This window comes from Saccoglossus kowalevskii, chromosome 1 (assembly GCF_978046115.1).
Source record: "Saccoglossus kowalevskii chromosome 1, keSacKowa6.1, whole genome shotgun sequence".
Taxonomy (NCBI): Eukaryota; Metazoa; Hemichordata; class Enteropneusta; family Harrimaniidae; genus Saccoglossus; species Saccoglossus kowalevskii.
In genome coordinates, this window is record NC_140641.1 from 18396244 (window position 1) to 18684601 (window position 288358).

General features: G+C 36.5%; 14 protein-coding genes, 1 long non-coding RNA gene and 1 pseudogene across 16 annotated transcripts; 9 read left to right on the top strand and 7 right to left on the bottom strand.

The window, feature by feature from the left end:
- The first annotated feature begins 875 nt into the window (after window positions 1–875).
- LOC100376603 (amine oxidase [flavin-containing]) lies at window positions 876–34099 on the top strand. The gene is made up of 14 exons (XM_006825160.3): window positions 876–1032; window positions 9228–9322; window positions 10042–10179; window positions 14088–14198; window positions 22112–22203; window positions 22424–22565; window positions 22783–22935; window positions 23231–23390; window positions 24942–25038; window positions 25380–25433; window positions 27314–27469; window positions 28009–28120; window positions 28654–28716; window positions 29141–34099. The coding sequence occupies exons 1-14, from the start codon at window positions 984–986 to the stop codon at window positions 29303–29305; spliced, it is 1587 nt and encodes a 528-aa protein (XP_006825223.1). The 5' UTR covers window positions 876–983; the 3' UTR covers window positions 29306–34099.
- Window positions 34100–35324: 1225 nt separating this feature from the next.
- Window positions 35325–66052, bottom strand: LOC100376905 (integrator complex subunit 6). The gene is made up of 17 exons (XM_006825150.3): window positions 65840–66052; window positions 65619–65696; window positions 52098–52247; window positions 50711–50800; window positions 49423–49615; window positions 49087–49218; window positions 47968–48099; window positions 47196–47398; window positions 46383–46535; window positions 44976–45108; window positions 44184–44278; window positions 42600–42796; window positions 40603–40871; window positions 40040–40185; window positions 38990–39314; window positions 37772–38107; window positions 35325–37607 (listed from the first exon to the last, which is right to left on the bottom strand). Exons 1-17 carry the CDS (start codon window positions 65948–65950, stop codon window positions 37399–37401), a joined length of 2952 nt encoding a protein of 983 aa, XP_006825213.1. The 5' UTR covers window positions 65951–66052; the 3' UTR covers window positions 35325–37398.
- Window positions 66053–68441: 2389 nt separating this feature from the next.
- On the top strand, window positions 68442–125830 carry LOC102809708 (peroxisomal ATPase PEX1-like). The gene is made up of 20 exons (XM_085499751.1): window positions 68442–68608; window positions 69229–69398; window positions 71066–71212; window positions 72740–72823; window positions 75246–75360; window positions 76075–77225; window positions 77867–77996; window positions 78103–78310; window positions 78920–79152; window positions 79961–80131; window positions 80370–80524; window positions 83136–83343; window positions 83475–83656; window positions 84589–84723; window positions 85818–85942; window positions 118404–118486; window positions 118791–118894; window positions 119869–120477; window positions 122772–122893; window positions 124356–125830. Exons 2-20 carry the CDS (start codon window positions 69297–69299, stop codon window positions 124435–124437), a joined length of 4146 nt encoding a protein of 1381 aa, XP_085355877.1. The 5' UTR covers window positions 68442–68608; window positions 69229–69296; the 3' UTR covers window positions 124438–125830.
- Window positions 88274–89150, top strand: LOC146750407 (uncharacterized). Its single transcript, XM_085503570.1, has 2 exons — window positions 88274–88643; window positions 88927–89150. Exons 1-2 carry the CDS (start codon window positions 88274–88276, stop codon window positions 89148–89150), a joined length of 594 nt encoding a protein of 197 aa, XP_085359696.1.
- On the bottom strand, window positions 92619–107242 carry LOC144347822 (uncharacterized). Its single transcript, XM_085502783.1, has 8 exons — window positions 106574–107242; window positions 101707–101825; window positions 101098–101190; window positions 99014–99118; window positions 97890–98406; window positions 97115–97355; window positions 94201–94362; window positions 92619–92899 (listed from the first exon to the last, which is right to left on the bottom strand). Exons 1-8 carry the CDS (start codon window positions 107240–107242, stop codon window positions 92619–92621), a joined length of 2187 nt encoding a protein of 728 aa, XP_085358909.1.
- Window positions 125831–127967: 2137 nt separating the features above from the next.
- LOC102809637 (ribonuclease P protein subunit p38-like) lies at window positions 127968–133124 on the bottom strand. Its single transcript, XM_006816460.2, has 5 exons — window positions 132971–133124; window positions 132784–132834; window positions 131313–131441; window positions 130197–130416; window positions 127968–128577 (listed from the first exon to the last, which is right to left on the bottom strand). Exons 1-5 carry the CDS (start codon window positions 133036–133038, stop codon window positions 128095–128097), a joined length of 951 nt encoding a protein of 316 aa, XP_006816523.1. The 5' UTR covers window positions 133039–133124; the 3' UTR covers window positions 127968–128094.
- Window positions 133125–133138: 14 nt separating this feature from the next.
- On the top strand, window positions 133139–143755 carry LOC100373317 (ribonuclease H2 subunit B-like). Its single transcript, XM_002734736.4, has 10 exons — window positions 133139–133339; window positions 135113–135184; window positions 135572–135679; window positions 136251–136324; window positions 137780–137894; window positions 138227–138394; window positions 141208–141289; window positions 141498–141549; window positions 142173–142250; window positions 142840–143755. The coding sequence occupies exons 1-10, from the start codon at window positions 133264–133266 to the stop codon at window positions 142954–142956; spliced, it is 942 nt and encodes a 313-aa protein (XP_002734782.1). The 5' UTR covers window positions 133139–133263; the 3' UTR covers window positions 142957–143755.
- A 5175-nt stretch (window positions 143756–148930) lies between these two features.
- LOC102810386 (VWFA and cache domain-containing protein 1-like) lies at window positions 148931–167542 on the bottom strand. Its single transcript, XM_006816463.3, has 25 exons — window positions 167239–167542; window positions 165404–165466; window positions 163832–163996; window positions 163288–163502; window positions 162729–162891; window positions 162256–162400; window positions 160455–160532; window positions 159415–159570; window positions 158898–158980; window positions 158491–158626; window positions 157980–158141; window positions 157695–157824; window positions 156638–156752; window positions 156443–156527; window positions 156229–156309; window positions 155623–155765; window positions 155152–155330; window positions 154942–155049; window positions 154424–154531; window positions 153657–153849; window positions 153152–153304; window positions 152509–152603; window positions 151749–151871; window positions 151156–151247; window positions 148931–150917 (listed from the first exon to the last, which is right to left on the bottom strand). Exons 1-25 carry the CDS (start codon window positions 167389–167391, stop codon window positions 150481–150483), a joined length of 3561 nt encoding a protein of 1186 aa, XP_006816526.2. The 5' UTR covers window positions 167392–167542; the 3' UTR covers window positions 148931–150480.
- A 42047-nt stretch (window positions 167543–209589) lies between these two features.
- Window positions 209590–215873, bottom strand: LOC100373470 (uncharacterized). Its single transcript, XM_002734737.4, has 9 exons — window positions 215789–215873; window positions 213680–213799; window positions 212932–213042; window positions 212717–212821; window positions 212115–212225; window positions 211721–212020; window positions 210837–211136; window positions 210592–210723; window positions 209590–210503 (listed from the first exon to the last, which is right to left on the bottom strand). The coding sequence occupies exons 1-9, from the start codon at window positions 215871–215873 to the stop codon at window positions 210112–210114; spliced, it is 1656 nt and encodes a 551-aa protein (XP_002734783.1). The 3' UTR covers window positions 209590–210111.
- Window positions 215874–217197: 1324 nt separating this feature from the next.
- Window positions 217198–225696, bottom strand: LOC100373021 (uncharacterized). Of its 2 annotated transcripts, none has more exons than XM_085499753.1 (8): window positions 225485–225696; window positions 220553–220765; window positions 220004–220163; window positions 219116–219319; window positions 218458–218590; window positions 218227–218273; window positions 217728–217872; window positions 217198–217562 (listed from the first exon to the last, which is right to left on the bottom strand). In XM_085499753.1, the coding sequence occupies exons 2-8, from the start codon at window positions 220732–220734 to the stop codon at window positions 217384–217386; spliced, it is 1050 nt and encodes a 349-aa protein (XP_085355879.1). In that variant the 5' UTR covers window positions 220735–220765; window positions 225485–225696; the 3' UTR covers window positions 217198–217383. The 2 variants fall into 2 exon arrangements, with proteins under 2 accessions (XP_085355879.1, XP_085355880.1); XM_085499754.1 differs by lacking the exon at window positions 225485–225696 and adding an exon at window positions 223045–223215.
- LOC102804564 (putative methyltransferase DDB_G0268948) lies at window positions 225519–247335 on the top strand. The gene is made up of 4 exons (XM_085496594.1): window positions 225519–225726; window positions 243788–243945; window positions 245097–245307; window positions 247234–247335. Exons 1-4 carry the CDS (start codon window positions 225610–225612, stop codon window positions 247333–247335), a joined length of 588 nt encoding a protein of 195 aa, XP_085352720.1. The 5' UTR covers window positions 225519–225609.
- Window positions 234369–237263, top strand: LOC144351977 (uncharacterized). Its single transcript, XM_078009258.2, has 3 exons — window positions 234369–234669; window positions 235143–235340; window positions 236041–237263. The coding sequence occupies exons 1-3, from the start codon at window positions 234369–234371 to the stop codon at window positions 237261–237263; spliced, it is 1722 nt and encodes a 573-aa protein (XP_077865384.2).
- A 99-nt stretch (window positions 247336–247434) lies between the features above and the next one.
- On the top strand, window positions 247435–248309 carry LOC146750408 (uncharacterized). Its single transcript, XR_014930512.1, has 2 exons — window positions 247435–247571; window positions 247816–248309. It is a non-coding gene; the product is annotated as an uncharacterized LOC146750408 (long non-coding RNA).
- A 3269-nt stretch (window positions 248310–251578) lies between these two features.
- LOC144360305 (uncharacterized) lies at window positions 251579–260278 on the bottom strand (annotated as a pseudogene).
- LOC100368597 (nicotinamide N-methyltransferase-like) lies at window positions 260194–264257 on the top strand. The gene is made up of 3 exons (XM_002739213.3): window positions 260194–260430; window positions 261906–262113; window positions 263605–264257. The coding sequence occupies exons 1-3, from the start codon at window positions 260277–260279 to the stop codon at window positions 264032–264034; spliced, it is 792 nt and encodes a 263-aa protein (XP_002739259.1). The 5' UTR covers window positions 260194–260276; the 3' UTR covers window positions 264035–264257.
- A 1112-nt stretch (window positions 264258–265369) lies between these two features.
- On the top strand, window positions 265370–271200 carry LOC102804677 (uncharacterized). The gene is made up of 8 exons (XM_078013065.1): window positions 265370–265388; window positions 265496–265525; window positions 265602–265858; window positions 268752–268815; window positions 268910–269059; window positions 270013–270155; window positions 270243–270321; window positions 270582–271200. The coding sequence occupies exons 1-8, from the start codon at window positions 265370–265372 to the stop codon at window positions 270818–270820; spliced, it is 981 nt and encodes a 326-aa protein (XP_077869191.1). The 3' UTR covers window positions 270821–271200.
- Window positions 271201–288358: the final 17158 nt, after the last annotated feature.

Consider the following 288358-nt stretch of genomic DNA (forward strand, 5'->3'; position numbering starts at 1 on the left):
ATATCACAATGAATATATCATATTATATATCACAATGAATATCACAATAGTTATAACAGTGGTCTACAATATCCAGTGTTATGTAAGTATATCGGGACCGAGTCGGCACGTGCCGAAAAAACTCAATCTTAGTCCCGATAGATGCTTGGGCCGTGCCGAGATTTGCTGCCTGAACTTGAAGCTCGGCACGAAATGAAATTGCGCTTTCGATGGTGAATTTAAGAGAACATATACTGATTCATGCTATTAAGACATGACGATGGAGGGAAGTGATGCTATATATTGTCGGATGCTGTAGTAATGAATTAAATATTAAAATAATTGTTTTTCGAATCTTCTTTGCCGTTCATGTGCACGATGATACCATTACAACAAATGGATATAACTTCAATATAGCAATTATTATTATCGTCATACGCGTATCGTTTTCCATGTTTGGGTCAAATAAAAAATCGACGAATGAGGGCGTGATTTCGGTTCGAGACGAGTGGGTCCCGATTTTGACTAATGTGAACGCAACTGCTCACGTGGCAACTGCTGTAATCTCTCTTCAAACATGAAGGATTAAAAAATTCGGCACGTGCCGAGATCCCGTATATTATAAAACGTGAACGTAGCAAACAACTAACGAAAGGTAATCTTTCATTTTCAGCTGTTTTGTTCAGTATATTGGATCTAGTCATGATTTAATTTACCTTCAAATGTATCTTGAAATTGGTTACATCAAATTGAAATTCTCAGAGTAAGCTGATTTAAGCATTTGTAATCACCTTGGTTACATGGCCATTGCTGCAGTTTGGCCACTGAAATGAAAGGCTTTAGTAAGACTCCCTAACTTCCCTGAAAAGAGCGTATTCCTCAAGTAACCCATCAGCTGTCATTTTCTCTTTCCCGTGCTGTTCCTGGGGCAGATTCAAAGCGAAGCAACAGCAGAGCAAACCGGCGCAATTTTGTCTGTATCTCAGCTGCATCGAGATTACATTATGGCCAACAACAAGCACGATGTTATCGTTATTGGAGCTGGGTTGAGTGGTATGTTTTTTTCGTATCTTCTATTTGTAAGATATTATTGATGCGAAGCGATGCGTTGCATTGCAATTTGTTGACTATAAAGTTAAACGTTAACTTACAAATTTTGATCATTTTTTGTGAAAACATAAATTGTTGTCTGAGGATGTGCAGCATCATCTGAATCCCTGATTGTTCTCTGTATTATCAAGACGTGCCCAGACGTTTGCACGATTACGTGCAAATTTAAATTATTATCTGGTCAATTCTAAACGTTTGACCTCCTGTCCACACCCATGCATTGTGTTTGACCTTGACATCAAGACAAAACATTGGTATTTTTTATAGCTTATGGGGTCTTTACGACTTGTGTTACCTTACTAGCTTTACCGATAAATCATGTTAGCCAGTGATTATGTTTATTCGGAGTGTACCATATACCCGGCACACATGTCGAGGGACGAAATATCGACACCACCGTGGAACTAAAATACGTTCCATGAATCCGTGTAACCGTGCGATTCCGACGGTGGTTAAAAATAACATGGATTATTTCGTGGAATGTAAACTGACATTTGGGTGTGACTGGGAATTCAAATCGAATAGTCGTTATTTACAGTCTTGAAGTGTAAACATACAACATGTACATATTTGCTCTCAGGGGAAATATATAAATGATATATACAACCGAGAAATTGTTTTAGTTTTTGATAGAAGACATAATAATTAAGGTAGGAGGATAATCTTGTTAAGGCAGTAGCCTTCTTATAAATGAATGAATCACTAAATAGCTAATTGAAAAAATCTGAATTTTATTGGAATACTTCTCAAAGGAGTTTTTGACACATTTAAACAATGCTATGTTTTTGCATAATATGCAATGTCTTTGGAAAGGCTAAGATGTAATGTATATTTGATTTTTTATTGTGTCATTGGTCAAATTAAAAAAAAAAAATATGTTGTGGTTCCTAAATATATATTTGAAGAGTATATATATATATATATATATATTTTTATAACTGTGTTTTATTTTTTCTCCTTCATATAAGAACTGTTTTTACACATATGAGTGCATAATCATGTTTAAATTTATTTACAGTACCCAGTTTTGTAAAGTTTTGAATTTCTATAGGGTAGGTAGGATTATAGGAACCACAATTTGTTTTGTACTCAGCCTTATCAGATGCACTTGCACTATAGCCTATTTTGAAAGCAGTCGGTGAATTCTGTGGAACAGTTATGTTTTACAATTTTGGGTATTTTAGTATGGAATTTATTTTCACTGAATTTTGACAAGTTGAATTTGATATATGAAAAAAGGTATATTCGCTGGATTTTATTTTCACTGAATCATTCAGTGAAAATAGCGAAAATTAATTCCAAGCGAAAATAAAATATTTTACAGTATTCCTTGATTGGTATATTCACAATGGATGCTAACATGTCACCAGCAACATGCACAAGGTTTCTCATGATTTGCACTATTTTGTATGAGATTGTAGCACTGCTTAATAAATTATAGTATAATTTGTGTTTAGTAGTCGCTATATTTTTTTCTGTATTTTCTACTATTTGAATAGTGAATCACACTTGGACCCTATCAAATCTACTACATTTACTTTTTTTAGTGCCACATGTTTCAAATGTACACTGATGTTCTTTAATGTCGATTAGTCTCGTCGCATGATGCTTTTATTTACAAATAACTACCTAGCATGTTCAAATTCATATACTGGTACCGGTATCAATCTTTTCAAATGATGTACATGAATGGTAAATCAGAATAACTCTATCACTGGTCTGAAAAAGCTCTGCATTCTGTTTTTAGGAATGCTTGTAATAGAGAATCAAATTATTCATTCCTTATTTAATTAAAATACCCTGTTAATTACAGAGGGATTGTGGGTAAATAAAGGTACCGTATTGCGTGAGAATTTTTTTTTTCTATGAAACTCTGCTACAATATTTATTGCATGTAAGGCCACCAGTCACTAGACTAATGAGTCCCTTAAATATAATATTCAGGTCAGAAAACCAGGCACCTTCTGTAGAAGCCTTATTCTGGATTATCCAATGGTATTACAGATGCTGACTGTTCAAGTAGTATCGGTAGAGCTTGATGCTTGATTTCTTATTTTACTCACACAATACAATGACATTTTTGTGAGAATAGATTTCATTATACTCTGTACTTTGAGCTTACACTGATTTTAAGACATAATACATTACCATTCCCGAGAATGTAGACTTGTACTGTTTCAACAGTGATTGATAGTTGATATATTGAATTACAGTTATTATGGTTGACCATTAACGTTTCGTTTCATATAGACATATATGTTTATACTTGAACTTGAAGCTATCTTTGTGTTTGAATGAGAAGAATTTATTACATTTTTGTTTATTAATTCCTCTTAACGGTTGGCAGCAAGGTTTTATTGCTGGTTGGAAGAATTACAATGAATTAATGATGATTTATTTTTGATAGGCAATGAAGGTTACATTTTGTTAATGCCCAATGAGTCCCATAGTGTTAGTAATTGGTCATTTTAGTATGCTTTTGGTGTGGTTTCAGAGAGACTACATCAGTAATATGTTTTCCAGAGAATGCAATCTGCAGCCTGTAAATACTTCATGGTTGCAGGGTGGGGGCTTGTAAGTATGTACTTTACTAACCTTGCAATGCAGCTATTGAATGAACCTTTTTATAGGACTCCTTACAATAATGAAGATTGAGGTTTAAAAAGATTAACTTTGTGCACAATCCCTCTATCATATAAAGGAATACAGACTGTGCACGAAATAATTAAATATCTATAAACCTTCACACTATGTAGTGTGCGACTGACTACAAGCTATGGATGATATAAACGTTTATAAATATGGCTGTGAGATTACTCATTGACCAATCAGTGGCTAGATCCTGGTGGGAAGACAATTCAACCTTCATGATCCCTTTTGTAAAAACACGTACTATACATTTGTCTTGGTTCTGTAAGCGCAGCCAAGACAGTGAGAATTTATTTGAAACGGTAATTGCAAAGCTTTGACATCGCCCACACTTAACTCTTAGCATTTAAGTGTTCAACATTTTCTGTTTTGTCATTTGCAATACAAATTTTACATGGTAATTCACTCCTCTACACATATAAACATATTTAAACACAATGTACCGGTATTGCTACCGTAAAATCTGTATTAGAAGCCGCATCCCTAATAGAATCCGCATCCATTTGTTATGAACAATTGAGACCTAAAATTCACCATTTCTCATATGTGTAGATGCTCTAATAGAAGCTGCATCCCTTCCATTGCATTTTACCAATTTATTAGAAGCCGCGGCTTTTAATACAGATTTTACGGTACTTTGTTTTTAGAGGCAAAATTTGAAGTGGATTTCTAAATTTTGGACAATAGTTGCACATTCTGTGAAATACTTTACTTTATATGGAATCAAATTTCGTTGTAAAGACATTCTGGCAGTTTTGTATGAATTTGAATTTGTGATGAAAAGAAGGAAATGGTTGTGAAAAGGTTAAACTCTGGAATGTAAAAGCATTGTCAGTCTCCCTGTTGCACTAAGTACAAAAATCCAACTGTCTTGTCGAAACATAAACTGTCAGCCAATTAATGAGTATGTTTGCCAACTTCCTGCTCCAATACTTCTGAGACTTCTCTGTTGTATTAAAATTGTATTTGAGTTGCAATCCTGTATATATGATTTTATTTTAATTGAAATGCTTATTGAAATAGAATTGTAATTAAATTCCTATCTTTGATTTCAAATTAACCGTTATCCTGCCACCCTATATACTCTTAGAAGTAAGAGGTAATTGTACTTTATATCTTATTTGAGTTGCAATTTGATTTCTATTCATAATTGCAATGTAATTAAACCTAATTAAATTTAATTGGAATTAAATTTAATGGAATTCATCTAAAAACACATCAATGTTTATTTTATTTAATGTAGCACTTTGAGCTGGTATTTACGTGTGAGTGTGTATTTGTGTTTTATTTATTTGGCATTGTGTATGAAACATTCACATTAAACTGTTTTGGGGGTTGTCCAAATTTTAGTTTTGGTTTTACAATTTTTGTTAGACCTTCATTTGTATAGTAATTTTAAGTGCGTTTTATTCGCTATTCCATAGAAATTGATAATCGTGTACTTGCATGGGAAAGATTAATTTAACATGCAATTCATCTATTTACTTACTCAATAAAAATCTCTAGAAATTTGTTGAAAAAATTGAATTTTATTTATCATTAAATAACTATATATAATTATTTATTTTCCATAGAAATATTAAAAAAATCCAAACATTTCCATGAGAAATTTTCTTTAAAATTATATTCTGGTCAAATTCTATAAAAATCCATATATTATTTCTATTGAATTTGTTAAAATTTACTGCCAATTCTACAGACTATTTTCGTAAAGGATTATCCTTTTCCTGATCCAGTTCTCAATTTAAAGTATTATATTACTCTATTTTGGGGGTGTTTTATAATCTAGACATGCAGGTGGCAGACATCTGATCTTTCATAATTAAACATATACCATGACCCCTGTCTGCAAATTGTCTACTCAGCAGATAGGTCAAAATATTAAAGATTCATCCAATTTAAACCTTTCAAGGCTATGTTTAGTGATAAGATTTATGAGTCTTCTCCAAAAACCACATACTTATTCCATTCCAATGTTTGTCCTGTATTTTTAATTGAAATTGATATAAAATGTTGCATATTTATTTTCACATTAGCATAATTCACTTGGATATCATAATGTCTTGCAAAGAAATGTGGGAGCAGCTTTTTGCACATTTGTATGTATTATTCATATTTGTTTTTTTTATTTAATTTTGAATAATATGCACAAAATTAATCATAGGCTTGATGAATATTTTTGTAATAATTTATCATAAATTAAATTTTGTAAAATATTCTCTTTCATCTAATGTAAAAGTGAGTTATTTGTATCCCTGGTAAATCAGTAGTGCATGCCTTGAATAAATCAGCCAACCAGAATAATGCAGTTATCCACTTCATAGGTTATCCTTGTTTTATCACTGATTCTGTTCTATAAATATGTATATATCAATACTTGTATTCGTCTGTCAGCTGATCTACTAACAAATTGAATTATTCCAATGTTCGACAATATAAAATATGCTCCACTAAACAGCTACAGTGATATGGCAGATCAAATTTGTCAGTGGCTGGCTACTCAGTTTCCTCTCATCGCCATGTTTCCATGATATGACAAATTGGCAGTCTATGGTAGGGTAAATAATTATTGCACACAAATTTGGAAAGAAACCTTGTACACATATTTGGGAGAAATTGTCGTAAGGCCTCCAGAAATAATATTCATGTCTTTCTGGTCTTGAGCTTTTTCTTACTGCTTTTATGAATTTTAGAAAAAATTTCAGTTACCGTATCATAATGAAATGAAGCATAAATTTTAAAATAAATAATTTTGAAATAAAAAGCTGTCCACATGTGCCGATTTTGGAAAACAATTTGGCCAAAATTGTGTTTTTTTTTCAAAAGAAATCAACAAAATTTAGATATAGAGCACGAAGTAATTCATATGCACTGGTTAACTAAGAAGCTCCTGATTTTAAAACTAGGGGTGGCCTCTATATTTAACATCTGAAAAAAATTGTTGCGGGTAAAGAGAACAAAAAAACCCATGGTGACCGCATAATTAAAACAAAAATTGGGAAAAATGTGAATATAAAAATTGTCATCGGGTTGACATGGATAAAATATTTGCAAATTACCAAATTCCTGCAACCCTGGGAATCATTCAGATTTCAATTGCGTAACCACTTAGTATATACAAAATAATCGTATGAATATTCATCATTATGAATTATTATAATTGCATCATGGTATTGTATTTCTCTGCAATGATTCATACACTGACTGTACATTTAATGTTGATTCAAAATACTGCACATACATTGTGACATTGGTCTACAATGGAAATTCTGTTTTTTCATGTATTGAATGAAATTGTAATGTTTGAAGTATCACTGTCGCTGCTTTATAAAACTGATAGAATTGTCTATGTATAAATATATAATGACCATAATAATAATTTTATTAAAGTATCAGTTAGTTTAAATAAATATTTGTTCAATCCCCTAGGCTTGGAGAAAAAAAAAAATCAAACTCAAAGCTTAAAAAATGGTAACCATATTGATAATTTCCAACAGTAAAACAGGTTTGATGGATTTTATAAATGTCACTATTAAAATGACAAACTATGGGGTAAAACTGTACCTGCCTGTTACTGGCATGTATGGTTGAAAATTAACAATATCAATTTCTACGTGCTGCACATCAGTAAGTATAATCCAACTGCGTTGTAGCTCAGTCAATGTAATTTACTATCCTGCTTATGAATTCTGGGTAATGCATACTGAACCTGCAGATACAGTACAGTGTTCTCCCTGGAGGTGGTTTAGTCAAAAATGACCAATAAATGAGGGCCTATTTTTCGGTCTTCTGCCCATATTCAGAGTCTTCTACAAAATACACATACTTATTCCAGTCAAATGTTAATCCTGTATTTTTAATTGAAATTGATATAAAATGTTGCATATTTATTATCTCATTAGCATAATTCACTTGGATATCATAATGTCTTCCAACGAAATGTGGTCGCAGCTTTTTGCACATTTGTATGTACCGATATTATTCATATTTTTTTTATTTAATTTTGAATAATATGTGCAAAAATTAATCATCAGCTACAGGTTTGATGGATTTTGTACATGTCACTATAATAAATAACAAAACTATGGGGTAAATCTGTACCTGCATGTTACTGGGTGTAAATAGATCATAAACAAGATCTATTTTTAGCTAGATCTATGTTCATGGTAACTGCAATGCTGTTTCAACCTGATCTACATCGACTACTTTCACCGTTTTTTCAAAACTTTGTTTGAATGAGTTTATCTTTTCAATATTAAAGAAATATCTTGCTATTTTTTGAGCGAGAAATCAATATCGAAAGTCTGTATTCACAACTTTACTAGCATGTTGCATTTTTTCATGCTTGTGAATGACGATAACAGCCTAGCCTAGAGTTCGGCCATTCTGGGTACCCTCGAGAATGGCCTGGTGAATCTCTATGCAAATACGTACTTGACACAGAATTCAATGTCACTGCTGATTGGCTAATCCATGATCCATGATTGGCCATATCCATCCATCAATAAGGGGAGTGGGGAACACAATTTGAGTCACCAAGCAGTTTACATTTGTTTTTCATGTATGACTCCTGATTAACCATTTCATTTTACCTTGATCATCATTAGATGACAGGAGAGGTACGTCTGCCATTGATGTTGTTGTTGTCGTCACCATTGTAAACTTTTTTCATGTGTTTACAATAAGCAGTTTGTATCTGAACTTGTGTTTGCAATACAATGCATACATTTTGTATTACAATTTATTCCTTTCATATTGCCCCCTTAATGCTAACAAAATCTACGTTAGAACGCTATATTATATTCACTTGCCAACATATTTCTGTCTTTTGGTAATTTCTCGTCCATTCATTCAAAACTGTCCATAGTAATAGTTATAACATTTCCTGAATAGCTACAAATAATAGTGTTGTTGTATTTAAGAACCTTGAATTTACTGGCCATCAGTAGCATAGTGGTTGTTGTATCAGTATCATGATCGGTACAACAACAGAGAGAAATCGTGACATTCAACACCTGGAACTGTCGCCTGGTACAAAAATAATTAAAAGGGCAGTACACCAAAATGGCTTGAAATGTCAGGTTCGAAAAAAAGGATACATTTTCAATACACAAATGTATACGTACCGGTAGTGGGGTAGATCTGAATGAATGTCTTTAGCCCACACACATGTTCCAGATATTTTGAACTACCGGGTAGGTCCCGATAATGTATCAATCACTCAAAACTCATTATCTATTCTTTAGAAACAGTTTAAGACTAGAATGTGAAATTATCCTTATCAATATCGGTAGTGTTGTGTATTTGTCATGTAACATATTCTGTCCCATGATGCAACACTATTGGTTTGAAATATTTTTTTTCAAGGTTACTTTTTAACATATTTTAGTAAATTTGTACATAGTCTTGAAGGTTTACACATTTAATTATTTCATTTAGCATATTAGATAAAGTGCGGTAATAGTATAATGTATCATTTACAATCACAGGTTTGAGTGCGGCATGGTTACTTCATAAAGAAAACGTCGATGTGGTAGTATTGGAGGCACGTGATAGAGTGGGTGGTAGAACTTACACGATTCATGTACGTATATGTCATAATATCACATGACAATTCCACCTTGGTGCATTTCATTCACATTAATAACGTTCAGTGTTATTATATCACTAACTGATATTTCACACTAAACAATATATGATATACTGTAAAATACTTTATTTGGAATTCATTTTCGCTATTTCTGCTGAAGGAATGTTTCAGTGAAAATAAAATCCAGCGAGTATACTTTTTTCCTATATTTTACATTCAACTTGTCAAAAATTCAGTGAAAATAAATTCCATATAAAACACTCAAAAAGTCTTTTCAGCGAAAATTTATTCCAGCTTAAATAAAGTAATTTAAAGTACACACTGAACAACTTCAATTTGTGAATAATACGTAAATCGTACAACTGTACTGTACTTATTGCTGCAATATGAGATATTCAGACTGGATATCAACAATAACTTTCATTGTGCAATAACAATAACTGTAATGACGACTGAAAGTTTATTCGAAAAAATATCGCTGAGAAGGGTAATCAGCATATGATTTGTATGCAAACTTTTGTAAAATCACGATTTCTCAACGTTGACGAATAGATCACCTGATTCAGTCGCGTTGCATGGTAATCATTTTAGTTATGCTAATGGCTGCATTTCCAGTCAATCTTCAATTAGGAGCTTGTAGTACTACAAAGTTTTTCTCTAAAATCAACTGAAGGTTGTGAAATGACCAACTGTTTCTTTTATTCATTATATAGAATAGCGACGTTGGATACTGTGATCTTGGTGGATCTTATGCTGGACCTACTCAGAACAGACTTTTCAGGATTGCCAAGGAAGTTGATGTAGATAATTACATATTACCTGATAAAGACCAAAGTGTTTGGTTAGAGAATGTAAGTTAATGTATATTTCTATTTATTTATTTATTTCATTAAGTTTGTTCACTGGCATTCAAACTATTAAATACGATTTAAAAATGTATCACGTTTTTGTGTCACATAATTGTTTATTTTGAATTTTTAGATTATTTGAGGAATATTTTTGGAGAAAAAAACTGTTTAAAAACATGTAAAAATGGGCTTCTTTGGAAATATTTCCCAAGGATTTCATGTTAACGTCTTTAGTGCCATGCAACATTTGTCTCGATACATAATTTAAAATAAATCCGCATAGTTTTACTCATATTTTTTCTTCTCCAAAAATTTTGACTAATAGCCATTAATTAAGTCTATTTGGTCCAACATTAGCAAAGGAATTATAGAATAATACATAAATGTCTGTAAAATCTTATTGCATTCATTCGCTAGTGTGTAATGTGTAAATAGCTGATTTTAACATAGAGCTCTATGGAACAGATGCGAGTTTCCTCCCACCCCAAACGCCCTCTACAGTTCAATTTCCTATCACATAACTCAATTAATATTTAATTTAATGTATTTTGATGTGTACAATGAGTGCAGAATAATTTGTGAAGAATTGCTTTTCAAAATTCAATTATTTATTACCGGTAAAATTAATGTCTTTTTCTGTTTTAAGAATTCCTGCCGAAAGGGAGTCATCTAATGTGTTGTAAATCACATGATGTACTGGTTTTAGTAGTTCTGGTTATCGCTTTCAAAAAACCATCATTTTTCTTGTCAAAAATATTTAACATTTTTCTGTATTTCCTTTGTCACTTTTTTGACTAAATGGCGATTTCCAAAGACACTGTAAAATGCCTAATTTTCACTGGGTTTAAATTTTGCGTATATTTAGTGGGTTTTAAATTCACGCTTTTATCAGTTAGATAATGTGTTCCGTGCTAATTTTTACATATTCACTGGGTTTTAATTTAGTGCATTTTTCAGTCAGCGAAATAAGCAAAATTAAAACCCAGTGAATATTTAACCCCTTTACAGTATGTAATTTGGAGAAAAGTGACTATAAAGTTGAATCTTGCAAATTTATTTGCTTTGATGACTGTGTTTTCCTTTTGGGCAAAAATAGTTAACAATGAGAAGAAAACTACACAACAATTAAGAAAAATTAATATTCTCTGTATATATTTTGAGTCAGGATCATAATTGATGTAATATGACTTATTGATATTATTCATTTTTACCTTGCCCGTAACATCAAAGATGGAAGGGAAAGGTATATTAAGGGAAAAATTTCTGTCCGGCATTGTCGTCGTCGTCGTTGTCGTCATCGTTAATAATGTTATTGTGTGCACAATAACTTTACTAATTCTATTCCAAACTTTATCAAACTTGGTCACCTTATTCATGAGTATAAAGTCTGCCCTGGGTATGAAGAACAGATGTCCTGTATGAAAATATCACGCAAAAATTGAGAAAATCTGATAAAATATTTTCTACTTGACTGATCACTCGTGATACACATTCAAAGGTCACTGATCCCAGTGTGAAGTGCATTGCTGTATGTGTTCAATGAAGCAAATCATTTATCTTGTAATAATATCCTTGGTAATGTATATATATGCTAGACTGGATTTCAATGCAAACTCATGGAGAGAGTTGTTGCAGTCTGATACAGATTTGCAAACCTACCAATAAAATCTTAACAGAAAACAAGATGTCAGATAATCAATATAAGCACTCCTATGAAGTGGGTGCCAAACTTTTGGTCAAGATCTGAAGCCGATAGAAAATTATGTCTGTTTAGTCTCATCCACATTTTGAGAGGAAAATTATACTCAAAAATATGTATTCTGTATTTGACATACAGTTCATTTGAAAAAAAAACAAAAAAAACGTTTCTTTGTTGAAGTATATAAATTTTGAGAATCAAAATTCGCAGCAATTTGCCTCAGCTATTAGGATGTAATTTTACATTTGTATAATACTAATTTGAAAACACACTTCAAAGAAATAAAATGTTAAGGGATATCCCCACTTTGTACTTAATTAGAATACAAAAGACAGAAAATAAAATAAAAGTATTTATAGTAGTGATTTCCATCTCAATACATCAAATCAGTAATAATTAAACATCAATTGTACTTCTGTATTAATATTATTTCAGATAATTAATTCAGATATTTTAGAATAAAAACAAATGCCTCAACTCAGAAAAAAAGTGCTGCATTTAGACATGTATTGAATTGTACAACATGCAAGATAACAGAAAATTTTAGTTGGATTTGTACAGGTATCTCTGTTAAAAACTAATCATTTACTGAGACAAATATGAACTGTCTCATTATATTCATTGTACCATGACAATATTATTTGAAAAGTAAAAAGCGCCCTCTCAGGGTAACTATCATGTTGCAAGCTCTGCTTTGTATGCAAATCAACTTCAGCCTTGAAGTATGTTTTTAAAAATCGTTTGTTAAAGCTAGAATGCCATTCTGGATTGGATCTTACTTTGTTCATGGTCAGTATGTCCTGCCAGTGTCGGGCAGATTTGTTGGCCAGTAAAATTTTACAATCTCGAGTTGTTTTGTTACCTTGCCCGTACCATCAAAGATGGAAGGGAAAGATATTAAGGGAAAAATTTTGTCCTGCGTTGTTGTTGTTGTCGTTGTCGTTAATAATTGTTATTGTGTGCATAATAACTTTACTAATTCTATTCCAAACTTCATCAAACTTGGTCACCTTATTCATCAGTATAAAGTCTTCCCTGAGTTTGAACAACAGATGTCCTGTATGAAAATATCATGCAAAAATTGAAAAAATCTGATAAAATATTTTGACTGTTTCTACTTGACTGATCACTGGTGATACACATCAAAGGTCACTGATCTCAGTGGAAATATGCATTGTTGTATGTGTTCAATGAAGCAAATGATTTATCTTGTAATAATATCCTTGGTAATGTATCTCAGAATCCCATACTGGGTTTCAAAACCAACTCATGGAGAGATTGCACAGTCTGATACACATTTGCAAACCTACCAATAAAATCTTTATAGAAAACAAGATGTCAGAAAATCAATATAAGCACTCCTATGAACTGGGTGCCAAACTTTGATCAAGATCTGAAGCTAATAGAAAATCTGTTTAGTTCAAAGTTATCAAATCAAAAACAATACAGAAAAAATACAGAAAAAGCAAAACATTTCATCCACATTTTAAAAAGAAAATTGTTCTAAAATATATGTATTCTGTATTTGACAAACAGTTCATTCGACAAATGAAAACTCACAGGAATATGTTTCAGCTATTAGAACAGAATGATAGAGTTTTTATAATACTGGTTTACTTTTCATATAATACAGTAGTCACACAATGAAGGCAGTTCATATTTGTCTCAGTGAATCATTAATTTTTGACAGACACCTGTACAAAATACTTGGATAAAAGCCAGCTAAGATTTTCTGTTATCTTGCATGTTTTATGAATCTATTCACGTCTAAATGCAGCACTTTTTTTGTGTTGCGATGAGGCATTTGTTTTTATACTAAAATATCTGAATTACTTTGAATAAAGCTGGAAATTATGTCCCTTAAAATAATTAAACAAATAAGGCACCAATGTTTTTGTAACATATTTACATCTTTTAAGGACATTTGGTAGACTGATTCCCCACTGTTGGTTCAACCCCAAAACTTGTTTGTATTCAAAATTAATTATGACAATGCATATTTATATTGAAACAAAATATGTTAAAGGGAATTATATTATATAACAAAGGGCAAGGTCACCAGAGTTCAATTATGTTATTATTTATTCAGTCTAGCTATTTTTAAATAATTAAATATAATTAAAACTGCCTAACCTGGTATAATTACAATGTTAATAATACTGTTTATACCAATTTGTGTGAATATAATCTTTGGAATACGTTTTTGTTTCAGGGCAAAGCAATCCCTTTTAAGGTTACAGGATATTTTCCATTTTTTTGGAACCCATTTATATATACGGATTTCAACTATTTGATGAGAGAATGGGACAGGATGGGTGAAATGGTAGGTCGCATGACTTCATATAAAATTCATAAATCATATTCGTGCCATCATTCCTGTAGTTTTTTGTCTATATGCAGATCTTTAATGACCACACCTGTATTCATATGTAGATTGTAAATGGCCACACCTGTATTCATATGCAGATTGTGAATGGCCACACCTGTATTCATATGCAGATTGTAAATGGCCGCACCTGTATTCATATGCAGATTGTAAATGGCCGCACCTGTATTCATATGCAGATTGTAAATGGCCACACCTGTATTCATATGCAGATTGTAAATGGCCACACCTATATTCATATGCAGATTGTAAATGGCCACACTTGTATTCATAGTCAGATTGTAAATGGCCACACCTGTATTCATATGCTGATTGTAAATGGCCACACCTATATTCACTACGTTCAATTACCCACCATAGACTCCGGTCAGTCAAAATGACTATTTTGAACTGTAGGCATTAATCAGCGATTCTGCCGGTGACGGAGAGATAGAATCCAGGTCAGGGGAAGTCCCATGACCTCAAGATTCTTTCACCCCTTACGTCACGAACCCACGTGACCGAGGCCACCTGGCAGCGCCACAGGTCGCCGTCCATCACTCTTAATTTCTCTCCGCCTCGAGTGGAGATGAAATCTAGCGAGCTCTGCTGGATCGCCTGCTTTTTTTTCCTGTCCGGATTTATAGCTTGAGTTGTTGCCGCTGCACGGCATTCGACATTGTAGCTGGTAGGATAAGTTTTCCTTGTCATTTTTACCCTTGTGTCGTTTTCCCCTTTATGTGTAGTATTTTTCACAACAAAGAAATTAAAATCCGGCGCCACTACGTAAGCAGTTGGTTTTCATGGCGGCACCTTTTACAACTGTAATTCGTTCCCCTCGTGCATGTCGTCTTTTATTTTCAATGTATTTAGCAATATATAGATGTAATGACAGCACCAGGGCTCGCTGCCGTTTTCTTTCCGGTCTCCTCGTGTTTCGAGTCGACCGTGCAGTGGTTATATTCAGAATTTACCAGCATAGAACCCGCATCCGAGATACTTTGTCATAGCTACGTGTGGGTTTCGGGGTTTTTGCATGTTTTTTTCACTGGAGTTCTGAGGCCTGAGATTTTCTTTCAGAGCCATCAAAATCGCAGCAAGGTCGCGCGTCCAGTAAACAAATCGGTTAAAGTGAGTTGCGTGTTTTGCATGAGTGGAAAGTCCTCACGCTCGGCTACCGGTACTTCATGTACCAGGACGTCGAGTAAGAGGCCCGACGGCGGAGGTACCGATATTTTTCTCGGTCTCCCCCGCTGATTGGAGGGCATCCTCACAGTCTGTTTTTTCAGGCGGTGTTTTACCCGATTTTACCGGCTGCAGCTAGGCTGTGCCCCTGGAGGCTTTCCTCCTATGGGGCCCGTTGCGGGTCTCTTTATGGACCCTTCCTCGCACGGCGCCGGGTTTGCCTCCGAGTGGAGGGCTTTGGTCGAAGGACTGTCGGGGCAATTGCGTCCCTGGCAGGCCGGGTAGATCAGATGCAGTCGGAGCGAGCTGTCTCCACTGTGTCCCCTCGGTGGGCAAGCAGGAGGAGACATGAAAGCATGTTTGCATTCAAGCACGTCTCTTCCTGGGAACCCCCGTTCCCAGGCACGGCTCTCCCACTATTTTGGGGGGTGGCTGAGGCTTAGGCTGATTGCACCGGTCCTTCTCTGGATCCTTGGGCACTGAATGCCAACGGGGTGCTGGCAGCCAAGTCTCCGATCTCGGGGCAGGGCTTTCAGGGCAGGGCACATGTTGACCCCCCCTACTTTCAGCCAGCTAGGGTTCGTCACGCGGTAACGGTACAACGGTAACGAATTTTTCCTTGTGTCCGGTCCCCACTGTGGGTTTTGACTCCTTTCTTACCGACCCACGGGCGTCCCCAGAGGGAACCGACCCTGTCATGAGACGCACAGTCGAACACGCTCCCTCTCACATATTTAAAGTGAAAGGAGATGCAGTTCGCTCGCGTCGGATACAGCCGGTACTCCGGGCGGCCCCTCAGAGTCTTGCATCTGTATGACTCGGTGAGCCACGCTTTTGGGGTGAGGCGGAGTATCATCGATCCCAGTGAAGGTTGCTTCAACGCTTATGGGATCACAGGCGTCGGGATCCAAAGCAACCCCGTCGGCAAGTCTCTCCCTGTCCGCCTGAGTGCGGAGTGGGGCGCAGAGCACGCAAACGGTGTTGATGGGCGGCGTTGGTCAGCCGCGGAGGATGTAATGCTTAAGGCCCCCGGGTGGGGATAACATTAGGCAACACTTCCCACTGGACCAAACGCTACCCGGTCGGTGTGGTTTCGGGATCAGACCCCATAGCGTGGGATGAGACCAAAACGCCCCCAACCGGATTCCAAGGCTCCTTCCCCAGACCCCGGTACCACAAATTTGGCAAACGGGGATAGCCGCGTTCCATGGGTGTCTTTGCCAATTGAAGACGACCCATCCAGCCCTGAGGGCAGAGTTGCTTGAGCACATTATTATGCGTGACCAGCACTCTGGAGACTTTGGAGGCAGAACGCACCAGCCTCCTAGACCAGGCGACATTTTTTACTGGTGGGCCACCGCACATCTACATGCGACACCCCCTAGTGCCGCCTGGCTCTCTTGGCCAGGGCCTCTACCATGCTACGAGACACGGCCTTAGACGCACGTGTTTTTCGCCGACAAGCTGAGTCGGGGTATGTCCCTCTCAGTGACGCAGACTGGACATCCTCCACCCTCTTTGTTCAGGGAATGGTGGGTACAATCTTGGAGCTTCGGAGTGCAATGAACCAGAGGGTTCAGATCGAATCCGCTAGCCAGTTGGTCCTGCCATGGGCAAACGGAGGGCACCCCAAGCACAGAAAACACAACGCCCTAGGGCGTTGTCCGCTAGCCAGAGTCAGCCAGGAGGCAAGCGCTTATACCCTTCCATGGGAGGGGAGGGTAGTGGCACGCCCCCAGGGAGGTAAGAGCCAGGTGGTGGCTCCTCACCCTCCCTGGGCGGACGTCTACCCGGCAGCAGGGGAGGCATGTTTGACGTTCACCTCTGCAACGGGGGGGGGGGGGGGGGGGGGGCACGTGTTCGGTGAATGGCCAGGTCACAACTTAGTGACTACTTCAGGCCTTGGGGAACTCACCTCGTGGGGGAAGGGAGCACCCCCCCTCGCAACTGCCGAATACATGGCCACATATCCCTGTCGTACACAGATTGCGCCGGTGTAGTCCGGTTTGGAGACGGCGGGTGACCGACCCCTGGACCTTCCCAGGTGGTGACATCCGTTTACGGGATACCGCTGAAATCTCCATTTCCCCCCGTCAGTGTCCCCCCTGTTGGGCACTGCCAGGGGACTCCCGCAAGGCGGAAGCAATCAGACAGGAAGTAGCAGTTTGCTGGGGAAAGACGCCATACACAGGGTACATCAGCCGGAACTAAGGCCAGGCTTCTACTCAAATGTGTTCGTAGTACCAAATCTACAAGTGGCAGGCGTCAAGTTTTGGACCTAGGCAGACTGAATCAGTACGTGCTCCTCGATCGGTTCCACATGGAGACACCATTCAGGGTTCTTCTCTCCATCCACCGTTTTGACTGGCTAGCCCCGCTAGACTTAAGCGGGGCCTACCTGCACGTACCCATGCACCCAGCGAGTTGCCATCTCCTTTGAATCGCCCAGCTGGGCCAAGTATTCAAATTTCGGGTGCCTCCCGTTCGGGTTAGGCACAGCGCCCTACGTGTTCACCAGAGTGATGAAACAGGTAGTGCTGGTGCTTCACCAGATGTCGGTACACCTCAATCCGTACCCAGACTTCCGGTTACCAACAACCCGGGCAAGGGGTAATAGCCAAACGCGTCTGGCTAACATGGGATTTACTTCACCAGTTGGGCTCGTTAGTAAATCGACAAGTCCCACCTCGACCCAACACGCAGTTGGTGTCCCTGGGCATGGAGTTTTGACAGAGGTAAGCTTGGCTTAGCTATTTCAAGCGTATTGCTTAGCGATAAGCAGCCTAGCCGAATGCCTAGTCAGCGTTCCCTCGGTGTCCCTCCGTGAACTAATACGGATCATCGAAATGATGACCTCGGTTCGAAGGGTCGTTCCCCAGGCCGCACTACGCAGCCGCCCGGTATAACGCTTGTTATAACGCCAAGCTCTCCTATGGGAACTAGATAGGCAGGTTTCGATCTCGAACCAAGTGAAGGAAGCCCTGTCCTGGTGGTCGTCACTGGCCAACCTTGGACAGGGGAGCCCCTTGGGCCCGCTCGCCGCAGGTATGACTCTGGTAACAGATACCTCCCCCAGGGTTGGGGAGCACATCTATTGGGCCAACAAGCCCAAGGATATGGCCCCCGCATTAGTTTCGGGACTACCATATCAACCGGCTCGAACTGAGAGCAGTGTACTTAGTACTACCACGCTTTCTACTCGTAGTTCGAGACCACAGAGTCCTGCTCCGCACAGGCAACGCAGCTGTGGTCTCCTTCAAGAAGGAGGGGGGGACGCATTCCCCATCGTTGTCAGTCCTAGCGGAGCAAAATCCTCCTCTGGTGCCTGGAATACAATGTGGAGCTAACCACACACCACCTTCCAGGGGTGAGGAACAGTCTGGCGACGCCCTTTCAGGGCGGCTTCGTCTCCAGAGAACGGAGTGGCTGATACTTCAGTGGGTAGCCTCCAGGCTGTTTCGGCTGTGGGACGATCCAAGGTTGGACCGTTTTGCCGCACCCCGGAACGCCAAGCTCCCGACGTACGTAACGCTCCTGCTGACTCCAGGAGCCTGGGCCAGGGTCGCTTTGCTAGCCCCGTGGACCCACTTAGTTGTGTACGCCTTTCCTCCCTTCCCGCGAGTTCACCAGGCACCGGAGAAAACTTCGACAGGTGCACACCCGCATATTATCATGGGTTGCACCCAATTGGCCAAGCAAGGCCTAGTTTCCACTTCTGTTGGAAATGCTAGTCGAAGCGCCAGCAGTGCTTCCGGACTTACTGGACTTGCCGTCCCAACCAGACGGCGCACTACCAACGAGCCCAGCAGGTATCACTTACATGCATAGAGGCTCTTAGTAGACCCGCACATACGAACGCCTTATCTGAGCGGGCTGCCAACGTCCTGGCCAGGGCGAACAGGGATTCCATCTACGCGGCCTACATTTCTAGGCTGCAAGCATACACTGATTGCTAGCGGAAGGGAGATTGATCCATACCATCCTTCTATTGGCCAGGTAGCAGGCTCCTTCGTCCACCTGTTTGACGAAGTGGGTTTGTCCTACGCAGCGAGCGTTGGCTACAGGTTGGTCTTGTCCCCCACCACTCAGAATGTACAGGAACAAGACTAGCCGATTGTCCTATTATTAGGAGACTATTTACTGCTTTCCAGACGCCAAGACTCCATACAAGGGAGCCGCCCAACTGGGACTCGTCGGCTGTGTGGTCTGCTCTAAGCAGACCGCCCCTTTGAGCCTCTCCAATCAGCACCACTAAAATTTTTGACGTGGAAAATAGTCTTCCTACTGGCCCTCGCCTCAGGTAGGCGCCGGTTAGAGCTAGGCGCGCACTGTCCTTTTCGGACGGTTGTGCCGCTTTTATGGACGATCAAGTTGTACTAAAGACACGAATCGGGTGTCTCGCCAAGAACCAAATCCCAGGACACGATCCTCAATCGTTCGTCATCCCCCGTCTGGCAAATATTGTCGGTCCGGAGGATCAGGAGGAATTGCTTCTCTGCCCGGTCTGAGCGCTGAGTTGCTACGAGAACCGTACCAGGTTTTCAAGACGGGGAACCAAACACATGTTTTTGTGTTACGGCCCTCGCAAACAGGATAAGCCGGATTCCCCGACTTCCGTCTCCAGGTGGATTACTGCGACTGTACTGGAGGTCTATAATACACTATCCTCCTCAACACAGACCTTGCAGAGACACCAAGTACAAGAACATGAGGTCCGTGCGATTGCTAACTCACTAGCGCTAGCGTCAGGTGCCCCCTCAAACACATTCTGAGGGCAGGCTGCTGGAGAACGCAGAATGTCTTCATCAACTACTACCTAAGAGACACCCAATCTATTGAGCCGGGTCTCTTCAGGTTAGGCCCCGTCGTAGCGGGTCAGGATTTGTTTGCTGACCCAGCCCGAACGACCGCAGGGGCCTCTGCGCATAGGCGATAAGTCAGTCTCGGCATTTTTGAGGGCAGATTGTCTGTTCCACTAGCACTTCCTGGAAGCTCCCAGGTTTCGCTTCTGTCGACCTACGCCCTCATGCGAACTGTTTTGGTCCTACTTCAAGCTTATCACCCCCGAATTCGGCTTGGGTCTAGCTTTCTCGGGCACACCAAACCCTGTCACCACAGCAGCATTGGCTTCTTGCTTCGGGGACAGCACAGGCAAGGTAAGACACCACCCTTCTTGGGTCTTAACTTAGGTTTTGGGGTTTGTTTTCATCCCGGACTGGGGAAAAGTCTTTCATCGTTCTCCTTTTTTTCTTTCTGTTTGCTCGGAAAAATCCGCCACCTATCGGTGTCTGACTCTGCCTACAGTTCAAAATAGTCATTTTGACTGACCGGAGTCTATGGTGGGTAATTGAACGTAGTGAATTTAGGCGAGGGTTCTCCGAACCCGCCTATTCACATAGTTCATACCCACCATAGACTCTGGGTCCCCCCCCAACCTCCCCACTCTTTCCGTCGCGTTGGTCTAAGTCCTCGAGGCGGAGAGAAAGGAACCAGAGTGATGGATCTGTGGCGCTACCAGGTGGCCTCGGTCACGTGGGTTCGTGACGTAAGGGGTAAAAGAATCTTGAGGTCATGGGGCTTCCCCTGACCTGGATTCTATCTCTCCATCACCGGCAGAATCGCTGATTAATGCCTACAGTTCAAAATAGTCATTTTGACTGACCGGAGTCTATGGTGGCTATGAACTATGTGAATAGGCGGGTTCGGAGAACCCTCGCCTAAATTCATATGCAGAATGTAAATGACCACACCTGTATTCATATGCAGATTGTAAATGGCCACACATGTATTCATATGCAGATTGTAAATGGCCACACATGTATTCATATGCAGATTGTAAATGGCCACACATGTATTCATATGCAGAATGTAAATGACCACACCTGTATTCATATGCAGATTGTAAATGGCCACACCTGTATTCATATGCAGATTGTAAATGACCATATCTGTATTCATATGCAGATTGTAAATGGCCATATCTGTATTCATTTGCAGATTGTAAATGGCCACACTTATATTCATATGCAGACTGTAAATGGCCATATCTGTATTCATTTGCAGATTGTAAATGGCCATATCTGTATTCATTTGCAGATTGTAAATGGCCACACCTGTATTCATATGCAGATTGTAAATGGCCACACCTGTATTCATATGCAGATTGTAAATGGCCACACCTGTATTCATATGCAGATTGTAAATGGCCACACCTGTATTCATATGCAGATTGTAAATGGACACACCTGTATTCATATGCAGATTGTAAATGGCCACACCTGTATTCATATGCAGATTGTAAATGGCCACACCTGTATTCATATGCAGATTGTAAATGGCCACACCTGTATTCATAATTATGCAGATTGTAAATGGCCACACCTGTATTCATATGCAGATTGTAAATGGACACACCTGTATTCATATGCAGATTGTAAATGGCCACACCTGTATTCATATGCAGATTGTAAATGGCCACACCTGTATTCATATGCAGATTGTAAATGGCCACACCTGTATTCATATGTAGATTGTAAATGGCCACACCTGTATTCATATGCAGATTGTACATGGCAGTTTAAATAATAAAATTTACATACAAATGCTGATTCTAAATACACAGTGCTTTAAGCTGATATGACAATGGTGCTCCAATCTTATTCTTTCATGTGACTTCATTTTTTCAGATTCCTAAAGATGCCCCATGGGATTGTAAGTATGCCAAGGAATGGGACAATAAAACGATGCAACAATGGATTGACGAGAATATCTGGACAAAGTAAGATGACTTATTTTAATTTGTTTAGTATTAGTCGTATTATAATTTATTTTCACGTGGAGTGAATCAGTGTGAATAATATGACACGTCAAATTTGTTCAGGATTGTACTTTAAGACAAATTCACTCGGGTATCTATTGAAAAATTTATGGAACACTGATTTAGTTATGTACAACCAGATTTCACAACTCTCTATAATTGACTTCTTTATCAATGCAAGAACTGTTCGTGAACTGGCTCGACAGCAAGTCAACATTAATGTGTGTGCTGAACCTGAGGAAGTGTCAATGCTGTGGTTTCTATGGTACGTAGTTCAGTGTGGTGGATTTCTGAGGATATCATCCAATACCAATGGTGGACAGGTAGGTTCATTCATGAATTCCTTATGCTAATTTTGTCAGCCTCTTTATCAAAACTAATTCTGACATTTCAGTTGAAGATTTAAAAAAAAAAGGTTTTTTGTTAGTACATGTATAAACTTCTAATTTTCTTTGTAATTGTGCAATATTGAGAGTATATTTCTTTTTTTTTGTACTGTAACACTGTGAACAGTTGAACTTTGTTGAACTTTTTTTCTAGGAACGTAAATTTCATGGAGGTACACAACAGATTAGTATCAAAATAAGTGAAAGAATTGGAAGTGAACGTGTCAAGTTGAATTCAGCAGTTGCTAGGATACAGCAGAATGAGATTGGTGTCATGGTAACAACTCTGGATGGAGATACGTATAAGGTGATTATACATGTCACTTCATAGTAGAGTTTCTTTTTCATTGTTGATATCTGAATTTGCATATCAATGGCTGACTGACAAACTATTGCAGCTTTTCTTAGACTTCAACAAATCTAATAGAGCTAGATTAATTATCAACATTTTGAATAAAAGGTGTTGTTAATTGATATGTCCTTGTCTAAGACAAATATACTGGCATATTTGATTGCTTTTTTGTAGATCGTAAATGCCCATATTTGGTCATTCAACAGTCTCCATGTTTCTTATCCTTTAAGTTTTTTTCGTTGTTTTTCAGGCAGATCATGTCATCATTTCTATACCTCCACCTTTGACAGCACATATAACTTACGATCCACCTCTACCGCCATTACGTCTGCAACATGCACAGCGTATACCGATGGGTTCTGCCATGAAATGCATTGCCTATTACAAGACACCATTCTGGACAAAAAAAAGTAATGCATGTTTAGTTTTTTCATTTGTATTTGTGGAGTGCAGGAGATTAGTGTACTGTGTGCGTTTCTACTCACTGAAAACACTATTATGATTGATCAGAATTGAAGATGTTATGATGCTAATTAAGAAACAATTATTTTAAAAATCAGTAGAAATGAACATTTCATTTTGTATAAACAAGAGTAATAATAGATTCTCACAAAATTTGTAGATTGGTGATCGCCATCAGATTATCAATCGGGCGATATGTTCTATAAAAACCAAATATGAGACAATGCCAGATCACATGACAAGACAGTACTAGGTCACATTTCCTGGTGACCCTGCTGGTAGTTTATTGACATGTGTTAAGATTCCTGAACGCACTGACATTTATCTCCTTTGTGTGTGAAATGAAATAAAAACTTTGTGTTTTGACCTTTCGATTCTCGTTGTTTCTGTTCAAATTGGCCAATTTTGGGTGAGTTACAGCATTTTTAATATCTCCTACTTTATCTACGATATTTATGAATATATGATTAGCAACTTTATAGTAGTATTTTTCATTATTTTAATATTTCCATGGCAGTAATGGCAGTGTTGACGTCAACAGTGATCCTTTCGCTTTGTAGTTTCTGTGGAAAATGCGTTTAAAAACTTGATATGCAACTAAGCGATTGAAATCAATGAATATTCAATAGGAAGCTGATATTTCGCTGAAGTATAAATTTTAGCTATCTCTATTCTTGTTTGGTTCATAATTACAGAAATATGGAGAATAAACACAGAAATAACTTGCATATGTTTTGTCGCATTTGTGGAGAGTACGAAGAAAAAAAGAAAATTTGGCACTAACATCAATTACAACGCCATCAGTCAAGTTCACATTGTCAGCAGTTCCTTTCAAGTCTAAGAAACTCTCATTATTAATCTTTTTTGGATTTCTCATAGAAATTATCACCCCGAATAGCTTTCCAGTCATAAGCGTCATCGTCCCAATCAACAAATTCACTCGAAAAAAATAATTTCCCTTGAATGAACTACGACCCATCTACTTTTTGTGTGCATCTCGTACTATCTCGAGTTATTTGATGAAATAAAAATGGATATCGCGTTATTACGTTATTACGTTATAGCCACGTTAGTTTGATCAGTTGTTATTGGATTAAACCCCAAAACAAATGTGGCACACGTCTGACCAAAAGAAAAGCTGCATTTCTACTGTGTTCTATAGGAGTCTGAGTTGATACTGCGACAATAGATGGCTTATTGCTATACATCATCATAGGTGAAGAAATTATGATAAATATGATAAATTGATATTATGAATGCAGAAGTATAATATTCATATGACTTTACAGGGAATAGTGAATCAAAACCTATTTAATTATTCCTCTTTTTTTTGAAACAATGAACCTTGCATGTATTTAAAAAAAAAAGAGGGTATGAACCTATTTGTAAAAGTATGTCAGTTTCATTAGTTTGACCTATGCTAGTACAATCTCACAATTAGCATATTAAACTACTTGCATGCCCTTATCTTACAAATTCTTGTGTATTGTTATTTATAGATTTGACTGGTTCAATTATTGCTGTGGATCAGAAGTGTCCATTTGTGCATGTTATAAACGATACAAAACCGGATGGCAGTTTTCCAGCCGTCGTGACGCAAGTATTATCTACTTTCTTACTTGTTGTGTATAAACATGCATGAATCTCATGTTGGAATTTGTCACTGATCTCAGTGGAAATATGCGTTGTTGTATGTGTTCAATGAAGCAAATCATTTATCTTGTAATAATATCGTAGACAAAGATGAATTTCTTAGAATGGAGCCGACTATTTCACCAGTTTTTAATAATATTCTTAACAAATATGCATATATTCATGTAATTTGCTTTTCGATCACAATTATTTCCATATTTCTCACTTCCTGACTATTGGTTCATCTCTCTGGTACCATATGTATGCGCCTAGTTTTCATAAATATTTGTTGTTTCTGTTCATAGGTTTGTGGTTGGAAATAAAGCAAGAGAGTTCATTGTGAAAACAACAGAAGAAAGGTATATATATATATTACTTTCTCACTTACTTATTGTTTTTGCTGATTCAGGCAGTGAGCCACATTTGTTGAAGTGACATGTAGACGAGGCCCTCTAGTGGTAGAAATTGAAAATTATATATTGCATGCAAGTCGAATAAAAATGTGTACCATAATTTGAAATGAGAGTTCCCTATTAACACAGTTAATATTCCTCAAAGTGGAAGAAATTAGAATTCCTGAAATTGGAATCTTGGTTTACAATGGATGTAGTTTTAATGTTTACACCTCAATATACCTAAACAACACATCAGTCAAGGTACCACTAAAACCTAGATATATGATAGAATTATTACTGAATCATAACGCATTCAAATACTACTCTAAATTTTCATATCCATGTGGTTGCAGATGGGCTCCCAGAGCTGGCCAGAAGTAGAAGACATTATCTTTCGCCTATTTAAATTGCAAATTATTGAAATACAAGATATATGGCTTTATTTTAGAAACGATATTTCCCTAATATTCACGGGAACAGAAACAGATCTTATACATCTTATAAATACAACAAACAAACTACCGGGTACATCATACCTAACAAACACATACTCCTTAGCTAACATACCTGGATCTCATAATATTTAAAAGAAACCATTTTAAAAAACTAAGATCTCGATATGAGATGACACAACACACTGAAACAAATGATACTTTTCAATTTGTATACTGAGGCTTTTTTTTCAAAGGGGGTTATCAAAGGTGAAACAATCAGATTTGCAAGAACATGTAATAACTAAAACTAATTTTGTTGAAAAGTGGAATTATGTCATAAATAAACTCATGGAACAAGGCTACAACTAAAATAAAACTTGTCAAACTCAGCTGAGCACACCAATTGAGCTGTGCCTTTAACTGAACTAAAATAAAACTTGTCAAACACAGCTGAGCACACCAATTGAGCTGTGCCTTTAACTGAACTAAAATAAAACTTGTCAAACTCAGCTGAGTACACCAATTGAGCTGTGCCTTTAACTGAACTAAAATAAAACTTGTCAAACTCAGCTGAGCACACCAATTAAGCTGTGCCTTTAACTGAACTAAAATAAAACTTGTCAAACTCAGCTGAGCACACCAATTAAGCTGTGCCTTTAACTGAACTAAAATAAAACTTGTCAAACTCAGCTGAGCACACCAATTGAGCTGTGCCTTTAACTGAACTAAAATAAAACTTGTCAAACACAGCTGAGCACACCAATTGAGCTGTGCCTTTAACTGAACTAAAATAAAACTTGTCAAACTCAGCTGAGCACACCAATTAAGCTGTGCCTTTAACTGAACTAAAATAAAACTTGTCAAACTCAGCTGAGCACACCAATTGAGCTGTGCCTTTAACTGAACTAAAATAAAACTTGTCAAACACAGCTGAGCACACCAATTAAGCTGTGCCTTTAACTGAACTAAAATAAAACTTGTCAAACTCAGCTGAGCACACCAATTGAGCTGTGCCTTTAACTGAACTAAAATAAAACTTGTCAAACACAGCTGAGCACACCAATTAAGCTGTGCCTTTAACTGAACTAAAATAAAACTTGTCAAACTCAGCTGAGCACACCAATTGAGCTGTGCCTTTAACTGAACTAAAATAAAACTTGTCAAACACAGCTGAGCACACCAATTGAGCTGTGCCTTTAACTGAACTAAAATAAAGCTGTTCTTACAACAATACTCAAACCTCGCGTCAGGGAAAGTAACATAAATCAAGCAAATACAAAAAACATTGGCAAATTATTAACATCGATAACATGCTTAAAAAATGTATTTTCGACTCCAGCAATTGTAGAGTACAAACGGAATGTGAAAATGAAAGCAAACTTGCAATGAATAATATCTTTGTTTTGTCAGAAAACGTTTGGTGTGTGAATATCTTGCCATCGCTTATGACAACGAGGAAGCACTTCACCCTGTCCACTATCTTGAAAAAAGTTGGATGACAGAGCCGTACTCTGGAGGATGTTATACTGCGATTATTCCACCGGGTCAGCTGACCAAATATGGAAAGTAAGTTTAACGTCATGGTAACCAGCATGTATTCGAATTTTAGCGTCATAGTAAACAACTTGTATTTATGTTTTTGGGGCTGATTATTTATAACTGTAGACAATGTGGTCAATACGACTGCTGTACTGCTATCTTGCATAGTGTTCTGGTAAAATATTAGACAATTTCCCGTTCACTGTGGGATCCTACGTTATGTGTGAAATTGAATGTAAAAACAGAACAAAGATCATAGCATCTTAGTTGCATTAAAACTGGGATTCAACGTTTTTGGTAGTATTTTCATGTTTAATCATGTAGTACCGAGGGTATACACATTTAATGAGCAATTTGAGGGGGGTAAGGGCATCACAATATCATGCCTCCCTCTAAAAGACAAATCATTGAATTTTTGTAGCATATGTTCAATTTTCACCTCTCATGCATAATGCAAGATCTCGTAGAATTACGGAAAATCACTTATTTGGTAGTAATTGCACAGTTGTCTTAGATCATTGTGTGGAATATATGACAATGAAATTCCATATTTTTCTCTTGTTCAGGATAATTCGTGAACCAGTTGGGCGTCTTTATTTTGCCGGTACAGAGACAGCAACTGAATGGTCTGGATACATGGATGGTGCGATCCAGGCTGGAGAAAGAGCCTCCAGACAGGTGAGACATTTCATTTGAAAACATGCAGAATATAAATGGTTACTTAGTGTTAAAACTCTACAATGGTGGCCATTTTTTTTTTTAGTTTACAGCAAGCACGTGCACAAGATATTTACATACGCCTAATTCTTGCACCTGGTAGGCAATTACTGTTCTGTGAATTAAATGCATTTATAACCAATGGGATGAAAGAACTCGGGGGGGGGGGGTGCTTAGAAAGGTTTGGTGAAATGAGCAAGATCATTAACATATTCAAAAATGCAAAACACACATAACACACGCTTTGCAAATATATTTGTAAAGAGTAGCAAATCAGGTCAAAACAAAGAATAACCACATGGTTCTTTCACATACTCGCTCATTTAAATTAGTTTTTTTAGAAGTATACATTTTTCATGTGATCATTTGGCAATCCACTTGCATATCCTCATCTTATAAATCCTTGGTTACAGCTTTAGTGAGCTCATCTATACTTCATGTGTTTATTGGTTTGTTACTTCAATCCTCACCATTTTGTTTCCTACCTTGCATAGGTACTACATACAATAGGCAAACTATCCGCCGATGAAATCTGGCAGAATGAACCACAGTCTCTGGTATATATATTTATATTTGTTTCATTATTAATTTAAAAATATGAATCTAACAAAATATATAATAAATGCACTATTCACATAATGCCATGTGTTTTGTACATTGTGAGTGTGCACATTTTTTGGATGACTCTTTTAATCATTAACGACAGTGTACAAGCGAAATGTTGATCATTACGAACTTGTTAGGTTAGTAGGGTATTTTAATAATATTCCATTAATTGTATATAAAAAGAAATTTTGCTTCTAGGACATGAGTTGTTTTGTCTGTTTCACATTTTTACCTATTTTTATAAGTATTTTAAAGGATGGGGTTACCACAGACGTTGAGTTCCATATACAATGTGTACAATATGTTTTAAATACTCAAAATTGAAATGTATGCTGTACGACTCTCTGTAATTTATACATGTCTACTTTTTCACAGGATGTTCCAGCGTATCCGTTCAAGAATACCTTCATTGAGAGAAACCTCCCTTCTGTTGGTGGATTTGTATCTTTCTTTGTATCATCCCTACTGGTTGGTGGCGCTGTTGCTGGCTATGTTATCTACAAGAATAAGTTAATTGATGTTTCCATCAACTGGAAATAAAACCCCAGAAAAACAGGATTTAATAAAAAAAAAAACGGATTGAAAAGTTTTGTTATGTGATGTGGTGTCAAGGGTTTTCGTTTTGATGGAATGTACTAGTACTGTGCATTTTAATAGGATTAGAAATAGCATATGTGTACATTTCATGCAGATGTGGCCAATCATAACATGTCTTTCAATTTTCATTCTGAAAAATGTTGCCAAACAGAATTTGAGATACTGTAAAATACTTTATTTTAGCTGGAAATAAATTTCCGCTGGAAAGGCTTTTTAGGTGTTTTGAATGGAATTCATTTTCACTGATTTTTGATGAGTTGAATGTGAAATATACGAAAAAATGTATATTCACTGGAACCTATTTATACTGAAACATCCCTTCAGCGAAAATAAAGTATTCTACAGTAATTATAATGTTTTTGAGTGCATCAAGGAATTGTTTGGTGTGAATTAAAAGACAATACAGATTTCACGTGACAACACTGTTACCAAAGAAACAAGTCACATTGATGTGATGTGAATACACAGTAACCATGGAAACTATAGTATAGAATAATTGACAATAACGTAATTGGTGCATTTAATCACTGCCATGGAAAACATTTTTCCAAAGATATACAATGTATGTTAACATTTTTTTAATCTTTTTTTGATTATGTAATTTTTGTTGTTCATATTAATGCATATTTAAAGGTTCAATGATTTGTGTTACGAGTTATTGAGATATAATAACGCTACAATTACTATGAAATATACTAGGGGTGATCAATAAGTTCTTGGCCTCACCATGAAACAAGGGGTGGAACTCCTATTCTGGGGTATAACTTTATACTATAACGTCTTAAGGTAGCGAGACTATTATTTGTGTTGAAAATAACGATTTTCACATTTATTTATTAATTGATGAAATGCACTATAAACTTTCATATGATAAAGTCAACATAACATAGAATGTCATGTAAGTTGGTTAAAATGTATATTTTCTGAAGGGAAGCAAGGCAGCCTCGGTAGTGTTTTCCAAAATCAACAATACAGGTTTAATCTGTGTGCCTATAAGTTTTAAAGATAAACTCAAGATAAAGCAATGTTAGGATGTGTTATCAGTAGCTATCTGACACACAATGAGTGTTTCCAAACATTCAAGTGGTTTGTCTCCGCCCCTGTTTGTTTCACAGATTAGTCATTTGCATATGAATGTGTCAGACACAAGGTCACACAGCCACTGAAAAAAATCATTGATTTTGGTGTTTTCATATGCCGAATTTATCCAATTATAGCTATCCCATTCCTTTATTTTTTTGGTTTCTAATAGCCTTACACATTTGGATGCCCCTACACATGGTAAAACAGACCTTGATGGGAAAACAAATTGATTGTGCCGATAAACAAGCTTGAAAATCTTTGCTGTTACTTCATGGACGTTTTCTAGGAGTTTATGTTTTTCAAAATACAAGGTCTTTAACAAAAAATAACGTATACTTATTGTCGTCGGATTAACACCAAATTTTCACAGCTTTAAGGTGACAATGAGAGGAACTTGAATGTGTCCAGACAAACTATTTCATCGATTAATTACCAACGAGTTGTGGTTTGAGTTGGGGGCAATGTGACTAAAACAGTAATTGAAATTCAGCACACTATTTTTTAAAATGCGTTGCTTGAATAAAACTGACCAGACACATTCAATTTACCAGACTATTGAACAACTAGGAAAAGTGAAAAAAATACTTCTTATCGCCAGTGTAAATGCGTAATTATTTTTTTTACAGAAAAAGTAATTTTTCACCTTTGATTGAGTAACGCGTCGTAGAATGCAGATACGGGCATGCAAAATACACTTGTGAAAAGCTTGAAGTCTGGCGATTCTAAAAATATATACTTTCCCGGGTCTATTTGTAGTCATTTAGTCACAATTAGAAGATGAAAACAAGTATGCAAATAATAGTCTCGCTACCTTAAGTCACTACCTATAGAAATGCAAATTTAGGTATTCATTAATTAGCATGTGGTGCCCATTTAAAATTAGCAGGTGAGACGAAAAACACAAAATTGACCAGACAGAAACTTGTGCTGTGGTCAATATCTCTATAAAAATGAATCCACAAAGACATGGTCATGACACTGTAAAGAACAAAAGATGACCAAATGCCATCCCGGACAATCAGGTTGAGGCCATCCATCATGGTAATGAATGAGAGATGTGTCACTATCTGACATATCGGGTATTCACTAGGCATCATTTATGGTGCAGTTCAAAATGTTTTGTCAAACATCTCGGGGGGGATGAGCAAGCTGTCTGCAAGGTGGGTGCCCCGAATGTTGGCTCCACATCAGAAGTTGAACAGGTTAGAAGTTTCAAGGACGCTTTTGGTTTCCAGTCAAATCCTGGCAACTTCCTCAAGAGATCTGTGACCTAAGATGAGACATGGGTTCACTAATTTGATCCAGAATCAAAAGAGCAGAGCAAACAATGGACACACAAGGGTTCACAGCCGCCAAAAAAGTTCAAGCGAGTAGCATCAGTCGGCAAGGTGATGGCCTCTGTGTTCGGGGACAGCTAATGAGTCATCATGATTGACTACTTACAAAAGGGTCAAACAACCAATGCAGAGTACTACGCTTCAGAACTGTGACAGTTTAGCAATCAAAGAGCAAAAGAGAGGAAAGCTTCGAACTGGTGTGTTGTTGCTCCAGGACAATGCACCTGTTCACACAGCACAAGTGGCAGTGGCAGCAGCAACCAAATGTGACTTTGAACTCTTACCTCACCCTTCCTACTCACCTGACCTGGCACCGTCAGACTTCTACCTGTTTTCTAAACTGAAGTCCATTTTGCGTGGTCACCGTTTTGAGACTGATGATGATGTCATTCAAACTGTTGATGCCTATCTAAAGGATGAGGATGAAACCTTCTTCCAGCAGGGAATAGGAAAACTGGAACATTGATGGACAAAGTGCATTGAACTTAGAGGGGACTTTGTTGAAAAATAACTTGTAAGAGAAATCTTCCTTCTGTAACATTTTATGAGGAAGGCCGAGAACTTATTGATCACCTCTCATATGCAGCCAAGAAAAAAAAAATAGCCCAGCCAACCCTATTTTTACTGATGACCCAAAACTTTGCCCTATTTGAGAAAACCTCATAAAACTTTAAATAAAATTCAAAATCATCTTTTTCAGATTTAAAATAAGCCTATGACTCACTGTATTGATGATTTTAACTTCCAGCTAAATAAAACTTTCTGTTCAACGATTTATTGTTCGCATTTATGGGCTGTATTTTCCAAAGCTAATCTGAATGCTGTGCGGGTTATAACAACGCTTTCTGCATTATATTTTATGTCAAACGTAACTTGAGTATTTCTGAAACTCGGATTTTAAATGGTGTTCCCACTTTTTCAAGTATTTTGCGCAAGTCCAGGGCTGGCTTTTACACAAGATTGACTTCTAGTGAGAATTGTTTAATTGTGGCAGCCATGTCTATCGACATGTTGAGGGACAGCAACTACTGAAAAAGTGTCTTTTCTGATATTTATAAGGCACCTTATTTCTAATTTCTGTTTTGCTGTTGTGTTTTTAGTAACTTTCAACTTTTTGTTATGAGCTGGTTCTCGAAATATAAACTATTATTATTATATTATTATTATTACACTGTATCTGAGATAATAGTTTTGTGCTAAGCAGAATTGTTCATGACCTTGTCTGCTTACCAGTAATTCAGTTTTGCATATTCATGTCACATATATTATGAATTATTTGATATTCAGTCTTGGCATTTTATAAAGATAATATAATTTTATGAAAATTGAAATAGTGTATTATTATATTTAGTGTGGATAGATTGTTTTAAAGTAGCACTTACCAAGCTGATTTACATGACTGTAAATTTAGAATTAGAAAATTTATCTTAATATCAGAGTAGAGGAGTATTTACATTACATACCGTATTTGCTCTATTAGAAACACATTTGCATATGTAAACGATCCAATGAAATAGTATAAATGGGTCAGAGTGAATTTATTGTACTTAAAATCCCATCAAGTATGAAGCTACTAAAGTAGTACTTGATTGGCTGCCCAATTCATAATACCTACGAATCAGAAAGCAGCTTATTTGTTAACATGTTTTTTTAACAAATCCAATTCTGCCTTGTATACATGTATATACTTCGACACAACTGACAAATTGGTGTTTTGGTTCATTTTCTATTGGAGATGGGCTTCTGATAGAGCAACTACAGTAATAGAAAATAAACACCAGCCCATGGACCACTGCGATTAAAATAAAATCTGGAACAGCTATACAATGCAACTGCCAAACAAGAATGGGCAATTAGAATTCTAAGTTACGAGTGTATACCCCTGGTAGTTTTGAGAAATATGTATATGTTTTGTTTTTCATACTTATTAAAATACCATCTTTGCTCTATTTAGTAGCACAACTTAATATTATTGTGCTTTTGTAAATGACAGTGGTGCATGTATGGTCAAAATTAACTTATTGAAAGTATTGTAGATGCATTTCTAATACATTAAATATGGTATATTTGTAGAATATATTGTGGTCACACTGGAGTGAATGTTCGCTATTTGTTATCGTACTACCTCAATAGGTCAGTTTGTATGGTTTGTTATTACGCCACGCCACATTAAACTGATTTGAGAAGAGAAGCTTACAAATATTGTCAAAAAGCATAGATGCCTGTTTTCCTTCAGTAAAGTGTCTGATGAACTGTGCATGCTAAATATGCGATGTGAGCAGCAGAAATATTAAAGAGGAACAGAACTTTAAAACTACCATGGTGTATTGTGTTTTTGTATCAGATAAAACCCAAGATATAAAATGATATTGACATATCATTGGAACCATTTTATGTTCAGATCAGTTCTTGAATGGCTATTATTTGATTTGAAACCTCCCCGCCCAAAACCATCTATAGATTTATGTTTGGGGGAAATTCTCATACTTTTGAAGACATTTAGCGAGTCATGTCAACAATTCTGCATAAAGTTTGTATTGGGAAAAGGGGAAACTTGACTTGTTTTCAAATGAATATGCTCTAATTCTAGAATGTTATTACAATGCGTGAGCTGACCTAAAAATGTTTACCGGTAGTCATTGTCATAAAATTGCATTGCACGATTTATCTATAAAAGATCAACATAATATTCATGACCTAATGATCAACTCGTGAATATTTATGACCCAATGATCAACTTGTGAATATTCATGACCCAATGATCAACTCATGAATATTCATGATCTAATGCAAAACTTTTAGCCAAAAAAGCCAATTGGCGACATCCTTTTCGAGATAGACTGACTCCCCATTGAGCTGTCGCATCGTCCATTGTACGAGCTCTGAATTCAAGGTACATTTATTTTGAGTTTTGGTTGGATTGTCATGATCGTGATAACAGATTCAGACCCCTATCGAACCCTCTATAGTGCCACTGCACATATTGGATGTCCATATTTGTAGGAAAGCTGGGGGAAAATCCTAGATTTTTTTAAAAGTTTGCTACTTTAGACTAACAATTTAGTTTCAGTGCTGGGAAACAAGAAAAATATCAGCCCACTTTTGCATGGTTACTCCAATGAAACAAATTTCAGTTCAATGTCTTGTTTCGATCTGTGCTCACTTTATAACGAGCTTCTAAACATAAACTTGTTGCTGAGAAAGACCAGTCATCCATCTGGATGATTTCTATGTAGCAGAAATGAGACTTATAAAACTAAACAGAGCGCCTTAACAGGCTGTTGTATGTATCACTTATATAAACTATCATAGGCATTGACAATACTGTAGAATACTTTATTTTTACTTTGAATTAATTTTTGCTATTTTCGCCGAGTCAGTGAAAATAAAATGCTAAAGTTCCTATATTTTACATTCAACTCACCAAAAATCAGTGAAAATAACCTCCATACAAAACAAAATACAAAATTCTATTCAGTGAAAATTAATTCCAGCTAAAATAAAGTTATTTACAGTATTGTAAACAATTACATGAAGACAAATTCTCACACTTAGTTCTCTTTATTACAAAAAGCGTGATAAATAAATACATTGCACTGTGGCATCTGTTCTTTATTTTTATTTCTTTACAAAATCAAAAAAAAATCGTATTTACACATGGACGTACCCTTTTGAAATGGGCACACTGTGGAGATTTTTAGAAAAAACCAACATCACATTCAAAAACTGACGATGTCACATGTATTTATTGTACAAGTTTCAAAAAAAAAAAAAAATCAAAGTAGACAAACAAAAAATTCACATTTTAGCAATATATATAAATATATACATTAGACACAAAGCCAGTGTTGGCAGTGTTTGACATCACACACAAGTGAAATAACTCCCCCTATTGATCCACGGTAATGCAACTGGACAAATGGCCTGAAAACAAACAGTTTATTTTTTCCACCTAGAGAGGGCAGTATTAGCAGTACCAGAGTCCCCATGTCATCAGAGATACACATTTAGAGCTTAATAGTTGGATTCATTCATGATAGTGGGACTAAAATTGTTTACGTCTTCAAGAAAATGTAATTAGAAATTCCATGTCATTAATCATTAAATTACTTCACATTTGCTGTAACCAACACGTTTCTGAATTTAATTTGTCCACTCGGGTTAAAGTGCACAGGTTGAAATCGTACACATAATACTGTCAAAGGGTTAATTATTCACTGGGTTTTAATTTTGCTTATTTCACTGACTGAAAAATGCGCTAAATTAAAACCCAGCGAATATGTAAAATTCAGCATAGGACACATTATCTAAATGATAAAACCGTGAATTTAAAACCCACTGAATATGCCTGAAATGCTAAATCAGCAAAATTTAAACCCAGTGAAAATTAGTCATTTTATAGTAGTAATTTAATTTAGCCCCAAACACTAATTAAAATCTATATAGCCTCATTTTGAATATTTTATGAAAATTAGCACAGCCTCAATGTGACATACAGCACCACCACCACCACCAATAACAAGAGGGTCACTTATAAAACTAAGCACCCATAATGTAAGGATTGATTTGGGATTTCGGAGTCATTCTCAAATTTCACGTACAGTGGCATGGAAAACGAAACTAGACAATGAGAGCAAAGTTGAGTGCAAATATGATATCTGGATACCCATCTATAACTGATAATGGCATAAATTACCATACACAGCAGGAATCATGGGTATGTATTATACTAAGTATTGAGGAGTTCAACTGATAAACTGCCACCATCCATCTAACCACATTCAGTTTGTCATAAGAACCCCTATCTTGAAGCATTGAAGGGGATGACCTTTCATCTTTCTTGTATTTTTAAACACTTGCAATTTTGTATTAACCATTATTTTGATAAATCCATGAATCATTATTAGTCTTTTTTTCACAATAATAATTGATCCAACTAGCTTGAAAAATTTGAAGGATGACAACTTTCAAATTTCAAACAAGTTCGATAATCTGCTGCATTTTATAAATTCATACATACATAAAATATATATCAGGGTGACTGTGAACTTGGTAATGAACATTGTAGCCTTTACTAACCAAGGTCAAAATTATTTATGAAAAGACGTTTTTTTTCTTTTCTTGGAATTGTGGGAAACAGCAGCCCCTCCCCCTACCTAAGTATTGCTTCTCTGGATTATTCAATCCCAAAATATGTATATTAGATCAAAACACAGGACTAGATTGTTCATGGAAGTAATTAACACAAGTCAGATTTCATCTGGAGTGATATTGCATATTCCACATAAAAATTTGACAAATCTGATGTGACCACTGGAGGGCGACGTTTTACCAATAAAATAGTTGCCAGCTGAAGATTAAAAAAAATGGCTAATTCCAAAAATTGGAATAATAATTTAGTCACTAGATAATAAAAATTAAGAATTATTAGGTTAACAAGATAATAAATTTTGTTATCATGATCATCCATTTGTCCTGAAAATGTGTATTCTCCCATCATGCATCACCATGGATTGGACCATTCCAATCATAGGGGTGTTTTCAACATCAAATCTACCACCTACAGATAAGTTGACTATATTTATCATCTACAGATCAGGTGAAGCGTCGCAAACACTACCTTTTACCATGGTGCGAAGAGACACTGTTTTGACGAGAGAATGTTCTGTTGGGTTTCAGTATGGACTGCTGAAACATTTTCAAATGTTGAATAAGTTCTTTCCGCTTAAACCTCCCGGCTTCCCGAATAATTTCGTTCACAAACAAAGTCCTGATATTGGAATCACCGTGTACTCCATTCAAGTGTTCGAAAATCCTTGAGTAATCTATGAAATAAAAAACAAGAAACAAATGAAAAGACGCATGATCATATGCAGTTGTAAGATAAAAACAGAAATTGAGATATTCCCAGCATGCATCAGCAAAGATGGAAGCCATTTTTCACAATCAGAATCAGTAATCGATGCATTGAAAACAAACATGTACTCACTTTTCCCGGGCCTTCTAATAATTTTAAATATTTCTTCTCGTAGCACCAAATTCCTTCGCATCATTGTTGTCGCATTCAATTCAGTTCGTATCGCAACATTTTTATTCGCTTCCATTTCAGGTTTAAGTTTCTTTGTAACATTCCCTGCGATTGGCTCAAAGTCATTGTCCATCCTGGGCCTTTTTGTAACATTCCTCACAATTGTGTCGTTTGTATTGTTGCCAATATGATTGACACTTTCTAGTTTTGGCTGATGTTGATTTGTCGTCAAGCTTAGAATTTCACGCACATTATCCACCTCATCCTGTACATGCCTGTTAAGTTCCTTCAGAGTATCTGTAGATGAGAAAGATGCATTTTAAAACTAAGGTCATGGGTATTAGAACAGCAGACTATTCTGATTTCCATCATTTATACATTATGGTTTTATTTTAAAACTCACAAATAAACACATGGTTACAGAACTACTTTTCGCATATGAAAAATGGCTTAATCTTTACGACCAGTTTCCTCTTTTCATTACAAATTCACAAAATAGATTAGTTTATAGTACACACTTTCCTTCAGAAGATTGGGACAAAAATAGCTAAATTTTATGAGTAAAAACTGAAAATTTACTCAAATTGTGTATGTTGGCTCCAAAATTAGGGTTCATTTCCAGAAATATTGAAGAATGTAAGAAAAACTGCAGAAAATTTGGGCGTGAAAGTCTGGTGGTGAAAAGCTTAAGAACCAAGAAAATGGCAATGTTAAGCCATTTACCATATGGGGAAAAGATCTCATCATATCTGAAAATATAGTGAAATATGGTGAAAAAACAGTATGATGCTACAAGATGGGTGATTCTGATTGTCACAAATTATTAGGAGATTCTGGGGAATAATATATATTTATACAAAATAAACGTGCATATTTTTTTCCATACTTTTTTCTTTTTTAAAACATTTGATTAAGATAGATTGATATGGCAATTAGCGCCCTCACAGTTAAAACAGAAACAACCCTGAAACTCCCAAATAAGCAAGATTTGAACATCATCAGAGTAGTTTAATTATGGCACTGATATGTTGAATAAAATCATTTTTACAGACATACTATTTGGATATCTCATGAGAAATATGGGTAATAATATTGAAACATGTATTTATTTAGCCCTCTGAACTCTGTTTTTCATCCTAAGAGCAAAAATGCCACCAAAAACATTAAAAGTAAATTTACCTTTCAACTGGTGTTGGTGTTGCATAGCTTGTTGTTGTTGCTGTTGTTGTTGTTGTTGCTGCTGCTGTTGTTGTTGTTGTTGTTGTTGTTGTTGTTGGGGGTGCAGATACTGAGGTTTCCCGTGTGGCATTGGTGAAGGACTCCGCCTCAAATAATTGTTGGGAGAATTTGGTGGCATATTAGGCAAAGGTCTTCGACTTGGTGGTGACGCCGTTAAACTACGTGGACGTCTGGGTGAGCCTGGAGGTGTGTCATTCTGTCGTTTATTTCGCACTTGTGGGCCCGTCATTGCTTCATTTACATCAGCTTCATCAACCATCATTTTCTGAAGAAAACAGGATTTTTAAATTTCAAAATACTGTGGAACTTTAATTTGATTCGGTAAATTATGAAAGAAAGGATAAATGCAAGAAAAGTTTGTGACATGGAAAGAGTATATTTTATGCGATTGTCCAAAGATTATAATTTACAAAATGTACATATAGTTGCATAGTACTGCAAAATCTATATTAGAAGCTGGGGTTTCTATTAAAACGGTATATCGCAACAGAGGAGATTCTACTAGAGCCTCTGCACATATGAGAAATGATGAATTTGTTTTCAGTTATTCAAAAAGAATGGGTGCGACTTCTATGAATGGTAGGCTTTACAAATGACCTATTTGGTATTATTTCATTCCTGATTTACTAGATTGCTGTCTCAGCTTCCCTTAATAGTTTTAGCTATAAATAACTGATACTATACAGTTTTTTCTTCATCAGTATTATACTTGTTAAGCCACTAATCATGCTACTTATTATAAAATAATATTTTTTCCACAAACAATAATTTCCCCTTTGTCCATTGGTGGCCAAAGGACCATAATTAGTTGTAGCCAAATCTAAATATGATTCGTCATGGACGAAGGGTGAGTAGAAGCTGAGGCTTTATGCGGTACATAAAAATGAGTTATACTCACTACCTGTTGCTTCTTAATATTCTTGTTACAGATTTCAAGTTATACCAAAGTCGTCGTGGTCACAAGGACGACAACCATATCTTAATACATACCTTGTTTTTGTCGTCCAACTTAAACGGGTTTCCAAATGTGTGTAGTCTAGCCGGAGCCGGATCAGCATCCCGCAATGCTGGAGGCATACGCTTCAAATATTCCTGGTAGTTTCCCATCTCAGCAACGGGAATACTATGACTCTGATCTGAGGGGGTTGAAAACGATAATATTCTTATAATGTAGTATATATCAATAAAGAAAACAAAATTCCCATAAATACTGAAGAACTCAATAATGAGTGTATTATTCATTCATTCATTCATCCATCCATCCATTATATAATTAGTTAGTAAGAGTAGTTTGTTTTAGAGTTTCAGAAACTGTTTCATATGAAACTCGGAGGCGTTCTCGGTCCACAAACACAAAATGTGGCACAAGAAATTTGCCACACAACATAAGTTAAGGATCTATTACACTTGTATCAAGCATTTCACTTGTATCTGTGGTAAGTGTCCAACAGCATTAACAGAAGCAAATAAACACTAGTACAAGAACAAGTGCATGTGTACGTGTGTATACGAAACAACAAAAATGTACGAAAAAACTGAAACAATACGCGTACCTTCATCTTGAAATCTGGGATCTGTAGTCGCCGTCGTTCGAACAAAGTTAGTTCGCATTCTAGCAATCTGATCAAGTAGATTTTTCCGTGGAATATCAAATGGATTGCGATAACTTTGTGGCCTGATATCTTTCTCACTCGTGACGAGTGTGAAATTTGGAAACTCGTTAACGTTGTTTAGATCTTGTTTAATTGTAATCGTCTCTCCTGTGATGTTCTGCAGTAATTGTTGAAAGTCTCTTTGCTTAGCCAGAGATGGTAAAGGCGACCTGAAGGACAAAATTTGAAGAAATATGTTGCATAATCATCCACAAATTTTGAGAAATAGCCAAATTTTTGCCCCCCATTTGAATATGAGCTACCGGTACTACACATTTTCCAAAAAAAAACATACATTTTTTTTTTTTCAAATTTCAACCACATTCACACATATAGAAAACACTAATTAAATTAGAAAAACACATACTACTACATGAATGCCAAAACAACAGACGACAATATTAGGTTTGGGTACTTTTGAAACAATGGAAATTTGAAAGCAGTAAAATTAACGTGAAAACGTGTGGAAAGTCAAAGAAGAAATGTAATTCAGAATTACTGGCTAGAGACAAAAAACAATGACCGTGTAAAACTGTGACATGATTTGACTTGTAATGCATCATAAATAATTAAGACATTATGTACGTGTTTGGAAGCAACATGCACTGGAACAAAAGAGACAATTGACAAGATTCATATCAATTACAGGTTATAAAACCATAAAATATGGGTCAGGTCAAAGGTTATTAGGGGCTGAGTGCAATACAAGTCATGCATGCATTGATTATTTATGTTAATTTTCAAATGAAATCTTTAATAACTGAGGGTGGTTTTTTGTTGTTTATTTTACTGAATAAATACAATAAAAAATAGAATTCAGCTAATATGCAAAGTTAATCATAGTATGTAATGTTTGTTTCTTTAATAGCTCAAATTATGCACAAGATATTGTTGGTGAGTTCTGTACAAAGTTCAAACACCACATATCATGTAATAATAACACAATTACAAACAGCATTCTTTTGTTGTTAAATCTTTTTTTTTTTCATTGCTGAGCCCCCAATACAAAACAACACCTTTAACCAAATTATGTTGATTTGATACCCCATAATGAAATCTGGTAAAATGAACAAGCTTTTATTCCTGCATCGTTCCTATCATTCTCGGAAAAGAGTGGGATGCTTATGACTTGTGTTATTCAACCTAACATTAGATTGGTTACTACCTATGGGAAATCAAGCAGTAGTCTAGTACCAATATAGCAGATATTTTTATCTAACATATTTCTTTAAAACAAAACATGCATGTTTGATGACAGTTTGACATTTCATACAAATAATATTATTTGGCTTGGTGTAAAACAAGCTGACATTAGATGACAAAGTCTTGTGAAACTAGATTTCAAATAATAAACATTACAGACAAAATTCCTCCAGAATAATTAATCTGCGTTATGTTAAAACATTACAAGAAGACAACTGCTGTTGCAAAAATAAATAATATCAGTACAAAACATTTTTGAAACAACCCTCTCTGACACTAAGCAATGCTTTCTAGTAAAAATGCAGAAAATTTAAAAGTACTAGGTACTACAAACTCTTGCTGATTGAATAAATTACAAAAGTTTCCATGGAAACAATGACTTTAGATTTCTCCCTGGTGTTAAGCCCTACTTTGTTGGTTATTTTGAATTGAGAATTGATCAAAACACATAATTTGGGTACCCAAATTTTTCCCTCAGACTTAAAGTAGAAGTAAACGGCCACAAGGGAAAAGTCAAAAGTATGTAATTCTCAACATAATAACTTTAGAATTCACAACAAATTAGTAACCCAAATCATTACAGGTCAAAGAAGAATCCTTTCAACAAAGCACAATATATACATGGCCGATGAGAAATGTACATTTTTAGAAAGAGGGGAGGTCAATAGAGGAGTATATTGCATGTTAACTTTTACCTTGGTACGACTTTCACTGTTCCATCTGGTCGTTTTTGTTTCAGACTATTGATCTGTGCGGCTAACCGATCAGCTTCTATTTTAGACTGCTGTTTTAACTTCTTAAGGTGTGACACGACACTGTATCCCAAACAGTTTTCCACATTATCAGGTATTAAATTTGGGGTCCCCATACGCCGTAGTGCGGTACGAAGTGACTGCAAAAAATTGGCGCATATTAAAACAATGATTGTTGTGATCGATGCCAAGTATACAGCATTTGTAAAACACATGAATTTTAAACACGCACTGTGCAGAGAACATCAACATCGGCACAAATAAAATAGTCCGAGAGGTGGCAGATAAAAAACAAGTCATTAAAAATGACAAAGTCCCTGTTAAATTTTTGAAAGTTCTCTTTGTGCTTATCATATTAAAGCGGAGAGGTTGTCGCGAGCGTGTCCTTGAAACTTGGGTTCCAAGTATCGTATACAAAAAGATTGTTTATTTACATCAAAAAACAAGATGCCTGCCAGTCGACCATCTTTGATCCAATTGCAAAATAAATCGTCATGGACATGTATCCTAACATGTATAATCTATGTACCAAGCATGTCCAAAATACAACATTTTCAAAAATCAAGATGACTGCCAGTCGGCCATTTTGAATCAAATCGCTAAACCACTGCATGTGCATATGTCCAACATAAGGTACTAGACACATGCAAAGAATGAACGGAATCGGTCCACAGGATTCTGAAATATGACTCTGGACAGACTGACGGATGGACGGATGGACACGCGGACGGACAGCCTCAGGAACTCACAGATGGTCGGGACATGTATCCTAACATGTATGATCTATGTACTAAATTTGAATGAAAACTGACAAAGCATGTCCAAAATACAACATTTTCAAAAAACAAGATGGCTGCCAGTCGGCCATTTTGAATCGAATCGCTAAAGCACTGCATGTGCATATGTCCCACATAAAGTACTAGGCACATGCAAAGAATGAATGAAATCGGTCCAAGGGATTCTGAGATATGACTCCGGACGGACGCACGGATGGACGAATGGACACGCGGACGGACAGCCTCAGGAACTCACAGATGGTCGGGACATGTATCCTAACATGTATGATCTATGTACTAAATTTGAATGAAAACTGACAAAGCATGTCCAAAATACAACATTTTCAAAAAACAAGATGGCTGCCAGTCGGCCATTTTGAATCGAATCGCTAAAGCACTGCATGTGCATATGTCCCACATAAAGTACTCGGCACATGCAAAGAATGAATGAAATCGGTCCAAGGGATTCTGAGATATGACTCCGGACGGACACACGAAGACCAAATTATAAGTTTTCGGACTTCGTCCGAACAGGGACTAAATATTAAAGTGACAATCCTGTCACCAACTTTCTAAATTAGATTTTCAAATCAAAAGCTTATAACACTGATATTGATAAAAAATCAATATTCCATGATATGATATGAAAATGATATTCTAGAGCCCTGAGCTGGCTCCAAACATTTGATTTTTATTCAGTCTAGCCAAAACAGAATTGAGGTATGGTTACATGCATTGTCAAATCACTCACCCCTGCATAGTAGCTTGGTACGGTTTTGAGGTAGTTATCAAACGTCTGTCTCCACTTGGCACTTGGCTTCAACTTATGCACCTTAAAAAGTTCATCTGCAAAAAAACACAAGAATCAAAATTCACTGAAAAACTGCGAAACATTTGTTTTTATATCTGGCTTTTAATTTTGATATGAATGTAAGCAGCAATACCATATTTGCTTTATTAGAAGTGCACATATGCTGACAAAAATATTTATTGAAAGCTGGATCATTAAAACATTCAAATTATTTTGACCATGGACACACTTCTAAATTTACATAAGTGCATGTGCTACCAATAGAGCGAATACAGCATGTGAATTATGTTAATGATAAGTAAAATGAACCACAGACCTTAGAAAGAGATCACTTTCTAAGGTACATGAATAAAATGACTGCTGTTCTTTTTTCACATACATAAAGGAACTCAACTTTTAATTGCTTTCTCACAAAAACAAATTGAAAAGTATTTTTTATAAATAGTTTGTTGATAGTATTGAATATCATAGTCGTCTCTTCTGAGCGACTTGTTTTCATGTGCAATTTAAAAGTACAAACCATACAGTGTACTGTGCCCATATTTGGAATTAGTTGACAGGATTTTTCGCCAGCCACCTGTCTACCTGTAAGTTAGACACTTTCTGGCTATTAACCTGCGAGGTGACAGGGCTGTGCGATCATATTCCTACCATAGAGGCACTACTATGGTTATTTTTACCATCGCAATCATCTTTTTCATGGGTTGCATGTTATAATCAGCGTTTACTCACCTAGTAATGGAATCAACATAGGGTAATTATACGGCAATACAAATAGATTCACACAGGTTAAGCTGACGCTGGCTTTGAGATAACCAAAGGGATAGCCTAGGTCTGAGTACTTACAACTATTGCTTACAAAAACCTGCAATCAAGAAAAAAATACATTAAACCTGGTGAAGCATGAGTGTGGAAGATGAAACATTTATCTCATCAATGGTAAAGTCACAATGAGTCACATTTAGTCTTGCAAATGTTTTGGTTCAATTTGCAGTAAATTCAATATTAAAATTAAACATTACATTTTTAAGTAATTATTAAAAAGTAATACTCAATAACATATAAAGGACTACTTTGCGGAAGGTTACAAAGGTGGTGAAAAGGTCAATGATATTTACATTTTGTAGTATACTGTAAAATACTTTATTTTCGTTTGGAATTAATTTTTGCTATTTTCGCTGAAGGAATGAATTAGTGAAAATAAAATCCAGCGAATATACCTTTTTTCCTATATTTTACATTCAACTCGTGAAAAATCAGTGTAAATAAATTCCATAAAAAACACCCCAAAAGTGTGTTCAGCGGAAATTAAGTCCAGCTAAAATAAAGTATTTTACAGTATCTGCACTGGGAACTGTAGTAAATAGGCGATTCTAAAATCACAATTAGTGTTAATTATGTAGGACATCACAGAGAATTACATTGTGTTATATATTATACATGAAGTTGTTTGATTCTGACAAACAGAAATTGACAGATTTGTCTCACAGGATAGTGTTGTAGAGAAAAAAAACATAGCTGTGCAGTGAGATAATGCAGATGATTTTCAAAAACATGAGCTGTTATTTTTTATTTTATTGAAAGGAGCCAATCATCCTGAAGTTAACAGATATTCTTTGTGATAACGATGACCACAATTTTTAATGTACATGAGAAAAAAGAGACAACACATGACACAGACAGTGTTTATTGTCCTCATCTGATAGAACAACATTCTCCTTAAAAACTAATACTGCTTGTTTGGTTGTATGGGTACATTTTACTCTACTGTAAAACACTTTATTTTACCTGGAATAAATTTGGGCTGAAAAAACTTTTTGGGTGTTTTGTATGGAATTTATTTTTACTGATTTTTTTTTTACTGGAGTTGATTGTAAAATATGGGAAAAATGTATATTCACTAGATTTTATTTTCACTGAATCATTCCTTCAGCGAAAATGAATTCCAAGCGAAAATAAAGTATTTTACAGTAATTTATACAGTCTATTTCGCATTCAGTGAAAGGGAGTCAAATCCCAAACTCCCTGATGCAAGGCGTACACGCTAAGCACTGAACTACACCTTCCCCACCTAATTTTAATTCATGTTCAGATGTATAAATTCCTAACCAACGGTTAAATCACAATGACCTTAATTACCTGCCAACATAATTGCGGTGATTTTCTTTCTAAAATAAACTGTGTCAGCGGCGACGGTTCTAGTTCATATTTGTCGAATGGTAAATTATCGAATATCATCGGCTCGCAGTCTGAACACACAAATCTAACAACTGGATGAGCATCTCTTGGAGGCTGCAGAAAAAAAATACATGTATGTAAATTAGAATACAAACTATTTTGAATAAATTCTTCTTTATACAAAAGTGCATGTGATCAATATTAATTTTACAATGAAACACAAGTAGTCACTAATCAAAAACTTATGGGTTTGTTTTGGGTAACAATCACTCAATATTAATAAATAAATGTTAGAAGATTAAAAAAAAATTATATGCAAATAAGAAGTACACCTCACACGCTATCAAATCATGATGGCCACTAAACATATCCAGACACGGTAAATATCAGAATTAAGGTTATTTTTAAATTTGAGACTATGGTAAAGAACAGCAATTTGGGCTTAAAAACATAGTTACTATAATATAAAAGACTTGATTATTAGCTGTATTATGATGATACCTACGTGTGCTAAATCGAAACACAGTGAATAACATTGTAAGCAAATTCAATCAGAGAATATGCAGTCTCCTTCACAAAACCAAGAGTTTAAAATATGAATACATGTGTATCCATGCAACATCAAATCCTAGGGAACATTTGTCGTTTAACATTACTGATCAATCAAAAAAATGTTTTTTGATTTTAAAGCAATAACTGAAAACAGGCATTTTCTGAATATTAGTGTAGGAACAAGCCTATGGGATCACACTACAGCTGCCAGGTACTACTTACCAGCGTTGGTGCGGTAGAATCTGGCCAAAATGACTCTGGTATCGGCCAATGACCCATGGGAACACCAGTTTTGGGGTTTGGCCTAACGTAAATAATCTTGTGGCAGCAATGCCACGCTGTACTGGACATGCATGTCGGTGATATGGATCGTAAATTATTGCCAGGCACTCCAGGCCCAAGGTGATTCAGCAGTGAGTTTTTATCTGTAGTTAAACAAAATTAAATACAACACTATAATTTTCTTGTCAAAATGTTGAAGCAACTTTTGTATATCTTTCCATTTATTCATTCATTTTGAATCAAATTTACCATTGTCTATTTTTGAAAAAAAATTGAATGAAACTGTGTATACACAGGTTGATTTTGAAAACTGTGACAACAAAATGGTTTTGGTGCTAATTTGCTAACACTTGTCAATTCAGTTAAATATTAAAAAGTAGTCAGTACACATCAAATTCATATACCACGGTAAGTAAATAACAATACACAATTGTTAGCCCATTATTGTTAGTATGACAATAGAAAGCTTAAAAAGAACAATTCATTTTATTTTTTTCATTATCAGACATTTTGAAATTCCTATGATTTTAATTTTAGTCCAAATGTATGAAATCAAATCAAAATGTTTTAAAATTGTTTCTGATGACACAGGGAATAGAGATGGTCACAAGAACATAAAGAGTGTAGTGTCTGATTTTTAGCTCTTTCAAGCACAGTTCAACGCTATTTCAACATTATATCGTTCACCAATTGTAACAATTATATGCCTCACCTTTTTCTTCTTTACCTCTGCTATTATCAACATTGTTATTCTCAATTAATGGACCATTAGTCTGTCTTTCTGTATCTATGACAACTGGAGACTTCCGGTCAATGTTATTGCTAAGTAAAAGTGGTTTATTTGCTGAAAACATAAAAACCACTGAATCGTTAGACTGGTAACCAAAGGGGACGGGTATCAGCAAGCATTGGAAGAGGAATAAATCTGAACTGAAACAAGATAAATTGTACATCCATGTTTCTCATAAAAATGCAGGGAGGAGAGGGGAGGCCGAGGGGGAGGATGGGGGCCGAGAGAGGAAGGAGTAAGGAGAGGAGAGGGGGAAGAAATAGAGGGGGAGAGGAGAGGGGAAGATAGGGGCAGAGAGGGAGAGGAGTAAGAGGAGGAGAGGGGGAGGAGTAAGGAGAGGAGGGGGAAGGAGTAAGAAGAGGAGGGGAAGGAGTAAAAATAGGAGAGGGGAGGAGTAAGAAGAGGAGAGGGGAGGAGTAAGGAGAGGAGAGGAGTAAGGAGAGGAGTGGGAAGGAGTAAGGAGAGGAGAGGGGAGGAGTAAGGAGAGGAGGGGGAAGGAGTAAGGAGAGGAGAGGGGAGGAGTAAGGAGAGGGGAGGAGTAAGGAGAGGAGTGGGAAGGAGTAAGGAGAGGAGAGGGGAGGGGAGGAGTAAGGAGAGGAGGGGGAATGAGTAAGGAGAGGAGAGGGGAAGAGTAAGGAGAGGAGGGGGAAGGAGTAAGGAGAGGAGAGGGGAGGAAAATGGGAGGATAGGAGGAAGAAAGGGGGACAGGCAAGGGGAAGAGAAGCAGGGACTTATATTTTGCTGAAAGCTTTAAAAACTATTCTTCATTGATTGAATAAAATATGTATACCCACCCACACAAAACCACCCTACCCAACCACCCACATCAAAACCAGAATAGTTTCTTTTCCATAACTAAACAATGACAGAATACATGTATCAAACGCAACATCAATAATTTTTAACAACATTTGCTAATTCTAGTACACCATGGCAATTCAAATTGCTGTCATAGGAAAATAAACAATGTTGACATATGCTGCTCAATATGTCAAACTGACAACAAGATGACATCAAAGGCTTGCATAAAAACATACATACCTTCAACGCTCACCGGCATCGGTTCTGGACCGTAAAGTTCAAAATTAAGTACAACACCACTCAGAACTTTTTGAGTTAACGACTCTAAACACTGGTGAAGCTGCTTGATAGAATTCACGATGTAAGAACGACCTACGGTATAGATATAATTTAGGTTAGAATGCTGTGATGTAGATAGTAAAGGTATACAACATCTATGTGTGGATATAATATGGGAAAGAAACTGATCAATATTAGCAATATTAACGCCGATATCACTAACAAAATGAACAAAATGTTGTAGATCAAAATTTGAACCTTTGAAGTGAAAAGGTTGTTAGGAGTTGTGTAACTTACCGCCTGTAACATCACACATGGCGTTAATTGGACAATCCTCCGCTGGCGGCAAAGGATGGGCTGGATTCCGGTCAATGTACGGATTGGGAGTGGATGGCATCCGCAAGACAATGGAAAACAATCTCTGATCCCACCGGAATGGTTCCTTTGTCAGTTCACTTCCGGGATGGGAGGAATGCATAGGAAGATGAAGCTGAGAGAAGAAAGTAAACAATATTTGTTGGCATATCGTTATATGGGTTGAATGAGATCTTGAGGATTGGCTCTGGCTTAGACACTTTTGATACAGGAATTAATTAATCTGAAGTTTTGCAAAATTAATAGTTGTGGCTGGATATTTGAAAGCCTGCAGAAAAAGCGACACAAGTCTCATTTATGAATCAACCCACACATTGCATGTATTTTAACCAATTTTCAACTAAAAATTAATGCTAGAGAAAAGCCGAATGTTCAGGGGAAATTTCTAAAGTCATGCAGTTACCCATTGTTATTTATTTGATGGACCTTTTTGTTCATCAAAATATAAAGAATTTGCAATTTATTTTACTCATCAGCTGTGTCCATCCATAATGTACATTACACTATATGCGCTACCCCGGTATTCTAATTGAAATACTTTTCATATATATAATTACAACTTTTGAGATGTGATACATCAGTGATGTAATGGTAATTTAATTTCATAATATCTATTTTTATCCCAGAGAATGGGCAACCACTTTTGCTGGAGATCTGAGCATGTATACCATATCGACTATGGCTTTATTTGATTGCTAGGACATAGTACAGTTTCACATGCAATGTACAAGTACGAAAACGTCACTTAGTATAGTACTCCATTCATTTTGACAATCCAAATTATTTTATTATGACTTCTTTTACTTTATTAGTAGATTCAACATGCAGCCTGTTGATTGATATACATTTTAGAGCTATGGTCATTATTTATATCTCAAATCTTCAGATAATTTTAGCAAATCAAGGTTGGGCTACTACTCTTCTGTCGGGACCCAAGGAACACAAAAACCATTTTGTAAACAAAGAAGAACACTTCAGCAGACGGATGAGTAGGTGGGAGCTGACAGTCACTACTAGACAGACAAAACTTTATGGGCTGAAACTAATTTGCAGAACAAAATAATTAAGAGGATCAAATTTGATTGTATTTCGCAAGTAAGGAACTTTGATAAAATTTGACCAAACAAGTTAAAATAAATCAAATGTGACAGATTATTAAAAAAAAAAAAATACCCAATAATGTAATGTGTAATGATTATTTGCTTCTTACCTCTTCTTGTGTCCCTGTTGAACTGCTCAGTTTATTACCATCTGTTAACGTGATTATCATGGCAGGTTCCAGGAAAAATGGATTACGTCCCTGGAAAAACAAAATTCAGTATGTTTAATTTATCTATAATAATATCAGGTCTGACGAGTTATTGCTAAATTAACTATATGCCGCAGAAAAAAATTATTACACCATAAAAGTATGAACTTTGGTTCAAACTATGCTTGGGTTGATTGTGTCATCCATATTTTAATGTAGAAAACTATTTTATCATGTAATTTTTGAAAATGCTATGAATCCCAAATTATGGTTTATAGCCCATTTCAGAGCAATATTGGGAATTAAACTGCTATAAATATTCAATATAATCCATATTTTTATTCATATAACCTTTTATTGTCAATTTATTTGAGGAAGCATAAACAGTTGCAAATATCATAAAATAATTTATACAAAAGTTCTCGACAGCACCTTTTTTCAACAATTTTATCGCTCATTTTTTGAGACAAATACATCAGAAAATTAGCAAAACAATGAGTCACTGAAGTTGTTTCCATGGAAAGTATATTTTATATTCATCACCATTTTGACAAGCATTATAAATACAAAATGATGAAATTTGTAGAGCTTGGAAAAAAGAAAATGGAAAAACAATTAGTTGGGAGCTATATAAAAATATATTGCTGTGAAGAACATACATGACAAATTCAATGCAATTTTGATAACTTGCAAAATAAAGGTTCATTCACATGTTCTTACGAATTCATACTTTTATGATTCCAAACAGAAACAGGGTGGTCGATTGAGTACGTACGTACATACATACATGCATACCTACTGTATTGAATATTAACAAGAGGAACTACTTTCAGGCAGAGGGTGGATGTGTAATTGGTATACCGTTAACTGTTCCAATATGCAAGTCACAGAAAAAGGTTATAACAGTGAAGGATTCATGGTGATTTTGATGAGATTTCATCATTATGATTATTTCTATCTAGGAATAGTAAAACAGTTTTTTTTATCTCTTTCTATCGCTGCCACCTATCACCATCTTACTGATTATGGAATGGATTTTTTTTTGGAGAATACAGCCATTCAAGAACTAAAAATAAATTGTAGTGCACAATTCCATAATCATTATCGATACTTCCCTTAACCCTAAGGGTATCCACAATTGTTTCCACGGAAACAGTGATTTGGGTTTGTTACCATGCTTCAAAACATGGGGAGTGAATTGGTTGAATTTTCTTTTTTTGAGTAAAATTTGTACGAGAAAATATGTATTTTTCTAAGGGCATCTAGGCTTCAAGGTGATTATTTTCAATGCCTCTGTTTGAGCAATGATAGTATTTTCTTTATTATGGAGCAATCCCACTAGACCTACCTGTCCATAGTTGTCAATACCAGAGTGTAATCTATTGACATTCAACAAGTCTAGTGTCTGTTTCAGAGCTGGTCCAAGACCGGACAAACTGATCGCTTGTAAATTTTTCAATTCATTCATAAAAGTTGCATGGTTTTCTTTCCACCCAGCCTATAATAAAAATAATAATGAACACTAAGTCACAAAGCACAAAGAATTACTAAATATGGTAACATTTTCTAAAAATAAAAACAATTGATAGAATTTTTATATTATCATTAGAAGTAAATACAAAACTTGGAAAATAATAAAAAGGTCATATTATGCTACCCAGGCATTGCATAAAAACAAATAATTTGCAATTGATTACATGTGTGTAGTCAAAAAAAGTTCATAAACTTCAAAGTGACATTTAAATGAGGTCACCATGTGTCAAAGCATATACTGACATGGTCTATGTATACAATGTAGAGGTTTGTACAAAAATTAACCAACTGACCAGATGTGATGCATTTCTCTTGAATATAAATGCAATAATTAACATACACACTTCCTAAAGAATACATTTTTTCGAAATACGGACACAAGCAACTGAACTTCGAAGTACGAGTCACACAAAAATTCTTTATTTTCTGTTTCCAGAAAAATAAAAAAGAATTCACAAAATAATTTTATATTTGCAGGCCGGGTTTCTAACGGAAGTAAATGTTTGAATTAGCTAATTACTAGTACTCCCTTTTTTTAGCCAATTAATTAGCAAACAGCAAGAAAATGAAAAATTATGCTAACTTTAAAGATTCAGCTAAAACACAAACACCTATTATTTTATCAGAAAAACACATCAAAATTTAACACATGTTCAAAACATTTTCAAAGCACATTTACGAAAACAAGTTGCGTTTTCTGCACCTGTTGTTTTCTAATGATGACCATGTGACACAAACTCATGGTTTGACATTTGTTTTAGGGCCCTTTGTGAAAAAGATCACATCTTTGTAAAAGTGATTTACCACTGACAACTGACAAAGAATTAGTGCAAGCACAGACTGGTTTACTGTGAGTTTCATTTCACAATGAGTTTTATGAAAGGGTAATGAGGGCGCTATACATAAATACTAATTTTAATCATATAGTGAACAAGACTTCATTATTTCTATACAATTACTACATTATTTTGGCATTTATCACTGAAAAAAATTAAACAGCAAAAATGAAATCCAGTGAAAAAATAGCTTTTTAATTCACTTGCCACTTGAGGGCAGTCTCTCCTCGCATTTGAATTTCAATTATAGCATAATCTGTGGATTTCATTTCCATTTTCAGAAAATTAACATAATTCTAGTGAGAAGTCTACCTACAAAAATGCAGATGTATCTGGTTGTGGGGAGTGTCAAGCCAGTACCCCTTTAAATATTATTAAATTGGTCACTTATTTAAAGGTCAATATACTATTAAATTAGGGCAAGAAATTTGTTATTCAAAACTGTCTAACAAAATGCAAAAATTAGCACTTTTGGAACTATTTTTATTTCATAAAAATAAATAGTATTTATCAGAATTTACTAATAATTTGTGACAATCATAAATATATCTATCTTATATTAATATTAACAACATAATTGTTCGATTTTTTTTTTACCATATGTTACTTAACAAAATTATGATGCGACCTTTTTACCAATGGAGCCAAAAATCAAACTAAAAAATCACAATACTCTGCGTTTGACCTTATTTTTGTATCTGGGTTATGAGAACAGAAGTATAAAAGATAACCATACAGCAAAAGTCAAGAGAATCCAAATATCTATTTAAATGCTTGCCAACTAACTTAATTTCTCAATGTTTGACATAAAATTATGTCACTATTTTCAATTCATGATGATTACATCCTACCAGTTCTTAATATTTATATGCAAGTTTCCACATGTTTATTACGTCACCAAATAATGCGGAAAGAGATAATTTATCATGTTAATTAGGGTTTCGAGCCCATTTGGTCGAAACCCTTTTGTAATTGTTCCGTTTATTATTATTATTAGGGTTTCGAGCCCATTTGGTCGAAACCCTATTGTAATTGTTCCGTTTATTATTATTATTAGGTTTTCAAGACACATGTCTTGGAAACCTATTGTAATCGTTATGTTTTTTATTATTATTCCGCCAGATTTTTTCGCTAAGCGCCATTCGAACACCGTTGCACATATCTGGAAAATTGTTTCACATGTTTGTTAAGTATGATGAGATCTAGTGCATATCCTAAGATGATGCATATTGGTCACGTGGTACGGCGGCCATTTTGAATTTAAGGCGAAAAATGGCATGCTCATTTAAACACCTTTCTGAGGGTCTAGGAGTCTCAAACTTTCGCTTAAAAGAAGCATTGTCCCTAGGGCTACGTATTTCATGAAAAAAAAGTTGAACGGTCATGTGACTTTTTTTTCTAGAATTTTCTAAAATATTGTTTTGCATCTCATTTGCATAATTTTGATCGTATCAAAATTCCACGCCATCATTTTGAAGAACATCATACATACTACAGATTAATCAAAGAATCATGAAAGTGCGACCAGTAGTTTTGGAGCAGTTGATTTATGAATATTTTTCACATTTTATATAAAATAGTCAGCAATGTTGCATTATGGGAAAGGGGGGAGGGCCCATATATGATACACATTGAATTGACATATATTGAGAACTATTGCACATACAAGAATGGAACTAACGCTATATTGAAGACATTGGACAAGAGAATTTACCAAAATATTGGATGACCATATATGGTCATGCAACTCATTAAATATGCATGTCTCTAATATCTCAGGCACTATTGCAAGTACAAACATGGAGCTAACGTTGTATTGAAGACATTGGACAAGAAAATGTACCAAAACATTGGATGACCATATATGGTCATATAACTCATTAAATATACATGTCTTTCATATCTCAGGCACTATTGCAAGTACAAACATGGAACCAATGCTATATTGAAGACATTGAACAAAAGAATTGATCAACATAGTTGATGACCATATATGATCATAGAACTCATTAAATATGCATGTCTCTAATATCTCAGGCACTATTGCAAGTACAAACATGGAACCAATGCTATATTGAAGACATTGGAGAAAAGAATTGACCAACATATTGGATGACCATATATGGTCATAGAACTCATTAAATATGCATATCCATAATATATCGATCACTTTGAAAGATATAAACATGTACCCAAACCAATATTGAAGACATTGGACAAGAGAATTGACCAACATTTTAAATGACCATATATGGTCATATAACTCATTAAATATGCATGTTTTTAATATCTCAGGCACTATTGCAAGTACAAACATGCAACCAATGCTATATTGAAGACATTGGACGAGAGAATTGACCAACATATTCGATGACCATATAAGGTCATAGAACTCATTAAATATGCATATCCATAATATCTCGATCACTTTTAAAGATATAAATATGTACCCAAACCTATATTGAAGGCATTGGACAAAAAAATTGACCAACATATAAAATGACCATATATGGTCATAGAACTCATTAAATATGCAAGTCCCTAATATCTCATGCACTATTGCAAGTACAAACATAGTACCAACACTATATTGTAGATATTGAACAAGAGAATTGACCAACACAATCAATAACCATATATGATCATAGAAATCATTAAATATGCTTGTCCCTAAAATCTCGGACACTATTGCAAGTATAGATATGCAACCAACACTATATTGAAGACATTGGACAAGAGAATTGAGCAACATAGTAGATGACCATATATGGTATTAAATATGCATGTCTCTGATATATTAGGCACTGTTGCAAGTAGGAACATGGAACCAGTGCTACATTGAAGACATTGAACAAGAGAATTGACAAACATACCTGATGACTATATATGGTCATGGAACTCATTAAATATGCATGGCTATAATATCTCGGACACTATCACATATACAAACATGGGACCAACGTTAATTTTGAGGGCTATTGCAAACAGTTATACATGGCCATGCATTGCATGTGACTTGGCCATGTGCCATGGTCTTGAAAACCGGTCATTGCTGCTATGCAGCTATATTTATTATTATTATTATTATTATTCTTCCGCCTAAATTTTTGGTCACGCTTTATGTCAACACCGTTGGACCGATCAGTTCCATACTTGCCACAATGGTAAAGCTGTATGAGATCTGGTGCATATCCTAAGTTCAGACACATAGGTCACATGACCAGGCCGCCATCTTGGATTAAAGGCGAAATTTTCAATGCCGAATTGCGCACCTTTCTGAGGGTCTGAGTGCTCCAATTTTTTTATGATAGTAGCAGTGCGACAAGGGCTACAAATTTCATCAAAAAAAACTTTAGCGGTCACGTGACTTTTTTTTTTAGAATTTTTTTAAATTTTGTTTTGCATCTCATTTGCATAATTTTCGACAAATCAACTAACCCTGAATAACTTTGAAAGATCATATGACATAGTATTTAATTCCAAAATATGGAAGTCCAGGCGATTAGCCGTTTTTTATAAGAAGATTTTAGAATGTTTTTTCATATTTTTTTGTTCTTTTATATGGTCACGTGACCTCATTTTATAGACATAATTGCAATATCTTAAGCACTGTTACAGTTAGGAACATGCAACTAGTGCAATATTGAAGTGATGGTACATGAAATTCTACTAACAAACAAGATGACCATATATGGTCATGTGATCTCATTAAATATGCATAAATGTAATATATCAAGCACTGTTACAGATAGGGACATGCAACCTGTGCAATATCGAAGCTATAAGACACGAGATGTTACTAACTAATGTGATGACCATATATGGTCATGTGACTTCATCAAATATGCATAAATGTAATAACTCAAGCACAGTTACAGACGGGAACATGCAACCAGTGCAATATTGAAGTGATGGTACATGAAATTTTACTAACAAACACGATGACCATATATGGTCATGTGACCTCATTGAATATGCATAAATGTAATTTATCAAGCACTGCAAGAGTTAGGGACATGCAACCTGTGCAATATCGAAGGTATGGGTCAAGAGATGTGACTAACTAATGTGATGACCATATATGGTCATGTGACTTCATTAAATATGCATAATTGAATTATCTCAAGCACTGTTACAGACATGAACATGCAACCTGTGCAAAATCGAAGCTGTGGGACATGAGATGTGAGTAACTAATGTGATGACCGTATATGGTCATGTGACGTCATTAAATATGCATAATTGTAATATCTCAAGCAGAATCACAGATAGAGACATGCAACCTATGCAATATCGAAGCTATGAGACAAGAGATGTGGCTAACTAATGTGATGACCATATATGGTCATGTAATTTCATCAAATATGCATAAATGTAATAACTCAAGCACTGTTACAGATAGGAACATGCAACCCGTGCAATATTGAAGCTATTGCACAACAGAAGTCACTAACATATCCGATGACCATATATGGTCATGTGACCTCATCAAATAAGCATAAATGTAATAACTCAAGCACTATTACAGACGGGAACATGCAACCTGTGCAATATCGAATCTATGGAACAAGAGATGTGACTAACTAATGTGATGACCATATATGGTCATGTGACCTCATCAAATATGCATAAATGTTATATTTGAAACACGGTAACAGATAGAAACACACAACCTGTGCAATATCGAAGCTATGAGACAAGATATGTGACTAACACATCTGATGCCCATACACGGTCATGTGACATCGTTAAATATGCATAAATGTAATAACTCAAGCACTGTTACAGACGGGAACATGCAACCTGTGCAATATCGAATCTATGGAACAAGAGATGTGACTAACTAATGTGATGACCACATATGGTCATGTGACCTCATCAAATATGCATAAATGTTATATCTCAAGCACTGTTACAGATAGGAAAATGCAACCAATGCAATATTGAAGTTATTGCACAACACAGCTGACAAAAACATCCGATGACCATATATGGTCATGGGACATCATTAAATATGCAAGATTGTAATACATTAAGCACTGTTACAGACAGGAACATGCAACATGTTTAGTATGAAGGCCATGCAATTTCCTTTAATATATTATTGTCAATGATGCTGATTTTGGAACGCTGCTAATAAGTCAGTGGGCTCGAAACCCGACATTGCTGCAACGCAGCTATATTTATTATTATTATTATTATTATTATTCTTCCGCCTAAATTTTTGGTCACGCTTTATGTCAACGCCGTTGGACCGATCAATTCAGTACTTGCCACAATGGGAAAGCTATATGAGATCTGGTGCATATCCTAAGTTCAGACACGTAGGTCACATGACCAGGCCGCCATCTTGGATTAAAGGCGAAATTTTCAATGCCGAATTGCGCACCTTTCTGAGGGTCTGAGTGCTCCAATTTTTTTATGATAGTAGCAGTGCGACAAGGGCTACAAATCTCATCAAAAAAAACTTTAGCGGTCACGTGACTTTTTTTTTTAGAATTTTTTTAAATTTTGTTTTGCATCTCATTTGCATAATTTTCGACAAATCAACTAACCCTGAATAACTTTGAAAGATCATATGACATAGTATTTAATTCGAAAATATCGAGTCCAGGCGATAAGCCGTTTTTTATAAGAAGATTTTAGAATGTTTTTCCATATTTTTTTGTTCTTTTACATGGTCACGTGACCTCATTTTTTAGACATAATTGCAATATCTCAAGCACTGTTACAGATAGGAACATGCAACCAGTGCAATATTGAAGTGATGGTACATGAAATTCTACTAACAAACAAGATGACCATATATGGTCATGTGATCTCATTAAATATGCATAAATGTAATATATCAAGCACTGTTACAGATAGGGACATGCAACCTGTGCAATATCGAAGCTATAAGACACGAGATGTGACTAACTAATGTGATGACCATATATGGTCATGTGACTTCATCAAATATGCATAAATGTACTAACTCAAGCACAGTTACAGACGGGAACATGCAACCAGTGCAATATTGAAGTGATGGTACATGAAATTTTACTAACAAACAAGATGACTATATATGGTCATGTGACCTCATTGAATATGCATAAATGTAATATATCAAGCACTGCAAGAGTTAGTTACATGCAACCTGTGCAATATCGGAGGTATGGGTCAAGAGATGTGACTAACTAATGTGATGACCATATATGGTCATGTGACTTCATTAAAAATGCATAATTGAATTATCTCAAGCACTGTTACAGATAGAAACATGCAACCTGTGCAAAATCGAAGCTATGGGACATGAGATGTGAGTAACTAATGTGATGACCGTATATGGTCATGTGCCGTCATTAAATATGCATAATTGTAATATCTCACGCAGAATCACAGATAGAGACATGCAACCTATGCAATATCGGAGCCATGTGACAAGAGATATGACTAACTAATGTGATGACCATATATGGTCATGTAACTTCATCAAATATGCATAAATGTAATAACTCAAGCACTGTTACAGATAGGAACAAGCAACCAGTGCAATATTGAAGATATTGCACAACAGAAGTGACTAACACATCCGATGACCATATATGGTCATGTGACCTCATCAAATATGCATAAATGTTATATCTCAAGCACTGTTACAGATAGGAACATGCAACCAGTGCAATATTGAAGCTATTGCACAACAGAAGTGACTAACATATCCGTTGACCATATATGGTCATGTGACTCATCAAATAAGCATAAATGTAATAACTCAAGCACTATTACAGACGGGAATATGCAACCTGTGCAATATCGAATCTATGGAACAAGAGATGTGACTAACTAATGTGATGACCATATATGGTCAGGTGACCTCATCAAATATGCACAAATGTTATATCTCAAGCACTATTACAGATAGGAACATGCAACCAATGCAATATTGAAGTTATTGCACAACAGAGCTGAAAAAAACATCCGATGACCGTATATGGTCATGGGACATTATTAAATATGCAAGATTGTAATACCTTAAGCACTGTTACAGACAGGAACATGTAACATGTTTAGTATGAAGGCCATGCAATTTCCTTTAATATATTATTGTCAATGATGCTGATTTTGGAACGCTGCTAATATGTCAGTGGGCTCGAAACCCGACATTGCTGCAACGCAGCTATATTTATTATTATTATTATTATTATTCTTCCGCCTAAATTTTTGGTCACGCTTTATGTCAACGCCGTTGGACCGATCAATTCAATACTTGCCACAATGGTAAAGCTATATGAGATCTGGTGCATATCCTAAGTTCAGACACGTAGGTCACATGACCAGGCCGCCATCTTGGATTAAAGGCGAAATTTTCAATGACGAATTGCGCACCTTTCTGAGGGTCTGAGTGCTCCAATTTTTTTATGATAGTAGCAGTGCGACAAGGGCTACAAATCTCATCAAAAAAAACTTTAGCGGTCACGTGACTTTTTTTTTTAGAATTTTTTTAAATTTTGTTTTGCATCTCATTTGCATAATTTTCGACAAATCAACTAACCCTGAATAACTTTGAAAGATCATATGACATAGTATTTAATTCCAAAATATCGAGTCCAGGCGATAAGCCGTTTTTTATAAGAAGATTTTAGAATGTTTTTTCATATTTTTTTGTTCTTTTATATGGTCATGTGACCTCATTTTATAGACATAATTGCAATATCTCAAGCACTGTTACAGATAGGAACATGCAACCAGTGCAATATTGAAGTGATGGTACATGAAATTCTACTAACAAACAAGATGACCATATATGGTCATGTGATCTCATTAAATATGCATAAATGTAATATATCAAGCACTGTTACAGATAGGGACATGCAACCTGTGCAATATCGAAGCTATAAGACACGAGATGTGACTAACTAATGTGATGACCATATATGGTCATGTGACTTCATCAAATATGCATAAATGTAATAACTCAAGCACAGTTACAGACGGGAACATGCAACCAGTGCAATATTGAAGTGATGGTACATGAAATTTTACTAACAAACAAGATGACCATATATGGTCATGCGACCTCATTGAATATGCATAAATATAATATATCAAGCACTGCAAGAGTTAGGGACATGCAACCTGTGCAATATCGAAGGTATGGGTCAACAGATGTGGCTAACTAATGTGATGACCATATATGGTCATGTGACTTCATTAAATATGCATAATTGAATTCTCTCAAGAACTGTTACAGACATAAACATGCAACCTGTGCAAAATCGAAGCTGTGGGACATGAGATGTGAGTAACTAATGTGATGACCGTATATGGTCATGTGACGTCATTAAATATGCATAATTGTAATATCTCAAGCAGAATCACAGATAGAGTCATGCAACCTATGCAATATCGAAGCTATGAGACAAGAGATGTGGCTAACTAATGTGATGACCATATATGGTCATGTAATTTCATCAAATATGCATAAATGTAATAACTCAAGTACTGTTACAGATAGGAACATGCAACCAGTGCAATATTGAAGCTATTGCACAACAGATGTGACTAACACATCCGATGACCATATATGGTCATGTGACCTCATCAAATATGCATAAATGTTATATCTGAAGCACTGTTACAGATAGGAACATGCAACCAGTGCAATATTGAAGCTATTGCACAACAGAAGTCACTAACATATCCGATGACCATATATGGTCATGTGACCTCGTCAAATAAGCATAAATGTAATAACTCAAGCACTATTACAGACGGGAACATGCAACCTGTACAATATCGAATCTATGGAACAAGAGATGTGACTAACTAATGTGATGACCATATATGGTCATGTGACCTCATCAAATATGCATAAATGTTATATTTGAAACACAGTAACAGATAGAAACACACAACCTGTGCAATATCGAAGCTATGAGACAAGATATGTAACTAACACATCTGATGCCCAAACACGGTCATGTGACATCATTAAATATGCATAAATGTAATAACTCAAGCACTGTTACAGACGGGAACATGCAACCTGTGCAATATCGAATCTATGGAACAAGAGATGTGACTAACTAATGTGATGACCACATATGGTCATGTGACCTCATCAAATATGCATAAATGTTATATCTCAAGCACTGTTACAGATAGGAAAATGCAACCAATGCAATATTGAAGTTATTGCACAACAGAGCTGACAAAAACATCCGATGACCATATATGGTCATGGGACATCATTAAATATGCAAGATTGTAATACCTTAAGCACTGTAACAGACAGGAACATGCAACATGTTTAGTATGAAGGCCATGCAATTTCCTTTAATATATTATTGTCAATGATGCTGATTTTGGAACGCTGCTAATAAGTCAGTGGGCTCGAAACCCGACATTGCTGCAACGCAGCTATATTTATTATTATTACCGGACTTATATATACTGTAAAATACTTTATTTTCGCTGGAATTAATTTTCACTGAAATAACTTTTTTGGCGTTTTGCATGGAATTTATTTTTACTGAGTTTTGAAGAGTTGAATGTAAAATATAGGAAAAAAGGTATATTCGCTGGATTTTATTTGCACTGAATTATTCCTTCAGCGAATTCTTTTGCTGGATTTTATTTTCACTGAATTATTCCCCCGTATTTTATAAGTATTTTACAGTATATATATTAAACCATCTGTATGGCATTTTAGTTTCGTGGGGAATATATGTAGATAAACAAAAAATGTATCTATTGTATACTGGTTAATCAAAATACAACTTATTTTGCCTATTACAGTCAGATGTTTGTCATGTAGCAAGTCTTACTAATAGAACAAATACAATACATTTGAATGACCCCCCCCCCCCCCCACAAAAAAAAAAAAAACTACAAGAAACTTTATGCTGGGATTGTTAATCTATTTTAGGACATTATTAAGCTGATTGTGTAAAATTTACTACTATATCAGTAGTTTGTGTGAACAATATGAAATGGAGGTACACTGTACTTTCATTGGAAAGCTGCAAGACATTACCACCAGAAGGGTTCTTTTGGGGGGAAAAAGTATCTAAAATTTTACCATTCATAACTGAAATTATAAATATAATGCTCAAAAACTTTGTTCAATTCTGGCAGAAAAATGGCCTATGTAATTCATTACTAGTGTCAAAAACAAAAACAACTCAAAGTCTGAAACAAGCAGCCTCTCGGCTGAGATAGCTCCGCTGTTTGCAATGCACATTTCAATTATAGAACAGAAGATATGATTAGAAAATGAACAATATGCATAGTATCAATGCAATGGGACTTGCTGTTTTCAACAAAAATTTAAAAATATCATTTTTCACCATAAATGATTGTGGTTTTTAACAAGAAGAAAATATCACTTTTTACCAAAAATGACAAAAATATTCACCAAAATTACTGTAGATAATTAAAGATATCATTACAAAATGAACAAATCAGAGAGAGGTCCACATGTAGTACCTATATATGTAATATCAAAGCAATTGGACTTGCGGTTTTTAACAAGAAGTCGAAAATATCACTTTTTACCAAAAATGACAAAAATATTCACCAAAATTAGAGAATTGAAGATATGATTACAAAATGAACAAATTTGAGAGTGGTCCACATGTAGTACCTATATATGTAATATCAAAGCAATTGGACTTGAGGTTTTTAACAAGAAGTCGAAAATATCACTTTTTACCAAAAATGACAAAAAAATTCACCAAAATTAGAGAATTAAAGATATCATTACAAAATGAACAAATCTGAGAGAGGTCCACATGTAGTACCTATATATGTAATATCAAAGCAATTGGACTTGCGGTTTTTAACAAGAAGTCAAAAATATCACTTTTTACCAAAAATGACAAAAATATTCACCAAAATTAGAGAACTAAAGATATCATTACGAAATGAACAAATCTGAGAGAGATCCACATGTAGTACCTATATATGTAGTATCAAAGCAATTGGACTTGCGGTTTTTAACAAGAAGTCGAAAATATCACTTTTTACCAAAAATGACAAAAATATTCACCAAAATTAGAGAATTGAAGATATGATCATTAAATGAACAAATCTGAGAGAGGTCTACCCAAGGTACATATACACCAAGTATCAAAGCATTCAGGCTTGTAGTTTTCAAGAAGAAGTTGAAAAAGTAAAACATTAACACGGACGACAACGACGGACAATCACTCATATGATAAGCTCCGCTCGACAAAGTCGACAGCGGAGCTAAAAAGGTATCCTTTTTTTGCATTTTGGCTATCTACTGGAACAGGGTTCTAGCTACATACCTCTACTACTTTTCCAGGTAAGTACACCCCCCCCCCCCCCACAATACCAAACAAACTAGTATTTAACCCTTATCCTACTAGCCCCATGATGATGAAAAAGGCTGTACGAGTCAGTGATATAAAAAATACAGCCAGGTATTCCAGCCCCCCTCAATACATGTATTAGCATATCGCAATAAAGTGGTAAATTATTGATTAATATCAGAAAGTAACCTATAATACAGTGTTCGGCTATAAGACTGAAAGTATGGAGTTGACCTTTTACCACCCAAAAAACATGCAGCAAATGAAATTTGATCTCATCAACATTGTATACTAAGCTCCCAGAGCTACAACTTGCTTACAATTTGAATTAATAGCGTCAAATGACAACATGATATTTGCTGTTCTCAAAACCACCACAATCATATCTTAAATTACCCATGATGCACTTGAAAAAGAAGATAAACTACGTAACAACAAATGTTTTTTTTTCATCATTTTGATGTGATCATATTTCTGATGTCAAATTCTCTGCTATTGAAATTTACATCTTAAATGATGGGAACATATGTGACAACAAACCAATTGTATGCTAATGTGATATGCTAATTTACTTTATACTTTAATTTATACATTGCAAATTTGTAAAATCTAACAAGGACATGTTTTGGCAACAATATATTTATTTATCTCTTTTTATCACTCGCAATCCTTAAATGTTGAAAAAAAACAATGCCATAATGTTTGTGTTTATTGAGTTAAATATAGAATGTCACATACTGCACAAGGGGTGGTGGATGTCCTGATCAAACAATAATATAGTCAATATTTTATGCAAATTATATTCCTATTTATATATAGCAATGAAGTGACAAAAATAATTCAAATACTAGTTTTTGTATGAGGAAGGTATCTTTCTATTGAAAATGTAAATACGGTATTTACAAATCAGTCATTGTTACACTGCATATTTTATGCTAATTACGATTACGTTTTCTTTACCCATAATACACTGAGCGTTTGGAGTTTTCAAGATGTCCGGCGTGCAGGTAGCTAGTGATCCCACAGTCTCGCGATTCGATGTGGAATTTTGCGGAGACGATGCATAGTCATTATGGTTAAGGCTGTCAGTGTTGGGATTGAGACTCCTGTTATGGCAAAAGGTGAAAAAAATCAACTAAATATAGACCAATAAAGAAAAATAGCAACGGGAAGTTCTACCTTTATTGTGGCGGGTGGGTCATCGTAAGAGGCGAGCATGTAGCGGTCCCCTCTGCTCGCCGGATCGCGAGATCTTATCTGTCGGGGTGAAAATATGGTGTTAGAAAACGTTGTTAAAATAATGGAAAATCTGTATAATTAAACGAAAATGCGATAAGACAATCAAATAGTATAAGTCAACAAAAGACAAGTACGGTTTATTATGCATGTGTGTGACGTACCTTCATGAAGGTCTCTACGGCCCCCTTCGCTACGTCAAGTAATGTAGTCCCAACATAAGTCCGTTGATTCATCGACGCACTGGTATCGACGAGAAAAACTAAAATCGGCATTGCAAAGATGGTATGTTTAGCTGCCGATCTGAGTAATTTAGTGGTGTCTTGGGCGGCTTAAGACCTACAAAGAGACATGAATATCTTCCCTTTCAACTCTCGGCAACTGAGCGCAAAGCTGCCGTTCACAGCAGCGATGAAATCCACACGCCACTGTAACTGGTCATGGTCACGTGACGCAATGCAGCCATTTGCACGCGTTGGCGATAGCGCCCTTAACGGCGGGATTAGACAACTGGTGACGTTTCTCATTCACCAGTGAAAATACGCTAACAGCTAAACACATTCGAACTTGTTTGTTGAGATGTCAGAACGAACTATCGAAATAGACAGGACCGGTTTCAATATTGTGGAAACTCTCCGAATTATCAAATTATGTCGCCACCGTGATCATTGCCATCATTGTCTTCAAAGCACTAACTGATGTATTGTGAGATACGTGCATCCGGGACATTTAACAATGAAAAACAGCATTCATTATGGCACGTATGAACGAAGGCATAGGATAACCCGATTTTACCACAACTAATTGTGTTTACTCCGGCTTTGCAACAATAAACAATTTAAAATATGCATACATTTAAAATTAATAACATTGCCGTTATGCACAACAAATGACATACACTGTCATTATTTGAAACATTCTGTAGTTTGAGTCAACAACTTCAAGCTCGACGGTTGGGAATATATACCATATTGCATGTCTGTTTGTTACGGTCGGATTAGAACAGAATTAAATTAAATTAAATTAAATTAAATTATATAAAATTAAATAAAAAAATTTGTTTTTTGGTCTGTTCACAGAGAGCCCAGGAATTTTATAATGATAAAAGTATAAATGAACGGTTACCAGTAATGAACTATAGTAAGCCACAGTCCACAGGCCCGGCAGGGGCTGTGTGAATGAACGAAACGATAAAGCATTGGCTAAAACATGAATCATGTGTCAGGGGTGCTCGGTCCATGTCTTCTTTTGCACTTATTGAGGTTCAAGAACTGCATGGGCCATCCCTGGAACCAGCGACGCATCGTTTCGTGTATTATTATAATAATGTATACTCGTATTTTAATACAGTTTATTGTTATTGCCAGTATTAATAGTACATGCATTCTCTGTATAGTGGTCTTGTGTAGATTAAAGCATTGACACTATTTACTTTGGCCCTAAAAATCAGTCACCGTTCGATTATGCTGTACTTAAATTACGACTTTTCCAAACACGAAATTCGATTGCAACGGCTTTCATTGTCCCAGGTTTGAAATAATCATCAAAATATGAATTTTTAATTGAAAATTGTATCACATCTAAATATAGATACATACATTCCTGGAACGTTGGAAAAACACCAAGAATTTGCTATTACATTCCTATGAGCTAACATATATACTATAATTTATATTCATAGAACACTTCGTCTACCCTCTATCTAATCCCTATTTAATCCAGGATAAGAGAAATACATATGAAAATGGCAAATAAAACATGTGTTGTTTGGGTTCACATACGTGTCATTCTTATAATAAATAAACAGCGAACTTTCATTTAAATTTTCATAAAAGCAATTTAATTGGGTAAGCATTGATTCATGGCAAAACAATTGTTTAAGAGCAGTTTTCGAAGGAATTTTACTTTATGTTGGAATGGGAGAATGAATGAGACAGTGTCTCTTTGGTTTTCACTTTCGTCTAGATCTGAGAAGTCTTATGTTGCGGAAGTGAATACTTGTTGAGCATTATGAATATAAATTATACTGAATCACAGTGCCGGCGAGAGAGTAAATCATAGACGTAAGAAAAATCTCCCACGCTCTGAAAATGTGTTTTGTGAACCTTATATGATGGAGTATATGTACAACAGTATAAAACAGTGTAAAAGCTACTGTTTATGTTTGCGGGACATACTAGTATTGCATAATGCACCATTTGTTCTCGTTTTTACGTGCAATAGAACGGCCCCTATTCATTTCCACAGAGAGCGCTGTATTGGTCCCCCCCTTTTTTTTAGTCAACCGTGACATTAGACAACACAAGGCGCTTGATTTTTAAATTCTCAGAACATAAGTTTGATAACTTTCTGATAATTATCAGATAATGAAAAACATGTAGTATCCCACATTCATGGATTATTAAGCTATTCTTCCAGGCGATTTACACCTGACACGGCTCAACAAAAACACGCTTTGGGAACTAACTCGGATAGGACCTTACTGAACTGTGGGTAACCCATATTACTAGTTTTGTTTGTTGATTCCGTGAGGTGAACTTTGTTGCACTCTACCGCTCAATGAATTCGTCCTTGGGAATATCATTATCGCAATATGGCTGCTACATGACAGAGAACGCTTGACCCACTTTTCACCAAACAAGTTGCTTAATTTATTTTGTAGTCACACAACTGTTTTTGAATATATTCATACATTTAATTGAAGACAAACAGTATAATCTCAACCTATTTGAAAGTTGTTAAACAGTGCAAGTGGGTGAAAACTACGAACTAATTAAATTACATTTTTTTAATTCTTTTCCTGTCACATGACTCAATTTACAGGCGTTTTATTCTGAGAAGGGGAAACACCCGACAAACAATCAAACGAGACAAAATGGCGACCTCCTGGTAAATTGGTAGGCGAACACATGATGAACGCGAACCAAAACAAGGTATAGAACATATGCAATTGTTCTAAAGGAATTATAATATCACGACTATCGTATTTTTGTCTGTATGGTACATAGTTAGATGACTTTAAATCCCGCGTGCAAGCCGAAAAGCAGCCTGGAGTCAGCTGAGCTGATGACGATTCGTCCGACACTGGACGGGGTCATTAAACTTTATCAACACGATCAGCATGGTCAAGTTGCCTCGACGCCGTAATAAGTGATCTGCAACATTTGATGAAATGTATGTAGGTGCACGGTGACCCTGGACTCATTTCCCTGCTGGAGTGGATTATGTTGCAGTCATCGGTCGCTAGGTCGTTAGATTGATTGCAACTCCTACACCTACGTTGAGCGATCGGGATTCGTGGCACAATTATTAGCATGTAAAAACAAGGCGGATGTGTAGATGCATACTATTTCCCGTGTCATCGTTCTTCTGCAATATAAATTATGTACGGTTATAGGCGCCGCCAACCAGGGTGCCTTTACAAATTACATTACTAAATTTTAGAACCATGCAGATGCTGGAGTGCATTTATGGATTTAGTGAATAATGAATTCTCTTGTTGAATTTCAATGGATATATATTTCTGGTAGCATGTTTGAAATTTTCATTTCAGGGTTCCTAAATAACTAAATATGGCTTTACCAGTATGATGTATAATTCCTGACAAGACACTCAAGTGATATGACGTCCCCCAAAGTTGCTTCCATTGAGTACAACTCACATTGCAAGACATGTTTCATTACATTACCTGCAAGCCTTGCTGCACAGTATCATCGAGTTGAAGTAAGTGTTGAACTGGATTTTAATTTCGCTGATAAGTAAAATCTGCTAAATTAAATCTACATGAACATATAAAATAACAATAACAAAAAAAATGGTTTTACAGTAGTTAGTCTTCATTTCTGGAAAATTTGTTTTTCACTAAATTATATTTTTGCAGATCTACTGTAAATTATTTCATTTTCACTATTTTGATATTTTATCAAAGTCCCTCAATTCAAATTTACATTTTCCTGTCAAAACATGAGTTATTTTGTAATTAATACTTGCTCAGCGATTAGAGAAGAAAAAAAAAACTGAATATTTAATGCAACTTCATTTCAATTACTGTGTCAAAAATGGTACTGTTTTGTTTTCATGTGAAAAGATGCGAATGAATACATATGGCTTTCAGTGTGTTGGCAAATCATTATGCTAAATATATCTATTTTGGTTGACGTGTTGCAGAGCACAAATGGAGGCTAATGTATACCAGTTTCTGTCTCTATAAATGGATGAATGTGTCATATCATGTTCCACCAATATCTCAAGAACAATATATCGATGGATATCAATGAAATTTGATACACATATACTTTGTTATGAACTATTTAGATTTTGGTACAAATTCATTTGTTAATCAACTAATTTGCAACTAATTAATAACTTTCAGCCTGTTTTTGTGATAACCTAACAGGTTTGCTCAAATAAGTTATGAATTGAAATATATATTCTGTTATTGTTGTTGAATGTCTAACTCTACTCAGAATTAATCTGCATATGTTAATTAGCTAATTTGCATACCAATTAAGATGGCTCAAATGGGTTAAAAATTTGTACATGCTTACTGTTTTTGTTGATGAATGTCTATTACTTCTTTATAATTAATCTGCATATGTTAATTAGCTAATTTGCATACTAATTAACCGTATTCAGGATATTTTGTTAACAGCATATCTTAACAAGAGCTAAAATGGTTTAAAATTATTTATTTTATTATGGTTTAATATTAAAATTGTACTGTTCGTATCTTTGAATTTTTAACACTGGAACAACGCTGCATATGTTAGTCAGCTAATTTGCATATTAATTATCTAAATCAGTTGTGTTAGTTGTTTAGTAAACATCAAAGATTATGAAATTTACTTCACACAAGGAACACTTTCTATCATCTCCAGTTCATGACTCATAATGGCTACATGCATTATATTGAGATATTTCTCTTGATAAAATTGTTATGCAAGTTTGAATGAAATCTAGTTTCCCCATACTTGCAAACTTTTGATTGTGGTAAGAGGGATGGAGGGGAGTCAAAGTTTCAAAAAATAAATTACATATACATGTTTTAATTACATATACATGCATGGTCCTTTACTATAACATGAATTGATGACAAATAGTATTTCCGAGAATGAGAAGAAAATTGAATGTACATGTTTAATCAAAATTGTGATAGCTTACTGTGTAATACTTTATTTTCGCCGGAATTAATTTTCGCTGAAAAGGCTTTTTGTGCGTTTTGCTTGGAATTTATTTTCACTGATTTTTCATGAGTTTAATGTGAAATATAGGGAAAAAAGTATATTCGCTGGATTTTAATTTCACGGAATCATCCCTTCAGCGAAAATAGTGAAAATAAATTCCAAGCAAAAATAAAGTATTCTACAGTAAGTGTTTTCCATTTATTGCAGTGTGCTGCTTTTGAATTACAATGGGCAAATGACTGTCAGGCATATATGAGTTGGGGCGGTGAGATAACAAGGGATGGAAAAGATGAGGCAATTATAGAAATTAATGGTCTTTATGCAAATAAATTAGGTTTGCCTAATGGTCAAGAGGTAAGTGAAATTTAACCATAATAATTTTCATTTTATGTTAAACTCGTTCCTTACCAATAATAGTAATTTAGTGCATATTGTGTCTAAATCAGTGAATTTTTTTAGCAACAGTTTTACTTGCATGAACATTTATATTATTTTGTCGTCTGGAGAAGGTATTCCTGATAACTTGGATACTCCTATAACGTGATTTACTCATTGTCGTCTACTCCAGATGCATGCATATACAGTTTTTTGAGAGAAATTTACAAATAAATGTCTTTAAATACCATAAAGTCCATAGCAAATAGTAACAGACGACCATTTCCAGGCGCTTTAGCTGTTCCACCTTTTGAGGGAAGTTCTAATACAGTGATGTTATTTAGCAAATTAATTTTGTTCTCTTTCTGCCGCAAGAAAATGGTTGTCACCACTATTACATATGGTTTAGTGAGCTTTATCCTGGGATAAGAAAAAATTAATGACACCAGATATATCAGAAATGACTAAAATACCATAACAAAGACTAAGGACCAAGAAGAGCTATGCACCCACAGTTAGCTGCCACATTGGTTTACACACCCTCTGATATGCAATAGAGATTGAAAAGATATCACTAATCATGTAATTAAAGTATTGTTGAATATGTAAATGAGTGAACAAAACCTAAAATAGTGACATATGATAAATATTGTGGTGTTAAAATAAAATATCTTTTGATTCACAACATATGTCATCCATAAGGTCAAAATAACACAGTTGCACACGTTGTCCTCGTTTGATCTGCAAAATATTCATAATTTCATATTTTGACATGGTTGGCGAGAACAAAGCTTTGCAGAATTTTTTTTTATGACTCACAAAATTCACTAAAAAATGAGGTTACTGTAGTTGTCAAACCAGCATATTGTCATCTGACCTTGTGAAGTAAACCTGTGAAGCCTAGACAAAAATGTTCTGTATACTGTGACCCTGACATCATTTGATCCACGACTGCTTATTTAGCATCCAGTCTTCCATGCTGGTCATATAGGCTATAGTTTCTTCTCGTCCAATGACTGGATATGTCATTATTTGGTTTCCATAATGTGCTGAGTATCTCATAATATCCAACTTTTTTTTAACATTTAATATTAAAAAAAATATTCATGTTTCTGGCCAATCGCATCACAGCTTAAAAAGTTGAATATTTAACTGACATAAAATAATAGATCTACTGTTAAAAAACATCTGGGCATTAATATTACATTTTCTATAATCTGCATTGCCGGCATGTAAATTGGCCAATCCTATGCATATTCATAGGACCAACAATGAGTTATGAATACTATTTGTATGAAAAGTACATTGTTATTTAATATCTCTTTATATAAAATAGAGCATATGCATGTGTGCAATAAACACATTGATATTACTACCAATTTAATACATGTATAACATATCGTATATGGGAATGTGTTCCTTGTTTAAATCATTATGCTTAATATTAGGAGATCATTGTCAAATTTTCAAATTGAATTGATTTTTTTTTTTTCGATAATTTTTCAGGTATTGTTAAAACCTTTATGCAGTGTGCCTTCTTGTAGTACGGCCAATATTGAACCATTGTCTGTAGATGACTGGGAAATATTGGTGAGTACAACTATCAGTTAGTTACACATGGTTGTTGATAACCGGATTACAGGTTATTAGCCAATCATTGACAAGAATTAGGATTACAGTTTGTTAGCCAATCATTGACAAGAATTAGGATTACAGTTTATCAGCCAATCATTGACAAGAATTAGGATTACAGTTTATTAGGCAATCGTTGACAAGAATTAGAATTACAGTTTATTAGCCAATCATTGACAAGAATTAGCATTACAGTTTATTAGCCAATCATTTACAAGAATTAACATTACAGTTTATTAGCCAATCATTGACAAGAATTAGTATTACAGTTTATTGGCCAATCATTGACAAGAATTAGTATTACAGTTTATTGGCCAATCATTGACAAGAATTAGGATTAGAGTTTATTGGCCAATCATTGACAAGAATTAGGATTCCAGTTTATTAGCCAATCATTGACAAGAATTAGGATTCCAGTTTATTGGCCAATCATTGACAAGAATTAGGATTCCAGTTTATTAGCCAATCATTGACAAGAATTAACATTACAGTTTATTAGCCAATCATTGACAAGTTTGAGAATTACAGTTTATTAGCCAATCATTGACAAGAATTAGGATTACAGCTTATTAGCCAATCATTGACAAGTTTGAGAATTACAGTTTATTAGCCAATCATTGACAAGTTTGAGAATTACAGTTTATTAGCAATTCATTTACAAGAATTAGGTTTCCAGTTTATTAGCCAATCATTGACAAGAATTAGGATTACAGTTTATTGGCCAATCATTGACGAGAATTAGGATTCCAGTTTATTAGCCAATCATTTACAAGAATTAAGATTACAGTTCATTAGCCAATCATTGACAAGAAATAGGATTACAGTTTATTAGCCAATCATTTACAAGAATTAGAATTCCAGTTTATTAGCCAATCATTGACAAGAATTAGAACTCCAGTATATTAGCAATTCATTTACAAGAATTAGGTTTCCAGTTTATTAGCCAATCATTGACAAGAATTAGGATTCCAGTTTATTGGCCAATCATTGACAAGAATTAGGATTCCAGTTTATTAGCCAATCATTTACAAGAATTAAGATTACAGTTCATTAGCCAATCATTGACAAGAAATAGGATTACAGTTTATTAGCCAATCATTTACAAGAATTAGAATTCCAGTTTATTAGCCAATCATTGACAAGAATTATAATTCCAGTATATTAGCAAATCATTTACAAGAATTAGGATTACAGTTTATTAGCCAATCATTGACAAGAATTAGGATTACAGTTTATTAGCCAATCATTGTCAAGAATTAGGATTACAGTTTATTAGCCACTCATTGACAAGAATTAGGATTATAGTTTATTAGCCAATCATTGACAAGAATTAGCATTACAGTTTATTAGCCAATCATTGACGATAATTAGAATTAGAGTTTATTGGCCAAACATTTACAAGAATTAGCATTACAGTTTATTAGCCAATCATTGACAAGAATTAGGATTTCAGTTTATTAGCCAATCATTGAAAAGAATTAGGATTCCAGTTTATTAGCCAATCATTGACAAGAATTAGGATGATAGTTTATTAGCCAATCATTGACAAGAATTAGGATTATAGTTTATTAGCCAATCATTGACAAAAATTAGGATTGCAGTTTATTAGCCAATCATTGACTAGAATTAGCATTACAGTTTATTAGCCAATCATTTACAAGAATTATCATTACAGTTTATTAGCCAATCATTGACAAGATTGAGGATTACAGTTTATTAGCAAATCATTGACAAGAAATGGGATTCCAGTTTATTAGCCAATCATTGAAAAGAATTAGGATTCCAGTTTATTAGCCAATCATTGACAAGAATTAGAATGATAGTTTATTAGCCAATCATTGACAAGAATTAGGATTATAGTTTATTAGCCAATCATTGACAAGAATTAGGATTGCAGTTTATTAGCCAATCATTGACAAGAATTAGCATTACAGTTTATTAGCCAATCATTTACAAGAATTATCATTACAGTTTATTAGCCAATCATTGACAAGATTGATTACAGTTTATTAGCAAATCATTGACAAGAATTGGGATTCCAGTTTATTTGCCATTCATTGACAAGAATTGGATTCCAGTTTGTTAGGCAATCATTGACAAGAATTAGGATTACAGTTTATTAGCCAATCATTGACAAGAATTAGCATTACAGTTTAATAGCCAATCATTGAAGGATTACAGTTTATTAGCCAATGAGTGAGTGACAGGATTACAGTTGTTAGCCAATGAGTGACAGGATTACTGTTGTTAGCCAATCATTGAAAGATTACAGTTATTAGTCAATCAATGACAAGATTACTGTTGTTGGCCAATGAGTGACAGGATTACAGATTGTTAGCCAATTAGTGACAATCTCCTAACTCAGTAATTGTATTTGCAGGAACTGCATGCTGGTTATATAGAGTCCCAGCTACTCAGTCAGTTAAGAATTGTATGGCCTGGTCAAGTCTTCCCAGTGTGGATCAATAAAAATATTTGTATTTTCATGAAAATAGGTAAATGTCATTATGTTTGTTACTTGTTGACCTTCATATAATTGTATTCAAGGGTAGAAAAGATTGCAAATTTTATAAGATACAGTCCTGTTCTAATTACACAATGTGACTTGTATCATGCACATTGATCAAACTTTTTTGGGGTCATAATAAAATAAATTTATTTCCACATGAAAAAATAATATTACAATGAAGTTTTAAAGGCCAAAGCCTACTTTTGTTTCCTTACACTCAAAGAAAACGGAAATACTGTAAAATAGTTTATTTTATTTAGCTGGAATTAATTTTCACTGAAAAGACTTTTTTGGTGTTTTGTATGGGATTTATTTTCACTGAGTTTTGACAGGTTGAATGTAAAATATAGGGAAAATGGTATATTCGCTTGATTTTATTTTCATTGAATCATTCCTTCAGCGAAAATACCAAAAATAAATCCAAGCGACAATAAAGTATTTTACATTAATTTCTGGGGCATACAATGTTGGTGAAATCATGGTGCTAATAAACAATGTTTGAAGTCCTGTCAGAATCTGGTTTATTTTTCAAAAGCAAAAACTTACTATACATTGGACTACATAAAAGTGTGATTTCTGTATTTATACGTTTATGTCACCCCTGTAGAATACCATGGAAAGTCATGGGAAATAAAAAAAAAAAATTCTTTTGAATCAATTATTGTATAATAAACACAATAATTCTTTTCATAATTTACAGATCAAATTATGCCAACTGCCACATGCTATGCGAAACTAGAGCAACACACAGAGGTTATAGTGGCACCCAAATCTAGGCTATCTGAAAGTTTCAATAAACCCACTAGACACCAACACCAATTGGAACCAAAACCAAAGTCAAAATCGCTTCTTGAAGCATCCACTCATGGTTCTGTTGCCAATGGTTCAATGGATGGTGTCAACTCGTGTTCAACATTGCGCAATTCAGAACTACCTGGGAATGGTTCACATGGAAAAGAGAGATTAGAAAGTGTGGACCATGTTAGAAAATATGGTTTGATTCTTGAGAATGGACGTTTGGAGTGGTCTCTCTACCCGGCATGGTATGCTTCAAAAATATTTAACTATGTCAGAAAAATTGTGTCATCTCCAGAGGTTGAACGAAATGAAACAAAAGGGAAAAAAGAGGATGTCGATGATGACGAAGATGTTGATGAAGAAATTGATCTTAGCGATGTTGACCTGGTAGTGAGAGTGCATCCAATGTGTGACAGTACAATTGTCACTGAATCGCTAAGCCGACCACCATCTTATGCTCAACAGCTGACACAGCAAGCGTTGTCCAAGGTAGATCTTGGTCCACTGGAGGCAGACCCTAGTGATAATTACTCGCATTTGATGCAGCCTACCACAGTGTTTGTAAAGCGGAATACTCTTCTCAACGCCATGGCCAGTGAGGAAAAGAAAAGTCAAGTGAGGATGCTGTTGGATACGGATCACTGTAGCTTCTTAGCCCTGTTGACGAGATTGTCATCCCCAAAAGAGAGAATGGAAGAGATGAGAAAAAAGATCCTTGACAACGAAGAGAAGAGTAAGAAAAAAGAAACAGTCGCAGATGAAAAGAAAGTCGCTGAGAAAAAGAGTAAAGACCCTGAGAAAATAGCTGAGCAGCAGTCATCTTTTGTCGTGCGAATCATCGTGTACAACGACGAGTTCAGTATTCACTCTGGTGATGAATTCAAATCTGTTTCCATGGTACCGTCTGATTACCTACAGGGTGATTTTGTACAAGTTCAAGATCTTCTGCGCCGACAATTGAACTTGGAAGTGACAAGTAAAGTATGGTTACATGGGTTGAAGCATGAGGCATCAAATATATCGAGTATTCAGCTGCAACCATTCACAAAACTGGTAATAAACACTAATACCACATTTTCTCTGTTAGAAGTTCATATTTAATAAGGTGCTTAAGGCCACACAATGTTTGTTATTTCGTGAGATTTTAAGTACCCCCAAACTCAAATTACCCCCCCCCCCCTTCCCCCCCCGGTATGATTTGTCAGTGTTAACGTGTATTTACATACACATGTATGCAAATAAGAGAACCAATGCAATACACTGGTGACATTAGTGATAGAAATGCTACATGACTACGGCAAATCGACAAACAAACATTAGGTGAAAATAATCGCCGAGATCTTATTAAGAGTGAGAGAGCCGCAAATCTTGATTTTGCCCTTCAAATAAAGTTCCACCCCCAATCTTCATTGTGTTCACTGTTCCAAATACCTTAGTTAATACATAGATCTGTGGAACGGTTCACTAAGTGACGGGGGAGAATCATACACTATTTGAGGGGCAGAAACAAATCACCGAACTCTCATGCTTTCAACAAGATTTTAGCGGCCATATGCGTCCAAGATTTATTGTTACTATTCTGAAATTTTTTTGTTACGTACAATATCGATACATGTTGTTGTCAATATCAGTAGTTGTGCTAGATAAAATCACTCAAGATATCTACATTATATTCACTTGGTATTATTTTCCAGCCGGAAGACATAAAGAAAGAGGAGATACTATATTCATTTCAACATTGGTTGACATGTGTGTCCTGCATGATATATCCACTTCCTGTCAGTCAAGAAACATTGGTCCGGTTTCCTGTATCCAGGGCTGCAGGTGAGCATGTCACTTATGTCTGCGGCCATTTTGAAAATAAACAAAATTTCCATGTTAAATCATGATAACTAACATATTGTGACTATTTATCTCAATTTTATTTCAGATATTTATGCCGAATTCATGTTATTTGTGAAATCAAACACAAAAGAAGACAATGAATACTTCCTTTTGCATCCATTTATCGCAAGAAAAGTAACACCATCTGTCAATCTAATACCATACACCCAACCTGTGACACTTCCCAGAATGCCATGCAATAGTGTGAGTGATATTGATTCCACCATAATAACACCACGACTAAGGAATCTTGGGTAAGTGTTTATTTTAATCAGCTGCTGAAAATGTTTGCATATAGATATATAGATATTCTGGTTTGTATTTATGCCCTGAGAAACTCGCAGGAATGAATAAGATTGAAAACATCAGAACTTACATGCGATTACACAGTTCGTGTAAGGTACATTGTTTGCTTGCTGCCTGATATCTGTACCGCTTTAAGCAGGGATTGAAGTTACCAGACCCAAATAACTAATTTTGTCATGGGACAATCAAATATGAAAACTGCTTGTTTATTGGACAAGCAAAAAAATAATTACAAAATCTGTCACATTATAATTGTGTGGGGTTGACTTAGGAACACACGAAACATTAAAAAATCTTTCAAGTTTAGCTTCTTGTTTATTCCGCCATTTTCAGTTTCACCAACGACACTACTTTTTACATAACGGGTGATCAGGTGACATATAACACCATTACACCTAATTCTGACGCATACAAGTTGTCCTAAAAAATGTGAATGCATTGTTTGTTTACATATAATTTAAACATGTGCAATGTGATGTCCACCACTGCTCTTTAAAGTCAGATTTAAGTTTTATATAAACTGTATATGTGGAGACATTACACTTCTTTCTTCACAGCAGTGTTAATGACATTGGTCAGCAAGCATTAGATCATTTAAGAGCAAGTCTGAACATACGACCACTGGCTAATTACATATGCAAATCAACCAGTGGACTACTGAATGGTGGACTACTGATCTATGGCCCTAAAGGTAGTGGTAAATCGTCGCTTGGACGAGCGTTGTGTCGAGAGCTTCACGAGTGGCCTTATTTATGTCACTGTGTCATCATAGAGTGTAAACAACTCAAAGGTAAGCGCAGCAAACACTGTACTCCTGCATGCCACTAGAGGGCATAGCTTTTGGGGTAGATTGAATAATAATGTAGCATTCTAGAACGCAGTGTTTGTTTGTCCATGTATATATAGTTGCTATTTGTCATTATTATGGTTACATGATTCTAGTCCAATAATGTCAAGCCATATAATTTATAGTATATGTTTTTGATTTACTGGTATGAGTTATGTACAAGGAAGTTAATATAATTACCGTACTGGACCACGTTAGCGCCCATGTCCAGTCAAATGCTCATCCCCCACTTTTTCGCAATTTTTATATTTGAGGTCACATTTGGCAAAGCGCCAACCCCTTCAAAATGCCTTAGCGTGGATATCGACCGCCTTGAATATGTTGTGAATGTGTAGACCACGGTAACCGTGCGTAAACTACGCTTCAACAATGACCTGTTAAAAAATTAAAATATGGTAAATATTTCATGCCATGTTCAGTTTACCTATCAAAAATTCCTAGTTACCAGTTTTTTTGAAAAAAAACCATGCTGCTAGGGTAAGCACCCACCCCTAAAAAATCATAATTTTCTGAGTAGAGGACAATGGTCGCTAATGCGGTCCAGTACGTTATACATGTATATACACTGTAAAAAGACAATGAATGATGACATTAAAGGAGGACAGCACAAAAATTAAAAAACGCAACTGTATCTACAAAAAAAAAAATCCTGCTCAAAGGGTATCTATGACAAAACTGAGGATACTACATATACATGTGGGACAGGACGACCACAGTGTAATTTTTTTTGACTAATGAAAAATCCATCTAGGAAAGAGAGTGGAATCAATACGTAAGATCTGGGAGGAAGCCTTTCGTGAAGCATTCTGGAGAGAGCCTGCTATCATCTTATTGGACGATTTAGATCATGTGACTAGTGCACCTCTGGGGCCTGAAGAGGAAGTGGGCCCTGAAGCTGTTTATAATACAAGAATAGCACAGTGTAAGTACACACTATTATAAAATTATGGTAATTTTCACTCAAATATTTAAAATCTGTATTTATAAATCTGATGACTGTTTAATAATTCATAACTTTTGTTGCCATTCACAAAATAAACTCATAAAACAATTTTGTTCAAGAAATGAAAATTTGCTTTAAAAAAAAAATCTTAAAATGTGCAAATTTTAAGAATTTTTTTTTAGTTATGACACTATTTTATCTCTCATTGACTTTTCAGTGTTGAAGGATATTACACAATCATCATTGTCATCAAAACACCGAGTAGCCCTAATAGCAACTAGCAAGACACAGAAATCTGTGCATTCATCGTTAACAGCAACAAGAGGAACACACATTTTCCAAAACATGCTGGAAATCACGCCTCCTGATCGGGTCAGTTCTAATTAATTAAAGTGCCTGTGAAATGGCTGCTATTTTCACGCCTAAAATTATCCATTGATACATAAATATTATTAATTTTTATGTTTCTAAGCATGAATTATTTTTTTGAGTGAAAAAATGTGTTTTCAACTCAATCTACGGCAACTTTATTTTTGTGTATTTTAAAACGAGGCTCCTCATTAGCTTCTTATTTGCATACAGAAATTCCCCTTGTGACGTCAGAAGGGGAAGTCGCATGGCAGCTTGCATTGCCGATACGTGTAAATAAGGCAAATTTCTTGTGCAGTTTTCTCGTCTTTGACTAAATTTTCACTTATGTACTTGTTCGTCGAGCAGGAATGAACCATAATGAACACATAGTATTAATTTTTGTTGCATGGGGTTAAGTTAGATGCGAAATATTTCCCTTTCTGGTGTAGCTGGTCACCGTGATCGTCACCGGCACACGTTTGTACACTGTCGCTGGACAAAAAAGGTTACTACACTGTTTTATTTCATCGATCGTCTGAGTAAAACTTTCAAAATTAAAATAAAAGAGAACATATTTTGACATTCTAAACATTAGACTATAGTGATCACTATAAAATAATTAAAAAATGACAAATCACAGTTACTAAATAAATGACAGTCGCTTGGAAATAAATTGAAATTTTGTTGAAATAGGTGAACGCGTCGGGTCACGACGAGGGCAAGTGCATTAAAAGCGGCGTTTAATTGGATAACAAAAATAATCAAGATTGACACATATACAGATAAATTCAGAATTGATTCGAGTTAGCGTGATCCATGGAGTCATTGTCATAATTATAACATCATATTAAAACTTTATTTGGTGGAAACACATTGACCAAGCCCGGGTTCTTATTTTATAAATTATTACGCAGATCAAGCTGCAAGCATGGAGGTAAAAAAGAACAGAGGTGTGAATTCAACATTCAACACCAATCACCAAACAATTAAGAAACTTTTAGCCTTCGAAAATGAAAACAATTAGCAGTGTGTAAGGGCTGTGTAATTTCCTGTTTGTCTGACGCTTCGTTTTCGTGTCACTGTCAAAATTATTGCTACTCTTTACTTAACAGGGACTTAAATGGTCTCTATAAAACGATAATCAGGATCGCAAAAAAAGTCAACTCATTTGAAACACTTGCCGTCTCTCTCTCTCTTCTGAAATCCGCCTCGGTGGTCATGGTCCGGTTCTTTCAAAAGTGTTGCGCCAGGTTTATGTTGTCGGCGTTTCTCTTTAAACCTAGTTGTTTTTTTCATGAACGAGGACAGTTTTTCAAAAAAAAAAAGAAGCTGAGGTTAAGTGGCTTTCATCCACTGATGTCGCATTTTCGAATCGATTAGAAACGTGTGAATACTTACACTATGACTATACGTTTCACTGCAACTGCCCGTAACACAACATCTAAAAACTCTCTCTCTCTCTCAAAAAAAAAGAAAAATAGACAAAAAAAGGGAAAAAAACGCCGACCGAAAAATGTATATCGTTTAAATGACCAGTGTTACTACGGCTCAGGGGTATGACTTCCTCTCACATTTAGGCATCTGGTGGCGCACTTTCGGCGAGAGTCGGAAATCCGGAAACAATCGACCGTTTCAGGATAGGTGGGCGTGGCTACAACACGAGAAATATCCCAAATTTACTTGGATACGAGTAATCATTTTCAGCCAAAAAATCAATAACTGCCCATTTCAGTGGGACACAGGTCTAAAATGGGAAACGTGAGGTCGGGCATTGCACACGCACTTTAAGTTGTATAACCTCTACTGACATTATCAAATAACTGTCCAGTGCATTCTGATTTTTTATACTGCTGGTATTTGTATACCCTGTCAGAAACAAAGCACTGAAATGGCATTCAACTAACTGTCGTAAACAGTGTTGCAAATAATTGTTGCGAGTTTTCTGGTAGCTAGGCTTCGGAGCATGTGCCGGAAGTTGGGTTATTTATTGATAGATTCATAAAATCATTTACCACTCGTTTTTACATGTTTAATGGCTGTTTCCCACATATTCATACCACCACAGTTACATCCCAAAACACAAATAAACTGCATCTTGGTGTGTAAAAAACAAGGCAGACTTTACTGATGTTACTTGCAGTGTATTATACGAACACTAGGTTGGGTTATGTTTTTGTGCATAGATTATTTAATATTATAAGGTTATTACGGTGATACCTCAAAGTATGCACGAAGACAGTACAGCGACAGTATCGACCGACGCGCAGTCCCCGTAAAATATCGTAATTATGTGGTATAAGGAAATGTGAAATCCAAATATAAAATGATTTGACATGTATGCGTCCTCTAATAATAAAAACAAACATGGCTGCCACCAGGGTTTGACCGGACTCCACACAAAGAAGTTTGCTGATTGTGTTCTAAACGTTTTGGAATTCGGCATTCCCATGGAAGAAAAAGATTTATAATAATTATGGTTATTGCGAGGATACCTCAAAAGTATGCACTCAGACAGATGCCGTCGCATTGACCTCTTCTACGTGTTAGTCAATACTTTCGCTGTACTGTCTTTGTGCATACTTTGTGAGGTATCCTCATAATAACATCATAGTATCACATCACTCCATTGCAGGTTGGCAGGCGCGAGATATTGATGTCTGTGATTGAAGGGAAAACGGAAGTTGATTTACAAAGCATCAATATTATAAATATCGATGATGTTGCGTCTAAGACAGAGGGGTATGTTCCAAAAGACATGGTGACATTAGTAGAGAGAGCTATACATGCAGCAAGTACAAGAGAGATGGACGTCAAACCATCTGATATCATGCTGACTGAAGGTGAGGTAACCTCAGAAACTTAAAATGTACATATTTTTGATTTCAATGACCATCATGGGCATTTCAAACCCATGAAGCTCTCTGACAATGCCATGTGATAGTGATACATTGTATGTACAATTATCTCTCAGATGGAGAGATGGGAGAGTTGCTCCTGACTGACTTGGATATGGAATGTGCTCTGAAAGACTTCACACCAATGTCATTACTGAACGTGCCGTTACATGATGCTGGTTCGCTTGGATGGGAGAGTGTTGGTGGTCTACATGAGATAAAAGAGGCTCTAATAGAAACTTTACAATTACCATCTAAGGTGAGAAAAATTTAGCCAGCCTGGAACTATGTGTGTATGCAAAGTCTGTCGGAATACAACTCCAAGTATATGTACACCTGATCCACATACCAATTTGTATAACATCATTCGTATCTCCTCAACGTTACCGATACCCAAATTTCAGGAATTCCAGGAGTCTAATTAGTGTAGTAGTGTCCTTGTACTGGTATATCATTAGTTGTGTTCATGTTACACGAAGTACGGGCTAAGATTTAAGCTGATTTTGGCTTATCTAGTATATTTGCATTTTGGCTAGACCCAATTGTGTCCACGCACAGGGAGGGCAAGTCGTTAGCACGGGCTAAGGGGCACCATCAATCGGTGACCTTTGGCAAGCCGCTATTTACCAACAAAAAATGGATGACATGCGCAAGGTTCTATTTCTGCTGCTGACATGTTTCGTTCTAATTTTGAAGCGACGTGCACAGGAACGCGAGAGAAGACGGACTCAACTTATTTGGATGCACATAAACAGTATACAACGGCGTAACAGAATACAGAGTTTTATTAATGCATGTCGTAGACAGCGAACCAAATTTATTTTGTCTACACCCAAAGGTCGCCACAGAGAGCGCTTAGCCCTGAGCTAAGTGTTTGCGCATACTTCATATCATTCTACTTTGAGACAGGAATTCGCAGTAACTTTTGCAAAATTTATATTTAATTTTAATAGTTCCTGTGACTGTTAATGACTTTATAGCATCTAATTGCAAAAACCTTCATAGCACTAACAATTTAACATCACCGAAAAATAAAATATAATAAACCTAAACGTCTGTATAATAAAAAAAACATACTACCCGCACTAAAGACGATTTCAGAATAATTATCTACTTTTCATTGATTTATATTTCATGATTATCATAACTTTATAAATTTTAATAAGAAAATTATTTTAAAATTATTTCCAGTTTCCAGCTTTATTTTCAAATAGCCCATTACGACTAAGATCAGGAATATTATTGTATGGTGCTCCAGGTACAGGCAAGACTCTATTGGCAGGTGTGGTTGCCAAGGAATGTGGATTACACTTTATCAGTATTAAGGTAATTTATATTGTACAATCCTAAAATTGTTATCAACATGAATCAGCCAGTGTTTGGATGCTTTGTTTATTTCATTGTAAAAAGTTTTTCAAACCAAATTCAAGTTTTAACTGTTATTGAGCATTTTATTGAGCATATCACAGTGCATTGTGGGAGAAAAATTAACATTGGATATAATGAGAAAATATTATTGAAAACTGAATAAGATTTTTTACCAAGTATTTCTATGTTCTATATACTATCATATCTTGGTCGCTTACTATATCGGCGACTAAAATACATAAAAAATGTGACGTAATCCAAGAACGAGTGGAGTTTGTTGTTTTTTATGCCATTGGATTCACCAAAACAACAAAATCTTGTATTATTCTAAGGTACATGTATTTTAAACCGATGCTGCTCTGATACCGATCCCAACTTCACACAGCTAAATACATACACAATTATTGTCATGACCCCCTAGTTCAATATAAATTCTACAATTCTCAGGATGAAAATATTTCATACTAACTTACTAAATTATTGATAGTGGAAAAAATATCAACCATAAAAAATAGATTAATTGAATCAAGTATTCTAAATAATTCACACTGTATTGTGTTGAATATTGTATTTTTCTGAATGATTGTGATGTGTCATAACAGAGGTACATGTACATTACTTGGGGTTTGCAACTCGCATAGTACTGTATGGTGACATCATCTCAAGATCCCATTCAAGTCTCTTCTCGTAGATAGCGAGACTGAGGCTACGACCTTCTGTCATGACGCATATCAATGTTCAAGGTTTGTAATGAAAAAAATAAACTTTTCTTGTCACTATCATAGTGAAAAATGTAATACATCGAAAATGTACAGAAAATATAGTTCTCGTAATCTGTCATATCGTGGGCAGCTATTTTGATCCACCTGGACATCCCAGTATCCTAGTTACCTCAGGCATGCGCATTCGCATTTTTTCTGAGTTGGAACGTTTATGCGAGAGCGAGATTGTGACGGGATCTTGGTATCTTGTCACCGTAGTTACAAACCCCAAGTAATGTACCTCTGGTCATAAATTGACTAGCGTATTCTGTCTTGATTGCTATATTACAGGGCCCTGAGCTTCTAAGTAAATACATTGGTGCTAGTGAGCAAGCTGTACGGGATATGTTCATCAGAGCACAGAGTGCCAAACCTTGTATTCTCTTCTTTGATGAGTTTGATTCATTGGCTCCACGGTATGTATGACATACACAGTGTTGAAAAAAGTTATTACCGGATACGGCTGATACCCCACCCTGGGCGATCTTATGGAGGATTCGATTTTTTTTTTAGAAAAATGTGGACCAAAAGATCGCCCGGGCAATCTTTTGGCAGGTATTACGAGGCCCATCTTGTCTAAAAAAAATAACCCTGCGTTGATAGAAATGGTCTAGAAAAAATAATGTTTCGCGTTGACCAAATATAATCATGCAAAGTATAAATTCAAAGTGTTTTAATACATTGGTGAGAGGTCGAATTTTACGTGAACAAGAACATGCACTAAGAAGGAAAAGCAAGTCAAAGTCGAAACGGGGTGCATCATGGACATGACACAACACACGCTGCGACAACAGAGTGATTAGCGACATAATTTTGGGACGCAATTGAACTTGAAGTACTTCTTTGTGAAACTTGCTGCGCGGTGATGCTGGCATCAAGTGTGTGTTGACCGAAGTTTGACCCCAAGTCACGCGCTGAACTGGCGCGTTACCTTAGCAACCTTTTTCTTTTGCGGTCCGCGTGTCGATCTAGTAAAATTTTTATTATATCCGTATGGGGTGAGAACACCGCCAAAATTATCTTGGTGTCTTTATATGAACATTATGTCATCAATGTGGTCATTATGTCATCATTATTATGTCATTATTACGTTGTTTGGTTGTTATTTGGGCATTATGTTATTATTATTATGTCATTATTTCATTGTTATTGTTTCATTATACAAATATTTGGTTATTATAATGCTATTGTATGGTTATTTAGTCGTTATTGTCCAAATATGCATTTAATTGGTTGTCTCGACATTTAATTGTTTTGATATTCCCCCGATATGTGATTGTCTTGACATTCTCTCAACATTGTCTTGACATTCTCTCAACATTGTCTTGACATTCTCTCAACATTGTCTTGACATTCTCTCAACATTGTCTTGACATTCTCTCAACTTTGTCTTGACATTCTCTCAACATTGTCTTGACATTCTCTCAACATTCTCACACTATTTCCTTGATATTTGCTCCATAAATCTTCTCAACATTTATCCTCACAATTTATTGTCGTTATATTCTCCTGACATTTCATTGTCTTGAAATTCTCTCGACATCTTGATAATTATATATATATATGTACTAGCACCCAGAAATCTTTGCCCAACATGGCGACGATTTCAGAACAGTTGTTTGATATTGCTGAATCACTTGATGCAGTTACTAGACCGAGTGAATTAGAAGCTATATTTGACGATGTAGTTTTTCTAGAAGAGGAACTTGTTGAATTCAGCATCAATGCCGATGTCCCGGACTATGCTTTTTCCCAACTGAATCTTGCTATAAGAATTTTGAAAGATTTTATTGACAATCAGAATAACATTTCTGATCCTAGTACAAATTGGCCGTATTGTTCAGACAAATTATTTTCCGGAGAACCAGGTAGGCCGCAGTTCGACATTACGAAAGAGCAGTTGCAGTACTTTACAGTAGAAGGATTTAGTGTGCCAGCAATGGCAAAAATGCTCTGGGTTTCAATCCGAACCATACAAAGACGTATGTCTGTGTACGGCATTTCAATTGCTGAATCATATGCAGAGTTGTCTGATCGAGAACTTGATGGAATTGTAACTGACATAATTACTCGTCTTCCAAATACGGGCATGAACAGGTTACATGGGTTGTTACCTGTCTAAGGCAAACGTGTGACAATTTTTCGTGTCCGAGAAAGTCTCAGACGTGTTGACCCGAATGGAGTTGTTAGTAGAAGAACTGCAATACGTAGACGACAATACAACGTCCCATGCCCGAACGCATTGTGGCACATTGATGGAAATCACAAACTTATAAGGTTTGTACAGTATTGCTGGTATTTGTAAAAAAACGTGGCATTGTATATATCCATACAAATATGTGACAAGTAGTAATGGAATGTTCAAATTATTCGTAAAAATGTTATGCACTATTGAAGCCAAGCATATTTAATAACACTTTGTTATTTGACCGCATTTAATTTTCGAATTTCGTTTAATCATTGCCCGTTAAACACATCGTTATAACACGCATACCTCCGCCCTTTAGGGTCTCTGTTCTCAGATACACCAACGTTTATTAACAAGTTGTTTCTTCTATATTGTCCATAGATGGAAGTTTGTAATACATGGCGGAGTTGATGGTTTTTCACGATTGGTGGTCTATTTGTTATGTAGTGACAGATCGACTACAGTCCTTGAAAGCTTTGAAGATGCAACTGAACGGCTTGGACTTCCCTCTCGAGTTAGAGGTGACAAGGGTGGTGAAAACGTAGATGTTTCTTTATTTATGCTTAGTCATCCGGACAGAGGAACAGGAAGGGGTAGTTTTATATCTGGCAGGAGTGTACACAATCAGAGGATTGAACGTTTATGGCGGGATGTTTTTTGTGGTGTTTTATTTAAATATTACCATCTATTTTACTACCTGGAAGAGAAATTACTACTCGATATAGACCATGATGTTGATATCTGTTGTCTACATTTTACATACTTGCAAAGAATAAATCAAGATCTTAATCACTGGCAAGAAGGGTGGAACCACCACAAACTTAGCTCAGCTAATAGCAGATCACCAAGACAGCTATGGATTCAAGGTTCTATGCAGATGGCCGACTCAAGTTATATCCCAATAAGAGAACTATTTGAACCACGAACTGAGCTTTGTATTACATCATCTTTGTCAATTATATTTTCACAAAAAAATTATACATTAATAGTCTGCCATGCATATTCCTTTAATTTGCTTACAGTGGATGCACCCTGTAAATATTGAGAATAGTATTTGGGCAGTATGCGATAATGATCTAAATGTCAAATATATGACCCAACCTTGTATTAGTAACGAAATAAATATACCTAATCTACTGTGCAATATAGAAGAACATATTAAATACGTATGTGTCTTCTGAGTATCTTACACTAATTGTTCTTCCGCTTAAAAGGTTGAACTCGATGAGTATGGAATTGACTGGGATGGACCTCTTCCTGAAGATACAATAGATGCAACGGTTGAAATTCCACAAATTCATTGTCCCCTACAAGACAATGAATTGGAAGATCTTTATAGTTCCATTGACCCATTAAGAGACGATAATGCATATGGTATATCAGTGTATCAAAACGTCATTGCCTTTGTAAATACAGTGCTCGACAGGAGAGAATGAATATTATTAGTAAGTCATTTGTAACCAGTACAGAGCACATCACAAGATAATCAAATCTGACCACACCGGATTTCTCATAACACTGAATCTGTTTATCAGAACTGTTACTGTGATAGCAATTTTGGATGGTACACAAAATCGCCTAATTGAGTGATGATAAGCAGCGCATTAGAAGCCTGTATATGTATTATTTTAATAGCACCTGAAAAAAAACGTGCGGTTGGCGTCACCCAACACTTTTCTAGTAAATGTTTTTGAATCGGTGAATCAGCCATTTTTGCAATCACAGTAATATCAGAACAGAGATTTCTGCCCACGAATAATTTCAAATTTTTACATAACTAAATTGTGGATTTGATAAATGAATATTCTTCAGATTTGTTTGTTTACCTTCTACAACAGACTAATGGTGTTTGGCGCTATCGTCTGACTTATATAACTAGTTAATGTGCATTGAAGTATTGGCTTGTTAATCGTCGGCAATGAATCATGATTACATCAAAACTCCTGAATCCTATTGATGACCGATTTCATATCGTCTTTTATGTACACCTTCTATTGTGTAAATGCAGATTTATTTATTTTGTAAATAGTAAACTGATTTATGTAGATTCTGAGTATTGCGATTCTGAGCTTACTGGAACAAAACAAAAATATGAGTGTGTTCTACGGTGTATGGTTTTTTTATGATTTTAATTACATTTTATTATAAACTATACATAATTCTTGGACTGGCAAGTGCGGAGAGATTTTAGCTCTGCTGTCATTGAAGATTCATATGATTGTGCTGATGATGACGATAGGTGATTGTCCGGCCATTCGTCAACTATTGGAACTTTCAACTTCTTCTTGAATACCAATTTCTTTGATAACTTTGGTGGATCTGTCAGATGTATTCATTTTGTGATGAATCATATCTTAAATTGTCTATTTTTAATCAATATTTTTATCATTCTTAGTCAAAAATGCAATCTTGTTCTTGAAAACTGGTATTTCGAATGTTTGGATACTTGGTATGCATGTACCTTGGGATGATCAGAATTGTTTCATTCTTTATTTTTAGTGAATAGTTTTATCCTTTTCGGTCAAAATAGATATTTTCGACTTCTTCTTGAAAACCACTCACACTGGTGCATCATGATTTGTCATTCAGATACCTTGAGTGGTGTACTATAAGGTTTGTTTATTTAGTGATATCTTCAATTCTCTATTTTTGGTGAATATAATTTTTATGTATTTATGTCAATTTTGGTCAAAACATATTTTTGAAAATCACTAGTCCGATCGCTTTGATACATGTACTTAATATGTATGTATATATCATGTAACCATGTATGAACTATGGTTGATTTATTTCAAGGTCAATGAATAAAATTCTTTATGAAGTCACATTTTGCAAATGTGTTATCTATTGTTTAATTTCATTCTACCATGTTTAACACAAGTTCATGACTTGCGCAATGCAACTTTGGTGTCCAATGCAGTATTTGCAATGCACAGCCTCATGAACTGTCAAAATCTCTAGCTAATCTGTATTTGAACAATTGTTACAATTTACAATTTACAAGATCAATATCTGATTGTGAAGAAATCAAGAACAATTAAATAAAAAATCCCATGTGGAGATACATTAAAAATAATTTGAAATTACTTATTTATTATTTGCTAAAAAAACCTAATTATGCAAATCAGAAAATTAATATGAACAGATTTGAGTGTAAAACTAATGAGGTATGTGCAATATAACAGACCATCTATGTACCAAGTTTTATTGAAATGTGAATAGAACCAAAAAATTATGAATTATTGTGCTAATTAGGGAATTAATATGAACAGATTTTAACCCCAAATTAATCAGGTTTGTACATTATCCTAGAGCATCTTTGTACTATGTTTCATTGAAATGTGATTAGTACTTGAGATATCAGTGTGAAAGTTGAAAATCGATTAATTATGCAAATTAGGTGATTCATATGCATTTAAATATTCACCGAAAACTAATTGGGTCCCTGCATAGTTATAGATTCATTGAAATGTGATGATTAGTACTTGAGATATCAGTGGAAAAGCTGAAAATTATTAATTATGCAAATTAGGTAATTATTATGCACAATTATTAACCCTAAAACTAATAAGGTCTCTGCATAGTCCTTGAGTATCTATGTACCAAATGTCATTGAAATGTAATGCTTACTACTGGAAATATCAAAAGCTGAAAATTAATTATGCAAATTAGGTAATTAATATGTACTTATATTACCCTAAAAACTATCAGGTCCGTGCAGTGTCCTATGATACCTATGTTAGAAGTTTCATTGAAATGTTATAATTAGTACTTGAGGTATCAGTGAAAAAACGAAAATTGACTGATAATTATGCAATTTAGGTAATTAATATGCACATAAGTTCAGAGCATCTATGTACCAAGTTTCATCAAAATCCAATGAGTGGTTCTTTAGATAGCAGTGGAACAGACGGACACACACACATACACACACACACACATACAGACAAACTAACTGCAAAGACTCACATTGTGTGCTTGGCACATGGGGGTCAATCACTAAAATTAAATTATATTGTTACCAACAACAAAGACACCAGAAATCCATTTTTGGTTCAAAATGCTGTTTTAATCACAATTGACAAAACTGCTACAAGCAGCTAGTGAGCACCAACATTACATGAGCACTTTAATGCAACAAACAAGTGACATGCGTTCAATGAATCAAGCAACGCATACAACGCACACTAACCAATTTTGCTCTGTGCAAATTCTGTTACAGAATAAATAGACGAATGTAAACAGTCAAAACAAGTAAACTAATAAAAGCATAAACATGTACAAATGATACTTGATAATTATAACACAGGAAATGTTTGAGACTGCAACTAATCTATATTTGACTCAATCCTACTATAAAACATATTTTAACTACTGCAGAAAAAAAAACATATATCATATCAATGATGCTAACATGGATAACCCAAAACTCTTTCAAAAATACACATGTATAATATACAAGTTTCAATTAATATATTTAGTTATGTTGACAGAACCTTACCTACTATAACAGCCACAAATTAAGAGAAAGTGCATGATATATCAGCATTGTTTCATCACCTCAGGTGGACTACATTTTACATGCTGCAGATTACTACATGCATGTAAAGTTGGCCATACATGTGCAAAAAAAAGAACTATATTTATGCAGTACAAGTTATACTATGCAGTTCCTTTTTGCAGTTAGTGTACGAGTATCAACAATATTAATATTATATTTTATTTTAAGTTTGTGTGTGACTTTCCAGGTTGTCCATGTAGTGGTATAGAATATCTATTTGGAAATGTTGTCAAGACTTTTTGAGATATTAGAAGATTAAAGTGACAAGTTACAAATCAAGCTCTCATAGATCACTTTATACTTATAGTAAGTTCAATGCTATTACTACCTGTGTATGTTGTCTCTAGACATTGCCAAAATCACGACAATTTGATAAAGCAAACGTAAATCTCTCCGAAAAATCTTCTATGCAGCTGAAATTTCTAGGTAATCGCAGAATATTGGCACATGTATTTGAGCTTGGAACAGTAGAGTTTGTGATAAATTCTATGGATGGACTTTCTGTGAAACCTAAAGGGGGAATTGAATGAGTGCCAGTGAAGAATGCGAAAATGTCACCAAGTGTTATGACTACTTCTATGGGTTGATTATCACTCCCAGCAAACAAACATGCCTTCTGATTACCTGTTAAGACAAAATGTAAATGAATGTGAGATTGAGGTTCCACTTGTCAAATTGTGATATCATTTAGCATTATAATAAATAATACTATATTCTCAGTGGGAATTGATAACGAAAATCTGATATACAACTTTTCTCGAGAAATTACATGGACAAATTTCAATGAAGTCAGTTGAAAATTGGCAAATGTACCGGTATTTAGATTTTTTTTGAATTCATAGGCAAACTAGGTATAAACTAAAGTGTCAAGTATTACATCCCGGGGGGATTGACACGAGAGGGTGCCATTCGTCCTGAATGAAAAGTTCAAAGTCAGTCATTCGTAGCTCATCGTCAAAGCTACAATGTCCCTTTTACGAACATATGAAACAATTTCAGCGATTTCTTTGCAGCATAAGGCTAACCAAAAAAAACTTATGTTGCCCTTAATTTGAAAAATTGAAAAATTGGGTCAGTCAGTCAGATTTTTTTTTTTAAACTCGTGAAAACTAAGGGTATCGTAAATAGCCGAGGTATATGGGAATCAATGCAAGAGACGTGTTTGCTTTTCAGACTTCATAGTATTCGGAACATGTAAGAGAAATACAGATCAACCCAAGGTTCAAAGTCGCCCTTATCCCCCCCCCCCCCCCCCCCGGGACCCTGGGATTCAAACAACAGTCTGGACACTTTTTACTGCTCAAAATGTTGAGTTTTAATATGTATAAAAAAAAATGCGACCTGATATTTCAGCCCAAGTTCTACACATGATTTTATTGCATTCAAAATTGTTTCATTTCAAACTGCACATGCACACACACACGGTTTTTTCTCGAAATGCATACTAATTAGGTTACTTGTCAGAGACACAAGTCACTGAAAATATTTTGAGCAAATTCGAACAATAGTACTTGAGTGAAATATAAACATTCCTCTGCATTCTCCATGAATTTCATAGGTTGATCAGGGTATAGAAAAAACCTGTGGTTACTTTCAACAGTTTGCTGGAGTCTGGTCAAAATTGTGTCTCAAAAAACACCTTTACATCAGTTTTTTGATCATTTTTTCAGCTTGTAAACATAGAATCAGTCAATTTAGAACTATCATGTATGCCTTCGGAAAGCATTTTGGCACAAATTTACTGGAAAGACGAGTTTTCCATTGCCCATTAATTATGAATTATGCAAATGAGACATTTATTTTGACCAATTGTGTCATGGAACTCCCCCCCCTGTAATTCACCTTATCCACAGAAACAGTGACATAGAAAAAAAGCTTAAACATTTACAGTACATGTAGATTACAACATTTTGTAGTTGTTTAACCTTTAGCACATTCATCAATAAATTCAAACCAATAGTAGATGGTAGTTTCTTCTTCTATCCTTTTATTTGAGCCACTTGGACTATATTCCACATGGATTGATTTGAAGTAGTCAGCTGATGGGAGTAGCTTTTTACTCAAGCACATGAAGTGCTCCATAGATCCTAATTTAAAATAATAAAACATAGTAAAAACCATGAGGGCCTTGCCCTTGTTCAAGCTTCTCAGAGTTTCATGTTATAACTTCTTTGGAATTAACACTTTCTTTTGATACACTATGTGTAAGCTTCCCTCACATTTATAAAATCATTAAAACTGGGGAGGTGATTACCAATTTGGATTGGTGGCACATAATTTGTGATTAAAAAAACAAAATACAGTAAATAGGCTTAAATGTGAATGTACTGTTTAACAAGAGCAGCGCTGGTAGATGCCTTGGTTAAAGCAGAGTGTAAGATCAGCTATGGTTTACAAGGTATTACAAGGGGCCTCATAGCAGTGCAATTCAGAATTGCATATGGATAAATGCTAGGTCAAAGGATGCATCATTTCAGTCTCTTGTGAAATGTTTACAATAAAGCACCGGTTGAATGTCTCTATCTGCAATAGTGCTCCAGATATGATAGTTATGCATTTTTAATTAGATTACATAACAATATAAATGTATGGTCAATAATTTAATTGGTCATATCTATCTGCAATAGTGCTCATCTGCCAGTAAGAACTGTTGCCATACCCATGTTAACGTATAGGAATTTTATAAGACGTATTTTCATCAATATCTTGAAAACTCCTATCCAAGATTTCATGGATGTAAATAATATCGGAAAGCTTAAAAGTAATCAAATCAAATCAAAACTAATCAAGTTATTGCGACCAGAAAAAAGGTTTATGACGATGACAGTATTGTCTCTAATACTTTGTCCCTCAATATTTATTTTGGACAAGGCAAAACCAAACTTAAAATGTATATGTGTAGACTAGAGAGAGATATGCAAGGTAAATCTTAAAGTTTGACCTAAACATTAAACCAATAAAACAATCTTTGCACAGCTGGGTTTCTTAATACATTAAGCAGTTACCTATGATTTGTATGCATATTACACATTTAAATTAACTTGAGCAATCTGCATTTGAACTTTGCAAGTTGAAATTAGTTATAGAATTAACTTTTATTACAGAGCTACAGAAGCCATAAATCAAAGAAAGCTTAGAAAGAACTCCCGTGTGCTGAGAGTATTGAAGACACATTAAAAATTAATTCAAAATTACTTGTACATGAGATATTGATAGAAAAGCTGAAAACTAATTATGTACATCAGGTAACTATTATGAACAGAACAGAACAAAAAAATTATGAATTATTATGCTAATTAGAGAATTAATATGAACAAATTTTAACCCAAAATTAATCAGGCCTGTCTATTGTCCTAGAGCATTTATGTACCAAATTTTATTCAAATGTGATGATCAGTAATTGAGATATCAGTGTTAATTAATTATGTTAATTAGGAGATTAATAAGCATAAATATTTACCAAAAACTAATTGGGTTTCTGCATAGTTCTCTTTAAAAGTTTCATTAAAATCCAATTTGTGGTTCTTTATATATCAGTGGAACATTATGCAAATTAGGTAATTAATATCCAATTAAAACTAATTAGGTCTCTGCATAATCCTAGAAGATCTATGTAGCAAGTCTCATTGAAATGTGATGATTACTACTTGAAATATCAGAAGCTGAAAATTAATTAATTATGCAAATTAGGTAATTAATATGTACTCGTATTACCTTAAAAACTATCAGGTCTGTGCAGTGTCCTATGACATCTATGTACCAAGTGTCATTGAAATGTGATGATTACTACTTGAAATATCAAAAGCTGAAAATTAATTAATTATGCAAATTAGCTAATTAATATATACTGATATTAGCCTAAAACTATCAGGTCTGTGCAGTGTCCTATGATGTCTATGTACCAAATTTCATTGAAATGTGATGATTACTACTTGAAATATCAGAAGCTGAAAATTAATTAATTATGCAAATTAGGTAATTAATATGTACTCGTATTACCTTAAAAACTATCAGGTCTGTGCAGTGTCCTATGACATCTATGTACCAAGTGTCATTGAAATGTGATGATTACTACTTGAAATATCAAAAGCTGAAAATTAATTAATTATGCAAATTAGGTAATTAATATGTACTCATATTACCTTAAAAACTATCAGGTCTGTGCAGTGTCCTATGACATCTATGTACCAAGTTTCATTGAAATGTGATGATTACTACTTGAGATATCAGTGGAAAAGCCGAAAATTGATTAATCATTATGCAAATTAGGTAATTAATATTGCACAGATTTTACCCAAAACTAATCAAATCTGCGCATTAGTTTGGAGCATCTGTGTGCCAAGTTTCATCAAAATCCAATGAGTGGTTCTTTAGATATCAGTGGAACAGTCATGAAACAGCCAAAAATCAGCTAATTATCATGCAAATTAGGTAATTAATATGCATGGATTTTTACCAAAACCTAATCAAATCTGCGCATTGGCCCAGAGCATCTATGCACCAAGTTTCATCAAAAACTGATGTATGGTTCTTGAGATATCAGTGGAACAGACGGACACACATACACACACACATACACATACACACATACACACATACAGACACACTAACTGCAAAGACTCCCTTTTTGTGCTTCGCACACGGGAGTCAAAAAGTAGGATGTTAAATATTTATGCATATCACCTCATTAATATACAAGTTTGAGGTACATTATTCGCAACTTTTCATTTTCATCCCCATCCATACAGTATATCCAGTGATAGACACCATCGATTACCAAACAAGTTTGAGCACCCTCATCACCGATGTTGAAAATTTTAAGAGCAACTGTAAACTTACCTGGTTCGGCCTTTACCAAGTCTGCTATGTGCAGAACATTCATTCCATCTAAAAATTGGTTTATCTCAGGTATGGATTTATAAACACAGTGATGTGTAGTGAGATTTACAAGAATGGGAGCCTTCATATCCAATGTAATTGTACTCATCGGATCTGTAAATCCTGTGATATTAGCAACACTTTCTTCTCCAATACGCGATACAGCTATTCTGAGTTCCTCATTAGTCTCACTAGACTGGATCTGCATAGGATAAAATACTAGGTTATATAATAAGTCACGAAGGACATTCCCCGAGAATTATCAAATTATCATGACCATTGTAGTTGCACTGCAATTCTCAGACATGCACAAGTGAAGCAAGGCCCTCCCTCCCCCATCATCTATAGTAAAAGACTATTCACACTAACTAGAAGCTCGCTAGTCTCTTAGGGAAAGATACTATTAATTTATATTAGTTTAGTTCCATGCATATATTTCCATTGCGAGATGTACAAATGTATAGAGTACTTGTTGGCATGAAATAGGTCAATACACACAGTGGGTATGAAAAGTGAAAATAGCTAGTTTTGTTTGACACATTTTTAGCATTAAAATGGCTGTCTTACCTCTATCTTGAATTGGATCATGAAAAGTATATACATGCATATGTATCCCAAATGTGGTTCTTTTACAGACTGAGGTGGACTGGAGGACAGACCAACAGACAGGCATACAGGAAGGGTAACTTGCAAAAACTGCACATGTGTGTTTCGCGAATAAGACTAAAAATCTCACCTGTTTGGCTATCAGCTGTATGTCATAATCTGGAATTTCATCAATGGCTATCGGTTGTTCTACACACCCTCTTGCCATATATTGGAATGTTGCTTGGCTCAAACAGTGTAATCCGGGACCACCATGGCAAAGAGATATAGCAACCATCTTTCCTGCAGTGAAATATCTTCTTTCAGCAAGAAAGCGCAAATCATGAGAAAAGCTCAGATTGTTTTCCTTGCCTTCAAGCACGCCACAGGTTTTTACAGAATTTATTAATAAACTACAAAATTCCCTTCTGGGCCCCCCATCATCCACTGCACTTTCTCCAATGAATGACACTTTAATTAATTTGTTTGGGAGGAAATCTGGTCGATTTATGGCTCTAACAGCAGTTTTCCAGAACGTTGACCTTAAAATATTCACACGTTGATAGTTCTGATAATCATAATCATCACCATTGTCTTTATTGTAGTCCATATGTATTCGATCCACCACATGGTGACTTAGTAATGTGACAGCATATTCCAGAGTACATCTATAAGAATATAAACATAACTAAAGATGGATGATGTCAAAGCAATATATAGTGATTCAGTCTGATCTGTTTTTGCTAATTTTGTTTTTAATAAAATGGATCATAAAATGATGTTACCGGTATGATTTGTGAATGAGTAATGAACTTAGAGTTTTGTCATTTTTAGTCATTTGCATATTCTAATAGACACATTGTATGAATCATCGTTGATCAGTATAGTGGTTTTCAAAAATAAGTTGAAAACATCAGTGTTGACTAAATATGACATAAATAATTGCCAAAAATTGAACATACCATCCAAACTGTCTACATACAAAATCTTGAAGCATTCGTGTGAGCACTTTCCACGATAAAGTTGAAAATAACATTTTTGGCCATGAAATAAACAAATCCGACAGTGATTTACACAAGGTATCTACATATCTAGAAATTGGACTACCAGAAAATTTTCGTCAAAAGCCTCAAATTGTTGATGGAAAACAACAGATAATGATTTATATGACTTACACCTGCGCACTGTCATCTTCGATGACAATGGAGCTAATAAACCTCAAAACTATCTGAATTAATATTAGTGGATAAATGGCTCAACCAAATCTCTGCCTACCTTGGGTACAAGGTAGTGTTGTTAGCCACTGTGTTTTCTTCTTCTGTAACATTATCTTCTTGAGATTCAATACACCCTGCACTATCAAATATCTGTGAGTAACTCCTATATATAATAAAATCAAATCTACACTGTACAATATGACAATATTATTATTGTGCTATTAGCAACATTTGCTTGAATAATGAAGTTGGTCTCAGGTCAGAAAATTAATTAACTACTTTAATGAATATAAATAAACTTTGACTCTCCTGGAAACAAGCTATAATTTTTATATCTTTCATAATTGTAATGAAGTCCCAGGAAATAACATTTTCTTTGTTGTTGTTATAGTGATGTGAAAAGTTGATAGGAAGACACAAAGAAAAGGGGCATATAAGTACAGGTACTCACAATAGAGTGTTGGTAATGTTAATGGACTGATACTGCACATGACCTTTCCCTTTCTTACTTATGTGAAAAATAAATGGTGCGGCCATGCAATGCTCTATTTTGTACAGGTCCATGTGCAAGTTTTACACAGAGAATTAAATCTAAATGTTCATGTGGCAAGCTGTAACAAAGTCTTGGACAGGATCATAACACAAATCAAACTGAGAATGAGTAGTCTGATTTTGTACCCAGTTTGAAAAATGATACGCACATATCATCAAAAATAATCATTTCTAACATACTAGTACTACCGGTAGTTGTGTTCACATTAGTATGGGCTAATATAGTACATGTATATATAGTATAGGCTAGCATCTGTACAACAATCACCAGGGCTAATAGGTGTCATGCAAGATGTATATGAAAGAGCTATACAGGAGTGCAATAACTGTGAGCCGGCCAATTTTGGACTCGTAATGTCCAGTAATTAAAAACTTTACCTGTCCACAAGAGAGTATTTTCAATATTTATCTGAAGCAGTCAAAATCAACCTGTTTGAGACAGGCAGATAGGACTAAATATTGACCAATAGAAAATATGATAGATGAACCACCACGTATGTAACCTAATCCAAAAATCCTCGGACTGGGCTCAGAAAAATTTAAGGTACCACCACAACAAATCAGAGAAAGGTACTTCTCCTGAAGTTCTGATGATTTAGTTTACAAAAATAGGCCAATGGCCTGTTGCTCAATGGCTATTGTACAAAAGATTAGTGCTGTATATGCCACAACTTTTTGTTTAAATTTGTACTTTTAAATGAAATATCGCCAAACAACTACAAAAAGTTGTCAATGGAATAATAAACACATGTATGCCTAACACCAAAGCATTGGAAATAGTGGTTAGTTGAAATTCCATTTTTAACCAAAAATGACAAAAATATTCGCCAAAATTAGAGAATTAAAGATATGGCCATGGGATGAACAAATCTAGTAGATGTCAACACTAGGTACATACACGCCAAGTATCAAAGCATTCAGGCTACCGGTTTTGAAGAAGAAGTCAAAAATAGAATTTTTGACCAAAAATGACCATTTTAAAATAGTCTGAACTGAAATCAGGTCGGATCGTAACAGCCGTTTTTTTTCATTATTTTCACCTTAAGTTTCTACTTTTCTACTGTCGATGGGTCCCGAAACTATTTCATCAATTATTTTGAGGGCGATAGTCCGAAATTGGTTGATTTCACGACGTAAATCGCGTGAAATGGGAAAACTATGACGCCTCGTGGCGTCACGATGACTTATTCAAGATGGCGGCAAACACAGGGATTTCGCTATAGTTTTCCCCGGTTTTCGTCTTGAAAAGTTATTCCAACACCATACTATATATGGCGCTCTCACTATAGACCGCCACAGTTGAGTTTTGGGGGGCTAATTTGCATACTTTGTGGCAGATCGACTTCTCATGAACAAATTACCATCTACACTCATCAAGGCATCCACACACCAAAAATCGAGTCAAATGGTTTGGCGGTTTTTGAGAAGAAGTCGTGCACAGACAGACAGATAGACGGAGGACAGACGCAGGACAGAAATTAACAATGTCCATTCCACTGTATATTTGCCCCCCCCCTCCCAAATATTAGCTCAGAAATCTGAAATGACGATAAATGCATTCCAGTGGTCCAATACAGTTTTAATACTGACCTGTTAAAAGCCATTGATAATGAAGTGGAGGAACTAGTGGTAGTGTTGCAATTTCTTGCAGAAATGGTTTGGCTCTGATCATTCAAATGATTACTAGAAGAAGAAAAAAAATTCTAAATGAATAGGTACAGAATTGTTAAATGAACTTCCAGGGATTTGCAGCTGACTACATTATACAAATGTAATTCAAAAAGTATGTAAAATAAAAAAAGCAGTAAACTAACCATCTGTGTGTATTTGATATCTGCCTCATTGTAGATGTACTTCTTGCAAGACTCTCAATTACACCCCTGAAATCCAAGTATTTTAATTAATCCAACTATTAATTTTCTATAAACATTCAAGATTTCAAATCCTATGTTATTAAACACCACAAGAGGATTACCCCTACCCCATGTGTCAGACTCACCATGGAAGCATAATATACATTGTAAGCAGCAATTCCAGACAGTAGTGAAGACAGCACAGCAACAGAGTACCCAGGCTATTATAATGCACATAAGCTTATTTGGGTCTGAACAAAGTCATTATTTCACAAAGACATTATTTATTTGACACCTCAAGATTTACATGTACACCATCATTTTCATGTACCAAATAAACACCTACCCGTCACTTTCCTCATCTATATCAAGGCCTTTACATGTTTCGATATGTTCTTTCAGCAGGGAAAACGGAATTTCAACATGGCACTGACCACAGATTTCTTTGGGAGCATTATTTATAGCCTATAAAATATAAGCAATAACATGTACCAAACATATATACTCATATAACTGGTAAAACACATTGTCAGGGTTGACGTCAGCCCCACCAACACATAATATATAATGAAAGAATTATCAGAGCATGAAAAGAAAATAATAATAAATGATCACTTAGATAAGGTTATTAGTGAAAAAGAAGTTAGTGTAGCACTGAAAATGCTAAAATCCAAAAAAAGCACCAGGCTTGGATGGTTTCTGTTTAGAACTATTAAAATACAGCTTAAACTATCTAATTAATTCACTTACAAAATTGTTTAACTTAGTTTTGAGTAGCTCAGTTTTCCCAGATATTTGGAATTTAAGTTGCAAATTAGACCCTTAAAATTATAGGGGAATATCAGTTTCAAGTCGCATTGGTAAAGTCTTTTGTTCCATCAAAAATAAACTCATAAACTGTTTCATTGAAGAAAATAAAATACTCAAAAACAACCAGACTGGCTTCAGAAAAAAACACAGAACAACTGATCAATATTTTGTATTAAAAACTCTAATTCAGAAACACATTAAAAATAAACAAAAAGTCTATGTTTATTTTGTAGATTTTGCCAAAGCATTTAACACGGTATGGAGAGTAGGGCTATTCTATAAACTATTAAAAAATAACATTAATGGCAAGATTTACAAAATAATAAAAAAACATGTATTCAAAAACAAAAGCTTGCATTAATATAAATAATTATATAACAAAAGAATTTACTATTAATAGAAGATTAAAACAATGATGTATAATTAGCCCAACTCTTTTCAACATTTTTATTAATGATTTAAAGGATAGTTTGGATAATGCCAATACTGAATCACCACTCCTGAATAATAACACTGTTAACTCTATTTTATATGCAGATGATTTAGCCCTTATTTCTACTACCCAGGCTGGTCTACAGACATTAAATACACTAAATGAATATTGCAATAAGTGGAAATTGAGTGAGAACTTTTCAAAACCTCAAGTTGTTATCTTCGGTTCATCAACATTGAGAAAAAAATTCAGTTTTGGAAATGATAACATTCAAACAGTTATACATATCTAGGAATCACAATAAAATCAAATGGGAGTTTTGCTGATGCCTTGTGAAATTTAGCAGGTAAAGCTGGAAAATTAATTTACATCACGAACAAAGTACTTTTAGGAAATCTAGACCTAAAACTAAAAATGAAACTATTTAACATTTACATAAAACCAATTTTGCTTTATGGCTAAGAATTATGGGCCCTAGACTTGCAGGACATTCAGGACAATGCTAAATGGGACAAAACATCAATTGAAAAAATCAATATTAAATTCTGCAAACAAATCTTACAAGTAAATAAAAAATCCTGTAACTGAGCATCAACAGCAGAGGTGGGTTACTGCATTACTGCTCAGTGCAAGCTATTAATTACTGGTTGCATATAAAGGATCTCCCAGATGATAATTAAACAAAATAGGCATACCTAGAATACAATACTATACAATACAAATGGCTAAATGTAATACATACAATCACAGTCCCTCTATCCCCGGTCTAGAAACGGTCTTTGTATTAGGTGTGAATTGGTCTCCTTCCCTGGCAAAGGCGCATTGCGGGTGTGGGCAAAGCATTGTCACGTGATCAGTACGTGATTTGACGTCGTCCGTGTTGTGTATTTTTTTTTACAACTTAGTTGTTTATTACAGAATTCATACTTTTTCACATAATTTTTTAATCAGGATATCTGTATAAGGTCATATTTTAGCCGGCGAGTAGTTCTTTAATTCATCTATTTTACCAGCAACGACACATTTTCGCAACAAATTTTCATACCTTTACCCAGATATTTGTCGTTTTTGATTTTGGAGTGATTGAAATTAACTCAATTTTATTTACCATACTTCTCGGCGCGAAAACAATATTTGTCTTCGATTTTGACATTTTATAATCGAAACATATCATTGGTGGGCTGATTTTTTATTTGTCACACCGCATTTTATTAATGTTAAATTGAGCGACTTTTATGGATGCTTTTTAGATCGTAAATGCAAATGGCGACGTTTTGAAATGACAACGTACTCAATTCTGTGCTAAAAAAATCATTTATATACAATCATTGAAGCATTGTTATATACTTTTGCATAGAATAAAGTCATTAGTTGTTGTATAGTTGACTTGAACTGTTATGAACCCCCCAAGAATCAGAAATATCACAGGTTTTTCGATCGACTACGTTAACATGAACGACGCCATTTTGACAAGATTTTTTTAGCGATGTCAGCATGTTGGCACGCAAAGTTTTTTCCCTATTAAAACGAGAACATTAACATAATTCCCGATATTAATCTTTGAATTGCAGGAACTGGATGTTTATGAGTTGGTAGGCTGGTGGTGATGCATATCAGGGTTCAAAAAACCCAAATTTCATAGTGATAATTTTGTTTACATGTTTGTTTACGTTGTGGTTGCCCGAATTTTAAGTCAAAGTGAAGTCATACAATGAGGTATCGCTTTGCATGACGGTAACTTTTGAAGGTATTGTAATCTGTCTGACTTCCTGACTCGGCCTGCGTGTGAACGATTTGTTTACCCGATTTGTTTACAAAAGAACGCTAGTCGTTTCCAGACCGGGGATAGAGGGACTGTGATACAATATTGAAAGACAATTCACTAAACTTCATAGAAGAAAAAACACTCCCTATGAAACAAAAAATCAAATTTTAAAAACTTCCCTTGAAAATAAATATGCCAGTTTCTGGAAAGAAATGATTTCCAAAGAAAGTAGCAAACTGAGAACATATGCTAAATTTAAAACAGAATACATACAATAGAGGAAGGCAGATATTCATTTCCCAAGAAACCTATAAACAAAAGAATATGCAATAACTGTGACACAAATTCAATTCCTAATTTTCGAGTTGTTAGTTTTCCTCGGAATCCCGCTAGAGGGCGCATCCAAGATACCCGGATGACGAGCCTGAGTGGGGTTGTTTGACGTTATTGATGTTCTGTATTCTTACATGTACATGCGTAAATCAATAGATTAGAAAATCGAAATTTGCGGAGTTTCCAGAACTCCGCAAATTTCTTCAGGATCTTGGTATAACTTGCAGCAATGTTCGTAAAGCTAAACTTTTTGAACTTGTTGAGTTTGCAAACGAGTTAAATGTTCACCTTTTGGAGACCGACGACCATGAAGAGTCAAACAGTTGTCGTCGTACAGTACAACACGGTGAGTTGACCATAACTTTGGTAGCTCTGTATAACGTAAAAAACTTGGCAAGAAAACCTTCATACTTTGCCTTCGTTTGAAATAGCTGATATATTCTCATATTTGTTGCATCGAAGTGACCGGACAACAGCCAGACTGAAAGAATATCGACTTGATAATGGTTATTTATTTCATCATTTCCGTAAAGCTTCATCATGTGCAGCATACAGAATTTATTTTCATTATGGCAGAGTGTATTCGGCTATGATCCATGAAGGGAAATCCTTACAAGCCATGGTTTATTATTAAATCAAACTCTAAAATAGTGTCTGGTGTTTGTAACTGTGTAGTGTAAATTTAATTTAATATTTTATTCACCAGGCGATCAGCAGATGCAGTTATATAAATGGACGCACGTTTTTTCCTTCCGTAGTAATTTTAACTTCAACTTCGCAACAAATGCCATCATAAGGATTATGAACAAGAAGATCAATGTGGGAATAGGCAACGAGCGAATTTTCCATCAAATCCGGCTCAATGTTTTCGTTTGCGCTCGTCTCAGGAAGCTGACAGTCTTCGTTTTCAATCTATGTATAACTGCGGTTGAAAGACGGCTGTCTCCAGTTATTGAACTCAAAAAATACTGGTACAGGATGGAAAATGCCATGAACAAACCCGAGAATATAGTTTGACGTCTACTCAGGTTCCCACGAAGCATTCGAATCCACTGGCGTTGAAGTGTTGATTTCTTGGACTAAAGAAATGTATGAAAAGTTACGCCATATCTCAGGATATTTCGCTGTTTTTTTTTCTTTTTAATCAAACTCGAGGAATAGCCTGGGGCATTACAATACCAGTTAATCATTTTGACCAATTCTTGCAAAACGTTTGTCTTCGGCAACAGTAACTACTAGTATATTGCTTGCACAGACGCTGCTCAAATTTCAACCCCACCACGTACGTTAAACGGGCTGTCATACGGGTACTTTGGGAACGCCCTCTATCGAATTTCGTGAGAAAAATAGTAACTCGGAAATTAGAAATTGAAGATGAAGAACATTTTCTATTGAATTGCCCAAAATATAACACACACAGGGAAAACTTCATCCAAAAAATGATGACACTACTTTCATCCAAAAATAAAAATATACATATATACTCTCAAGCAAAGATCCTGGCATAATTAGAGAACTTTCCAACTATATTTACACAACGAACGTAGTTACCTTCTTTTGTTTGTTTATAATATTTTTACATTTATTATTATTATTTTGTTTGCTGTACTTATCCTTCGTAAATCTTTTTACACGGTGGCAATAAAGTTATTATTATTATTATTTTTATTATTATGAATAAATAAATACGATTAAAATTTAAAGAGCGGTGGTCGTCACTATAAACAATGTATTTTACACGCGTTGTATACGTCACGCGGGCGCAAATCGAAGGGACGCGGCGCAACGGCCACCGCTCTTTAAATTACATTCCTGCAAATATTTAGGACAGCACAGAGACGAGAAACGTACAATATACATTTGTGTACTCACTGAAATTGTGCTTGCCATTTCGGATGGAGTGGTAATAGTGATGGCTGGTGTTGTTTCAAGATTATTTTGTAGCGGTCTGATGTACAATTTGGCCTGTCCAGCCTCCGCTTTTAAGAATGGTTGAGAATACCCCTCGGATGGGCAACTTATAGGTACCATTCGTCTGCTTCCATGAAATGCGCGGCAAATCTCATAACCACCACCTTCACTCAGTTTTGGGAATTCGTCTAGAAGTTGCTCATGCACTTGAGCAGACGTACTGCCAATTGGTATTCGAATTCTGCGTTCTCCGAGACCTATTTTAGACAAGTCGGAACGCTGCTTCGGACTGGGACACCAGTCGTAATCAGTGCTGCCCACACACACAAAGTCATGTGTCCAAGTCGGCGCCGCAGACGTTGAACAGTCACTGACTACCCGTCGATCCCGATAACCGAATCTCAGGCGGTTTCGTTGTCGTCTTACATGGCGTGAGCCGGCAGATCGTGTAAAAGTTTCTCGAAGTTCATGAGCAATATCATCACTGGCAACAAAAGTATCCCTTGATTGTGACGGTCGGCGAGTTACATTCTCTATTACTGTAGCAGCGGCTGTTATAGCATCTCGGCAGGCTTTTACTGCATCTGCTAGTTCATCGGAGTTATGAGGCCGATGTACAGAATACGCCATTTTAAACGCGACTACACGCGCGCCTTTTTCAGCTTTCACAATGTTGTACAATGATTTCTGGGTAGAGGTCAAAGGTCAGAGAATGTTAAGATAATGTCGAGAGAATATCAAGACAGTGTTGAGAGAATGTCAAGACAAAGTTGAGAGAATGCGGAGACAATGTTAAGAGAATGTCAAGACAAAGTTGAGAGAATGTCAAGACAAAGTTGAGAGAATGCCAAGACAATCGCATATCGGGGGAATATCAAAACAATTAAATGTCGAGACAACCAATTAAATGCATATTTGGACGATAACGACCAAATAACAGACAATAGCATTATAATAACCAAATATTTGAATAACGAAACAATAACAATGAAATAATGACATAATAATAATAATAACATAATGCCCAAATAACAACCTAACAACCCAATAATGACATAATAATGATGACATAATGACCACAATGATGACATAATGTCCACATAAAGACATTAAGCTAATTTTGGCGGTGTTCTCACCCCATATATCCGACGGTACTGTAATTACGCAACTTGTATGCAACTCTGTACTGGCTTTGAATATATCAACGTCGTTTACTTAGTGCACTGCTTTTCTAATTACGCAAATTTGTTTACAATATTGTACCAGCTCTGAATATTTCAACTTTGTATTAAATGTATTGCTTTCAGGATAATTACGCAAACTCAAGTTAATTTTTACTATTGTTAGGGCACTGGCCCGGGGTATTGGATCTGTGAATATTTCAATATTACCGACTTGATAATGCGTTGCATTCGTAATAATTACGCAAACATAAACATCATTAAAAATTATAGTAGTCGGGTATTTACGGAAAGTCGAGAAAATAGTTTAAATACTTGTGATTCACCAATGTTCCAATGGTGATTTTTTTATTCGAAGTGAACATGTAATATAAACTATACCATGCGTCAAGTTAAATTTTACTATAATATAATAAACTCTGGACAGCGCACTTCGATCGCAATATTCACGTACATTTCGACTGAACTTTAATAACCACGCGTTTGAGTTCACGCACTGATATTTAAATTCGAGCCACACAGCTTGACGCAAATCAATATAGTTACTTGTCATGTGTTCAAAAAATCTGTCAACTCTCACAAATACCATGAACGCGAAGAGCTAACTGGGGGTTAACTGAAAGAGAACGTCTTTTTTGGAGAAAAAACACGTCAGTACAAGATTATGTGTACAAGGTTAGCTTTATAGAACGTACATGACGTAACGTACGTAAATCAATATAGTTACTTGTCATGTGTTCAAAAAATCTTTCAACTCTCACAAATACCATGAACGCGAAGAGCTAACTGGGGGTTAACTAAAAGAGAACGTCATTTTTGGAGAAAAAACACGTCAGTACAAGATTATGTGTACAAGGTTAGCTTTATAGAACGTACATGATCGCTTAACTCTGTGTTTTTTAATAATCATGTCGCATGTGAAACGCAGGAGACATTTTAGTTCGCCCATTTCTTGTTTACCGACATTTTGTCTGGAATGCGATACAGACAAAGATTAAACATTACTGATAACAACCAAGAGGCTCGAACCAGGAAGGCTTGGATATTTTAAACTTCGTAAATAACGTTCTTTTCAAGCGTAGACTTTATTCGAGTGTAATAATACGCAACAACAATTCGTTTACAGCATTGGTTTTATTACAGTTTTTAATGCTTTTCGGCTTCACAGTGAATTATTTTAGCGTCATATTTGAAATAGCGCGCTCGATACAAGATGTCGGACGGGAAAATTGGGGTCTGTAAAAATGTTTGTTGGTTCAGTCAGGCAATGTGTGGACCAAAACATCGCCCACTATTTGAAACATCGCCCATGGGCGGGGTTTAGGATGATCGGGGTTTAGGATGGGCGGGGTATCAGCCGAATCCGGTAGCTGCATTTTGTTAGTGTTCGAAAACGAGAAATAATAGATTCACCTCGGTGAGTACTGTGCATTGAACATCATAGGTTCTTGATGTACGTCATTTTGTTTTACCGATCACGTTCAAAATGGCTGACTGGTTGCCATTTTGTTTTTTAAAAAATAATGTTCTGGAGCCATATCTCTGACATGCTTGCACTGATTGCATTCATTGCACATTCCAGTAAAAATGCATCAAAATCAAGCTAAATTTCAGACAAAATAATGAATTGATTCAAATTTTACATATACCAGATTCTGTCATAAATTCGCCCTAGGCTGCTAAATGGCAGTTTGGGTTTTAAAAAAAAACAAGCCATGCATGGCACAGTCCCCGTTAGTTATCAAATTTAAGATATATAGTTTTGTTTATAGTAATATAGCTGGAATATAACCATGTCAGGAATATTATTTTTTAACATTAAAATGATTGAGATTTGTATCTGATCGTAAACAAGTACTTGTCCATATTGAGAGATATTGCTCTGGAACTGCATTCAAAATCAGCCAATTCACTACGTTCAATTACCCACCATAGACTCCGGTCAGTCAAAATGACTATTTTGAACTGTAGGCATTAATCAGCGATTCTGCCGGTGACGGAGAGATAGAATCCAGGTCAGGGGAAGCCCTATGACCTCAAGATTCTTTTACCCCTTACGTCACGAACCTACGTGACCGAGGTAACCTGGCAGCGCCACAGGTAGCCGTCCATCACTCTAAATTTCTCTCCGCCTCGAGTAGAGATGAAATCTAGCGAGCTCTGCTGGATCGCCTGCTTTTTTTTCCTGTCCGGATTTATAGCTTGGGTTGTTGCCGCTACACGGCATCCGACATTGTAGCTGGTAGGATAAGTTTTCCTTGTCATTTTTACCCTCGTGTCGTTTTCCCCTTTGTGTGTAGTATTTTTCACAACAAAGAAATTAAAATCCGGCGCCACTACGCAACCAGTTGGTTTTCGTGGCGGCACCTTTGACAACTGTAATTCGTTTCCCTCATGCATGTCGTCTTTTATTTTCAATGTACATTTAGCAATATATAGATGTAATGACAGCACCAGGGCTCGCTGTCGTTTTCTTTCCGGTCTCCTCGTGTTTCGAGTCAACCGTGCAGTGGTTATATTCAGAATTTACCAGCATAGAACCCGCATCTGAGATACTTGGTCGTAGCTACGTGCAGGTTTCGGGTTTTTTGCGTGGAAGCGTGTTTTTTTCACTGGAGTTCTGAGGCCTGAGATTTTCTTTCAGAGCCATCAAAATCACTGAGACTGAACGTGTCACAGCAAGGTCGCGCGTCCAGTAAACAAATCGGTTAAAGTGAGTTGCGTGTTTTGCATGAGTGGAAAGTCCTCATGCTCGGTTACTGGTACTTCATGTACTGGGATGTCGAGTAAGAGGCCCGACGGCGGAGGTACTGATATTTTTCTCGGCCTCACCCGCTGATCGGAGGGCATCCTCACAGTCTGTTTTTTCAGGTGGTGTTTTACCCGATTTTACCGGCTGCAGCAAGGCTGTGCCCCTGGAGGCTTCCTTCCTATGGGGCCCGTTGCGGGTCTCCTTGTGGACCCTTCCTCGCACGGCGCCTGGTTTGCCTCCGAGTTGAGGGCTTTGGTCGAAGGACTGTCGGAGCAATTGCATCCCTGGCAGGCCGGGTAGATCAGACGCAGTCGGAGCGAGCTGTCTCCACTCTGTCCCCTCGGTGGGCAAGCAGAAAGAGACACGAAAGCATGCTTGCATTCAAGCACGTCTCTTCCGGGGAACCCCTGTTCCCAGGCACGGCTCTCCCACTATTTTGGGGGTGGCCGAGGCTCAATTGCACCGGTCCTTCTCTGGATCCTCGGGCACTGAATGCCAACGGGGTGCTGGCAGCTAAGTCTCTGATCTCGGGGCAGGGCTTTCAGGGCAGTGCACACGTTGACCCCCCCTACTTTCAGCCAGCTAGGGTTTGTCACCCGGTAACGGTACAACGGTAACGAATTTTTCCTTGTGTCCGGTCCCCGCTGTGGGTTTTGACTCCTTTCTTACCGACCCACGGTCGTCCCCAGAGGGAACCAACCCTGTCATGAAACGCACAGTCGAACACGCTCTCTCTCACATATTTAAAGTGAAAGGAGATGCAGTTCACTCGTGCCGGATACAGCCGGTACTCCGGGCGGCCCCTCAGAGTCTTCCATCTGTATGACTCGGTGAGCCACGCTTTTGGGGTGAGACGGAGTATCATCGATCCCAGTGATACGATGTATATACCCCCTTGATCCTAAAGCGACCACCTAAGGTTGCTTCAACGCTTATGGGATTACAGGCGTCGGGATCCAAAGCAACCCTGTCGGCAAGTCTCTCCCTGTCCGCGGAGTGGGGCGCAGAGCACGCAAACAGTGTTGATGGGCGGCGTTGGTCAGCCGCGGAGGATGTAATGCTTAAGGCCCCCGGGTGGGGATAACATTAGGTAACACTTCCCACTGGACCAAACGCTACCCGGTCGGTGTGGTTTTGGGATCAGACCCCATAGCGTGGGATGAGACTAAAACGCCCCCAACCGGATTCCAAGGCTCCTTCCCCAGACCCCGGTACCACAAATTTGGCAAACCGGGCAAAGGGGGATAGCCGCGTTCCATGGGTGTCTTTGCCAATTGAAGACGACCCATCCAGCCTTGAGGGCAGAGTTGCTTGAGCACATTATTATGCGTGACCAGCACTCTGGAGACCTTGGAGGCAGAACGCACCAGCCTCCTAGACCAGACGACATTTTTACTGGTGGGCCACCGCACATCTACATGCGACACCCCCTAGTGTCGCCTGGCTCTCTTGGCCAGGGCCACTACCGTGCTATGAGACACGGCCTTAGACGCACATGTTTTTCGCCGACAAGCTGAGCCGGGGTACGTCCCCCTCAGTGACGCAGACTGGACATCCTCCACCCTCTTTGTTCAGGGAATGGTGGGTACAGTCTTGGAGCTTCGGAGTGCAATGAACCAGAGGGTTCAGATCGAATCCGCTAGCCAGTTGGTCCTGCCATGGGAAAACGGAGGGCACCCCAAGCACAGAAAACACAACGCCCTAGGGCATCGTCCGCTAGCCAGAGTCAGCCAGGAGGCAAGCGCTTATACCCTTCCATGGGAGGGGAGGGTAGTGGCGCGCCCCCAGGGAGGTAAGAGCCAGGTGGTGGCTCCTCACCCTCCCTGGGCGGACGTCTACCCGGCAGCAGGGGAGGCATGTTTGACAGGCACGTGTTCGGTGAATGGCCAGGTCACAACTTAGTGACTACTTCAGGCCTTGGGGAACTCACCTCGTTGGGGAAGGGAGCACCCCCCCTCGCAACTGCCGAACACATGGCCACATATCCCTGTCGTACACAGATTGCGCCGGTGTAGTCCGGTTTGGAGACGGCGGGTGACCGACCCCTGGACCTTCCCAGGTGGTGACATCCGTTTATGGGATACCGCTGAAATCTCCATTTCCCCCCGTTAGTGTCCGCAAGGCGGAAGCAATCAGACAGGAAGTAGCAGTTTGCTGGGGAAAGACGCCATACACAGGGTACATCAACCGGAACTAAGGCCAGGCTTCTACCCAAATGTGTTCGTAGTACCAAATCTACAAGTGGCAGGCATCAAGTTTTGGACCTAGGCAGACTGAATCAGTACGTGCTCCTCGATCGGTTCCACATGGAGACACCATTCAGGGTTCTTCTCTCCATCCACCGTTTTGACTGGCTAGCCCCGCTAGACTTAAGCAGGGCCTATCTGCACGTACCGATGCACCCAGCGAGTTGCCATCTCCTTCGAATCGCCCAGCTGGGCCAAGTATTCAAATTTCGGGTGCCCCCCGTTCGGGTTAGGCACAGCGCCCTACGTGTTCACCAGAGTGATGAAACAGGTAGTGCTGCTGCTTCACCAGATGTCGGTACACCTCAATCCGTACCCAGACTTCCGGTTACCAACAACCCGGGCAAGGGGTAATAGCCAAACGCGTCAGGCTAACATGGAATTTACTTCACCAGTTGGGCTTGTTAGTAAATCGACAAGTCCCACCTCGACCCAACACACAGTTGGTGTCCCTGGGCATGGAGTTTTGACAGAGGTAAGCTTGGCTTAGCTATTTCAAGCGTATTGCTTAGCGCTAAGCAGCCTAGCCGAATGCCTAGTCAGCGTTCCCTCGGTGTCCCTCCGTGAACTAATACGGATCATCGAAATGATGACCTCGGTTCGAAGGGTCGTTCCCCAGGCCGCACTACGCAGTCGCCCGGTATAACGCTTGTTATAACGCCAAGCTCTCCTATGGGAACTAGATAGGCGGGTTTCGATCTCGAACCAAGTGAAGGAAGCCCTGTCCTGGTGGTCATCACTGGCCAACCTTGGACAGGGGAGCCCCTTGGGCCCACTCGCCGCAGGTATGACTCTGGTAACAGATACCTCCCCCTAGGTTGGGGAGCGCATCTATTGGGCCAACAAGCCCAAGGATATGGCCCCCGCATTAGTTTCGGGACTACCATATCAACCGGTTCAAACTGAGAGCAGTGTACTTAGCACTACCACGCTTTCTACCCATAGTTCAAAACCACAGAGTCCTGCTCTGCACAGGCAACGCAGCGGTGGTCTCCTTCAAGAAGGAGGGGGGACGCATTCCCCATCGTTGTCAGTCCTAGTGGAGCAAAATCCTCCTTTGGTGCCTGGAATACAATGTGGAGCTAACCGCACACCACCTTCCAGGGGTGAGGAACAGTCTGACGACGCTCTTTCAGGGTGGCTTCGTCTCCAGAACACGGAGTGGCTGATACCCCAGTGGGTAGCCTCCAGGCTGTTTCGGCTGTGGGACGGTCCAAGGTTGGACCGTTTTGCCGCACCCCGGAACACCAAGCTCCCGACGTACGTAACACTCCTGCTGACTCCAGGAGCCTGGGCCAGGGTCGCTTTGCTAGCCCCGTGGACCCACTTAGTTGTGTACGCCTTTCCTCCCTTCCCGCGAGTTCACCAGGCACCGGAGAAAACTTCGACAGGTGCACACCCGCATATTATCATGGGTTGCACCCAATTGGCCAAGCAATGCCTAGTTTCCACTTCTGTTGGAAATGCTAGTCAAAGCGCCAGCAGTGCTTCCGGACTTACTGGACCTGCCGTCCCAACCAGACGGCGCACTACCAACGAGCCCAGCAGGTATCACTTACATGCATAGAGGCTCTTAGTAGACCCGCACATACAAACGCCTTATCTGAGCGGGCTGTCAACGTCCTGGCCAGGGCGAACAGGGATTCCATCTACGCGGCCTACATTTCTAGGCTGCAAGCATACACTGATTGCTAGCGGAAGGGAGATTGATCCATACCATCCCTCTATTGGCCAGGTAGCAGGCTCCTTCGTCCACCTGTTTAACGAAGTGGGTTTGTCCTACGCAGCGAGTGTTGGCTACAGGTTGGTCTTGACCCCACCACTCAGAATGTACAGGAACAAGACTAGCCGATTGTCCTATTATTAGGAGACTATTTACTGCTTTCCAGACGCCAAGACCCCATACAAGGGTGTGTGGTCTGCTCTAAGCAGACCGCCCCTTTGAGCCTCTTCAATCAGCACCACTCAAATTTTTGACGTGGAAAATAGTCTTCCTACTGGCTCTCACCTCAGGTAGGCGCCGGTTAGAGCTAGGCGCGCACTGTCCTTTTCAGACGGTTGTGCCGCTTTTATGGACGATCAAGTTGTACTAAAGACACGAATCGGGTGTCTCGCCAAGAACCAAATCCCAGGACACGATCCTCAACCGATCGTCATCCCCTGGCTGGCAAATATTGTCAGTCCGGAGGATCAGGATTAATTGCTTCTCTGCCCGGTCTGAGCGCTGAGTTGCTACGAGAACCGTACCAGGTTTTCAAGACAGGGAACCAAACACATGTTTTTGTGTTACGGCCCTCGCAAACAGGATAAGCCGGCTTCCCCGACTTCCGTCTCCAGGTGGATTACTGCGACTGTACTGGAGGTCTATAATACACTATCCTCCTCAACACAGACCTTGCAGAGACACCAAGTACGAGAACATGAGGTCCGTGCGATTGCTAACTCACTAGCGCTAGCGTCAGGTGCCCCCCTCAAACACATTCTGAGGGCAGGCTGCTGGAGAACGCAGAACGTCTTCATCAACTACTACCTAAGAGACAGCCAATCTATTGAGCAGAGTCTCTTCAGGTTAGGCCCCGTCGTAGCGGGTCAGGCCTTGTTTGCTGACCCAGCCCGAACGACCGCAGGGGCCTCTGCGCATAGGCGATAAGTCAGTCTCGGCATTTTTGCGGGCAGATTGTCTGTTCCACTAGCACTTCCTGGAAGCTCCCAGGTTTCGCTTCTGTCGACCTACGCCCTCATGCGAACTGTTTCGGTCCTACTTCAAAGCTTATCACCCCCAAATTCGGCTTGGGTCTAGCTTTCTCGGGCACACTGAACCCTGTCACCACAGCAGCATTGGTTTCTTGCTTCGGGGACAGCACAGGCAAGGTAAGACACCACCCTTCTTGGGTCTTAACTTAGGTTTTTGGGTTTGTTTTCATCCCGGACTGGGGAAAAGTCTTTCATCGTTCTCCTTTTTTTTTTTCTGTTTGCTCGGAAAAACCCGCCACCTATCGGTGTCTGACTCTGCCTACAGTTCAAAATAGTCATTTTGACTGACCGGAGTCTATGGTGGGTAATTGAACGTAATGAATTTAGGTGAGGGTTCTTCGAACCCGCCTATTCACATAGTTCATACCCACCATAGACTCCGGGTCCCCCCCAACCTCCCCACTCTTTCCATCGCGTTGGTCTAAGTCCTCGAGGTGGAGAGAAAGGAACCAGAGTGATGGACGGCTACCTGTGGCGCTGCCAGGTGGCCTCGGTCACGTGGGTTCGTGACGTAAGGGGTAAAAGAATCTTGAGGTCATGGGGCTTCCCCTGACCTGGATTCTATCTCTCCGTCACCGACAGAATCGCTGATTAATGCCTACAGTTCAAAATAGTCATTTTGACTGACCAGAGTCTATGGTGGGTATGAACTATGTGAATTGGCGGGTTCGGAGAACCCTCGCCTAATTTTGAATACATGTGTATATATATATATATATATATATAATATGTGTATAACGAATATATAAAATTTGAATATAATCAGTCAAAGCATTTAAGAGATATGGCTCCAGAAGCCCAATCATTAAAACAAAATGGCCGCCAGTCAGCCATTTTGAATCCAATCTGATAAATAAAATGACGTGCATCAGGAACCTGTAATGTCTAACGTATGTTATAAGTTTGAACAAAATCCATCCATAAATGTAAGAAATGCTTAATATTTGAGGATTTTTTTAGCACAAAAATAGCCACCATTTGGCCACTTTGAAAAGGATCGTCAAACCAATATATCCGTATATCTATGACATGATGTATAATAAATATTAAAAATTTGAACATAATCAGTGAAAGCAAGTCAGACATATAGCATGAGAACCACCTTTAATTAAAACAAAATGGCCGTCAGTTGGCCATTTTGAATCTAATCTGAAAAACAAAATTATTTGCATCAAGGTCCCATAATGTCTAATGTATATACCAAGTTTGAACAAAATCCATTTGTAAACAGCCGAAAAATGCTTGATTTTGTTGATTTTTTACACAAAAATGGCCGCCATTCTGCCATCTTGAATCAGATCGTGAAACAACTTGACGTGCATATGTATAATATCATGTATGATGTACATTGTATGTGTGAAGTTTTATTGTGATTGGTCCAGGCATTTCTAAGACACAAGTCCGGACGCACACACAGACGCACGCACGCGCACGCACGGACACACAGACTAATAAAACGGGACCAAGAAATTGCCCAGGGCATTTTTTCTGAAGTTTTTTAAGGATTTTTTTTTTATATTTTGGCATCATTTTTTCGGTCATTTCAATCATTTCTGATGCCTAAAATAGAGTCTAGGTTTTAGCGTAGTCATTGACTCCTATTCAAGAGTATGATATTTATTGTGACTAGTGTGAATCACAGTTTCGATAATGAGCTGTTATCACTATAAACAATGTTAAATTCTTCGTCAAATGCTCAGTTTATCTTTTGAAAACAAGTAGTTTTTTGATTTAAAAAAAATCATGTAGTTTTCCCATCAAAATCCAAGCTAAAATATCGTACTACAACATCAGCAAATCTCTTCCGCGTAGCATTCAATAACATTAACATATTTAAATGAGCTATGATAATTTGAACAGATTGGCATCATTCATCATTTTGATTGGTTAATTAGCGATTTGATCTATCAGGTCAAAAACACCGTCCCAGGTCAAAACATAGCAGATATCCTACACCATCGAGCGTTTATATGAAACAGAAATCATTCAATTACGATGAAACTAAGTTGAAATTTATTTGCATTTCATAACAATTCAACAAATTTATTTTTTGTATCTTATTATAATCACTACTAAGTAATAATCAACTGTTGTGAAATGCAGCATGACCAGATTGCGTTACCGCGATCATTTGCACTAAGCATTGCAGTTATGTTGGTTTTTATATGAAACTTCTTTTAGAATTTATGTTACTAATAAAATTTAAAAAAAATAATTGTATTGTTAAAATGATTTTTTGGAAAAAGATACCACTGGGCGACATTGTAATGACATTTTAGGTGGTCTACTTTTTTTCAGCAAGAAAAAGAATTATCAAATTTTAGATTAGCTTCTGCAATAGTTTCTTTCGTCTTGGGTGGTCCAACTGCTGGCATTGAAATTTGGCATAGGTGTATTTTTCAATGAAAATAGAAGTCCCAAAAAAATATTTGATGATAATTTTTTGAAATTAAGAGCCCACCAGCTGTGAAATCGCCCAGGGCCATTTTTTGGATGGGCCAATTTACAACAGAATCTAGTATAAGATTTAATAAACTGCACATTTATTTTTAGTATCATGACGCTAAAATTAATATATTTGGTAATAATTAAAGGAGAGTGAGATGAACCAGCTGACAGTATATGTACATGTATCACTCTGCTGATTTTTATTTACAGTTACAGACCATCATAGACTATACATAAAAATATATTCACATCTTATGTACCGGTAATCAACATGGAAAATGAGCCATTTAGATCAATATTTGAAACAAAGAATTACACTTCACTTCATCACTGTCTAAATTAGCTACAGATTTGAAAAGTATTAAGTAATGTGTTGAGGGAAAGTTCACCACAGTTTCACTATGTTACAGGCGAGGTCATGACAGTACAGGTGTAACTGACAGAGTGGTCAATCAGTTACTAACACAACTGGATGGAGTGGAGTCTCTAGATGGTAAGTCTACTCCATGATCTTTGGGTTGTAAATTAATTTCATCATCATTAGACCATGCACATTAAAGAAACAAAGTAGCTTGGCAAAATAATTGAGATTTTCTTCTGCTACAGTGAGTTTGTGTGAAAATGTGATTTGGTTGTTGTTTGATTTGGATTCGCCATGAATGTGACCAATAATCTTGCTGTTCTGATATGTACAAATAATAATCTCTTTTACATACCTAAATTCAGTTTTAGTTTACTAGGTCATTCAGCACTACATGTGTAACTATTGCTTAGACTCAAAATGAAATGTGTTTCAGGGGTATATGTGTTGGCTGCTACCAGCAGACCTGATTTAATTGACCCAGCTCTACTGAGACCTGGTCGATTGGATAAATGTCTCTACTGCCCTCTACCATCGCAGGTGAGTGCAACTGGTTCTACTCGTAATTCTATGTTACTATGGTTTATCTGGTATGTGGTTCATGTGACCACAGTTTAATGTGTTCGTGTGACCAGTTTAATGTGTTTATGTGACCACAGTTTAATTTGTTCATGTGACCACAGTTTAATGTGTTCGTGTGACCACAGTTTAATGTGTTCGTGTGACCAGTTTAATGTGTTCATGTGACCACAGTTTAATGTGTTTATGTGACCACAGTTTAATGTGTTTATGTGACCACAGTTTAATGTGTTTATTTGACCACAGTTTAATGTGTTTATGTGACCACAGTTTAATGTGTTCATGTGACCACAGTTTAATGTGTTTATGTGACCACAGTTTAATGTGTTTATGTGACCACAGTTTAATGTGTTCATGTGACCACAGTTTAATGTGTTCAAGTGAGCACCGTTTAATGTGTTCATGTGAGCACAGTTTAATGTGTTCGTGTGACCAGTTATAATGTGTTCGTGTGACCACAGTTTAATGTGTTCATGTGACTACAGTTTAATGTGTTCATATGACCACAGTTAATCTTGTATGTGTTCATGTGACCACAGTTTAATGTGTTCATGTGACCACGGTTAATCTTGTATGTGTTCATGTGACCACAGTTTAATGTGTTCAAGTGAGCACAGTTTAATGTGTTCATGTGAGCACAGTTTAATGTGTTCGTGTGACCAGTTATAATGTGTTCGTGTGACCACAGTTTAATGTGTTCATGTGACTACAGTTTAATGTGTTCATATGACCACAGTTAATCTTGTATGTGTTCATGTGACCACAGTTTAATGTGTTCATATGACCACAGTTAATCTTGTATGTGTTCATGTGACCACAGTTTAATGTGTTCATGTGACCACAGTGTATCTGGTATGTGTTCATGTTTGTACTTTGTTTATTTCATATGCATACTCGGTACATGTATGCATGACTGTATTGTGTGTTTTCTACAGGACGAGAGATTAGAGATCATCCAGGCACTGTCAACAAATTTAGAATTAGATGAAGATGTGGATTTATCAGTGTTAGCAGATCAGTGTGATGGATTTACTGGTGCGGATTACAAGGCTCTACTCTACAATGCACAGCTGGAAGCAATCCATGGATTAATTGTCAATAAAAGATCACAAGACTATGAGATGGAACCATTCAATGATCGAATTCCGGAGAAAATGAGTCCTAAAGACTGGCAGCTAACATTCTTTGAGAGCATGGAGCAATATAGCGAAACCGGGAAAGCAAAAAGTGGGAATGATGATGATGTTGCTGCTGCTGCTGCTGCTGCTACTATGGCAACCGATCAAGATCTCGGTAGATCCATAACTGAGCCCTGGCAGTTTGCCAATGTGCAGCTAGATAACCATGGCAACGTGACTGTCAATGGGAAGAACAATGCTCTGCCTAAAGAAGACACTGAATTCGGAGGGAAGCAGAAAGTTGTGTACATGCCAACTGTGAGAGATGGTGTAGTGGATTCTGCTAGCATTGTACCGGACTCCATCATGACAGAGCTGAACATCATTAGAAGAAACTACAACCAACAAGAATCAAGATCAAATAAGGTAATGATTTGAAATATAATGTTTTTACTAAATATGATTGCTGTCATAACTAATTTCTAATTAACTTTATTTCTGTAAAATATGTCCTTGCTTTGCTATTTTCAAGTACTGTTAAATCTGTTCTGGATCAAAGCATGCGCACTGTGTTTTGTCAAGTCAGCCATGTACATTTTCACTCCAGTGATTCTGTCACGCTTCACTGCTACTAATCATTGCAACAGCTGTGGGTATTCGAAAAGTATGTATAACCGAAATGTGTGACATAACACCTTTTTTGTAGATTTGTTTGTCTGGAGTCACATTTTAAATGATGCAGATTATCGTTGTCATTTCAAAATGACTACAGGGGTGGGTGGGGTGTTATGAAATAAGCAGCATCAGGAATTATATGAAGGGGTTTTGAACATGACATTGTTTAAATACAAATCTCGAAATGCGCACACACAGAAATTGAGTCCCAAGCGACGATAACAACACGCGCTAAAACACAAAGGCTCATGACGCTTGTTTGTAAACAATGACACGCTATGGCCATCTGACACATGCGTAGGTGAGGACTCCCCTCGCTATAAAATTTTTATTGGATTGTTTAAGTTGATTACCTTATCAATAGTTAATTAGGACATTATGTTGTACAATATCTCAGTAGCAGAAACTGTTTTTTTGACATGTCATTAGGCCACACTGATTTAATTTTATGGATGACATCCTCTGAAGACCCCAAAACTAATGTGAGAGGGCGAAAAAAAAAAAGAATCCGGCCAAAAAAAAAAATGCTGCTAAAACAACAGGACTACGGAGCTATTATTACGAATTTAACCAGTGTATCAAAAAAACAACAAGTCTTAATTTGTAGGAGGCACATGCTGATGTACACATTTCGTACTGTATTACTGTCACAGGTATCATCACTTTTGATTTTGAAAAGGCAAGAGGATAAGGCAGATGTTAGCTTTGCCAAAAGCATACACATCAACTCAATAATAAAGAAAAACTTACTGTGTTGTATTGAAAAAAAAAAAATAATTAAAAATGAACAATAAGTTTGTCAACAGCAACCTGGAAATTAACTTCTTTGACATTCAAACTACAGCTTTTAAAGTGACACTTCAGATAGACTAAGTGTAGACACAAATGCTCTAGAACTACTTCAACTATGTAACAAATTATAAGAGGCTCGATATTGAAAAAAAAACACCAACAGAGAGTCAACAAAAATTTGGATGCAGAAAATTATGTACATGTATCTTGATGAAAATGGGTCATATGATCAAAATATTACTGAATGTGTGTGCAAGCAAATTATCTGAATCAGAAAATGAAAAAAAAATAATAAGGGGACTTCGGCCAAGGAGCTTCTGCTGCTTTCGTTGCAGTTTTGTCGACTTCAATCGGACAAAGCAACCGAACTGATTTGTCGCCTGACCGACTTTTAGGCCACCATACACCTCCACTCCTCTCCCATTTCTCTCATCATTGCAGAAGAAACGCGGGACAGCCACTCTGGACACTATGTTCTCAAAGTTGTCTGGGCAAAACTCGCTTGCCGCTACCGACCTCTCGTATAGCTGTGTAAACGTCTCCCTGGCCAACGTCAATTGCGTACAAGTCTACAACAATCCCTCCGTTTCACCTCTGAACTTTTATGCTCACGTATTTTGGTGGTGTGGTCGCCATGTTGGATCATTTATGGCAAAATTTGCATGTTTTGAGGCAATCTCTTTCCCATAGGTCTTTGCGCTTTACGTAACGCGCATCTAACTGTGCGGAGTTTGGTTTTGAGGTAGTCCAAAACGAGTTTTACAACAAGTCGGCGCTTTGCGACAATATGAGTCGGCAAGTTCCGAACAGAAAACTGATCTGTGGAGACTCGTCATCAGAGATTTTTTTTTTTTTTTTTGAGAACAGGCGAAAACTAATGCGCACGCGGATGTCATCCATAAAATTAAATCGGTGTAGCCTTAACACAATTAAAAAAACATGTAGTTTCTTCAAAAAATGGTTTGGTAATATGTCATAATTGTGAGAATAAAGAATGAATTTATTGATGTAATTGTACAGAAATGACAACAGCTGGCACCTGAGTCCTCTGAAAATTGCTAACCGACAAAAAAGAATACATCAAACGAGGAATGTTGTTACGCAATGTGTATCTCTGCTACAAATGGTTGAAGTCCAAATTGACTCCAATTCCTTTTGTTTTTTAACTCACGAAAATGACAAACCACTACTGTTCAGTAGTCTATGAAAAATGCAAGAGTTATGTTATGCACACAGTGTTTTATTTTCACCAGACGAACGATGCTGATTCGAGACAAATGAAGTCTATAAACATAAGCCAAGACCATTTACTGAAAGCGGCAAGCTCCATGAGACAGTCAGTGTCTCCTAGTGAAAGAAGGAGATATCAACTTATGTGAGTAACCTTTGACCTACCAGTAGGTCAAAGACCTATTTTATCAAGTTTAACAAAAAAATATCAGTATAGAACAAAATAAATGGGAATATATTTATGTATATTGAGTTGTCGTTACAGACAGGCAAGCTGAAACTTGTTGTCATGACAATCAATGAGTGAGACAAATTGGTAGATATCTCTACTATCTAGTCAGGTTATGTAACCTTTGAACTCTTACTATTATAAATAATCAATAGACTAAGGAAGCTCAGAAAGGTTTCCTGTGAAGACATTTAAATACAGTCGTCATTTTGTGATTAAGTAAAAAAAAAATACCAAGATCAGAACATACATATCAATTGTGGAGTTTGATAAGAAATTGCGCATCTAAAGAATTGCTGCTATCTATTCCACAAACACATATAACTTGAAGCCATAAATTTATGTGAAAGACAAATAAAGTCTGTGGACGAGAGTACATTGAACTGTTGTAATAGACTGTTTGCATGCGATATCACAATTTCTGATTCTCGAATTGATAGTGTTTGCACAATAATTGTTTGTGTGCAGAAGGTAGGACAGATTTAGAACGTTCCAAACGCACAGATTCGCAGTACAACTAACATCAATGTTCCAACTCGCAACAAAAATTCCCCTCAAATAAAACTGCCATCATCTTTCAACTAACTCATACCAGCCTCTGAAAATTTGTACACTATTCTGCCTAAAGCGAGAATAACGAGCATGCAAATTGTTTTTGGCTATGGCTTAATATTATCATATTTTTTGCAGGTATTTTGAAAATCTATGTCACGGTCATATTTACTCAGCGAAACAAACATGTACCAGCTCTATTTCTTTTCATTTTCCCTGATAAATCATCTTTTTCAACTGAAATCCATGTTTCTCAGCTGTCTTAAATAGTTCTTCTAGCTGCCCTTGTTTGTACCCACCCGTACTCACTCCGTTGTCTTTAAAAAAACTGTTTGAAATATGCCGCTGACTTCTTTCGGGGTTACATGTCTGTCGGTGCTCTATTGACTTTTTATATTTTTTTTCCTACCCTCGCCCGTTGCTAGGTAGATTATGTATGCGCAAATGAAATTACATTGCATCTGATGGTAATTAAGGAATCAGGAATTGGATTATCACAATATTTTTTGTGTATGAAACTTTCGACATAGCTCCAATATGATGGCCAATATCTGAACAATGTCATTTGAAGACCCAAATGTGCACTTAAATGACCTTATATTACAAACATGTTTGTTTGTTTGTTTGTTTCAATGGAGGTTACAGTCAATGATTAGTATCTCAAGATTTTTCATGAGGATGCAAAAACCAAAATTGTATTTGGTTTTTGTGCGTCTCAAAACAAATTCAGATGTCTATTTTATTTTGTCATCTTTTAGAATATAAAGATATATAATTTTCTTTGTAGTGTTGGGAATTATCATTTGTTTGTTTGTGTTCTTTCTAGTTATGAAAGCTTTGTGAAGTCAAGAGAAGGAAATTTTCCTCGTCAACAGTCAACAGAAGGCAAAAGAGCTACTCTGGCATAGTTACAAGAATTCAAAATGGATGCCAGTTAGAGAAGCAGTATGGGAGGAAATTTATTTGGCTGGAATGTTTTTTTCCAAAACTATTACAATCACTTTAACAAGAACACAATCCCTGCTATTAAAAAAATGCCTTGTTAGTAACATGTGCTGCTTAACAAGAGTACATTGTATGAATCAAGTAATGGATGAAATGGCCACCTGTAGGCCATTCTACATCAAAATTACAATTAAAAAGAGTTCTCTGGTTGCTAAGTCGGCATGCACATATACTGTGTGGATGGGTGGGGATGGAACGGTATCGCACATATGTAGTTTTTATGCATATCTTTTATATTGTTGTAATACTTTTTTATATCTTTGTTAAATGCCTTGGTTGTCTTTAAAAGGATGAATTATTTTCAAAATGTCTGTAAAATGCGAGAAACATATTTTTGTATTCATGCAAACTTAATGAATCAGGCCAATAACAATAGTGAGTATGTATGCTCTCCTAAATCTTTAAGAAATTACCATGCAATCTTATTACACTTGTGAAACACGGTACCATGGCCACGGTGATCATCAAATGAAAGTGGTATTTAATGTGCAACTTAAATGTATTCCTATAAAATGACTAATTTTCGCTGAGTTTAAATTTCACTGATTTAACATTTCAGGCATATTCTAATATTTTTTCTTGGAATTAATTTTCGCTATTCTCGCAACTTAAATGTGCAACTTAAATGTATTCCTATAAAATGACTAATTTTCGCTGGGTTTAAATTTCACTGATTTAACATTTCAGGCATATTCTAATATTTTTTCTTGAAATTAATTTTCGCTATTCTCGCTAAAGGAATGATTCAGTAAAAATAAAATCCAGCGAATATACCTTTTTTTCTATATTTTACATTAATCTTAAAAAAATACAAAATACCCAGAAAATCTTTTCAGCGAAAATTAATTACAGCTAAAATAAAGTATTTCACAGTACATGTACTTGATGTCTTCCGCTTTGACCTCCGATCTTTTATAAACTCTGACTGAAGGTGCTATAAATTTTTTTTGTTAAGGTATTATAGTCAAATGTTTTTGAGAGATGTATGGTATAAGTAAGTGCAATAATAGTTATTATTCTAATCCATTTAATCTATTTTTAATTCAAAAGGAAGTATTGAGCTTTAAGCAATGAATTTTGTTCTTTATTCCAGTAAAGTGTTTACAGATATCCCATTACAGGTAATTCCTTTTATGGTTTTTTTAGGTCTTGAAAAACAATTTAACAAGTCATTTTCTGGTCATTTTGCATACCAGTCAAAAATATGCCCGTCTCAGAATTTAAGGAAAAAATTAAATTTTCAAGAAAGAGCATGTTTTATGACAAATTTAAAATAAAGAAGCATTGACAATGGCATAGTCCCCTTGTTGTTTTTACCGATGGTTGATTCTCAATGTACAGTACAAATCACATACCTACCAAAGTGCTGCATGCATTATTTGTTTGTCAGTTTCAATCTACTTTGACTGGAAATGCTTAGACTGACAAGACAAAAATATGGCAAGTATAATCAGTTCTAAACAAAAACAAGTACTTGCATTACATATAGTCCCCATGAGTTCTTAAGTTTTAAAAAAAATATAAAGCTTGAACATGAATGTTCAGAGCAAAGGCTCAGAACGGCGTTCACTTAAACCACCAGTCGCCCATTTTAAATGTGAATCAAGGTTGTATAATGTACATACCAAGTCTGGACAAAATCTGTTCAAGCATGACGAAAATCTAGATCTGGAATTGCAAACAAGCAGCCTATCGGCTGAGATAGCTCCGCTGTTAGCATTGCACATTTCAATTAAAGAACTGTAGTACCTATATATGTAATATCAAAGCAATCACTTACAATTTTTAACAAGAAGTCGAAAATATCACTTTCAACCAAAAATGACAAAAATATTCACCAAAATTAGAGAATTGAAGACATCATCACAAAATGAACAAATCTGAGAGAGGTACACATGTAGTACCTATATATGCAATATCAAAGCAATTGGACTTGCGGTTTTTAACAAGAAGTCAAAAATATCATTTTTTACCAAAAATGACAAGAATATTCACCAAAATTAGAGAATTAAAGATATCACGAAATGAACAAACCTGAGAGAGGTCCACATGCAGTACCAATATATATAATATCAAAGCAATTGGACTTGCGGTTTTTAACAAGAAGTCGAAAATATCACTTTTTACCAAAAATGACAAAAATATTCACCAAAATTAGAGAATTAAAGATATCATCACGAAATGAACAAACCTGAGAGGTCCACATGTAGTACCAATATATATATATAATATCAAAGCAATTGGACTTGCGGTTTTTAACAAGAAGTTGAAAATATAACCTTTTACCAAAAATGACAAAAATATTCACCAAAATTAGAGAATTAAAGATATCATCACAAAATGAACAAACCTGAGAGAGGTCCACATGTAGTACCAATATATATAATATCAAAGCAATTGGACTACCCAAGGAACATATACACCAAGTATCAAAGCATTCGGGCTTGTAGTTTTCAAGAAGTCGAAAAAGTAAAACATTGACACGGACGACGACAATGCCGGACAATCACTCATATGATAAGCTCCGTTCGACAAAGTCGACAGCGGAGCTATAAAGCTTGGTGCAAGGTCTGATTTACAAATTATGTTGTTATCTGTAGAAATTAACTTAGCATATGAATGCAACTGTAGAAATTACATTCCGCGTATGAATACAAGTGTGGTTGGGTTACAATTAGCATAAAGACAAAGACCTGTGCATATAAACCACCAGAACAATGGTGACCAAAATAAATGAACATGATTGGTCAGAGTATTCGTTAAAAATGTTCACCAGTCTGATATGAGTTCCCTATGTCCAATGTATGTAACCAAGTTTGAACAAAATCCGTCCACAGATTTCCAAAAAAATGCTTGATTCTGATGAATTTTAGCCATCTTGATTTGAATCGCGGAACCAACTGATGTGCATATGTATCCAAAGAAACATTATGTATGTATACGTTTCAATGTAATCAGTCCAGGTATGATGGAGACAAAGGTCAAAACACAAATCCCAAAGCTGTTCATCTGCGTAAATGATTCCAGACACATTTACATTTACTGATTTTAGACAAAATGACCATCAATTTGACAAAGTTGCACAAGAGACTTGTCTGAAACATTCTTAACACAAGTAAAAACAAAATGACCACATAAGCCTGCAACCCAATATGCATAATCTTCATACAAAGTTTGAATGAAATGAATGTTTTCATCTCCAATAACAGCATCAGAAGTTAGCAAATTTTATGACCAAAACAGCCGCCAGTCAGTCATAAATGTATTGGATCAAAAGGTAACCAAAATTGACATAGATATGTAAGCCATCATACATAGTCTTTGTTTTGAAGCATTCCCCAAAAATGATAATTGGAAGTTAATAATCCTTGATATTTAAAAAATAATAATTACATTATTAATTATTTTGGGAAAGACAAAAAAATATCACTGATAACGAATTTCACAAATTGAGATTTATTTACGAGAGCTGAGGATGTAAAAAATACAAAATGGACCAAGAGAACAATATTCATAATTGTAGACTTTATGAAACTCACAAATTTTACAATAAATTAAATTTATTTACTCTTTCTTTGTTTTTTCTTCCTTTTTTTGTTCTGCCTTTTCTCATTTGGAATGTTTTTCATTTGTTTCACTGTCAGTTCATGATATTTTGTTTGTTTCTGTTTTTTCTTATCCTTGCCACCTATTTGTTGTACTTTTCTTTTTTTTGTTGGTGGCTCCAGTACCCTTTCAGCAGTGTTTACAGATTCACTCGCATCAAACGAGATTGAACCAGTTAAAACTGGTTCCTCTATACTCAAACTGGTTTGTTCCAGTTCAGTTTGATGAGCTCCAATGTTAACATTTCCAGTTTGACGTACATCATCGTTTTCCTCTTTGATTCCTGTAGATATCTCCTGCACATTTGTCTTCAGATTTGCAACTTTTTTTGCAATTTCTTCTTGATGTTTCAACCATGGTACTTCTAAAATGGGTGCTCGAGATGAAACAAACTCAACCAGTTCATCAAATATGGAACTCTCATCTTTGCTCAGTTTCTGCAAATTTCAAACAAAAGTAATTCAGATTCAGGTTCAATGTCTTCAGTATAACTGTAGGTGGGATTCTGTAAGCATTCTGCCACTTCACGACAGTTTGATGCATCAAAGAAAATAGCAAGCGTGTGTCAAATTCCTGGCACTGCACAAGGGAAACTATTATTGAAGGAATCCATTTCTCCCGAATTACATTGGAATATAAATTTCAGTTTACAGATTGAATGGCATGTCACTGATGGATTCAGACTTGCTACTGAGTTTTATCCTATATTTTGGGATATCCTTGATATATGAAGTCATTTGTGTCATAATATAGTACTTTCTTGCGAATTTAATTCACCATAGGCAACTAGCAGCGTTTATCATAATGAAAACTAAGCTGAGAAGATTCCAATAAATAAATTTTATCAATTTTTGAGTATTTCTACAAAAAAAGAACCGATTTCAACACCAAAATAATATGTTTAAAGCCACATGTATGTAACCAAGTTCTTGCCAGAAATGTGCTTTATTGAGCTCAAACAATGAATGTAAACAAAAATGGATGTAAACAAAAACACCAGCCTTTCTACCTTTAAGAAAAACAACAAACTCAGTCGTGTCTAAGCAGCAGTTCCCCACATTCATCCACAGGTGCTTGACAATAAACAAACCATCACACGCAAGTCTAACAGCTGACGTAATCAAAGTATGCCCCAGCACATTACATTTCAGAGAGAGAAAAAAAACATCTGCTTATAAGGATAATATGATTTTAAGGTAATTGATGATACCCTAATTATAACTCCATAGATGACAATGTTAGCGTTTGGGTGAATTCTGGCCACTAAAACACATGTTGGTCAGCTCAAGCTCTTACAAAATGAATGTAAACAAAACACACAGATTTGTCAGGCTCTCAATATTCTCAGAAACGCAGGCACACAGTTTTGAAGTGTCTTATCAAGAGTTGCCCAGATCCACAGGTCATGCACCGGTACTTGTCAATAAACAAAGCAACAAACACAAGACTAACAGCTGATGTCATTGAAGTACGCCCTCGTACATCGCATTTCAGATACGCGATGAAAGAAATTCCATTGGATAACAATCGTAAAATTTGAATGCTAGGAATGCTGATATGCTAATTAGTGGCATGAGACCTTAAAGACCTGAATGGATTTTAATATGGTGCAAGTATCATGCCCTCAGTGGCCAGTAATCAGTTGTCTGCAAGTACGCCCTCATTGGCCAGCAATCAGTTATTGGTAAGTACGCCCTCATTAGCAAATAATGCGAAAAGGAGTATTAACAATTTCTGTCTTTAAATTCAGTTTTATGCTAAATTAGCAGCTTCTGAAATTAAAACCCAAAAAACTATTAATCCTTTGGCATAATTACATATTTATACTACAAAGGGATGTCAAAAAAATGCATATCGTCCCAAGAATTCGGCAAAACTGCATGACAGACTGCCTTTTATAAACTAGGAATACAAGTGAAATTTTAACATACAAGTTTTCAAATTAAAATCGTAAGCTATGAATATAAAGGTGGATTCACCATGTCCTATATTAGGCTTGCTCTATGAAATCATATAATAATCTTACAATAAATTTTTATTTTATTAATTACACTACCTTGAATCCAATGGCCAATAACGATGTAAAACCAAATATTGGCGAAAGTATCTCACTTAGTCTGGTTAAACACACAGCTGATGTATTACGAGACACACATAAAGGTATCAGATGCGCTGTCAACATTACAGGTTTGGCGGATTTACATACAATAGCCAGTCTTATCAGATCACGTTCCAAGCCTTTGGTGACTTCATTGATACCAAGTGCTAACTGGGATCTGAAATTATACAATTAACATAAAATGAAATATCAATTGAAATCGAAAATTATCGTATGACTGTGACATTTTTGGGACTACTATTGCATGCGTCAGAATACATACTTTTGTAGTGGTGTTATATGTCACCTGGTCACCCGAGTGTATTGATATGTAAAAAGTAGTGCCGTGGGTGTAACTGAAAATGGCGGAATAAACAAGAAGTTAAATTTGAAAGCTCTCTGGTGTCTTTTAATGTTTCGTGTGTTCCTGAGTCAACACATCACAATGATACATGGTTCAGAATTGTGGAATAGTCAAAACACAAACTGATTTAATATTTGTAGTGTATAATAATGATATTTGAGACATAAGAATTAGAAATAGGGAATATTTAAAATGGGAAATAAAAGAAAAGCCTTTCAAACAAGAAGACTGTCAGCAACAGCTCTGCACAATTTTGAAAACAATGTGATCCACATTATTTAAAATGATAATACTCTAGACATGTTAAAAAAAAAAGGAATAAATTTACTTGTGATTTATCACAAAGCATCTATGTACCAAGTTTAGTTTAAATCTGAAGTGGTCCTCGAGATGTCAAAAAGTTGACTAATTTATGCAAATACCTTTTGAGCAGCTAAAAATTGACTAAATTATGTAAATGAGGTAATCAATATGCACATATTTCAATCCTAAACTATTATCATGGATGTGGAGCATTCCAGACCACCAATATACCAAGTTTCATTTAAACATAATCAGACATTCTTGAAATGCCTGTGGGTAAGCTATCATATGCAAGTCATGTGCAAGCAATCCTAGTTATATGCAAATTATATGTAGATAATATGTAAATTCATTGTTACTTATTACTCGCAACCTATCACAGACGCGCATACCATTTCAACTCGCACCTCAAATTTGATGAGTTTACTGTAGTTTCTTCTGGTTTTTCAGACACTTCCAGTGCTTTCATCTTTGCAGTCTTTTTTCTGTTTTTAGACTTTCCCTTCTTCAACTGATCTTTTAAAGGCTGAAAAATACTGCAACAAAAGTTTGTGTTGATATTTGTTTCCCTCTCTTAAAGAATACAGTGACGACACAGGCAGATATATATATAGTGCCCTAAAGCGGTGATGTAGTAAAAGCCTTGTCTTTTTCCAAACCGAATATCTCTCCATTAGAGTAGAACGTATCTAGAATCCTATTACTCGGAACTGAAGAGAGAATTAGTTCAACAAGTCTGAGAACACCATACAGTCCTTGTTATCTACTAATAATATAAATCGATAATATGCTAATATGTAATTTTGTTTGTTCATTTATTGCATTTTTGAATGACTGTGTTTTGCCAATCAGCACAAAATATATCTCAAGAGTTGAATTATATTATTTTGGAAACAACAAATGACAAACAATTATTAATAAAACAGTCACAAATGCTAGATTTGTTCGGTCCTGATATCCTGATATCAAAATTGGAAATGAAGAACATTTCATCATGGAATGTCTTAGGTGCCAAACGAAAGAACAAAAGTTATTTAAAGTGGGAGGGTCGTCACCTGCATACGCGCAGGAATTGAGACCCAAGAGACGATAACACACACTAAAAACGCAAAGGCTCATGGGTATACATTTCCACTCCAGTGATTTTATCACGCTTCACTGCTACTAATCATTGCAACAGCTGTGGGTATTCAAAAAGTATGTATAACCAAAATGTGTGACATAACACCTTTTTTGAAGATTTGTTTGTTTGGAGTGGCATTTTAATGATGCAGATTATCGTTGTCATTTCAAAATGGCGACAGGCATGGGTGGGGTGCTATAATAATAAGCAGCATCAGAAATTATATGAATGAGTTTTGAACATGACATTTTTTAAAAACAAATCTCGAAATGTTAAAGCGGGAGGGTCGTCACCTGCACATGCGCAGAAATTGAGTCCCAAGCGACGACAACAACACGTGCTAAAAACGCAAAGGCTCATGGGTAGACGCTTGTTTGTAAACAATGACACGCTATGGCCATCTGACGCATGCACAGGTGACGACTTAATTATATCAATATTTCAGAAGAATTAGAAAGTGATGTCCAGATATTTAAATATATTATGAGTTCAAGAGAAGACGTACTAATAAGACAAGTTGGTGAATACTTATACAAAATATTTGAAATCAGAAAATAACAATAACTGACATTTTACTTTATAGTTTTATGTGTATTGTACTATATTACTAACATTTTATTTATCATTATTATTATTATTATTATTATTATTATTATTATTACTACATAAATAAACCTCACCCCGGACCTCATTCCACGCTTTTTCCGGTTATGTGCTTAAGACCTGATTCCAGGCCGGTGCAATTCAATACCCACCTTTTTATTTCGTCTAATATACGTACTTGCTCTCCTTGGTGTAGTCTTGGCCTGGTGAAATAAAAACAAACAAACAAATTTGAACTTCGTTATATGCTACGCAAAACTCAACTTCACCTTCAATCTAAATTTGAGCCCGGTGACATTACATAATTTCGTAGTTACATGGTGCAACATTCACTCTTACCATTGTAGTATTCCATAGGGAGAGTCCATGGAATTTTTCACAGTGAAATTGTCTTTTTTGGTCGCCATCACACCATAAATTCAGTAAAATGAACATATAAACACAAATCTGGGAAACAACGTGCATGTTTGACCTCTAACCTTAGTCACCTGACTTGAATGTCATTTCCCATCAGGCTTTTAATTCTTGCCGCGCTTTTTATTTTTCTTTGGGTCAAGGTTCGACGGCTGGAAGAAAACAATATTGGTTGTTTTGTTTTGATGCTTCACTTCAAATATTGAATATATGTAACGATGCCCAAGATACCGAAGGCAAAAATCAAACCACCAGTCGAAAAGGACAAAAGCCAATGGGTGCTCATTACACCAGGTATATTACAATTTGAAACTTTATTTTATGATGTCATCGTCATTTTTAATTTCGATCATGGACTTGGAATGGATGATCGATGTGTGATTTTATTGAGAATTCTGTAGACGTGTTGTCCTTAAATTAGATGAACAAATTACGAGCCAACTGTTTATGTCGAAAGAGGGTCAGAAGTCAGATATCTTAAAGTTAAAGTTCCTGGTGTATTTCAGTGATACATGTAACAGTTGAATGTTCATAATATAGCACTGTACGTGATATAAATTTTCTTCGTATTTTACAAAACATTTTTCAGTTTTACTACAGCTTGTAGTAACAAATTTCCATGATTACATCAGGATACCTATAATACGGGGTGGACCATTAGCAACTCTGAGGGGGGAGGGTCAGAAAAACTGTACAAAATGACTTTTCCTTTTTTTTGTTTCCATGATAAAATTGCTGTAATTTTTTTTTTCAGTGTATGGAATATTTTTTCTCTAGATTTAGATTTTTAATATCTGTTATTGATCCCTGCAGAATTTTTTCCAGGGTTTTTGTCTTGTACAAATAATTTATTCACAACTCTACCCCCCCCCCCCCCTCCACCACCACCACGATAGTTTCTAATGGTCATGTTTAACTTTAATACTGCTCAAATGGACTAAGTGTTCAAAACGTCATAAAAATTTTCAAAATGCCACCGATGGTGCGCGTCGCACAATCTTTTTTGCTAGCTGTCAAACAACTTGTCAATTCAAAACATCAATGCGCTAAAGTGAAAAGGTTGACGCACGAAAAAAATAAAAGTTAACCCACCAACCGTATTTTCTCTAAACTACGCCCACTGACAAGAAGTCAAACAAAAAGAAAACTGCTGGAGGTTATTCGTTCTGAACGTCTCTAGAAAAAATCAACTTCAATGGTGGCTAGAAAATATTGACCACGAGCTAGTGAAGTATGTTGCTGCTCTGCGAAGTTCTGGATATACCAGTTTACTTGCAATAACACAAATAACGACAGAAGATATTCCGGAATTTGAGCAGTATTACCTTTTTAATGATTCACATGTGATGCAATACTGTAGAATACTTTATTTTCGCTTGGAATTTATTTTCGCTATTTGCGCTGAAGGGATGTTTCCGTGAAAATAAAATCCAGCGAATATACTTTTTTTCCTATACTTCACATTAAACTCCTCAAAAATCAGTGAAAATAAATTCCACACAAAACGCCCAAAAAGCCTTTTCAGTGAAAATTAATTCCAGCTAAAATAAAGTATTCCACAGTATCATAAAAAAAAATTGTTTTCTTATTTTTTTGTAGTATACTACCGGACTGCTATTCTAACAATTGGGGGGGGGGATTGAAACCAATTTTATTTAATTGATTTTCTCTCTGATTGACCACATCTCAGCTTAAAGAGACAATGCATATGACTTCAAATCATTCTATTTAATAATTTATCTTGTTAGGAACTTTTTAGTGTGATTTGTCATAAAAATGTTGTTATGGCACTAAATATAGCAGAAGTGCCCCTGTTAATTTTACTTTAGGCTTAGCTAATACTTAGCGATCTATTGAAAGTAAGTCTCCAAGACTCGTTGGATTCGTTTACTAAAAGTATATCTGCAGTTGAGTGACCATTGTGCGGTTCATCCAGGCCAAATAGAACTCTAATACTGCAGCACAAATTATATGATGTTATAAACAGTTTATGGTCAGAGTGAGTGAGTGTTTTCACTAGTAGGAATCATGTTGGAATTGAACTTGAATCACGCTTTTCTTTTCAAGAATCCAGTGTCAGTGAAGTCAAACCAAATGATGAAGAACCATGTTTTGTAAAATTACGTCATCCCAAAACAGGTTTGTTTATATTTCATTTCTGTATGAAGACCTTATGTAAACTTGTTGATTTCACAAACAAATGTTGTTATTGACAAATACATGCGTACTGTTGACCATGGAACTCAAATGCAGTATAGAATCCTAATTCACTTACAAACCCATTGCAAATGGTCAAAGAGTGATGGCGTTTAAGCTTGCTGATATCCCTTTTCATGGCATTTAAACTCCACCACCGGTGTAACATATTCACACCTGCGTAGGCTACACTGGCAAAAAAAAAAACAACTGTATTGTAGAGCTGTATGCTGCCTGTAACATAAGGAGTGAAATATGTGCCTTCTGTAACAACCCTGCGGGTTTATGAAATGTAACATCTAATAACGTATCACCATTTGCTATTTACAGAACAAGGTGCAATGTTTATGTTGACAAACAACAACACAGAAATCCTTGAGGTTTTGCGATTTGATGATCAGTACAGATCATGGTTTATAGGAGAAACAGTTCAGCAAGGTGAGACCCAGCAATCCCTTCATGTTAAATTGGTCCTGAATTTTTGAGGTTGTGCTATGATGACATAATCTACTGTAAAATACTTTATTTTAGCTGGAATCAATTTTTGCTGAAAAGACCTTTTGGGTGTTTTGTATGGAATTTATTTTCACTGATTTTTGACAAGTTGAATGTAAAATATAGAGAAAAAAGTATATTTGCTGGATTTTGTTTTCACTGAATCATTCTTTCAGCGAAAATAGCGAAAATTAATTCCAAGCCAAAATAAGTATTTTACAGTAACTGGTACTGCCAGTATTTACATGAGTGTTATGTCATACATTAGTATTACTTCATTGAGGAAAGCCGTTATACAAGTGTAAATAGATTATAGTGTACCGAAACATGAACTTGTCAAGTTAATTTAATTTAAAACCATGCATTTATTCTAAATACTGAGTGAATATGATTTAATATGCAAATTTGAATGTTATTTTGCAGATTTGTAACCTAAATCTGCTGACTAATATGTTAGAATGTGAATCCTTATTTAATGTGTCAAGCGTTTCATAAGATAATTGTTTTATCATAGATGGAAGTATGTTCATGTCTACTGCTATTGATCCACTGTTTTTATTGCTACCGTACATCGTTAAAGCTGATAAGGTGAGTATTGATATTATAGCAAAATTCATTACGTTCTGGTTGGCTTGTTCTGAGCTAAGGGCCCTGTCCTTCTCGGACGGTTGTGTTGCCTTTATGGAAAATCAAGCTGTGCTAAAGACATGAATCAGTTTTCTCGCCAAGAACAAAATCCTAGGGCATGATCCACAGCCGATCATCATCCCCCGTTTGGCCAATATTGTTGGCCCGGAGGATTAGGAGGAGTTGCTTTTATGCCCGGTTCGAGCTTTGAGTTGCTATGAGAGACATACTAGGAATTTGAAGCAGGGCAGCAAGCACATGTTATGCATGTGTTATGGCCATGGTAAGCAGGCAGACTGGCTTCCCCGACTCCCCATTTCTAGGTGGATCACTTCGACAGTGTTTGAAATTTATGACCTATTGGCGTCCTCAGCACGTGATCTACAGAGACACCAAGTACGAGCGCATGAGGTCCGTGCGATCGCTAACTCATCAGCTCTTGCGTCAGGTGCCGCCCTTGAACACATACTTATGGCAGCTTCTGGAGAACGCAAAACGTCTTTATCAATTATTACTTATAAGACACGTAATCCATTGAGGAAGTTCTTTTTAGGGTGGGTCCCGCCGTAGCGGGTTAGACTTGGTTTGTTGACCCATCCTGGATGACCACAGGCATCCCTGCGTATAGGCGATGGAGCAGTCTTGGCTACATATTTGTGCGGAGAAGTTTCTCCCGTCAGTACTCCTTGGACATTTCCAGGTCTCGCTTTCAGCCTATGCTCTCATGCAGAACTGTTTTTGCCTCTTCTTTTTGGAATGCTAGTTACTTATTTCGAGTACTCCTTTATTTTCTGTTTTGCTTGGAAACACACCACCCCTCGGCATCTGACTGACTGACAGTTTAAAATAGTCATTTTGACTGACCAGAGTCAATGGTGGGTAATTGAACGTACCGAATTTAGGCAGAAGGTTTTTAACCCACCTATTCACCTAGTTCATACCCACTATAGACTCCAGGTCCTTCCACCCCCCAACCCCCCATTTTCTACAGCGATTGGCTTTAGTCCTCGTATACGAAGAAAACAGGGGAGTGAATATAAGGCAAGATGGCGCTGACCTCTTGACCTTTGTCACATGTTACCTTACCTGGAAGAAAATCTATGAGGTCATGGGGCTTCCCTTGACCCAGATTTCTCTTTCCGTCATTGGCTGAATCGCTGATTAATGCCTACAGTTCTAAATATTCATTATTGCCCTCTATCAAATATGTATATTTCAGTATGTGCATCAGTTGAGAATGCATGCTTTACAGCCTTGTTTTGTCCAAATTTAGAAACAATGAAAGAAAAATTCAGTTTTCATGAATAATCATGAATTTAATAATGACAATTTCAGAATAAAAATTAAAAAAAATCTATTCAATTGGAATTTGAATTTGTATTGATAACAAAAATATATAACATTTATTGATTTCAGAGTAGTATGTTTATGACATTGGATCAGATTGTTACAGATGAAGATTACCCACAATGCATCAAATTACTCAGCTGTAGTGGTATTTCAGACTTGTGTCATATCACTGATAGCAAAGGTAGAAGAACTGAGTCAATTACTTATTAAAATAAACATCCTTCCAAATGTTGCTTTATTATTACATGCACTCTCATCATCTACAATGAATTTCTAATAACAAATACAGTGTGTGTGTGTGTGTATATGTCTCTCTGCAGATCTATTTAGTTTTTTTTGCTCAAATCTTTATCAAAATTAATTAACTACTTTACTTATATGCATAATAAGTTTATGAGTTTCAAGGTACATTTCACAATTATGTATCAATAAATTGTGTCTGTTGTTTAAATTGTCCAGATTTTTTGGAATATTTCTCATATTTGTTGGTTTTGATTGATACTTTATTAACAGGGAATGAAGACTTCAAAGCCTACAGATTGAACAAAGATAAGCTGATGGAATGGTTAAAACTGAAAACTGAGAGACTAGCAGACTGCCTGGAGAAGCACAGTATCCATGCAGTGGGTGTGAAAGCAGAGACATTTGTACGAAGTAGTAAGGATAATAGTGTTACTAGAGGTAATGATTAGTTAACATTTGTATGGAGTAGTAAATATAATAGTGTGACTAGAGGTAATGATTAGTTAACATTGGTATGGAGTAGTAAAGATAATAGTGTTACTAGAGGTAATGAATAGTTAACATTTGTATGGAGTAGTAAATATAATAGTGTTACTAGAGGTAAAGATTAGTTAATATTTGTATGGAGTAGTAAATATAATAGTGTTACTAGAGGTAATGATTAGTTAACATTTGTATGGAGTAGTAAAGATAATAGTGTGACTAGAGGTAATGATTAGTTAACATTTGTATGGAGTTGTAAAGATAATAGTGTTACTAGAGGTAAAGATTAGTTAACATTGGTATGAAGTAGTAAGGATAATAGTGTTACTAGAGGTAAAGATTAGTTAACATTGGTATGAAGTAGTAAGGATAATAGTGTTACTAGAGGTAAAGATTAGTTAACATTGGTACGAGGTAGTAAAGATAATAGTGTTACTAGAGGTAATGATTAGTTAACATTGGTATGAAGTAGTAAGGATAATAGTGTTACTAGAGGTAAAGATTAGTTAACATTGGTATGAAGTAGTAAGGATAATAGTGTTACTAGAGGTAAAGATTAGTTAACATTGGTATGAAGTAGTAAGGATAATAGTGTTACTAGAGGTAAAGATTAGTTAACATTGGTACGAGGTAGTAAAGATAATAGTGTTACTAGAGGTAAAGATTAGTTAATATTTGTATGGAGTAGTAAAGATAATAGTGTTACTAGAGGTAAAGATTAGTTAACATTGGTACGAAGTAGTAAGGATAATAGTGTTACTAGAGGTAAAGATTAGTTAACATTGGTACGAAGTAGTAAGGATAATAGTGTTACTAGAGGTAAAGATTAGTTAACATTGGTATGAAGTAGTAAGGATAATAGTGTTACTAGAGGTAAAGATTAGTTAACATTGGTATGGAGTAGTAAAGATAATTGTGTGACTAGAGGTAATGAATAGTTAACATTTGTATGAAGTAGTAAAGATAATTGTGTGACTAGAGTTAATGAATAGTTAACATTGGTATGGAGTAGTAAAGATAATAGTGTGACTAGAGGTAATGGCAAGTTAACTTTTGTATGAAGTAGTAAAGATAATTGTGTGACTAGAGTTAATGACTAGTTAACATTGGTATGGAGTAGTAAGATAATAGTGTGCCTAGAGTTAATGACGAGTTAACATTTGTATGAAGTAGTAAAGATAATAGTGTGACTAGAGGTAATGGCAAGTTAACTTTTGTATGAAGTAGTAAAGATAATTGTGTGACTAGAGTTAATGACTAGTTAACATTGGTATGGAGTAGTAAAGATAATTGTGTGACTAGAGGTAATGAATAGTTAACATTGGTATGGAGTAGTAAAGATAATAGTGTGACTAGAGGTAATGGCAAGTTAACTTTTGTTTGAAGTAGTAAAGATAATAGTGTGACTAGAGGTAATGGCAAGTTAACTTTTGTATGAAGTAGTAAAGATAATTGTGTGACTATAGTTAATGACTAGTTAACATTGGTATGGAGTAGTAAGATAATAGTGTGCCTAGAGTTAATGACGAGTTAACATTTGTATGGAGTAGTAAAGATAATTGTGTGACTAGAGGTAATTAGTTAACATTTGTATGGAGTAGTAAGATAATAGTGTGAGCAGAGTTAATGAATAGTTAACATTTGTATGGAGTAGTAAAAATAATAGTGTGACTAGAGGTAATGAATAGTTAACATTGGTATGGAGTAGTAAAGATAATTGTGTGCCTAGAGTTAATGACGAGTTAACATTTGTATGGAGTAGTAAAGATAATAGTGTGACTAGAGGTAATGAATAGTTAACATTGGTATGGAGTAGTAAAGATAATTGTGTGACTAGAGTTAATGACGAGTTAACATTTGTATGGAGTAGTAAAGATAATTGTGTGACTAGAGGTAATTAGTTAACATTTGTATGGAGTAGTAAGATAATAGTGTGACTAGAGGTAATGAATAGTTAACATTGGTATGGAGTAGTAAAGATAATTGTGTGACTAGAGTTAATGACGAGTTAACATTTGTATGGAGTAGTAAAGATAATTGTGTGACTAGAGGTAATTAGTTAACATTTGTATGGAGTAGTAAGATAATAGTGTGACCAGAGTTAATGAATAGTTAACATTTGTATGGAGTAGTAAAGATAATTGTGTGCCTAGAGTTAATGACGAGTTAACATTTGTATGGAGTAGTAAAGATAATTGTGTGACTAGAGGTAATTAGTTAACATTTGTATGGAGTAGTAAGATAATAGTGTGACCAGAGTTAATGAATAGTTAACATTTGTATGGAGTAGTAAAAATAATAGTGTGACTAGAGGTAATGAATAGTTAACATTGGTATGGAGTAGTAAAGATAATAGTGTGACCAGATTTAATGAATAGTTAACATTTGTATGGAGTAGTAAAGATAATTGTGTGACTAGAGTTAATGACGAGTTAACATTGGTATGGAGTAGTAAAGATAATAGTATGACTAAAGGTAATTACTAGTTAACATTGGTATGGAGTAGTAAAGATAATAGTATGACTAGAGGTAATGACTAGTTAACATTTGTATGGAGTAGTTAAAATAATAGTGTGACTAGAGTTAATGACTAGTTAACATTTGTATGGAGTAGTAAAGATAATAGTATGACGAGAGGCAATGGTTAATTAACATTTCTATCAAGGTAGCAAGACAACAATCTCACTTGCTTCACTTTTATAGAAATGAAGGGAATGTGTTGATGGTAGATAATTTGTTTGGTGTCATGCCATGTTTTCATTCCTTAGATGACTATCTACGATTCTCTCACGGGATGATGTCTGATTATCTTAGTATATCATTAAGTAAAGAACTCAATCAGTTTTTAGAGTAAGTACAAATGTTCCTTAACGTTCATTACTTTGTTCGGCACAGGACTTCAGAAATTATGCAGACAATTTATTCTGTAAAATAATCAATTTTCTGAAATCTAAAATCTGAAAAATAACAAAATTTGTTTACAACAAACAAGTCCAGTTGTCAGTACCTGAGAACTATTACCATGCAAGGCTTTATTAACTATTTATTTATTTGCCAGTATTAAAGAGAAAGTGGTGGAGAAATCCTCCCCTGAGGGACCTCCTGCTAAGGTGAGTTGTTTAAGTTTTCACCATTCCTGCTGCTATCTCAGATTGTAGATCAGACCCTGCATCTTGTCTGAGCAGCTTTAGTCAAGTTGAAGATGAGATTCCCAGTTAACCAAAGGTTGGTTTAAAGCCACAACATCAACTGCAGCAGGTAGAACCTTTCAAAATTCAGCTATTGCCTATTTCGGTAAAGATCTCGGTAAATAAATGCATTAAAATGATCATTTCAATGTCATATGGTGTGTCCATTGAATTATTAAGGATCAAACGACAAAGTGTTCAATGATGAGCACAATACAACTGCTTGCTTGTGCCCTTGTGAAGTTTGTTCAACTCTGATCAAAACTGTGTGTCTATTTCTAAACCCACACTACCTAGTAGTGTTTCTGATACATGTATCAGTGGTATGTATGGTATGGTATGTATGTAGATTTCTCTCACACAGTGAATGAAGCTGGTGTTATGTGGATTTGAGTTTTTGAGTATTTTAAACACACAACAGATATTACACTCATGATTGCTTGTCTATGTTCCTAGTCCAGTGTCTCTGAAAATAATAAATCGAAACGTTACATTTCAGTTTCCAAGAATGATATATATTCACCAATCTATTCTTGTGTTCATAGAAACTAAGGTTATCCAATGGTTGTGAACCTGACGAAGACTACACCAAGTTCAATAGTACAGAATCTAACACTGTGAAGGTAAAAGTGTGTTTTATTAGCCTATATCAACGGGGCCAGTCATATCAGCTGATGACAGCAGAATGTCATCATCTCCAGTGGGATAGTAGGCATCATTTAGAAAAGCAATTCCTATTTCCCGAATTGATAGTGTTTGCACGTTTGTGCATATTGTGTGACCTGATGTCAATAAACCGGAAGGTAGAACAGATTTCAAACATTCCCAGCGCACAGAGTCGCAGTACACTGAAAAGCAATGTTTTCAACTCCCCTCATTAAATAAAACCATCATCTTTCAACCAGCCTCCGAAAATTTGCACACTGTTCTGGCTAAGCAAGAATGGCGAACATGGCAATTTTCTTTGATTATAGCATAATATTTTAATATTTTCTTGTGCCTATTCTAGAACCAAGTTAAGGCCTTTCACTCTTCCCTGACGCCTATTCAAAAGATTATACGGTGTATTGTTTGTTTTAATTGATACATTGTAATATAAACCACGGTTTATATTAGGGCTTTTACGGTAATGTTGCTTGGATCTCAACATCTGCGACTTAGCAAAAGGTCACTGTATATGTAAAGCAATGAGTTTGTTCTGTTTTCTTGTAGCCTGCTGGAAAGTTAACAAATGCTCAAAAAACCCTGAAAAAAGTGGACAAGTCTGGGATGAAGAATATCGCAAGTTTCTTTTCACCAAAGCCACCAACTAAAAAAAGGAAAAAGTGAAATGTGTACTCTCATCAATCATAGCTCCCTTCTTTGAAAGCTGTTTTCTGATTGGCTAACTCAGCAGCCAATCATATTTTGTTATTTTTTTCATTGACATCAACAATTATATCAGTGAAATTCCTTTGATTGAGCAAGTTTAAACTGAGTATCATTTCATTATTTTATTGAATTTATGAAAAATATACAAAACATTTATCAGAATGAAATTTGTTACTGTAAACTGCTTTCATTTCGTGTGAGACGAATTTTCATGAATTTCACAAGTCGATGGGAATTGTGAACATTTTGTTGTAGTGAAGATTCAACTGGTGTCATTCGACACAGACCTGCGCCAAATTTTTTACAAAACTGGCCTTAAATCCACACAATTTGGTCTTATTTGGCCCGTTTCCAGGGCTTATTTAAAGAATGAATAAATGCCTTACAGCGCCACCAAGTGTTACAGTAGTAGCACTTCCCATATTGTTATTTATTTTCTGTAATGCTCTACAAGTTCATAAAAACTTTGGCAATGTTTTGTTCAAAAACAATTGAACAATTTTTTTCGGAGGTGCCAGTAATGCCAATTTGAACGGGAAAATTAAACCCTAATTTCAGTTGAATTTATGCACAATGTTTTCCCGTAAATCAATGTTATAACATGGAGTTCATGCTGTGGAATGTAATGCAAACTCACCAATGTATGCATTATGTTGATATTTAATATTAGTCACTGCCATATTTTGTTAACTTGATGACTGTTCACAGCAATGTATATAGCTTATTTTGTGTAATAACGAATATATACGTGAAAAGACTAGTCTGATTATTTCACCTTTCTTGACAATAACAAGTTTTATTCACTTATAGCGAATTTACTAACTTTTTTTGATTTTTGGACTTTGTTGACTTCATATGAATTATTTTGTTAAAACTGTTATACAATCTAAAAAATAAATATCAAAAACAAAAAAAGAAAGAAAAACCTAGTGTGTATAAGAGGGGGCAGAGCTAATTCTTATAGTGGTTTGAGGTAGATGAGCTAATTCATATAGTGGTTTGTGGTAGATGAGCTAATTCATATAGTGGTTTGAGGTAGATGAGCTAATTCATATAGTGGTTTGAGGTAGATGAGCTAATTCATATAGTGCTTTGTGGTAGATGAGCTAATTCATATAGTGGTTTGTGGTAGATGAGCTAATTCTTATAGTGGTTTGAGGTAGATGAGCTAATTCTTATAGTGGTTTGAGGTAGATGAGCTAATTCTTATAGTGGTTTGTGGTAGATGAGCTAATTCATATAGTGGTTTGTGGTAGATGAGCTAATTCTTATAGTGGTTTGTGGTAGATGAGCTAATTCTTATAGTGGTTTGAGGTAGATGAGCTAATTCTTATAGTGGTTTGTGGTAGATGAGCTAATTCATATAGTGGTTTGTGGTAGATGAGCTAATTCTTATAGTGGTTTGAGGTAGATGAGCTAATTCATATAGTGGTTTGAGGTAGATGAGCTAATTCATATAGTGGTTTGAGGTAGATGAGCTAATTCATATAGTGGTTTGAGGTAGATGAGCTAATTCATATAGTGGTTTGAGGTAGATGAGCTAATTCATATTGTGGTTTGTGGTAGATGAGCTAATTCATATAGTGGTTTGTGGTAGATGAGCTAATTCATATAGTGGTTGTTGTAGATGATCTAATTCATATAGTGGTTTGAGGTAGATGAGCTAATTCATATTGTGGTTTGTGGTAGATGAGCTAATTCATATAGTGGTTTGTGGTAGATGATCTAATTCATATAGTGGTTGTTCTAGATGATCTAATTCATATAGTGGTTTGTGGTAGATGAGCTAATTCATATAGTGGTTTGAGGTAGATGAGCTATTTCATATAGTGGTTTGTGGTAGATGAGCTATTTCATATAGTGGTTTGTGGTAGATGAGCTAATTCATATAGTGGTTTGTGGTAGATGAGCTATTTCATATAGTGGTTTGTGGTAGATGAGCTAATTCATATAGTGGTTTGTGGTAGATGAGCTAATTCATATAGTGGTTTGTGGTAGATGAGCTAATTCATATAGTGGTTTGTGGTAGATGAGCTAATTCATATAGTGGTTTGTGGTAGATGAGCTAATTCTTATAGTGGTTTGTGGTAGATGAGCTAATATAGTGGTTTGAGGTAGATGAGGTAATCCATATACAAAATGTAGTGGTTTGTGGTAGATGAGCTAATTCTTATAGTGGTTTGTGGTAGATGAGCTAATTCTTATAGTGGTTTGAGGTAGATGAGCTAATTCATATAGTGGTTTGAGGTAGATGAGCTAATTCATATTGTGGTTTGAGGTAGATGAGGTAATCCATATACAAAATGTAGTGGTTTGTGGTAGATGAGCTAATTCATATAGTGGTTTGTGGTAGATGAGCTATTTCATATAATGGTTTGTGGTAGATGAGCTAATTCATATAGTGGTTTGTGGTAGATGAGCTAATTCATATAGTGGTTTGTGGTAAATGAGCTAATTCATATAGTGGTTTGTGGTAGATGAGTTAATTCATATAGTGGTTTGTGGTAGATGAGCTAATTCATATAGTGGTTTGTGGTCGATGAGCTAATTCATATAGTGGTTTGTGGTAGATGAGCTAATTCATATAGTGATTTGTGGTACATGAGCTATTTCATATAGTGGTTTGTGGTAGATGAGCTAATTCATATAGTGGTTTGTGGTAGATGAGCTAATTCATATAGTGGTTTGAGGTAGATGAGCTATTTCATATAGTGGTTTGTGGTAGATGAGCTAATTCATATAGTGGTTTGTGGTAGATGAGCTATTTCATATAGTGGTTTGTGGTAGATGAGCTAATTCATATAGTGGTTTGTGGTAGATGCCCTAATTCATATAGTGGTTTGAGGTAGATGAGCTAATTCGTATAGTGGTTTGAGGTAGATGAGGTAATCCATATACAAAATGTAGTGGTTTGTGGTAGATGAGCTAATTCATATAGTGGTTTGTGGTAAATGCCCTAATTCATATAGTGGTTTGAGGTAGATGAGCTAATTCATATAGTGGTTTGAGGTAGATGAGGTAATCCATATACAAAATGTAGTGGTTTGTGGTAGATGAACTAATTCATATAGTGGTTTGTGGTAGATGGGCTATTTCATATAGTGGTTTGTGGTAGATGAGCTAATTCATATAGTGGTTTGTGGTAGATGAGCTAATTCATATAGTGGTTTGTGGTAAATGAGCTAATTCATATAGTGGTTTGTGGTAGATGAGCTAATTCATATAGTGGTTTGAGGTAGATGAGGTAATCCATATACAAAATGTAGTGGTTTGTGGTAGATGAGCTAATTTATATAGTGGTTTGTGGTAGATGAGCTATTTCATATAGTGGTTTGTGGTAGATGAGCTAATTCATATAGTGGTTTGTGGTAGATGAGCTAATTCATATAGTGGTTTGTGGTAGATGAGCTAATTCATATAGTGGTTTGTGGTAGATGTGCTAATTCATATAGTGGTTTGTGGTAGATGAGCTAATTCATATAGTGGTTTGTGGTAGATGAGCTAATTCATATAGTGGTTTGTGGTAGATGAGCTATTTCATATAGTGGTTTGTGGTAGATGAGCTAATTCATATAGTGGTTTGAGGTAGATGAGGTAATCCATATACAAAATGTTGTGGTTTGTGGTAGATGAGCTAATTCATATAGTGGTTTGTGGTAGATGACCTAATTCATATAGTGGTTTGAGGTAGATGAGCTAATTCATATAGTGGTTTGAGGTAGATGAGGTAATCCATATACAAAATGTAGTGGTTTGTCGTAGATGAGCTAATTCATATAGTGGTTTGTGGTAGATGAGCTATTTCATATAATGGTTTGTGGTAGATGAGCTAATTCATATAGTGGTTTGTGGTAGATGAGCTAATTCATATAGTGGTTTGTGGTAAATGAGCTAATTCATATAGTGGTTTGTGGTAGATGAGCTAATTCATATAGTGGTTTGTGGTAGATGAGCTAATTCATATAGTGGTTTGAGGTAGATGAGCTATTTCATATAGTGGTTTGTGGTAGATGAGCTAATTCATATAGTGGTTTGTGGTAGATGAGCTATTTCATATAGTGGTTTGTGGTAGATGAGCTAATTCATATAGTGGTTTGTGGTAGATGCCCTAATTCATATAGTGGTTTGAGGTAGATGAGCTAATTCGTATAGTGGTTTGAGGTAGATGAGGTAATCCATATACAAAATGTAGTGGTTTGTGGTAGATGAGCTAATTCATATAGTGGTTTGTGGTAGATGCCCTAATTCATATAGTGGTTTGAGGTAGATGAGCTAATTCATATAGTGGTTTGAGGTAGATGAGGTAATCCATATACAAAATGTAGTGGTTTGTGGTAGATGAACTAATTCATATAGTGGTTTGTGGTAGATGGGCTATTTCATATAGTGGTTTGTGGTAGATGAGCTAATTCATATAGTGGTTTGTGGTAGATGAGCTAATTCATATAGTGGTTTGTGGTAAATGAGCTAATTCATATAGTGGTTTGTGGTAGATGAGCTAATTCATATAGTGGTTTGAGGTAGATGAGGTAATCCATATACAAAATGTAGTGGTTTGTGGTAGATGAGCTAATTCATATAGTGGTTTGTGGTAGATGAGCTATTTCATATAGTGGTTTGTGGTAGATGAGCTAATTCATATAGTGGTTTGTGGTAGATGAGCTAATTCATATAGTGGTTTGTGGTAAATGAGCTAATTCATATAGTGGTTTGTGGTAGATGAGTTAATTCATATAGTGGTTTGTGGTAGATGAGCTAATTCATATAGTGGTTTGTGGTAGATGAGCTAATTCATATAGTGGTTTGTGGTAGATGAGCTAATTCATATAGTGATTTGTGGTACATGAGCTATTTCATATAGTGGTTTGTGGTAGATGAGCTAATTCATATAGTGGTTTGTGGTAGATGAGCTAATTCATATAGTGGTTTGAGGTAAATGAGGTAATCCATATACAAAATGTAGTGGTTTGTGGTAGATGAGCTAATCCATATAGTAGTTTGTGGTAGATGAGCTAATTCATATAGTGGTTTGAGGTAAATGAGCTAATTCATATAGTGGTTTGAGGTAGATGAACTAATTCATATAGTGGTTTGTGGTAGATGAGCTAATTCATATAGTGGTTTGTGGTAGATGAGCTAATTCATATAGTGGTTTGTGGTAGATGAGCTAATTCATATAGTGGTGTGTGGTAAATGAGCTAATTCATATAGTGGTTTGTGGTAGATGAGTTAATTCATATAGTGGTTTGTGGTAGATGAGCTAATTCATCTAGTGGTTTGTGGTAGATGAGCTAATCCATATAGTGATTTGTGGTAAATGAGCTGATTCATATAGTGGTTTGTGGTAGATGAGCTAATATAGTGGTTTGAGGTAGATGAGGTAATCCATATACAAAATGTAGTGGTTTGTGGTAGATGAGCTAATTCATATAGTGGTTTGTGGTAGATGAGCTATTTTATATAGTGGTTTGTGGTAGATGAGCTAATTCATATAGTGGTTTGTGGTAGATGAGCTAATTCATATAGTGGTTTGTGGTAGATGAGCTAATTCATATAGTGGTTTGTGGTAAATGAGCTAATTCATATAGTGGTTTGTGGTAGATGAGTTAATTCATATAGTGGTTGTTGTAGATGATCTAATTCATATAGTGGTTTGTGGTAGATGATCTAATTCATATAGTGGTTTGTTGTAGGTGATCTAATTCATATAGTGGTTTGTGGTAGATGAGTTAATTCATATAGTGGTTTGTGGTAGATGAGCTAATTCATATAGTGGTCGTTGTAGATGATCTAATTCATATAGTAGCTTTTCCAAATACAAATGCTGCAAGCCTGGCAAGCGAGCAGAATGTAATCTTTGTGTACTAGTACTACTGAGTGTACAGCCAAGGATGGGAGAACATTAGGAGACACAGAAATGAAGCGATCAATATATATTAAGAAAACTTCTATTAAAAAAAGTTTATTTGGAAACGCATTTCCTTAATTATCATCTTAAATAACACCACGACAAAACAAGTCTAAAATTTTAAAGTACTTTTGCTTATTATTCCATTTAAACAAAATCTTCTTCCTAAAAAAACTGTCCACTGCGACAAAACACAAATATGTTAAGCTAGCAGTAGAACAAAAATCTGACATGATTACAAAAAACTTATTTTTAACAATCTCATACAACGCTGGCTGTTATTCATCATACACTCAAAGCGGGAGGGTGTCACCCTCGCACGCGTCCCAAGCAACGATAAAAACTCGCGCTAAAAACGCAAAGGCTCATGGGTATACGCTTGTTTGTAAACAATTTCACGCTATGGCTATCTGACGCATGCGCAGGTGTGACTCCCCGCTTTGACCAATTAGATAATTACGTACACATTAGAACATTTTATCTACGGTTTGACACTGATAACATGTGTCCCTCATGTAAGCGTACGGAAAACAAGGACAATATAGGCTTTGTAGAAGACTTTGTATGAAGACCAGGAATAGCATTTATAATAAATAGACTCGCTTCAGTTAGGATGATTTTTGTTTACGATAAACAAAAAAAAATATCTTTTAAAAAAAATGGTGATTGGGTTGCAAAGACTGTTGTGCAATCGCAAAATCGCAATTACAGCGCTTTCAGGACAGTTTGAATTCAATGCAATATGGGAGAGAACCTTTCATTGTATATCATCACAGTCACTCTACTAGTAGATGGAAAACTATTATACTGAAATCTCACTAAATTATATGTCAATTTGTAATGTTTTATCAATATTAGGATTCGCATCAATAATAACTAATATTATGACTTTTGTTATCCCATGTCGCCAAGGAAATTGGTAAAGGGTGGTGGTCGTCGCGCCACTCATGCGCGAGATATAGGGAATTGAGTCCCAAGCAACGATAACAACACACTGGAAACGCAAAGGCTCATGGGTAGCCGCTTGTCCGTAAACAATGACACGCCATGGCCAATTGACGCATGCGTAGGTGGCGACTCCCCAGCTTTAACTATTGCGCGGACCAACGAGTACAAACTGAGTGGATACCAAGTTTTAACTAGGTAATTTCTTTGGTGCACATGCGCGGCGCGACGACCACCACCCTTTAAGATATAAAGGAATAATCCCACTATAGAAAGCAGTGAACAGAACGGACTTCTGTATCCCGAAAAATACCAGTTTTTTATGCTGACGGCATGAACCCATGGTAATGATGAAAATATAGAAAACATGACGTATTGAATTAGGCTGAAACCTCTTCATTTGAGATTTTAATTCGAACCACCGACCTCTGCAAGTTGAGTCCGTGTATCCTGGGTACTGCACTTCATTAAAAGTGAGCGTGACTAAATCGACAACTTGTTTAGAATCTCACCCTGTGAGTTGTTTTAAATTAGGGTAGTTTTCATTTTCTAGTTTTACAGTTTTTCCGTATAATCTACAATGTTGAATTCACGAATGGCGGCAGTTCATTCTCTGGAAAATCGTCATTTTACAGCCGTATTTCCTGGTAGTCGTCAGTTAGTGGTTCCTCTCTGGGGTCGTATGGTTCCTCGTATGACGATTCCCGTGTTACTACGGGACCTGGATAATCCGCTGCATGTCCTCTCATTGATTCATAGTTGTTCGGACTCCAATTACTTTCCGGATTAATATAAGCGGGAGAGTCAGGTAACATGTTTATATCTGACCCCAATGACCCGGAATGCGGCGATTCTGGAGCCCTCGGTGCCGACGGTGGTGGGGGTGCTGATGGCTGTGCACTAGCAGTGTACGACATCGACATATGGTTTTCACTGTAGTCGTCTTTATGTCTTCTACGTAATACCATAATGACGACGATCACAACAACCACGATGGCGATAACAAGCAAAACTCCTATTACTGCTCCGACTACTGCCCCAGCTGATGGCGACGATAATGGCGCCGCTGAAAAAGATAATGAAATTTGTGTTTCAATTTGTGTGAAATGGCATAGGCGTTGTTCATATTGTGCTATACATTTATAATATATACGAAATTATATTTTTAGTGCATGACGTTAAAAGTGAATCAGTGAAAGCAAACACCTACGTTGTTCTGAATCGTAACAGATATGTAATTTCGATTTCAAGTGTAGGGTTCAGGGTACTGAACGCCGTGATGTTCAGTCAATAGGTATACTTACGTTTACAATAGTAGACCTTGTCACTGCAGTATGGATCATCTATGTTCTCACCCTCGTCACACCATTCACAGTTTACGACCGATTCGCAATCACTGTATAGAGAAACTCGTATTTACACAATATCACCAATTTTAAATAGTGTAATGGTTAGAATTCAAGACTTATTAGTAATATTAAATAATATAGAATGAACTTATTCCAGTATTTTAATAATAACTTTGGAATATCATCCAACAAATTTGATTTGCATTTGACTCTCGAAAAGCGATTGAAAAAAAAAACAGAAACCCATGTGCATATAAAATATTCGTGGTAAAAATTCAGTTTTTGCACAATCTCTATTATTATGTAAAATGTTTGATATTCTCGGCTATCTCATATGGCACACATATGAAAAATGGGTCCAAGTCACTTGACATGATGGAAAATGGTATTGTATATGGTTACCTAATTCATTAATTTATATAACATATAGGGGGCAAAATGTGATATTCAGTGAAAAAAAGTGTCAACGAATTCAAGCCTCATCCTTAATGGGAAGCTAATTTCTTTAAGATATTGTAACTGATATGTGGTGCGTCTTGAGTACTTACATGGCATTTTTCATAACATTACAGTCAAATGCAAAACACTGCGACAAATCGTAAAGATTGGAATCCTCTTCAACAATTGGGTCTATATCGAGGACAGGAGGTGTACAGGACGGGGCGGTGTCACTGTCAAATAAAACATATTGCGTCAGACTGAGGTAATGCCAAACGTTCCGCTTCTATTTCCAATCATACTTAGTAGCACAACCAAGTGTAGTTTAAACGCGGTGTACTTGAGTACGCCGAATAGCATGAAATGAACTACAGGGTAGATATAATTAAAGCGGGAGAGTCGTCACCTGCGCATGCGTCAGATGGCCATACCGTGTCATTGTTTACAAACAAGCGTCTACCCTTGAGCCTTTGCGTTATAGCGTGTGTTGTTATCGTCGCTTGGTACTCAATTTTCGCGCGTGCGCAGGTGACGACCCTCCCGTTTAATAATACACATACCAACCGCACTTGTATACCCAACCATTTTTTATATACATTGAAATTTAAACCTAAAACAATCGCTGTTTGTTTTCGACATATACTCGTCTTTGTTAGCATAATTATGATCTTTTGATCACGTGCATGGTTATCAAAGTTGCCTATGATCCAAATTGTCTTTTTTACAGCACTAGTCTAAGACCAAAATATATCGTAATATGCAAATATCAAACAGTAAGATGGTAAAGAGATTTGTTGAATAGTTAATGGTTCATCATCGCCATTTTATAGATGAATATTCATATATAATCACGTGTACACAATGTCATACCTGGTATACTGGAATTCGTTGTCACAGTGATCATATGCCGCGTCAGAATCACATGGACACTCACATTTATCTTCACCTGCGTGTTGACAGTTGCTCTGAAACATTACATGATAACAGCTGTATTATGCACAAAGGCCAACATAAACATAGTACTTATACTTATAAAAATAGCTGTACTGATAATCAAATGTAAACTATAATGTGAGGTTATTACGAGGATACTTCAAAGTATGGTCGAAGACAATACAGCGAACGTTTGGAACAGAATCAGCGAACTACTTCGTGGGGAGTCCGGTAAAACCCTGGTGGCAGCCATGTTTGTTTTTATTATTAGAGGACGCTTACGTGCGTAATTATTCCATATTTGCAATTTTGCATTTTCTAATATGATAGGATGAAAATACCCCGTAAAATACAACAAAATTACGACACGCTGTAACATATGGCGTTGCGGTGACAGATGTATAATAATATACTATAATCGCACAACCGCAGTCAAAATACTGAATATGGCGAATATATAACACAGTTATACTTCAAGAGATATTAAGACACAGTTCAGCATGTTCAACTTTAGTGGGCGCTTCTAAAAACAAACAGTATGACACAACAAATGCTTTCCAATCACATGTGCACGTATTACCTCTAGACAGGGGCACAGCGATTGAAGACAACGACCTGATTTGTCAATGATACCAAGATAAGCATTGGTCATTGGTATATAGGAAAGTTGATAACGCATACATGGGTTTGCATCCTCCAGATTATCAACGACATTGTTAGACGATTTTGGGACCTAGAAATAAAATAACAGCATAAACTTAAGGTGTTGACAGTTGAAATGAGACAGTTTGACAATTTTCGTATGAAGCAAATAAGAGTTACCTTGCGCTGGGTTTTGAATGAGAAATGTAGAATAGGTTTTTCTGTGGGTTTCTTAATATATTTAACTAATATACAGTCATTGGGTTAAGAGGTTGTAATTGTCATTGAAGGTCAGTTACAGTTAGTGTGGGTATGTTTCTCTACGATTTGCCGTATAATTTGTGTAATTCACGGTTATAAAATTACACTAAACATGTTGTTCGGCCTAAATTTTACGTGTTTACCAATATATGTGCTATAAATAATAATATTAATAGTCTTACCACGTAGTAATTCTGTAGTTTTATTTTCTGAAACTTGACACATTTCTCCTTAGTTAGAACTCCTTCAGTTATCAAATGTTGTGCAACGTCCGGTTCCAATTGAGTTATATGTAGTTCATGAATATCGATGCCACTTGAACCAAAAAAGTCTTGATGAACTACCAGATATCCGCTACTATCCATCACAAAACAGCTAAGGAGTAAAGTAATGATGCCGAATAACAAATATTACTGAATAAAATATACTTGTAATCTTTTGAAACACAACTATCAGAGATCATTTTATAAAGTTCGCATTATTCCTGTCTTTGGATGGAAATCGAAATAAAATTCAGATATTTCTATAGATAACCTTGAAATGTATTCTTACTACCATTACAATATATACATGTATACCGCTCAGTGACAATAACCTGTCCAACAAGTGAACAAACATTTTTTTTAAATATACAAATATTGTAAATTAACTTTTTCTATTACAACACATTTCACAATTGTATGCACTTTACTACTGATATAATCTTTATAAATTTTAGCTCATTTTGGACAAAAATTCCCATTATCAACAGTTCTTAATCACAATTTTATGTTTCGGAAGGTGACTAAGGACTTCTTCTGAATCAGCGTTTATAAGATTAAGAATGTAAAAGTAAAGTGAAACTTACTTATGTGGTGGTCACAAATCAAAGAATTAAAAATAAGTAATTTAAAATAATATTATCCTTAAAGATTATAATCTATACTGCGTGTAACACAAAACTACGTACCTATATTGAGTTTCCATACACAATGGGTATAATTCAGTCAACACCCGATAAAAATATGCCAACGTAAAATCCATGCCCATTACAGCTACGACTTCATTGGATAACAAGCTGTGTGGAAAATGTGATTTTTTGTTTTTGTTTTAAATTATAATTTGAGTTCCTTACGTTGCCAATTATATACTGAGTATAGATCTAATCTGCACCAATACAGATTTGCACTTATGGATATATTATGAATGCAGGAATATGCAAGGAATTAGCGATGAATAACAGATCGTAATAAACTCGCTCAGCTGGAGAGGGTTTTGGAATCCCATGATCTTCACCAAAGTAAATTGTAAAATCGTGACTGTGGTGTCATTACACGAGGTCCATACGTCTTAAATCTTCTGTACTGTCGAAATGGCTTCAAATATCAATATATTTGCAAGATTGAATTTCCGTCATCCTAATTTTGGTTCTCATGTCATCCGGTCAGAGTTCAACCCAAGTTAGCATCCAAGTACACGTGTACTTACCTATCAACAAGCGTGTGGCTTAAAGTGATGACGTAACCAGATCCACTTGCCGCATCGTATGGTGGTGACAGTGTCCGCATTCCTTTATTGCTTTTAGCGCGTTCATACCTGTAACATGGCAACACTGGTCGTTAAAGATGTATAGACAATTTATTTAATTATTTATATTTATATATTTAATACACTATATATGCCATCAATAAAACTTACCAGGATCTTACAGTGTGGTCGTAACTGTGGTTTAGCTGTACACCTGGATACTCACGAAACACACCATTCGATGTACCAATGTAGTAGAAAGCTGTGTATTGTTTTGTTTCGGATTGTAAAGATTGTTTCCAAACTTCATCGGCAGCGGCAGTGACGACTACAGCGTCACGCACTCCAGGCTAAAATGTGACATTCAAATGAAATGCATTCATTCAGTCATGTCGGTGTAGCATATTAAACAAGTTGTAAGTTTCTTGTAAGTTGCGGACGCCGGGAATTAGATACTCCAGATGGACGCTTTTACGGTCTGCTGCATGTCTGTCTGCCTGGGCATGTACTCTCCGCAGTTGAATTGCTTGTTTGGCATCATCACATTCTTTTCATGTCCTAATGAACTTGAACTGTAGTTCACAAACATTGCATTGCTAGTCCAAATGAAAGTGCGAAACAAGCCTGATCCAATGAACTTACTTTGAACTTATCTGATTGGACGGTTCCTGTGACGTCATTCATGTAGTTAGTGTATGCCTGTACAATGTGTACATCTTCTTCTTCGGAGAGGTATTTTTGTGGATCAACGAATGCCTCAGGACTGAACTTGACGGATGATTGTTCTAGCAGACAAAAAAATGATACGTGGTATTTATACGTAATATTTATTTAGGGCATAATATAATATTATATTCATGTGTGCCTGACGACAATTTTTGTATTCACATTTATCCAATTCATTTACATTATGCATTCATCTTTTTCTTCATCATCACGACAATTCATCAATTCCATCCGTCCTCTCACCGTCCTGTTTACCGTAATATTAAAGTGCGGTGGTCGTCGTGCCGCGTTCTGTTCGATATGGGACTCATAGCGACGTATACAACGCGTGTAAAATACATTGTTTATTTACATGAAATTCGAACACGCGCTTCGCGACGACCACCGCGCTTTAACTGTCTGTTATTCTGAAATGTTTGACTAGTATTGACAATAAGGGTATGCAAATGATCTAATTATGTATGCAGATATCGAATGGGAAATGCATATTACGATAAGATTCGCGGACAAACGTACGCGTACCTGTAATGGCTCTTCTGTTAAAGTGTCTACACTCCTGGGTAGAGCGACGCAGATCCGCCCTGTGATACACGAAGTCATTCCCTGTAAGAATAAACATTTATTAAGCGTTTGTGCGTTTATGAATGAATGAGTGAATGAATGAATGAATATATTAATATGCATGGGTAAAATAGTCGATATCGTCATAGAAAATAAATAAATAAAAATATCTCACCTGTGGGTGTCTGGGCATTTAATTCGGTTTGTATATCACTGTCAGCTACGACTAAACAGAGCACATACGGAGTGCCACCACCGATCTGAAACATAACATAACGAATAAAACGTTGGTATTGCACCCTAACATATCTTGGCACTAAGTAGTAATAGTAAAACGTTATGTACTATGAACTGATTGGTCAATACCTACCGCCTCACATGTATACGTGGATAGGACGCCCTGTGTGCGCACGCCCTCTGTGGCAGAATTACCCCTCGGTATTGATCTTGTAGAAGAAAAATTAGCCTCCCTTTTAAAACTATCTCTATAAAAAAACAAAGTGTACAAACACGTTATCTTGTGCGTAAAAAGTCTGTGATTTATATAAAACATCAAAACACGCGTTACGTGAGAAAAACGCTTGTCATCATTGATGTGATGCTCCTCACAAGATTCATTTTCACAGAAAGACGCCAACATATATGAAACTGCGTGAACACGAAATTACTCCTAGTACGTACAAAGCTTAAAACGGGAGGGTCGTCACCTGCGCATGCGTCAAATGGTCATAGCGTGTCATTGTTTATAAACAAGCGTCTACCCATGAACCTTTGCGTTTTTAGCGTGTGTTGTTATCGTGGCTTGGGATTCAATTCCCGCACGTGCGCAGGTGATGACCCTCTCGCTTTAATTATTTCGCTTATTTGGCTGATAGCAAAATGCGGTAATTTAACCCCAAAATATAACCAAACACATTCTTTCTTTTATAAACTAGTAAATGAAAAAAAAAAACTAGTGAATGCATACAAAAGTAGGGCCACCGTCACAAGTTCAAAGTAAAATGCCTTTAGTTTGGGGTTGGGGAGTTCAAAAACTATTTAATTGTTGTATATATGACTTGATAATCTGAACAACTCAAGGGATGTCGCATAATGCAAGGTAACGAACCTAATACTAACACTTTGTAAACTTAACATAGCTTCCGGTAGATTGAATGTATCCTGGCTAGTAATATATAGGTTTAGTTTTTGTTTATGTTGCCATTTTATTTTAACTTACGTACGAATATGCTACAATTATGTTTGAAGGATGGTAAAGGGGGCTTAGAAAAACTTAGCGTATTAGTTTTTTTTTATCCAACTGTGAACTGTTGGTGATGTTTATCTACATGAAAGCGAACGCGTACATCATCAAGGTGGCTTTAACTCAAGGAGAATATTGTTTTCTCTTACAGCATGTGAGTGTAATGTACAACTGGACTACGTACCCTTCAATCTCAGCATCCTCTATCATTGCCTTAAATTGGGAAGCACGCTCCAAAGACGTGATATGTACAAAAACAGGGTCTTCTTCTACGTTGATTGGGGCCGGTAACAATGGGTGGATTAAAGTACGGCCTGTGAAAAAAAGGTAATGTTCCCAGCAATCATTAGTGTAATTATAGATCGAAATGTCTTCCATCCCTGATATAGTTTTCCCCATACCATAGAGTTATGTCAAATGTAGAACTGTTGAGTGACAAATTGGCTACCGACTGCCCAATTACACTCACCTGCAGCGTTGGAACTGGATTCAAATATAAAAGCATAGGATAGCTGTCCCTGGTGGAAGTATGATATTTCATCGAAGATATCTTGTAAGGTGATATCTACACCGACCACACCTTCCAGCCCGCCATTGTATATAACTGGTAAAGCGACGGTGGTCATAAGTCCTGTGAAAATTGAGTGCGAGCATTATTGCTGCCACGTGGTCATTATATGATAGCCAAGTATGTATATGCGAATGTTCCCAGAAATTGCATAATAAATTAGATTAAGTACACATCATGTTGTCAGTTGCACATTCCAAGACGCATAATTGAGATATAAATCTTGGTCCGAGTAAGTTATCGTCTTTCAAAATAGTGTGACCGCATAGTTCAAACTATTCGAAAATAAATTGCCGCGGCTGATACACTGTGATGTGTTTTCAGTTGTGTACGGTAACATCATCACAAACCGTCGGCACCGTGTTACTAACATTTTAAAGTTCTCGGTTTATTGTCAAACACCGACACTCACCGTTTCCCGAAGCTGCTTGATAGGGTACGGAGAAGATTGGTTTAATCCTCGCTGATGTCGACGAGAACTGATCATAGTATGATGCCATCACGATGCGTAAGTTATCCGGATTCGATACAATAACTGACTTTCCAGCCTGAGAAGTAATCACGTATTTGATGTAAGAAGTGGTATTAATAGTTACTGATCGAGAAAGAGGGAGAGAGAGGGTTAGATAGATAGAAGGGGCATATTGTAAGCTGCGTGTGTTTACTTCCTCTAAAGTAAAATAATTTACAATCATAAAGAACAAAGAAACAACATGATTAGTAGCCCTATTTAATTTGTATGTATTTATGTTCTATATTCCAGGAAGTTTATCGAAAGCTCGTATGATCAAGGTATATGAAAACAAGAAAATAGATAACCTCAATGTCGCCGCCGGAGGAGCCAACTCCATACGTACTGCCGTCTTGCAACGCCATTGCTTTGAGAAGACCCGCATCGACTTCTGTTAATATGAAAGAAATATAGTGATTTAAATCATTTGTAGAAATCACAAGATGTAATTTAAGCAAATTCTAATTAGTCGTATTCGATATGTATTATGAAAACGACGCGACGTCAACGAACTATATGTTGGATGCGCGTGAAATTGGACCACGGCGCGCACGGTCACCGTCCCGTATATACAGACAGTTGAACTGAATGAATGAATGCGGCAGGAATTTGTGGCGTTTCAAATTAATCTGGGTGATATTTGAAAGTTCCCACTTCACCATTTTCACACATACCTTCTACATAACAGGTAGATAATGATGACTGACCAAGTCAACTATCTGCGAACGAGGCAGCAAGAGCGATGTGACGTACACGGACCGTTACGGAGACGAAATACGTGATAATGAAACCTACAAGACGCCAATTAGTTCATTCCGTGCTTACCTCCACCGAGTCCATATGTAAAAATGATGACCTTATTATTCATCACGGTGTCATTATTCCTATCAATAATTGTCTGCATTATCCGTCTCCTCCTCTCGTCATCATCACCGACGTTGTCAGTGGGTTGGCCATCGGTGAGAAATAGTATCACTTGCTCTGTAAACAAAGTCATGGTTTAGTTAGTATAAGAGAACAACAAAATGTTCGACAGCATGAGTATGTCCATTATGTTATATGGAGCCGAGATTTGTGAATTCAGTCCATAAACCATATTGAAAGAGTACAACTGACATTGTGTAAGAAATTTTTAAGGGTCGGACCCAGCGACGACAAATTCACATGTTTTAGGGACTTCATACTTGTATCGATATTTGTGCATTCTGTTGTTATGTGCATTAAATCTTGGGGCTAATCTGCACTGGCTCGGAAGGTTGTAAATGATTAGCTAGTTTGAATTTGCATAACAATACTGACAATGAACGTGCATTCAACGCCACAAGTTTTTTTGTTTTTTTAGCCAATCAGAATTCATCTTCCGAGCCAGTGCAGATCAGCCGAAATCTTGGATGCGACAATGCAAGGCAATCGTACACGACTGGGAGGGGGGGGGGCTATCAAATTATGGAATAGCCAAACATGCATATCAAGTGGTTCTGAAATAGATGACAATGGAAAGCCATCGTACGCGACTGACGGGGGGGGGGGGTATCAAATCATGGAATAGCCATATAAAGTGGTCCTGAAACAGGTGACAATGGAAGGCAACCTTGGGCATCGCAGGTTAAGGCTGTTTTGTTCACTTACGGTGATATGAGAATGAGTAGAAGACACGGGTTACCAAGAATGGTACAGCAAGTAATGTAGTAAGAATAAAATGATAACGTAATGTTGTTTAAAAAACTTATTACAACCAGAGAGGTGAATGGGGTTAAGAATTGCATTTTGAGGTATGTGTAAAAATAATATTGCCAAGAATATGGACTTCCAGAATTGTACGTAGTTGCCATGGTGACATTGTTTGGTAGAAAACTTTAACTTACTTCTGTTTTCATCAGTCGACATCGAGCCTTTTAGTAAATCGAATGCCGCATTCAATGCACCTATGTAGTTTGTATTATCTGAAAGTAGAAAATAGTAATGGTTGTTTCAAGAAAAAAAAATGTGCACGTGACTAGTTCCCATAGAACAGTTTGTTTGACTTATTATTAAATGCACTTTTAGAAGTTGACCAAAGTAAACAAAAAATGTCATGTCATTCACGATATACCGTGACGTAGTAACCGTTTCACCCAGCGTCACTACGCAAGAATTTAAGACATTAAAATATTCGTTACTAGATTTAATATTATTTTTATCCATTTAGAAAATGGTATGGTAATCCTTGTATTGACACCGGCGTGCATGGCGCGGTATAGTAACTTTTTAACTTGGCTGCATGGTGCGAAAACGGTCGGGCAAGTTATCTTTCAGATGCGTAAATACACACACAAAAACTTCAGTAACAAACACAATAAGTATATCCACTTTGAAAAAATATATTTATTTTGGGCTAGGCAGTTCATGTTGTCGACTGATCACCAGCTCACGATTATTTGATCTTAAATAACATTTAAAAAGATTCACCGAGTGTGACGTTATGCTTCACACCGAGTGTGTCGTTATGTTATGCTTTATTTTTACTTTGGGCTATGATTCGTGTGAGATTTGAACAATTCCTCCAGACTCGCCATCGTTCCGATGAGAAGACCGAATTCAAAAGCATTAACAAGTGAATATTGAATGGGAAGCCGAAACTATCGCCACATACGGATAGGCTGAAGTTCACTGAAATTACAAAGTTGTTGATCTCAGAAAGCGGCGTCACCCAAGGATGTTGCTGTTTCCTATGATATACATATTATTCATCACTTTGTAATTTGAGTTTCTTTGCACACGTGTCATAAACGTGAAAACACTGACAGGAACAGCGTTAACTACGTAAACATGTACAGAAAGAGCGTTAACACACTCCTGTACTGGGAGAGCGTTAACATACTCCTGTACAGGAAGAGCGTTAACATACTCCTGTACTGGGAGAGCGTTAACATACTCCTGTACAGGGAGAGCGATAACATACTCCTGTACAGGAAGAGCGTTAACATACTCATGTACTGGGAGAGCGTTAACATACTCCTGTACAGGAAGAGCGTTAACATACTCATGTACACGAAGTGCGTTAACATACTCATGTACAGGAACAGCGTTAACATACTCATGTACAGGAACAGCGTTAACATACTCCTGTACAGGAAGAGCGTTAACATACTTCTGTACAGGAAGAGCGCTAACATACTCCTGTACAGGAAGAGCGTTAACATACTCATGTACAGGAAGAGCGTTAACATACTCATGTACAGGAAGAGCGTTAACATACTCCTGTACAGGAAGAGCGTTAACATACTCTTGTACAGGAAGAGCGTTAACTACGTACACATACTCCTGTACAGGAAGAGCGTTAACTACGTAAACATACTCCTGTACAGGAAGAGCGTTAACTGCGTAAACATACTCCTGTACAGGAAGAACGTTAACTGCGTAAACATACTCCTGTACAGGAAGAGCGTTAACATACTCCTGTACAGGAAGAGCGTTAACTACGTAAACATACTCCTATACAGGAAGAGCGTTAACTACGTAAACATACTCCTGTACAGGAAGAGCGTTAACTGCGTAAACACACTCTTGTACGGGAAAAGCGTTAAGTACGTAACATATTCCTGTACAGGAAGAGTGTAACATACTCATGTACAGTAAGAGCGTTAACATACTTCTGTACAGGAAGAGCGTTAACTACGTAACTACCTTCAGTGGGAATCGAGTGCACAAAACTTTTCAAGTAATCAATATTAGGCGGAGTTGCTTCGGCTAACTGATCTTTGAAACAACTTAAACTGCCACTATCTTCGCCAGGTCGCCTCAGCTCTGTTGAAAATGCAATGACAGAAACCTGAAATAAAACGACAAAATAAAGTTATACTTTTAATATATGGGAATTGAAATGTGACGTCATAGATACGTTAAACCTGAACTACAGATCATGAAATACTGGTACGTACCATCAATTCAAAATAACCACTCTTTGCGACAGTATTTCGGAATCTTAGTAGGGCAAACGAAAACAGTGTTTGGAGAAAACGCATTAAAGTGTTTATTCCATATGCAATGTTGAATATAAAGTTACAACACATTTTCAAATTCTCTATGTAGCGAAGCTGTATGTCACTTAGGGATAAAAAACTAATTTTAGAAAAGTGAACAACACTGACACTACCTACCTTGTCATTCGGATTCATGGTATCTAACACCGTATTCGCCGCTTCCTTGGCAGTTTCCATAAAAGTACGGCCGTCACTGAGGCTATGGCTCATAGAACCACTGTTATCGATGAGAATTACGACGTTCTTTGGATCCGATGTTGCCGTTTCCACGTACCAAGGTCTACAGACATTTCAGAAAACGTACTACAAATGTCACTCATATTCATATTAAAGGACGGTGGTCGTCGCGCGGCAGTTCGAATGTATTTTACACGCGTTGTGTACGTCGCTATGAGTCCCATATCGAACACAACGCGGCGCGACGACCACCGCCCTTTAGATTGCATATAAATATTGTATATGTACATAATGTACAATGTTTCATATATCAATGTATAGGAGTTATTACGCAGAGTGCTTGAATGTGTGCGTGCACCACCATTTTCATAGTTAGCGTCCATCACACCGTGTTGGTACCCATGCAACGGTATACCTAGCACCCATAGTGGTGATGGAAAGCATTATCTTGCTAGGGTTTCTAGACGTTGCTAAACACAGTTTAGAGTAGGCTTCTTACCTGTATCTAGCATCATAGTCATTACAGTCACTCCGCGAGTTGGCTGGATAGATCGTAAAAACTCCCTCTTCGCTGCCGTAAAACTGCCATTGAATGCCTTTGTGAGCTGGGTTTTGGTAATTAGATTTCATAACATCGATGACGCCATCGTTTAATCGTTTAGGATTGGATACCCGAGCAGAAGAGAGCCTCTCACAAGCGATGTCTTCATCGATCTACAAACAAGAGAATGCACAGTTTATACCGAGCGACCAATGCCAACGACAGTTGAACGTGGAAGAAACATGCATCCATCTCGTACCCCCTCAATAGAGAATATCACAATCCATTTAAGCCGGTTTAATTCTAATATTTTTAATGAGTAGTGTAATACAACCACATAACAACAAATCAATTTATTACAGTTTCCGTGACGTCAACTTGAAGAGGGAAGGAGAAACAAGTGAACAAGTAATTTGCCAACAATTCTGAACCAAACAACCAGCTGTAAGAAAAATGGCACAATCATTATACCAAGCCATAACGTATACATTGTCTTACTTACACGCTTTCTGAATCGCGTTCTGTATTCCAGTTGGTCGGGGTCCAGTTGGCAACACTCGGTGAACGTTCCTTGACTCGAAGAAGCCAAAGAGTCTTGGACAGCTTCACGAAGATTTTCAACTGCGAGTATGCCAGATTGAAATTTGGCACTCACAGACAGTAGTAACTATAGAAACGACAGAAGAATTAGTTCAATCGACATATAATATTGCAGTTTCGTTTCAGTATTCTTTATGTCTATAATAAGCCTTTGTTTGCCTAAACTTACTGGAGGCGATTATTTGAATGAGGCGGATTACCTCATACCTTAATCTTTCATAAAATATAGCGCCCCAAGCGACGTAACGCTTCCAAAAAGACACGCTGGCAGCATCGATATTGATTTGAAGTGTAGTTGTTCTTCAACAACCAATATTTTTTGGGGGAGAAATTTGATACATTCTATATCACGATCTACTAGAGACAAACGAAGTTGTCGCTTTGAATGGCACTTCGAAAAAGCAGAGGTTCGCCACTAGAGGGCGCGCAGTACAGAAAAGGCGTTGAAGAACTTGTGTAAAATGTTCATTTGTCGACTGTTATTTTAGAGAAACGAAGTACTACAGATATATCACGTGGTTAGAGTTATGATGTTAATATAACAAATGAGAGTCGTGTATACGGACATGTTTACTGGGTGACTGGACTATGAAAAAAAAAAAACTGTTAGAAATTATTGAAAGAAACATACAGACATGAAATTTAACTTTAACATACAACCCTGCGCTGCAAGCACCAATCGCAAACATCAAAAGTTCTTCGATAATATTGGTGAATATATTCATGATATTTGAATATTTTGTTACAGAAGTAATTTTCGGAGAAATCGAAAACGAAGAAATCTAGTGAAATGTATTGGTCTGCCGCCATCTTAGACTCATAAGTTGCAATGCGACGCAAAGACAGAAGGTGACATTGGTTATTACTAGTTGATATACGTCTTACGTTAATTTTACCAAATCACCAAGATTTCAATACACGAAGATTACTTACAATACTTTTATTAATTTTAGGTGAGAAGTCTACAATTACTTTTAAACTTTGACGTGGTTCGATATAGTTTTAGCAAAACGTTGTGCTTAGAGCGGATTCATGCATCATAGACACATCTTGTTAGAATCCTCTACACTCTACTCCTGAAACGGGTTGCGTTGCGGGGCTTTATTGCCAAGAATATTGTATTGACAGACCTACAAAATATCCAATCTCGACTCTGACTTCTACTGACTATATAATGTATCATTTCTAAATTTAGTCTTAAAGCGGGAGGGTCGTCACGTGTGCACGCGCGGGAATTGAGTCCCAAGCGACGATAACAACACACGCTAAAAACGCAAAGGAACATTGGTAGACGCTTGTTTGTAAACAATGACACGCTTTGGCCATATGACGCAAGCGTAGATGACGACACTCCCGCTTTAAATAAGAAACAATAGAACGTGTTGACGCTTTGCTATTTTTCGAGAAAAAACACATATTTAATCTGTGAATATATTGAAATAATGTGGTAATATGTGGATATACAAGCATTTACCTGTTCTATTAATTGCGCGTTATCCAATGGTATATTTTCAAAAGCCAGTGAGTTGAATTGTTCCTGAAATATAAACAACATACGTCATTTGTTGAAAGTAAACATGGAACCATAGACCTATTCAAATGTCTATGAAGGAACACAGTCTTGTAACAAGGAAATGAAAGTAAAGTAAAGTAAACAACAATGTATGTAAAAATGGATTTTATGTAGAATCTGAAAAAAAGAGTGTATATGTGAGATCATTGGGAACAAGTCGCCGACAAAAGTGTGGAGACGTGGTTTCTGTTGTGATCCACACACCGCACAATTTTACCCGATCCCTTCGAACAGCTTAGAACACGGTCGCGTAAATACACTGTACATGTGACACGTGAGAGCATGCTATTTATTATGTATTATTTATTATGCGTGTGTACAGTGAATGGTTCTGTAGAAATGGAAATGGTTCTGTAACAAGGAAATGAAAGTAAAGTAAAGTAAACAACAATGTATGTAAAAATGGATTTTATGTAGAATCTGAAAAAAAGAGTGTATATGTGAGATCATTGGGAACAAGTCGCCGACAAAAGTGTGGAGACGTGGTTTCTGTTGTGATCCACACACCGCACAATTTTACCCGATCCCTTCGAACAGCTTAGAACACGGTCGCGTAAATACACTGTACATGTGACATGTGAGAGCATGCTATTTATTATGTATTATTTATTATGCGTGTGTACAGTGAATGGTTCTGTAGAAAAACCTGCCCACAATAGTAATAGAAGTATATATAGTTATGTAGTAACTCCGATTATAATTCGAATTCATGTTGGCAGACCAACACAATTATACAAAATATACTCCCTATTCCGGGGATATTGAGTTACAAACATATGTAATACGATTTGCCTAGGAACACTTTATTTTTTCAAAATGAAATTATTTTGTCCATGCTTATTTCATTTATGCACGAAATGTGTGATAATGTAGTATAGCAGGAAAACGTATGCATATCCCACAATAATACATTTTCGTGCTATATTATCATTTCATTGTGAAACTAACAATATATGCCCCGATATCAGTTATCAGAGGATATTATATATAAATTAGACCAATTTGTCTTGTCTTGCTGAGACAGTTAGCGTTGTATGAGACTTATTCCCTTATACGTATCATGCTTACCATAGGTCAACCACGTGACCTTCAAGCGAAAGTATGTTTGTTGGGCGAGGTCACCGACCCCCAGTTAATAGGACAGGGAGGTCGTGTGCCAGTACACGCATATTTCATCGCGAACTATTATGATTCACCCTTAATGGAATCCCAATAAACTAGTCAACATATACGATACTGTAATTCTACGAATTGTGGGATTTTTTTATACACACACACAGCACAACTTTCGGCTTCGACTGAGGAACATGTCACTAGAAACACATGTGTTTTAATGCCATTCACGTGGATTTTATCAGACCGACCATGTTAATGGGACAACCTTTTCACATTTAATCAACAATAACAACAACATCAACAGGGACAACGCAACGCAACGCAACAATAGACAATATATACTTGCCCGGTCTTGTCTTTAAGGCTGCGTACTATTACTACTTAGTTAGCTGCAGTTCTGTAGCTCGCTTGGTTTCGCTGTCGGTTATTTTGTTCGTCGTGGTGTTAACGCGTTAACATTACGACGAACAAAATAACCGACAGCGAAACCAAGCGAGCTACAGAACTGCAGCTACTACTTAGTACATGTACCGCTAGTATGTACTCATTACAAGTTTACGGTTTCAAGACGGAAATCCCGTTTTCGAGACACAGCACAATATCGTCCTATATATATTTACCTGTATAACTGTGACACCTAAATTGTTGTCTGCCACTTTCGCCAGTTCTTCGCTGAGTTTAGTAACGTCTAGCAACGCCGACGCTTGAGCGAGGTTTATCACCGTAATCAAGACACTTAAAACAGTCAATTTGTTTTCCGCCATACTCCCCATCAGTGTAAACTATATCTGTGAGAAATGTCGTGATGTCATACGTCGGCACGTGCACGTAGTAAGTTTTTAGACTACACGACGGAAACTATCGTGGTAAGACTTCTTTGGTTAAAAAAAAAGGTCAACGGACAACACACCCCGTTTTATGTTTCGATCTTCAAGTCGTTGGTGGCGCTCATTGCAAGCAACCATCCATGGCCATAACGTATACTATGACTATACGTATTGTATAAATCATAAAAAATAGGATCGATTTATCGATCGAATAATTTGTAAGACATTTGCTTCTTGGTCTAATCGTTTATAATTGAAATATCCAGAATTGTTCTATTTTGCAGTAAATTGTAAGAATATTGATGCAAACAAGTTTCGGGGCATCAGCATCCGACTACTTTTCGACAAAATTGTGGTTGTGGTTTTAGGAATAGATAATTTTGCTATTGTGTTTATGATTGAAATATTATTTCATAACTAAAATTATAGATTGTGGACATAGGATTACTATATATCGTGAGAGGTAAGGCGATTTTTTTACCATGAGTTTTTTTTTTGGTTTTAAAAACTGACGAAGTAGGATGTTTTGCTTCAAAGCGGAGGAGTCGTCACCTGCGCATGCGTCAGATGGCCTTAGCCTGTCATTGTTTACAAACAAGCGTCTACCCATGAGCCTTTGCGTTTTAGCGTGTGTTGTTATCGTCGCTTGGGACTCAATTCCCGTGCGTGCGCAGGTGACGACCCTCCCCCGCTGTATCGTTGTGTTCTATAGAATTGTACTACTGCTAAAAAAATAATAAGTGCTGGCCAATTTTCAAAAAATACGGAACAATAACCCACACCATGACACTAAAACCAATGAAAACCTGTGTTTATTCAAGTTGTCATCTAATTTATTGCCGCTTATCTCAACGAGTAACGGGAACTGTGGGCATTGCACCTATGCATGGAACTATTATAGTTCCATGACCTATGCAATATGTATCTGGTGTGTTGATAATACCACGTACCTTTATAATAAGCCAAGCTCTCTAACGACGTGGCGGTTTTTTGTGACGTAGAAATGACGTAGATAGGTATAAGTAATAAGTAGTCAATTATGTTTGATTGTGAAGTCGGAACAGTTTTTATTGACGGTCGACTACAGATAAAAATAATATGGCCGCTGTGTCAGTGTCATTTCCACATATCACGTCACAGAAGTGCTTTACCACTAGAGGGCGTCGTTGACATAGGAATTAATGGTCTTTTGATTGTATTGAAATAGTGCTGTAATATAACTCATTTGGAGGAAGTGTATTTCGGTTTATATTCACCCACGCTTTTCCGACGTACATGTTAGTACGTGGAGTCTAGGGTGGGAAAATCGAGCACAGCTTTTTGAGAAGCGCATGCGTGTATGTAATACAACCATAAATGTAATAACAAGCATTAAAATAATAAAAAAACATTCATAAATGTAACAGTCAACCATAAATATAATACAACCATAAATGTAATAACATCTACAAATGTAATACAACCATAATGTAGTACAACCATAAATGAAATGACAAGCATTAAAATAATAGAAAAAACATTCATAAATGTAACAGTCAACCATAAATGGAATAAGATTTCGCCTATTTTTTAGAATAGCTTGCTGCGAGTTGGCAGCTGTTCCCAGGTTTGCGTTTTCTGACATTCGTTCTGCGCTTGCGCAGTCGGTGAATCTTGGATATTGCCGGTGTACGACAAAGTTCTTTTCGAGTTTGTTATGTAGTTGTGTAGTGTTTTAATAGTGTATATCTGAATATTGTGCGAAATATATGTGCGAAATGCAGTTAACAATGTACGATTAGATAACCATTTATTTCTGTATCCAAGGAAACAGTTTGAATTTGAATTTTTTAATTTGGAACACGGAGTCAACAATATAATTACTGTGAATCCACGGCTAACATATTATCCCCAATATTCAGTTCGAAAAGATTTGTACCCCAAAATTAGGCACCTGTCTTAACTGCCTTGTTCAATCAACTTATTTGTTAAAGGCAGTTGTCGCCGCGCCGCGCATGTGCGACATTTGTGTTGATAAACATTGATTTCACCCACACTCCAATGCGCTCTTGAAATGGAAATCACAGGTATGAGGTTTGACCTGGGCGCGACTTGCACTAATTACCGCCGGTGACTCCCACGATGCATTCTAAGCTTGGTAACGTTTCTTTGATTTGCGCAACAGTCAAGTTTGAATGAGACCCATACCTCGCACATGCGTGGCGCGACGCCTTTTAAACATAACTGCAAGACGAGAGAAAATCGCAGGTGCTGTAAGTTTGAACAATTTAAACTGCCAATGCACCTTTCATATAAATCAATAAGTACATGGTGACAAAAAGGTCATTTAAAACATTGTCGTTATTGTGTTGAACAGTAGCCGTCAATCGTTAAAGAATTTGCTATAATAATAATAATAATAATAATAATAATAATAATAATAATAATAATAATAATAATAATAATAATAATAATAATAATAATAATAATAATAATAATAATAATAATAATATTAATAATAATAATAATATATTTCAGTGAAAGACCCTTGGCCTATTATATATATTTAATACAGTTACTGTAGTAATGACAACGTAACCGATACATCCCCTATAATTAGATAGTTAACAGAAAGTCTTTATCGCAGTGGTGTATCACGTGACACACAAATAAACGTCGTTACCATGTTGTTAGCGATATGAACACATTTGACATATCAAAGACATGGATGACGGTCAAGTAAGTAGTATTATAAATGCGTGAACGATGAAACAGCACAAAACGAATATGCCGGGTGAATACATTATGGAAACAACACCGCCTGCTTTAACATATCCTGCTCGACATGAGTTCATACATTCGATTTAGCCTGACATTTAGGCGTGGGTTTCAGCACCGCAGAGGGCGCAACTCACGCGATCTTGTCAGGCTAGTATTCGACTGTGCCGCATGGGATGTGACAAATTATATTATTGACTTCAATGCACAGCCACAAACTGAAAAGGTATATTTTCAAATAATATTTCATTTTAAAATTATATTAAAGCTGAAATATAAAATACTTCTCAAGTACATTTACCCATACCGAGTTACCGCGAAATAAACATGTAAACACTCCCATATTTTATTTTATTGAAAAAAAACACCAAAAGTTAAACAAGATAGTGAACGCAAGTCACATTCGTGTGATAGAGGGACTGTGTTTCCGCGCAATCGTGACCTCCTTTTCAGCGGCTTCGAGACCTAGTTTTGTCGTAACAGTACAAACGACGTGTGTATAGCCCGGGTGTATAGCTGCTTTCTATGTAAGCCTCGTTTATGTTCGGGCTCAGTGAAATACAGAATACAGTTGTACAATCCTTTCTCTGCATTTTAGGGACGTTGTGTAGTCATGGCAACCCTATACACAGACGTTTTCTTAACATTCTAGGCCCCCGGAATTGATTCGCGGTCTGTTTTTTCATCTCATTCACGACATATCGTATTATTGCTAATGTATTTCGAGAGATGTAGGCTGATAGGTGCTCGAATGCTTCTGAGATTATAATGACGTAATTGAAGACGTCGCCTTTCTTCGATATTCGGCATTCAATGATAGAAATGTCGTTACATCGCCGATAAACAAAGAGTTCCGTGGGCAGAATTATGATTTATTCTTTAAAATCACGGAGAAAGCGAACAAAGTTCGATTCTTCTCGCAACTACTATAACTACTGCGCGCAGACATTCGGACACGTAGGCGTCGTTGTCATCCTCCTTCAGACATTAGAATCCAGCCTTACTTACTATATAAACCCATTGCGTAAACACTCTTACTAAACTTTAATTACATATATTGTATATGCTACTCAGCAATCTTATTTCTTAATGTCATTAAATAGTTTTACTTTTCAACATTATACTTTCAAAGGGCGGTGGTCGTCACGCAGCGCGTGCTCGAGTCTCATGTAAACAAACGACGTATTTTACACGCGTTGTGTACGTCGCTATGAGTCCCTGGTCGAACACGATGCCGCGGCGTGACGATCACCGCCCTTTAAATATTGGCTATACTGTTTAACATTGTAGCCATTGTTGTGTCCATCTTTCAGCCCCCTTAGGCTCCAAACCTGCAGCCAGGAAACAACTTCCGACATATATTATTTGTACAACCATAAATATCAGACAGGGAATATATTCATGAATGTTCTGATCCTGCATCGGTTTCGGGTAGTATTACTACAATTACATTAATTGTGAAAAAATACAATGAAGTCAGTTCAAATGGGCCATTTTTAAAATGGCGTTCGAGAATGTTCGTTGCGATAGCGGCACACGTGTAGATAACACTATATCTAACAAAAAATAAAAACACCTTCACAATATGTAAACAACCACGTTATTAAGTAAGTCACTGAAGCTGACTTTTATATGCTCATTATATTCACTTCATTACGAACGGAGGAGGGAGGGGGAAGGGGAAGCGACAGGGAGTAAAAAAAGACATAAAATCTTTATAAACTTGAAAAGTGCTCTCGACCAATCAGAATGATCGCCGCGAAATCAACGCGGATGAATACAAGCCGCGACCTATGCAGTCTGCGCGTGTGCAGCGAGAAAAGTGTTGTAAAGCGTATGTCAATCAATCGACAAAGTACCAATCAGAATCTGATTATTACAGCCAATTCCGTTGTCTCGTGGACCTCCATGGTTTTCTCCATAAGGTTTTGATGAAACGTTCGATACATTTGTTATATATTACTTATAAAATATGGAAACGGCTTTTATTGAAAGCAGTGTATGATGACGTGAACTGACGTAAGCTGTTCGCGTTCTATTTTATGCGTGGGCACTTATCGGAAAGGAGGGATGTGTCTGCCTTGCAAATTCAATCGAATCATAGATTGATAAGTATAAACATACCTGGCCTAGGCTCACTGTTAACACGTAATGTTCAGTTATTGCAATTGCTTAATTGTTTTGAGGAAGCCGAATTAAAATTATGCACGAGTGAGCATGGCATTGAACAGTTGTACAATGTATCCTTTGACTGAACTTACCATTAAATATGAAGGAGAATATTATCACAATAGAAACTCATTATTATGTTTCTGTAACGGCTTTGTCACGCATGTCACCTAAGCACAATTTTAGATTTCATGAATCCATGCTTGCACCATAGAAACCATTTCAAGAACAATGCAACCTTTGCAATTTTTTATTAAATATGAAATTTTCTTGAAAAAATTGTCCGTTTTTTTGCGAGTATGTACGAAGACAATACAGTGGGTGTATCGACCGTCGCGCAGCGCGTATTTGTATACACAGTGTATACTTAGCGGCATCATCGTAATAACCTTATAATTATACATCTTCCTGGCTCAACTGTTTGGTGTATGACGCCTAGAACGGAGTACAATTATAAGGACATATAGTGAACTTAATTTTCAAAAACCTTTGCCATCTTGGAAATTGTTTCATATTTTGGAAATCGCATTTCCCGATAAGGTAGGATACATACCCCGTGAAATAAATACCACTGAATTACGTCACTCTGTGTAGCAATACGGTGGCAGACGTATAATAATACGAATTAATAGAATTCATATGCAATATTGTCACGTCGATTGGAGAGAATGCAGTCACGTGGCGGTCATTAAAATTCATTATATCATTAAAACCAAATATTTGTCTCCATTTCGGTAACTGATGGTATTTGTTAAACTTGAATGCCTAAAGGGGTTTAAATTTGGATAACTATAAATATGTGTTTCAATATTGCAACTAAAATGATAAAAACACTACAGCGTGATGTTTTGTTATTAAATAGTACTTTTGTCAAGACAGAAAACGTAGCATTATTCGTTCAATAAAACACTGGAATACTCAAACACGCGTACGTCCCGGTTTTATATATTCGTACAGGTGAATAATAACTTGTGTTTTAATTATTTCGTCAAGCAAATATTGCTACGCTTGCAGTCAAAACATCTTTTTTTTAATTTTATGATAAATCATCTCAAACTGTACTATTAAACAAAATAATTTAAACATGCTCACAACAACTCAAAAATATCCACATTGTAATGTGAACTAGATTACATCGTAAGTCAACTCGCATGATCTATTATAATCCCTGAACAAGCCCGTTAGCGACACTTTTTGCTTCACTTTGTATTACGGTGAGTCCAGTGTTATACGACATAGCCTGCCGATTACTTTGACTATATATAGCACATTGACGTACTTACTGTTATGGCCGAGAGGGGGTTCTTCACAATTTACGCGAATACTAAAGGTTACATAAAAAAACTCGTCATATATAAATTACGAATTTCAATATCAAACTGAAGTTCACACTCAGAGAACATAAACTGGTTATTACGTTGATTCACAAAGTTTAAAGAAAGGCAGAAAAAATCATCTGACGATTTCCAGACATGATGATATATAAAAAATGAGCGGTTCATTTTGAACTGAAGCGCGCTGAGCAGAAACCATTTTTTTCGAATCGAATCGAAGCTATTTTGGGGAAGACCCTGGATTGCTCGCCAACCACGCAGCAGTCACGCCTATTCACGGTTTTGCTCACGGTGGTTCTCTACTTAGCGATAATTAATAAGACATGACGTCAATTACCGCGTTAAGGGGACTATAAATCTACATCATTAAAATAGTTGACTCTAATATCATCAAATCATGCAGAACCCCCCATACTGAATATTGCTGCAATACAAGCCCAGAGTACTTTTAATTGCTCTAATTAAACAGAGGTGCTACACTCACCTGCTATTCCATATAACGAGAGATGTTGCACAGAAGAGTACATGTACCACAGTCAGCTGGCGCATACGTGATAATAAAATAAATACGATATTTACTACATGGGGGCCGCCATCTTGAATGACGCATAGAACTAAATAAGAGACAAGTTGTGAAACGCGTTTTTCAGTTTCCTGCAAATCAGGACAAAAATACCAATCTTTCACAAAAATACGGTCCATTGGGGTTATATTAAGCCAACTGATAACAAAATTCGGCCGAATTCGTCGTTTTTGTGTGGAAAAATCCCTTGCATACGAACACCTAATTACGCGAAGAACATAGAACACTAAGCCGGGGTATTTGAAACCGAAATTGTCATCTAAGCGTTAGGCCGTCGCTGATTGGCTGCTGTGCTGGAATGCCAATTTTTAGTTTCAAATACCCCGGCTTAGTGTTCTATGTTCTTTATTTCTATTAGTATATAACCCTACCCAACCCTACCCTTAACCATAAATCCTGTTGCAAGCGCCCGTGGTTCAAACATACAAAATTAGCAGTAAGTAACGAATGAAAGATTCTCCTAGCATATTATTATAACATTGTTCCGATCTTCAGCTAAACATTATACTTATTTTCACTTCATTATCATCCTGCAGTACAATATAATATAAAACAACTCACCCGAACCTCCTCGGACTCCCACGTGACTCCCACGTGACGCCCACCCACGTCACAAGACTACGGGGACTAATTAACTTCGAAATCTAGTAGCATATGACTGACTGTTACGTCTTTATGACGTCATCGGTCCGACATGTTTGAATCATCATTAATAATGCACGCACGGATCTCCCCAACTGAAACAAATTAGCTCCTGCGCCTGTTGTCTAGCCAACTCTTAGCGTGAACCATTTCGACTAAGATAAATGAAAAAAGTCATTAATTAAATATGTTCGTCTGCATAAATCAATAATAAATTATTTATAAATATAAAAAACAAAACACGGAAATTCACAATACACTTTCTTCTCATCGTCGCAAACATACAGTGTGGTTGAATTAAAATTAAGGTTTGAACTCATAACAAAATGAAGAAAATGTTAATTTTCCGGCAGTTGATTAATTGGTTTGATTAAATTTATAAATATGATGCACGAGTATTTTAATTGCATGTGTGTCTAATAATTTGATCGGCAATCCAATTTACAATGTTTTCAAGGAATAATGCATGCACGTTGGAACGTGACAGTGATAAGAATATGATGCGACCCGAGAGAAACCCCGTGTGGATTTCCGATTTGAGTTCTCTTAGCGATAACGTCACGGTACTATATGCGGTGTTCTAAACCCAAGACACCCTATCACATTGCATTATCTTTGAAACAGTGTTTACAACTACATATTTCCTGAGAATGATGATTCAGTGAAAAAAATGACAATGATGTAATCTATACTGTAAGGCAGATGTCGTTTCTTCAATTATAGGTGAGTCACATTGATAAATTTTGCTCGGTATGCAAACCAATCATTAACGCATTTATTCCAACAGTAATGATATGTCAGGAGCGAATAGGCTCTTTGACCCTAAAGGTCATACATCCTGATACTTTTGAGGTTCGGGGAGGGGGTATTGTTGTCCTGTAAATGTCCAAGATTGTACCTCACTTGAAGATAAACCTTTTTTGAACTTCATTGACAATTGTTTCGAGAAAATTTCCCATTGATAGCAATTCCACCGAAGTATCAGGGTTTGGGCTCGTTAGTGGTCATACATTACACATATTAAATACATTTCACTTTATTTCTCTGTGCATCAGTTTCACATCCATCTAATCGGCGAAAGGAACTGAATGAACACGAGCTAAAGACCCTTGAAAGCATTTCATACAAAATTGCTTTCTGTATGCTAAAATAAAAGCAATACAAAAACACAAAGACCTACATCTCAATGGTATTGTACAGTTAACAAATATAGCCACATAGTAACACACTGGACCCAGACTAATAATAAACTGTCCAAATTAGGCAATCAGATATGTATTGAAAAGTGACGCGTATTCGCCTTTTCAACAAAAGGTGCAATATTACTAGATTATGATTATTGTATTGAATATTCTATTGTACTTTACACTACATCATGAAGTGTATAATCGATTTCATAATCTGCTGCTACAAATGAGTGTATGGTACTAGTGATTTGTTTTACATGTGCGCATATTTTGGCGCATACAGCAGTGACAATATTTCGTGTCGCAATCTGTCCACAATCAATTGTTTTATCATTGGGCAATACTATATAAACACTTTTGGTTAACTATCAATCTGTTTTTTTTTTTAGGAAAACACTTACAAACTATGCATGAATTGTAATTTTAGCGGCAGTTTCCAATGAATTCATACATCGATTTTTCCAATCCGAGTATGATTACCTCATATTGTTAATATATTTTCTTACTAAATCTGATATATAACAAAGTGTATGCAATGTCACTTACTAAATCTGATATATAACAATGTGTATGCAATGTCACTTACTAAATCTGATATATAACAATGTGTATGCAATGTCACTTACTAAATCTGATATATAACAATGTGTATGCAATGACACTTACTAAATCTGATATATAACAAAGTGTATGCAATGACACTTACTAAATCTGATATATAACAAAGTGTATGCAATGTCACTTACTAAATCTGATATATAACAATGTGTATGCAATGTCACTTACTAAATCTGATATATAACAATGTGTATGCAATGTCACTTACTAAATCTGATATATAACAATGTGTATGCAATGTCACTTACTAAATCTGATATATAACAATGTGTATGCAATGACACTTACTAAATCTGATATATAACAAAGTGTATGCAATGTCACTTACTAAATCTGATATATAACAATGTGTATGCAATGTCACTTACTAAATCTGATATATAACAATGTGTATGCAATGTCACTTACTAAATCTGATATATAACAAAGTGTATGCAATGTCACTTACTAAATCTGATATATAACAATGTGTATGCAATGTCACTTACTAAATCTGATATATAACAATGTGTATGCAATGTCACTTACTAAATCTGATATATAACAATGTGTATGCAATGTCACTTACTAAATCTGATATATAACAAAGTGTATGCAATGTCACTTACTAAATCTGATATATAACAATGTGTATGCAATGTCACTTACTAAATCTGATATATAACAATGTGTATGCAATGTCACTTACTAAATCTGATATATAACAATGTGTATGCAATGTCACTTACTAAATCTGATATATAACAATGTGTATGCAATGACACTTACTAAATCTGATATATAACAAAGTGTATGCAATGTCACTTACTAAATCTGATATATAACAATGTGTATGCAATGTCACTTACTAAATCTTATGTATAACAATGTGTATGCAATGTCACTTACTAAATCTGATATATAACAAAGTGTATGCAATGTCACTTACTAAATCTGATATATAACAATGTGTATGCAATGTCACTTACTAAATCTGATATATAACAATGTGTATGCAATGTCACTTACTAAATCGGATATATAACAATGTGTATGCAATGACACTTACTAAATCTGATATATAACAAAGTGTATGCAATGTCACTTACTAAATCTGATATATAACAATGTGTATGCAATGTCACTTACTAAATCTGATATATAACAATGTGTATGCAATGACACTTACTAAATCTGATATATAACAATGTGTATGCAATGTCACTTACTAAATCTGATATATAACAATGTGTATGCAATGTCACTTACTAAATCTGATATATAACAAAGTGTATGCAATGACACTTACTAAATCTGATATATAACAAAGTGTATGCAATGACACTTACTAAATCTGATATATAACAATGTGTATGCAATGTCACTTACTAAATCTGATATATAACAAAGTGTATGCAATGACACTTACTAAATCTGATATATAACAAAGTGTATGCAATGTCACTTACTAAATCTGATATATAACAATGTGTATGCAATGTCACTTACTAAATCTGATATATAACAATTTGTATGCAATGTCACTTACTAAATCTGATGTATAACAATTTGTATGCAATGTCACTTACTAAATCTGATATATAACAATTTGTATGCAATGTCACTTACTAGATCTGATATATAACAATTTGTATGCAATGTCACTTACTAAATCTGATATATAACAATTTGTATGCAATGTCACTTACTAAATCTGATATATAACAATTTGTATGCAATGTCACTTACTAAATCTGATATATAACAATTTGTATGCAATGTCACTTACTAAATCTGATATATAACAATGTGTATGCAATGTCACTTACTAAATCTGATATATAACAAAGTTTGTGCAATGTCACTTACTAAATCTGATATATAACAATGTGTATGCAATGCCACTTACTAAATCTGATATATAACAATGTGTATGCAATGTCACTTACTAAATCTGATATAAAACAATGTGTATGCAATGTCACTTACTAAATCTGATATATAACAATTTGTATGCAATGTCACTTACTAAATCTGATATATAACAAAGTGTATGCAATGTCACTTACTAAATCTGATGTATAACAATGTGTATGCAATGTCACTTACTAAATCTGATATATAACAATGTGTATGCAATGTCACTTACTAAATCTGATATATAACAATGTGTATGCAATGTCACTTACTAAATCTGATATATAACAATGTGTATGCAATGACACTAAATCTGATATATAACAATGTGTATGCAATGTCACTTACTAAATCTGATATATAACAATGTGTATGCAATGTCACTTACTAAATCTGATATATAACAATGTGTATGCAATGACACTTACTAAATCTGATATATAACAAAGTGTATGCAATGACACTTACTAAATTTGATATATAACAATGTGTATGCAATGACACTTACTAAATCTGATATATAACAAAATGTATATGCAATGTCACTTACTAAATCTGATATATAACAATGTGTATGCAATGTCACTTACTAAATCTGATATATAACAAAGTGTATGCAATGTCACTTACTAAATCTGATATATAACAATGTGTATGCAATGTCACTTACTAAATCTGATATATAACAATGTGTATGCAATGCCACTTACTAAATCTGATATATAACAAAGTGTATGCCATGTCACTTACTAAATCTGATATATAACAATGTGTATGCAATGTCATTTACTAAATCTGATATATAACAATGTGTATGCAATGTCACTTACTAAATCTGATATATAACAAAGTGTATGCCATGTCACTTACTAAATCTGATATATAACAATGTGTATGCAATGTCACTTACTAAATCTGATATATAACAATGTGTATGCAATGTCACTTACTAAATCTGATATATAACAATTTGTATGCAATGTCACTTACTAAATCTGATATATAACAATGTGTATGCAATGACACTTACTAAATCTGATATATAACAATGTGTATGCAATGTTACTTACTAAATCTGATATATAACAAAGTGTATGCAATGTCACTTACTAAATCTGATATATAACAATGTGTATGCAATGTCACTTACTAAATCTGATATATAACAAAGTTTGTTTAATGTCACTTACTAAATCTGATATATAACAATTTGTAATCAATGTCACTTACTAAATCTGATATATAACAATGTGTATGCAATGTCACTTACTAAATCTGATATATAACAATGTGTATGCAATGTCACTTACTAAATCTGATATATAACAAAGTTTGTTTAATGTCACTTACTAAATCTGATATATAACAATTTGTATGCAATGTCACTTACTAAATCTGATATATAACAATTTGTATGCAATGTCACTTACTAAATCTGATATATAACAATGTGTATGCAATGTCACTTACTGAATCTGATATATAACAATGTGTATGCAATGTCACTTACTAAATCTGATATATAACAATGTGTATGCAATGTCACTTACTAAATCTGATATATAACAATGTGTATGCAATGTCACTTACTAAATCTGATATATAACAAAGTGTATGCAATGTCACTTACTAAATCTGATATATAACAATGTGTATGCAATGTCACTTACTAAATCTGATATATAACAATGTGTATGCAATGTCACTTACTAAATCTGATATATAACAATGTGTATGCAATGTCACTTACTAAATCTGATATATAACAATGTGTATGCAATGTCACTTACTAAATCTGATATACCAGAATGTACATTTTTGCATTTTACGATAAAACCAAACCAATGATTACTCTTTTTGCTATTCGGGAATATGGAACTCTCTTGAAGCAAATCCAATTATTTCAGGAAACGAGGATTCGTCTTTACATCACTGAACACATGTTTTTAGTCGCATAGCTTTATATGATTCTCGATCTAGTTAACAAACTCCGGGTTGTATTGCATACAAACAGTGTATTCAAAAACTTACACAAACGTCATTTAAAAATGGGGTAAATACATGAAAAGAATTATTCATAGTGATCCACAAAGAAATGAATATTATAATGACATTTTAATGTATCTAAAGATAGAACACCAACAGAAATAAAAAAGTTGACTTTTTATTAATGTTTAAAATAAACTTGCCATGAAATGTAATCTTCATATAACCAACTTCCATTACAAAATCATGTAATTACCTCCAGAGTGCAATAGCGATGATGAAACAATCTCTCAACGGTCGGAGGCTCTGAACACATTTGTCACACGCTAGTTCCTAAACTCAGTACACCTAATAATGTAATCTTCGGTGCAACTGTAATAACTTTATGTTGTGACAAGTTCCATGAATAAAATAATTAATCCACTTAAATGCTATGAACATATTTTCCCACAAAAAGTGTAATAAATATATGTTGCAATGGTAGGGGAGTCACATTAATTTGCGAATTTACGCAAAAAAACAGCTTTTGGGGAAATATGAAAAAAATGAACAAATGGTAACGTGAAACTAGTAGCTAGTCGGTCGATATATGTCTGCTGTATTAGATCCATATTACCAGAGTAATCTGGAAAACTATGATGTATTAGTGCAAAATGAATAAATGGTATTGCATTCAGGATTAGAAAACACTCCTGAAAATTTGATGAAATTGTTTTTCTTCTTAATAATTGTTAGTTATGAATGACTTTCAAAACGTTGGGCGAATTGTTTTTCATACTTGACCTATTTCTTTTCTTGAAAGTGTAATTGTCAAAAAAAAAAAGAGTCAACAAAAACGACTAAAGTATATATTTGCAATATTACAGAATTAGCTTGAACACGTATATCAAGCAATAGATTAGTCCGTCTGAAAATTCATCAAAGTCGAATTGATCGTTAATGATGAAAATAATCACTAAATATTTAAATTATCATCATCGCAAAAAAACAACATATCTAGTACAGCTCCACGAGCTACTTAAAGTAGCTAAATAAAAGTTAAAACAACTGTTTTTGGCATTAGTTCTAGGTTTAGCCATTTTTATCATAGAATGATTATTACATGCTACTCATTTTTGCTTTTTTAACCTCTTTCATATACAAGTTCGTTGTTATCTTTTATATGACGTTATTACTGCCGTTGACATAAATTAATCTAAATCTAAACGCTGATAGGTTTCCATAATTCAAGTATCATTATATTTTATTCAACTTAGCTGCCGTGTGTTTGTTGGATCTCTTCACATTTGCTGTGTGTGTCTTGTTTTTACCCAGTCAACTTGAAGAAGGCTGTGCAGCTTTTGCTAATTGCAAATCTGGCAGTGTGGTCACCGAACCATTTCCAATCTCCGCAGATGCTGTCGTCTGACGCAGGGAAACGATTTTTTTGTACTGTGGATCCTTTTCTGCATTCGGATGAATAACCCTTCCGGATTTGGTTTTATATACGACTGTGCCGTGGGCTTTGCCTCTGTTCTTTTTCTCGACACTCCGCCTCGGCGTGTGCTTTTCTGCGTCTATACTGTTTTGCTTGCGTTTTTCTGACCTCGTTGAAGACGCTGATGATATAGCATCTTTTTTAATATCTGTGACATTAGATGAACCGTTGGTCGGCGTTGCGTACTCAGAGTCAACAGATACTTTCGGTGTTGATGTACTAGTATTATGGCCAGCAGACCCGTGATGCTTATCTGTTTTACTGGAACGCTTTCGTTCGTTTTTTGGTTTGCTTTTATGAGCTGGTGAACCAGTGGGAGACTCGGTAAGGCTGCGTAATGACGCTCTGGATGACGTCCTTCTAGGACGCCTTTTGATTCCGGATGCAGATAACTTTCTTTTCTTTGAAGCAGATTTACTTTGCTTATTAGGGCTTAACGAGTCTCTGTCTCTGCACTCAAATACCTCGGTAAGAAATTCAGTGCTTGTTTTTCTTGAAGTGCTTTCGGCATCTGACATGACTGGCGAGGAGGGAGGTTTAGGTGACGTTGACGGTGAAACACCTATCTTAAATGTTAGGTTTTCTTCGCTGTGTTTTCGTAGCAGACGATTAGTGTTCTGAAACGTCAACATGGGAGCTATGTCGTCTTCTTTTTCAGCTATTGACGACGAAAAAAAATTGTTTTCACCGACTGCGCCCAAACTTAGCCCCGACGACGTTTTACTTTCCGCTCCATTCTTGTTGCGGGTCACGGCGACTTGTGTTGTTTTCGCTGTCGATATCTGTCCCATGATGCCGTTCTTTGAGCCGTTCCCTGACTCCGGAGGAGACACAATTTTCGGGAGTTGATTTCGTGGGGATATTGGAGATTCAATGCCACTTGTTGAATTAGATAAACTTTTTACCTCATTCATCTCTTCGATTATCTTGTCAATGGTTTCTGTTGGTTCCATCTGAGTACTTGTTGCTGGCCGCATTTCTAAATTTGCACTCCTATCGCCGTGGATGATACCCGACTCCGAAAACGACCGCTGATAGTGTTTGCGTCTATCGTCCACATTTTTAGTGGTACTGAAGGCGGTTCTTTTTACTGTTGCCGAGCTCTCTGGCTCAACTACCTCGTAGTTCCGAAGCATTTTTGGGCCAAAATGAGACCGCTTTTGAAAGACCATGCATAAGCTATCCTCGTCTGATATTGGGGAAAGCGTGGCGACCCGATACACAGCGCCGTCATCAGCTGGAATATCAATCATGTTAACATTTTTGGCGATTTCATTCCCTTGTTGTAATTGTCGTCTGCTGTCTTGGCTAAACTGACGTAGTCTGAGCATAGCAAGGTCCACTCGAGTGCCGCGAGCTAATCCACCGTATTTCATATTTTGATCGCTACGTTTCATGGATCGACTGTCATCTTCGAAATTTAAACTTGTCAGTCTAGCAGCAATGGGCAGCATTTTCTTCAAATGAGCCGGTATATTGTCGTATAATGCGTACCCTTCTTCCACGAGGACATTGCAGCACTCTTTGTGCAACAACTTCGCTGCTAACATCAGCGGCGTATTGCCGTCGTTGTTACGTCTCTCTAGATCAACAAAGCCCTTCAGCTGCGCCGAATTCACCATGACGCGAATAGCAGAATGATTAGCGTGTTTCACCGCATGAACGACAGCAGTATTGCCGCGATCATCTTGGATGTTCGGGTCGAGTTTCCCGCTTCTTATCAATAGTCTGATGACGTCATCTTTGCCATCCTCCATGCACGCCATCATTAGCGCGGTTCTGCCATGGTTGTCTGTGGTGTTCACATCAGCCCCGTGGCTTAGTAATAACCGCACTAAATGAGAACGGATGTCTTCCTTGTCCAGGTGACATGCCCTCATCAGTGGGGTTCGCTGAAACGAATCCCGGAAATTCACATCGACTCCGTCCTCTTCCAATAGTTTGTGCACGTGCCTGACTTTACCTTGTTTAACAGCGTCCATCAGCGCTTTTTCCTGATCGCTCAGATAGACTATTTTAACACGTTGTTTGTTCCTAGTTTTTCCGCGACGTCGCCTCGCCCCATTATTTGAACCCAGACTGCTTGAGGACCAGCAGAGCTCATCCTCGTCGTTGTCATAGCTACTGTCTTCAGCAATCTTTTCAATGAGCTCTTCAGTATTATCCATTGTGTCGTCACTCGGGGAATTTTCTCTAAAATAGACAACGAAAAAAAAAAAAAGATGGGAGATTATAATAACTTGAATGCAAGGGATTTACTATCTGTATTCGATTACTCGAACGCGGATTATGCAGCCAACGTAGTTGAAGAGAAATTATAATTAATATGGCCGTATTTTTCGTATGTATTTCTGTGACCAGCCCTAAACAAACGCAAGCGCATATATGCAGACCGGAGTGAAACTTAACAAGTAAAACAAGTCATTAACATTACGCAGTATTCAGCGTACAATATTGAAATACTTATACTTATAAGTCAACTATTTCGAATCAGAAGTTGAAACAAATCGTCATCAATATTCTGTAGATGTAATTTAAAGCGGGGATGTCGTCACCTGCGCACGCGCCAGATGGCCTTAGCGTGTCATTGTTTACAAACAAGCATTTGCATTTTTAGCGGACTCAATTAGGACTCAATTCCCGCGCGAGCGCAAGTGGCGACCCTCCCGCTTTAAACCTTGATTGCAATCAAACAAAGCACGTAAACGACATGAGTCCGGAACAGCATTCTTGAAATCAAATGACCGCCAGTCGGTCAGTTTCAATCTAAAAAATCATGTGAATAAAGGTTTCATGATATTAAAACTACTAAATATTTGTAATGCATGTTCGTGATCCCATTCTCAAATTACAGAAGGAATTTAAGCGGGATGGTCGTCACCTGCGCACGCGCGGGAATTGAGTTCCATGCGATGATAACAACACACGCTAAAAACGTAAAGGCTCATGGGTGGACGCTTGTTTGTAAACAATGACGCATGCACAGGCGACGACACCCCCGCTTTTACTTTTATTAAAATGACCACCGTAAACGGTATGCATTACATAAGTGTACCATGATGTGATATATGCGTGATATACACGGTCGGTCTAAGCATGTCGAAATGTACGGGTGCATGGAGGTAAATCTACAAGTTCAGTTTTCATAGTTCGTCCAAACGGGGAGTAAGAATTTTTTTTTTAATTTTATTGTATGAAACACATACACACAAAAATACAGGTACCCACGAGTTCGACCAGAAATCCGACAAAGTCAATCGACACGCACGAAGTGGGAAAATGAGCAAAGTGTGCATGAGTGAAATAATAACCCATCCATGGCGTGCAATGACTCAAATTAGTCGGTGATTGGGTCTAACGAAGCTTATTAAGTATTCATAAAAGCGACATGTCTACCCATGCATAGTGTAATCAATTTATAAACTCGAATCATAGTGTTGTACACGTCATTTACAAGTCGACGGACGCCCTTCGTATTGTATATGTCTATTAAGGGTTTCGCGATTCCAAACTTTGGGAAGGAAGATGTAGTTCACAAAAATTGGGTACTAGTATATTATGCTTTTCTGACACTTAGTTTTTGAGCCACAGATGTTTTCTCAAGATTATTTTTTTTTAAATTTGTTGAATGCTTAATTTTGTTATAATCATATTTTTGTTATTTCACTTGTAGATTTTGTTTACAATACATTGTCTCTGTTCACCCAAATCTACCACATCAAATGTTGTAAAGGACACACCCTAGTGCATATTTCCAACCACATTGAGAAGCAGTAATGAAATATTCTTCGATATGAACATAGGAAATGGCCACTTTTAATTTCGAGTTAAAAAAATATTTGAAAATCAGTTGAATGTAAGTAATGCAATTATCCGTTCGTGACGATACCGGTAATTCTAGCGGCAATTCATAACGCAGTCGTTTCTAGTTGTCTTCGACAGAACGTCGTACCTTGTTACGGATATTGTTACATATGAAGACTGCAAAGCAAATACGAAACACGCGTGATAAAACCGTTAAAATATATCACCATATTCCAATGCCTTCCCTAGTTTCATTGTATATTTCTTTTAGCATTCAGTGAAGAAAAATAAAGTCAACATGTTCAAGGTTGTCCATAAAGGTCATTAGTGCTAAACACATTTAAAAATAATTTCCTGTCATCTTCTCCGTTAATGGATAAGCCTTATCCAGTCTACAAAGACGAATACATTATAATACATGTACTATGAAAGCACTCTGCTTGCAAATAATATATAGCAGAATTTTAAGTTGACGTGTTTATAACCGAAAACGGCAACGCAAATTATGATAAAACTCATCTTTTATAACTTATTATGTTCAACCATAATAATCATTTCATGTGGTTGTTTTTATTCAGATTAAAATCTTGGGAACTCATATTCTAGTGTTGGTGATGTCAATGCATGCAGAGATGATTGATATAATGGAGGCGCTGCCAGGCCAAGTTGATATCATTATACTCAATAAGTCTATATTCCAAAGATGAGAATACGACAGTTACAAGATACTGGAAACGCATCTATTAATGAGATCTCAGTTTGAATGAATAACGTGTGCATGATGGTGTCGATTTCATATACAGCCCAGTAGGCTATTTTCTGTCGAATATTATGTTAATGTGGTTACGATTGTTGTATTTGAGTTATATTAATGATAGAGCGTTAAAAATCCGTTTTCAACAGTACAAAATGAAGGCCAGCTTGATATTGATGGTAGCGTAGCAACCAAATAACACCACAAATCTAAATTGTACAGTTGTTTTCATAATATGTGAGTAATGCTTACATAGATATTAGTGGGATACCTGAAATATTATTTAGTTTTCCCTGACATTTCAATAGTTTGTATTGAGTGGCTTTGATTGATGCTTCCCTGTGTAATTCTGTAAGTGTGTTAAACATATAACACAATGATGTAGCTGCTTGATGGCGGTTAATAAATTGATATCATTATTAAATAGCTCTAATCAAAAAATGAGAGGACCGGTCTAGTACGCCTATTAGGTTGATGAATCGTGTAATTGATTGATTGACTGATTGATCGACCATACTATTGTTAATTTCGTGCCACAAAAAAAGATATGGTTCAGTATGATTACAAAATATGAAGAAATTGACAAGAACAATATGTATGCCCAGTGTATATCTCATTAAATTAAAGAGACTGCCGCCAGGCCATAAAGGTCAGTTCAGTCTGTGAATGACGTGAGTCACGGTTTCTTATCCAGTATAATAAAACAAAATGCTCGTGGCTAAAGTCCGTGACCGCACCGCGAACCAAACTACATTCGTCTTTACCGTAAACATAGCTAATGTGGTAATACTTAAAAAAACTATATTATCGGTAATCGTGTTCACAGACAAATGATGAGTATACAGGTATTTTAAGTTCTACAAGTTCTACATATCACTCTCATTGTATAAGGAGTGCCCCAGTTTTTATCCCCGCGTTTTCAATCTTGGTGTGGAATGATCGATGCAGCGAGCAAGTCAGTAGCATACTTTTTCGAATCCATATTGGTCGGCAAGCATAGAGACACCCGAACACGAACACGTCGGTAACTTTGGTTCAGTAGCGAAAAAGAATTAATAGCTAGAAAATGTTAGTAAAAAGGTTCGGTTTCGCAAGACATATACTCACCTATAAACCATAGAAATTGTTAGTAGAATCCGTTAGAAGGAGATGATCACATCTGTTCGACGTCTTCTTTATTGGTGTTGCTTGGCACTCCGTAAAATATCAGCCCTGTGACTCAAACTCAACAGATACCCTGCGTGAATTCGAGCGGCGTTGTATGGTTAGCCTAAATGACGAGATAATCTGACTTGATAAACGTGTTCTGATAAAATACGAATGTCTTCGCTATCGTTTAGATGCAATCGACGCACTAATGCGCCGACTCCGTATCATCTTCATAATCACCGGAAGAAAAGGCAAGTCTCAGCTGATAACAATATTACAGTGATGTATATAGCACCCGATATGTTATACGATAAGCATACTCACCAAACCTCTTTCGTGATTGTATGATTAGAACACCGTGACGGGAGTGTGGACTACTGTGCAAAACAGATGGAATCATTGCACGTTTTGCGCAATTCCCACTGATAACAGACGTTCGCACTAATAGTACAGTCCACTCCACGGGAGGGGTATATTCGTAGAGACTTTGAGGAGAACGTTATATACTCGTTAATCGTTAAAATATAACAATTCTTTGAAGTTGGCATAATTAGAAAAAAGAATCCGCAGTTTCAATCAGACAAAATCAAAACCTGCCTTCGGGAAAAATGTTATAAGAAGTTATGGCCATACCTTACCAAAAGTGATGCGTATCCCAACTCGCTTGTTTCCTAGTAACGGCGGATACTAAGGAGACTACTCTTTACTTGGTATTAGTTTGATGAGCGGTTCTTTCTTTGGCTGTCCAATCCCCCGCCGTTCAAACGTCTATTATGTTTTCGTCAGCTCCCCTGGACGGTATTATCACGATCAGCCTCGTTATAAAAAAAACGTATTATATACGCCATAAATGTCGCCTAATGTATCCATGGCAACAACGAATCCCTGTTTGTGCTTAGAACCAGTAGCCGTGTTTAGTTAAATGTCACCACCGTCATTGTCATATTTGTCACAGTTCAAAATAGACCGCTGTGTCGCATAACTGGTTAACATACGGGGCAAACATTAACCTCATTTCTGCCTAGTACAAAAGACATATTTTATTTACACAGACAACACACTAATTAACATCTACGACACAAGATATTTCGTTGTAAAATTAGTATTCCACAGGTCTATAATTGTTGTATTTCGATAAAATCAATACCCATGTCAACGTATGCATATTCACGAAAGCTAGAAATCATATGGAAGCTATTATCATATCACACCCAGAGACACCAACTTATCCAGAGTACACGTAGTCGACCTGGCGAGTAGGCATAGTCGGAGTGAGTATTTATGATGGATGACGATTTTCAATCTCGTCGCCGTGATTGAAAATGTGTTTGGTTAAATGATCAACAAGTTGGTTCGCGAAATTGTTTTTGTTTATATTATTTTTTGTGATCTTGTGATTTATTTTTGGTGGTGGTGATGAGAGGTATGGGAGGGGGGGGGGTAACACAGAAAAAGTACATGATGACCATTTAAAATACTGAATTTTATAAAAAATGTCGACCTTGAACCAATTATTTTCAGGGAAGATACCCTAAAATAGCTTCTATTTTGAGCTCATATTTTAGACGGCCCAGGGATTATTTCTAGTACCCCGGGGTTTAATTTGATTACAAACGGCTGTAAAAAAAACCTGGTATCAATATTTCACTCGAGCATCAAACACGTTATTATAATGAACATTTGTTTTTTTGTGAAATGAAAATCACGATCATTTGTCAAAATGCAGGGGTGTGAAAAACAGCCCTGGGGAGACTATCAGAAGCTATGGCATCGATGTATTACCATCTATCGCTGTCGCACTAAAACGTGAAGTAGTTTTAGGCCAAATTGTGATGTTGAACGCATTCGATGGGTGGCTGACGGTTTCATGAATTGAAAAATAGATCTGTTTAATGAGAGATGTATTAAATGTAGGGCGTTATCCTTATAAGATAAGATAATTCTTTATTAAAACTATATTGAAAGGAATTACATTTAAGTGAATACATATTTATGTTTGTATATCAAGTTACTATTAATTTTACAGTTCACTGGTCGGCTTCTCAGGTATTTCCAAATGATATAATATAGCATGTCACCTGGACTATTTGACCTTGAAGTCTCTCACATATACGGTTCATTTTTATTTGTTTCAGTTCGAATTATTTTTCTCACACTACACTACACTACACTACACTACACTACACTACACTACACTACACTACACTACACTACACTACACTACACTACACTACACTACACTACACACTACACACTACACACTACACTGCACTGCACTGCACTACACTACACTACACTGCACTGCACTACACTACACTACACTACACTACACTACACTACACTACACTACACTACACTATATTGCACTGCATTACACTACACAACACTACACTACATTACACAACACTACACTACACTACATTACACAACACTACACTAATTTATTTGTGTGTTTTTTAAGGTTCTCTGCTCGCTCTTGTGTGTGATCATCCATAATACAATACATAATACAGCTAAGCATGCCATGCTAGAGATTATCATAATGAGGTGATGGTACTATTGCGATGTGCAATTTCTATATATAGTTTCTCATCACGTACGCATGCAGTGACTGAGAATTTTTTTTTTTCGTATGAGAATACTTGTTTAATGTATTAAAGACTGGATGCCACGTAAACCGGAGTTTGCAAAAACAAACAAACAAACAAACAAACAAACAAACAAAACAAAATAAAACATTCATTATATTCTTTTTTTTCTTTCAAAATCCTTTAAATAAACACACGATTACAAACTAGGTCACTAATCGCTATTTTTTGTATTTGTCGAAGATGTAGCAGGAGTTTAAAAACAAGGTTAAATGTTGTTTTTTGAACAAGATCGCGCTCAGATGTTTTCACGTTTTCACGTTTTTAATATAAAGCCCCGTGACGTGCTGACACACACAGCGCGCATGTCTCTACTGTCATGCCAAGAATCATAGACCTTAGTGTATCATTACTATCAAGGTGAATATGAATACGAATGAATAGCACATATGGTACGGCGAATAATGCAAATCTGTACATATACATACGGGTATAAGGTTGAGTCCGCTGTCATAATCACAACTTTAATAATTACGTGGGTATGACGTCACTACCCTTATGAAGTGATGGAGTGGTTGTTGTTTCTTGGCACCACCTACTGTTGTGGGAAGACATGATCACTTTAGGTAGAAGCTTACTCATATATTTTTTAGAAAGTTTGTTATAAATTGCATGACAATGTTCATATGTTTATTTTGTACAATCATAAAGCTTTAATTTTTTTCCCATGGCATAATGAAATAGCATTCATATGTGCGTTACAGGGACGTATTTTGAGAAGCTCGTCGTAATATTCGCTATTATTATTTTTTAATTCTATGGCACACAATGTATAAAAGATGCCCTTTTTTGATACTTTTTCAAGCTAAAACACGGAATTTTTGAAATAATTTAGCACAACATAAAGTACCCCATCATTCACAATATATGATTTGTTCAGCCTATGTCACCAGACTACAGCTTGAGATATGACATCATATCTCTACCATATGAACCTATGGTAAAACAAAATTGCCACTATCCACTAAAATTCAACCATCATTTTCTCGAAAATCAGACCAAAGCCCCCCAATTTTTTTTAAGTCAATATCCCCACATTGCAATTTATTGCAATATAAACACAATCTGGGTATTTGCATTTATGAGTAGGTTTCTATCTACACGGTACTTTAATATTAGTACACCGAGATAACATTGTATGTTACATCATAACTTCATATGCCCGGATGAAGACGAATAGAGATTGGGGGGAACATGAACAGACATTAGTAAAATGTCCTGTCTGGTGTTATACTGCATCACAAAGATATATAATTGGGAGGAGTCATCTTAAACTGTTTCTACAGTGGCCCTCAAAAATTGCTAATCGCCTGTCTTCACGTGCGTAGTCTGTTTCAATTTGGCAAATGTACTTTTCAAGCGAAATGTACACCTATACGTTTATTTCACACTTCTATTACAATTTGAATCAAAGAGAAGAAGTACACAGGCATGAATACAATCCCCTCAATTTTGAAAACAACATTTTGCAAAAGATGGCATGCTTGTCTGTCAAAACATTTATATTTAATGTGATACCAGAACAACCAAGCCTTAGATGTTCAAACAGGGCTTTAACGAGAAACGACCTGTTTTGAAATAGCGGACTGGCACATCATATACTCCGCTGGATCAACTGTTAAAATATTGCCAATGGCAGAATAGTTGAGTTGGTTTTCTTTTTTAGAATTTCACCATTCGCGATAATGTTTAGTATTATACATCTGTCACCATAACGCCATAAATTACAGCGTGCCGTAATTTTGCGGTATTTTACGGGGTATTTTCATACTACCATATTAGGAAATGCGAATTCCAAATATGGAATCATTACGCGCGTAAGCGTCCTCTATTAATAAAAACAAACATGGCTGCCACCAGGATTTGACCGGACTCCATACAAAGAAGTTCGCTGATTCTGTTCTAAACTTTTTGGATTTCGGCATTCCCATGGTGTATTCTTGGAAGGAAAAGATGTATAATAATAAGGTTATTACGAAGATACCTCAAAGCATGCACTCAGACAGTACGCTGTCGCATCGACCTTCGCTGCGCGTCGGTCGATGCTGCCGCTGTACTGTCTTCGTGCATACTTTGAGGCATCTTCGTAATAACCTTATAGTATTCATTTATAACAACTAGACCCGCTTTTATTATTTTAATAATATGGGTACTTGACACATTGGTTTCCTGACTGGAACTTTTAGATGGTTCAGAGTACGGTATGTTTAAAGGGCGGTAGTCGTCGCGCCACGCAATCGCGAGATATATGGGTCTCATATAAACAAAGATGGCGACAAGACTGTTGGGCAGATCAACGAGTACAAACTGAGACGTTACCAAGCTTTAATTATGATTTTTTTTAGATGATTGGAAATTATCGAAGGGGTCACCGGCGGTAATTAGTGCAAGTCGCGCCCAGGTCAAACCTCATACTTGTGATTTCAAGTCCATTATGGGAAAATCATTGTTTATCAACACAAATGTCGCACATGCGCAGCGCGATGACTACCGCCCTTTAAGTTGTTATCATTATACGCAATGCATGCAACAATCAGGAAGTTAGATACGTTCACGGTTACTAACCGTGTTACGTTCCAGTTCTGTCAAAAATGCTAAAAATTTAACCGCTATTTACACAGTCTCTCCACCATTTGTAATCAGTGACGTAACAACATGCAATCACATAACTTCTCACTGCATATTCTCGGGCGGACATCCGGGTATTTTCACCGCCTGGCAACTATTACGGTGAAAACAAAGGCCGGAAACTCTCAGAGAACGGTACTTTGGGATGGTTGTTGAAACGCCCCTGAACAGTGTAACAAGATTATCTTTCCGCGTGCAATATATATCATTTTGGTTGTTCAGGATTACTTCAAAGTTGAGTTTGTGTTGTTTTCTCGATGGAATTTAGCTATTTTCACCGGCTCTTTGACCGGCGTTCGACAGCAGCTCGCGCAGAGCCCATATAAATAAATACACGGTACAGTGCAATCTCCTTCCCATAGGTCTTTGCGCTTTACGTAATGATAAGTAACGCGTATCAAACTGTGCGGAGTTCGGGTACAGCGGTGCGCGTCTTAGCAACGTGGAACGTCTTGTGACGTAGCTCCGCTCCCAGGAATTGCTTATATTTTCAGTGTATATCATGTGCGTTGCCATGGATACAAATAACAACAATGTCAGTGGGTGACTACAATATTGTTGCCATGCCCACGTCAACGCGATGTTTTGTTGTTTAAGCACGAAAGCTAAAAAAGAGTAAATTGTGAAACGAAGGTCAACCTCAAGGTGAATTGTGATTGACGGTCGCACTGAAATCCTCAGAGAGTCAGACGTGGAAATAAGTGAATGTTAATTTATTTTTAAATATTCGCAGTTACACCACCGTGATTAGTCGTATTTGGAATTAAATATAAAAAGGTATTACGCAAACGATAATTGGTGACGTCACCACTTGCTTTACAGATATGTTACTTTCATCCCTGTCAATTTATTGCTAACATCTTTGTCCATTTCAAAATATTGGTAAGAGTTTTTGATGGCGTCTGTCTGTGCGTAAAGACCGTTCAAAGCTGATATCTTTTGGTCAATTGTTCGTAGCAACGTGTTAGCGCCCTCTGCGCTTGAGATGTTACACCAGGCAGCATACAAAACGGGTTCGTGTTTTTTCAGATAGAGAGATGGCATCAACTGCATTAGTTCTTCGTCGCCTTTAATATCAGCCACATCCTGTATATCTATCGAGTGAATATAAAAGTGAACATAGCGTTACTATGACAACGTTTGCGCGTTGTACTTTGTAGTAATGTTTGGGTATATGTAGCTGGCCATAGAGAAATCAACTGATAAGCGAATATGACTGTGGCAGTGTTTACATAAGATGAGAGTAACATTGGGAGAGTGGGAAGAAAATGAAACGTGTGAATATATTATGATAATGTCTGTCATGGACATGATTAATGGTATAAAACAGTTACGGCTGTAGTAGTGTAACTGCACCCATATGGCCGGGTAAAAGAAAATAGGTGTGAGCAAATAACCTTGGTACAAACAATGGGTCATCGCTCTGTAATGACGCTCTGCGCGCGTGCGTATTGTATGTTTTACTAACAAATATTTCGGATGAAATTTTACAGAAAAATGAAAATTGCATCTATATACATTTGCAAATCCTTTCAACAAAAATCGTATACGATATCATATTGCTATCTCGATTTTTTGTATTGTTCGTTTTCCATGTTATGATTTAACTATACTGTATAATTTGCATAATGAGTTAATCGAGGCTGCTCTTCACATTGTATGCGGACGTAATAGAAAGCGCTGAATTAGAACCCTGAATGCCAATGCCGATCTAATTATCTTTTAATCGGAAAAACGACGCTGGTTTTCAAATTGACACTAAGATAAAAACAAATCAGCTATGGCGACGTTCAAATGAATGGTAACCCGATGCTTTCCGAATTCAACAATGATACATCGGAACACATCGTATGAATTCCCAATTAAGTGAACGATGACGCCCGATGCTTCCCGAATTCAACAATGATACATCGGAACACATCGTATAAATTCCCGATTAAGTGAACGGTGACCCGATGCTTTTCGAATTCAACAATGATACATCGGAACACATCGTATAAATTTACGATTAAATGAACCTGACGGTAACCCGATGCTTCCACGAATTCAACAATGACACATCGGAACACATCGGAACACTTCGTATAAATTCCTGATTAATTCTCCTGTAACATATTGCAATGATGTTAATTATAGACAAAAACTATGCACACCAAAGCTAAAAGAACGACTTTTCCCCAGAGAAGTCATTACTTACTTGTCGTCAACCTTTCATGGCTATTCAGTGGCGGCGGCACAGGGGGGCAGAGGGGGTGGTCGCCCCCTCGTAAAAAATCACCCTCCAAAATCAAGCTGAAACCTTTTGTGTCAGCAAAATTCGCCTCAACTCTCAAAATTCAAGAAATAGCGTTTCAGATGGTCTATATTTAAAAATGTTTAAGGGGAGCATGCTCCCGGACCCCTTAGTAAGGTGAGACAAGGTTGGTGAGCAGATCTCACCCCCTCATCATGCACAATTTTGTGCCGCCGCCTCTGATTCAGAAACAGCGTTTATCTGCGGAATCACTCGAGCGGCAACTTCTGTGTGTTCGAGCTTCCAATGTGAGGAAATGCTAAATCTCAGACTACTATAGAATTCTATAGTAGTCTGAGGCTAAGAATATACCTATGATGATAATTGATTCGTGTGATCGAAATCTATATTAGCAATATATGGTTTTCGTTTTTCGATTGGTGCCTCTTTTGTGGATTTATAGGCTTTCGAAAGGACATTAAAACACACAACATTCTTGAAATGAAATATTTGAAAATCTGAGACTGGACATCGTTAGAGTGTGTGTGTCTCGGTGTATGCGCCATAAAGTCTACACACAGAAACAGGTAGTCTCAGACTGATTTTACTCCACATATTTTCCCAAAATTCGACGTTTTCACAAAAATATATTTTGAAGATATTTGTTTATACGTCGACGTTGACTTTACCTGGTCGCTGACCCGAATTCTTCCGTTTTTGACCAAGAAATTACCTGTTCAAAATAATACTGACTTGCTGAGTTTGATTGTCTGGATAAGCACCAAAAAAATATTATGTATAGTTTATTATGTATAGTGTCGAGCATTCTAAAGAGGTGTCTGTCAACATGTATCTTTTTTTTTTTGGGGGGGGGGAGGGGCAACCTGCATGTGAACTCAATGTGTTTACTGGCAACGACCGTACCTATGGTCGACGTAGAACACTTACAAAAACGGAGGCCATGGAACCAGGGACCCCATACACCACGTGATTTCTACTGTTTTTTTTAGTAATTTCACATCATCCGATTATCATAAGTGTTATCATCGACGACCTCATCGCCGTTGTCGATGTCATTCAAGTTTTAATAACAATTAATCGCTTACTTGTTTTCTCGTCGTTTTCTTCGTTTTTGTTTTTGTCCATGCATTGTAGTTTTTCCCTGACTGCTTTCAGTTGCAAGTCTAGAAGTACTGTACTCAGTTCACGCTGCAGTAACTCCAGCTCGATTTGAAGTTTTTCACGTGCCAGTCTAGTAAGCAGTACACAGAAATTACACAAATTACACATCAATTTGCAATTAACCGGAAATTAGTTCTGTTCCGTTGTTGTTAACAGAGTTGTTCAATTTTCTCTGCAAGTCGCATTTCAACGAAGAGTACGCGTCAGAACAATTACCTCGTTCCATTAACGTGAAAATGAGAGGGCCGGTAATATGAATATGTGGATCAGTAATTTAGGATAATAATGTGTACATGACAGAATGTTGAAGAGTTTGATTTGTTATAATATTCGCGGGACCGTGGCACACTAATAATGTCCGCAGAGTAAATCAGATGTGTAGAAACACGTGACATTGTGTACACTCTTCTTAGAAGAACTTTCAAGATATTACATAAAACGCAAATGTGCATAGGTATCGTATTTACATAATTGCACCGAATCACTGCAACACTTACTGACAAAACCGCGTCTCAATTTTATGATGAAACATGATTGTTGCATTTTCAAACAAAAATATATAAAATTCTAGCTTTCATGGTCATATACGCGAAGGCACGACTTGGAAAAGCAACACTATGAACTAAATGACCATTTTACCGGACCCTTATGAAAGAAAAAAAAAGAAGAAACTTGTGGTGCGTCAACACTTAAACTTTCAACAATTTTTTTTCGCTTAGAATTCAGTATACTATCGAGGTTATAAACGTGACGCGGGTGACATTTTAGGGGTTTATCTTTACTGTGGTGTTTTGTTTCGCAGTTCCCCAAATTTTACGGTAAAGTCCTTGGTGTTTATTACCTATATTTTTCAAGTTCTAGGCATTGATTAAGTTGTTTGCCTTGTCTGTCATTTTCAGTCATTTCGGATATGACAAATCATACTCAACTGTGGTACTGTTTTATTGTAAAGACAAAAATGATGAGTATAATTATGTAAATTGTAAATAATATCACACTTAAAAAAAAGATTATAAGCAATTCGACCTGATATTCAAGTGTGTGCATTATTGTCTAGATAACTGTTCATCCAATAGAGAACGTAAGATGGGTTTCATTAGACCGGTGTGAGTCCTTAGCTCGACTGATCAGTGGTACACTCTAGATACATTATGGAAAGCGTAATGTAGTTATCATTTACTCGTCATACCGGATATTTTCTCCCGGAAGAACGTTTATGTGTTCGTTTCTCTCGTCATGCAACTTACAAATGAAGAAATCCAGGTCACCGCATTTTGGCGTCGCACATGTTTACGTTCTTTGACAATGAGCATGCGAAAACATAACACATGTAAGGTTTTGTTTTAACAAGAACACACGCATGTATATTATACGACGACCTATAGTAGATTAGTTTGCAAAGATATACCTGTCGGAAACTTTCTATTGAAACACATGTGAAAGCATATTTTGTGAAAAATTATGACATTTAACCATTGGAATTTTATAATAGTTCATGACAATCTTAAATACTTATCATACACGACTTTTCAAACCATATGTTGAAAAGTATCAATGAATGACGATCTATGATTACATACTATTTTCTATCTATTATTCTTATCAGCCCTGGCAGCTTTCACTAATTTTATTCGTAGGCGGCAGTGTACTTCCATTACCTACAGTGAGCAAACTGATCTCCTTGGGACCATAAGCATACCAGGTTGACACCGTCAAATTCTCACCAATGATCAATCTTAAACGGCGCGGGATTGTCTGGGCTATTGGAAATTGACACAAGACCTGTCTCATGAGTGTTATTCAACTTGAAGATCTCGAGAGAGGGCGCTCTGTCACAACCTTACCTTTCATTGTCTATTGCAGTGCCACGCTTTTCCCTCAATGCAGTGCACTCGTCTTCTAATTTCTGAACTGAACTCGCCGCAGCTGTCGAATTTTTACAGCTATGCAACACCACACCCACTGACGGCCAGGACTTTTTATCTTTTTTCTCCGACTCAGACGAGACTGATACCTTTCCATTCGATGTCTTTGTCTTTGAGTATTCTCTTAATGACCTAAACAATGACCCACTCATCTTTTAGTCGAATTTGTTGTCGGACTGTAAAGTGCGATGCTGCAAGCTGTGATTCCGAAAACGCACCCTCGTCTCATAACATGACACACGCAATGAGTTAGCGAACGCGAACATTTTATGATTCTGGAACGCATTCTGCAATCGTTGAGAACGCAAAGAGAATGCGCGAAATTCAAAACACGCGTACCGTGAAAAATAGAACCTTTCTGAACGCAGAACTGGACGTAGGTGTACTCCTGGGAATAACATGGCTCGGTGAATTGCAATTCCTGGTACACGAGCACGCAATTGATAGAAAGTATCGCAAAACTGCGCACTAACCAGTATAATCAAGTGTACGCCTAGTCTCTGTGCGAGGGGAGGGGGGGGGATAATCGGCTACTAGAAATATCTAGTGTAAGAAATATCCAGTGTAAGAACTATACAGCCTCAGCGAGCCCCAGCATATTTTTTAAATTGAATAAAAAAAAATAAATAAAAAAAAACAGACGAAAAAAATGTAAAATAAAAATCTATAAAAACACCGGCTTGAAGAATATATATTACTATTACTTGATTCTAGGCGGGAAATAGACTAGCTTGCAGTCTGTTGCGATTCCGATGAAAAATTCGTGAAAAATAAATATGAATTGCATAAACGAGGGGCGAACGCGAAAGTAATGTGACCGCGAAATCCCAACAGACTTGCCATCAGTGTAAGCGCCCTCACATTACCGGCCAGATTCGGGCTTGTAAATTTGCATGTACGTCATACGGTGGGTGAAGCTGCCGAGCCGCGGATTGAAACAATAAACCGGTCATCGCACGTTGACGCCAACAAAATTAAGTAAAACAATCATCGTTTCTCCGAGAACGCAAGAAATTATCTGTATTGTGTGCGATCTTGACATCGTAAAGGCAGACGACGGAGATTAAAGTCGTTATTGGCGAAATTGTTGCAGACAAATGTCATCTGTCGAAGTTGTTCAAGGAAGGCGACAGCTATCGCAAAAAATATCCACAATTTGAAAAAGTTGTATCATGAAACGAAGAGAGCAATCGAAGCCAAGGGGCAAGTGGAAAAACCCAGAAGACTTATAAATTGCGAAGAAACCAGGCCACTGAAACGAAAAGCTCTTTTCGAACAGACGACCGGAAGTAGCAGCCAAACCACATCGCCTGTATACATGCCTATATTGGGTCGCGTATTACTTCCGGATAATGGCGATAATGTGTCAACAGTTTATTTTCCCTTTGTTAAACAATGTCTTGTCATCGGAGGAACACAAATGTTAAAGCGGAAGGGTCGTCACCTGCGCACGCGCGGGAATTGAGTCCCAATCGACGATAACAACACACGTTAAACGCAAAGGATCATGGGTAGACGCTTGTTTGTAAAAAATGACAAGCTATGGCCATCTGACGCATGCGCAGTTGACGACTCCGCGTTAAAAAATATGTTCGTGAATATAACACTCTGACTTATGTTGGCCACTGGCAGTTTTAGAGGGTACCAGACTGAGTTGGAGTAATGGCATACTCGGCGGCAGAATATGCCAATATCATTCAATTGTAGCGGATAGCCGACGATATAGCTTGATTTTGTTTTTAATTAATTGAATATGTACTAAAGAGGAAAATTCACTCGTCGAAAAAAACTAACACAGATGTGTTCAGTCCACATTGACAAGAACAATTCGAAAACAAATTTTCAAACCACTGTTGTATTTTTGTTTTGTCATGGTCAGTTGAAGACCATATCACTTTTATTGTTTTCCGTATCAATGAATATCTCATTGCACAGTAAACACGAACTGTTCGAAATGTAGTATTTATACGCCATGCTACGTCATAAATTTGTATTGACCAGTCATTTATATAATATGTAATAACCAAAGATAAAACGACCATTGCAGTTCACGATTAACTCTGCCTATTAAATTCTGAGCCAATGAAAACCCAGTTCTGTGGTCACCGTGGTGAAATCTTCAGTTTGCGTATCAGAATTTTCAAAGAAATAATTTGCATAAAGCGGAAGTGATAAAAATCCCCTCATGCGTTGTCAGTTTATAGTCACTGTTATAAATTAGCATTAAATAAATTGTCCACATATACATCACTGTTAAGGTTGTATGATTTAGGTTTATGAAACTGAATAAGTAGGTTTTATACTTAATGATACAACTTGAACATACTGAACATACAACCTACTTTAATTTATTTAAAACTGAATAATAATGATAAACATGGTGAAATTCATTAATTTTTGCGTTATGTGTTGTGGTAATGATGGGGTTTTGTAGTTCTGACACATTTTTTATACCCCAAGTTTAAAAAAAAGGAAAAAAAATTGTTTTAGTTTTCCTCCCTTTTTTTAGTTAACTCTATAGTAATAATGCATGTATTTCAAAACTTTGATCCCATGATCTGTAACAACTGTAAATAGCTCAACCATAACCTGGAACTAGTGAGCAGTTATCTACTACTCCCAGAAAAGAAACTACTAGTTTGAATAAAATGTAGAGAGCGAACAAATTTTGAATATGAATGTGACAATAACATACGACTTTTTGATCGACTTAAATGCGGTAATGATAATTATTGACGTCTAATTATTTACAGAAATTATTTTTGAGATTGACTGAACAAAACGTAGTCAGACAGAGAAACGAAAGATCGCTTTGAATTGGAAGTTATGGAGAATTATTGTGGGTATATTATAAACGCAGTACAGCACATCAGATATATATAATATAATATAATATAATATAATATAATATAATATAATATAATATAATATAATATAATATAATATAATATAATATAATACAATCGGGTGAACGCGGTGCTTTTCAGCGCTCCCCGATTTTCTGCCTGTTTTGCGTTTTTGCGCTCGTTGTGCGCCCGTGTTTCTACACAGCTGTATATATAGTGTGTCTACCCTTTACGTGAGTAATTTATAGTTGTTTTTTTCGTTATTATTGTGGGTTTTGGAGTGTTTTTGCCTTTGCCTTGGCAAGGTGGTCGGCAACCAAGATGGCTGCCGCTCACACAAGGCCACCGTCAACACCAACAGGTCACCTTACTAGAAACCATGCGGTACGGTGTGAAAACATTGATGGCATTCCTGTTGAAACTTATGTGGAGTCGGTTGCAGATTTAGTCGGGGCCAGTAATATTGTGGCTGCATCCCGTATGAACCGATCGGTTGTTGTCTTTTTAAATAAGGTTACATGGGTCGACATGGTTTCTGCCGCTGGCCTTGACATTGGAGACCTCCATGTTTCTGTTCGTTGAGTGGAAACCCCGGAAAACACTAAACCTGTCGAAAAACACTAAACCTGTCGAAAAACTCTAAACCTGTCGAAAAACACTAAACCTGACAATAAAAACACTAAACCCGAAGTAAAGGGTGTATTATGGGTGTACCATAATCGTCCAGTGAATATTTGATTAAAAGAAAGCGAAAACATGAAACAGAACCCACGACGGCAGCTGATTTCACAAGGGCGCCCTCAATGTAATCTAAACTATTAAGTTTATATGTGACCTCAATTCCACTTCCGGGTCAGCAAACTGTTCTCAGGTGCGTTTTAATTTAGTCCTAGTGTTTCGCACACAGAAAATAATAAAATATTAATTTGTAAATATATAAATAAATAAAATAAAATGTTTGGTTTGGGGCGCGATATACTAGTATCTAACATAGAGGGCGTCCTGCTGCCAAATCAGCTGCGGCCCTGGCCTCGATCATAAAGGGATTTTTCTTTAGCTTTCTTTTCATAAATACTCAACTGAACGATCATGGTATATCCATAATTCGCCCTTTACGAAGGGTTTAGTGTTTTTTCAACAGGTTTAGTCTTTTTCAACAGGTTTAGTCTTTTTCAATAGGTTTAGTGTTTTTCAACTGGTTTAGTGTTTTCCGGGGTTTCCACTCAACGGTTTCTGTTGAACCTCTTGTCCGCCCCTCTACAAAAATTGTGCTATCAAATGTTCCCCCTTTTTTACCTGACAATTTTATTACAGATGCCTTAGCTAAATACGGGCGTGTCATGAGCGCGGTGCGAGCGATCCCACTCGGGTGCAAAAGACCAGCACTGAAACATGTGAAGTCTTTTCGCCGCCAAGTTTATGTACATGTATATTTAAAAGATCTCAATATCAACGGTTTATTGCCTATTACTTTTCAAGGTCAGACATATAATATTTACGTTTCGTCTGACGAATTGACGTGCTTTTCATGTAACATGAAGGGACATACACGTAAAACTTGCCCAAACTCTCAAACAACGAATATGCAAATGATGAATGATGAAAACAATAGTGCTCAAAATAGCACTCAAACAGACTCTCAACAGGTGAATGTAGCAACTACTAGTAATTTAAATTCCCCTGACACATTGCACGACAAAGACGATGACATAACTGATATAATTAACACCCAAGCACCAGATACTGAGATAAACAATCATGAGACCGATGGTACAACAGATAACATTGAAATTGAAACTGAAATGAATACAGATTCATCCAAATATATGAGCAAAAAGCGCACGCGCTCTAGATCACCAGTTCATAGAGAAGAACTAAACAATGACCAGTTAAATGACGAAAATAAATGTGAACCCAGTTCTAAAAAGCGTAACGATGAAAATGCAATCGAAATTGTTGAACAAAATTGTCCGATTGATGAAGAGAGGGTACGAACCCCTCCTTCCCCTTCCATTGCACCACCATCGCCTCCCCCACCCCCTCCACCCCACAAACCCTTTCCCCACATATATGCCAATGTAACAGTGTGCACTCCAAAGCCACAGCCCGAGCTTACGGAGTCGGCCCCACTTCCATCATCTCCCTCACTTGAGTTCACAGTTGAATCCCCGCGCGATTCGACGCTATCCGAACTCCCCATTGATTTAAGTGGTTTAACTGATCAATCACAAGACCTTTTCAGCACACCTATGTCACAAAATAAAACCGCTGATGATATGGAGGAAACTGCCAGCGAATGTAGTGAGAATGAGGGGTCTATCATTTCAAATGTTTCAACATGTACTGATAACAGCGAATCAACAATATCAAACGCTAATATCAAAACCTTTTTAGTGTCTACACTTCACTCACGTAGATTTATAGACAAGTGTTTTGAATTTTGCCCCAATCTTAAAATATTGGTTCGACATCTGATAAACTACCGCAATACCACGCAGTTGAACACATCTGATAAATCTCGCATGCACAGACTCATTAAAAAAATTAAACAGCAAATCAAAACGGGTAACTTTATCGCTGATTTTTAATTTCCCTTGTTATGATGGCAAACACAATTACATGCGCAACTTACAATGTCAATGGTTGCCGGGACGCCCTCAAACGGTACAGTGTTTTCAATTATCTCAAGCGTGACCATCCCTGTAATATTTATATGCTACAAGAAACGCACTCTCTTGTCTCCGATGAAAATATTTGGAAACTTGTGTGGCGTGGCCTTGGTATTTTTTCTCATGGCACTGTTAATCGTGCGGGTGTGGCTATTTTGTTTTCGCCAGGAGCAACTGTGAATATTTTATCACAATCTGAGATCATGCCTGGGTACGTGTTGCACGCTCATGTTCAAATTAATGAAAATCTTGTTCACATTATTAATGTCTATGCACCAATTAATGGCGCTGAGCGTGTGGAATGCTTCACTAAAATTGAACAATTCATCAGTTCTCTAAATAATGACCCAGTAATCATGGGAGGCGATTTTAATTGTACTACTGAACCCGACATTGACCGTAATAGAGGGACTGAACCGGACATGCGCACTGCAAAGCTCCTCAAATCTGTCCTGAATCATCACAAACTGTTTGATGCATGGCGCCAATACCACGGGAACACATTAAACTTTACTTGGGGGCGTGGTGGTACGCTTGTGCGCCTTGATAGGTTTTATGTCAGCAAATGTATGCGTGGGAAAATTAAGAATATTGACATAAGCAATGGCGCATTAGCTTTTTCTGACCATTCCCTTGTCCACATCAACATCGCCATTGGTGACAGTAAAAACAAAAGTCCAGTGTGGTGTATGAATACAGAAATTCTGCGCGATGAAGTGTATGTGGCAATCTTAACTGATTTTTGGGCGAAGTGGCAAACACTTCGAAATAATTATGTAAATATACAGACATGGTGGGATATTGGCAAAAATAAAATAAAGTTACTCACACAACAGTATTGCACACTCAAACAAAATAAATACAAAACCGAAAAACAAGCATTGGAAATGGAAATTAAAACCATCGAACGTTGTACTGCACACGATGCACCGCTCTTAAACAGTTACACTGAAAAGAAAAAACTTCTCGCACGCCTTGTTCAACGTGAACACAAAGGCAGTGCTACGCGTGCGCTACATCAGTTTTTAAATGAAAGTGATGTTTGCAATTCCTTCTTTTTCCAGTTAGAGAAAAAGAAGGGAACCAAAAAGGCGATCTTTCAGTTGAGGCACCAGGATAATACTCTTACTGAAAATCAAACTGAAATACGGAAAATCATACACACCTTTTACAATAACCTGTATACACCTGATAACATTGACATTGAAGCTCAAAATAGCCTCCTTGAAGGGCTACCTCAACTAAATGAAACAGATCGTGATGACCTTGACAAACCAATCACGTTTGACGAACTGAGTGCCACGGTCAAACTACTTCCCCATGGGCGTACTCCCGGTATCGACGGAATACCAAACGAATTTTACCAAACTTTTTGGCATATCATTGGAAGTGATCTGTGCGATGTATTTACTGCTGCCACAAACGAAAATGTGCTCCCCCTATCCTGCACAAGGGCCGTGGTCACTCTTCTCCCTAAAGAAGGTGACGTTACCAACGTAAAACACTGGCGACCCGTGAGTATGTTATGTAGCGATTACAAAATGTTCACTAAATCGCTTGCATTGCGTTTGCGCGGTGTTTTAGGCAGCATTATTCATCCAGACCAAACTTGCAGCATACCAAACAGGCATATTCACGACAATATAAATCTACTTCGTGACAGTATTGACTATGCCAACTTAACTAACTCGCCCCTGGCTATTGTGGCCATTGACCAGGAAAAGGCATTTGATAGGATACATCACGGATACCTCTTTAATACGCTTCGTGCCTTTGGTTTTGGTGACCGTTTCCTTTCTTACATTCGCCTCATGTATACCAATGCCCAGTCCCTGGTCCGCGTTAACTGCGCCCTTACTACACCCATCACAGTGGCCCGTGGCATTAGGCAAGGGTGTTCAATGTCCACTGCCCTCTACGTCATTGCCATTGAACCACTACTTCATAAAATTAGGAATGATGAAAACATTGAAGGGTTGGTTATACCTCACAGCAAAAACCAACGTTCTAAACTCACCGCTTACGCCGACGACGTGGAATTTTTCATAACTCGCAAGCAGGATTTCAACTTACTAAGTCACTGGTTACATGTCTACGAGTTTGCGTCAAACTCTAAAATCAATCTCGAAAAATCAGAAGGGTTATGGGTAGGTAGCTCGCGCAATATCACCTACTCCCCTCTCAATATAAAATGGAACAGCGAGGGGTTGAAACTGTTGGGTGTTTATCTTGGGAATAATCTAACTTATACGAGTCAGAACTGGGCTGAACTTGTTGCAAAAGTAAATAATAAGATCAACTTCTGGAATCATTTTGTTTACAGCATGTCTTACAGAACGCGCGCTCTTATCATTAATAATCTGATTTCATCGCAGTTAATGTATCGCTTTAATAGCCTTGTGCCGCCATCGGACGTAGTTCTGAAGGTACAGAAAATGCTGCTCGACTTCTTTTGGCAAGGGCGACATTGGGTATCTGCTGCAACACTGTACCTCCCCTTGGAAAGAGGTGGACAAAATGTTACACATCTTCCAACACGCATAAGTACTATGCGACTTTCCTATATTCAAAGATATCTATATAATAACCATGACCACCCCTGTTTTAAGTTCACAGACTACTTTTTTATGCAAGCGAGCAATATGTCATATGCAAGTCAACTTCTATGCACCACTATCAAAGCACCTTTACAAAGATTGCCATTATTTTATTATGAGCTCCTCCAGTGTTGGAAATCTGTAGAGAAAGTGCGTAAGTTCAATGATAATAACGTAACTGATATTCTTAATGAGCCACTGTTTAACAACCCACTCATCATACATCCCATACGAAATGAGCCTTTTGCGCTCAGACATTTTGTTGACGCGGGAATAACCAAAGTATGTGATTTGGTATCAGAAACGAATAAAACTTGGTTGGAGGCCGCTGATATGTCGGATAAAATTAAAATCCATTCCGAGCGTATTCTCCATCTCAGTATCAAGGTCATTCACGATTCTATTCCTACCAAATGGAAAGATACTATCAACACCTACTTCAAAGGGAATGGGAAGTGTAATCAACCTCTTTCACATCATAGCTTTGAACTGCACTTTTCTGATGAACTAAATTTGCCACTATATAAGTTTGAAAAAGACGCAATCTATAAATATCTAATACGTGTCCAGTCAATAACACAACACTTACAAAAACTTGACACTGTTTGGCGGGACATCCTTAGTCTGCCTGAAAGTGCTAAACCCAACTTCAAGGATTGCTATGAAACACCAGTCATTAACAAAGCTCCTTTGAACAATTCAGATAAATGTCCCTTTTGTGATGAAGTTGACACACTTCAACACATTTTTTATGATTGTCCATCAAATAGCGCCTTACTCCATTATTTTAATAACATCGCGTCGCGACTGCTTCAACCAGATTTTCGTATTCCGATTTGGTGGTTCACTATTTTACCACCCCATCGCTCAAAACACTTTATGTCGAGCAAGGCACAAGGTTTATTTTGTTTCTTAGCGTGCATGGCTAAGGTTGCAATTCATGTCAGCCGTCGTAATAAAAGGCAAAACAAAGGATCGAGTGAGCCTCTGGACATTTTTATTCAAAGTATTAAGTCGAGGCTTGAAACAGAATATGAATGTTTCCGGATCATGAACCAACTGCCTGAATTTGAGATTATGTGGACGGTAGAGGATGCACTATGTAAAATCGAGGATAACACACTTCGCATTCTACTGTAAACATGGCAGGTACGATCTATTTAAAGCAGGAAGTTGCTTTGTCTTGTTGTTAAACATCGATACAAACGAACATCATTGTATTTACAAACTTAGCACAAGCACAGGAACCAAGAGTTTTGTCCTCTTGGTGGGCTATCATTGCACACACTTACAGCAGCGCATATCTGTTTTATGTTACTTGTTCTGTGTTTTAAATGTTTTGATTTTCCCTTGGAATTTGGCAGGGGGGTTGGTACCCCCTTAAGTGCGAACCGGTGTCACCGGCCTGCCTACGGGGTTCCAAGGTGTTTTTGTACTGTTACGTGATCGTCTTTTATTTTATTTTACCCGTGAACCAAAAAGCATAATATAATATAATATGATATGATATGATATGATATGATATGATATGATATGATATGATATGATATGATATGATATGATATGATATAATATAATATAATATAATATAATATAATATAATATAATATAATATAATATAATAATTTACTTAGAGTTCTACTAACACTTTTACAATTTCAGGCCAAGGACCCTGGAATTCTTTCTTTAAATTCAACAACCACTATAATAGTACTTATACTGGATGTTGCCGGAAACGCTCATACTAATATGAAAATATTCTGAATGGAATGGAGGTATCATAATTTCATTTTATAACCGTACTAGAATTAGATTTAGAATGGTGAGAATTTATCAAAATATAAACAAATGGGAAATAAACCACCACTTTTTGCTGTAAACATTGTAACATTTTGTTCTTGCGCCGCTGTACCGTAGCAACTCTCTCTTACGCTATATCCAGAATATTTAATTAATGTTTTTCAAATCGCAGTTCAATGATCAGCTTGACGGTACCCAGTCGACAACGAGATATTTCTACAGGCAGTCACAGTTGTCTCATTCATTGTGCCGATAGGACAGCATATTTTGAAGGTGGTATTGGTTCATGGTGGTAAATGCAACTGTTACAGTAACTCTGGATGAACATCATTTGTAACATACGATTGAGTGAATGATATTTATGCATAATGTGCGAGTCGCCACAGTGTGACAAAACAGGGGCAAAGTTTATTATCGTCCTATTCTACATCACTGCTAAAGCTTCAATGATAGATGCAGTAGAAATCCTGGGGTGAACCTCGAGTGGAACATTTGCTTGAAGTTTCATTAATATAATCTTTGCGAAACTATTTGTAATTGGTCCCAGGGTTTGGCTGCCATCTTTGATTTATTCTAAGCAGTAGTTTTTTTTTTACTGATGTCCCATTCATCAGATTATTGTGAAATTTACCATGTTGCATCTCTATACCAAACTTCTTCAGACAGCAAACAAACAGTTCATTTACATGATTTGGTGGCCATCCTGGATTTTCGCCTAAAACGGCTGAAAGGTGTGGGAATTTATGTTTCATGAGTGCTTTCACTGGATATTTGACAAGTAGCATACATGGCCATAGATTCCGACACGAAAAGTAAAATAATTTCTATCAGTCATCACTTTGGCCGTCTTCTTGGATAGTTAGCAAAAATGGCCAAAATGTGGGCATTTATTTTACCTGAGTGCCTTTTGTGTGTATCATGCTAGACCAAAGCTTCTTCTGAAAAATAACTTAGATCATACACGTGATATGGCCGCTATCTTTTCTATTGACAGCCTTCAAAGCTTCTCTGCTGGCTTTAATTTGTCTAATATTACTATAAAGCACATTTCAATATATGCGTTTGTGTTCCTGTTTGTGATCAACATACTGGGAATTATAAATTATGATATAGAATGGATTTGATGTTATTTCTTCATTATTACTTCTTGACCGAAAAAAAAAGTATGATCTCCTCCTGGCACCTATACCTACAACGTCGTCCGGTATGTAATAACATTTAAACAGCATCATAATTATCGTAATATTCACACTCAAGTCATTGACAATGTCTAATTGACTTTATCGCAATCTGAGACCAAAAGACAACAACAAAACTTGAAAATAGTAAAAGTGTACAGTATCTAAGTACGTGCTTCTACGACCACTAAAACCATCTGTGACATTACAAAACAACTATTGCAATTTGCATAAAAGTTAGTGCTGTGTCTCTTAACGCTATCCTGTTAACAATGTTCATGTAATAGAAGAATCCAGAACGCAGGGTGTTTTATATGATGAAACACGTGACAGAGTAAACCAAAGGTATGTGCAGACAATAAGTCTACTTCATATAATTTAAATACCGGCGTCCCTTCTCGGTCGGAAGTCATCACATTACTACCGAAGTGCATAGGAACATTGGGGGATGGCAGGGAGTTTTGACGCCACTCTCACATTTTCTTCCACATAAAACACCAGTTTCGCGTTATAGCCTTCTCCCACCTCTGCCACCGATAAACAAACTAAACAGTCACGTATGTTTGTACTTCATTAGCTACTACGTCACTGTGCGAAGCTAGCATTACTGATAGGGGTCAGTAATAGGTTTAATTTTACGATCCTTCCTTTTTAGTGATTGTAAGAGAATTTCATGTATCACACGTTCTCTGTCTCTGGCGGTCTTTTCAGATATTCTTTTCGATTCACCACATTCACTGCGTTTCAAATAGGACTCGTCTGCTTCATATTTCTCATGTCGTCTTCGTCTTTTTTCACGTTTCAGTGGATTGAGGTTTTTCCTTTTCGAGTCTTTGATATTCTTCGCACGCCGATGAGTTGTTTTCTTTCCAGTGGATATACAAACCGGGGTTTCGTTTTTGAAGACAACCGTGTTATCTACCGCTGATGGATCCGTTTTGGTAGTAGCTCCTTCATCCATTGAATCAGAGATTATACCATTCTTCACACCTTTTCCTAATATGGAAACAAGAAAATTCATCAAATAAATCTTAAATTCGAATTATGTGTACTAATAAGTTTAACAAAAATGAAGATTAAATACCTTTTTTGTGCATCCTTGTCATTATCAGGATGAAGCCAACTGTCAGCCAAATCAACGCTGATGCAGAGATGAGAAATGCGAAAAGAAGAAACCAGAACACAGATGTGCGTTCAAATGTCGTTGGAACATCACCTAAATTACGTTAAATATAAACAATTTATGAATTACATGAGTCACTAAAATAAGATCAAATTAACTAATTAATATTTGCAACGTTTTCTGTCTATTTTATATAGCAAACTTACGTGTCATTGCAATCTCTAATGGACCAATTTGACATGTGCGTGACTGGCTATACGTGGCATGATTTGATGTACACGTGTACACTTTCCCTTCCAAGGTACGAGAAATAGACACAACAACATCGAGACGTTGGGAGGTTCTTGTATTCAGCATCACGCCCTCTACAGAATCCTCTCCTGTACTCCACTGTAGCAATGCTGGGGGCGCACCACCTTTGGACTGACAAGTCAAGGTAAGAATGTCGTCTTCAACAAGGTAGTCATGAGATGTGGTGCATTCTGGGGAATTGTCCTCAGGTGGGACTAGAAATAGAAACGCATTCATATTATTTGAAAACAACACTGCGCAAAATATAATATCTCCCACAGTCGAAACCACCGGTTATGGGAATGATAAAAAACAGTTTCGTTTCGCAATAACAAATCCCGTGATTACAATTTACCGCTTCGTTTGTCTGTAGGATTCATGTTTCATAGTTTGTCTGTTTCTACACGCGAGTTTCATTTCAAATATGTAAATTAGTGTTTATATTCATATGCAAACTTGTTCCAGTTTAATACCCATACGTATGGCCTGCATCTTGTATAAATTAATTACACTCGGCGTTCAACTACTTGACATCAACGATGGCCGTAAATGTTTGTCACACTGTACCATTACGTACGGATACTCATACGAAGGAAATGAACGAACTGTTCCCGTTTCAGTACATAGTTCCAACCATGCCATATTTCCAAATGCATCTTCTTGCCAGTAATCTGTTCTGATTTCTTGGAATATGCAAGGTGTTTTGACTTTTACTGGTTTTGTTGTTCATTTAGGTTAAATCGTTTTGGGGTTATCTACACCAACATGAAAAACCAAATGAAATATGTATGCAACTTACTGCTGTACTCCAACGGTGCAACGTCACATGTCAGTGCTTCATTCACTTTATAATGATATAATGAGCATGTAAATAAAACATCAAAAAGGTCACTAGTGAGTGACATTGTAAGTTGAGTATTGACGGTACTTCCGGCAACGGTTGTGGTTGACTCCAGCTCAGCATTGTCCCCGTGTCTCCAATGTAACGTCGGCAATGGCACACCTCCCACGGACTCGCATAATAGAATTAGTATATTATTTTCGCTGATTAGCCTAGATGAACACAGTGGGTACCTAGAATCTGGGGCGGTGTAAATATCTGTAGATAAAATAATAGTGTGTGTTTTCTTGTCTGGTTTTCTAATTTACATTGCGACAAATTATTGCGAACCCGTAGCGATTGAATTACCTACCGCAACTGGCTTCATCAGTGCCGTCCCCACAGTCGTCGAAACCATCGCAAAACCAGTAAATTAGAATACAGATACCGCTATTGGTGCATTTAGATTTCCCAGTAGGACATGCTACGAAACGAACACAATGATGAATACTCACATTGTTGAAGAAACTTGAGCTGACAAACTAACTGTCGAAGTTTTATAAGTCTCAATAGATCAGTTGACGCATGCGCGAGATATATTGGTCTCAAATAAACAAAGATGGCGTCTTTGACTGTTGCGCAGATCAACGAGTACAAACTGCGAAGTTACCAAGCTTTGATTAGGTATTTTTAGGTGATTGGAAGGTATCGAAGGAGTCACTGGCGGTAATTAGGACAGGTCTCATACTTGTGATTTCCATTAGAAAAGCGCACTGGATTGTGGGAAAATCAATGTTTATCAACACAAATGTCGCACATGCGCAGCGTGACTACTACGTGCCAGAATTTGATACGTCGGGGAAAAAAACCTGCCGACAAATAAGCTGCTCTCTGATTGGTCTGTTCGGGTTAATAGTCGTGTATACAATCGTGTAAACAGCTTACACCAATAGATATGCATTTGAGAAAACTCACTGCATGTTTCGTCCGTGGCATCTCCACAATCGTCCATTTTATCACAAACCCATTCAGACGCCACACATATACCATTACCGCACTGGAATTGGTCAGTACTACATTCTATAAATATAAATTAATTTGCTGCATTACTTAAAAAAATAATGAGATCGGAGTAAAGTAAAGATCGGAGTTGTGGTACGAATAACTCGGCAATCTGTCGCCTTTCTTACCACATTGTTCCTCGTCTTCACCGTCAGTGCAATCAATAAACCCGTCACACGTGTGTATTTGCGATATACAAATACCATCGCCACATCGGAAATGTTCCTCGGGACATTTCACTACAATAAAATAGAACATTTTAAACGGATTATTCATTATGCCAAAATATAATCATAAACGTATAAAAAGTAGCTGCTAACATAATATTAAGTAAAGCAAGTAAATAATACCGAATAGATTGCAAGGTAAATACAATGTTATTTACCGAGTGCGAGACTCGATTCCACGCTTGAGTACGGCACTAAATCACGGAACGTCTGTCCTTCGGCCACCGGTTATCTCTCCTATATCAAGCTTATTATGTGCATGGATCATCAAATCATTGCACGCCGATCCACGACGCGCAACAAATAACCCTTGCATGATTCATTATGTAGGCTGCACAGAGATTTGAGATATTCGCTTGACATGCATCTATTGGTCATTTTTTAAAAATGAGATTAAGTTGCTTTCAATTAATAATTTATCATGTTTCCTATCACATTTCGTAGAAACTAATGCAAACTTTTATGAGAACTGATGTTTTCATTTGGGACACTGTAGTAACACGTGATATTTTTACTTCTATGCCACACAGTGGATAACAGACATGAATGTATGACAATATTTGTCATTGTCTTCTAAGGCTGAAATTCGTCGTCAGCTTGGGGACGTTTCGCTTGAATCGCTACTAAACATTAATAAATCATAACTTACAAATGGTACTACATCCGATTTCATCTGAGTCGTCGCCACAGTCTGAGACACCATCACAGTACCAATCTTTTGAAATGCATTCAGCATTGTCGCATGTGTATTCATAGTACATGCATACAGCTGTACGGAAGAATGACAAAGAGGGGGAATTTACAATTTGGTTTACAATATGGTTGGTTGAGACTCGGACATGGAAGGTACTAACGTTAGTACCTTCCATGGTTTAGATTACATGATCGATATCTATGACACGAAAGGTTAAGATATCTACATATATCACGTCATGAGATATCAACATATATCACGTCATGAGATATCTACATATACCACGTCATGAGATATCTACATATACCACGTCATGAGATTTCTACATATATCACGTCATGAGATATCTACACATATCACGTCATGAGATATCTACACATATCACATCATGATATATCTACACATATCACATCATGAGATATCTACATATATCACGTCATGAGATATCTACATATATCACGTCATGATATATCTACATATATCACGTCATGAGATATTTACATATATCACGTTATGAGATATCTACATATATCACGTCATGAGATATCTACATATATCACGTCATGAGATATCTACAAATATCACGTCATGAGATATCTACTTATATCACGTCTTGAGATATCTACATATTTATGAAGTCGTAGCATATTTACATTACACGGTGACACAACGCCATTGCGTACTGATATAACTATATCACGTGGTGACTGGTATACGTTGCGTTATACCATCATTACTACATGTCGTAATGTCTATATCACATGACAACTTACTGGTACATGTATATACATCACGACATGACATATCCACATCTTGTCATGACATACCTCCACCATGCCATGCATTTTCTGAGAATATGTTTGTTTTGTTTACATTCATTTTATGGGAGTTTGAGCTGGCCAACATATGTTTTACTGGCCAGAATTATATTAACATATATGTGGTTTCAAAAATTAAAGCATTATTTTCTATCTTTTCACCCAAACTCTAACATTGTTGTCTATGGAGTTCTAATTTGTGGAACGATACCTTCTTCAATTCGATGATCATGTCTCAATGCTCGGCCATGGCATCTCATTGCATCAACAATTCGATTATATCGGAAGACTACGTCATAATGATACATCCACATCACATAACGCTATCTTTCTCACATAGACGAAAACCGACATACACACGTTAAGTAATCGGAGAATATATAATATTATTATGCATCTGTCACCGTAACGCCATAAGTATTTTACGGGGCATTTTCATACTACCATTTTAGGAAATGCGAATTCCAAATATGGAATGATTACGCGCGTGCGCGTACGCGTCCTCTAATAATAACAACAAACATGGCTGCCATCAGAGTTTGACCAGACTCCACACATAGAAGTTCGCTGATTATGTTCTAAAAAATGTGTATTTCGGCATTCCCATGATGTATCCTTGGAAGGAAAAGATTTATAATAATAAGGTTATTACGAGAATACCTCACAGTATGCTCTCAGACAGTACGCCGCGCATCGATCTCCGCTGCGCGTCGGTCGATACTCAAGTTGTACTGTCTTCGTGAATATTTCATCTAGTTAGATACATCGCTGATATTACGATGTTGCGTGTAACACCATAACACCATATTTAGCCTAATTTAAATAGTTTATGTGATGCCTTCTTGAGGATGAAACAACGAACATTTAGAAAGGTCGTACACAGTTCACGGCAAGTAAAGAAGACCTGGACCAAAACAATCGTAGATGTAGATATTCACGAACACGCCACAGATGAACGCCTACAAGTAATTTAATGTAACTTTTCGATAAGTTTTATAATATAGTAAGGACTGAGTAAATACAACATGTATATGAATAGCCATATAGTCTTTGAAAAAAGGCCGTGCGAAACATTTCTGATATCGAGACTGCATCGCAATATCAGCACACAGCTAGACATTTAAAATTGGTATTCCACAATGATGTTAAACACAAAGCGCATTGAAAACTTTAACATACTAGAAGCGGGGAAAAAAAAGTATTTGGCTAATACGTTGATTGATACAACAATGCCTATTTATCTTACCTTCGGTTTGTTCGACAAATCTAAGAAGGCATAAAAATGATAGGAGGAAAACATATTTCTCACAACGCAGCGGCAACGTAGCCATCTTGCCATGGGTAACGTCGTCGCTACACTAGGCAATCAAATACGAACAGTCTTTATTATGTAACAAAGGCCACTCGGACAATGCCCGTCATTGAGGTTTATAACAACCGACAGCGGATTGTATTGTAATGTGGATAAGTTATTGTCATTAAACACCAGCAATGCAAGGATATAAACAACGCCAGATCGATCGATATATCAGTCAATACACATCTGAAAACGTCATACACACTAATACGGCAAAGAGAGTCGTACAGGGGTTATTATGTATATCAGGCATATTATCACCAGCAGCGTTCTATTAACGTGCTTCATTGCTAACGTGTTGTTTTAAGAAACCATGTGTGAATATATGCTAGATTCGTTATTTACTATTACAGTTACTACTACAAAATATACGGTTAAAACACAATGTATTCGAGGAATGACAGATATTTATACTGATCTTAAGTTTGTGAGATCGGAGCTAGTCTCAGCGACACCAGCTTTCCCATTTTGATTTAATCATAGTGTCAAAATACGTACATGGTTTATCAAGTTAATAAAGGTCTTTCTGCTACGTGTGTCTGAACAAAGTCGATTAATTTAACCGAATAAAGACTATGGCATTTCTAGCTGAACACCGCTGTTCAGAAAGCACGACTACAGCAACACAGGCAACAACACTTCCCGAAAAGTTCCATTTTCTATCCCCCAATATATGCATTTACAAGTTTAGTGCGCCCTCACTTGGATCGGTCATTAATATGATGAAATTATAATACCGTGTGCTGCTCTTTATTGAAATTCCGCAATATCATTGGTCGGTCGGTACCACGTGCAAACCTGCTATCAGAAGATAAATAGGTAGTTCTCAAAGTTAATGCGTCACTCATCTCAGTATTTAATTGGTCCCCATATTTGTATGAGGCGTTCATTAAACAACAATGACCCCACCATTAATCTTCCAGGTTAAGGAATCCTGGTCATTTTCATATAAAAATATACTTGCATGTCATTTCCTAGTATACTTCTATGTGTAACTGAAAAGCAAACGACATCGGTGGGCTAAACGCGCTGTCTCATTCTTAAGCTACCACCGCCGTATAACTCATTTTTCGACAGTATGGAGCATTATTATAATAGAAATGAAGATTTCAGCTATGTCCATGAATATCGCTCAGACAGGATGTTTGCTCGAGTAATGGGCTCGACTGCACTATTGTGCACATCTCGTCTTAGGCCTAATAATGGTTAGCGCGTCGTCATTTTTTCCCTAAGTAATTTATCTAGTAACTCCAAAAACGGGCAATGTGATAAACATACAAATACCTCTTACTTGGCAATACGTTGTTAAAAACGTACTTTTATTTTTCGAAATCCAACACTGTCACATACGTGTTCTTTCTCACAAGAACACAACCAAGAAAGACAATATACATGAAACTTATTTTATAATACTAATTTATCAGCTATCGCTATAAAGTTACAGTGTTCAGAGTCAAATAAAACACGCCTCCGTCGCTGACATCTCATTCGGCAACCAGTGCAACCCGACAGAACTTCTGAGTTTCAGTTTCACGTACAGCAGCGTCGATATCTTGTAATGGGAATGGCTGGCTGACTAGCGTCTCGTACGGGTACTTGTCTGCAGTCTTCGCTATGAACTCCACAGATTTCTCCAAATCCCACGGGGCATAGTTATGTACACCTAATAAGTGAGAGAAAAAAAATCGATCACGCATGCGCAATAGCTCCAAACATGGACATTGCGTTGTACATGTGCTGCGTGCACACTGACTACAACACGCAATACATTTAGATCATTAGATTTCGAGTCTGGTCGGATCAATACTGATTAATACCAATACCACACCTCTTATCGTCAGACACTTGACAATTATGGATTCCCCGGTGATGTCTAATTGTGAGAAAGGATGTACCATGCCAATAAACAGGTACGTCCCACCAATTTTCACCAGGTCCATACCGTCTTTGACAACCGCAGCTGCGCCACACACCTGTAAAGACAAAGAAGATATCTCGAATGACCGAAGATTCAACAACACTGTTGGTTCGGTGACCAAGATAAAAAATAATGGTTATATTCACATTACAAAAATGTTTAAGGGCCTTCATGAATCTGTAGAGATAATGATTTGTTGTGTTCACAGACATGGTAATCGTTGAATACGTGATCAATCTAATTTCACAAAGCGTACGAAGTTTCAAATGGTCTATCAACGCTGATAACGGTCCAACACACTGCGAATTAGTTTGGATAGAAGAAGCTAGCTAATTATCTAGAATAAACACAATTTCTGAAGTGATTTGAAAAACAAACAAACAGAAGATAGCTGATATGGTCAACTCACTTCAATAATAACATCAAATTCACATGATCCAGGGCATCCTTCAGCACCTACAAAATAACAACAATTGTTAGTCTCTTCTAGGGCAAGTCCTTCCGATTAATAGTAAGGACAATCTTTCCAGGAAAGCAAATCATAATATTAGTTTTTACTGGAATGAATGGAATACATGCATGCTTACAAAATCTATGTTGTCATAAATGGGACGCGCATGCGCAGTCGTGTAACTCTTACCTTTATCGTATGGTATTGCACCGAATTCTGATACTTGTGACAATCTGTCCGAGTTTATATCTGCGCAGTAGACCTTCGCGCAGCCTGCTTCTTTGAGAAGAGCACAGCCATAGAGACCAAGCATTCCGGCACCCTTGTTGAAAGTTGGATAATTGATAATTTTAACAACATGAAACTGAACAAATATATATCTAATAAAACTATTAGACGAAGTTGCTAAACTATATTTTAATAGATTTAAATTCTATCAGTTTTCAAGAAATTCTGCTATTATATTAAACGTATAGTGCACTCCTTATCTCAAAAAAACATGTCAGATCTCACGAGAACGTCTGACGCAGGATGGCTATGTAGGACGTGAAAGAGGTGCTAATACACAAGCCAAAAGTCGTGGTAAAACAATAAAAGCCAAAGACTGTCGAAACATCGCTTAATTGAAAGCATCTAACTGGGATTATTATAATAATAATAATAATAATAACTCTATTTAATTAAGCGCAACAATTCCAACATATGAAGATCAAAGGCGCTGATACAATAAACAATCAGTCAAATATTAAAAGCACATTTAAATAAGTGCGTTTTCAGTCTGGATTATATATATAAAAAAACGAATTGATCATAATCACGATCAAATATCACACTCATTAGCGCTCACCTGAACCAGAACCAGTTTTCCATTCCAATCATCAATACACGATACAGCGCTCACCATGGTTGCCAGGGCGCAGTTAACAGGCGCCGCCATTTTGTCCGAGACGTTATCGGGTATCTTGACAATGGCAGTGCCGGATTCGAGTACGATATGGGAACCATAGCAACCACTCAAAGGGCACTCATCAGACAACGTACGAAATCCGTGCTGAAATTAAAATAAAATATAATAATGCGAGTTTAATGCGGAGATTTAACCTGGACAGTAAGTGAAACCGAACTGTGTGAATACCAGCCAAGCACACACGTTTTTGAGCTACAGACAAACATTCCTAGTGGACAGTCTAGCTAAAATGCATGATTGTAAGTACTATTACCACTTGTTAAACAAAATTAAGCAACTATACAAATAAATGTTAACAGCAGATTGGTTTGATTGCAAGCATCGAAGAATTGAATGGATAAGAAAGATACCATTAGATGATTAAAAAAACTGGGTATCAACTAACAAGCTTTGCATGTATATAAACGATATCCAGTATATTGATGCCTGAGAAGATTACAGTGTGTTCAATTTCGGTAAGTGGGTGGGCTAAGTTGAATGAGTAGTTAAAGCGGGGGAGTCGTCACCTGCGCATGCGTCTGATAGCCATAGCTTGTCATTGTTTACAAACAAGCGTCTACCCATGAGCCTTTCCGTGTTTAGCTTGTGTTGTTATCGTCGCTTGGGACTCAATTCCCGCGCGTGCGCAATTGACGACCCTCCCGCTTTAATGCACACACACACACACAGGAGTTGCATGAACGATGTTAGCATTTTACCTACTAAAAGCAGCTTGCTCACAATAATAACTAAAAGCAGCTTGCTCACAATAATACGACTTACACCTACTTTAAATAGAAAACGACATTTTTGGGGTATCTTGGCTCTGCAAATGTCGCATTTCATGCACGAGTTCATAATACTGAACGTTACTCTGTCACCGGGTTTTAAATCCAAGTCTTTCCTTTTGTGCTCCACAATAACACCGACAGCCTCGTGACCTAGAATGCTGGTACAGATAGAAACATGTGATCGTTCATATACATGCGTTGAGAATATGAATTACCCGTTGACAGTAGAGGGAATGAGGGCTTTCCAGTAAACGATGTTGTTGCGTATCGTCACGTGCCACCCCCTGAACCTTCGATGTGGGTTGCCACTATTCAGTATCAAGTAGCTTTAACAAAAGCTGTGAGGTAGTTCAATTTATTGGAATTGCGTTTCCATAAACCGATAAAAAAAACACGTCATTTAATTAGGGTCACACGTGGCGCAATATCGAGTATTGAATCATTCTACGTCGGCTGCATCAAACGAACGAGTTGTAACAGCGTGTCACCAGAGGGCAGCAAGCGGATGGGGGAATGTCATTTGTATGAAAATTCGCACAAAACGTACCTGGGAACATTTGCCTTCCTTCGTCCTTTAAGTGTATGCATATCAGAGCCACATATTGTGGACATCTTTAGACGGAGCAGCGTCTCACCATCGTTGATACGTGGAATGTTTACAGTCTCTACTTTTATGGGAGGGGAAACTTCAGTCCCATAGAACACAGCTCGTTGAGCAGTTGACATCATTTAACACTGCAGTTCAATCCTATAAGATAAACTAAGAACCACACTATGAAAAACACGATATCTCAAGTTTATTTTATATTAACCGTCACTGTCTTTGAGGCATTATAACTATGAACGATATAAATAAATACAATGGTAACCAGGGTAACGCCTAGGGCTGTGCCAGCGTGAAACGTTCTTTAAAATGGCAAGGCATATAGGAACAAACAGGTACTTTCGCAAATGATCAGATACTGAATTTTTAGGTTGCTGCTGTGCTTTGAAGGGGAAAGGCGTATGCCCATGTCATTAAATGTTGCATTATTCAACGATGACTCGACAAGGTGGACTTGTACACTCAATTCAAATAGGCAAAACTTGTTTGTTGAATAAAAAGCCAAAAGTAAATTCACTCATATATAGTCCAACACATCGCCAATCTTAAATCTGGAGGGTCGTCACCTGCGCACGCGCGGGAAATGAGTCCCAAGCGATCAATCGATGATAACAACACATGCTGAAGAACGCAAAGGCTCATGGGTAGTCGCTTATTTGTAAACAGGCGTAGGTGACGAAGCCCCCGCCTTAAACTAGTCCAAATTGGTCAATCTATGTAATGACAGGAATTAATAATTTAATAAAACTTTTACTAATAGATTAACAGGTGTCAATCAAGCTGAATTCACTAAATATCTATTTGGAATTTTAGGATTAGTTGGAGCACAAGTCACGAGGTGACAATTTTATATTATGAGACTGTCCTACGATTTAACATTACATCACCATGTACAATTAGTTTTTTTTACGAACCAGCTGATCTTTGATTCTCAGAGAACTATCCCCTGTGTTTATGTTTACATTGCCCCGTTAGTTCAAATAAATTGTGTTTGTTTTTGTTATTCCAATAAAAAAAATGCCCGTCCATTTTTTGGAAAAACAATGAGATGTTTATTTTGGCTTCGATTTTTAATTTGAATAAACTTACTCAATATATATAATGTAAACAAGTCACGGTTGCGACAAGTTAAAGATTCCTAGCTCCGATTGCGTTGATTGAGTATCCCTGCACACCGTGAATTTGAATTTGGAATAATTTTGGGGCAGCAGAAAATGATTAACACTGGCAGATCCAGAAATTCGGTACGGGGGCGCGCTCCTATTGACTCCCGGCCGGTGGACTTGGTTTGTCAATTGATTTGTATTTTTTGCGGGATGATGGGGAGGGGGCTCCCCCTAAATTCGCGAGTGGTTAGCAAAATTTGGTGACCCACTGGCAATTTCTGCAAGTTAGCATAAACTTGGGACAGTTACGTAATCCTTGCCATAAAGGGCGACGAAAACAATTGAATTCTCCATGAAAAAAATTGTCATGAAAAAAAGTATTGTTAATAAACACTTCTGGATTCATGTGAACGTGACATTTTTTTTTCTCGATTTCAAATGGTTTGGCGAGTACAATTCTGCGGACCTAATTTTGCTATATGTATAGTACAGTTGATGTATAGTTTTAACTCTGATGACGTGTATATTTGCAGTTGAAATTTGCATCGCAAGACGTTTTTTCTTCGTGTCGTGTCATTTCAAAAACAAACAAAGGGCCACCATTGCTGCAGTGCACGTTTAAACCTCATTGCAATCAAATAAGTTAATCTACACTCGTTGTATACCTCACCTGCTAGGACCCACTTCGAACACGTCCCCGTGACGACTGTAAATTCGTTATTAGACAAGGCAGCAAAATGCAAATTTGATGAAGTTACGACTGACAATATAGAACTCGTATGTGACCAAAGAGTAGAAGGTTGCGGAGCTGGGGTCAAAGTCAGTCCGACCTTGTGGATAAAATATGAGGAAAGATTAGCTTCAGCCTCTATGCCATCAAGCGCCGACCATGATTTGTTTAACTTAGTTTTGAGCTATAGTGTTTATTCAGACATTCGGACTATTGGACTATTGAACTACAGTATGGCACCACGCGCGCGCACTAACTAACGACCGAACGAACGAACGAAAATTATACGTCAGTAGGCTCCACTAAGCTCCTTCGATATAATTTGCTATTAATATTATAATTTTTATACTGAGACTAAGGAATACTGAAAATAGAGTGGGACATTTATAATGCTGACATGTAGGTCCGTATGGTCACTGTATATACACAGCGCGATACTACGATTGCACCGCCCACATTTGCTGCAGTTTATGCAGCTCTCTTGGTCGTGGTATACGTTGCGGGGCGACCAGAGCTGCAGTTCCCTTCCCTAAAGAAATGCACAGATTTTTAAATATGCCAGTTATGTATCATTAAAATTGTGATTGTAATAAAATTACCTCGACTTGCAGGAAAAAATAGACAAATATGTTCTCACAAATATATCTGTTACTGATTACAGCAAGCTTTAAGCAAATTTGCCCGTGTAAATGAGACTATTTTACGTTAAAACTGTGCCGAAGTGAAACCTCCGATTGAACGCCGCCATTTTGAAGCCGACCTCTATCACGTGACTTGGTTCTTTTAGTGACGAGTGTAATCACGTGACTACAGCAGACGGCCATCGGCGCCTGTCTGGGACAGCGCTTCATGTGACGAAACATCGGCAGACGGCTTTTTATAATTTTAATTTCATTTCACCATTAAGTGACTCATCTTTTTTTGAAAAAATCAAATAAAGTACATGTATTATCAAAAATATTTTTTTCAAGCAGTTTTATTTATATATTGTGAAAAATCTAAAAATAATCTTGTAACTTGCCAAAGAGTGTTACAAGTGACAGGAGCAGACAGCAGACAGCATGGAATTCACAAAGGACAAAATTGTTGAGTCTTTTGACCAGAATCTGAAAGATATTTTTAAATTTGACCTAAAAGCTCAACAAGTAGAAGGTACTACTTGTATTTTAAATAATATACACACATTGGCCATATTACCAACAGGGTATGGCAAAAGTATGATGTATATTTTACCACCAATGCTCCTCAATATTATGCGGAAAGAGACAACAAGCCAACGGGGTAATGGGTTTCAGCTTTAGAACATTCACTAATGCATTGTCAACAGTTTCCGAGGTTTTAAGTCTAGATGCAATGGATTGCCTGCGATACCCTTTAACTTTCTTCTGGAACTCATCTCCACAATGAATGCAAGAACCTGCCATTCTCAATTTTCAGTTAAAATGTCAACTGCGCATGTTTCGTCATTGTCATGTGATCAGGTCACATGACAGAGGTCATCTTGAAATCCGTCGTTCAATCGATTAAATTACGTTCGGTCTAATTATACACAGAAATATATACTTTTCAAGAAGAAATAGTCCTTCATTTTCGGTCAGTAGATACCTAAGATGTTTGTGTTTGCAAGGATAACTTTTATTCGTTTTAAATTTCATTGAAATCGTTCGATAACATCAAAAATAGCGTGCGCCCCGGGATCCCGGGGCGGCGAACTGTGCGGTTCTCAATGGACGCGATCTGCAGCTCTATGGCCGCAACGTAATATCAAAATAGCTTAAGCGGCCAATAAGAGCTGCTAAACTGCAGCAACGCCCACATAGGCCACTCAGATCGACGTATATACAAGCTCAAATCGATACAAGGCCCCTGGCACGTTAAGCGTTGTGCAAAGCATCCAAACAATGTCAAGATATTAAAATGACGTTCGAGATAGTCCTGTGCTCAAAATATGTTGATTTAGTAATTTAGATAATTATTTATATTCGGCCGGGACTACTTCGTCCCGCCTCCCCATAATAACTAGCTGCGGTTCCGTAGCTCTTTGGTGCGACCTACAATTGAATTTCGCCCTAACAATTTCATTTGGACGTCTTTTTTTTAATTTTGTTGTTGTACGTCGAACATAGAGCTACGGGATCTATCACCGTTTAAAAACAGAAATCTGGCATGCGTAAATTAAATCGCGTTTGCTTTCGATTACGATGGTGTGACATACCTTTATTGTGAATTGATAGCTGGATGAATAACATACAAACTTTTGTTTTCAATTTGTGTTTATAAATAAGCAATAATTTGTGATATTTTACAATTACCGCGGAAACCAAGCAAATTACGAGAAAACGACAGCCATTGACATCCCACACTCCCTAGCGCAGAATAAATGTAATCTCGTTTGGCGGTCATGTGATACAGTGGTGGAAGAATAAAACTCCTTCTTCCCGTTATTCTAATTGTTCCAACAAAGCAATCACATACAGTATTTATAATTGTATGATTTTTGTTTAATAATAGAAACTAGTTGCATAAACGCAATTTATCTACTGATTTCGGTCACGTGGTACAAAATTATAGGTCTCGCGTAATTTGCTATAGGTCTCGCGTAACTCTGTAGTCCAAAATGGCGTCTTTCGTCTTGTTATTTTTCTGCGACTCGGTGTACGGTAAATAAAGTCATTTTTTTATGACCACCGTCATCATTTCACAGCGCAAATAGGTTCTGGTCATTGTTTGGAAGTAAATAAACATAGTGAGTACTTTCGAAGGTCTTAAAATGTGATTTTCGCGACGACCAAATTTGGCATGTGGATTTTAACCTGTATTCAGTCGCACAAGGCCCCATAGCCCTATGGGCCGGCCAAAGTCAGTCACGTAAATAATGCGGTCGGCAACAAAGGGCTATGATTCCACAGCTACATAATAACATGAATATGCTGGGTAAAACTTCTACAATAAAGACTGCAACGGAGGGAAATCATTCTGTATATTCTCAACATGCATGCAAGTTAAACTACACTTATAATATAACGGGTTTCTTCTTACCTGGAAAACTGAAAACGAACGGAACGTACGCCCACTGCCCTTCGTTTATAGATCGTATCACAAACAGCTGATTCCACGTGACTTATAACCCCTGACCTTATAACCTTATAACATTGGAACACACGATGTCGGCTTACACATCGCTCTACGCTACACCATATACTTCTGAAGCGTACCGAAAATGTCGACCCACGTACCCGGAAGACCTTGTCGATCGCATAATATCCTTCGTAGACAAAAAGGTATGAGAAGTTTCTGTTGAATGCAAGGTCCAATCGACACGCAGGGTCATTCCAGTTTTTGTCCACACCCCCCCTACGGATGGTTTAAATCCGAGGGGTAATATTTCTACAAAAAGTATGGATGGTTCAATTCCGAGAGGTGTCATATTTTTGAAATTTTTTTTTTGTATATCCACACCCCTACAGATGATTTAATTCCGAGGGGGGTCATATTTTTGATTATTTTTTTTTTTCATATTATCCACACTTCCCACAGATGATGTAAATCCATGCGGTCGTAATTTTTAAGCTTCCAAGGGGTAGGTTTGTAAAAAAAAAACTCAGCCAAGAGACCTGTGGGAAGGTGTACTCCCTTTTAAAATGCATGCAGTTATACATGGCTGTACCACTGTTTTTTACTCCACTTTTTGCAACCAGTCAAATCTCTCTGGAGTGCAAACCCTCAGTGTTAAACAGATGATTATTAAAGAAGGTTTGCATATTACTAAAAAGATCCCTGTAATTAAAGACACAAGTTTATATTTTAAGTTACCGGTATTCCATTTACTCATTCTCAATCAACATTTTGTTAAACTTTGATAATATTGTAACAGATGGTGGGGTTGTGAGAGCCAAAATATTGTTGAAGGTTACTGTTTTAGTTTTAAAGAGACTTTCATTTCTTTTATAATTAGTGTCTACCAATGACACATGTTTACATCAATCACAAAGGAGGGGATAGAAACAGTCAATAAAATTGTAAAAAACAAATTCCTATAAAATGGCCTGTTACTATGGAGACTGATAGAAAATGACCATGCTAGACGGATAGCTTGGATGAATGCATGCACCCAGTAGAAATTTTTTGTGAATGTTAACCAAACTATTATGATATCCAAAAAAAGAACTATTACCAGTGTCTTTATTTTGTTAGTTGCACAAAAATGGCATTATAGCCACAACTACAGACACCTCTGATACATATAAAAACAATAAAATAAAAATCACAAAACACTGTATAGATTAATGTGTGTAATTTGGTATCTCTGAAACTAATACAATTTCCTTTGAGTGTGACAAAGGCAATATTAACCTTAAAGTGAATATAACATGCCAAAATTCAATCAATCGAAATGATATTCTTACTATAAATTCCTAAACTTGACGAATTTGTGAAGAAATTATCAAATATGCAATTGCAGACAGGTATACATGTACATTCATAAATATAAAAAACAATCCAGTTAACAGCTTTAAATAAAGTGAAACTTTAATTATAGCTTTGTCCTGTGAGATACTGAATCATTTGTGTAGAGATAACATTTTTGACCATACTTTTGTTGTCAACATGCTAGTAATACATGTAATGACTAACCTAACAAGCCTGTCATAACATAGAATGACACCCTCACCCACCAAGCATATTGGTTCATCCCTCATTCATGCCAATTGATTAAGGGGGCAATTTCATCACCTACAAGTTTCTGTTCCGCAACAATGATGTGTTTATAACCCTTTCCCTTCCCCTTCCCTGAATGCATACTGACCAATCCACAACACTGTTCACAATATTTTACAGCTGCCCCACATTTTACAAATTCCAAGTACCAAAACTAGGTCATGGTGTCACAGGTAAAAAGAGGCTTAAGTTGCCCTCCTTCTAATCCTAAAGCAATACTTTTATTGCTAACGTCAACTAATGATGTAACATCAACAGGCACATAATACACATTATATAATCCTAGAACATCAATGCATAATTTCTGTTTGATTATGTGATACATTACTATAGTCATGGAGGTAAAAAGCAAAGGAGTCACAGCCAAGCTTAGATCAAAGGTACCAGGATGGTCGCCGCTGTTTGTACATAGATCTGGGAGTTTATTTGCCGAACGGATCAAGGAGGACAGTTTCCTCTTAGCGCAGTGAGGATTATAATGCATTAGCACATTACGAACGCCTTCTGCAGCAATCTGTGATTTTCGTAACAATTCAAGTCAAATTCTTATAAACAAATATGGTGACATTCGATAATGCCCACGAGTTTGACTACTGAATGCTGAAACTGCTATATCCTTAAATTCAGAAGACGTAAAACAAAATATTACAGACGAAGCATATATTACAGACAAAGAATTGTTTCGCATATGCTGTGAACGAAACAATCGCTCGAAAACAAAAAATGCAGCGAATTTCTTGTACATTGTGTATAAAGAAAATTTCATCTCCTTTTCTCAACAATTTTTCTTTTACTAAATATACCAAAGTTTATGGAAAAAGAGCCCGTGAAAGTTTAATTTTGCCTTTAAACAGATATGGTGTAACTGGATGACAATATGTGACATCTGGTTCTTTGTCATAAATAACATTAATCTCATCATCATCAGGGTCATATGACTGAACTTCTGCAACATACCAAGCTGTAAGAAAAAAGTAATATATTAATACATTTTAACATAGGTGTAAACGATACCATACTTGAGTTACGAGAACAGTGGCACAAGTGATTGAAAAAATATGCTGACTGATATGTATATTAATACTATCTGTATTGCTGAACTGAAATGGATAACTATGGAAAATTTCATTAAAAAAAATGAAAACAAGCAACTCTCCTAACTACATAGTAAATACGAAAATAATCCACTGGTGATTTCAGAGAAAAAGTCAAAAATATTGTTTTTCCTAAAAAATAAAACAAATTTAAACTTGTCAGCAAATAAACAAGCATGGGGATGCCCATACAAAAGAAACTATCAGTAAATGGATATGAAAGGGGGCTCTGGGCCTCCAAAATTAGTAAGACAAGCAGCTTGCATGATAGGTTAGGATTAATACCAATTGCAAGTTGAAATTACACCATAAAATAGCAGTATCCATCAAAATGTAATTAGATAAGGGATGAATCAATATGCTTAGAGGGTTGGTATTAATTTATTAGGGATGATTATTGGCACAGTTCTTTTTTCATTTGCTACATACTTGGTCTCCAGTTGCTATCACCAATTTCGTCTTTATCCCATTTGATGAGTACTCTTGTTCCAATTTCAATCACTTGATCAAATAAGTTATAGTTTTTAAACTCTGTCCTTGTCAGTCTCACATTGTCATGACTGATGGTTGATGTGTGTAATTGATATTCATGTTCTGGCTCACTAATATATACAATGTTGATTTTGTCTGTTTTATCATTGAATGAAGTTACAGTTGCTGGATACCAACCTGTTGATAACAATACAGAGCAAAATACAATCATAAATCAAAGAAAGCTTAGAAAGAACTCCCATGTGCTGAGAGTAATGGAAACACATTAAATATAATTTGAAATTACTTAGCTGAAAACTAATCATGCAAATCAGAAAATTAATATAAACAGATTTGAGTGTAAAACTAATGAGGCCTGCGCAATGTAACAGACAATCTATGTACCAAGTTTTATTGTGAAATGTGATTAGAACCAACAAATTTTGAATTATTATGCTAATTAGAGAATGAATATGCTCAGATATTAACCCCAAACTAATCAGCTTTGTACATTGTCCTAGAGCATCTTTGTACTAAGTTTCATTGAAATGGAATAATTAGTACTTCAGATATAAGTGTCAGTATCAGTATAGCTTAAAATTGGTCAATTATGTAAATTAGGTAATTAATATGTACAGATTTTAACCCACAATTAATCAGGTCTGTCTATTGTCCTACAGCATTCATGTACAAAGTTTCATTGAAATGCGATGATTAGTACTTGAGAGATCAGTTGAAAAAAAAAATCATTATTCAAATTAGGTAATTAATATGCATGAATTTTCACCGAAAACTAATCAAAACCTAGCATTAGTTCAGAGCATCTATGTACCAAGTTTCATCAAAATCCAATGAGTGGTTGTTTAGATATCAGTAGAACAGTCATGAAACAGCTAAAAATTAGCTAATTGTCATGCAAATTTAGGTAATTAATATGCATGGATTTTTACCAAAAACTAATCAAATCCGAGCATAAGCTCAGGGCATCTATGTACCAAGTTTCATCAAAATCCAATGAGTGTTTTTTTAGATATCAGTGGAACAGCTAAAAAATAGCTAATTATTATGCAAATTAGGTAATTAATATGCATGGCTTTCTACCAAAACCTAATCAAATCTGCACAGTTTCATCAAAAACCGATGTATGGTTCTTGAGATAGCAGTGGAACAGACGGACACACATACACACACATACAGGTGTCTCATGAATTGTGGAGCCATCATTGGATTAACTTTTAATATAGTTGAATTAACTTTTAATATAGTTGCGATATGAACTCGATTAAAACGCGTTCCTATATAGTGTTGCGTTTTAATTGGAGTTTAATTAAACTCAATTACAATGCAATACAATGGAGAATTGCACTTTAATTAAATTTAATTAAACTAGAGTTGAACATAGAAATGTTTGCGAAGCTTAGGTTTAGTATCTGGGTATAATTACTGCTTCTTGCGTGGAAATAATTGGTGATCTCAGAAGATATTCTCCAACTGCATATATGGCTTCAAGGTGAAGCAGTTCACCGCTATTAGATTTTAATTTACAAATCTTTGCACGAATCACTTCCAGGTTCTCCATCAAACTTCCTGATACATTTGTTCTGTTGGTCAATACTGTTTGCGGATTTCCTATTGTAACACATGGACGTGACATGCGCATCCTGCTTCTTGCAGCATTTGCAGCTATAAGATCAGCCTGATATTTGTAAAATCTAGAACTTGCAGCAATTGGAAGTGGATCTGTGCATATACTGCTCCCATCTAAGGAATCATGATCATCACTTTTCAAAATTACGTTCTTGGAAGCACATTCTGGTTTTTCAGCTGTATGAACATGTTGTTTTTGATTCAGTGTATTCCTTCCAGTATCACAGGCATTTTCTGTAACCTTTAAATATTGTCTGGCTGATAGATATAGTGGCAAGCAAGTTTGATCCATTTTATGCTTAATCTTCTCAGGTTTCTTAGCACTGTGGTAAGCAAATTCTATGGAACGTGGAATGTTTGGTTTACACAAAGTTATATTTGCATATTTATTTGAAGTACATGTACTAATTGTCCTTGTTAATGAATTGCCACGGGAATGCTGAATAGCTTGCTGATTCCTACATTGATTTGATTTATTGTAGAATTCTTCCCCCAATTGTCTTGATAAATTGGTAGGACACTTTACTGTTTTTTCTGTACATGTAGGTCTGTGTTTAATGAATGCACTTTGAGAGAAGGATTTTACCTGTGACTCATTTTCTGACTTTACTTGTGCTTCACTTGAATTAGAAAGCTGTTTGGTTAAATTTCTAGAAAAGTTTAATTCATTTTGTATCAGTGAACTTGACTTATCCTGCTTTCTGTTTGCCAAGTTAATCGAGGACAATGTATCTTTTTTTATTCTCTTTGCATGCTGAGGTTGGGATATTGTATATTCTTTGCTAATAGTATGTGGAGACAAGTTAGCAGATAGACTGTAAGCTGATTTGTTTATTTGGTAAGAAGTTGCAGTCCCATCAAGAGAAACATCTTGTGCTTTTATTTTATGTTTTTCCAAGCAGGGAACAAAATGGTTTGGTTTCCACCAGCGATTACCTGGAGGAATCCACTTTCCATTAGTACTGCTCCACATAATTGTTACAGGGGACACAGAAGTTGTACCAGACCGTGGTTCTACAGTACAATGAAGTAGTCGTCTGATCTTGGTAACGCCAGGCATATCAGGATATACACAGATGATACATTTACTGATACCAGAAGACAGTGCAAGAATATGCCAAAAAGTACTCCATGATCCATCCTTTGTGCTTTCACACACCATACATTTGAAGGCTTCTTTCAAACCGTCATGGTTACGTAAATTGTGGTTATCATCAGATAACATCATAATTGCTTTTGCATAATTTCCAACTATAAAATTACTTCCTTCTTCTTCACTTTCTAATGCCCGTTCCTGGTCCAAATAGTACTTCATATTTAGAGAAAGTTCACAAACTGTTCTGCAACGCAGCTCTTTTTGCATGCTTTCATTACCACAAAGTATAATAGATACTGCTCTGTATAAACAGTTCCCATCCCCTGTCGTCATGACTGGTATTTTGGATTTGTCTGAATCTTGTGGATAAAGTGATTGTGCAGCTCTATCGATGAGATGCTTTTTACTTGCTTTGTACTCGGTCATTGATAGATTTGGGAAATCAAAATCATAATCTGTTTGTTCCAAAACAGCTTGTGTAGTAAGCATGTCAAACCCTCCTTTTGATCCCACATCGAATGAGTGAATCCTTAAAAAAATTTTCTCGTTCTTTTTCCATGATCTGAAACCCCCCAAAAAATGATTAAGCTATAGGAGCTATATCCTTAGAAAATGAACAATATGAATAGTATCAAAGCAATCAGACTTGCGTTTTTTAACAAGAAGTCGAAAATATCACTTTTTACCAAAAATAATAAAACTATTCACCAAAAATAAAGAATTTGAGATTTTGACATGAAATGTACAAATCTGAGAAAGAACAATCCAAGGTACATTTACTTGCATATAAATTTTGAAAACATTCTGACTTGCGGTTTCAAAGAAGAAGTTGAAATAGTAAAGTTGACGACGGACAATCAGTAATATGAACAGCTCCGCTGTGTTGAATTTGTCAACAGCGGAGCTAAAAAGACAATATATTTCTATGATATATATTGTTGATATTGCATCATACTAAAATAGAAATCAATATCGAATCATACTAAAATTGAAATCAATATCGCATCATACTAAAATAGAAATCAATATCGCAGCATACTAAAATAGAAATCAATATCGCAGCATACTAAAATAGAAATCAATATCGCATTATCGCATCATACTAAAATTGAAATCAATATCGCATCATACTAAAATAGAAATCAATATCGCAGCATACTAAAATAGAACTCAATATCGCATCAAACTAAAATAGAACTCAAAATCGCATCATACTAAAATTGAAATCAATATCGCATCATACTAAAATTGAAATCAATATCGCATCATACTAAAATAGAAATCATATCGCATCATACTAAAATAGAAATCAATATCACACTATACTAAAATAGAAATCAATATCGCACCATACTAAAATAGAAATCAATATCGCACCATACTAAAATAGAAATCAATATCGCACCATACTAAAATAGAAATCAATATCGCACCATACTAAAATAGAAATCAATATCGCACCATACTGAAATAGAAATCAATATTGCATCATACTAAAATAGAAATCAATATCACACTATACTAAAATAGAAATCAATATCGCACCATACTAAAATAGAAATCAATATTGCATCATACTAAAATAGAAATCAATATCGCACCATACTAAAATAGAAATCAATATCGCACCATACTGAAATAGAAATCAATATTGCATCATACTAAAATAGAAATCAATATCACACTATACTAAAATAGAAATCAATATCGCACCATACTAAAATAGAAATCAATATTGCATCATACTAAAATAGAAATCAATATCGCACCATACTAAAATAGAAATCAATATCGCACCATACTAAAATAGAAATCAATATTGCATCATACTAAAATAGAAATCAATATCGCACCATACTAAAATAGAAATAGTTCATACAATGGACAAACAGATACTTACCAAAAGGCTTTTCAGTTGATTTATATTAACACAATGATAACCTAGTGGCAGTGTTGCTGATTGCAAATACTGTGATACTACAATGAAAATAGTAATTGTTTTTAATAATGCTATAATTTATTTTGACTCTAATAAAAGCACTCTGATTAGTTTCATCACACATTTTTCTGTGCTGTGGAAAAATGCTAAAATTTAGGCGACACCTATAATTAATATTTTTTAACTGAAAAACTAATGCTTCTAGCATGTTTTAAAGTTTGATAAATTATTATTCATGTTGATAAAAGCATTGTAAAACCTGTAATATTAAAATGGTAAAGTACAACAGAGGTTTCTGTAAATTTAATGTTAAATTACGGATGCGGTTTCTAATGCATGGTACTTTCCTTTTTGTAATTTTGTGTGGGTAGGTTTTTTGCTTCCAGTACCAACAGTCCAACCATATAATAATATATCAAAGGTAGTTTAATACTTTTAGAACAGAAAAAGTGACTTTGGAATTCATACTTTAGCATATGTGAAATTTAGTAATAAAACTAAGATATAAGAATATAATGATATACTTACTGTACAAGGTATGTTCTTCGGATAAAAAATAAAAAACTTTATGCTTCTTAATGAAGACTTGATGAAGATGCAGTAATCGACTCTAATGCTTCTGACAAAGTTAAATATTACTCAACATTGTGAAGCACTGCTTTACCTATTTACTGTGACTCTCAGGTCATCAGCTCCAGCTATACTGTAGTTATATAATTTGTATCTATGTACTGGTAACCTGGTAACAAGGCTGCAAGATTTGTGTATGAAGGGGGGAACAATATTCAAAGTTATTTTTTTAGTGTCAGCAATAGCAATAATCTGTTGGAATTTTTAACAACTCTCAAATACTTTTTATTCTGTTTAAAATGATAGCATTTAGAAGTGTTTTGGGGTAATCCAAATGCTTATGCATAATATAATCCATGCATTAAATATTTAGTTACCCAAGCACTAATGGAATGGCCCAAGAAGGATACATTTGGGTACATTTGGTTCAGTTGTTACCACCATTCACAGCTTGACTTAGCATTTGGCAGAGCCTTAGAGACAAAACTGAACATGACACCATTTACAGAGCAACTTGTAAAGTTTGGCCTATTGGGAAAAAAAGAATTGTTTACAGCAGTGGGTGTGAAGAATGATGTTGATTTCCATTTTCTGAAAATAACTGATTTGGATGACAGAACACTGAAGAAGATAGAGAGGAGAAAAATTGAACGGCTTCTTAATTCCATGAAAACGGATATATCCATAGGTGAGTGTAAAAATATTGCAAGAAGGAATGTTACTTGTTAGAAAAAAAATACAATTGTAGAATTTTGTATTCAAATATTTGCAGCATATCAGTTTTAAAACGCATCTCAAACCCATATATGCCTGAGCCTAGAACAAAAAAAAGTACAGTTGAACTAATTATAAAAGTGAAGGGCTTTCAGGTAATTTATATGTTTTTTTCATTATTAGAAGAAAACACAGGTTGCCACAAAACAATCAATCACGACTTGTACATGTACATGTACATGTAATAGCACTCATAAAAATCCTTCTCTGCTGGCGATAGTTGAGGCATTTACATCATTATAATTGTTTAATAATTAGGCCTAGGAAAGTTTATTGACAAGATATGACATGTCCTGAAAACAAAACAGTTCATCCCTTATTTATACATATTATTAAGATCTCTATGGCAACTAAAGCACTAACTTTGTTTTCACATTTTCCATTTAGATTTCACTGATCTGGAAGAATGGATTAAATATTATTTTTGCAGTAATTCAGATCAAATGAGAGTAAGAGAAATAAGCAATGACCTAGGAATTGCCACACTTGATGATCTAAAATTGGTGGAGGAACAGGATTTGAAGGATTTTGAAATAACAATGGTGTTCAGGAGAAAAATGTTGATGTTTTCTGAACACCATCAAGGTAAGCTATTAGCATGGATAGAAGTTTAATCATTTTAATCTACTTTTTTGAAATTTATAGCCAGTCAGTAATTTTGTTTAGCTCCACTGTCATTGAAGATGACTGTGCGGAGCTCATGGGTTGACTGATCCTCCATTGTCTGCGTCCTGCGTGAACTTTTCACATTTTTAACATCTCGTCTGAAACTATTTACTATTTAGTCCAACCATGCTTTCATATTTGCAGCAATGATACTTGGGGTACATGTATGTCCTCGGTCAGATTTGTGTCAAAATATGCAAATTTGGATTTTTAGTGAATATTTTTGGTAAAGAACGTTATGTTGGACATTACTATATCGACAGTGTCTGCTTAATGCTTGTGAAGAGAACTTGATTGAACACTGTTGTTTGAACACCAATTACATCTTACACATTCTTGTTCAGTGGTAAGACAGTAGAGTTATTTTGACTGTCAGGTTGTTTAATGTAATGACTAAAGTATTAACATACTGTTACAGATTTAAGGTACATGAGATACTTTTTTGTATGATTTTCAGCCTTGTGCATTGAGAATGCATTGATATTTAATGTACTTCTTTTTAAATTTTTGGTTGAAAAAAAATGTTCTGGCATAGAGTATGAATATCTTTGCTGGATTAGTAAATAATATATGAATAAGTACCCTCACATTAAACAGACTTGTTTACTTTATTACACAGACGTTACTGTTGTTGCCCAACAAAGTGAGCTACCATCAACCTTTAGAGAGAAGAGTCACCAAGAGGAACCACCAGAAAAAAAGAAAAAAACAAATCCAACATTGAATGAATATTTGAAGATTTCTGGACGAAGCTTCCCATATGCTGGTAGCAAGGGAATGAAACTCTATTCCGTTCATGAGATCAGGGCTGCTGTTGGGATGGAGAAATTAAGAAGAAGATTCCTTAATGAAAAGGTTGAAGAGTTGTGTAGAGATAAAATAATTAGAAAATGGTCAAAGGTGGCCATATCAGCAGCTGCTGATGTGGCATGGACATTAAAAAAGTCTAAATATTTGATATTACAAGCAGACAAATTAAAATACAGCAGTCATGAACCCAAAACCAAACTTAAACCAAGAACACTTGTTGAAAATGTGAGCAGGGTGATGAAAGCAGATGAACAAGTTCAAAATATCAACACTACACTAAAACAAATAAAAAATAAAAAGGGTACAAAATTACTAGAAATCCAAAAGGCAGAAGAATATATGAAAAGTGCTTTATCTGAACTTCGCCAAGCACATGAAGCATTAAGAAAAGTTTTGCAACATCGGAGGTCAGAATTAAACATAAGCAATGAAGAATATTCAGCAAACCTCCAAGAAATGTATGACAGCATACATGTACCAGCAGAAGTTATGGAAAAGATGATAGCTGGTATCAGAAAAAAATCTGTGCATGTTGATGATAGTGATCAGGATGTTGGCGAAGATAGTGATGGGGATGAGAATGACAGGGATGAATGGGATTGCAGTGATAAGGATGACAATGGCAGCGATAACAACAATAGTGACAGAGATAAAAATGAAAGTGACAAGAATGATGATGGCAGTGAAAAGGATGAGAATGACAGGGATGAATGGGATGGCATTGATAAATATGATAATGGCAGCGATAATGACAATAGTGACAGAGATAAAGATGAAAGTGACAAGAATGATGATGGCAGTGATAAGGATGAGAATGACAGGGATGAATGGGATGGCATTGATAAATATGATAATGGAAGCGATAACGACAATAGTGACAGAGATAAAGATGAAAGTGACAAGAATGATGATGGCAGTGATAAGGATGAGAATGACAGGAATATTGGTGATGGCAGTTATAATGATGATAATGGCACAGATAGTGATAAAGATGTTAGTGATAAAATTCATTTTGGTGATGAGGATTTTTAGATTTTTAGTTTTGCTGTCATTTTGGTTCAGGTTTGCCAAGACTAACATTTCTATTTTTCATTCTATTGTCCAAAAACCATCAACTGGTTTGCTTTCATATTTGCAATGAATGTTTTATAGTCCCTTTTAAAACCTCCCCATAGGTATGGTATCTGCAATTTTCCAATTTTAATGAATTTTTCAATCTATTTTTACCTTGCCTGTAGTGTACATGGAAGGTAAGGTAAGGTAATAGGAAAATGTTGGCGTCTAGGTCATAACTTTTGATTTGTGGGCAGGATAACTCATAGATTTTTTACCCGATCAGTTTTAAATTTATATACGTTATCAGAGGTACATCACTTGGGGTTTGCAACTCGCATATAGTTGACATGAGATCGGCGGTTTGTAATAAAACAACAAAACATGTATTACCACATTCATAGTGAAAAAATGTAATACATCGAAAATGTACAGAAAATATAGTTATCGTAATCAGTCATATCGTGAGCAGCTATTTTGATCCACCTGGATATCTCAGTATCCTAGTTACCTCGGGCATGCGCATTCGCATTTTTCTGAGTTGGAACGCTTATACGAGAGCGAGATTGAATCGGGATCTTGGTATCATGTCACCGTAGTTGCAAACCCCAAGTAATGTACCTTTGACGTTATAAACATGCAAGGATGGCCAAGCTCAATATTGGTGCACTTCGCTCAGTAATTTTTATTCAATGTAATTGTCTTTGAAAATTTAGTTATAAAATATCTGATATTACTCAATATGGTCCTACTTGAGGGTTGCTATTAATAATAATCATTTTAGGCGTAAGTGAAAAATGTTATGTTGAAATATGAAGTTGTCATTAATATTCTGCTTAATGTTTGTTTAAAGAGCGATGGTCATCTCTCAGCACATTTTTGAATTCCATGTAAATAAACAAGATATTTTGTACGCGTGTATGGAGTATGGGTCCCATACTACAGAAAAATACACGTACAGATGGACAACTTATCAAAACTGACTAAAGCGGTTTAGTCAAACTAAAATGGTTCAACATTTCGGGGCAAAAGTATTGAGGACTGTTCTCAATTATAATTATAAAGCTTTTGACATATGCACATTTAGGTTTTAAAGTTGTATTATGTTTTAATTTTTTTTGAAAATTTATCATTTCCTCATTTCAGAAATATATGTTTTACTATGCAGCGTACAGTATAATGCCTGAAAACAGTTGGTTTGAGTTTTCAACAACTTAGGGAGTCTCAATTCAACATTGTAAATACAATATGAACTTTTGTACTGATGGCAGGTTCTACTGTTAGGCCAAAAAAAAAAATTGTTCTGTTGCCATCAGTGGCCGACCGAAAAATTATGAAATATCGGGTCGCATTTTTTTTTTAATAAGCCCAAATATTAAAAACTCACCATTTTAAGCCGTAAAAAAGTGTTTCCTCTAAAAATTAACAATCCCGGATCGTTGTTTGAACTCCAGGGTCCCAGGAGGTATACGTGGCTCGGTTTGATCTGTATTTATCTGACATGTTTCGAATACTATATAAAGTCTGGAGAGCAAACACGTCTTTTGCATTTCAGGCCATTTTGACATTTGTACCAACGGATAAAAATATCGCCGCACCAAGTATTTTCTTAATTAAATAAAAACATTATTTTGAATCAAAAACAATACGTTTGTTGTAGTAAATACATTATTAATTATAATTATAATATTAATTATACATTATAATTTACTACATTTATTAATGCACAAAATTGTATTGAATTTACAAAACGTGACATTTAATATTAAAACTCTCATCCAATTACATTACAAACAAAACTATGGTTGTTTTAGCGCTGTCAGTATTCTCACTTCCGGGTTTGTCATCATGTGTACGTACATGTGTACAGCAGTAGCAAACATGGCGAACACGTTTGCTGTGTGCATGACAGCAAAAGCTGGATCAACTATTAAATTTTAAATTAACATTTAAAATTTTCCGACTTGATTTTTTTTTTTGGCCTTATCACAATACTTTTTTGCTAAGTTTCGCTGTGTTATCATAACATTTCTTTTCATTAGTTTATGCTTTCAGACTCCTCAGGCCAATATTGGTAAGCTACCAACTGATGCATTATGGGATTTAAGTTGTCAAAACTTGATTACTTAGCCATTCTTCAAGCAAAACCCATAGATGTAGTCCTGGATTTCTTTTTTGGATTTAGTTAAGGGGGTCAAATTAACCTATTTACAAAGGGCTTTCAACTAAATATAAAACATAATAGAACTTTAGAACCGTTTACTTTGAAATTTGAAATGTATTATTTTAAAGTTTTACCAATAGTCATTATTAGACCTTGCTTAATTTATGTATAAAGCAGTAGGAAACAGAAATGTGAGCAATAAAAAAATGTTATTATATAACACTACATGTATATATGTACTCTAGATGTATATTTTTGCATTTACACTGAGCGCTAAATTGCTTCATACACGATTTGCGAATCAGTCAGCAAATAACCTGACCATTCAGTTGAACATCATTTTTGTGAACAGTATTTGTGCTGTGTTGCGCCATTATTGAATTTGAAGTGCACAAATTAATGTACACAAATTTTATTTCATTTACTACATACTTCTACATTGCAATTACTAGAGACATATCACAATAAAAAAAATCAAACACCAATGACAAAAGTCATTCGACTAATTTCCTGACCGATTTGCAAATCAGGTGTACAAAACAATGTGGGATTCGGTGTAACACCATTTTGTCTACCAACAAACATACACATCCCTTAGGGTGACGTCATAATATTATGACATCACACTATTTTTCTGTTGTGCAGACCCCCCCCCCCTAAATCATTGACTCCTTCCAACTGCACTGCTTTTCGCAACATACCACCCCAATTCACCTATTTTCTTTTTCTTTTATAATTTGAAGACCCAAGTAGACCACTTGCAAGTCGCACTGTTTTTTTCCGAGGGGTTCTGTTTTTGTGTGTATCCGAGGGGTATAATTTTTTCACACACCCATCCGTATACGTCAAATCAGTAGTTTCCAGGGGGTGTGTTAGTTACCAAAAATCCGACACCTGAATGGTGGATTTGAATCCATAGGGTGTCATAACCTTAATATCCATCCGTAGGGGGGGTGTGGACAAAAACTGGAATGACCCGGTTGAATTGTATGGTTCATAATGCCATTGGTTATAACATTCACCAGGTGGTGTCGATGAGTATATAATTGCGTGAAGTCCTAATGTGGCCTAATGTAGTCCTTAGTCTGTTATAAAATACACGAGTTGCCGGTTCGCCGGCGCCATTTGGGTCAGAAGTTACGGGGAGCCCACTGAAGTTCAGGTCTCACGCCATTAATTAGAACTCCATAGACGACAATGTTAGTGTTTGTGTGCATTTCTCGAAGAAAAAAGGTTACTAAGATAAAAAACCACATGTATGTGATAGAATAGAATTCTGGCTAGAAACACATGTTGGTCAGCTCCGAGTCAAACTCCTGCAAAATGGATGTAAACAAAATACGCAGATTTGTCAGTCTTTCCACCTTCAATATCACTCAGAAACACAGCCAGTTCATTTATTTACGGTTGCCTCAAAAAGTAATTTCTTTCTTAATCGCGCCTTTAAAACTACTTGAATTTATTCTGGAGCTGTTGTTGGGCTTTTGTGGTTTGATAAAAAATTGTCAGACAATTCTTGAGACAGGTGAATGTCCAGTTCTTTACTTTCATTGAAAGCTTGTTAAGTTAATTTATTGTGTCATTAGTACACGCGTAAATAATAATCTGTTGAAGTTAAAGCGAGAGGGTCGTCACCTGCGCACACGCGGGAATTGAGTCTCAAGCGATGATAACAACACACACTAAAAACGCAAAGGCTCATGGGTAGACGCTTGTTTGTAAACAATGACACGCTATGGCCATCTGACGCATGCGCAGGTGACGACTCTCCCGCTTTAAATGAATTAGGAATGTACTAATCTTTTCTGTTCTCTGGATGCAGTGATTTTAGAATGCTATTTTTTAAATTTTTGCGGAGAGAAATTGTATTAGCGCTCTGTGGATACATGTGAATATTAAACCATCTTGGCCTTTGCTAGATCAGAATACATTACGTTAGTGTTCACTGTCACGTGATGACCACTGTCCTCTACACATGTACTGTGTATTGTTGCTGGTTTACTAAATCATCAGTTATCAAAATTTTAAACTATATGTTTTATTTCCATGTGACTATAGAACACAAATAAAACCATTCCAACAATAATCCATCAACATAAATTCACAATTTTAATCGTTACATTGGCAGCAATGATGGTAAAAACATCGATATGAGAATACTGTAAACAGTAGCATCAATGTTACTTTGACTCTCTGACCCAAAATGGCGCCGCGAAACCGGCAACGGTGACAACTATATAGAGGGCGTCAATGCGAGAGATTCTACAAACTCGCTCGTTTTTTGAAGAATTATCATAGAAAATAAAAAAAAATTGCCACGACTTGACCAGTCTAGTCACTCATCAAAACGCCGTATTTTACTTAAAGCGGGGGAGTCGTCACCTGCGCATGTGTCAGATCACAGTCCCTCTATCATGATGGAGGGACTGTGGTCAGATGGCCATAGCGTGTCATTGTTTACAAACAAGCGTCTACCCACGAGTCTTTGCGTTTTTAGCGTGCGTAATTGTTATCGTCGCTTGGGACTGAAAAGTTACAAAATAATACGTGTATATATAATTTATTGAAAAGAAATTATTTTTAACTGCACTCAATAAAGTATAAATTTTTGAGGTGTGAAACATGGCAAGTGCCTCTTGTCTAGATTTGTTTTGATTCTAAAACCTGCCAGCCCCTTTGGGAGTTGATTAGGCACTTAAAAAATAATATAGCAAAAATTATAAGCTAAAGTACATTTCTGTATCTAAACTTGAACATAAACACCTATTGTTATGTAAAATAAAAATTTTAACAAAAATGAACAGTATCTTTGTATGAAAAACTAAACAGGAAATGTAACAGTAACAGTTGTCACCTACCCTGCTGGACATTCACATGCAGCTTGTTTTATCGTACCATTTGATAACATATTAATCACCACTGTGTAATTCTTTTTCTTCATTGAAGCTTTCACTTTTCCTTTCACTGTTGCTGTCATTTCTTCTTTTAATATTTCAATCTTTGTTACGTGACCTTCCGCAAAAAATGTAAACGCCTTCAGCTGCTTGTATCCAACCTTTTCCATGAAAGTTGGTGTGTATTTGGCGGACGTCACAACCAAATAACTGTACAGTTGCATGAATGTGAGCATCGGGGCAGGTCTGAGGTCTGAAGACCGTGTTCTACCATTAGTACTACGTAGCAACCCTTCCACTGACCAGGAACTATCATTTTCCTGCTCAATAATGACATCTTCAGCAATTAGTTCTGGCGACTGCGTTGATTCTGTTGCTGGCGTTCTCGATGAACTTGCCTCTGAATCGGCGGAAAAAACAACCAAATTCCTTGCAACCAGCTCGCTTTTGTTGCCATCAGCCTTCACACTTTTAGATTTTAAGATTACTTTCAGCTGTTTCACTGTTTTTTTTCTTCAGATCTTCGATCAACAAGTTCGTGTCTGTTATCGCCATGGCCTCTAAATATCATACTGACGACTTCCGTATCCCAACTAGGTCAAGTGCGCACTAAGCATTTCCGGTTGAATGCGCAAAAAGGCTATTCCCGCGCGTGCGCAGGTGACGACCCTCCTGCTTTATTATCCATTCTGGCACGTTTTTATGCGCAGTGTCGTTGCACAGTGACAGCATCCATCCAAAAATTAAACGTGGCGTATTTTGACCGATATTTGAATCAATACACGATTGTTTTTCCCACAAATTATAGTCAATGCAAAACTACTTACAGGAATGTACCTGATTGGCTACCGAATCTAAACAAATAGCAATCATACCAGCTTGTTTGATAGTTTTTTTTAACGTATCAAATTCTGTCTTGTATATATGCTTCGACTCAATTGACAAATACGGCATGCCCGAATATTGCCAGAGAGGGCGTCACTAATAGGATCTGCCTCATCTCCTCATTGATTGTAGGTGAGGGGGGGGGGGTATGTGTAAAGAAACCAAGTCAACATTGCCGATTTTCCAGCCACCCAATACTGTAATGTAATCCCATGAATTAAAAAAAAATCTTTTGTAAAGTTATACCTAGAGGGTCTATGGTTATACCTATCAGTGTATGCATTCACTTCACTAACACACGAACAAACTTGAAGTACGTTACATAAGTCACTGGCCAGTTCAGGATCTTTTTACGGAAATTCCATTTATCAATATTCATGATATTCATAATCCAATGGCGGATTTAGTGAGCGGGAGGGTCGTAGCACGTACCCTAAATCCGTCGGCACCCATGGTGCAACGGGTAATGAAATTATGGTAAAGGTGAGCTTCCTCACCCCAACATCCTGTACCCGTCTCTAATTCCATACATTTTACGATATTTGACTTTTCAATAATAGAATGTACCGCGGAAAGTGGCCTTGGATGTTGCTTGTGGAACAGGTCAAAGTTCAAGATTATTCGGCAAATATTTTGAAGAGGTGATAGGTTGCGATGTCAGCGGTACTCAGATTACCGAGGCACAGAACACAGAAAAAATACCGAACATCACGTACAAGTAAGCTTCAGTACAAAAGAAAATATGGACAACTTTGAGTATTTTTGAGCATGGTTTAAGCTTTTTCGACAATCCGTCCACTCTAACATAGCGAATATGAATAATAAAACAACGTTGGCTGGACAGCAAACAACAATATTTATACCATGAAATAATGAACACACCAGTGCGCATGCGCTTCCAATTAACTCTACACCCAGACTGAGGTAACTCCAGACATGGAGGTATAAACAGATACCTCCATGCTCCGGACGTATGCAGCCTTGCGTACGTGTTTCAATGTTTCATCATGCTTATTTTGCTGTTTGCATTTATTATATATTAAATGTTTCTATCAAGGTTTAATATCAAACAAAATTATTATAACATGTAGACTTGCATACAGTTTCTTGTTTATTTGTTGTTGTTTTCTCAATAAAATAAAATGTTGTGGGAGCGTAAATGGCGAAAGCCAAGTTACCGCGAAAGTCGGGTTACCGCACAAAAACTCCACGGTAACTCGGCTTTCGCCTTTTACACTCCCGCAACATTTTATTTTATTGAGAACACAAGAACACATTAACAAGGGACTGTAAGCAAGTCTATACAACATGCTGAAAATATTTAAAGCTTTTCATATTGCCTTAGGCAACATTGATTTTTGATGAATAGCATATCCATTCTCACAGACGGACCGGAACAGGAAGTCAGTAGAAGACAAAAGATTTTTTCGTTAGCTTGGGGGAAATTTGGTTAGCTTGGGGGAAAACAGAGGTGTTAATCCGAAAATTCATTGTCTTTTCCTGTTTGTGATTGGTCCTGGCAACGTTTGGGGGATCGTGACGTAGCTCCGACTGTGAGAATGGGAAACATGCATGGAATATCTGTTTCTGTACGGTTTCTGATTTGTCTTTGTACATGAGCATGTACATGACATGTGCGTTTCAATAGATTTGCATACAGCCTGTCGTTTATTTTTTTGTTTTTGTTTTTCAATAAAAAAATATATGGAAGTGTATAATTTATCATTTACAAAAAAATTGCCATTTACAAAAACATAAATCAAGAGACTGTATCTAAGGTTTCAATAACTTTCATAAAATACGAATCCCAAGCCAGTGGCTGGCCACATTGTCGATGCTATACGAACTGTTATGTTACATTCGTTTCAGAGTGGCGCCAGCTGACAAACTTCCCACTGAACGTGAGAGTGTTTCATTGGTGACAGTATTTCAAGCCATACATTGGTTCGATCAACAGCAGTTCTTTCAGGAGGCTGAGCGGGTCCTCGTCCCGGGAGGATGTTTGTGTGTGTGTGGCTACGCTGCTCCACTGCTCTCATACAAAGACAAGTCCGAAAAGCTGACAGACATAGTAAATACAGTACGTACCTGCTCCGTTTGTTTGTGATCCGTGTAAACGTAATGAGTTATAACCATGTAATGCATTTGGCTACCAAGAAAGCCCCGGTGGCGTAAAACTAATAAAGCCGCGAGCGTGATGTGACCCCATGTGTTATATAATAATTACTTCCAGTCACTTTAAAGCGCACGGTCATCGCACCGTCACGTGTTCGATGTGGATGCCATGCAACGTAGGTACAACGTTTGTAAAATATATGTTTGGCTTACACGAATGCGGAACGCGTACTGCGTGATGGGAGGTCGTCATCTGCGCACGCGCGGGAATTGAGTCCCAAGCGACGATAACAACACAATCTAACAACGCAAAGGCTCGTGGGTAGACGCTTGTTTGTAAATAATGACACGCATATGGCCATCTGACGCATACGCAGGTGACGACCCCCCCCGTTTTAAAGGAATGTTATGGTCACACATTTATTTGAAAATCATGAACAAATGTTCCAAGCCCATCTATTAAAGCAGCTCGCAACATTGGTGTCATCTTCGATGATTCACTTCAGTTCAGTAAGCACATCATCAGTACATGCCAGAGCATATACATGCATATCAGACGCATAAGACTCATCCGCCAACATCTATCTGAGCTTATCATTCACTCTATTATAACCGCTAAACTGGATTACGGCAATGCCTCACTCTATGGCTTACCAAATTCACAAATACACCTGCTTCAGAGGGCTCAAAACTGTGCTGCCCGTCTAATTACACGTACCAAAAAATTTGATCATATCACTCCTGTTCTTCGTAAATTGCATTGGCTGCCAGTTCACTATAGGATACACTTCAAAATTTTACTACTCACGTACAAGTCACTACATGGATTGACACCACCCTACATATCAGACCTTATTCACAAAAATCAAAACCAGAGATCCCTTCGCTCAAGTAAGAAACATACACTTGCCGTACCTCGGACTCATTATTATTATTATTATTATTATTATTATTATTATTATTATTATTATTATTATTATTATTATTATTATTATTATTATTATTATTATTATTATTATTATTATTATCTATTGTACTAGATTTAACAAATTTCAGCAGTAAATATAGGAGAAAAAACACGTCATTAGATCAAGGTTTTGAGCTGAGGATTATATTGTCATCTCATAACATGTGTATGATCTGTAGAAACGTAATCAGAAATGTCAGACCTATATAAAAACTTGGTAAGCGGAATATTCCAGAGAAAATCCCGGAGCGGCGTTCTATTTGTTGTCATTCTATTAAAATAGAAATTTAAATGTGTCAAGCGGAGCCCCTGAGCGTCTTTCTTTCAATTTTTCAAATTATGCTCTTCTCGACGGTATTTGACCAAGCCATTGGGGCCCAAATACGGACTGTCTAATATCGCATACTGCTTTTCGGCACTGGAGTTTTTTCTTTATATTCCAGTGTGTGCTTGTGTGTCTGAAAATATTTCGACCTCTATTTCTTAGTCCAACGCTATGCTGTGAAATGTTTTGATGTTCTGGTAATGCTGAATATTGCACAGCGCTAGGACCACGCTAGAATGAACATACATAACTATGACTGAATTTATTTAACTTGTATTAAAGCGGCGGGGGGGGGGGGGGGGGGGCGTCACCTGTGCACGCGCGGGAATTGAGCGACGATAACAACACACGCTAACAACGCAAAGGCTCATGGGCAGACGCTTGTTTGTAAACAATGACACGCTATGGCCAACTGACGCATGCGTAGGTGAAAACTCCCCCGCTTTAAGTTGTACCACGCTGTTTTTTAAGATACTGCAAATTTTAAGGACCAGTCGTTACGGCCTCTGATATGAAAAAAAATCACAAAACATAACTAACAGTTTTACATGAATTATACGCTATGGTGATTATCTAATTTGGTACGTCTGTCTTTCAAGTTCACTTTCGTCAAGTATGGAAAATACCAATTGGACAGAGAGCTGGTTTTACGAAATCGTTACAGAGATATTCACCTTCCTTATGAGGAACACGAAAGGTAAATGGTAAATTGAGACTTTTGTTCTGACATGTAGAAAAATATGTCATACAATTGTGGGCAGGGTAAGATGACGTCACGTTTGTTTGTTTGTTTTTCCAACAGAGACGATTCGCTGTCAATCAAACTTGATTTATGTGTCGATGACATAATAAGGTATACGAGTAGCAAATCGTTTTTCAGCAATTATATGCGTCAGTACCAGGACGGAACATCGATTTTAGAAGATTTACGAAAGAGGTAATTGCATAAATACAATCTGGCATTTACGGAAAGTGGTTGGTATTTTGTAACAAAATATAAAAAAACAGATAACACATTATATAGGACCTCGTTTTGATACAATCGTTGTGTGTTCAAACTAAATTATCGTTTTGTCGAACATCAAGGTATAATTCGGGTTATCATTAATGAGAGCAGGCAATGTTGGGGCATGCGCTAGTTAATAGATTCGTCTGATACATCATATATATTACAATTTCAGTTTAATGGCGGAGCTGGCTCCAGAAAATATCGGCGCTGATGAGAAAGTCATACATGCAGAGTTCCCGTTGTTTATCCTGTTGACTAGGAAACCGAAGTGATTCAAGTTGATGGTTATTATTACGTAATATGTGAACTACACAAGACAAGCCTATATTACATATTATTGGCGTTTGTATTCATTTAGAAACTTAACTGCTTTCTTATTTTCTATCAATTTAAAAATATACATTTTGACTATTCATAATGACCGTAACCAGCACGTTATGTAAAATAGAGTGCGCACATATTAAATCATGCAGGGATCGATAAGAAAACAACTTAGGTCAAATATACTAGCATATCTACCAACCTCGCAATAGTTTTGCTCAACTTTGCACACTGTTTAACAGGTTAGACGTATTATGTGCCCACAGCAAAAATAAATTGTTCATTAGAATACGAGTAAGTTTTAAAACTTGATATGAACATAAACATTTGGAATAAGTTCCACAATTTTCTGCTTATAAATGTTTGACATCACAGTGAGAAAGAATGCACACAAAATGTCTTATGTCTTCGCCGTATGTGTGGCGACTCAAAAACACCACAAAAAATGGTTTCACAGGCTGGTTTGCTCAGGTCTACTTTCGTTTTCCCAAAGCCGCGTTCCAATCTTCTTTTAGGAGAATTTAGTGTTCATTTTCAACTAAATATTCTCTGCTTCTCAATGGGACATTCCTAAAACAAACTTTTTTAAAAATCCCTAAACAACTAAGGGTTGGTTCGTAAAGGTTTGGTTCGTCTCGTCTCGGTCCGGTAGTACATTCTGTCAACTTCAACGGACTGACCCTTACGGACTTTGATCGTTTGAAACAAACTAGCTTGGGACAATCATCTATTGACTAACTATACTTTGGAATAAGTTACCGTCACATTTGAAAAATAATCACAATCGTGCCTGTTTCAAAAAAGCTTTACAAAATTATTTAATAACTGAACGCATGATTTCTGATTAGCTCCGACCTATTTTTTTCTTTCTTCTGCGTTAGTTTGTATTATGATTTGAAACATACTCATTTTAGATGTATATAAAGTCTCATTAATCTCTGTTGCTTTTTAACATCAATGTCACAAATAGTCTTTAAAATGCCCTCGTCATATACCTACATAAATATTTTCCAATATATTTTAGTGAGACAGACTCGACGAGCCATTTTGTGCTATTTCTGTTTCCCTGCCATAGATTGTTGAAAGTTTTATTATTATTATTATTATCATACATATTTTCATAATTTACTTGTATTTATTTACTTTAGCTAATTATTTATTGATTTCCCTATAATACTTAAAATCTATGGCGAATAAATATTATTATTATACATCTGTCATCGTAACGCCATAGGTTACTGCGTGCCGTAATTTTGCGGTATTGTACGGGGTATTTTCATCCTACCATATTAGGAAATGCGAATTTTAAATATGGAATGATTACGCGCGTAAACGTCCTCTAATAATAAAAACAAACATGGCTGCCACCAAGGTTTGACCGGAAGTTCGCTGATTCTGTTCTAAACATTTTGAATTTCGGCATTCCCAGGATGTATCCTTGGAAGGAAAGGATGTATAATAATGTTATTACGAGGATACTTCAAAGTACACCGTCACAGCGACATCCGCTGCGCGTCGGTCGATACTCCGGTTGTACTGTCTTCATGTATACTTTGAGGTATTCTCGTAATAACCTCATATTATTCAAAATTAATTAAATATTCAAATTAGCAAATTAATTAAGTTGAAAGTCAATATTGCATAGCACATATCGTATATTGACAGATCAAGTAAGTCTATACCAACTTTGGTCTCATGTGTACTATTAGTTCACAAGATATCAACACAAATTCAAAACTCATTTAATGAGCAAATGAGCTCGTTAATTAAATTAAAACTCAATATTGTATAGCATATATCTTATATTGACATATCAAGTCTCTACCAAGTTTGGTCTGATTTGGACTATTAGTTCACAAGTATTAACAAGAATTCAAATTAATAATTAAATATGCAAATGAGCTCATTAATTGATTTCTTGAAACAATAAATGAATGTGCATCTGTACCAGTGGTCACTCTGTCTTTGTACCAAGTCTCAGCAAAATCGGTCCAGGCATCTCTGAGAAATGAGGATGGACACACAAGGACCGAATTTGACTGAATTTTGGAATTAAAATGGCCGCTAGTCGGCCATATTGAAGGTAATCGGAAAATAAATTGACGTGCACATGTATGGTTGACCACTATGTCTTTGTGCCAAGTTTCATAAAAATCAGTCCAGCCATCTCCGAGAAATCACTCCGTGGGGGCTAAAAAGCACAAGCAGTGTGAAGCTGGCACGCAATAAAAAAATACCGATTTTTTTTATTACTGAGTAAAAATGGGGAAAGACAAGTGCGAGTACAAGCGCATTTTGGAATACAATGTTTATTTATTCAACTCAAGTCACAAAATAAGTCAAGTTTCAGTTATAATGTGCCTGTTTTTTACTTCTTTTTGTTGGTAGTTTTGCTATTAAAAAGGTTGCTTCCTTTTCAGTATTTCCCGTAATATGCATCAATTGTGCAGCAGGAAACTATCTTGTCACTGGTCCTGAATACTCTGATAGCTATCCAAGATGTAATGACTGCGCTGAAAAACCCAAAGACGTCGTAGTAGGGAATTTCAATGAGGGAACTGCATATCAGATCACCACGAACATAGATTTTTCCAAGAATGTGTTCATCTCTGTCTACTGCCAGTGGGATACATTCATACATCTCTGTTCCACAGCTATATTCAAAACTCTCCAATGCAATGTCAAGATCTTTCTGCTGATTTTTAGTCAACTTTCTTGCAGCATATAGCACTCTAGGTTTGCCACAATCAGTACGAATCACCAGTTTTGATATATATGTATAATGAAAACAAAAGTATAAAACATTGAATGCATTAACAAAAGATAAGTACCCTCCTCGGAAATAGTTCAAGAATATACTCGATGAACAGAAATCTACTATCAAAATAAAATTACCCCTGTAAGCAGTTTGTGCTGATGGATTAAATGGAATGCCATGACCTTTCTTCTGGGATGCTTTCAGAGATGGACGATGATCATCAGTGGTGGTGGTACCATAAACATGTTCAAATTGCAGGCTATCACTGTCTGGCACTGGATCGGGTAGGTAATGTAACTTTTTGAACCATTCAATTGGGAGACGCGGTGGTCCATGGTATTTACAAGACATATCACTGCATTTCACAACGCTAAAGGCATAATGGCGAACACGACAATGTGATTTCATAAAGTCCTGCAGAGTCTTGGACTGAGCAATATCTTTGGAGTTTGATTTGTCTGATAACTCGTGATCAATCTTGCGGAGTGTCTAATAAAATTTCTTTATATCAGTTCCCTCAACACCTGTGAACACAGTAAAGGGTTCATTCTTCAGGTCTAGGCGTTGTAAAACGGACAATAAGAGAGTGATTGGTTGTTGCACACCAGGCTATTAGCCAGGAATTTGAAACTGCCAGTCCAAAACAATTCAACGTCATGAAAATTTAGATGGTTTTGGATATTATCAAAGAACAATAGGAAAAAGCAGAAAAATGGGAAAAAGTTGCCAGTCCAAAATCAAAGTTGCCAGTCCGTTTGGTGGGGGTGGACTGGTGGCTGGCTAACACCCAGCTGCACACTGTCTCTGAATGCACCCATGAAGTCTGGATGTTTTTCAGCTGCATCACGAATGTCTTTCATATTATTATATACTGACATAATTTTTCTGTGGACATTTTGTTACTCATCACACCAAGACATTGGAAGGCTAAATTCAGTGTGGACATAATTCTTTCAGCTGGATTATTCCATGAGCTACCAGGTGGTGTCCGTAGGGCAAACACACCATCATAATCATTTTCCAAGAATAGTGCTATAAAACTTAACCGAACTGTACCATAACACACACTATGGTCTGGTCCACCACTATATTTCAACAACAGTTCAGACAACTCTTCCTTTTTGAGGCTGAGTATTTAGTTCAGTCAAATGTCTTTGTGGGCTGATGCTTCAAAAACAGAATCTTTCAAACCAACATAAACTTTTCCTCGATAGAATGATCCCTCAATACCATACGGAATATCTACTTTGAGACACACAATTGGTGTCAGAGATGACTTGGAAAAGTCATGCTCAGATACACAAACTACCTGCTTGCCTCTCTCAACTGCTGCCAAAGGACAGCCTGGCTCTCCCACTTTTATTTTGTGCTTGTCATCGATACATACAAAGGTGAAGTTCTGTCTGAATTTCACTGCCATTTTCTTTGCATATCAAAAATAGGCAGATGCTTAATGAACATCAGGATGAGTATTTCGGAGATGTCTTTGCTGAACCATAAATTTTAATTGGAGACGACCAGCATGCTCGTGTAAGGACACACTAGATGGATTTTTTGGCCAGAACTGTAGACGTATCCATTGTTTGCCGGATATTGGTACATTCTCTGGGCAGCGTTTTGCAACTTAATAGGAAAGAGAATTCAGTGCATATATGATCAGTCGTTACATGTAAACCAAATTGTATATATGGGTATAAACATTTTGATGTAGAGGTAATACGACTGTCAATAGTCAATGTACAGGAAGTAATAATTACCTGCTGAAGATCCTTCACTGACATGGCTGTTGCCATGTACATAATGGCATCATGTTGTCTTTCCTGGACTGCTTCTCCTGCAACATGTTGAATATACTCGTCACACTGCTCCCAAAATTTCGCATATTTTGATGGTCGACCAGGGTTGTGTTCTCTCAAATCACAAACTATATCTGGATCTGCAAGTTCTAACAATTGACTGATGCGTGAATCAACTTCTGCTTCAGTGACACTAGAATTTTTTTTTCAGGGAAATAGTGGCAGTAGAAAAGACTTTAAGTCGAAATTAGTAGCTATCGTGAAAGCAACTGAACTGGGACCTCTTGTTACGTGTTTTGGGTGCTTGTTCTAGATGTAATATATATATATATTTTTAATGAGACAGTTACGTGAAAAAAGCCTAGGTAACTCCTTTTGACAGAGCAGAGAAACGATGAAATGTTAGTGATTAATTCCAAAAATAACGATACCGAATCCACATCGGTCCACGTCTGGTAAAATTTGACATTACATTTTTAAAATTAAGTCACGATCATTGAATGAGCTCGGTCTATACCGTGAACGTACCGCAAAAGTGTTCCCACAAAAAATATTTTCGACTAAAAACGGCCACATGCCCTGAAAAAATCGAACAGAGCTTGACATGTATGAATAATTTATTGGGCTTAAAAGAAAAACGTGTCAAATTTAGTTATAGCCATAACTATTTGGTGGCCAGTCGATGAACAATTCAAAACTCAGGATTCACACGGAAGTCCTTCGGGGCTGAAAATCATCGACGCTACTCTGGTTTACTTTATTTCACAACTTGCAGAGAAAACTGATTCGCGTGAACTCTAATGTATTTTAGCCTAGTATTTTCTTTTTGAACTAAGGTCAAATTCCATCAGTTTGTCAAAATATATGTTTTTCAGCGAATAATTTTGAAGCCTGTCACAGCACAAAAAACTATGTGAATCGACGCCGGTGATTGGATTGTACGACGACCCTTCAATTAGCGTCAAATATGCTTTGTTACAACATCATTGATTGGCTGAGAGTCACCTGATCGGAGCACGACCTGGGTCACAGAACCATATTTGTCCATATTATCAACAGGACTTTGCAAAATAACCAATCTTTTTTAGCGCGGAAGTTGCCAACAATGTTAAAAAAAATCGCGAATTTCATGGATTCGAATAAAATAAAGCAAGCGATTGATAAGGATGATTATTAATATTTTCCCCGATGCTCTTCGAATTTTTATTTTTTTTATTTCAAGTTAACTTAATGGCTAGTTGAAGTTGTATCGTCTTCAATGCGGTTGTTTCACCGCGAACAACTCTAGCTCTGTTTTGGGCATGGTTTAGTTTTGCGATGTAAAATAAAATATATATTAAAATAATAATACTTGATTAATTATTTGGGGTTTCAGCCCAAAAATTACGGACATGATCCCCATGAATTACGGTCAATGTTTGTCTTCTCTCGGCTGATTGTCACGGTGTTGATCGACGCCCTTCCTAAACTCAGTATGGAGAAACCAACGGGGATCGACATTCCAAACAAACAATCGAAATTATCAACGAAAGACGAGATTTTTCTAGATATTTACAAACATACGGTCATGACAAACATATGTAAAATTAACAAATACACAAAGAGGTGTAATATTAGGTTTTATTTTAGGCTTAGAAATATTTTCTTTCACTCAGCTCATGCATGTAACTGCCATTTAGCCTTACGGTCCTTCAGCATCGGGGAAAACAACAATAATTATACAAAACACATTGCGAAGACTCAACAATCAGGAAAGAAACCCCAGACAACCATGTCGTACTTGTGTTGAAATACATTTTGTATTTCACGTCAGAATATTGTTTAAAATAAAATATTCAGTCCAAGCCAAATCGAGGTCAAAGGGTCAGGTTGCGTGCATATAATTATATATAGTTAAAACAAAAAGTATTTGAATTTTTGTCAGCTGTTCAACATCTCTAAAAACCAGAAAGACAATTATAAGACAATGTGAACCTCGGAAATTATTCTGTTAGTCCGAATTTTAAATGCGCGCGAGCGAGCAGGTGGGCGGTGATATTTCGGGGTTTGCGCGGTCGAAAATAAAGCGGTCGAATTCAACCAGCGGTCGCAAAAGCGAGAGAAAAAGGTGATTGGAAAGCGGAAGCGGGCGGGAGGTTGTGCGAAAGGAGTACTGTAACTTTGCACAACTTTCTTTTAAATCGTTTTATTTTCCAAGTAAATATTCTATTTTACTAATACATTTTTTTTCTAACGCTATGGCGAAGAAAACAAAGAAAGCGTTGACAGACGAGGCAAAGAAAAATCTGCCACTCAGTGTCGCACTCTGACACAGCAATTTTTTTTCAAACATCGGCCATTTTGTTTCACCATGAAAACCGTTTTTAGATGTCTTATCAGAGACACTTGAAGGATTAGCTTGTTTGTAAACTGTCAGCGTGTACAGTGGGACAGTAATGTTTGTCAGAGGATTATCCCTCGTTGTTCGTTTGCATAACAATGGAAAACCCGAACGTTCCTGGAGTACGGACTCAAATGCCAGCAGTTTTCTTCATTTTTCACGCTCGAGCTTGAAATTATTCATTATCTGACACTCTTTATGAGTTCTATGATATCAGTGGTTAATATGTTTGGCCATTTTTAGTGTATATTTATAATAATGCAGCAAATCTACAGTGTTTTATTAACCAAAACTGTTTTTCGCGTTTTTCTCGAGTTGAAGTTTTGATCGAGTACGACTCATTGGGACCGCCGCCAAATCAAGCGCGTTCGGACTAGGACATTCAAACTCGCAGTTATCGTTCAAAAGATAATGATGGTGCGAAATATGTCTGGGTTTTTAAAGAAAATGCTTTGTCACAGAATAATAGTCTGTTAAAGGTGCCAAGTATGAAATAATTTGGGGACAAAAAACAAACCTGCATAGAAATCGGAATAATAGGTCTTTTGATTATCGGAGACGCATTTCAATGGACTTGATTACGGACAATGCATGACGTAAATTTCACCAGGAAATTCCGCAGTGTGCTCTCGCAATCGCAGACTTAGTCATTTTTACAAGGTTCGCCATTTTTGATGTCACGAGATAATTATGTAAACAATGTCTATCCAGTTTGTGCGAACTTGCACCTCTATACTTAGTCTTTTGATATATATAACCTAAATTACTGTTCTGAACGAGACAACAGACAGAGAATGTTTTATTTAAAAACGTCACAAAACCTTCTCGCTACCTTAAAGCATGTGTTAGAGTGGGAATATATGACACAGAACAGTTCAGTTGTCCAGTAGGGGTCAGGCAAGGCTGTGTATTAAGCCCCTTTCTTTTTGCTATGTTTATAAATGAATTGCAAGTAATGCTTGAAAACGCTGGTCACATGGGTATTCAAATTACACAGGAATTGAAAGACCTGTTTATTCTGCTTTATACAGATGATATTGTTTTATTTGCTGATACTGTAATAGGTCTACAGAGACTGCTAAACGTCCTTAGTCTATTTAATGAAAAATGGAAAAGGAAGGTTAATCTATCAAAAACCAAAATCATTGTCTTCAAAATTGGGGGTATTGTTAAGAAAACTGAGAAATGGTCATATAATGGCCTAAACTTAGAAGTGATCCCTTATTATAAGTATTTAGATATCGTTTTCTCCAGTAGGAATGTTTGGCACAAAGCTACAGAAACATTATCAGACCAAGCAAGTAAAGCTCTCCATATTGTTAACAGATATATGAAAACATTTGGGGAATTGCCATATAATTTATATTTTAAAATTTGTGATCTCATGATATATTCAATTCTGACTTATGGGTCTGAAGTTTGGAGATTTAAGAAGTATGAATGTATTGAGCGGGTTCATTATAAATACTGTAAAAGATATCTGGGAGTTAAAGGGGGTACCCCAAATTTAGCTGTATTAGGTGAACTAGAACGTTACCCAGTTTTTACTACTACATATATTAAATGTATCAAATGGTCGTTAAAATTGTTATGTATGGAAGAAAATAGGATTGCTAAGCAATCGTATCTTCTTTTAGTACGGGAAGACGAACGTGGTAAAATTAACTTGGTAACGCATATTCGAAATATTTTGAATAGGTATGGATTTGGAATAGTGTGGACCAATCAAGGGATGGGAAATGAAATTACATTCCTCGCAAATTTTGCACAAAGAATTAGGGACATGTGGCAACAGGAATGGTGGGAAGAATGCTCAACTATGAGCCGACTAAATTTGTTCTGCCAGGTAAAACGACACTATACTGTAGAAAAATATATTATCAGTGTAAGTGTGAACAAACATAGGAAATCGTTATCAAGGCTTCGTTGCTCGAGTCACCAATTAGCAATAGAATCTGGCCGTATGCATAATATAGATCGTTTTGAAAGAAAATGTGTATTATGCAATAGCGGAATAATTGAAGATGAATTACATCTAATTTTCGAATGTCCCATATACCAGGCCTACAGAGACGAGCTATTATCACGTTGGTCATTACATGACCAGGGACACCACACCTAAATAAAATTAATAACAAGTGAGGTACCCATTACACTTTGTAATTTGTCAAAATTCCTGTATCAAGCTTTTAAGTTAAGGTCAGAGGCACTAAAATTAACCTCTTGATGGGCAGTATTTTATATTACAGTTAATTTATGTATTTATGTATCATTATTGTTTTCAAGAAATGTAAACTTGAGATTGTGATGGGCCGGTGGCCTAGTATGGCAATAAAGTTTATAGTTTATTATTACAAATATATTAGTCACTGTACGGCACAATATGTTTTCACTCTTTAACCATGCCCTAAACTCGGACAATATTTCAAGTTTTGTCACAAAAATGCATTTAAGGTATCGATGCAGGTTCGTGGCTTTTCATTATCTAAAAAGTCTTGGCTATAGACTGTTAAAATTTCGCAGCATTGTGAATAGTGGAACATACTCAAAAGACGATTTTAATATATAGAAAACTGGTACAAACATTCTCTCTTTTGAATGCTTAGCAAGATTTAGCAAGGCTGTACATAAATAATCAAAAAGAAACATGGTGAAAAAAGTAATTACGGGATCTCCATATTAGGCAATATATTTAACTTTTTGCAAAACGATAATTGTTTAAATTTAAAACTGTTACAACCATTTAAATTATGAGCATTAGCAAACCTCTTACTAAGTGAATGGTTATGCAAATTAGCCACTATCTCCACATGGCTGCAGTCACATCAAACACAAATTTATTTTCGAATGTTATATATCAGTCGATGGAGAATTAACAGTAGATTAAAAATATATCAGTCACTGTCCGGCACAACATGGTGTCACTCTGTAACAGCGCCCTAAAATTGGCCATTATTTCACGTTTTTGGCACAAAAATACGTTAATACATTTAATCAAATCAGCTGCAGTCACATCAAACACAAATTTATTTTTGAATGTTTTATGTCAATCGAGAGAGGACTAATAGTAGATTGAAAGTATATTAGTCACTGTCCGGCACATCATGCTGCCAGACTGAAACCCGTGACGCCCGGCCCACAACATAGCCTATATTTCACGTTTTTGGAACAAACAAATGCGTTAATACGTTTAATCAAATCGGCTGCAGCCACTTCAAACTCAAATTTATTTTTGAATGTTATATATCATTCGATGGGAAATTTAAAATAGATCACACATTTATTAGTAATTGTGCGGCACATCGTGCTGTCACACTGAAACCACGCCCTAAACTTGGTCTATATTTCACGTTTTTGGCACAAAAAATGCGTTTAATATATGTAATCAAATCGGCTACAGTCACATCAAACACAACATTATTTTCGAATGTTTTATGCCAATCGACAGAAGACTAATAGTAGATTAAAAGTATATTTCTCACTGTCCTACATTTAATCAAATCGAAATGAAAATCTTTTTAAAAACAATTATTACAGTATGTTAAAGTTAATGCAATAGGCGGGAAACAACAGTAATTTTTCAGTAAATTCTGATGGAAAATTTGCTTTAAAGTGAAAAGCACATATACGTATACTTCAAAGGTCAACAAAACCGAAAATGGATTTTAAAAATGGAAACGAATTTTAAAAACGAAAATGGATTTTAAAAATGAAAATGGATTTTAAAAATTAAAATGGATATTAAAATGGAAAGAGGATTTCAAAAACAAAAATGAATTGAGATTACATACCGCAAATTCATAAATTTTTAATTACGTCAAAAAACAAAATGTTAGATCCAAGAAAATATATTAGAAATTCACTTGGCCGTCATTAGCCACGAACCCTGCAGCCGATTTGATTATAGATAACATCGCATTGTTGTGCGAAAAACGTGAAATATAGATGAAACTTAGGGCGTGGTTACAGAGTGACAACATGTTGTGCCGGACAGTGAATACTATACTTTTAATCTACTATCAGTCCTCTCTCGATTGACATATAACATTCGAAAAATAAATTTGTCTTCGGTGTGACTGTAGCCGATTTAATTATAGATAACATCGCATTGTTGTGCGAAAAACTTGAAAAATGGATCAAATTTAGGACGTGGTTATAGAGTGACAACATTTTGTGCCGGAAAGTGACTAATATAAGTTTTATCTACTATTAGTCCTTTCTCGATTGACATATAACATTCGAAACATAAATTTGTGTTTGATGTGACTGCAGCCGATTTGATTAAACGTATTAATGCATTTGTTTGTGCCAAAAATGTGAAATATAGGCCAAGTTTAGGGCGTGGCTACAGAGTGACAACATGTTGTTCGAGACAGTGACTAATCACTATTAGTCCTCTCTCGATTGACATATCTAACATCCAAAAATAAATTTGTGTAGTGTAGTGGATTTGATTATAAATAACATCGCATTTGTTGTGCAAAAATTGAAATATGGACCAAGTTTAGGGCGTGGTTACAGAGTGACAACATGTTGTGCCGGACAGTGACTAATATATTTTAATCTACTATTAGTCCTCTCTCGATTGATATATAATACTCGAAAATAAATTTGTATTTGATGTGATTTCAGCCGATTTTATTAAATGTGTTAACGCATTTTTTGTGCCAAAAACGAGAAATATGAACCAAGTTTAGGGCGTGGCTACAGAGTGACAACATATTGTTTCGGAAAGTAACTGATATACTAGTACTTTTGAACTACTGTTAATTCCCTATCGAATGACATATAACATTCGAAAATAAATTTGTGTTTGATGTGACTGTAGCGGATTTTATAAATACTATAAACATCACAATTGTTGTGCAAAAAACGTGAAATATTGTACGTACATGGGCATCGAAACGCAATATATATAACCACTTTTTGTTCGTCTTCAATTGGTTTATAATGTGTAAACTAGGATTGTTTTTTTAAAATATTGAATGAGGCAGTTATTACGTGATGAAACCGCGAGCCAAGTACAGTGCAATAGGGTTTAGCACTTGTATGGCTTCGTTGTATTTTCGTTGAAAATTCGTGCCAAAAAAGGAATTCTCTAATTTGGATTATTTTACTCACACCACAGTGTATACGACAAAAAACGCCGGTCAACGCCGGTTTACGGCATTTTTTTTATTGCGTGCTCTTATTGCGTGCCAGCTTCTATCATGAGTGTGCTCTTATTGCGTGCCAACTTCACACTGTTTACATTCTGTCAACTTCAACCGACTGACTCTTTACGAACTTTGACCGCTGACCCCTTAAACAAACAAGTACAAACATCGTCACCAGTACGTCTGTACGACAAACAAGGTGCATTCGACGTATTCGTTGTCATGGCAAAGACACATTTTGACAGCGATTACGAGACGGTATTCGACGTAGACGCTTACTTGAACCTTCTTTTCACAGATGTGTACACGTGTGGAGGCGGGGGGCCAGGAGATGGCAATTACCTTCTTTGTCTGCAGATTGACTTCTTCAAGAAAGGTAAAGATTGTGGTTAAACATATACATGCACCTAGCTAATATAAACACTCGCGTCAACCCAAATTCACTTCCATGTTCAAACTAATCAAGTAAATCAAACCATGTAGCTATGATAAAACCATACAGCATGCCAAACATATAGCTATACCTTCAAGCCCCCCATATTATACTGCCCTCATTCAATGCAAAAGAAAACGCGCAATCGGAATAAACAATGGGGGGGGGGGGTTAGCTGGGACAGGTTACAAGAAATAAAATTCCATTTACAGTAAAAAATAGGTTTTTACACTTTACAGATAAAGCAAATTCTTAATTACATTTTACATTTTGATAATTTTGATAATTTGTGTTTAATAATCAAAATTGGAAATTGCGTACGAATTACGACATTTAATTTGTAAATTACTTTATACACTTACAAAAAAAAATTATATCTTTGTGCAAATTACAAACGAATAAAATAGCTAATTACATTTTACACCTTGCCCATGTCTACGAATTTATGTTTTTTATTTATTTAAATTACATTATTACGAAAATGAAAACAATTGATTACAGCTTACGAAAATATCCCTTGCCTACCCTCACCAATGCGTTCGTGTATCTAATCTTGGCAGCAAACATACACACATATATTCTGACGTCCAAAACAGTTATTTACATGAACCAGGCGTTATACGAGTCAAATACGCATTTATTTGCATACATTACATTCTATTTGGAACCGTCTTTTTGGGTGGCGGGTGACTGCAGCGAGTCTTGGTCAATGGTTTTTGGGACAAATCGTGGATTTTCATTGTTATTTAGTTTTTTTCCTAATATTATTTATTTGCGTGAATGACAATATCACACTTTGTTAAATTAAATCTATTTAATTTAAACATCCTACATTTAATGGTTAGCGAGTGGTTTGTGCAATCTAATTTGTAAATATATGAATGGTTGGTGAATAAAAAGTTTTGTATTTTTTGACACCAGATATGATACTCTATTACAAACATAACATTATTTAACATAGCAATATCATCAGTTCTTGGATTCAAGAAAGGAGCTCTCTTGAAAACCCCTGACCATTTTTTCATTGCTTTTACGTATGATTTTCTGTCATGATTTATGTATCAAGTGCAAATCTATTGCCAATATGAAAGCAGGAGGGTTGTCACCTGCGCACGCGCGGGAATTGAGTTTCAATCGACTATAACAACACACGCTAAAAACGCAAAGGCTCATGGGTAGACGCTTGTTTGTAAACATCGACATGATATGGCCATCTGACGCATGCGCAGGTGACGACTCCCTCCGCTTTAACTATCTGACATTTGAAGGATTTGATGATTTGTAGAGTATTTTCTTCAGCAGTTACCTATGTTGAATTTATAATGCCTATAATACTCGTTGTTGAAATTCTAAACTGCCTTTCACAATTGGTGGCACATCAAGTTGTTATCATATTAATACATTTTTTTCTTAACTAGCTACGTTCACGGGAAATCGCTTATTGGAAATCGGCAGTGGACCCACTGTGCATAACCTGATACCTGCAAGTGCATACTTCAAGGAGATCACAGTTGCAGAATTTTCCAAGCCTTGCAGGGATGCTGTCGAAAAGTGGATCCGCGCCGAACCAGACGCATTTGACTGGAGTCACTTCTTTGATTATGTATGTGCGAAAGAGGGAAATGGGTGAGTTACAACAAAGAAATTATCAGTTAGAGATTTGTAATACATGTATCGATTAAATATATATTTTTAATAAAATGTTTTATTCAATTATGTTTATTTTAAAATTATGGAATCAGCCATTGTTTAAATATTGGAATTGTGCCAGAGTAGTTCCGTAGACTCAGCAAAACAGAAAGTTTGTATAACTTAATTAGAATAATTATGTTGCTTTTAATTGTATTTGAGTCACTATTTTATTTATATTAGCACAATGCTCATATTATAGCTGGGATGTTCCTGATTATGTATAATTGTTGCATTATGGGTGAGTGGTTATTACAGTGTAAGATTGGGGGTGTAGTGTGTGTAAATGTGTTTATTGGATTTAATTATTTTATTGAATGTTATTGTTATTGGGCACTGTTTTATTTGTGAACAGTGTTCATGGAACATGTCATTTATATTCTTCAAATGTTTCCTATAAATCACCTCTGATGTGAAAAGGGCTCACAGAACCTTCTTATGTATTTGAAATTATTGTACATTCACCTGTGATGGCGCACTTCAAAACATCTTGGCTCTCTGTCTCTGTGACCTTTAACCCCACCAATCATCTTTTGTGTTTTTCTAGGTGAGTGATTTATGTCATCGTTATCAAGTTTAATCAAAATAGTTATCCTTGAACCACCTGTACCAGTTAATATTATATTTCTTTTTGTTGACAAAGACATTTTTGATCATTGTTGATGATCGTTCCATGACAAATATTTTGAAAAGTATTTTAAAACCCCCACCTGCTATCTGTTGTGTGTTTCTAGGGGTTCGAAGGGGGAATATAGCCTCAGTGACGTACAATTGGTTCATTAATCCACAATTGCAATCTCTGGTGTGTTAATATGTTTTCATGTATGAACACCCACAACTATACCGCAAAATCTTGCATGTCTGACTGACCGACCATTGAGAAGCCTTTTCACTCATTTATCTGAAAAATAGATCTTCCTATTGTGATTTTGACCCTCTATAGTTGAAATCAGTTTTTGTTTTTGCTTTTGACGCAAGGGACGCTACTACATATATCGTGGTCACTGATTGGCCTGTATTCAAACGAAGTCTTTATTTTGTTTTTAAAAGCCACTAATTACTGTGTGTCGGGACACCCACTATGTTGTTCTGGGTATTGATCTGTCAAACTGTTTGCAAACAATATCTTTGTTGTTACTGGGTTTGAATATGCAAATTGACTTCTGATCCCTGTTAACTGTAGTATGGTCAAAATGGTCTCACATCGTTTCTGACGAGATGCACAATATTATCAGTATTTCAGACAACTTTGTCGGTTTACTATGTATTTAGTACACCACAGATTCACTGTCATACTGACCGAGGGTTAATTGGAATGACGTTGATGTCAGTCTCAATAGAGAGACTAATGTTTTGAAATTACCAAATGCAGCATTTTTTATGCATAACAGAAGTGATATGTACATAATTCAATTGTATTGATTTCAGAGAAAGCTGGAAATCCCGCCAGGAGAATCTACGGAAATATATCAAGGGTGTGATTCCCTGTGATGTGCACGAAAGCAACCCACTTGGTCTAAATTCGTTGGATCCGTTCGACGCCATCATCACGTCTACCTGTCTCGAAGCAGCCTGCCTCGATAATCAGTCGTACCGGTCAGCTATCAAAAATATTACCAAATTGCTGAAACCAGGAGGATTGTTGCTTATTTGGAGTACGTTAAACGAAAGCTTCTACATGATTGGGGGATCACGATTCCATGCTCTACCTCTAGACGCCGAGTTTATTATAAATGCTGTCAAGGAAGCAGGTTATACTGACATTAAAACAACCAAATTTCCTGTTCCACCATTCGAAGGCATTGAGAAAATTGCAGACGCAGAAGGAATATTGTTTCTAACTGCATGCAAATTATAAATTTTTTGTGAATTTTTATGGCATATTGTTTGGTTAGGTTTCTTTTTTTGATACAAAAGGGATCTATACCATTCGCAATTATTTAAATTATGTAATCTGTGTTGAAGTACCGGTATATCAAATACATAGAAGAATCCACACTCGTTTACTATTTTTAATTCCAATGAAAAATGAATAAAATAAACAAATAAACAAAAACAAATAAATAAATGTTTATCCTCAAGTTGTCAACAATCATTTGTTAGATATATGCATTATGCAATTGCTGCTCAGTAATGCGACCTGGTCTTTCAAATTTGTTCCCAGTGTTCCCCACATATCGCTTATTAGCATATACTATTTGGATTTCTGTAATCAAACGCATGACTGTAAATGGAATTACTATATTTTTAATATGCGCACTTCCGGTGGGGTACTCCTATAGTTGAGGTATACAGATATGCGTCAGATGGCCACAGTGTGTCATTGTTTACAAACAGGCGTCTCCCCATGATTCTTTGCGCTTTTAGCTTGTGTTGTTATCGTCGCTTGGGACTGAATTCCCGCGCGTGCGCAGGTGACGACCTTCCCGCTCTAATTTTTTTTCTTGTTCTACGTACGTACAGCTCCCCGTAAGGGAGATGCACACATTTTCGATGGTTATCCAGATCTGTTGTCGCAAATGCGCGTTTTACAACATATCTTACTATTATTCTCTGTAAGTGGAAAGAAAACACAAATTTCATATCATTTTTTGAAAATGTGTTGAAATAAGCCTTCAGTTCTGACAAATTGTACTAGTATATGATTATTAAACATACAACCAACTATCAACGGGACGTAGTGTGTGTGTGTTTTTCGATGGTAAACCGACCATCCGTACTCGCACCCACCATGGAAGCCGGGCATGGCCATGCACCCACCAACCTCACTGCCATCCACCTAATAGCAGTGACAATGCGGAAGATGCCTTAATTCTGTCTGTCAGATCACAAACGACGAAAAAAATATGTCAAAACATAAACTATGTCAAGGTCTCAGTACCTATCGGTAGAAAACGACCTCTGCACATCAGACTGCACTCTAGCTAAATAAACAATAACTGTTTACAATTGAAGGACTGTTCTAAATGCAATCATGTGGTGGTTAACACACATTTCATTAAGATCAAATATTTGTTTTTACTTCGTCTTTGATCATTTAAATCGAATCGTAAGCTAACTTTATTTCCAAAAAATTCTGAGACCCTTCTACCATTGTAAATACTAGTAGTTCACATTTTACGGAGTACAAGTGCGGTAATCTATATTAATAACTGACACTTGTTGTGTTAGGGGTCATACTACGGTTGCCAACATGGTCACGTGGTTAACGGGCATATAAGCTCAGCGCAGTTGCTCATCTGTCCCGCTGTCTGCAGATTGGTTCACCAGGCTCCAGAAGTTTTAGATTTCCGATTTCAAAATGCAATCTGACCAAAAGTATACACATATGAACCAACCAAGCCACAGGGTCAGTTTTTCTACTGCTGTTTTAATTTTATTAATAATTCAATTGATCATAGTGTTGTTTATTTACCCACTTATAGCCACGTTTCTTATTGCACATTATCAAAACCAAATATCAAGTCTTGAACTTCGAATCGAACATTTAGAAGAACCACGCAACACCATAAAACTTCTGGCGGAGTCGCAGATACCGCAGCGCCCTACTGGTGACCCAGACACGGAGACTGGCTGCAGATGTGGTCCCACTGCCACAGGCACGGCGGTCAGTGGATCTGACGCACTATCTAACCAGGGTATTCTACCCTGTTGTGGAGTGAGCGAGGAAACTTTGCAGACGGTGAGCTTGTTTATTATTTGTAAACATCGAATAGGAAATATTCTTACGCCCAATCGGAATTGTTCAACAGTAAATCAGGAGTCTCATCGTATGATGTTTTCTATGAAGTTTCCAGTGTGGTTTATTTTTTAATTCAGTTTCAACATACAATCACACGATGGTTCACAACAACGTGTTTTAATGTATAACTTATTTTAACTTCCTTATTTGAATTACGCTTTGAGTGTTTGTTACACTGATGGCATACGTTGACACCGCACGTCAAATGTTAGATGCTAATCTGCAACTCTGTTATACATTTATTTGTTTTGGTTCACGAAGTTCGAACACGAGCTCGAGGACTGTTTGCATTAGATGTGTGTCGTTTCTTGAACACATTTTGTTCAATAATAATAATACAATTTGGTCTATACATATTACCATAGCACTGTTACATGACAATTTACAACGATTATTAGAGTTTTCAATTTGAAAATGCCCGAGTGGGTAGATTTGCTGATTATTATTTGCTGTTTTCGCCATTGTTTCACATGACCGACAAATTGGCTTGCAAGCAGATTATTTATTATTTGTAGTCTTCAATTCGAACCCTCATCTTGTCCCGCATTGGCCGATCTGGTTAAAAGTTGGCACACACGCAAAAAATAAATATAGCCAACAAACGTACATCATGATTCGATTTTTTTTATCACATATTAACTTCCCTCTCCGTATTAATGGTGACGAATAATGTTCTATTAAAGTAGGTGCAAAGAGAAAACTTTAACTATATATATGAGCATAAATTAAATTTATGTGCGATTTTTTTTCTCTTACTGTGTACGACATAACTACTGGTCATTTAGCAAGACTTCAGTAAGTAGCACCATATGTAATTTAAAAAATTGTGCTGTGGCAGAATTGATGATAAGATCACAAGATATTCATTTGACTGCTTTGTATGTTAATCGAAGTAGGCGAATAGCAACGACGTCACCTGTTATACATTTATTTGTTTTGGTTCACGAAGTTCGAACACGAGCTCGAGGACTGTTTGCATTAGATGTGTGTCGTTTCTTGAACACATTTTGTTCAATAATAATAATACAATTTGGTCTATACATATTACCATAGCACTGTTACATGACAATTTACAACGATTATTAGAGTTTTCAATTTGAAAATGCCCGAGTGGGTAGATTTGCTGATTATTATTTGCTGTTTTCGCCATTGTTTCACATGACCGACAAATTGGCTTGCAAGCAGATTATTTATTATTTGTAGTCTTCAATTCGAACCCTCATCTTGTCCCGCATTGGCCGATCTGGTTAAAAGTTGGCACACACGCAAAAAATAAATATAGCCAACAAACGTACATCATGATTCGATTTTTTTATCACATATTAACTTCCCTCTCCGTATTAATGGTGACGAATAATGTTCTATTAAAGTAGGTGCAAAGAGAAAACTTTAACTATATATATGAGCATAAATTAAATTTATGTGCGATTTTTTTTCTCTTACTGTGTACGACATAACTACTGGTCATTTAGCAAGACTTCAGTAAGTAGCACCATATGTAATTTAAAAAATTGTGCTGTGGCAGAATTGATGATAAGATCACAAGATATTCATTTGACTGCTTTGTATGTTAATCGAAGTAGGCGAATAGCAACGACGTCACCTGTTTGTTTGTTGTTTGTCCGTGTCTCAGTTTTCGTTACTGAGCTCTCTGTACCGTGCGTGTTAGTCACATAGTTACTCACTAGGCGGGTTTAATACAATTGTAAATTACCGTGACGGATTTTTTTTTAGATTTTGATAAATTAATTACTTTGTTTTTCCCATCTACTTCTTAGCTACTTCATTGTTTTGCGGAATGCGGTCGATTGCTGTCCCCGTTGACACATTTTATGATTAGAGGGTCAAACTTAGTTTAACAGTCGCGACACAGGTTATTGACAAAAAGGTGTATAAATATATTATGACTCAACTAAAGGAGCTTGTGTAACATATTTTACATATGACTACAAGCTTAAGGTTTCATGGAAAAAAATCTGAAAAAGAACATGATACTGATTTTTTGTTATGTCTTCAATAAAAAGCCAGTTATATGCAGGGGTATACGTGATGTTGTAGTATACAGAAAAATAAAATGACAAAAACAAGTTGCGCACGAGTATGTCAACTTGAATTTCGGCAGAAATATGCAAACTAATCTTCTATCATTTTTTTATTCAAGCTCGAACCACGCAAGAACAGACTCAATTACTATTTTCTTAGGTGTACACTTGGAATCAACTCTGCAGGATACATGCCGCGACAGACCAACCCGAACATTTCCGAACGTACTTGTATTTATTTTTTCAAGTGTTATCGTTATGTCATTCTAGAATATACAATTGCGCCCGGGTGATTGTTCTCACATTGAGAGAACCAGGTACAGCATTTCGTGCTAGACTTCATTGCTTTTTAAAATTGAACGTAGATACACAGCTTTCCCTTTTCATTACTTTAATAAACAAGTTTTCTAATCAGTGGCATGCCGTGTAACAGTAGCATCAAGTCTTTCAAACAATGTATATATGTCAGCTGACTATTTGCCCACACAAAGTTACTTCAAATCTGAAAGACGAAAATCAGCCCACGTTGAAAATAGGCGTAGGATGTGAAAGAAATAATAAACTTCATGCTGATAACCGTCCACATGACTGTGCTTTAGCCTAATCCCACTACAGATTTATTTAACGGATAAAAACATACAAAACATTAATAGGGAAATTGTATTTCACAACTCTTTTGGTGCATTCTACCAGATTGCGCCTCATCATTAAGTCGGAGCAAAAACAATGACGCAAATGGTTATTTCAATGCAAAATCATTCTGTGTAACACATATTACTCTCTTTTTTTAGGTGATTTCGAAAATACTTTCAAAAAAGAAGAACTTCTACCAACAGGAACATCGTCGCCGATCAGGTTATATTCTTAGTACATTATGGGTTTATTGAATTGCAAACAATTATACTGTCTAATTATAACCCGTATTATTGTTACGTTCTTGTCGGTACAGAGTTGTCTATTGAGCAAATAGAAAGACTTATCGAAGACATCGTGGCAAAGAATAACACGCTCAATTTACGACATGCTCCACGTCTACGTGAACGTACAGTCCTACCACGTGCGATCCACGTGACAGGCAAGACTAATGGGTTTTCTGGAAGTAAGTATGTCTACAATATAAATAATACTACGTGGGGTCTGAAATGTGGGCATCTTTTTAACAACGGGTGTATCAATCATTCATCTCCATGAAGAGATGAAAACTTTTAAGTAGTAAGTGTTTTTTTCATTTTATTTTCTCGCCACTGCCACGCTACTCGGCGGAACTGAGTAGCTGTGAACTTAAACTTATCGATCACCGTGACCACGATTGTATACCAATATACTAGAAGAACTACGCTCTCGCATCTAGATTACGATATCATCAATACAAGTGGATATCATTTTCAAACAATCGAAAATTTATTTTCGATATTTCGGAACAAATGAGACCAGGTGCTACTAACATGTAAATAGTTCTGTAAAAGTGTGGCATCACAAGATTACATTGTCTAAACGTTGCTTATTTAACTTGATGCGTGGTTATACATAAGTATAGCCATAATACCTATTTTATAGAACTAGCTTCGTCAAGGGAAATGAAATTGTGTAAATTAAAGCGGGAGGGTCGTCACCTGCGAACGCGCGGGAATTGAGTCCCAAGCGACAATAACAACACACGTTAAAACGTAAAAGCTCATGGGTAGACGCTTGTTTGTAAACAATGACACGCTAATGCCATCTGACGCATGCGCAGGTGACGACTCTCCCGCTTTAATAGTACGTACCTGTAATTCACAATCTTACAGAATTGTGTACTAGTTCGCTATCTGATCATCAGAAGGTTAGAGTGATGTTTGTGACTATGTATTTACGACAATTTGTATCCAAACGTGTTTATCATTATGATATGTCGAATAAAATTTCTGTAATACATGGATTGTTCGCACGTCTGATCATCACAATTCCGTGTTTATGGCAAAAATATTTGATAATCATATGTAGATGGTTTCAATTCATCGATGTATAGCTTACGGTACGGGGCATCATGATTATTTTTATTTGTTTATGTAGTTACTAACGCACATAGAAGGAACAGAAACATTAAAGTTGGACCCTGGGAAGCAGTGTATGGCCGATCTCTCCAAAAGAACGTACAGTGCGATCAGTATAATATCATAGTACCGGAGTCCGGAATCTACTATGTATACAGCCAGGTAAACAAAAAAAAAATGTAACTGCGTCAATCTGTATTATAGTTATATTTCACTTGTTAACACATTTCGTCTGAATTATCACTACAGGCATATTTTCGCGACGAGGAGTTGGACAGTGCACCGAGTTCTCCAGATATAATGGAATATTTACATTATACAGTGTTAGGTAATGTAATCCAGTATTTTGTCTATTGATTACCCGTTCACAGCGTTCGCAGTAATTTTCATAACAATTTCCATGAGTAGTATTTCTTGAGTGTATACAATCAATACAGTGATGCAAAACGTTCATGAAGGACACTGCTTGCGCCTATTTACGTCATTTTGACGTCACAGAAGTTCTTCGTCGCTAGAGGGCGCTCTGACCTCTTAAAAATCTTACCGAATGTCTTTGGTGTTTTGTTAATAATTTTTTTTTTCTTGCAGAGAGTACAGCTTATGAAGCCGATCCAATTAATCTTATGAAGAGTGGTAAAACTCAACGTAAAAATTCCGACTACTACTACAGTAGTTTCCACTCGGGTTTATTTGAATTAAGAGCGGGGGATAGGCTTTATATGAAAGTATATTTGCCAACGCGAGCAACGATAGATTGTCAACAAGAATCCACTTTTATGGGTATGTTTCTAGTAAGTGGTCTGGGAATAGAAGAGTTGGTAATGTGACCGAAGTTTATGTTACAAGTACAATTCTTAATAGAAATTTATCACCGAGAATCACAGTATCGGTTTCAATAAAAAAACAACAACATTTGTACAAATATAAATTATAAATAGACTTTTTGTAAATACGTTCTTAAAAAATAAAGCAAACATACAGATACATCGATATGTAATTCGGTATACAATTTTGATTCTGCCTTCAATTTGTCAAATAATTTCAAATCTATATATATAATGTGGTATATCTTTTTTTTTTTAAATTGTGATTGCAGTTTTGATTTATTATTTTTGTTTTGTCTTATATGTCTGCCCGTTGACCTGTGTATAAATAAATAAATAAATAAATAAATAGTTCAATAAAATTCGATGTGAAAAACTATAAATTTGGTGGCATTGCTCCAATGTTATAACTAATTTGTCATGTCACGAGGTTGAATGTTATTTCACGCGAACAAATCCAGTCAATGAAGGACGCCACTTAGTTCTCGTAATTGATTTTTTTTACCCACCAAAATAGGGTATTATGGGCCTCTTAGTAAATTCAGAACTGGAATTTATCGCTTTGCGGATAACAATCATAATAAAGTGAAAATAAGAAGGTAACATTACTCAAATTAGGAAAATAATAGATTTAATATTCTTATAAGCAACATACCATGTACACATAAGTGCAATCAATAATATAACAATAACAATGAATATTACTACAGACTACGAAACTTCCTACACCAATACCGCGTGCTAGTGTGTGCGTGAAACGGTAACATGAAAGATGAAATCGACGTTGGACGCCCAAAACTTTCCTTAATCAACACGTTGTTTACTGTGGCGCGTATCGCGTGGACGGGTTTCATGTTCTCTGCACGTAATAAGCTCGGTTATTAAGCATCCTTTTTTGGGGATGCCCGGTGGCCGAGGGGAAGACGTGTAGTGGCGTGAAGCTAGGCGATTAGGTGCCGTACGCGAGCGCCGGTTCGAGTCACGTACGCAGTACGTATTTACTATAATTAGACATAGTCTTTACCTTGCCGTTTATTCGGTGTTATTTGCTTACTTTACTTTCTATGTCGACAGCAACTATGAGTTTAAAATTATTTCTCAGTACTTATACGCTGTTTACTGGCTTGGTATGTAAACACCGTTGTTAGTGGCTTCCCCGCATCATCGGCTTGGTAAAGCTCACTTGTTCAATCTGCATACAGCATGGCCCGACTAGGTGGCATTTTGATGTCCTGATCGCAAAGTGTACGTATTTTACAAAAATCTTCTCACCTAGCAGTATAATCAAAGACCTATATATTTTAACCGAATAGTCTAATTGTGATAGATTTTCTGACGAACCCTGTGACAATATGGTGTTTGTAATCAATCGCAGGAATACCGGAAATAGTGAGTTAGTGGTATTGCCGGTTGTGACGATTTTCTTTTATAGACACCGACGTAGACTAATACAATGCACGTCAACTTGATTTGTATTTATAATACGGTCTTTAAAAACAGCATGAAGCGCTCCCTCTAGTGTCCAGTCCGCAAAGCTGTTAATGAAATATAGATGTACAATTAAATGTCGTTATGGCAATCTATGGCTCTCTGTAGAGGACGTCATTCTGTGACATACTCTTTGTGACGCAGTGACAAATCAACGTCCGTTCAAGAGAGCCAACCCACGATTTCTACGCACATACACCCTTTTTTGGATTGTATCGTATTCACTTAGCACGGCCAAGCATGGCTAATAGGTGCGCGTGATTCACATGAGCGGTGGCGATTTAATGTTGGGGCACATTTATTAGTTTAATGCACGTAACCAGGTGATCCCCCGGTAATGTGTGGGTTCCCGGTCCCTTGAAAATATACATACAATGGGAAAACAGATTTAGATCAAATCTAGTTTAACTGTGTTGATAAAATAATTATCGTCAGTAATTGAGTTTGGGAACCATAACTTTGACATGTTTTGCAAGGGGGATGAATTTATCAACGATCGCATAAATTATATGTTGTTATTTAGTCAGCGCGAACAAAGTATAAAGACCACCCGTCTCTAAATGAATGCAAATACAAACCGGCAAAACAAAATGACCCGACCCTTTGACCTTTAGAGCAGGTGTTGTCTGTGTTCAGTCCAGACAAGTAAACAACTGCAATATTATTCCCAGTTTCACATATATTATCAGCTACTTAGTTGAAGCTGCCATCTGCTCGAGATTTCATGCAAAAATGAAACATCGCATAAACAAATACTTAGTTTGGTCGTTACGGCAACCAGGCGCCATATAAATCGTTGAACTGTTGTATATAAAGAAGCTCAGACAGCGCAATGATATATTAATGACACCTATGACAGCAAAATTGGACACGCTATGTTTTCACGTATTAAATCAAATTTTATCCCAAGAACTAAGTTCTCACTATTCTACCGTGACCTTTACGATTGTTATGACAACGTACACTACGAAACTATTTCAATGGCACAACGAACACTGACGATTTCAACCAATGGCGTCGCACGCGTCAAACTTCCATGGCAAAAAATAGCCTTTATCTTTAAAATTGGATATAACCAATGTTTTTCGGCCTATTGATAAGGCACACCATTTGGCAAAATTGAAGGTTTCGGACAATAACAAAATACGTAATATCTGAAATTGTTCCTGACATGTATAAGCGATCTTTTTATGTAAACATTGCGTCCGAATTTAACAGTTTACCCGATGATATCAGCCCTTCTCTTGCCATCAAAAGTCTGCCTGTAAAATGCAACTTTTTTCACAATTTGTACCAGAATAATTAATTGTTATGTGTTTTTTTTGTGTATTTTTACTCAGTTGTCTTTACTCGACCTCCAGGAAAATAGATACCTACCTACTACTACACGTTTCAGATATTTTAGCATATATTGGCCGGAGAATGTTATTGAAATGCTGTACCATATTCAATTGCGGAGTATTTAACTGTGACATACTCTTGTGTGGTGTCAGTACTGAGTACGTTGCGTATTACAAATACATCGTGGAGTAAAACACGGTTACAGCAACGGTCCACTCACATATTCATACTGCGCATGCGCCAGTATTCACATTACCCGATTCGACCAACAAAGTGCAATGCGTTATTAAGAATGGAGGTATTTACAACTATGTTTACACACATCGTAGAGAACGTTAATATTTTTCGCTTTTGGTAAAATTTATATACTGTTAGGCTTCAGAATTTAAGACAATTGCCGCATCATTTAACCTGAAAGGATCATCTAAATACATGTTTTAGTTACTCCGGTTGTTATTTACTTATTATGCCGCGCCGTATATTACGCCCTGAGACGAGGCTGTGCTGATAATTTACAACAGTACTCAGGCATGTTTTAAAATATTGTCCACAATCACCAAGCAACACATCGTAAAGTAAGGTAAGACATCAGTGTACTTAGCGTTTAGCATGTGTAATTTATTTACCATTTTTAATAATTCAAGCAAGCTTTTACACTGTTAAGTTATCTTTCTGAGACAAAATATTATTAATACCGTACATACGAAATGTAATATTAAGCCACATACCGATCAATTTATTAGTTAGATGGAAAATATAGAGAGTATGAATATAGGCAGTATGATTACTGAACCCCAAATGTATCGTGATTTTTCACTTTATCTGTAGCAGGTGTCCCTTCAGTTCAGTTCAGTTTATTTAATTAAATGTTTATTTGAAAAGGAAGGACGCGGATTACCTATAATGTGATGAACGCGTTACTTATGAATTATGAAGTCATGGCAACCGAACTTCAATATCAGCTCAGAAGTCAGAAGGCCGGGTTTCGTCGCACAGCCGTGCACGATTTCATCGTTTAAACAAACGATGTAATTTATATGCATCGTACACGTTGGGTGGGACCTATGTCGAAGAAGACGCATCGCGAAGACCATCGTTATTTAAAGCGGGAGGGTCGTCACCTGCGCACGCGCGGGAATTGAGTTCCAAGCGATGATAACAACACACGCTAAAAACGCCGCAAAGTCTCGTTAGTAGACGCTTGTTTGTAAACAATGACACGCTATGGCCAACCGACGCATGCGCAGATGACGACTCCCCTGCTTTAATTAAGCTTTCATTGCTACATAATGCAATAGCATTAGCACTACGACTTACTTTCTTCGTGTAATTGTTGTCAACATACCCAATATTGGGCAGTACAACAAAATCTAATATTCAATTTATATTAAGTTTGTTACCCCTGTCTCGGCAGGTGGTCTATTTTGTTTTTGTCGAAACACTATCTTTATTGAAAGTCACTGAAACAAAACGTGATACACATGTCAGGCTTTTTCCGCTTTTCGCTTATTAGTTGTTACGGTAGTATACACTTGATTATTGTACACCTAGTAATACTATAAAGCGAAGAATACATCGAACGCGAAATGTTTACATACACGTGTATGGACATTTTACAGTCGTCCTTGCAGTTTCTTGTTTATGTTTATAAGGCGTTGTACTGTTTAATTCGTTCCAGTCTAGAAATGTAGAACTTGGATATGTTATTCTCTAGTCGTGTTCTGATTTAGTTTCATTGCATTCAATATTGCATAATTTAATTAAGAAACTTTAATTTCATAGTTGATGTAAATAAAGGCTTGTTTGTTTCATTTCAGGTACCATGGGTATGATGTTAATTTACATTTATTAAGATTAGCAGAAAAGTCATGTGATTAAACTTAATATAACACACAACACTGGAGGAGGCATTCCGTTGAAGTCATGAAAGTAAACGTTCCAAGGTATTTGGGGATGGTCCACGAATTAGAGAATTACGTCACTGTGTTAGAGAAATTGAACTACACTTTATTCGGCAATCTCAGCAACTCGGCTTGGTATCTGTGGAAAGTAAACGAGGAGCTAGACGCGTCACTAGGCGACACAAGTAACGCGCCTCTACCGATCATTGTGAGCGGAAGTCAGTTGAATACGCACCTGACAGATAACCCAGACCTTCCGTATATTCTCCGTCATTATTCTGACAGATTGCAGAGATGTAATTTACTCGACTTGGACATGGCAGATGGTATGTATGCCGCGCTTGTGTCGGCTAAGAAGGACATCAACGCGAATCGAATGCGATATGCACGGGAGGCCTCCACGGTACAGGAAAGAGAACGAACACTGAAACAGTTCAGCTACACTCTTAAGGCTAAGGTTAACCAGTTACTAAACTGTTACCGTCTTGGAAACGAACCATACGATCACAGACTTTTTCCGAGTCCAAACAATCATGCAACAGTTATTGACATTGATCGCATCGAAACGATTAAATACCGCCATTTACATGAAGTATGTCGGATTAGAAAATATCCTGTGCTTTTTGTTTTTATTGAAATTTTACATTTGCTGAAATGTGAATTCGAGAATGTCCTGGAATGCTGGTTTCCGAAATGGATGATGAAAATTGTGCCAAACCTTGCTGATACACGGTCGAGGATACAGTCACAGTTGAATAATATTCTTCGATTTGAAGTATACTCCCCACGTCCAAAAAGTGAGTGATGCAATTATTTTGTTTCGAGGTTTATACATTCACTGCTAAGTAAATAGATGTAATACGATGTAAAACGTCCATATATCAGCTTGAATTTTTACAAAGTACCCATACATAATTATTTATTGTCCCTCATGCCATTGGTACTGTTAAATATAAAAACAAACTTACATAATTGCTGCCATATTTTAGTTGTTTTCATATTTCTAAACATGAAAACTGATGCCATCTGAATTGCTGTAAAACAAAAAAAAAAAAAATGGTCAAAGTGCGCCACAGAAATATTAAGACCGAAAAATGAATGTTTATAAAGAGCGCCATCTAGTGAGTATTTTTTGTATAATGGATGGTGTTATTATGTCTGTAGGAAAACTGTTTAGATTCAATTATGTAAGCTAAATGGCACGTAACCGGGTGATATTAAATGATCATTTTTATGACATTCTTTCAGGCGTTGAAGTTAAGAGTGTTACAAGAAACGATATCGCCATTAAATGGATTCCTGGACATGCTGACGATCAAGAGCAACATTTCCATGTAGCTTACCGTCAACTTCATGACAGGAAATTCCGGAAGTATGAAGTGGATGGCGGGAAACTGGAAGCCACTTTGTCTAATCTGATGATCGATACAGTGTACGAAATTGTGGTTGTTGGGACGACGTTGCTGCGGACTGTGACGAGTTTCAAGATAGTGGCAAAGACGATCGAAAAAAGTATGTAAACGTAATTTATGATTCTAATCATCGAGCGACCCAGCCATCATTACGAGAACGTTGATGATATTTTACGATTGGAAAGACAATGTGTACCCAAAATCGTTTCGTTTCGGGAAAAAATTAAATTGTCATCTCTGACCAATACTCATGAAATTGCGTTATTAATACGAAACAATACATCGATAGTTATTTAAAAATGACACAAAAATACAACAGATGCTAATATATTTAACTATTGAATATGTTAATGTGAAGATGAAATTTAAAATACGCACCTTATGTACAACTTATTTCAATTATCATAACATTTAGAACATTATACGTTGGTCATGGTACCAGAGCATGCGACTCACACACCAATCGACGCAATCTACGATGCCGCGGCGCTAGCGGCACACGCGGGTTACGATAAGGATGCCGAGACAACATAAGTTAATTTCATTGTATTCAATTACCCTCCTTACGCGCTCTACCAATACAGCTCTGAAAGAATTGGTCTCACGGCTTGTATAGTACTGTGTATGGCACGTATAGGAAAACACATTCCTCCAACATAGGAGCATAATTTCCTAGTTAAATTGTTGCATAGGAAAAAGGAATTACTAACAAAATACCTCAAACATATTTAAGAACGAAGATATATTTCTATCGACTTGAAACGTTCGTCGGTTACTGTAACATGTTTTGTCCGTTCTTTTAAAGTTGTAAGAGTGTCATCGACGACTGAAAATTCAATAAGTTTGGTATGGCCACACGACCAAGATATGGAATATACTGTTCTCTGCTTCCTCGTGAAAGACGAAACATTACGTCATCGTGTACAGCTACGTAGTCAAGTGACGTATACACTTGATAATCTAGAAGCTGGTGAAGAATATCTCGTCACTGTGATTGCCAAGAAACACAAGATCGTGATTTGGCGCGATAAATTCAAGCACAGAACAGACAAACCCCGTAAGTTTCATATCTGATAATTTATGTTATGGGTGACCTCGCTTGGGAAAAGGTAGGCTAATAATTCGCGAAGATCTACAAAAATTGTGGCGAAGATTGTACAATATAAATGAAATTCTCACAGACTTTTGCCATCGGTGATTGGAGCGCAGGTATTGCGTCATCCACATTTGCTTTGGAAAAAAAGAAAACATTCAAAACGCAATTTCTTTTAACAAACCGCATTTCCTGCAAAATGTTTAGGCCAGTCGCACGAAAGCAACATTCTTTTCTTTTAGCACACTGGCCTCATCGTAAAAAGGTTGATTTATTTTCGATTTAAATAACCAATGATTGTCACAGTAACCACCTTGTGTTGTTCATCAGGTTACGCATAACTCGGCATCCTTTCTGATTATCTCTATAAATATCATACTAATCTTCCATTTCAGCGCCCTCAATTGATTTACTCATCGAAAGTGCATCGGAGAATTCCTTATTTTTGGAGTGGACAGTTCGTGAAATGTACCCCGGCGATTTGACCTTCCGCGTTAGATACCGGCGTCACGGTCACAAAGAATGGAGTGGAAGCAACGAATTGAAAGATCAAACGAATTATTCCATTCGTGGGTTAGAACCAGAGACAAATTATGACACTATAGTAATTGGTACATTGAATTCCGAAACTATTAAAAGTGACGTAATAGAAGCAAATACAAAGAAAGGTCAGTGTTGCACCAAAAAGCTGTATTTACGTGTTTTACATAATAACTTAACGTGGCATTGTGTTTTCGTTAAATGGAAGTATAGCCTATTAATTATATACAATAATTATACACTGTCGCATTCACCTTGCAGAGAGAAACCTACACGAGCTTCTGTGTATACAAGGTTTGGTGGGTACCGATGGTGGCAACCTGCGATCTGAATCCTGTGGAGTTAGCATCGTCGTACCAGACAAGAACATCATCAAGAAAGGGCAGTTTCCTGTAGCTATCTCAATTTCTGACAACCCTGAACTTGTTCCATCGCTGGACGTCACTTCGGTATCGGCATCCAATGCTGTTAAAGTCGAATTTTCCAGTGGTCTTTTTACGCACCCAGTTCCAGTCACGTTTCAAATTTCAATAAACGAGAGCGAGGGCTGGACAACTGAACTGTTCAAGAGGGGTGTATCTCACGATGGAAATGTATTCGAACCACTGGAGGACTCGTCGTTTGTTATGCTGAAAGATGGGCGGGTAACTGTCAATGTATCGCAACCGACCACGTACACCGCTGTCGCACATTCAAGCGCGACACACGTGGGGTGCTATGTTCGAGTGATGCGAGTCATCGCGTTTGTCTCGAACAGTCATTGTGGTGAATGTTTCGCCACTCTTCGCGTATACTTAGTGGCTAACTCGGATGATTCGGAACAGGTAATGTGTAATTCATAATTTAGGGTGCTATGGCCGCCATTACGGCGTTAAAGGCAAAAACTGTCTGCTCGTTAAGCGACTGCGCACCTTTACTGTCACTGTGTCATTTCGCATTTGAAGAAATCCCCTCTATTCACACTGTTAAAAATCGCAGATTTATAACAAGGGATGGGAATGTTGTATATGAATCATGACGTATCTTCATAAATTGGCAATAACACAATGTTCTCTTTTAGTTGGTCATGGCTGAAGAGAGACGAATTGGCGATCTTTTCAGGGGAAGGAAATTAGCACCACACTCCTTCCAGATACAACACCAGAAAGGAGACATAGACATCGTGATTTCGTTTGACAAAGATAAGTGGGAACCCTTAAATAAGCCTGTAAGTGAGATGCAGTAACATCAATCCCGTGCTTGCGATTCACATTATATATACTGCCGCCGTAATACTGAAAGCACAAACAAAAGTAATTCGAAAGCTACCGTTAGCGGCGTGCATATCTAAATTACATGTAATTGTGAGAGTCACGTTAAATTGCTCAGACAGATTAAATGGATAACTTGGTTTTTCTTATTTCCGATTTTTATGCATTTTTAATATTACCAAAACCACGTGGTTATAAATCATATTTGTTCATACCCTTTCAAAGACAAGACACATTTTAAAAAACATTTTGTAAATTAAAATAATAACTGAATCTTATCATACAAGTTACTTCTCAAACTGTGCTCAAATATATTACATGCAATTTCACCATTTAAAAATTGGACTTAAATCTGCATTTCATTGTAGTGGATTCATTGCAATATCAATCTAATAGAAGACATTGGTATTTGACTACCTTTTTTCTGAAAATTGTTGTTTTGGTAACTTAATCCTGAACACCTAACGCACCTCATTTTACCACTCTTTCCACCTTTAAAATGTTTTTTCTAATATCCCTCCAATTAAAAACCTCCCCACTTACAGTTAACATATTGCGTAACGATTACGCGATTGTATTTTTAACTCGAGAGAACGTAATTTTCTAAACCAATGCTTTGGTAACTTTCTAATATCAGACTGCTTGTTGACACTAATGTCATCTACGTGAACGGAAAGGAGCATTAATACACTGACATACAGCGTTATTCATGTATTTTATCAAATCTTGTGAATTTTTTTTAAGTTGTCAGTCGTTTTGCACTAGACAGACTGGTTGTCACTCAGCGTGTCCGAATTGCTTATAAACAATCAATTGTACAAGCGCCCTCTAACAATTTAAATGAGGAAGAAGTAACTATATTCACGAGCGTACGTTTTTTCTTTCCTCGTAGAAAGCTGTGTTCAGTTATCACATGGCATGGCAATATGGAAAGAGACAGTATAAAGAGTTTCTATTTAAGTGCATGGATACCAACAACAATTCACCGGATCACTTTTCAGGTTCAATGTCACTGAAACAGGAATATGCAACAAATACAGTAACAACTCCTTTTATAATATACCTCAGCATTCCAGCGAAGGTAACTGTACTTCTATGTCTAGATGAGGTCGTAACACATGTCTCGATTAACCGATAAGGCATATGGTGAGAATACCTACGACAATATGTAAAATCTCAAATTAATTGGGAATTGAAACCTAACATGTTAGAAAATAATGAAGTGTAAAGTTTCTTAATATGATTGAGTTGCTCTACCGTATTTTGTGGGGCTATTTTGTACGGCTGCGATTGCCGCAATATGTTCTGGAAGCGCGTTCTCATAATTGCGTTTTCAATCTCAAGGGCACAAACGATTTCAAATATTAATATTTCAAAATGTTTCATCTTCATTTGGATAGGGTATCTGGGTTTGGTTCGCTTCCATATGTGAATTATAAAATCCACAGCCCACTGAGAATGAACGATATGCTACAAGAAATCCATTTAACCAAGCGTTACGTGGGACGTTACGAATTACTCCATCGAATCACTAATTAAATGTGATTTATTATTAGTGAAAACGTTTCTAATCATCTGTCACAACTAGCGATTGAAGCGTTTAGGCACGCTTGCTGACAGTTTGTCTTGTGGACAAGAAACTACACACAGTTACAGTAGACACATTACCAACCATTCGGCCATATATTATACTTCCATTCAGTTATGATCGACCTCATACTTTTTTATATATACTTAGAAACCCGCACCGTGGCAATTTACAACAGACGTGCGACCAACAATGTTCACGCAAAGTGAAGCTCGCAGTATTGCAGAAGAGCTAGACCTACCAACAGTCAAGGTGAATAATGGGTGGAGACGACTGGCTGAGCTTATTGGTGTGAAAACTGCGTATATAGAAACAATGGAGGAGAAGCAACAACACAACACTGATTACAGTCCAACCACGGAGCTACTGAATACATGGGAGGCCCAAGAAGGCAACTTATCTTCGGATAGTTACGATAGCCTAAATGTGATATTTACTAATTTAAATGTCACGCTAGGGAGCAAAATTACGACACTGAAATCAAGACATTTCAATATTAATAGGATTGATCATTCAGATTCTGAATTTGAACCGAGAATTTAAAGTATTATATTATTCAGCTTAAATGTGCTAGATTTGATGATTTTTTTTGTGCTATCTTTTCTCAGTGACAACTACGTTAAACTATTTGTTTGAGTGGTACATGAAATGTACATACCTTGTTTGTGAACTTGCAAAATATTGACTTATCAAGCGTTTGTGCAATTTGACAAATTGTGATTATCAGAATTAACAACAATCTCTCGTTAATGTGAGCATGTTGAAAACTGTGTTGATTGAGTGATGAATGGTTTAACAGAGTGTGAATCTAGAGTAATGTATTTAAATTATCGTTTTTCGTGTATTACAAATTACAATGTAGCGTGTATTTTATCTGTGGTACCATCCGCAAGCAAAAACATAACACATATTTATCGGCGCATGGAAATCACCATACAAGTGGTTTTATCATTTTAATAATACGATTTATCGACATAAATCAAATTTTTGCTTCTCCCAAAATTATGATTATGATTACGCAAAATGTAACTGTAAGAAAATCATCATTTCACGGACTTCATGTTCCGCCAGTCACCGTGGAAAATTGTTATACAAAGGACTGGACACTAATAAAGAAAAATATAAATTAATCGATTCTCATTTAATCTAATAACAAGATCTAATTTAGTACGTTTAACTACTTTGTTATTAACGTGAGTATCACATGAGATGGGATAACATGACATGTATTTTGTGTAGCCAAATCAAAGTCATGTTGTCGAAGCGACGTTGAGTCAAAGGGTCACGTAGGTCTGATTCATTCATTTTGATGTTTAATTTATTATGATCGTGAGTATTCCGTTTAAGTAAATAATGGAATTTTTAAGTGTTTTACACTTGATAAAATGTCATATCAGGATGTAAAAAAAATCACCATACTAATTTGTTAGAAATATGTATTGCAGCTACTTTACTATCTCCTCGTGTTTATGTTACGCATGAATTGTGCTGCTTAGACCAGATTGCATGTCTGTGACTACGTGGTGTGTATGCGAAATTGTCCAGTGTGTCCTCATGTCATATCCATTAGGAAATGCATAATAGTCTTTTGGGCGCTTTATTCAGCAAATAACGGGACATCATGTTTTTGGCATTCATCCCGCGATGTGATGTAATGTGTGGAATTCCAGGTTATGAGTATTTTTTACATGACAACTGTTCTACGTTAACTCGGAAAATCTGCTATATGTAAAGCTCTAAACACATTTTGAATTGATCTGACACAAACGGGTGTCGTGTTCGTAAAAACTCGTTAATTCAAACACATCCGTTCAAATCCTATTAAGTGCATTGAGTACAAGCGACATCAGCGACTACTGCATTTCGGTACAAATTTTCACTGGGTTTAAATTTCACTGATTTACCATTTCTGGCATATTCAGTGGGTTTTGACTTTTTTAGCGCATTTTTCAGTCAGTCAGCGAAATAAACAAATTTAAAACCCAGTGAATAATTAACACTTTTACAGTATATACTTATATATGATATAACTAGTAGTTTGCGACAAGTCGCGAAAAACCACGACGTACAATTGAACAAGAAATTTACAAATTCTTTTCATTCGGATATCGTGCTTATTAGCTACTGTGTATGTTGTGGGGTCCACGCATTTCATAATGCTCGCGATCGCAGAGATAATATTTCCACGAAAACAGTCGTCGATGATTTATGGGGTACAATTTTTGCAGTGTAACGTTACAAGCGGGGTGCTCTCATCGTGCTAATACTAGGTGATTACGACAGTTCACTTCAGTAGCACTATTAATAAAACGTGTCACAAGGGATCCGTCGTGACTTGAAAATAATGCATACCTTATGTAAGTGAAATGAATGTATAGTCCCTCGGGTTCACAGGAAGTATGCAAACTTACTCAGCTTGATACAGGCATGGAAGGTACTAAAGTACCTTCCATGATACAGGTGAATAATTTTGTCTGTAATCTCCAAACTTCGAATTGAGCCATTTTACGCATGTTCAAGGATCGGTTGCGGTGTTCTGAGGCTCGTAATTTAACAACTCAGTCTGATTGTTATTTGCGTGATATCGTCCGCTGTTCGTTGGCCGAGTATAATCTGTGCCCTCAAACGTAAGTAATTAGTCATTATGCGTCATTATGTTGACGCACTTTCGGCTTTTAACGCCTCAGTTCGCTACTCACTCAAACTATTTTTACTACACAAGCGTCACTGTAATCTATTGGTGAATCATCACTCAGACCGCTGGAATACCACTTGTGGGAAACATGACCATTATATATACTGCCATTACACAGGGACATATTGAGAAAGCAGAAAGCGATGCAGTGTTTTACATCTTTCCACATGCCTCTCACCTCCACCTCCAACCAAAGACAATAGAAATGTCTAATGTCTTTGCTCCAACACACACACAACAAAATAACGCCACATAACATACTAATCTTTGTTCGTTGTTAATTGACGATATACATTGAAACTGACAATTGCAAGAAAGTTCGTGATTTTAACGACATCTTCCGGGTTTTCCGATGGCGCACGAACCTTGTGCATGTACACAATGAATGTACACCCTTGATTCCAATGTTTTATTTAGAAGCGTTTGTACTGACGCACTGATCACTCCAGTTGAAATTGTTGTCTTGGCTTTCTAAATGTTATTATCTGTTTACAGCCAATACACATAATCCGGCCTTATTTACAATCGTGTAAGGATTGAGAAACCACGACACCGTGATGTGAATACGTAAAATCGTCACTTACATCGTGCGCGTGAGTATTTAGAATGCTTGTAAAAAACGAATTGTGTTCTTCGCAAGTGCGGTTATTTTCTGCGAACTTCAACGACTCAACTTCAACGTCATGGCAATATGTCCGGGAATGTACTGGGAACATAAAATGTCTTGCACGAGAACGCCTAGTTGTTGTAAATAACGATTAAAACTGGAATTTGTGAAAGTAAGTGTCAAAGTAAAAGTGTTAATAAATTATAAAAGTATTAATAATAAAAAAAAATATGTCTAGGGCTACTATCTAACTGTTGCAAAAATGATCATGATAGTCCGCAAACTGGCACACTGAGTATGTAATCTCATTTAGGCAGTCCCTGGGCTGCCCTGGCGGGGTTGACATGATGTTCATTCGATGGAAATCACATTTGCGTCGACACTTATAGGCGTAATAAAAGTTAACTCCTGTGCAAAAACCATTTACCTAACCCATCGACTGATCAAATGCCCGCGTTCGCCGGGAAGCTAAAATAAACAGTGTGCAAAAAGAAACGTGATATATGTTCCCCGCACGCGTAGTAGATGCAATTCGTAAAGGTGTCTTAAAGCACTTAACTCGAAACGTTTCGCATTATGTATTCCCAAACGATGTTTTGCAATCAAGCAATATTCCTAATGTTGTATTTTTTGCTGTAGCACACAAAATCAACGTTTCATTGGTCATTAAACCATTTACACACAGAACAAAAAAAAAAGTAATTACACAATGTGGCTGGTGCCCATAGGGAACACTGCATTAGAAATGTGTGTAGGAATTCCAACAGTTATATCGTCTTCATGGTGAACTGACTACAATTAGGTTATTTTTGAGTCCCCGTGAAATCCATTTTCTCAAAACACGAGTAGCATGTTGTTGATATTTATTTTTCCTAGATGTCTTTCCCACCTGTTTCAGTTCATACGGAGCAAGGTGCTTTTTGACTTTGCCGGAGATTTTCTAGACCGTTATACTAAGCCACTAGTGTATTAAGTTGCAGCTTTGATTTTGAATTGCGTGCAGAGACCTGTTGTGACTGTAATTGACACTTCCTAACAAATCAATACATGAGACATGCAGACTTCCACACATCGCATGGGATTCGACAAACGCGAAGTATTTCCTGGGTATTTGCACGCTTGGTAATGTGCTATACGCGTTTGATGGTGGCCAATTTTGATGACGTCATATTGGTTCGCGCTTTTCACGTATTGCGAGAGGTTCTCCAGTGGACGGAAAATCGTCTATTGGCAAAAATAATAATGCCATTTAGTCAATCAGCTTTGTGACGTGCTATCTACCACACATCGACTAAAAACTGAATATGTCCGGAAATATATTTGACAAATTATTTCACTAATATGCTATATAAGGTAATATATAATACATCTGTCACCGTAACGCCATAAGTTACAGCGTGCTGTAATTTGGCGGTAATTTACGGGGTATTTTCATCTTACCATATTAGGAAATGTGAATTCCAAGTATGGAATGATTACGCGCGTAAACGTCCGCTAATAATAAAAACAAACACGGATGACACCGGACCGGAATTCACACAAAGAAGTTCGCTTTTTCTGTTCTAAGCATTATGAATTTAGGCATTCCCGTGATGTATTCATGGAAGGAAAAACAATGTACAATATTAAGGTTATTACAAGGATACCTCAGAGTATGCACTCAGACAGTACGCCGCGCATCGACCTCCGCTGCGTGTCGGTCGATACTCCCTCTGTACTGTCTTCGTGCATACTTTGAGGTATCCTCGTAATGACCTCATATTATACGATTGCTTACAAGTTGTAGTGCTGTCCTTATATTAATTATTCATCACTGATGTAATCTGTCAATTAGTTAGTTGTATTCTGAAAACATTCAGTTTCACTGTAGTCTTTGAATATAGCGTGAACAATTACACTTTTCCCACAAATAATTCAAAGAAAAAAATAAAATCTTCCTGACAACCGGTAATTAGGTATAGCGGTTTCACCACGTAACCTTTTCTAACATTTAGTTTATCAGAAATCGCCTTAAAGCAATTCGAATATTTGAGAGCTAATTATTTCGTCTGAGAGAAAAGTGAAATATGTATTTCCAAAAGTGATACAAATGCAGAGGGGGGGGGGGGCGAAATTACTGAACATTTCCGTAATCACAAGACCAATATTGTAATGTGGAATTTTGACGTTGTTTCCCATTTGTGCAATATCTCAAAAACTTTAAAATCGTTTTTGACAGTTTTAATAAATAAATGCCTACACGAAAATGATTTCGCATACGTGACATTTCTTTAGATATTTATGTGTTAGGATTTCCTTTCATACGTAATCAAGGCAGCTTGTGACAAGAACGAGGCTACGATTGTAAACATAAATGCAAGCAATCGAGTGATGTGCACTATATACATTTGAATAGCATTTGATACTCCTTTACAACAGTTGGATTCACAAATTTTAATTAATCTCCGCTCGGCGCATAGTAATTTGAGACACGAGTGAATTCACAAATATTCACACGCATTCATAGCATTTAAGTACAGCTCATACGACTATATAAGGTTTAGGAAACATAACTTTGGAATGCGTAACGATTCAAAACCTTTACTGTATTTGTAAATTCTTAAATAACGTGTTGAATTTGTTATTAAAATTTAAAGATTGTTACTAAAGATTGTTGTAAATACACCCCACTATGACACATACAATAAACAAATCACTATTAAAATAATGAAACAAAGCTACAATAAAAAGAATGTCATGGGTACCGTTTTCTCGTCTCCGAGAATATTGGCCTAACAAGTATGTTGAATGTAGAGTTGGTCGCCACGGAATAGTAAGCGGATGCTTAACTTGGAGCCAGGATCAGATCCTTGGCTTTGAAACAGTCAAAACAAAAGTGTCGAAAAGAGACAAAAACAGCGTCGAAGGCAAAGGCCAAAACTATATATGTGTGAAACTTCAGTTCAATTCAGTTGGAATCATATAATCTGATTGGCCGAATTAATTAGTGAGCACAAAAGCCACAGTAGTTCGAAAATGGCAGCCAGTCCAGTGTCACGGCCATGTATGATCCAACTGAAAGCTGTGCAGTCTATGAGAATATAGATATATATGAGAAGTGAATGCAGAAAGTTACACACGACCCAAGTGCTACGTAAACATCATATGTTGAATGGAGTACTGGGCATCACACAGGAAGATGTGCCCCAGGTGGATATGAGAAGACATTCAGGACCTGGTGTATGACGTTGCGTCCTAGAATGTATGTATATTTCTCTAAATGTTGTTAACAAGACATGACTGTACTGCAAGCAGAAGCAGTATTCCATCGTCTGGGTAGTCAAAAGGGGAGGGGAAGATTAGCAGCAAGCCTATTAGGGAAAATGCAAAATACACAATTTCTTCAAATCGTGTTCTGCAATAACAGAACAACCCTGTGGTTTCAAAAACAAATAGTTGTGTAGTCGTTTGTAAAAATATTGAAATCTCCCAAAAATATAATCGTCATTGACTAACAACACATATCAAACAACACCAATGCTTTGAATGACCTCCTGTCACCCATTCGCGTCACTAGAAAGTGCGACTCAAATCAAATCAAATCAAATCAAGTAAAGTTGATGTCTACCACAAATGAAAGGCAGACA

Coding starts and splice junctions, on each gene's coding strand:
- LOC100376603 (XM_006825160.3), top strand. CDS start 984: ATGGCCAACAACAAGCACGATGTTATCGTTATTGGAGCTGGGTTGAGT. Junction 10,180..14,087: donor AAAGTGTTTGGTTAGAGAAT/GTAAGTTAATGT, acceptor TTTTTGTTTCAG/GGCAAAGCAATCCCTTTTAA. Junction 22,566..22,782: donor CCAATACCAATGGTGGACAG/GTAGGTTCATTC, acceptor CTTTTTTTCTAG/GAACGTAAATTTCATGGAGG.
- LOC100376905 (XM_006825150.3), bottom strand. CDS start 65,950: ATGCCGATTTTAGTTTTTCTCGTCGATACCAGTGCGTCGATGAATCAA. Junction 42,797..44,183: donor TACCAAGCTACTATGCAGGG/GTGAGTGATTTG, acceptor AATTTTTTGCAG/TCACTTCGTACCGCACTACG. Junction 39,315..40,039: donor AGTTGGACGACAAAAACAAG/GTATGTATTAAG, acceptor TGTTTTCTTCAG/AAAATGATGGTTGATGAAGC.
- LOC102809708 (XM_085499751.1), top strand. CDS start 69,297: ATGACGTCCCCCAAAGTTGCTTCCATTGAGTACAACTCACATTGCAAG. Junction 79,153..79,960: donor AGAGTGTAAACAACTCAAAG/GTAAGCGCAGCA, acceptor AAATCCATCTAG/GAAAGAGAGTGGAATCAATA. Junction 80,525..83,135: donor AAATCACGCCTCCTGATCGG/GTCAGTTCTAAT, acceptor ACTCCATTGCAG/GTTGGCAGGCGCGAGATATT.
- LOC146750407 (XM_085503570.1), top strand. CDS start 88,274: ATGCTTAGTCATCCGGACAGAGGAACAGGAAGGGGTAGTTTTATATCT. Junction 88,644..88,926: donor ACTATTTGAACCACGAACTG/AGCTTTGTATTA, acceptor CTTCCGCTTAAA/AGGTTGAACTCGATGAGTAT.
- LOC144347822 (XM_085502783.1), bottom strand. CDS start 107,242: ATGGCGTATTCTGTACATCGGCCTCATAACTCCGATGAACTAGCAGAT. Junction 101,826..106,573: donor AAATGGCAAGCACAATTTCA/GTGAGTACACAA, acceptor TATATTTTATAG/GCTATAAATAATGCTCCCAA. Junction 99,119..101,097: donor TTATCAATGGCTTTTAACAG/GTCAGTATTAAA, acceptor TATTATATATAG/GAGTTACTCACAGATATTTG.
- LOC102809637 (XM_006816460.2), bottom strand. CDS start 133,038: ATGGCGACCAAAAAAGACAATTTCACTGTGAAAAATTCCATGGACTCT. Junction 132,835..132,970: donor CCCTATGGAATACTACAATG/GTAAGAGTGAAT, acceptor TTATTTCACCAG/GCCAAGACTACACCAAGGAG. Junction 128,578..130,196: donor TATTGGCCATTGGATTCAAG/GTAGTGTAATTA, acceptor TGAAATTTGCAG/AAACTGAGCAAAGATGAGAG.
- LOC100373317 (XM_002734736.4), top strand. CDS start 133,264: ATGCCCAAGATACCGAAGGCAAAAATCAAACCACCAGTCGAAAAGGAC. Junction 133,340..135,112: donor ATGGGTGCTCATTACACCAG/GTATATTACAAT, acceptor TTTCTTTTCAAG/AATCCAGTGTCAGTGAAGTC. Junction 135,680..136,250: donor AGGAGAAACAGTTCAGCAAG/GTGAGACCCAGC, acceptor GTTTTATCATAG/ATGGAAGTATGTTCATGTCT.
- LOC102810386 (XM_006816463.3), bottom strand. CDS start 167,391: ATGGGGAGTATGGCGGAAAACAAATTGACTGTTTTAAGTGTCTTGATT. Junction 158,981..159,414: donor TACATATGGACTCGGTGGAG/GTAAGCACGGAA, acceptor TCATATTAACAG/AAGTCGATGCGGGTCTTCTC. Junction 156,310..156,442: donor AAATGCCCAGACACCCACAG/GTGAGATATTTT, acceptor TTATTCTTACAG/GGAATGACTTCGTGTATCAC.
- LOC100373470 (XM_002734737.4), bottom strand. CDS start 215,873: ATGGCTACGTTGCCGCTGCGTTGTGAGAAATATGTTTTCCTCCTATCA. Junction 213,800..215,788: donor ATTTGTCGAACAAACCGAAG/GTAAGATAAATA, acceptor TCTTCCGTACAG/CTGTATGCATGTACTATGAA. Junction 210,504..210,591: donor GACAAGGATGCACAAAAAAG/GTATTTAATCTT, acceptor TTTCCATATTAG/GAAAAGGTGTGAAGAATGGT.
- LOC100373021 (XM_085499753.1), bottom strand. CDS start 220,734: ATGATGTCAACTGCTCAACGAGCTGTGTTCTATGGGACTGAAGTTTCC. Junction 218,591..219,115: donor GAAAACTGGTTCTGGTTCAG/GTGAGCGCTAAT, acceptor ACTTTCAACAAG/GGTGCCGGAATGCTTGGTCT. Junction 217,873..218,226: donor AATTTGATGTTATTATTGAA/GTGAGTTGACCA, acceptor TTGTCTTTACAG/GTGTGTGGCGCAGCTGCGGT.
- LOC102804564 (XM_085496594.1), top strand. CDS start 225,610: ATGTCGGCTTACACATCGCTCTACGCTACACCATATACTTCTGAAGCG. Junction 225,727..243,787: donor TATCCTTCGTAGACAAAAAG/GTATGAGAAGTT, acceptor TTTCAATAATAG/AATGTACCGCGGAAAGTGGC. Junction 243,946..245,096: donor ATACCGAACATCACGTACAA/GTAAGCTTCAGT, acceptor CATTCGTTTCAG/AGTGGCGCCAGCTGACAAAC.
- LOC144351977 (XM_078009258.2), top strand. CDS start 234,369: ATGGAATGGCCCAAGAAGGATACATTTGGGTACATTTGGTTCAGTTGT. Junction 234,670..235,142: donor GAAAACGGATATATCCATAG/GTGAGTGTAAAA, acceptor TTTTCCATTTAG/ATTTCACTGATCTGGAAGAA. Junction 235,341..236,040: donor GTTTTCTGAACACCATCAAG/GTAAGCTATTAG, acceptor TTTATTACACAG/ACGTTACTGTTGTTGCCCAA.
- LOC100368597 (XM_002739213.3), top strand. CDS start 260,277: ATGGCAAAGACACATTTTGACAGCGATTACGAGACGGTATTCGACGTA. Junction 260,431..261,905: donor GATTGACTTCTTCAAGAAAG/GTAAAGATTGTG, acceptor TTTCTTAACTAG/CTACGTTCACGGGAAATCGC. Junction 262,114..263,604: donor TGTGCGAAAGAGGGAAATGG/GTGAGTTACAAC, acceptor TATTGATTTCAG/AGAAAGCTGGAAATCCCGCC.
- LOC102804677 (XM_078013065.1), top strand. Junction 265,859..268,751: donor GCGAGGAAACTTTGCAGACG/GTGAGCTTGTTT, acceptor CTCTTTTTTTAG/GTGATTTCGAAAATACTTTC. Junction 268,816..268,909: donor GGAACATCGTCGCCGATCAG/GTTATATTCTTA, acceptor TTGTCGGTACAG/AGTTGTCTATTGAGCAAATA.